General features: G+C 36.8%; 19 protein-coding genes and 1 long non-coding RNA gene across 26 annotated transcripts; 8 read left to right on the forward strand and 12 right to left on the reverse strand.

Moving 5' to 3' along the window:
* Positions 1-14,861: 14,861 nt before the first annotated feature.
* Positions 14,862-34,083, reverse strand: LOC126760529 (uncharacterized). The gene is made up of 5 exons (XM_050476228.1): positions 33,937-34,083; positions 16,035-16,697; positions 15,708-15,968; positions 15,564-15,647; positions 14,862-15,504 (listed from the first exon to the last, which is right to left on the reverse strand). The coding sequence occupies exons 2-5, from the start codon at positions 16,675-16,677 to the stop codon at positions 15,095-15,097; spliced, it is 1,398 nt and encodes a 465-aa protein (XP_050332185.1). The 5' UTR covers positions 16,678-16,697; positions 33,937-34,083; the 3' UTR covers positions 14,862-15,094.
* A 3,661-nt stretch (positions 34,084-37,744) lies between these two features.
* Positions 37,745-39,052, forward strand: LOC126760539 (NADH dehydrogenase [ubiquinone] flavoprotein 2, mitochondrial). The gene is made up of 5 exons (XM_050476244.1): positions 37,745-37,899; positions 38,044-38,166; positions 38,237-38,512; positions 38,576-38,695; positions 38,760-39,052. Exons 1-5 carry the CDS (start codon positions 37,861-37,863, stop codon positions 38,931-38,933), a joined length of 732 nt encoding a protein of 243 aa, XP_050332201.1. The 5' UTR covers positions 37,745-37,860; the 3' UTR covers positions 38,934-39,052.
* Positions 39,053-39,512: 460 nt separating this feature from the next.
* On the reverse strand, positions 39,513-41,678 carry LOC126760534 (M-phase phosphoprotein 8). 3 transcript variants are annotated; one of them, XM_050476234.1, is made up of 5 exons: positions 41,571-41,678; positions 40,870-41,502; positions 40,482-40,625; positions 40,033-40,418; positions 39,513-39,967 (listed from the first exon to the last, which is right to left on the reverse strand). In XM_050476234.1, the coding sequence occupies exons 2-5, from the start codon at positions 41,413-41,415 to the stop codon at positions 39,940-39,942; spliced, it is 1,104 nt and encodes a 367-aa protein (XP_050332191.1). In that variant the 5' UTR covers positions 41,416-41,502; positions 41,571-41,678; the 3' UTR covers positions 39,513-39,939. The 3 variants fall into 3 exon arrangements, with proteins under 3 accessions (XP_050332191.1, XP_050332192.1, XP_050332189.1); XM_050476235.1 differs by having other exon boundaries at positions 40,870-41,187; positions 41,245-41,667; XM_050476232.1 differs by having other exon boundaries at positions 40,870-41,669.
* A 104-nt stretch (positions 41,679-41,782) lies between these two features.
* On the forward strand, positions 41,783-44,487 carry LOC126760519 (protein penguin). The gene is made up of 6 exons (XM_050476212.1): positions 41,783-42,329; positions 42,387-42,546; positions 42,604-43,143; positions 43,260-43,662; positions 43,735-44,126; positions 44,185-44,487. Exons 1-6 carry the CDS (start codon positions 41,878-41,880, stop codon positions 44,356-44,358), a joined length of 2,121 nt encoding a protein of 706 aa, XP_050332169.1. The 5' UTR covers positions 41,783-41,877; the 3' UTR covers positions 44,359-44,487.
* Positions 44,353-45,321, reverse strand: LOC126760540 (putative peptidyl-prolyl cis-trans isomerase dodo). Its single transcript, XM_050476245.1, has 3 exons — positions 45,151-45,321; positions 44,708-45,019; positions 44,353-44,651 (listed from the first exon to the last, which is right to left on the reverse strand). Exons 1-3 carry the CDS (start codon positions 45,209-45,211, stop codon positions 44,542-44,544), a joined length of 483 nt encoding a protein of 160 aa, XP_050332202.1. The 5' UTR covers positions 45,212-45,321; the 3' UTR covers positions 44,353-44,541.
* A 270-nt stretch (positions 45,322-45,591) lies between these two features.
* LOC126760520 (mRNA-capping enzyme) lies at positions 45,592-48,464 on the forward strand. The gene is made up of 8 exons (XM_050476213.1): positions 45,592-45,949; positions 46,105-46,907; positions 46,976-47,111; positions 47,169-47,307; positions 47,371-47,543; positions 47,609-47,709; positions 47,774-47,967; positions 48,037-48,464. The coding sequence occupies exons 1-8, from the start codon at positions 45,761-45,763 to the stop codon at positions 48,285-48,287; spliced, it is 1,986 nt and encodes a 661-aa protein (XP_050332170.1). The 5' UTR covers positions 45,592-45,760; the 3' UTR covers positions 48,288-48,464.
* Positions 48,465-48,718: 254 nt separating this feature from the next.
* LOC126760527 (tRNA-dihydrouridine(20) synthase [NAD(P)+]-like) lies at positions 48,719-50,736 on the reverse strand. The gene is made up of 7 exons (XM_050476226.1): positions 50,430-50,736; positions 50,073-50,373; positions 49,889-50,010; positions 49,647-49,817; positions 49,416-49,581; positions 49,141-49,355; positions 48,719-49,072 (listed from the first exon to the last, which is right to left on the reverse strand). The coding sequence occupies exons 1-7, from the start codon at positions 50,641-50,643 to the stop codon at positions 48,822-48,824; spliced, it is 1,440 nt and encodes a 479-aa protein (XP_050332183.1). The 5' UTR covers positions 50,644-50,736; the 3' UTR covers positions 48,719-48,821.
* Positions 50,737-51,982: 1,246 nt separating this feature from the next.
* Positions 51,983-56,174, reverse strand: LOC126760513 (run domain Beclin-1-interacting and cysteine-rich domain-containing protein). Its single transcript, XM_050476203.1, has 10 exons — positions 55,867-56,174; positions 54,860-55,483; positions 54,180-54,782; positions 53,558-54,113; positions 53,411-53,493; positions 53,043-53,350; positions 52,817-52,984; positions 52,545-52,742; positions 52,329-52,482; positions 51,983-52,235 (listed from the first exon to the last, which is right to left on the reverse strand). The coding sequence occupies exons 1-10, from the start codon at positions 56,092-56,094 to the stop codon at positions 52,047-52,049; spliced, it is 3,111 nt and encodes a 1,036-aa protein (XP_050332160.1). The 5' UTR covers positions 56,095-56,174; the 3' UTR covers positions 51,983-52,046.
* A 406-nt stretch (positions 56,175-56,580) lies between these two features.
* On the forward strand, positions 56,581-61,607 carry LOC126760514 (syndetin). The gene is made up of 11 exons (XM_050476204.1): positions 56,581-56,702; positions 56,761-57,042; positions 57,239-57,556; positions 57,634-57,822; positions 57,891-57,977; positions 58,038-58,619; positions 58,678-59,190; positions 59,268-59,378; positions 59,441-59,764; positions 59,841-59,953; positions 60,012-61,607. The coding sequence occupies exons 1-11, from the start codon at positions 56,637-56,639 to the stop codon at positions 60,358-60,360; spliced, it is 2,934 nt and encodes a 977-aa protein (XP_050332161.1). The 5' UTR covers positions 56,581-56,636; the 3' UTR covers positions 60,361-61,607.
* LOC126760532 (uncharacterized) lies at positions 61,140-63,118 on the reverse strand. Its single transcript, XM_050476230.1, has 2 exons — positions 62,642-63,118; positions 61,140-62,582 (listed from the first exon to the last, which is right to left on the reverse strand). The coding sequence occupies exons 1-2, from the start codon at positions 63,005-63,007 to the stop codon at positions 61,692-61,694; spliced, it is 1,257 nt and encodes a 418-aa protein (XP_050332187.1). The 5' UTR covers positions 63,008-63,118; the 3' UTR covers positions 61,140-61,691.
* A 358-nt stretch (positions 63,119-63,476) lies between these two features.
* On the forward strand, positions 63,477-65,836 carry LOC126760521 (probable ATP-dependent RNA helicase DDX52). 2 transcript variants are annotated; one of them, XM_050476214.1, is made up of 6 exons: positions 63,477-63,679; positions 63,757-63,984; positions 64,056-64,567; positions 64,638-64,971; positions 65,027-65,337; positions 65,400-65,836. In XM_050476214.1, exons 1-6 carry the CDS (start codon positions 63,602-63,604, stop codon positions 65,710-65,712), a joined length of 1,776 nt encoding a protein of 591 aa, XP_050332171.1. In that variant the 5' UTR covers positions 63,477-63,601; the 3' UTR covers positions 65,713-65,836. The 2 variants fall into 2 exon arrangements, with proteins under 2 accessions (XP_050332171.1, XP_050332172.1); XM_050476215.1 differs by having other exon boundaries at positions 63,763-63,984.
* On the reverse strand, positions 65,713-78,927 carry LOC126760522 (protein halfway). The gene is made up of 7 exons (XM_050476216.1): positions 78,366-78,927; positions 69,795-70,498; positions 69,496-69,736; positions 69,303-69,425; positions 69,073-69,234; positions 66,447-66,557; positions 65,713-66,379 (listed from the first exon to the last, which is right to left on the reverse strand). Exons 1-7 carry the CDS (start codon positions 78,435-78,437, stop codon positions 66,098-66,100), a joined length of 1,695 nt encoding a protein of 564 aa, XP_050332173.1. The 5' UTR covers positions 78,438-78,927; the 3' UTR covers positions 65,713-66,097.
* Positions 78,928-79,271: 344 nt separating this feature from the next.
* LOC126760543 (protein C19orf12 homolog) lies at positions 79,272-80,409 on the forward strand. Its single transcript, XM_050476248.1, has 3 exons — positions 79,272-79,497; positions 79,573-79,674; positions 79,847-80,409. Exons 1-3 carry the CDS (start codon positions 79,398-79,400, stop codon positions 80,065-80,067), a joined length of 423 nt encoding a protein of 140 aa, XP_050332205.1. The 5' UTR covers positions 79,272-79,397; the 3' UTR covers positions 80,068-80,409.
* On the reverse strand, positions 79,516-79,889 carry LOC126760547 (uncharacterized). 2 transcript variants are annotated; one of them, XR_007667210.1, is made up of 2 exons: positions 79,807-79,889; positions 79,516-79,741 (listed from the first exon to the last, which is right to left on the reverse strand). It is a non-coding gene; the product is annotated as an uncharacterized LOC126760547 (long non-coding RNA). The 2 variants fall into 2 exon arrangements; XR_007667211.1 differs by having other exon boundaries at positions 79,516-79,750.
* A 529-nt stretch (positions 80,410-80,938) lies between the features above and the next one.
* LOC126760515 (vacuolar protein sorting-associated protein 18 homolog) lies at positions 80,939-84,508 on the reverse strand. Its single transcript, XM_050476205.1, has 6 exons — positions 84,122-84,508; positions 83,753-84,066; positions 83,367-83,681; positions 81,879-83,268; positions 81,663-81,814; positions 80,939-81,587 (listed from the first exon to the last, which is right to left on the reverse strand). Exons 1-6 carry the CDS (start codon positions 84,408-84,410, stop codon positions 81,126-81,128), a joined length of 2,922 nt encoding a protein of 973 aa, XP_050332162.1. The 5' UTR covers positions 84,411-84,508; the 3' UTR covers positions 80,939-81,125.
* A 6,552-nt stretch (positions 84,509-91,060) lies between these two features.
* Positions 91,061-158,327, forward strand: LOC126760524 (b(0,+)-type amino acid transporter 1). Of its 2 annotated transcripts, none has more exons than XM_050476218.1 (8): positions 91,061-91,173; positions 140,962-141,177; positions 149,672-149,773; positions 152,485-152,727; positions 153,235-153,733; positions 153,800-153,896; positions 155,878-156,196; positions 156,272-158,327. In XM_050476218.1, exons 1-8 carry the CDS (start codon positions 91,134-91,136, stop codon positions 156,334-156,336), a joined length of 1,581 nt encoding a protein of 526 aa, XP_050332175.1. In that variant the 5' UTR covers positions 91,061-91,133; the 3' UTR covers positions 156,337-158,327. The 2 variants fall into 2 exon arrangements, with proteins under 2 accessions (XP_050332175.1, XP_050332174.1); XM_050476217.1 differs by lacking the exon at positions 91,061-91,173 and adding an exon at positions 136,971-138,903.
* Positions 158,328-165,662: 7,335 nt separating this feature from the next.
* On the reverse strand, positions 165,663-166,367 carry LOC126759141 (nucleoside diphosphate kinase 6). Its single transcript, XM_050473762.1, has 2 exons — positions 166,103-166,367; positions 165,663-166,043 (listed from the first exon to the last, which is right to left on the reverse strand). The coding sequence occupies exons 1-2, from the start codon at positions 166,300-166,302 to the stop codon at positions 165,794-165,796; spliced, it is 450 nt and encodes a 149-aa protein (XP_050329719.1). The 5' UTR covers positions 166,303-166,367; the 3' UTR covers positions 165,663-165,793.
* Positions 166,368-166,660: 293 nt separating this feature from the next.
* On the forward strand, positions 166,661-167,869 carry LOC126758767 (probable RNA-binding protein 18). 2 transcript variants are annotated; one of them, XM_050473146.1, is made up of 5 exons: positions 166,661-166,760; positions 166,818-166,912; positions 167,004-167,124; positions 167,183-167,275; positions 167,358-167,869. In XM_050473146.1, the coding sequence occupies exons 1-5, from the start codon at positions 166,758-166,760 to the stop codon at positions 167,664-167,666; spliced, it is 621 nt and encodes a 206-aa protein (XP_050329103.1). In that variant the 5' UTR covers positions 166,661-166,757; the 3' UTR covers positions 167,667-167,869. The 2 variants fall into 2 exon arrangements, with proteins under 2 accessions (XP_050329103.1, XP_050329104.1); XM_050473147.1 differs by having other exon boundaries at positions 167,050-167,124.
* On the reverse strand, positions 167,845-169,013 carry LOC126758768 (probable 28S ribosomal protein S25, mitochondrial). Its single transcript, XM_050473148.1, has 3 exons — positions 168,776-169,013; positions 168,520-168,714; positions 167,845-168,095 (listed from the first exon to the last, which is right to left on the reverse strand). Exons 1-3 carry the CDS (start codon positions 168,910-168,912, stop codon positions 167,924-167,926), a joined length of 504 nt encoding a protein of 167 aa, XP_050329105.1. The 5' UTR covers positions 168,913-169,013; the 3' UTR covers positions 167,845-167,923.
* A 107,104-nt stretch (positions 169,014-276,117) lies between these two features.
* On the reverse strand, positions 276,118-276,649 carry LOC126759602 (cytochrome c oxidase subunit 6C-1). The gene is made up of 2 exons (XM_050474479.1): positions 276,304-276,649; positions 276,118-276,238 (listed from the first exon to the last, which is right to left on the reverse strand). The coding sequence occupies exons 1-2, from the start codon at positions 276,489-276,491 to the stop codon at positions 276,118-276,120; spliced, it is 309 nt and encodes a 102-aa protein (XP_050330436.1). The 5' UTR covers positions 276,492-276,649.
* Between the last annotated feature and the right edge of the window lie 11,709 nt (positions 276,650-288,358).

The raw sequence follows: 288,358 nt of genomic DNA on the forward strand, positions 1-288,358 counted from the left end.
GGAGCTGCCCCCCTACCACGATGTCAAAATCAAGCTTGGCGACTTTAACGCTAGTTAATGCTTGGCGACTTAACGCTAGGGTGGGCAAAGAAGGTATATTTGGTACCAAAAATGCAAAATTCAGTCTCCATGATGAAACATCTCCAAATGGGTTGAGGTTGATCGACTTCGTAGGGGCCCGAAATATGGTTATCTGTAGTACTAGGTTCCTACATAGAAAAATTCATAAATCTTCCTGGCTGTCTCCGGATCGAAAAGCCACCAACCAGATCGATCATGTTTTGATAGACGGAAGATACGTCTCCAGTGTTTTAGACGTGTGTACGCTCTGAAGTCCTTACATTGAGTTACAGTGAGATAAGCCCCCTCAATATCGCATATTAGGTCTTTTCGAGGCAAATATATGAAAGACTGAAGCCCACCGTCAACAAACTAATTGGACCTTATCAGTGTGGCTTTAGACCTGAAGAATATACCATAGACCAGATTTTCCGGCCGTGAAAAGAAGATCGACACACATCACCTCTTCGTCAATGCAGCCGCTATGCCTGAACTTGGTATCCCCAAAAAACTAGTACCGCTGTGTAACCTGACATTTAGCAACACCAAAAGCTCCATCAGGATCGAGAATGACCTCTCTGAGCCGTTCCATACCAAGCGATGTTTTAGACAAGGAGCCTCCCAATCGATTGACTTCTTCAATCTATTGCTGGAGAAAATAATACGAGCTGTTGAGGCGTGCACCGATAATATTGATATCAGTCAATGGAACGATGAACTGTGCGAGGCATTAAAATAGTTCAGCGAATCAAGAGACAGCGGCTGCGGTGGCTAGGTCATGTTGGCCGGATGAAAGAGAACACTCCAGTATTGAAGATTTTCGATTAAGTACCCGCCGGTGGAAGCAAAAGAAGAGAAAGACCTATACTCCATTGGAGAGATGAGATGGAGAAGCACCTGGCTGCACTTGGTATATCGAATTGGCGCCAAATAGCGAAAAAAGGAAACGACTGGCAGGCAGTTGTTAACTCAGCTATAACCACGTAAGCGGTATCTACGCTAGTAAGTAAGAAGAAGGCATTTTAATAGTAGTTAGTGGCAAAAATAGTAAAATCGGGTCAAAACTAGCCCTAACTCACATATTTTCCTGAAGGAATTTTCCGGACTTTAATTCTTGCAAGTTGTAATAGTATAAAATGTTCAACTTAGCCCCTCCTTACTTGTTTAACTCAGAGTTTAATCAGAGCTCCTTAAACATTTGAGACGTGTTCATAAACACAAAATCTTAAACTCGAGCTTGTTTCACAACGTAGCCATAAATATGTATATTCATCATCGATATTCAACTGCAACACATAAACTTTAGCCTAGATACCTCTATCTGAAGATTACTTAGCCAAATATATTATGAAGACTTATCGATATAAATCACATTTTAGTATTCCCGAAATTACCAGATTAAAATTCAATACTTTGAAACAATAATCCTTTATATGTGGGCTTTCTTGTTCACTTTAATCTCCAATAAAGCAGAAAATGTCTAATCAAATATACCTTTTACCTAGTTTTCCAAATTCAATTACACTTGTGAACTATGTACATATTTTATGTTTAACACATGCTCCGATTCACCAAAAGTGTATACCTAAAACTATGCAAATACATATGTATGTATGTGTGTGATTTAGCCATAAAAGCAATTGTGACTGTCTAGAAGGGCAATTGATGTTGTCTGCCGGTTGTCGCCCTGCGGTCTCATCACGACAATTTATGTGTGTCCCGTGAAATATGTACATCTTTCCATACATGAATCACATAAACTTTTCCATACATATGTACAGTATAATATATGTATTTCTCATATATTAGCAATGAGTTAGAATTCATGAGCCCCGTTTGACATTTTCCACCTGCTCCAGGTGACTTGCACATATTTTCACGCCAAATTGTAATATAAAAGAACTGTATCTCATACAGGTAATTGTATTTCATTCTCACAGGCACAGATATTACGTGGACTGTGGTACATGTTATTGGAGCTATTTGCACATTTGAGATCCCAAGGCAACGCCTCTCTCTATGTCACTCTTTTTCGCATCATTTTCGCCTGCCCTTAACCTGATTTATTGCGCTCACATAATGACAATCTTTGCTACGATTTTTTCATTTACAACCTCTGTTTTTATGTATGTATATTTCTTAGTTGCCTATTTTCTTAGACGCAACAGCTCACAAAAATAGCTACACTTTTCTATGTAAATACAATGCAAAAGTTCCATCGATTCTTATTGCTTACAAAATATGACCAAAGTTCTTACAAAAATAGTAAGACTTTGTTCATAATATTGAAATTCTTAGTTCATTCTTCAATATCTATGTCAGCCCCCGCAAAGTAATCTCTTTTGGCCCCAATATATTTATTTCAACCTTTTTTTATAATTCTCGAAACAGTTGTTAAATTCAATATCCGGAAAAGGAATTGGGAGTGCATCACACCTCGATAATCGAAGAATAATAACCATAATTTTCGACCTGCTCTGACGGCCGTTCCCACGACAGTCGGGTCTACGTAACCGGAACGGAACCGGATTTTTATCCAGCCAAGGACTGTCAACTCGGCAGAATTCTGCCGCTACAACAACAACAACCTGCTTTGACGGGTTTTTTTCGGCTCACCTTTGCCACGAGATCGTAAGCATAGATCCAACACTCATCGCCTTGTAATAATATGTTTCATGACAGCCTGTGGCAGTCGGAAAGCATTGTTTCAGAGACATAAGGGCGACGCTTTTTTGGAAAAAATTTAGTGATTTTGGAACCAATCGTACTTTCGCTTTTCTTAGGCTCAAATGATCTTTCAAACGATGCCAGAGAGATCTCTGACTGCTTATCGTCCATTCTCAAGTACCAATTCCTTTATTTTATGGGCGTGTTGATCACCATGCTAATCATCATAGAAACGGAGAATTATAGATATTTTATCACTCATTCATTCCCAAAACTTGCATTTAACGTTAATTTGGTTCGGTGGCTATTTTTTTTAACAGACGTGTAAATAGAATTTAGACAAAATAAAAAAGTCAGATAATCACATACTCGTATATTTCAGATATATATGTATGTAAGTACACTATATACATATATAAGAAAATATACAGACATGCATATACTACATGTGTGCATTGTGAACCTAAACTGGGACTAAATGTACACCTGTGACTTAAAATACGTGACTACTTTAGGCTTGGCGAGATTTGCTAAATCGTTTTCTCTGGAGTATATAAAAACATACACATCCACAATTTTTTAAATGTATGTATGTGTGTGTGTGTATGTGAAGGTTTTCGCAAAAGAAATGACAGCGCCAAACGTGCATAAAATATTAAATAAATTGCATAAAATGTTCCTACTTAACCACGATTTGAGTTATAATGCTGTTGTACATTTTATATGAATTAGATTTTTAGAAGTAAACGCGCGTAAAAAGTGTTTTAAATATTTTAAAGGCAGGGCTACATATCATTTAATGTGAGTGTACTTATCTGATTTTTCTTAAAGAAGAGGAAATTCGTTTGAAATAACATTTGCATGAGTACTTAAACTCCGTCTTGATTGAATGATGCTGAATTGGGAAGCCATGAAGGTTAATGGTTTAACTCACTACCGGTTTCGTTTTAGGATGCCAGACCACTATAGAGTTTTTCAATTTGAACTTGAATGCCTAATATTAGAAACGCAATCATACTACTTGTAGAGTCAGCAAGTTTTAAGATGGCAAGCATTCATTTCGATAGCAAAGCAGATATATCGATATATCAAATTCCCGACTATACACTTTAAATTACTCAGAGAATAATTGGACGCTAAGATGATTGCGGGATCAATGCGATATCAACTGCAAGGCTAAAAAAGGTTTACTGGACTAGGACTCTCGTGATCGACTTGTGATCTGGTGGTCTTCGGAAGGCTTAGTGACCGCTGGTAGATCGCAAATACTTAAGCCCTCGAAGGATTATGAAGAAACGTAGTTGAGGGCTTCGAATGAATTGGAGACTATTGAGTTAGTTACAATCCATTAAAAAGATGCATATCTTGGAATCAGGAATTCGACTTCTTAGTGTTTAATTAGTGACTAAATTTAATACTTTCTTTTGACGAAATTAACTTGAATATAGTAAGGTTAATTATATAAGCACTTTTTCCATAGCTGTTCCATTTTTTCGCTACCATAAAGATGACTGTAATTACTTGTATCTTGGAGATTGCAGTGATCTGCTTAGATACAGCTTGTGAAAGAACGGAAGCCGCTCGACCTTCCCAAGCGATATCGCTTCGCTCTTGAAAGTTTCCAAAGAGATCCAACGTTTTTGAGCCAAATTTTGTTCAGCGATGAGGCATTTGGAACAAAACTGCAACCTGAAAAGATTCAAGATGCTGTCATTTCATCCAGAAAAAACATTGTTAAGTGTGCTTTGTGGCACGGTGGAATCATCGGTCCATATTTCTTCAAAAATGATGCCGGTGAGAACGTAACCGTCAATGGCGATCGTCATCGCGCCATGATAACAGACTCAGCAAGACGGCGCCACTACCCAAACATCACATCAATATATGAATTTATTGAGAGAAAACTTCCATGAGCAGATAATTTTACTTTTTGGATCGGTCGGTTGATCATCTGAACAAATTTGATCCGGACAGATAAAAACACTATCTTTAAATATTACTACTTTTAAATATTTTAATACAAATCTTTACTATCAGCTTCTAAATAGGCGCCTGAGCCAACACAAGCATTCCACGGTCTCGGCTGAGATATCCTACAGTGCCTGTTTCAGTTCATTTTTGGAGCCACATTCCCTAGATTGTTGGACAATTTCGACGTCATATTCATAAACCCTCAGTAATGATACGTTTGGTGAATGTAGGGTCTCCACACGCATTATCAAACATCTATTTTGCAGCTTCTACTTGACATCATTTTTTTTAAAGATTGAGCTCTTTTGATACGAGTCAAACATTGTCTCGCTTTATACACAAAACACTAATCAAAGTGTGTTAAGTCGACCCATAAGGATGTTGAAGTCCTCTGATGCCAAAACGATGATTTTCAAGCACTGTTTCTTCAAATTTATATATGGTACGAGTACATGGAGGAAGGACGACTTAAATAAAGCAAGTTATCGATGACTTCGCCACATTTGCTGAATGCTTTGTGCCACTCAGGTAGGTACTAGTGTTCGTGATAAACTAGACTCCGCAAACGACTTCTTTAACATTGGAAACACAAAAGTTGAAACAAGCCTTGTAATTCATGTTAAAATCGGCTAAATTACTATTATAACATCACATGTGTGTATGTATATTTATTTACGCGCAGTAAACTTACTTTTAATTTCCTATTAACCGCACCAAAACAGTTTCATCGAAAATTTTCATTATCAACCGAAACCTCCGAATTCGCCAAATATTTTGAAAGCACATTCGCGGGAAAACAACTTTTATTCACAACATTTAATTCTGCTAAACGATTCTGTGTTATTAGAAATATAATCATATACAAGGTCTGTCGCAAAAGAACAGGACTGTTAGAAAAACAACAAAAAATTAATATTTTTCAAAGGTTATATTTTTTTATTCAAAGTAGTTTCCTTGTGCTTCGATACAGCGTTTAGCCCGGTCAATTAGCATTTCAAATGAGTGTTTAAGGTCATTTTTCGGAATGTTCTTGAGAATATCGGTCGTCGCCTTTTGGATAGCTGAAATGTCCTGAAACCAGTGTCCTTTCATGGGCAAATGAAGTTTTCCAAATAGGTAAAAATCACTGGGTGCCAGATCAGGTGAGTAGGGTGAGTGATTAATGGTTAATATGGAGTTTTTTGTCAAAAAATCAGTGACAAGCGTCGACCGATGACACGGCGCATTATCGTGCAACAGGCGCCAGGACCCTGCCTCACGGTATTGTGGTCGAGCACGACGAATGCGTGACAAACGACGCTTCATAACACCAAGGTAAAACACTAATCGTTTGGCCAGGTGGGTCGAACTCTCGGTGTACAATACCCTCGGAATCGTAAAAACAAATCAGCATTGTCTTTATTTTTGACTTCAGAAGACGACCGACTTCTGATCGTCACAAAGTCCTCTCGAGCTTCTTGGAATCGCTTAAACCATTCATGCACATTACTACGGGATAGGCACTGATCACCATAAACTTTTTCATCATTTGAAATGTTTCAGTAAACGTTTTCCCCAGTTTAAAACAAAATTTAATATTTGCTCTTTGCATTTTACGACCGATGACCAAAAGCTGGTGTCACTTTTTGATAGATCACATCGATTGTAGTTATCCAATAGTCTTAAAATTTTTACGAAATGCCAACAAGAAATCAAACTTTTCATTTGATATACCCATCAATAGGTGGCGCCACCAGAAACAGTTATATTTAAAAAGTTCTGTTTCTTTTGCGACAGACCTTGTATGTTATATCTCCGCCAGTTTTGCATGTTAATTTTAAATGAACCTCCAAACAACTTTTATATAACTATGTATATCCGTAGTACATAGAAATATATAACTTTGTAGAATACTATGAAATTATATGCTAAAAACTAAACAGCAAATTCTAAATAAGAAAATATTTTGGAGTTACCCTTGGCGTTCAGCCAAAATTAGCTTACGCTTCTACTGTCCATCTAGGAAATTTAGATAAATGTTGAAGAAAAAAATATTATTTGGTACCGAAAAGTAGTTAAAGCAGTTTTGAAGAAATTCTCAAAACGTACACTCTTTGAGTTTAATGTACGTGAGTACGTGAACGCACAACACCAGGAGAAGGAGAACCCGATGCCCCAATCGATGACGATGGAGCAGACGTACCATTACCCGACCATGAAGAAGTTCGAATAGCAATTGCCCGCCTGAAAAACAACAAAGCGGCAGGGGCCGACGGATTGCCGGCCGAGCTATTCAAACACGGCGGCGAAGAACTGATAAGGAGCATGCATCAGCTTCTTTGTAAAATATGGTCGGACGAAAGCATGCCCAACGATTGGAATTTAAGTGTGCTATGCCCAATCCATAAAAAAGGAGACCCCACAATCTGCGCCAACTACCGTGGGATTAGCCTCCTGAACATCGCATATAAGGTTCTATCGAGCGTATTGTGTGAAAGATTAAAGCCCACCGTCAACAAACTGATTGGACCTTATCAGTGTGGCTTCAGACCTGGAAAATCAACAACCGACCAGATATTCACCATGCGCCAAATCTTGAAAAGACCCGTGAAAGGAGAATCGACACACACCACCTCTTCGTCGATTTCAAAGCTGCTTTCGACAGCACGAAAAGGAGCTGCCTTTATGCCGCGATGTCTGAATTTGGTATCCCCGCAAAACTAATACGGCTGTGTAAACTGACGTTGAACAACACGAAAAGCTCCGTCAGGATCGGGAAGGACCTCTCCGAGCCGTTCGATACCAAACGAGGTTTCAGACAAGGCGACTCCCTATCGTGCGACTTCTTCAACCTGCTTCTGGAGAAAATAGTACGAGCTGCAGAACTAAACAGAGAAGGTACCATCTTCTATAAGAGTGTACAGCTGCTGGCGTATGCCGCCGATATTGATATCATCGGCCTCAACACCCGCGCCGTTAGTTCTGCTTTCTCCAGGCTGGACAAGGAAGCACAGAAAATGGGTCTGGCAGTGAACGAGGGCAAGACGAAATATCTTCTGTCATCAAACAAACAGTCGTCGCACTCGCGACTTGGCTCTCACGTCACTGTTGACAGTCATAACTTTGAAGTCGTAGATAATTTCGTCTATCTTGGAACCAGCGTAAACACCACCAACAATGTCAGCCTAGAAATCCAACGCAGGATAACTCTTGCCTACAGGTGCTACTTCGGACTGAGTAGGCAATTGAAAAGTAAAGTCCTCTCTCGACGAACAAAAGCCAAACTCTATAAGTCGCTCATAATTCCCCTCCTGCTATATGGTGCAGAGGCTTGGACGATGACAGCAACCGATGAGTCGACGTTACGAGTTTTCGAGAGAAAAGTTCTGCGAAAGATTTATGGTCCTTTGCGCATTGGCCACGGCGAATATCGCATTCGATGGAACAATGAGAGCTGTACGAGATATACGACGACATTGACATAGTTCAGCGAATTAAAAGACAGCGGCTACGCTGGCTAGGTCATGTTGTCCGAATGGACGAAAAGACTCCAGCTCTGAAAGTATTCGACGCTGTACCCGCCGGGGGAAGCAGAGGAAGAGGAAGACCTCCACTCCGTTGGAAGGACCAAGTGGAGAAGGACCTGGCTACGCTTGGAATATCCAATTGGCGCCACGTAGCGAAAAGGAGAAACGACTGGCGCGCTGTTGTTAACTCGGCTATAATCGCGTAAGCGGTGTCTACGCCAATTAAGAAGAAGAAGAAGAAGAGTTATACAATATTTTTTCTTTGTATTATAGTATTAATATTGTTCTATTTACTTAATTATATTTTATTACTTTATATCCATTTGTTTTTACACTCTTGTTCACGGTCCTTTTAATCCTTTTATGCCACTGTTAAATACTTTTGGTGTTGTGGACTTGAGTTAATACAGAGCTAATCTAATTGGTAATTAACTTCACCTCACGTACTTCTGTCCTATTAGGATAACTCGATTTGATTTCAATGACAATCGCCGTATATCAATGATTATTGAAATGTTACGAGTATCCTTGGTTATGAGTTTGAATAATTCAGTTCTTCCGTACAAAAATCTGGTTCAAATATTTTTTTTTTTTTTACTGATGTTATTTACTCTTTGAGTTATAGGGCTTTTGTCGGGAAAGTAATAGGACTGAGTCGATTTAAAAAAAATTATTGAACCAATCGCTACAATTTTTTAAAAAATTTCAAAATAGGCTCCCTCTGCGTCGATGCAGCGCTGCTAGCGGGATTTCCAAGCATTGAAGGCGTCACGGAAGGCATCCTCCAGAATCGCCTTGACAGCCGAGGTACATACTGCTTGGATCCCCTCTGTCGTCTCAAAATGCTTGCCTTTCATCGCTCTTTTCAGGCAAGGAAAGAAAAAAAGTCCAGGGGCCACATCTGGTTTGTGGGCGGCTGCAGAAGCGTTGGGATGCCGGCCTTGGTTAGATAGCTGTTCACAGAAAGCCGTAATTTCTGGTCGTTGGTGAGCACTTTTGAGACCATCTTCGTGCAAACCTTGCGCATGTTCAAGTGCTCCGTCACTACAGATTTTCGTGATAAATTTAACCACAGATTTTGATAAATTTAACATCTGAGCAATTAAACGAATACTTAGTTGACGGTCTGAGCTCAAAACTTTACACACACGAGTCACATTTTCGGTATTTGTCGAAGTCGCAGGTCTCCCAGCACGGTCTTCATCAGCAACCTCTTCACGGCCCTCCAAAAAGGCCTGATGCCACCGAAATGCACCACTTCTTGCTAAAGCAACATCTGGGTAAGCTTGCTTGATCATATCAAACGTCTCTGTCGCAGATATACCGAATATACACACAGAATTTAACGCTTCGAAGCACAGTCGCGGCGGCAGAAAATCAGTCCTATTACCTTCCGAACAAACCCTGCATTCTACATATGGATCCCTTCATAATAGTTAAATGCTTCGATTTCCTTCTCTTACGAACTACGCTACTCATTTATGGCAACATCCGCGTGATATAAAATGAACGCATTTCGTTCAATTACAAGAATAACTATCTAATAACTATCCTATTTGTGCTACTCCGTATAAGATCCAATTTACCGCATGAATTCCTACCGGGAATTGATATGAATTTATGTTGAACGAATGCATGTATTCGTAAGTTGCATGCTTCAACAGCAACACCAAATATTGTGCATGCCCCAAAGGGCAGCAAAATGAGTATTGAAGTGCTCACAAGCTGTTGTGCTGACAGCCACTAGTCAACACCGGAAGTATGTTAAACTCACTATCTGTGTAAAATTTATGCACAAAAATTGTTAAGGTCCCACAGCGTCAACATGTACTTCTCGTGTTAAAATTCGCGTCATAATGTACGCAAAACAAAAACAAAACAAATTCTCAATACATGTTCAGACAAAAGCGCATATGATGAGGAAAAAAACGAGTTGCCAAATAGTTTTGTTTTCGTATATTTCCATGCACATGGTATAGCATATTTGTATGCTTTATTTTATTGGTAAATAAAAAAATTATGCTTGATATTATACTTGCTTAAGTTTTTATCTCATGTATTTTTAGAAAATACGCTTTCCAAAGCGAGGAGGAATTATTACACTCAGTGTTTATAATATGGAATTCAAAAGTTTTTACATCGAAATTTCGAACATGCAATGTACTGAGTATCTTTATAGCGACCCTTAAACGGTGGGAGTTTAATTCTTCGAGAAAATGTTTCTTCTCAATTTCCTATCCAGTTCTAAGTTTGCTCACAAGGCTGAGATTCTTTTTGAGGTTTAACCTAGTCAAAAGAAATGTCAACGGTAACCCGAAGGTCGAAGCGTTGGTACGTTGACTGTTTTTGGTTAAAATCAGATATTTTTATGCTCTCGACTGGGTGGGTAGATTACCACAAAGTTTATTCCTTCCCAGACAGAAACGTCGTAAACCCTATAAAATATACATATTTACATACATATATAAATGATCAGCGTGACGAGTCGTTTTAGCCATTTCCGTCTGTATATCCCTCCATTTGAGTGTATCTAAACGAACTAGTCCATCAGTTTTTAAGTTATAGACTTGAAATTTTTCACTGTCCGTCAATTTCGAACTACTACAACATATAGCTGCCATACAAACTTATCGACCAAAATCAAGTCCTTTTTTATTTGTGAACGGTATTATATTATATCTTCGATGCAACCGGAGTTAAGTTTTTATTGTTTCTTATTTCCAATCATCAATAGACTAATTCGACTAACGTGTTTTATTGAATTTAAATATAACGGCTCATCGAAGTGGACGTACTTTTTTCGTGAGTCATATCAAGCAGTCATGTTACTTTTGTTGAGAATTGTTTGGCATTTAATCATGAAAAGACTTACACCTGAACAACGTTAACAAATTGTTCAACTTTATTACGAAAATTCACGATCTGTAAATCGGCCTACTGAGCGTGAGACCCATTATTCATTATTGAATAATGTTCGACCGAATATGACACGTTCAGCACACAGTAAAGCAAATTTAGCAGCCGTAGCTGAAAGTGTACACGAAGACAGTGAAGAGTCGATTCGGCGTCGTAGTTCGCAGCAACTCGGACTGACGTTAAGAACGACTTGCCGCATTTTACGTCGATATCTTAAATTAAAAGCATACAAAATAAAACTTGTGCAAGAACCGAAGCCGCTCGACCTTCACAAGCGACATCACTTCGTTCTATTGGATTTAAAAGTGCCAAGAAGATACGACGCTCAATAGGTATGTAAACACGCAAAATTGCCACATTTGAGACGAAGATCAACCTGAAGATATTCACAAACTGTCAACGGTTTAGTGTGGTTTGTGGGCCGATGGAATCATCGGTTTATATTTGCGGTGAGAACGTAACCGTTCATGGAGACCGTTATCGCGCCATGATAACCGATTATTTGATACCTGAAATTGAAGCTCGTGATCTCGGCGACATTTGGTTTCAACAATACGGCGCCACTTCCCACACATCGCATCAATCAATGGGCTTATTGATATAACACTTCGGTGTACAAATAATTTCACGTTTTGGAGCGGGCGATTACCCACAAAGATCGTGTCCATATCACACCGATAAACTTTTTCCTGTGTGGATATGTAAAGTCTTAAGTCTAAGAGGACAATCCCGCTTCGCTGCAGGCCTTGGAGCTAAACATCACGTATATCATTCGCCAGTTACCAGTCGAAATGCTCGAACGAGTCATCGAAAATTGGACTCAAAGGATCGACCATTTGAGACGTAGCCACGGTCAACATTTGAAAGAAGTAAGCTTCACAAAATAAATGCCAAAGAATAATTTTTCGAATGATAATAAGCATTCCCAATTAAATTTGAAGTTTTTCTTTGAGTAAGTGGAGAAGCAAGAAATGGATCACTCTTTATATGGCGGAGCTAACGCCGCAGTTGTTTAATACGATATTACCACGTCTCGCGAATAATTACACATGTATTTACATTTTGAAGGAATTTTTTTACCCTCCTCAGAGTTGTGCGCTGGGTTTGGGACCCGCCACGTGAAAAACACCCTCAATGAAAACCAAAGAATTAGGCATGTATATTAAGGCGAAGTTTAAAAAATATACAATAGTTATACGATTTGAGCGATTCCAAAAAATTATCAATAGAATATTAAAATGCATCTAGGAATTAAATTTCATCTGGATATCTTAAAAAATTATAATGAAAAAATATTTTTAAGATTCCTAAAAATTTGCGCCTCAAAAATCGCTGGCTCTAAGCCGATTTTATACCCGAAGTCTCTTAGGAAAAGTTGTTCCAAATGACCCGCAGAATATTTCCCGCATACTAGAACATTCCTTTTTTTGACTTCATCCACTCATACATACATATACAGTATAAAATAAATTTGTTTACCTGGCGCCTGCGAACTTTATCAATTATTGTATGCTAATTTACGAAAGCTCACGCACACGTACACGAAACACAGCTTTCTGATTTTTGAAGTGACTGACGAATTAACTTTGTGCATGACAATTTACATGTGAAAGGCAAAGTTAAAAAAAATTAATGGAAAATATTTCATTTTACCATTTACCATATAAAATACGTTCTTTATGCGATGTGACCTTGTTAACAGAGACTTCCGCTGAATTTTATGACTGAAATTACGCAGAATTTAAAGAAGTTAAAAGTTTGGTTTTAATTATTTGATGGGAATTAACGGCCAGCGCAGTATAAATATTTAATTTTTAAATGTAACAGCCCCTTAATCACTTAAACTTTAACAATAACAGTGAAATTTCCAGAGAAAGCAATAAACTGAAACCAAACAAAGAGCGAGAGCCGATGAACCTACGAAATGTGAAATATGGTCGCATGAGGTAAGTCATGTAAAAGGCCGTCTATATATAAGGTGATCCATTTCGAGGATCTCTACTTTTTTAAAGAAAACAAGTAAGGAAGGCCTAAGTTCGGGTGTAAAAGAACATTTTATACTCTCGCAGGATAAAGTGATAATCGAGATTTCATTACCCGTCATTTACATATTTTTCAAACACCGTATTTGTGGAAAATTTTATTCCGCTATCATCATTGGTTCCTAATGTATGTATATATTATACAGAGAAGGCATCTGGTGGAATGCAAAATAGCGTTATATTGGTAGAAGGCGTGGTTGTGAACCGATTTCACCCATATTTCGAACATGTCATCAGGGTGTTAAAAAAAATATTATATACCGAATTTCATAGAAATCGGTGGAGTAGTTCCTGAGATATGGTTTTTGGTCCATAACTGGGCGACGCCACGCCCATTTTCAATTTTTAAAAAAGCCTGGGTGCAGCTTCCTTCTGCCATTCCTTCCGTAAAATTTAATGTTTCTGACGTTTTTTGTTAGTCGGTTAACGCACTTTTAGTGGTTTTATCCGATTTCTTCCATTTTTGAACTGTATATAGAAATGCCTGAAGGAAACGACTCGATAGAGTTTGGTTGACATAGCTGTAGTAGTTTCCGAGATATGTACAAAAAACTTAGTAGGTAACGGGGCCACGCCCACTTTTCCAAAAAAATACGTCCAAATATGCCCCTCCCTAATGCAATCCTTTGTGCCAAATTTCACTTTAATACCTTTATTTATGGCTTAGTTATGACACTTTATAGGTTTTCGGTTTTCGCCATTTTGTGGGCGTGGCGGTTGGACGATTTGCCCATCTTCGAACTTAACCTTCTTATGGAGCCAAGAAATACGTGTACCAAGTTTCATCATGATATCTCAATCTTTACTCAAGTTACAGCTTGCACGGACGGACGGACGGACAGACAGATATCCGGATTTCAACTCTACTCGTCACCCTGATCACTTTGGTATACATATATAACCCTATATCTGACTCTTTTAGTATAAAAACACAGAAACTTCAAATTTAAGATTATCTCTTTTGGCCGAGGCGACGTCTCAGATAAATAGACCTATTGAGTCCAATTTTCAATGACTCGTTTGAGCATTTCGACTGGTAACTGTCAAATGACACACGTGATATTTTGCTCGAAAACCTAAATCGAAGCGGGATTATCCGCATAGACTTTAGACTTAAATATTTTCACAAGAAGAAAAAGTCTAACCGCGTGAAATCACACGATCCTGGTGGCCAACCAACCCATGTGTAAGAAGTGGCATCGTCCTCTTGAAACCAAATATCAATGAGATCAGGAGCTCCAATTTCAGACATCAAATAGTAGGTTATCATGGCGCGATAATGGTCGCCGTTGACGTCTACGTTCTCACCGGCATAAGTTCTGAAGAAATGATGATTCCACCGAGCCATAAACTACACCAAACCATGATTTTTTCTGGATGAAACTGAATTTCTTCATCGCTGAACAAAATTTGGCTCGAAACGTCGAATCTTCCTGGAGCTTGTCAAGAGCCCATAGAGCGCAACGATATCGTTTGGGAAGGTCGTGTGACTTCAGTTATTGCACAAGCTGTATTTTGTACGCTTTTAATTTAAGATCTCGACGTTAAATGCGCCAGGTCGTTCCATACGTCAGTCCGAGTTGCTGCGAACGGCGCCGAATCGACTCTCCACGGTCTTCGTGTCACTCTCGCTACGGAAGAAGCAAGTTATAAAATATTGAATTCCTACATCTGAAAAAGTCAATCGCAAAGCTTTCAATTACAATTATTCGCGTTTTATTTGTTCGGTAAATTTTCAAAATTTTCACTTACATACATCGTATTACTTACTAAATACATAGTTATGTCTTTAACATACAATAAATTAAATAAATAATTATTTTTCACCTAACCTAACTTTGTTTTAAATTATAGCGACAGTGATGATGAGTTCGCTTCAATAAATCGTATTTACACTATTTCCATACATGCCTGCAAGTCCGGTTTGCAGGCTCAGTTGAAAAAATCCAGTATACCATTCAAAATTTCAATGGCAAAATCGTTTTCACCCGTCGATGCGGCCTTCTTCTTCTTTTGTTTGCGCTCCTTTTTCGACTTTTTCTTCGATTTCACAGTGGTACCATCTGCGGCCGCGGGTGCGGGCGTCACATCGGCCTCCTCAGCCATAGATTCGACATGGCCTTCCGCCGCTTCGGCACCGTTGTCTTCTTTACCTTGCGCATCGTCTTTACGCTCGGCGATGCGGGTGGCGGGTGCAACGGCTACAGCTGGTGTTGCAGCCGCGGCGGGCTTCTCTTCATCATCATCGTCCAACTCATCAAGTAAACCGGCTAAGCTGAAACCGCCATAATCTGCATCGGCAGGCGCCTCTGTGTCATCATCATCGTTCTCCTCGGCATCATCTACAATCAAAGTAGTGTAAACTTGCTATAACAAGTATAAAATGTCATTTTATTATTACCATCTTCATCGGTTTCGTCGTCTTCCTCATCAGCCTCATCAGCTTCATCATCGTAATCGTCATCGTCATCATCATCGCCACCAGCTGAGTGTGAAACCATATTATAAAAAAATATTTCCAATCAGCATTTATAAAATACCCCACCTCCAAAGCCAAAAATGTCATCATCATCTTCTTCCTTGTTCACCTCAGTGGGCAAGGGTTCAGCTTCAGCAACTCTCAAGCCTTCGGGACCAAATTTAAAGCAGGAAACACGCAAAGCTGCCTCTACTTCGTCTTCAGCGCGCAGTTCGAAACCCAAGCAAGCCTTGAAGTCATTCTTAGCTCTGGATAGACCATAAACACGTCCACAGAATTTAGAGTAGCCACCAGGTAAGCCTACGCAGATGGGCTTAGCGCGCTTACCTGTGAGAAAAAAATGCATAAAATAAATACTTGCACACTAAAGTTTGTCTTTCTCTCCTCAATCACCTGAAATTGTACGAGTCGCCAATGTAATATCACCATATTTGATTGCCACCGACATACGTTCATTGCCTAAATATGTGATTTTAGCACAACCTGGCCCACGTACTGGTATCAATGGTAAATTGAATTGCCGGCAACAATCACAATGATCGTCGGTACATTTACAGTATTTGCTGATTGGACTGGGATCATCCGTGTTCTGTACAGTGGTTGCTTCGGTTACTGCTGCGGTGGAAGCGGAACTGCTCGATGCTGCGGCTGGTGCGGCCACTGCTGCTACGGCCGGTGTAGCAACTGCGGGTGCAATGGTTACCACATCGACTATCTCATTTGTCGCTTCGTTAGCAACTTCATTCGCTGCTTCAGCAGCAGCTGCTGCTGCTTCGTCGGCCTGATCGACTACTTCATCGGCGAATTGGGTGGATTCATCGGTGCCTGGCCCTGAAATATCATCCGAATTGAGTGACTCAATGTGTTGTGGTTCGAGTGGCGCTACATTCGGATCGATTTCTTCAGGTGGCAAATTCAGACGTTGGAAGGGAGAGGAAATTTTGTCTGCGCGTCGAAACACTGTTTTAGCATCTACGCAAATGAAGTACATTAGGCATGCGACGACAATGCCGATCACAATATCTTGATAACGCATACTGAATTAAGGATTGAAAACTGTAAAGAGAAAGAGAATTCGGTTAGTAATAAGCGTAGATACTTTTTATTGTTCGGGGTCAATTATTATTCGCTTTTTCATTTCTTATTTTGATAAATTGAAAATATTTTCCAAAACTATGTTGTGTTTGTTTTCAGATATCTCTCATTTGAACTAACAAAAGCCGATTCCTTACTTATAATACTTAAAAAATATTCAACGAAATTATATGATAACCAATTTTAGTTTTGATTAAACGACGGCCACACTGTCGGACCAATGAAGTATCCTTCAAGCAGAAAGGACATCCATCGAGGTAGTAGTAGATGTACCTTGACAATGTGCGACTTCTTTTAGATAGTAGGTGTGCATCCACTCCGTTAGCAGAACTAATATACAAGCATTGAGCTCGCTGATAGTGTGCTCAAAGCTAATCAAGGAGTGCATGACCCCACTAGTAGTAGGGGTAGCATCAAGTCACTTTCATATTAAATTTGTCCAGAAGTCTGATGACAGCCGAAATGGTCGGAAATGGTAAAGCCGATCATCTGGCAAAATAAGCAACCCTTGCCCAAATTCTACCAAGTTAGGAACGAGCACGGTTCCCTTGTCTTCGTGCATTCATGCACTGGATCTAAGGACCCAGATTCCATCAGGTTAGGAAGGAGCAGGGTTCCCTTGTCTTCATATATTCGGGCACTGGATCTAAAGATCTTACGGGAGCTTAGCAAGCGTTGGTCAACAACCAGCTGAACCCTTGCCCACTGAGGTGAACAAAAGCCTTCTGGCTCCAGTGTGGGACGTAAAAGATCCATTTAACTCCTGGTGCTTAGCAAGGGTCACATCACCACAAGGATAGTTGTTCTAGGTGGGTAGGTAGGTAGAATGGCCGTCTCACGACGCACCTAGGCCTTTAGGAAGCACATTTTGTTACCACCAGGACTAAAATCCCTCACTTTATTGGCTCCTTGGGATAGATGTCCTAACTGGACACTGTCTCGTTGGCGCTCACGCGGCGAAGCTAAAGATTTTTAAGGACGCAATTTGTCAAAGTTGCAATGAGGAAGACGAAATGGAACCATGGTTGTCATACTTTCTACGAACCTAGCGAATCGGCTGGAATTGATATGAGCCACCTCAATAAATTTGTGTCAGGCTCTATGCTTTTTGTCGATATACGAAAGTCATTTTAATACATACTTAGGTGTTCTGGGCACCACAACGGACACGCGTCTTTAGCTGTCCTAGTGGGATTATTCGTAGTCTCACGAAGTGCCTGGTTCGTTAACAATGGAACAAACCCACATTCGAATGCCACTTTTTCAGCAACATTTGCAGCGTTTTAGAAAGGATAAAGTGAATTTTGTGCGCCGATTCATCTATATGGATGAGACTTGGGCCTATCACCATGATCCTAAATCAAAACAAGAGACTAAATAGTGGTGTGAACCTAGTTGTACGGCTTCGAACGAGTTCGTGTCCGGAAATCGGTCAAGAAGGTTATGACATCTGTATTTTGGGATGCGAGAGGAATTTTGTTTGTGGATTACTTACAAACTGGTAAAACAATTAATTCTGAATATTATTGCAACCTTTTGGGCCAGTTGGAGGAAAAAATACGTGAAGAAAGACCCGGTTTGCAGAAGAAAAAAAAAATTTTCATCAGGACAATGTACCATGTCACAAGAGCTTTTTTACAAGGGCTAAAATCCATAAATTAAAGTTGGATTTGTTAGGACATCCACCGTATTCAACAGATTTGGCCTTCAGCGACTTCTATTTAAATTTATGCGTGGCAAGCGTTTTTCAGCAAATGAAACGGCTGTTGAAGCGTATTTTGCAGACCTTCCGGACTCTCACTTCAGGGATGGGATCCACATGTATTAATGTATTAATGTATTAGGGAGATTAATGTTTAGGGAGATTATACTGATTAATCAAATTGTGTTTTTCTTATCAAACGACAAAACTTATTGAACAACCGGTATTTACCCAACCACTCCACTCCGTTGGAAGTACCAAATGGAGAAGGACCTGGCTTCGCTTGGAATATCCAATTGGCGCCACGTAGCGAAAAGAAGAAACGACTAGCGCGCTGTTGTTAACTCGGCTATAATCGCGTAAGCGGTGTCTACGCGAATTAAGAAGAAGAAGAAGCAAATTTAAAATCCTTCAATGCTGTATTTTTTAAATGGCCACAAGTGTAGAAATCTGGACGCTCAGGATGCTGCCTTTTTTCCCATATTTTTTATATTTATATTGTGTATTCTCTTAATCTAATATGAATAAAAAAATTATAAAAAAAAGAATAATGAAAATAACAATTGTGAATTACAAAGAAATGTTCGAAATTCAGAACTCTAATCTAGAATATCCCCTTGAGTAGAAAGCTTTATTATTTTGAATGTCAAAGCTCTGTTTATATAAATATTTGCAAATTATTATATTTTCCCTCGAGTCTACAAACAACTGTTATGTAAACAACAACATTATATAAATTCATATTTTTTTGATATTCGCTACAATTTAAAAGCTTCAGCGAAAGTCACTGCTTGACCTCTATGCTTTAAGTTTAAAAACGAAATTTACATAACAGACACTTAAGTACTAAAAAAATGGTAAACTGTTTTACATTGTATTGCTATTAATTAGTTAATTTTTTTGCGCATTCAAATATACAACTATAACAACAACTTATAACAAATGCTTGCCAAAAAGAAAACAGAAAAAGCAAAAGTCATTTGTGGTGCCAAAGTGACGCTACACGTACGACGAGCTGACATAAAAACAACAACAATAACAATGGAAATGAAACTACAAACAAACGTGGTCAACTAATCAACTTTATAAAAACATTAAAATTTCACCTTAACAACAACTACAAGGAAAAATTACGTTTTACATATTTACAAAGTAAATAAGTAAGTAAGTAAGTATGCAAGTTTTTATATGAGAATTTGTATAGCAAGCAAAATGAAACTTATATACTTAAATAAAAGTGTGAATATGAAAAATGAGAGAATATAAGAATATAAAAAATTACCGTTAAAACTGTGAAACAAAACACATGTTAATTAAAAAGAAATTATTATTATATATAAATATTATTTGCATATACTTTAAATTTTTAATATAAGTTAAGGGGCTACATGAGTTTGCGGGTTTCAAAAAATTAATTTTTTTATTGTCTCATTAAATTCTACAACGCCTCCTAAATTTTCAAGCTGATTCGAGTAATAGAGTTAGAGATACAGCCCTGAGAACTTGTGTGCTCGAGGTTAGCTAGGCTAAGTGCGCCATCTTCAAACGCGTTTTTCTCGAAACTGTGTTTTTGAAATCGGTTGGCAAAATTTCTGGAGAACTACTGAACCGATCTTTACGAAATTTTACACAAGAGTTTGAAATACAACTCTTAAAGACTTGAACAATTGCAACTATTTGAAAAAAAAAATATTTCGAGAAATTTTCACTGAAATTTTCATTTGTTTGTGAAAATGTCTGTCAAAAATCCAATTTTTTTCGTCCAAATTCCAAGTTAAGGTTTTAACTAAAACACGTATTTTTTCACTTTAGATGATCCTGTAAAGAATTATCCTGCCAACGAGGGCGCATCTTTTTTGCGAGGGATCACCGGAAATGGCATCGCAATGGCAGAGTTTAAAATAATTTTTCCAAAAATTTAATAGTGTATGTTTGTAACAATAAAAAATTATAATAAAATATTTAATTTTTTGTATGAGAAAAATTGTTGAAGAAAGGTTGCCTTTTACGCGAAGAAACACATGTAACCTCTTAATAAATACCAAAATATGTCAAAAATAGTAAATACGCGCTTTTACGCCACCGTTGCTTTGTCTAATTTTAAGATGGAAAAAACTCGACCTTTATTTAATCATTAGTCAAAACAGTGGTGGCGAAAATGCAAAATAATAAAATACCAGAAAGAAACGAGAGTGAAATTAAACAAATATTTGCGTGAATGACAAATAAAAACGAATTTAGGTATGTATATGTAATATTTGTATGTGAAAGTATACACGCATGAATATTGAAGTGATGCTGCGAGGTTGCGCGCGCATGCGCAAACGAATTAACTTTTTCAACAATGCGTTGACAGACGAAACGAAAACGAAGCTGCGGGCAAAAAAACCAAATTACTTGTAAGTAAGCACGAATTATTAAGAAGTAATTTAAATCAACAAAGGCACATTTGAAGAAGATAAAAAAGAAAAAGAAGAGACACTATTGAGCATTGGTGGCGGGCAGAAGAAGTAGAAGCGGCGAGAAGGCCACACAGCTTAAGCTACATACTACATATGTACATAGATATGTGTGTGAAAGGTAGCCAAAGCTACTACGCGACACACATACCTACACACATTCCGACAAGTGTTTTTTTCAGCCGCACACATACATATGTACATACATGCATAAGCCGGCTTAATTTGTGTTGTATGCTAGTGTGGGACGGAAGTGTCCAAAGAAGCGGTGAAATTTTATAACTACAGTTAACTGCTTATACACATAGACATAGACATATATAAATATGTATGTGTTATTATCATTCTCTTGTTGCCACTTCGGCGCTGCCGTGTTATTTGTGCTGCTTGTTGTTAATGTTTATTATTGTTATTATTAATAACGGATAGAAAGTGTGCGGCGATGCCCAAATTAAATCGGAGCAACAACAAAAACAAATGACAGCTCCCCATACACATAATAAATACAATACTCGCCGAAGCGCCAAGGCAAAAAGCTGACAACAACAACAACTATGCGCACGAAACAAGTGCAGCAATCCACAATTCCGTAACCAGAAGCGCCAATGCTGGCATTCTCGCGGCACTGGCCAAAGAACTAGATAAAGTAGAGACGTGGATGCGTATGTGTGTGTAAGTCATCGCTTTTTTTATGGCAGAACCAGTTCAAAACTATTATGGTCACTCACCGAAAGTGGCTGCTGTAACAGTAGAATAATAATTATAATGACAGCAACAACAATAACAATAACATTAACATGATGAGTGTTTGTGGTAAGCCCCAATAAAAGTTACAAGTGCGTCAATTTAATTTATTAGCTTGGCTAATAACATTATATAGCCTCCATAAAACAATTTTTATGGCAGTTACATAGAATTTGCTTACTAAAGTAAAAAAAATATATATATATTTTTGTGAAATACCTTTAGGCGTATTAAATAAGGTAAATATAAAAACAAGAAAAAATGTTAACTTCGACTCCACCGAAGCATATACCCTTCACAACAGTTTCCACAATAGTCGGGTCGAAATACATTCTTTACAGAACATGGTATAACCGAAACGGACCCGGATTATTTATCCGGCCAAGGACTGTCAACTCGTCAGAACTTTGCCACAACAAGAACAACAACAAAAGCCCTTCACAGGTAAATTTCTAATAACAACTACATATTTCCACTTCTTTGTAGGCACGTCGTTTGATATACAATACAACATTCAAAATGAATTAAGGTAACTTTATAGAGATAAAGATCTTCTTAGAGGATTTTTATCTGGATATTTCTTTTTGTATGGCAGCTATATGAAATAGTCGTACGATCTAAACAATTTTTGGATACCGCGACATTAATTTTGGGAAACAACCCATGCCCAATTTCTTGCACATAACATAATTTTCAATAGCCTCTTTCTGACAGATCTCGCGTGAGTCGTGTCAAGATGTCATTTTATTTTTGTTCAGTTATATTTCGCATTTCATCATGGAAAGACTTACATCTGAACATCGTTTTCAAATCGTTCAACTTTATTACGAAAATTCATGTTCTGTAAAGAATGTGTTTCGCGCGCTTAGCTCAACTTATGGTCAACATAATCGGCCTATAGACCTACTGAGCGTACTATTTGCAACACCATCCCATCTTGAGACCCAGCATTTATTATTCAACAATTTTCGACAGAATAGACTTTAACAATTGAGAAAATATAGCAGCAGTAGCTGAGAGTGTTCACGAAGACCGTGGAAAGTCGATTCGGCACCGTTCGCAGCAACACGGACTGACGTATGGAACGACTTCGCGCATTTTATGACAAAGATTATAAATTGAAAGTGTACAAAATACAGCTTGTGCAAGAACTGAAGCCGTTCGACATTCCCAAATGACATCGCTTCGCTCTATGGGCTCCTGAAAAGTTGGAAAAAGATCCAAGGTTTTCGAACCAAATTTTGTTTAGAGATGATGCCCATTTCTGGCTCAAAGAAAAACAAAATTACCATTACATTACAAAATTACATTTGAGGCGAAAAGCAACCTGAAGAGATTCAAGAGCTGCCATTTCATCCAGAAAAAACAACGGTTTGGAGTGGTTTGTGTGCCGGTGGAATCATCGGTCTATAATTCTTCAAAAATGATGCCGGTGAGAATGTAATTGTCAATGGCGACCATTATCTCACCATGATAACCGACATTTTGATACCTGAAATTGAAGCTCGTGATCTCGGCGACATTTAGTTTCAACAGACGGTGCCACTTCCCACACATCCCATCAATCAAGGGATTTATTGAGAGAACACTTCGCTGAGTAGATAATTTCACGTTTTTGGCCAGTCGTTTGACCAGCAAGAACGTGTGGTATCACACCGTTAGACTTCTTCCTGTGGGAATATGTAAAGTGTAAAGTCTATGCGGTCAATCACGCTTGGATTTGGCCTTGGAGCAAAACTTCACGCGTGTTTATTCGCCAATTACCAGTCGAAATGCTCGAACAAGTCATCGAAAATTGTACTCAACGGATAGACCAGCTAAGACGTAGCCGTCGCGGCCAATATTTGAAAGAGATAATCTTGAAAAATTAAATTCTAATATGGTTCTTTCGAATTATAATAAACATTTCACATTAAATTTGAAGTTTATGCGTTTTTTCTTTAATATAGTAGGGAACCTCGAAATGGATCTCTCTTCATCTTTCCAAATTAATGCTATATCCTATACTGATTCAATATTGGTGATTCCGACAAATGAGCAGCTCCTTGGAGAGAAAAGAACGTTTGCAAATTTTCTCATAGATATCTCAAAAACTTAGGCACTAGTTTGCGTAGATAGGCGGACATGGTTGAAATCATATACATTTACGCTTATACAACTTTTGCTCTGAAAAATCTCAGCAAATCCTCATATACTTGTACATACATATGTATGTATGTTTATTTAGTTCAACCAGCTCGCAGTCGCACTAGAACTCATCCGCATTTCTTGCTATCACTTCTTAATTCCTTATTTGATTGCTTGTATGTACATACTTAATTTTTATCGATACCACAAATGGGCTGCGATTGACCCAATTAAATGCACAAACTTATTTGTACAATCGAACACACTTGCTGACCATACGAGTTGCGGCTAACTGACCCACTCTTGACTCTCCAAGTTTATACAACGACGACGCACATATCATATACATATGTACATGCTGCTTTTTGTTTCCTGATTGTTATCGATTTCTAATGATTCTGGTAATACATGCATGTACATAACTGATGCCTATAACAGACAGAATACCAATTTTCTCTTACCGGTTCAGTTAAATTATGGATAAGTAAACTAAATTAGGTGTTTTTGTGGAGAAATTATATTGTTACGAAGGACTTAAGCAGATGAGGTAGAAAGTAGTGCTGTGTAAAGTTGTGAAAGAATATTTGTAATTTCATTAAAATAAGTTATATCAGTGTTTACATTGTTCATCTTACAAGAGCAAATCTTCGTAAAAATAAATAATCTCTGGGTGCATAAAAAATGTTTGTAAAAAATAAAAGAAATATTATTTTTATATTTTCAATAATATTTTCTTAAAATTATATAGCAAAATTAGTGACACGACAGGTTTTTCATAATTTCTCAATTCGGATGTTAACAAACGATTTATACTCTCGCAATTTGAAGTGTAATAGAGTATAGCCACGCTTCTGGGTAGCCAACCAGTGTGGAGCCTGGCGTCACGGCTGAAAGAGAGGAAGCTTCAGCGGAGCCACTCCAACATACTCGTATTTGGTTTAAGGGTTTGCTGAAGTCGAATTGCAACGTCTGTTCACCAAAGGTACGGCTGAAAGCACGCGCCGGTCTTGAAACAATCGGCTTGCTGTATAAATATGTATAAAACTTTATACCACTCGCCTACCGAGGTTGTGCGCTAGGCTTCGAACCCCACAGGTGGAAACCACTCGCAATGAAAAAGAAGAACAGCCTTGTATGAAAACTCCCAATTTTGATTACGACAACAGCAAACGTAATAAGAACTACAATTTAAGAGCATGCAACTGGAATGTCCGGTCACTAAATTGGGAAGCAGTTGGAAAAATCAGCCTCCATGGCGAAAACTCTTCAAATGGTATATCTGTATACTAGATTTCATCAACTGATGATCAACACATCAATAAAAAAAGGAATTGGTGTTTAAGAACAACGATTAACAGTCAGAGATCTTACTGGCATCGCTGCAATATCGAAAAGATCAGTGAAAACCATTTCGAATGATAATTTTGACCTAACAAAAGGGAAAGCACAATGGTTCCAAAATCACTAAATTTTTGTGAAGCAATGCTTTCCAACTAACAATGTCAGAATGTCATGCGATGAGTCTTGGACCATAATAAATGCTTACGGCACGGAAACAGACGATCAATCGGCCGAATATCGTGGCTAAGATGAGCCGAAGCTGAAAAAACTCGTCAAAAATTAAGGTTACGAGTATGCTGACAGTTTTTTTCGATTATCGAGGTATGGTGCACTCTGAATTTCTTCCGACCCGGCCATACTGTCAACAAGAAATAATATTTGAGTGTATTGCGTCGTTCGCGCGACGGCTGGCTTTTGTATTCTTGCAAGTTGTAAGAGTATAAAATGTTCGGTTGCACCCGAACTTGGCCCTTTCTTACTTATTTCTTATAGATTTATTGCAAATTTATAAATATCGCTTTAACGTTTTTCCAATAAAAAGTACATATGATATATACATATGTATTACTTTTTGCTTTACCTATTACCATTTACCTCACATATTTAAGGCGCAAATTTCTTTCTTTGGTTGCTTTTTCATTTGGACACACAAAAAAATTAGGTCGCATTTCTTTGATACGCGCACACTGAGAATTTTTTCAATGAAAGTAGAAGTTTGTTTGCATTTCTTCTTTACACAACCGGCAAATATGGCTGGTATTTACACATACAGACGTACACGTGATTTTTTTCCGTTGCTGATTTATTTCCTCACACATTTTTCGCCTCCATTGTCACATATTGATTCATTAATTTGCGCTTGTTAGCAAATAGAGGAAATAAATAAAAGAAAGTCTACTATGTCTATGAACCAACGGCACACCTCTTATGAAAAGGTTATGGTGGAAGTAAGTAGTATAATTTATATAACAAATAATACAAATAAATTAATGAAATAATTGACGTGATTCTATTTATGTGCCGCCTCCATGCCTAAAATCAATAAATATTGAATGATATATTTATATAAACTATCTATTGATTGTCCAAAATTGTCATTCATATATAGAAATTGTATAAATCTGTTAATAAAATAGAAAGTGTTTCACATCTTCCGATGACTAACTAAAAATATGCGCGAATATTTTTTTAATCAAACGTATGTGTTTTTTGTTTATTTCTTCTCTTCTCATAAACATTTATTGTGTTGTAATTTTACTTTCACAAAATATTTGCTAGCTATATTTTTTAGCCAAGAAAAAAATCCAAAATAAATTACTAAGTCCTCAAGCAATGCCAACCGTTTAAACGAAAAACTATTTGGTCTTTACAAATGCGAAGAGCAACAACTGTTATGAAATACACCTTTTCTGTAAATTTAGATTTCATCCTACTATTTTGTGTCTCATGGCTATGGTGATAACCATGATGTACTTAAGCATCTAAGCTTCGGAAAAGTCATATGTTCAAAGAAATATCGTTATGTCACGTTGTACTTGAGTTACTCTGGAGAACCGCAGCTATTTTAAACTAATAGCAGCAACCTGAACAATTCCAGGAGCCTACTGGGCGCGACTGAGGAGGGATCACATCACCTAGATGGAACCTAGGGCTTTGAGCCTGCTTCTGCAAATTGCTGGGCAATCCAGAATCTGGTGTTCTAGTGTTTCCTGTTCCATGTCGCAGAACCCACAGTTTGCGCAATAGATATTGCCCATGCTGGATAAGTGCTTCCTATATAGAGCGCGACAAGGAGGCGAAATTTGTCTCGGTGGAGGTTGATCATTTCCTTAAATCTTGAGAGGTTGTACCCTCCTAAAAGCAACTTGGCATGGCACATTCCTGCTACCTGGTAATGCCATTTTCTCCCCACTCTCTCTTCTATTCGGAGTAACATCTTTATAGTATCCTGAACTCGATCAACTGTCAAAGTTTAGGACGTTTTGACGTATTAGTGGTTATTTATTATTCTCTCACTCTCCTGTGAGAGAGGATTAGAACATCTCTTTTGATCTCTGGCCCAGTTCTGACCACAATCATTAAATGTTTTTACACAACAGCAGATAATACGGTCATGCTTCAAATTACAACAGTGCTGCAAATCGGTAGTGGGTCGAAAGTAGAATCGTTACATTCCGCCTTGAACTTCTTTATAAAGTTAACCCACTTCGTAACGTCGCCCCTTGGAATAAGAGCCAGTGGTGTGTCTTCAGCTAGGGCCTTCATTTGGAAGAACGACATTATCTGTCAGCAGTTGGGCAAGTGCGCATCGCACTTGAAGACGCAGACGCAGGCAAGCCTTTGCAGATTCGATAGTGAAACGCCTGTCGAAGACTGCGTTGCCTTAGATGCCCAAACAACCGGTCCAAAAATGACAATAGGCCTTACGATCGTGCTATACAGGCATCTTATGATACCTGACTTGCAGCTCCAGGATCTGCCGGCAGGCGTCTGCATATCATGAGTGCCTTGGTGGCTTTGGATAGTGTTAAATTCACATGCCTACTCCAACACAAGATTGAGTCTAATGTGAGGCCAAGGAGTTTGACCTCTTAGACACCTCCAACTCCCTGCCACCGAGTGTTAGGGGCCTCCCACCCTTTATAGAATGAAACATAGACGGGTCTCCTAAATATTTGACATAGCTGCTCTCCTCGCTTTTCAGTTGAAAGCTTTTATTTTATATGGTATCCTAAAAGTTCAATACCGTCCTCGAACGTCTTAAAGATTATAATAGACGCTTTATTATAGCCGATATATGCTTTTAGGTCCTTCATTGGCTACTGAGGGACTACTCAAAACAGCGGTGGCACCGCGCTATTTTTATAAGTTTCTTGTTATTCTTCCTCATTTTAAATTACGAGAAAGCCTTCATTACTGTGTCAGTAGATAGTAGTAGATCGAAAACCCCTAACTTAGAAATTGAGAAATTCCTGATATTGTCAGCGTTATTTTCGCTCTTTTTCGAATTCCAATTAACCAGGTTTTAAGAAAGACCGCCAACGCTAGTGCATGTAAAGTTTTCAGAAATACCAATTTGAGAGTTTGAAAGATTCATAATCAGAAGTTAGCAGTCACTAACGCATGCATGAGCTCCTGCAGTCGAGTATACCCACTGAACCAAAGTTGCGAAGATCGACAAATTATATACGTGGTTCGATTTTCGGTTTTGGATGATACATACGAACATACAATAAACTCAACGGAAGAAAGAATTATCGAAATGAACTCGCTACGGAAAATCTAACATTTCTACGAAACTTTCTTCCGTTGTTTATTACGTTCTTTTCAGTAGCCGAGATACGCACCAGTAGCCGAGTTACACACCTTTAGCCAAGGCAGAGACTCCCGTGCGCTCCTCCCACCCAGCCCGACCATTCTATTTCGAATTACGAATTGCAAATATATGTGATTACCTCAATAACTATAATTGTGAATTGCTAAAACACATTCCTGGCTAAATTCGACAGCTTACACATAGGTGGGTTAACGGCCAAACAAAAATAGGCGGGAAGTCACGTACAGAAACTACTGTGCTGTGTGTGAGCATCATTTACATGAAAGTCGCATTTCCGGTCGTTGCACGGGGTTTGAAACTGAAACTTGCCGCTGTTGGTGCCGCTGCCGGTGATGCTAATGAGGATGCCGCTGCCGCCGCTTATGACCGAACCAATCTTGTTGACGGTTTAAATATAATTTTGTGCTATTACATAACAACGTCAGCCACACAATACTAACACAGGCGCACACTTATTGCAACGCTATCTAGCCGCTTCAATAATTCACAAGTGCACGCAAAACTTACATATGAGCACAAGCCCTTGTATGCGCATGTGGATGTGTGTGTGCAAGCTAAGCTGTCATCCTTGAAAGTGAATTTTTAATGAGCAAAAGTAATTTGTTAGCGTTTCGGCAGCACACCAACGTTTCTTCGTCATCTAGTTTCTTTCTTCTTCAACATTTTGTTGTTTTTTTTTGCGGCCACTCTGCGAGTATAGGCGGATGGCTGAGCATGCGCCCGCGTGTGTGTGTGTGTGTGTGTGTGAACGCTTAGCAAGTATGAATAATATTACAGTTCCGTTATGATAATGCATAAATTGTATGCCAACAACAACAAAGCAACTAAAAATTCAAAATGATTACAGCGTCACATACATATTTGCAGTGAAATGCTTGCGTAGATTATATAAGCGTTTAAGTGGGGAAGTGAAATTTCTTTCAAGTGTGGCAAGCACATCTCGTGAGCTAACATCCCACCAGCACAGCGGGTAGAAAGCTCAAATAGTTATACAAATTGTTTACATCACATTGTAGGAGAAATATTTAGATACAAAGTCTAGTAATAGAAAAACCACTATTTTACTAATGGACGGCTTTAGTAAGCGGCTTATCGCTCTGAAGGGTCTATTTCGTACCAAAAAACCTACGCAGAATGTTTTGTACATGTTTGATTCAGTATCTCACGTCAAAGATGGACCCCAACAAAGAGCAACAACACCATATTTTACAGTTTCTTTTCGGTAAAGGCGAAAAGTCAATCCAGACGGCTAAAAATGTGCATGGTGCACATGAACACGTGCCATTCCGGTTTGGTCGATTATGATCCGATACTTTCAATGTCAAAGATTCTCGATGCACTAGAAGTGCAATTTTGGAAAATAATAATAGAATAATGGAAATTATCGAGTCCGACAGTCTTGTAAGCACTGGCTCGATTGCACAGGAGCTAAAAATTGCACAAAAACCCGTTTGGAACCATTTGATACGGCTCGATACAAAAATAAGCTCGATGTTTGGGTGCCACAGGAGTTAACGCAAAAAAAAACCACTTAGACTGAATTTCTAATCTTCGAGTAACTGCTAAATCGCAAGAAAATCGATCAATTTCCGAAGCCACTTCGAACAACAACAAGCGAAAATAGATGAACCGACGCAAACGGTAGCTAAGCTAAGATTGAAGGTCAGGCAGGTTTTGTTATGTGTATGGTGGCAATCTGCTATGAGCTATTGCCCTACGGTCAAACTCTTTCTTCGGGCGTCTGCTATCAACAATTGAAAGTATCGGATCGTAATCGACAAAACCGGAATGGCGCGTGTTCATGAGCACCATGCACATTTATAGCCGTCTGGACTGACTTTTCGCCTTTATCGAAAAAGAAACTGTAAAATATGGTGTTGTTGCTCTTTGTTGGGGTCCATCTATGACGTGAGATACTGAATCAAACATGTACAAAACATTCTGCGAAAGTTTTTTGGTACGAAATAGACCCTTCAGAGCGATAAGCCGATTGCTAAAGTCGTATATTAGTAAAAGTGGTTTTTCTGTTACTAGACTTTATATCGAAATATGTATACCTCCAATAATATGTTGTAAAGCGGCCAGTTTAAATCAAAAGAAGAGGAATTGTGTTCTATGAGGACAGCGTCAGAGGATTCGAGAACTTGGTTGGGAGGTTCATATGCATCCCCATTGAAGTCCGGACTTTGAACCAAGTGATTACTACCTGTAAACTTATGATGATGTTACGTTATTTCACATATTTATGTATGTAGTATTTAATATGCAACAATATCTGCAAAATCTATATCACTGAACTCTCAACTCGCAATTCCTACAAGGTATATGTGTCCTCGTTTACATTTTGGCTCACATAAGTATTTGCATATGTAGAAAAATGATAGCGAAAGTTGTAAATAAATGTGGTGGGAGTACCCAAATCAAAATTCAGTTTACGGATTTGCATAAATAATTATGATTACATAATTTATGAATTACTCGAACATTACTTAAATTGTATAATTCAAAGTGTAAAGAGTGGCATTACTATTTAGAAGAAATAAGTACAAAGTGAATGACTGCCAATCCCCTGGAAGTCAACAATCGAACTAAGGTCTAACAACCTGACCAAGTTCGCTGAAGGTTCAAAAAAACATTTTGCTGACATAAAGTAGAGTTATTTAACCACCACAAGATGCTGGAGACCAAATGAAAATCCCAAGATATGCGTGATTAACTATTGGGGCGTCTCTAAAAAAAATATTTGAGATACTTTATCTGCAATCGCGGCATGTTCTTTATCAAAAAGCGAAGTCCCTGAAAAGTTGCCTTGTAGAATAGTTTCTGTTAAAGAGCCCGACTGTTAGTTGATTCTAAAGGGTCACGCATTTCATTTTAATACCCCTGGAACCCAACGTACTACTATGGTAAAAAATAGTAAGACTTTTTAATATAAATTTCGTGCGAGAACTCATTTGTCGAAATATTTATTATATAGGTTGGTATCTGTGCCAAATCTCACATCAAAATAATCATTAGTGTTTTTCTTTCCAAAATTATCCAAGAAAGAAGTTCCATTAAAATTTGTGTGCGAAATCAAATTTCTGGTGCCGAAGCATTCAGAACGTTAGAAAAGGCCTTCGGTGATAATTGTTTGTCACGAGCAAGTGTTTTTGTTTGATACAAATTATTCCAAGATGGTTGAGGTCGCGTTGACGACGAACCACGTCCAGGATGACCATCAACTTCAACTGATGGTCAACACTATAAAATAAAGTAATTGGTGCATGAGAATCGACGATTAACAGTCCGAGATCTTACTGGCATCGTTGGAATATCGGAAGGATCAATGAAAACCATTTCGGAAGATCGTTTGGACCTAAGAAAAAATAAAGCTTTCCGACTACCAGTATGTCATGAAACGTATATTTACTGGCGATGAGTCTTGGATCTATCCTTACGACCCGGAAGCAGACGATCAATCGGCCGAATACGAGTATCGTGGCAAAGGTGAGCTGAAGCCGATAAAACCTCCTTAAATCAGGTCAAAAATCAAAGTTATGTTGACAGTTCTCTTCGTTTATCGAGGTGTGGTGCACTCCGAATTACTACCGACCGGAGAAACTGTCAACAAGGAATACTATGTGAGTGTTACGTGTCGTTTGTGCGTAGCTATTAGTAAAAAGAGGTCGAAATTATGGGCCGACAACTCTTGGTTTTTGCACCACCATAATGAACCGTCGCATAGTGCATTGATTCTTCGTGAGTTTTTCCCCAAATGTTCAACCAATATCGTACCGCAACCACCGTATTCGCCTGATTTAGCTATGTGTGACTTCTGGCTATTCAGTAAACTCAAACGACCGCTCCGGGGAAACCGTTTTGAGTAAATTGAAGACATTAAACGTTATTCGTTACGCGCATTGAAAGCAGTTCCGGAAATTGGCTTTAACAACAATTTCGAGGATTGGAAAAAACTTTGGACCAAGAGTATTGGCGTCAAGGTGGATTACTTTAATGTCGACGACATAGAATTTGAATAATAAAGTAAGAATTATGAAGAAAGTCTTACTATTTTTTGCTCATAGTAGTGTATACTAGAGCTAAGTAGAAGCAATTTTTAATTTACAGACACTTGACATAAGCAGTTAACAAATTCACCAATACTTTCACCACAAATGATGTCCTGAGACTTAAATGACCACCTATTGAGAATAAAGTGTCTGCGTTCCTTTAGGCACTAAAACAATCTGGAAATAAACTCCACATGCTTCCGGTTGACCTCAACATATTAAATATTTAGGGCAAAGCGAATATGTAGCTGTATTTGGGTGACTCTGTAGATCAATTCAAAATCGTTTTAATACAGAAAATATTCAGAAAAACTTAGCTCATTTTTAAAACAGACTGGAGTTGAAACTCGAAGTAAATCATTGATGCGATTTTTTCTGCTTATTTTGTATATATTTCTCTGTATAAAAAATATAATTTTGTCGTGCTTAAAATCACTCAATTTTTTTAGTGAGAGATGTATAATGTTTTTTATTTCTTTGTTTTCAACTATACTGAAGACCACAATTGCAGAGGCATTTTTTTTAGTTGTTTGGGAAAAAGCAAGTAACTCGGTAATTTTTTTTGATCGTGTATATATTCATTTATTATGTATAAATATATAATCAAAATTTTAAAACAGTTATTGCATTGGTTTTCTCAAAAATTGTTCAGTAGCAACTCCACATGCTTGCATAAATTCGAAAACTTAGAAATACATATGTAGATATGTAAACTACATTCCACTTTCACAGCACACAATACATAAATAACAATTAAAAACAAAAAACACAAAATAAAAGATGTCAAAGAACTGTGTGAACAACTCTTAAAACTGTATGCAAATTAGCTCGGAAAGTAGGTGAGTCGAGACAAACTTGTGCATAAGGCACTAATCAGCTATGACTGCAGCAACAAGTTGCCAGCAGCGGCAGCACAAAGGCGATAGGCAAGAAAATACAAATACTTTGCGAGAAAATATTCGAAAAAAGCGACGGAAATTAATAAAAAATAATAATTTAAAGCAATTTTATAAATTTGTTTAACATTTGAAAGAGTTTAAGAATTACAAAGAATTAAAAATAATTTTTAAAAATTTTAAAATAATTTTTAATAAAAATTTTAATTAAAAAAAATATATTTTTAATTAAAGTTTAAAATTAATTAATTTTAATTTTTTTTTTCATTTAAAATAATTTTTAATAAAAATTTAAAATAATTAATAAATTTTTAAAATTAAATATTAATTAATTAATTTTAATTTTTTTTTTAATTTTTCCTTTTTTTTTGAAAACGTTTACGCAAAAATTTGTAACTTTCTTTGCAAAAAAATTTTCATAAAAACACAACAATTTATGATTTCTAAAACTAAATTACTTGATTCAAATCGAAAATCGCCTGCTTTAGCTGAATACAACCGAAGCCTGTTGTATTAGGTATATCCTACACTTATGCACTTACTTCAAAATAATATAAGCACACTTTTGAAAATCGTTAAAAAACGACTCGCCAAATATTGGATTAAAGTTCAACTGAATTAGTTTCCTTGTAAATTTCACTTTCCGAATTTTTGTTTTCGCCGCAACGAACACGCTGTACACGCCACTATTGAACGCTGAACGCAACTAAATCGAAAATATGCAATCAACCTGTGATATTGGGAAGCGCAAAGCCTGCCGCCACTGACCAAGCCCAACCACAAGACACACTCAACACGCTGGCATGCTTAGCGCTGTACGATCGCTCATCAACATGAAAAGCATACACACACAAGCGCACACAAGCTATAGTGGCCGAATGCGCATAAACAATGTCCGGTGCAAGAATTTCTTTCAAGCCTTACTAGTGTGTGGTGTAAGTAAGCCAAGAGAGCGGCACTAAATAGAGACTTTGCTCAGACGCTAAGAGCCAGAGCCAACAACACACCACGAGGCACCAATGAGACCAGATAAAGCATATTTAAGGCACGAGTACATTGTATTGTATAAAGCTTGTGTCGCTTTCTTTGCTGCTCCGGCTACTTCGTCACTCTTCGCCAACAACAACATTAGTAACAGCACCAGGTATTTTTTCGCATACAGCCGGGTAGTGATGGAGAGTGGTGAATGCGCGCATGCGAAGGTCGGCTCTGCTCAATACTCTACACGTACACATATCGACGGCTCCATCGATCTTAAAATTAATTCACTGATAACGGTCAATTTATACGCACGTTTCAAACGTTAATCTAATTCAATATTTCGTACTTGGCTTCGACGTACCGCGTCTCTGGCACGAGTATTCTAATACACAAACCGCGAGTATTCTAAATTCTTTGAGGCGGCTTTTACATTTCTCCATCGCCCAGTACAGGCTTTATGTATGATTTTTGCGTTAATTGATAAAACAAGCACGTACATGCACGCGTTCACAGTCCGCATACGAGTTGATTCGTTCGTACAGACCCATACGTAAGTATATGTATGTATGCATGGCGGTGCGGAATTGTTTTATGGACTCGTAATTTGTGTCACTTAGCCGCATTTTTACCATAATATGTTCCAGTATCATAACAGCTCGGGAAGCGTCGGCTCGTGGGTCACACATCGACACACAAATTTGACTTCTTTGATAAACGGAAGTCTAATGTATGCCATTCTAATGTCCACTATGGGTTCTTTCGTACTTCTCGAGCAGTCCAATTTCCGACGACTCTGCTGCGCATAAACGATCTCTTGAGACCAATTTTAACACCGTAAATCAGTTGTCGACTTATGGTTGAAAGCTTTAGGCTTCAAAAAATCCTTATGAAATCGACCTATCGTGAGCCTTAAAACATCCCAACAAAGGTTCTTAACATCTCTCGACTCACATTTTGGTGAATGTATTAGATAGACTCGTACTAAAAGCCCTCATAACTTTTGTAAAAATGACTGCGAGCAGAGGTCGCAAAAGAGATGTTTGCAACGTATCTGTGGACCCTTTCAATCATTCATCAAACGCATCAATACTGATGACGAGACATGGGTTTATGATTGTGGCACTGAAAGCCATTCCTGCCGAGGCATATTATAAGAAGATATGGAAATTGGATTAAACATTGACAAACTTGTATTGACTCAGGAGCCTATTTTGAAGGCAATAATAGAATTTCTAATAAAATACGTGAATATCTTTTTATCTCAGTCCAGGTCAAATTTGATCAGATAGGACAATATGAAATGCTTTAATAGTCGCTGGATGGATTTTTAAACCGACATATCGCGGTTTACGGAAAGCTATGTACAAATAAAGGATATACAAAAAACTTCAAAGAGAGAAAATGAAGATATACATAATTCTTTAAACTGGAAGCTTCGGGCTTTCAGTTAATTAATATATTTGCGAATATATGTATAGGTATTACTAGAAAGGTTTCCGTCCAACAGTTGTAACTGTACTTATGTGTGAAAGTTTTGTATTTCGTGGCAGCACGCACTACTGTGGATGCAGTCTGCTGTGATTAATATTTTACTTACTAACCTTGACAAGCCTTAAAGCACTCCTGCACGTACTTATAGTACTCTACAAGTAGTTAATACTCGCGTAAACACTTTCCTTTGTTCTTGACGATTACTAGTTACTTGAAGATGAATCACAAAGGTTTTCCACTTAATTTTACCATTCGTGACATGTTTGTAAAAATCAGTTTACTTTGCAAAGAAGAAAACGAAAACTAAAAAGACATACCTACTTGAGAAAAATTTTACCAAGATTTGATTCGATTTGGTATGTCGATGTGAATTCTGGATGAGTAGGAGTTTAACCTGTTACAGTATCCAGAACGATGCTGCGAAAGGATCACTCTAGATTCTCGCGGCAACTCCAACTCGTCGTCTGCCAGGGGTTATTTGACTTCAAGTACGCCATTCATTGGAAGCCCTTGAATACTTATGTTAATGGCTTCATTGTGAATGGCGGTCAGTGCATGTCTGAAGTGAACAGCGTCCGAAGTCTGGTCGGCGCGTTGTCTAATGTCGTCGACATAGTCATGGTAATCAGAGCCTCGGTATGTAAATGCCGCTAAGTGCTATGGTGGTGTTGTGCACTTTGCAGAATACATGCTGCTGCTCTGCTAGACTCAGATGGCGAGTGAATGTCGGTAGTAGCTTTTCACACATCGAATATTTGAAGAGTTGTCAGCGACAGGTTGAGAAGCTTGGTTAGGAAGCTTACTTACGTCGAACCTAGACTATTTAGCATTAGCATGTTTATTCCATCTGAACCAATGAATTTGGAAGATTTTACTTTGACTTTGAATTTCAACTCGGTCGTCATGTACACAGGGATCGGCATGGGGTACTCATTAGTTAAAACAGCTATACCGGCTGGGAAATTGGAGGGGAGTTTTGCGATGCTTCGAGCCGGGATGAAACGAGAGGTAGCAACTGATATCACATTACGGGATTAACGCTCGCCAACGATTACCTCCATAAGAAAGAATAGTTCGGTAAAGGTGCTCGCGGTAAATTCTGTGAAGCCGATCACGTTAGCTTTATTGAAATTAGATCTAGATAATTATGTGCAGATGGTCTGATGGGAAGTTTAGCATAGGTCACCAGGTTATGCTATTTATTAGGCCACCTCAGGTGTCGTCGTTCATTGTGCAGAATATTGAATTGTCATCTGTTCCGCCAGCTCCATCCCCATACGATCGTTTGACAGACAAGAATCCCAAAGATCGTGATGCGCGTGTTCGGGTGAGATCCCGTTGGGCAACATGTAACACACGGGGATCACAGCAATTGATTCGCGTTCCCGGCTCATGAATGCTACTATCTCCCTGATCTTACTCTAGAGTACGTTGCAGTTAAATTGTAGTATACGAGTTTGTCGCGGGTGTCCATGGATTATCCTGTAAATAAGAAAATGGCGTGTGCTGCGGGGCCAAACTCCTGCAGCCCGGTGCAACATCCGACACACTCCACTCACGTAAGGTGCGCTGGCTCGAACACGGCGGAAGAATTGCACTTGACTGATGTGACGTTCCGACGTATGGCGGCCCGAAACACCGAACAGACTGTGCGAGGAACCAGGAGTTGCTGAGGGGTTCTCGCAGGTGGATTTGAGGGGGATGAAAGTTAGAGGGGGACTGATCAGAATGGGAGTCATGCTGCCTGTTTGAGCTTCGTTCTTCCCTTCGAATTGTCAAGTTAGGAGAAGAAATATATATGTGAATGAACCATTAACGTTCTCTTCAATCATCAATCATTAGTGAACAGCTGATTATGACAGTACTTCCAATCATTTGAAAATTTCCTGCTGCTTTCGGTGTGCTGTCAGTTGTCAAAACAATCGAAATTTTTGCTGCTTTGTGGTATAAACGAAATTATTTAATATTTACAGATTTGAAATATATTTGTTGCAATGATTTCGAGTTGTGCATCTAAGTCAATCAATTTAGTGGTGAGTGACAATAAATTTCCTAAACTTGCGCTGAAAAAAAAAATATTTTGGCAATGCGAAAAATAAATCTGGCGTTATGTAATTTAAAACGTAAATCTGTTATTATTCTAAAATTATTTATTAATATTTAATTTTCATTTACAGCGTGGCGGTATGCGTGCTATCGCTACAAGTGCGGTACAGCGAAGTGATCATCTTTTTGTGCACCGTGACACACCCGAAGACAATCCAAACATCAAATTTGAGTTTACGCCCGAGAATAAGAAGGTAATTTGTTGTCATATCTGTGCTTTATTCATTAACTTCTTATTGAAAATCATTTCTATTCCCTTTAAAGCGCGTTGAGGCTATCATCAGCATATACCCAGAGGGTTATAAGCGCGCAGCAATGATCCCACTGCTCGATTTAGCACAGCGCCAATATGGTTGGCTGCCAATATCGGCAATGCAAAAGGTTGCAGAAATCTTGGAAGTGTCGCATATGCGCGTCTATGAAGTTGCCACTTTCTATACAATGTTTTTACGAAAACCTACTGGCAAATACCATATTCAAGTATGTACCACCACTCCATGTTGGCTGCGTGGCTCCGATGAGATTATGGAATGTTGCAAGGTATATTACAAATTTAGTGAAATAAATTCTTGTTTCAAAACGTATTAAATTGTATAATTACAGAAAACTTTGGGAGTTGAGGTCGGTGAGATGACCAAGGATGGCCTTTTCACAATTTCCGAGGTAGAGTGTTTGGGTGCCTGTGTTAATGCTCCAATGGTGGCTATAAATGATGACTACTATGTAAGTTTGAAATTTGTATTTACATTATCGATCTTTTAAATTTCTTTGCCTCTCGTCAATGCAGGAAGACTTAACAGCTAAAGATATGCAACAAATTTTAGCCGACTTCAAAGCCGGTAAACCTTCACCACCCGGTCCACGCAACGGTCGTTATGCCAGTGAACCTGCAGGTGAACCAAGTTCACTTACTGAAGAGCCAAAAGGCCCTGGATTTGGTTTACAACCAGCGCTTGCATAAAGTCATTGATTTTACTACAACAATAACTTTAAACCATTTTCAAATCAATAAAACCGCTATTTTACGATAGCAAATGTTATGTTCTATAAGTGGAATAAAACGAAATAAATAATAGCAAATCGTTGTTTAAGGAAAAATAAAAAGTAAACATCTTTGGTAGAACGAGACTAAGACGTAAGTTTCACTGATTCATATTTAACTTATTACAATTTATTCAATTAATTCCAAGTAAAAGTCAATTATTATAGACCAATGCGAAAAAATAGTACTTATATAAAAAATTTCAGATGCAATATAAGGATTATTAAGGAACAAATAAGATTTCTTCGTTTTCATCAACTTATTTGGTAAAAAAAAATTCTGGATCAAATAACAGAAGAAGTAATTAATAAATATAAAATTGTGTTGCTAGTTGTTTAAATGGCAATATTTGTATGTAAAACTGAAAAGCTGTCATTCATTATATTTATTCTTAAAATCGTGTAGAGTTATGGTTTTGTATAAATCTACTGCTTACAATTTTTAGAACTTGTTTAATTTTCATTTTTTTCTTTGTTATAAAAAAAATAATTTGCAATATTTTCATATGGTTGATAAAATGTTTAATTCAATGTTTCTTATTCATTTAAATCAAATATACATTATAAATGTATTACTACTAATACGTACATCATGTCACCGAGGGCGTACATACATACATATGTATGTATGTATATACGCATAGTTGTAGATTTTTTTTTATATATTCGGCGAAGTAATATTTAACTTAAAAAGCCTAAAATTCGGTCAAATTAATTTTTGTTTAGCATGCGGTGACAGATAGAATTTAAATAGATATTAATAAACCAATATCGGTTAAAATGTTAACATTCAAAAGCAAATTTTTGGAACTAAAAATTTAAAACACCGCAAGTCATGCTTAGATGTTGCCGCATATATAAAAAATATTTTTTCAGATATAAGAAACGATATAAAGACATTAAAAATTATGTCGTTAAACTTCAAGTTACTCATCACTATCACCATAATAAACCCTGCAAATAAAAAAATTATTATATAAAAAGTATTTGGAATGTTTTGAAATAACTCTTACGCATACCTTTTCTTTGATACGGCGCGCTTTGATTTTCGCCCAATTGGATTATGGTAATTTGTACGTGGTGATGTTTCATTTACAAGCCGTTTGGTTTTTTTCGGCTCTTCACGAAGTTCTTTAAATGATACATTTTCTTGGGATTTCATGCGTTTCATAAATTTATCAATGATTTCGTCACAGGACAAGTTCGCTTCCGGTTCCCAAGTGTCCGCCTTCGGTCCAAATCCCTTCCAACGTATGCGAAATATGCGTTGATTCTTCTCTTCAGCATAGTCGATTATCTTGTCTACCTCCCATTCTTTGTTTGGATCAACCGACGATTCGCTTTTTGTTGGACGTCCTTTCTTTGCAGCAACACCACTTTTCTTATTTGTTTTGCTAGCCGATTGCTAAAAATGATAATTCTATAGTAAATATCATATTCAAAGCAAATATATTTCGTTTATAAATACCTTATTTTTATATCTTTCAATTATATCAGGACACGATAGAGTATCCTCTGGCTCCCATGTGTCGTCATCCTTGGTGTATCCTTTCCAGCGTATCAAGTAGTAAGTAACACCATGTTCTACCTTATGGGCCACAATATCTTTAACCTTGTAAATAGAATTATCAAATTGTGTGCTTTAGTTTTTCATATAGTATTATAGCACTTGTTCCCAACCGGAAACCATTATTAACGTATACATGACTAAATTTTCCTACTTTTTTTTGTATTAGAATTCATATATAATTTTAATATTTAAATATAATCAAATATCGTTTATCGATATTTTTAATATTGTTGATAATCGATAATTTTAAAATAAGTTTTTATATGAAAATAAAATCTCCCCATACCTCGTATACTTCCTCATCCCCTCCATCATCCTCCTCTACAGCCAGAGCCTTAGTTTGTGCTTTTTTGCCCTTGCCACGCCTACCAGCGGCCTTGCCGTTCTTTCCCGCAGCTTTCTGTTTTCCACCCGCTGTCGACTTGCGTCCCTTCTTAGCTCCACCACCACCAGTACCGCCGCCATTTAATGGCTCATCGTCACTGTCCATATTATCATTGTCGCCATCCGTTAGTTTCTCTGGCGCTGCTTTGCGTTTGTTCCCCTTCTTACCGCTCGTACCGCTACTTCCTTCCTCTTCCTGATCATCATCGGTGACACTACCCTGTACAGAATGGAATTCATCATCGGTATTCCCTTGGGGATGTGTTTGATCTCTTACAACGCTTTGTTTTTTCTTTCCATCATCACCTTCTTCACGTCCAGCTTCAACTTCCGATTCATCACTATTGGACTCCACCGTGGCGCTCTTTTTAGTTTCCTCATCTTGTTCGTTTTCATTTTCAGCAGATTCCGCATATTCTGCGATTTTTTTCTTATGTACTCTCCCCATTTTTATTTTCGCCGCTTTAAAACTTGAAAATATTTTCTTTCACAAATTATACTTTTTTTGTTGGAGATATTTTTTTAAACTCTCAACCTTTAAAATAATGAATATTGAAGCTCAAAAACTTCCGAATAAAGTGCTTTTTTCTACACAAAATGTACCTTTATTTTTTAGGACGCCGTGAAAATTGTGGCAAAAAACAGAAGCACTGAAAAAGGAGTACAGAAATTCACAAACGCAACGTTGAATCAGAGAACGTACATTTAAATGTACGTTCTCTGGTTGAATTTGAATGGTACGATGCGGCAAATGACACAGAACAACATGGAAACGGACCAACAGAGTTGCAATAATCGTAGATACGATATACTTCAAATCATTTCATATAAAGAAAACAACATTTTGAACGCACGTGGGCTGCATTTTACATAGAAATCTGCCGATTGGTTTAACAAATTGTACATAACAATGATTAAAGCTAAGAAACGTGCGTCGGAGAATGACACTGATGGTCCAATTAAGAAAAAATCCTCGAAATTCGAAGGAGGCAAAGCCATAAATAAATCGGTAAAAGGGGAAGATTTGACCAAAGCAGGCAAATTTGCTAAAAAGTCTAACATAAACTTCACGGCAAATTCGAAATTTCCTCCAAAAAGTGTTGGCAAACCAGGTGTAAATAAATTCTCAGGAAAACCGGGTGCCAACAAATTCGTTGGAAAGTTTAATGGTTCCGGCAAATTTGATAAGAATGCTAAAGGTAAGAAGTTGATTGAAAAGGGGAGCGGAGCTGCCGATGGCGAAAAAACCGACTGGCGTAAATTCAAACAAGAAAAGAAGGAGCTGAAACTTAAACGCAAACAAGCCAAGGATTCTTATGAGGTGTCAGTGGAAGCTAAACAAATTTATGAAAAGCTGAAATGGTAATTAGTGTGTTTCTTGTTTATACTACTGAGAAATTTAAATTTATATTCCTGAAGTCGTCGTACAGAAAAAAAATCTGAGCTCGTGGAAAAACTTTATAATATTCTGAATCGTGGCGATGTGATAAAGAAGTTAATAATGGCACACGATACGGCACGTATCATACAATGCATGTTAAAGCATTCTTCGCCTTCACTTCGAGATCAATTATCCGAGGTAATATATACGTCTTTTTACATTTATTTACATTTATTAATCAATATATATGTGCAGAAACTACTACCTCTGGTCGTCGAAATGTGTGTGTCTAAATATTCTCACTTTTGTGTATTAAGAATGTTCAAATATGGCTCACCTACTATAAAATCAAAAATTGTTGATTGTTTTATGGGCAATGTAATACGTTTGGCTGGACACAATATATCTAGTAAAATTCTGGATCACGCCTACCACACTGTAGCAAACCCAAAACAACGCATTTATCTTCGCCAAGAATTTTATGGAGAACTGTATCGTCAATCAAAAGATGATAATGTAAAAACACTCGCTGATGCTTACAATGATGCAATCGATATGAAATTGTCCATACTGAGTGCTGTTAAATCCAACATCAACCATTTGGCCAACAAACAGTTAGTGGATAATTCTCTGGTGCACGCAGTCATTTTGGAATATTTAACAGTTTGTGAAGATGATAAAATAGAAGAAACCGTTAGTTCATTTGCGCCTCTAATACCACTCATGCTAACAACTAAGGATGGAACTCAAGCGGCAATAATTTGTTTTTATAAATCCACTCCTAAAAATAGGCGGGTGAGTTAATAAAAAAACACGTATTTTTCTTAAAACAATTAAAATTCAATTCCTATTTTGATTGACCTTGACTTCTACTCAAAAAAAAACTTAAAACAAAAATCTCTTTCTTTCAGGCTATAATAAAAACCATCAAAGATCACTTGATAAAAATTAGTACACATGAACATGGTCATATTTTTTTAATAGCATTAGTAAACTGTCTTGATGACACAAAAGCAACTAAGAAAGCAATATACGACAATTTGAATCCCGAATTGAAAACTTTGATGGAAAATCAATGGGGTCGCCGTGTCATTGAATGGTTCGTTGTGCCTGCCGATACAAATTGCTTCCATCCCAGCTTCATTACAAGCATTAATGATGGATTGCAATATGGAAAAAAAGATACAGATGTTAGACGTAAAGAAATATTCGAACAGATCGAAGAGCCCCTATCTACAGCCATTTCTGAAGACCCGAAATTTTGGCTGTCTAATCGACATATAGGCCTCGTCACAGCCGAAATATTGAAGAAATGTATGTGTTCTTTTTGTAATTATGCTCGCCATTTTTTAAAGTAACCACGTTATGTTTTCACTTCTTCTTTAGTAACCCAAGAGCACTTTGAGAAAGCTTCCAGAGCCCTCGCTGATGTTATTGTGGACACAACTTGGACTGTCACTGTAGAAGTGGAAGGAAAAGCGAAAAACACAAAAAACATTCAGGATGTAGAGAAAATAATTGCAGAAGCAACCAAAGTGAAGAAACAAAAACGCTTGGCAGCTGCTGCTGACGCTGATGAGCCACAGAACGATTCATCGGATGATGAAGTAGAAGAGGCTAAAGAACCGGTCGCTGTGGTAACAGCGCGAGGCATTGAGGAATCTGGTCTGCATATTGTATTGAAAAAGATTCTCAAAAATGACAAAGAACGTTTGTCCACAAACGAGAGTGCAGAAACATTTGGGTCAATCCTCGTTCAAAAACTCAATTCTGATACGGTAAGAAATACCAGATTTGCATATATCACCCACATTAATGTACCTTATTAATTTTTAGCTGCGAGATTGGTTGAATGTAAACCGGGCCTGCTTTATATTATTAAATGTTTTCGAGCAAAATACTGAGGCTGTGAAATCGGCACTAAAAGAGCTCCTTAAGCCATTAAGCGAAGTGCTGAAGAAAGAAAAGGGTGCTGGGCAAAAGCTATTATTGAATAAAATGGAATTTTAATATAGTATCGTTTGATTTATTTTAATTTTATCATGTATTTTTGATAATTTTAATGGATTACTTGTTTAGCTAACAATATGAAAGTAATTACAGATAAAATAAAAAGTTTAGTTATTAGAAATTTTTAAATGCGATTTTAGTTAACTAAATCGAGTAGGAGCGTTAAATGTTAATATAAATTGTTTATTCCGTACGGAGGATTATATGTAGTCCGGAGTCTGTATCGACAATTTTCGACATTTGTCCAACCTTCAAACTAAATGCTGCATCTTCAAATGCCTTTTGCATTTGACCTAAAACAAAATGAACATGAAAGCGTACAGTACATAAGTACAATAATTGTGGATACCTTTGCCAAATGGACCTAAATCTCCGCCACGTTTTGCGGAGCTGCAGTCAGAGAACTTAGTTGCTAGTGCGGCTAATGTAGTGTCACCAGACTCAATCTGCTTGCGATAGTCATCTAAAATCGCACGTGCTTCTTCCTTAGATCGCGTAATATTTTCTTCGCGCCATGAACTAGGACGGCGACTACCTTTATGCTTAACAAGTAAATGGGAGCATCGCACCTCACTAGGACCAGACGACTCCTTTTTTGCGGGCTCAGACGGTAAATCCCACTGGGATTCTTTTGTATAAATATTTAAATAATAAGTCAATCCTGCAAAGTATAAAATACGCCAATTTTATTCCTTTCCTTTCTGTAAATATGTATGTAGATACGCAATTCTAATATTCATTGGCGATAACATTCAGTATCGAAGTATTGTATAAAAGTCATATATTGCTTACCCGTTGACCGACTTTTACGCACTTCCCAACCTTCGGGTATATTTTTCTCGGTGTCTGACATAATAGTTTATCTTTATTTAATTTTTTGTAGTTGAATAAAATTTGCAAATATTTAGATACAAGAAATGAGTGCAAAACGCCGCAACTCCTCAGAGCAGATTAGCTCATTTATAGAGACAAAATGGAAACGGAACACCTCAGAATGATTGATATGTACCGAAATTCAGTACATAGAAAAAATCAAATAAAAATATAAAAAAATTATACTCATGAAAGAACAAACACAAAGCACAATATTTTATTTTTTATTTTTGAAAGCAAAGAGAATTATTGTTACAAATTATAAATAAAGTATTTTGTAAGTCAAAGTGCGACCAACAAACAAAATCGATAGCTGTCGACTAAAATTGTAAGTCCATCACCTTCGACTATCAGCTGTAATTGACAGCATAGTGCAAAATTTAATTTATTGTGTCTGTGGCTTTGGTTAAAATTGTGTATAAAAAGCTAACAAAAAAATTGTGTGCGAGTGAAATATAAATAGTGATTTTTATTGTGCAGTTCAAAAGCACACACCTTTATTCCGGTGTTAAAGTGCTGAATTAGAAAGATGTCCCGAAATTCCAAGCCTGGACCGATACCAAATCGATGGCTGAATTGCCCACGAAAGAGCGAAAAATTAATTGCTGAAAGATTTCTGGCATTTAAAACACCATTAAGTAGTGCATTCGATGATCAAGTGCCAATTGAATGTCTCTTTCATCCTGAAATGATTTTTGACTATTTTAAAGCAATAAAGGTTCGTACTGATACCCTGCAACGTGTCGCCAATATTGTATGCACAACTACTTTTATGTTACCATATGTATATACATGTATACATATTCGATTTGGCTGTTGTAGATCAATATATTATTTTCGTATAATTTTGGCAATAATAGTTTGTAATTTTAGTTAAAGCTGGGCCTTTGGATTGATTTGACCAACACAACGCGTTTTTACAATCGTCAAATTGTTGAATCACGCGATGCTCAATATGTAAAGCTACAGTGTCGCGGCCATGGAGAAACACCTTCGCCAGAGCAAACCCAATCATTTATCGAAATTGTTGACCGCTTTGTCAATGAACGTCCTTTTGAAACTGTAGGCGTACATTGTACACATGGTTTCAATAGAACAGGATTTTTAATTGCTTCCTACTTAGTGGAAAGGCTGGATTACTCAATTGAAGCAGCAATAGCCATATTTGCAGAGGCACGTCCACCAGGAATTTACAAACAGGACTATATTAATGAGTTATTTCGTCGGTACGAAGATGATGAGGACCCTCTACCAGCGCCTACCCTACCAGCATGGTGTTTAGAATATGATGACGGTGATGGAAATGACGCAAACTCCTACGACTCGCATAAGCGTAAAGCAGACGACTTAAACAACGTCAATGGCGACGAACAAGAGGAGTACGAAGAAGATGATCAAACTGAAGATGAACCAGGCGCTTCTAATGGTGGTGGCCATAAAAAGAAGCGACGCAAAGAGTTGGTAATTAAAAATGCCACCTTCATGAGCGGTGTTCCAGGTGTAGTGCAAGTAACCGACCAACCAAGGTTGGGAGATTTACAGCTAAAGGTACAGGAAATGTGCGGTTGGAAGAAATCAGGTTTTCCTGGTGCGCAGCCCGTATCTATGGACAAGAATAATTTAAAACGTTTAAGCGAGATTCCATATCGTGTGTCGTGGAAGGCGGATGGCTCGCGGTAAGCAATATATACATAAATGTGTTTATAATATTTATTGCTACTAATTTTTTAACTATTAACCACAGGTACATGATGCTTATTAATAAACGTGATGAGATTTACTTTTTCGACAGGAACAATACTTGTTTCCAAGTCGAAAACATAACATTTGTCAAAGCTGGCAATTTAGGTCAACACTTAGAAAACACACTTTTAGATGGAGTAAGCTATCAAATTAGTATTTTTTTCAACCGTAATGTTAATAATTGTTTGCATTAGGAAATGGTTATTGACAAACTCAATGGTGAATCTATTCCGCGCTACCTCATATACGATATAATTAAATTTTCCAATTATGACATTGGTTCGAAACCCTTCTATCCAGAGCGGCTGACTTGCATCAAAAAAGAAATTATAGGTGTGTTGGTATCCAAACGAACTAGACATGCTTAATAAATCTTTTCAAACGCATATTTTTTAGAACCACGCTATGAGGCTATCACCAAAGGACTGATCAATAGACCGTTGGAACCATTCAGCATTCGTAATAAAGAATTTTGGGACATTCGCCAATCTGCCTCTTTACTGGGTGAAAAGTTCTCAAAGTCGTTATTACATGTACCCGATGGTTTAATTTTTCAACCTTCAAAACAAGTAAGATTAAGAAAAAAAATAAATTAACAACTAGAGCTGCTGTAATAATAAAAACACTTTTTCAGCCCTACACAGCTGGCGTGTGCAAGGACGTACTTAAATGGAAACCAAGTAATATGAACTCAATCGATTTTCGACTTAAAATAAAAGTGGAAAGTGCCCCGGGGTTAGTGCAATCTTTTATTTCATATATTTTTAAAATGTGTACTAAAGCATTTTCTTCTTTATAGCATGTTAACTGAGAAAGTGGGCTACCTTTATGTCGGTGGCACAACAGAATATTTTTCCAAGATGAAATACACGAAAGCATTGAAGAATTTAGATAATAAGATCATTGAATGCGCCATAAATCAAAAGGGCGAATGGGAATTTATGCGCGAACGCACAGACAAAACACTTCCGAATAGTTTTAACACTGCCAACTGTGAGTTCCTAATGTCAATTGCACAAATTATAATTTTATAAAATTCTATCTCTATCCATAATGTTATAGCGGTTATGGAAAGTATTCGTTATCCGATAACTCAGCAAGGTTTACTGCACTTTATTGCCAACTATGGACATCGAGATGACAATGACATGATGCCACCACCACAGCGTCAGCCTCACCATACTCAACATCATCATCAGCACCAGCACCAGCAGCAGCAGCAGCAGCAGAGACATAGCCAGCCACCAGTGCAGCAACATCAACAACCAGAACTACAAAACCATCATCAAACCGTCAACCGTCAACAAAAATAGGGGAGTTAGAACAGCATGAACCGCAATAAATGTTAACAGTAAAATAGAACTTTTAAATTAAGTTTAATACACAAAATACGCAAATTTTATACGAGAGTATAAAGTTCAAAACATAGATATGATAATCATATTGGGAAAATATATGATTGAAAGCGTTACATAACGTGACATAATAAATTAATTTTTTTTAAATAAGCGATAATCGTGCATTAACCTACACTTTTCATATTTCGATCCTGAACATGGGATTTGAAATTTGCCACGAATTTTGTTACAGCCAGAGGGGCCATGTCCGTCTGTCTGCATATATGCAAGCTAGTCCCTCGGTTTTAAGGATATTGATCTGAAATTCGGCACACGTCATTTTCTCCCCAAACCGCTGCACATCTGTCCTTCCTTCTTTTGACTACTACAGCAACAAACCGTATAGCTCTAATACAAACTTAACTCTTTTTTTTTTTTTATTAAGTTTCATTATCACCATTGCAGTAAAAACATTTATAAGTCATATTTACATAAATAATAATCAATATATCACCGTAATATGCTACCATTTTTTATTAAATCATCTTCCGTTACTTCGCCAATGTCAAGTAAACATACCAGTGCTGCACCCTGTTCGGCCTGTTTTTTATTTTTCTCCCAAAATGAGCTCGTATACCGTTTGCCGTTGAAAGTGCAAATGGCACGGAAGAGTTTATCAATGCGTTGCGTTTCATATTGCGCTATGCTTATGTTGTTACGACCAGCATACGTGTAGAGTTTTGTTTTTGGCAATTCTGTATCTATATTGGGTATTGTGAAAAACAAGTTGAATACAGGAAGCAAAAACCAGCAAATTTTTTATACAGACCGCTATTGTAATTCGAACGCAAGAATGCAATATTGTGTTGCACAACATCAGCCTCTAGTGGTGGTATATCCATTTTTTGTCGTTTTATTTCGGGACCTTCACTGGTGTCATCATCAGGTATCATGCCAGGCGCCACTTCACGTCTGCCAAAGTTTCCGCGCTCTTGCAGTTCCAATTGTTTGCGATAACAATAATCGCCCAGCGACCAGATTTCACTGTGTGTGAAAATCTCTTAAAATTGCATACATTTCATATAACTAAATAACAGTGCTTACCACATTTGTTGTAGCGTCTGACATTGTAAAAATTGTTTACCACGCGGTGATTCTTGCAACTCTTTTAATATGTTTTGCACGCAATATTTCGTGTTATGTGCTGCGTTATCGTAGTCGACACTCAGCTTTAAATACTTAACAATAATATCATCCATAGGCAGCATTCCTAAGATGTAATTATTATTTATTATTATACCTTTTTAATTTAATTTATTAATTAAAACAAATTACCTTCTTTTCGAAAAATAGAAACATTCAACTGTGCAGCTCTACCCACCATAACACTAGTAGCACCGCACAAATCGCGAAATCTTATTAAGTCTTTATATTTCTGAAACTCTTTGGAACCGCCATTTGCAATCACTGGTATATTGACCGCCTTCGCAATTTCTCGTATAAAATCTATTTAAGATATGAAATATAAATTAATTTAATGAAACTACATAAACGTTAGTATTAGTAGCAATATTTGCCTGGATGTGGCGCGTGCTGTGGTCGTTCATCCCGCGTACGCCCATGTATCGCAATAGCAGCTATTCCTGTAGTTGCAAAACGCTGCACCAATTTGATCGTATCGTTGAGGTCTGGTAAAATTCTGTTTGTTTTTGTTTTAAATTAGTCTTCCTTTCCTTACTATTTTAGTAATTTTACACTTACCTAATTTTGCAGGTTACTGGAATGCTCAAATTTTTGCATAGTGTTGTTAGGATGTGCTCCGCCTTATCTGGTTGAGCAAGTAGTGCTACACCCATTCCTCCTTTTATGGAGAATTCTTTGGGGCATCCCATATTTATGTCTAGCCCAGCAATGTCATTTTCTACTAGTTTGCCTACGCTTAATGCGCGTTCTGCGTCACTTGTTCCCAACTGCAGCACAAGTTGTTGTCGTTCCTTTGCACAAGTGCGAAATACAATTGTTCCATCACTTCTGTCAACAAAGTCAATGGTGCCCAATGCAGCTGTTATATGAGAAAGCATTAATTGTAATACAATCCTCATATATTTACACGCTTACCATTTACACGTCTCTTGCTTCGCATTAACTTTAAATCAATTAATTCTTCTGTATAAACAATGTCTGCACCGAATTCCAAAGCCATCAAACGCATTGGTAAAGTTCCAACTCGAACCATCGGCGCCATTATTACCTTATTGCGATAGTCCAAACTTGTGCCATTTTCTCCCACTGTCATTTTTTTTAATAAACGTAAATAACTCTTTAAATTCATCAATTTACTGTGCGAAATATAAATATACTTAGTTGTCACAAATATAATTTCTTTGCGTACACAATCGCCTATAGCATGCTTTTAGACAATCAGCTGATTGATTTTTTCAACTCTGCTGATTAATTAAGGTCCGTTCACATGCTGTTTCAGTGTTACTTTAATAAATTGTATCGAGATTATAAAATCGAGAATTTATTAAAAGAGGATTAAAAATTATCCACATATATAAATTTCCACCAATTTTAAATTATATGCTTAGTATTCGAAATTTAATTTTTTCCATTTTCAATTTGCGATAATTTTTTTTTTCAAAAAAAATTAATTTAAACAATTTACAAATTATTAATAATTTTTAATTAAATTAAGATTTTCGATATTAAAGAATAAAAATATAAATTTAAATGTTAACTGGATTTTTTTAATGTATTATTTGCCTGTTCCAAATATAATATAAAATAGTAAAAAAAATTCATTATAGAGCTAAACACACTTCCTTATCGCTCATTTACTATAGTTAGTTCAAAAAGTTTGGGTTTTTAGTTCAATTAAATATACATAACGAATAAGAAAACATCATTTGTAGTTAAATATTTTTAGTAAATTTGTATTTTATTTTTATAAAAACTGATGTTGGTCTAATGATGTTTTCGTTTTAAGTTATTTTTACTAATTACTAATTTCAAAATAGCACAGATATTGAACGCTCAAAGCAAATATAAATACAAATTCGGTAGTAATTCATTCAATAAAATACTTTCGTATACATTTTAGCAATAGTTTACAATTTTGTTTAGAATAGTAAAATATGTACATATAAATTACAATAAAAATAAGATGACTCACTTTAATGTCGTTTAATACTTCGTACTGTATAAAAATAAGCTTTTAGAGCTATATTACATAATGTTATAAGTTGTAATATTTTCTCGTTAATAAAAATTCGACATCCACTATATAAGCTAAAACATATGTTCAATGGAGACATATTTAGGCTACAAAATCTACAACAACATACAAGTTTAAAGAAATTACCTATGTTTAGAGATTTTTTTAAATTATTAAATAATTACAACAATAAAATAAAAAATTTCCTGTGCTCAGGCTTTTATAACCTCACTTTAACGCAACATTTGAATATATAGTTTAATACATATAAATAACATAATGATGTAAATAGAACAGACTATAAAGTATTTGTCTCCAAGTTGAATTACAAGAAAATAACAATTTTGCGCACTATTCTTACTATTCTGCTAAGCAATATTTACAGGTCAAATTCAACTAGTAATATCTAAGTATTTATACGCACATACTATTTTTATTAGTATTTGCGTTTGCATTATATTCGAATTTGGTTTAAGGTACATTTGGATTTTCGACGTGGAACATTGTTGTATTGCGTTTCAGGTAACCGCAATCTCTTGTCTTTTGCTTATTCTTTGGCATCTACAACACGTATTGGACGTTAACTTCCAGCAGTTCAAATGGAAGCAAGAACCGCAACGATCACAACGAAACACATTTTTTAGCCATGGATATATCACTTGATCCTTTTGGCAATACTCACAGTGGAATCCACGGGCTGTACAAAGCTATTGTAAGCAAAAAATATAAAATGTACATACAAATGTCTAACCATAAAAAAGTGTTATATACATATATCTATATTTAATATTGCAACGCACCACACAATTGAAAATATGATGTTCGCATTTATCAATGAGTTGATCAATTGAGTGTTGCATACTTTTGTTTCGCACATCAATGAAATCGGACAATGACCAAACATCCGCATCGTTTGCAATATGCTCTGGTATGCTTTCGAAGTAAACTTGCTCTCTATAAATAAAGATAAACAGTTGGCTTCAATTATAACAACTGACGAAAACAATTTTAAGTACCTCACTGCAAAGCGGCAAGTCTTCACAAAATCTTTAACGAATTTCAAGTGAACACGTTTCTTTCGCGCATTTAAAAGCGCTTTATTATTTATGTATAGAGCTGGATTTAAGTCTGGCACGTAAAACAGTGGATACGTATACATCTGATCCAATAAGCGATAGGCGAAAACGCTAACCGGATAACACTTGAAATCCCAACTGTATTGACACAAATACGTTGAAAAATCAAATATGCTATATTGACCAACTTTATAGATTACAAAGTCACTTACGAATGTAAAATTTTTGCGGGAATAGGTGATATCTGATTGCGATGACATCCGGTGCAATGATATTTACCAAGATACGTACAATAGCGGAAACTACTGATATATTGCCGAGAAACTCGCATTCCACAGCCCGCGCAACGGTTGTTCTGCTTTTGTATCAACTCCTTACGACTGTAAAAGACAATAACTTATCAATTCGTAATTCAATTAAAACCAAAAACAAGAGTACCTAGTCGAGGGGTGATCCGTAAAGATAATTTGTTGACGTGGTGGCGCCCAATAACGCGTCCCACGTGTAAGTGGTTGTATCACATTTTCATCGGGATTCGAGGTAGGACTATTATCCGGCATTGGCAAAAGTTGTTGTGGAGTATCTTCCTCGGAAACCAGCCATTTCAACTCCGACACTTTTGGCAGATGTTTGTCATTGAATTTGGAAATAAGTGAGAGCCCAACAACTTCAGCAGAAAGTGAATCTAAACAACTCTCATCTAACTCTGCGTAAGGAATATATTCGCTGGTTTCATCGGGAGGAGTCTATATTTTGTTTTGCAATATGATTAGTTAATTTAAGAGGTAAATTTTCTAAATACATACATCAGTTTTACGAATACGACTCTTTGTATTTTCAGTGCTCAAGCAATCTGTGGCAGTTAGGGCAGTTGTAGATTGACTTACTTCTAAAAAGTGTATAACAGTTACATAAGTAAATAATCTATTAAAAAAAACTACAATATTATTTACCTTTTCTACGTCGCCATTTTTTCTCTGGTTCGGTGCTGTTATCCCATTTTATATGTTCGATTGCCGAGATTATCGCTTCCGATACACGAAAATGTGCATTTTCTTTTTCCAACTCAGTGTTATTTCGAGACATTTGCGAAGTTTCTAAAAAGTCTGTTAACGATTGTTCACATTTTGGCAATGGTTTCGAAGTTTCATTTAATTTGGCACCTGTTTTTACTGATCTAACCATCTCCGATTCATTTGCTGACGTTTTATAATCGAGCGTACTTACACCATCCTCAAACAAGCTTTGGGAGTGTCGCGAACGCAACTTTTGCCCATAAACAGGCATGAATGCATCGAAGACACCAGACGACATTTTCGAATTATCCGCAGGTTGCTTCAAATTACATGGAAAGGATAATGCCGCAGTAAAACCATTAGTTTCGGTATCATCTAAACTGCTAACAAAACTGTTATCATTTTGATTAGATATGGACCAATGGGTATATGTGGGAGGTGTGCTAAACAGATTACATAGAAAACTGCCTAAAGGACTTGCGCTTTTCGCTTTCTGCAAGAGATAATTTACATTTAAATTTAAAGCACATGTAGAATTTAAAATGATATTGGGTATCACCTGTGGTTCAAAACCTTGCGGTATGGTACATGGATCGGTTGTTGGAATTCCCCGGCTAAAATCACTTTGTTGGATTTGAGTTTGTTCATAAGCCTGATCGGTCCAGATTTTGATATCATCGCAATTAATGAATTCTATGCGACGGGCAGGCGCAGTATTAGAGGAAGAAATGGAAGGCGTAGGTGTTGAGGAAGAAGATCGCTGGCTTAATTTCGTCGAAGCAAATACTTGCTGTTGGCTTTGCTGATTTTTCGAAGGCAGCTCAATGTCAGGGAAATCGCTACCAGAATATAATGAACTTGAAGTGGTTGTTGTGTTAGTAGTAGAATTAGAATAACAGGAACCGTTGTTATTACTCATTTTTGGCGTATTGGCAGGAGTTGACTCCGCATTAAAATCATCTGATTTGACAAATGGCTGCCTATTAGCTTTCCGTAAACAATTTTGCGAATTAATAGCCATTGTTTTAGAACGTGGTCTAGGCGTTACGCAGAAAAACAATCCGAACGATGAGTGGGGTTTGTATTGCAATGTTGGAAGGCTTTTGGTTTTACGAAATGTTAGGAAAGCAGGGACGTTCAATGCAGCATTTGTAAAATCAGTCTACAAAAGAAAACATATATTTTAATATACCTTTTATAAGTGCTGTTATATTATATATTCACTATTTTCTTAATTACCATTTTACGTAAATCGTTTTTTGTAACGTTTTTCTCCTCATTGGTTTCCTTGTATATGTCAGTAGTCTTTGTAATATTTGTATTTTTAGGCGGAGATATTGAGAATGTGGGATGTGAATTGGTCCGCCTGTGCTTAACTTTCGTTGTAGTAGTCAAGGATCCCATACCGGATTTTGGACTGTAGAGCTTTGTATCTATTTGACTTATCAGACTATATTGATTCAATTCCACTGCTGATAAACAAATAAAAAGCGCTGTCGAATACGCCTCATTTCGTAGGAATGCTTCTTCTGCATAGTATGTATTGATCAATTCTTTTTCTGCAACCAAAACTTGCAAGCAGACACTTAAGCAATTCGACTGTAAATTACGTAGCACCCAGGAACGAAGAAATCTTTCAATGGGATACTGTCCACGGTCATTAATTACAGATGGTGCACCTACGGTTTGTTTTATGCTACTTCCATATGACGCCGGTTCAATAGAGAAATCCGCCGCAAATGAATCACGAATCTGCGCCGACCTACAAACCCACTCAAAATCTTCCACAAGCTTTTTAAAACCGTCGGGACTATCAAGGTTAATATTTTCGCTAGATGAACCCATTGCTGAGTTACAGATCGCCTTAAAAACAAAAATATATAATTTAAAATTGTAATGCAAAGCTTAAGAACTACTATATAGTCATAGAATATTAAATACCAATAAGTTAAAAAAATCTACTTCTAATTGGAAAAAGGCAAATACATTGGAAAAACTATACATTTAACATATGTATAAATATTTTACATTTAGCTTTTTTTTCTATCAATACGCATTTAATTCAAGGTTTATCTTTTTTGAACATATATAATTACATACACACATACAAAAATTATGCCAACACTTATCTGCAGATTTATGTATCAAACAATAAATCAATGAAAAAATATGCTAATACTAATTACAAAGTAAGTAGGCACACACACTTTTCACAATACAAAAGGTCGTTAATGCTGAGATCTCACCGTTATGGTATTCCCTGAATTTATACGCAATCCATGACGCAATATCTCCACAGTGGCTGTTGTTATGTTTTCATATGAGGAGAAGTTGTTTTCATTATTTAGTGTGACACTTGTATGTCGTTCGTTTAGGAACCATAATCCACAAGATTTTTTTAAATTGGCCAACAGAACAGGAAGATCCATCTCGACATTGTTAATGTTCACACAATATGCTGACATTTTGCTCATTTATTGATTTGAAATAAAAATATTTATTATAGAAGACATTTTATCACGCAATGTATACAATTAAATTTACTATTTCATGGTATTTTTACGCTAAGCATAGCGATTTAATAATAATATCGATAACAGTCGAAAAAATGAAATCGATGAAATATTAATCAAATAATAATCTTATATTATAAACTATAGTTTATAATAATCTATTTCATTTGTCTAAATATTATTGACTGAATTACGTTCGGGAGAAAGAATTATCCCGCAATAAAAAAACAATAATACATTTAATTAAAAATAATATATAAATTCTTCAGGGTTATGTTTTCTAAAAACGGTAAATGTTCAGCTGAGCGGCTTTTATGAAAATATGTTCCAATAACTTCTGAATTAATATCAAATTTTATTTATTAATATAAATTATTTTTTGGAAAACTACCATAAATTACTTCATTAAAAAACAGTTTCAATACAACCCGTCATTCTTCTTGAACTGTCAACTTTATTGTTAAACATTTGCGAACTCTCCTCCCAACGGGTTTAGCAGAAAAATGCATCATCCAAAAGCAAAAATGGATGAATTTAAAACAAAGTTTATGGACTTGCTGCACAAACAGGTATTTAAATATATTTTATAGAGTTTGAGGAGTTATTTCACCATTAAACAATCTGCAGGCCAATAGGCAGTTGAAAATACCAGCTATGGGTTTCTCCGATTACTTCATTCAGAGTGTCACAACTGAGCCTACGGAAGCATCTGCAAACAAACAGAAAGCTGGAATCAATGGACCATCGTTATCACCAAGTCTTGAAATTGATGCATCTAATTCCGATATTGTTGATACTACTGCCAACGCACAAAAATCCGACCAAGAAATACTGGAGAGTATAGAGGAAATATATTTTCAACCAGAAGGGGAGGAGGGGCGCAATGTGCATGGTCAATATGAACTTCAGGTGAGGTAAAATAGTTATATAGTTGCTGTTTCAACATGTATGGAAAGTGCATTACACATTGATGACAATGTATGACGTAGTCACTTAAGAATGGAGACGTGCATATGTCTCAGAAATGCTGCAAAACCAGTTTTATCTCTTCACACCATACGCACCATGTACATATATACATAATTGTTTTTATTTCCTTCTGTAGAAAGTTCTCAGTGACGGTGTAAATTTTCAACTAATTGATGGAACGATTGCACAATTGCGTACACAGCATAAGGTCCTATCAAAGCAAGTACTGCAAAACATATTAGAGCAACGTAGCGCTTGTAACGAGGAGTTTGCATCCATTAATGATATACAAAAAGATCTGGAAGAGTCCCTATGGACTTGTCGAAAAGCACGTTCTTATTTAAATTATGCAAAAGTCAATTTAACCACAACAAGCCTAGAAATATTAGCATCTTATCGAAAGCGTGAAATACTTAAGGAGCTTTTAAATACTTTGCTCGCTATTAAAAAACTGGTAAGATAGTTTTACATGTGGTGTATATGTGTATGCACATGTAGCAATTAATTAACATTTATTAACGTATCTTTTAGAAATCAACTGACGTCGAAGTGCAAAAATTTCTTTCGGACTACAATTACTCTGGTGCAATTGGTTTGCTCCTTAAGTGTAAAGATTCTGCTGAAGAATATATGCAATACAACTGCGTGCAGTCATTGAATAAGAAGCTACAAGAAACCCTTTTGCTAACGGAGTTTCAGTTGGACACAGTTCTCAATGAGGTGAATAATCATTACACACACGTATGCAATTTTTTTTATCAATATTTAAATAACTGATATCTTTATAGATGATTTTGAATTTTGATATGCGGAAGTATGCGAAGCTGCAAGAAGCTTACAAACTGCTCAACAAATCGCTGATGGCTATGGACCAGGTTAGTTGATGTATTTATTATGTTTGCTTTTCTTATATCTAACTTTTTCGTTTTGTTCAGCTGCACATAAATTTCATCTCCGCTATACATTCCTCTGTAAACTCAGTGTTACGCGCCTTCAACGACCCAAATATTGATGAAAACATGAAATTCCTTTTCGAACAACTTTGTGAACAAGTGACTGTGGACAAATACATTTCCTGCTTGATCAGCTTATGCAAAACATTCTGGACTATATTGGCGTCCTACTATCAAATTGTCGTTTGGCATCAAAATTATAAGCTCTATCCTTTGGACATGGAAGACTCGCCCGACATTTATATACAAGAAAAGCTGAAGAAGGGTCAATCACGAATTTGGAATGATATTCTAACAAAGATTTGCACATTTCTACAAAGCACCAAACTGAAAACGTTGAAGTATGATCAATTCATACAAGTATTATCCATAGTACAGCGTTTAAAAAAAGTTGGCTTGGAGTTTTGTGGTGAACAGTCCGAGAAATTGATTGAAACAATGCAAGTACAAAGTCAGGAATTTTTCCAACGTTATCACATAACATGCCTAGAGGAGATATGTCTCTTTTTGGATAATGAATCGTGGACAATGGTGGACTCGTTTGTTAATATACTCCAGTTGCCGGTGAAACAAAATAAGTTAAAGTGTTATTAATTGAATTTTAAATTAAATGTTTTCATAGGAATTTCGTTCTGTACGCAACACGTTAAGGCGGCATAAATCTCCGCCTGTCGCACACTTGCTCGTTTCAGCGATATCCGTAAATAATTCACCAACAAGCAATAACAATTGTGACGAATTAGTGTCGGTGCATTCGCAAGACGGTGGTAGTTCCATTTACGGTTCCTATGGTTACTTTCTGCGTTTCTCTGAGAAGAGTTCGCCATTTGATGGTGGCCTAGATGTGGCTATGCTTGAAGAGGACATACTCTCCGGTATTGTAGACGAGGCATCCTGCTACTTCTCAGAGGACAGTGATGACGAGCAAAAAAGCATGCAAAGCAAATATGAAGATGAGGCTGGCAATGCGTGTGTTATTGTAAATAACACAACACTGAACGTATTCCGTTGCATTGGCCGTTACCTACAAATGTGTAAGTTGTTGCATTGCATTTCACCGAAAATTGTGGCGAGCATGTTGGAATTGATGGACTTCTACGCCTATGCGGTGCATGAAATTTTCGGCAAAGATGCTGTAAGTTTACTGAGTTAAATATACGATTTTGTACAGTAAGAAAAATATTGCTTATAAACGTTACATTTTTTTTCCAGCCCGTGACGATGGAAAAATTTTACAACGCACGTCTTGAGCAAAAACTCCAAACAGTTCTGGATAATGTCGTAACAAATATAAAGATTTGGCCACTAAACTTTTCATCACTGGTGTGTTGGCACCATGAAATTATAATACTTTACATAACTCCAATTTTTACATTTAATTGCAGATTAATAACGAGCTGGCGAATCCAGATACTCTGTACGGCCTTTCACAGCGCATAGTTGCGATAGAGAGTGGCCATTGTATGACACAGCAGTTTCAAACGCTACACAATTACCTCAACCATTTGTTAGCGCCACAAGAGCGACCAATGCTAACAGCTTATTTCGACTACATTGAATTCATGGCTGACATTGCACGCCCAGTGTACACCTGTGTTACTTCGCGCGTCATTGATTTGCCAGCGGTCTTAGCAATGATCAGCAAAGTGAAATGGGACGTGAATCACGTCAGTTTTCAACATAATAACTATATTGATATAATGAATCGGGTGCGTATGATTTATTATAAATATTCATTCATTTTGTTGTGTTATATTTTCAATTAATTATTGTGTGATATCTTAGAATATTCAAAGTTTTGCAATGCGTTTGGAAGAAATCGCCAAAGAAATAAATCTACCTGCGGAAATTATATGGAACTCCATGGCTCATGTCGCGACGCATTTGCTAGTAGAAGGGTAAGCATATATAAATTAATTAAATAATATTTTTTATATCATTGTTGTTTTTTTACAGTTTCTCGAATGTAAAAAAATGCTCTGCCGGCGGTCGTGCGCTAATGCAATTAGATTTTACAAATTTTATGTCCATACTCGAGTTGATTTCCAATCAAAAATATCCAGCGCATCGCATTTATGTTGACAGTTTCATAAAGGCATATTATTACTCAAATGAACAATTCGAAGAATGGATTGATGCGCAGCGCAATCTGGAGCAATATTCCACAAAGCAACTAACCAATCTCATACAATGTGTTTGCGTGAGCGACAAACGCACCAGACAAAAACTATTACAATTATTAGGTGGTAATAACACTAGTGTTGGAAATGGCAATAATCTCAATTTAAGTACAAGTAGCACATAGTTGGAATATTTAATCCATGTAGCGTCATATTAAGCGCCAAGTATTTGGCCACTGCACAAATATTTATAATTTCAAAAATCCATATGTTACATATTCACATATATGTATATTTTGTGCTATTCAGTGCTACGTTAATGTCTCGAAACATTCCACTTTTGATTTATATTTGTAAGCATATTTGAAAATCACTTTACCTCTTGTTATTTATATGCACATTAAGGTTTCCGTTGTTTGCCCAAGTTGATTTGTGTTTTGAAAACGTTCCCTTAAGGGTCGTAAACAAGCTCTTTATTTTGAATTTAAATCGCGGCGAAATTATTTTACTTTTCCCATATATTTTACATGAGATTTTTTGAGATATTTAGGAATAATTTTTTTATCTTTAATGCAAAGAAATCTACAACTTTAAAATATTGATATTCTAATACAAAATTATTTGCTCTATAAAAAATGTTCGAAAAATTTTTTCATAAAAACATTCCTTGAAAAGTTCTATGCAGTTAAAGTTCTGCATCAAATGTACTGTATGTATACGGTACACCATGTGGTATGAGTAACACAGTTTGTATAAATCATTTGATGGATCCTTTTTTTAGGGCAAAATCTTCAGGGGCGTACCCTTAATGTGCATTATAACTAAAACTAATTTATTTATTATCTATTTAATCGATCTCCTATTAACCCTATATTACTCGAAATGATGTACTTCAAACTCTCTATAAACTCTCTTCACTTATGATATTTATAAAATAATTTCTTCATACTCCTTTGAATGGAGTAAGTTTGTGTAACTTGAATCTCGAAACTTTATTATCTCTTCTCATATACCTAATTTTATACATACTTACATATAAATAGACAATTTTATTTATACACACATATTATATATTATTATATTTCGATTATGTACCTTATTAGCTTGTTATATAACTTTTATTTTGTTCAACTGATAACTACTATATGTTGGTAATTGAACTCGTTTGTGCAGCCTGACGGACAAATATTTCTACGGATAGTATCAATAATAAAAAGCAACAAAAAGTAATATGCAACATATTATACACATACATATATACCTTATACATTAATACATCACTGTTAATGTACTGTAATCTAAATTAAACGTATTTATAGCGCATAAATTTTAAAGTTGTATTATAAATGAAAAAAAAACATATAAATATTACCAACACATGTCGGCGATGTCGCAGCTATGATTCGGAATAAACGAAATCACTGAAGATTAAGATTTGTTTGCTTGAAACCAAAACTATGTAGGTATAATTAAGTTACTTTACTAATATCATATAAAATCGGATACTACTTAGCATCTACCGCAACACCTCCGCCATGATTGTGGCGCGCTTTTGCTTGCCCAGTTCATCATGTTCATCTGCCTGTTTCCTTATTACGCCATTTCCAACTTTGGCCCAATTAAACTGCATATCCTTCAATTTGCGTTCGACATAATCGTCTTCCATGTCGACGCAGAGATTATGTAATGCACACACTGTATCCACGATTTTACGCACTTCGTGTAGGTTACGTGCTTCCAGCGCGTAAAGAGCGTTAAATCGTTTTGCCATCGAATCTAGCGCTTGTTGAGCCAACAGCAAAGCCGGCTGCAATGCCATATTGAAAGCACGCTCTCTGTCATCGCTGGGTGCGCCTATGGGACGCAGCAGGTAGGGTTTGAGTGGAAAGCTTTCATCGCCAATGAGATAACTGCCTAGAGGCATTGTTTGAACGTTCAGCGCCAATGTTTGTCCTATAGGAGAGGTGTCGAATGAATATTCATCCGCGAGTACCAAAAAGCAATCGATTACTTTCTGATCGCCATCACAAATAATTTGTAATACCACTTGTCGCTCCTCATTTTCAGCTTCGAGGAATACATCCAATTGTTTGGTGGCCAAAATGCCAAATAATTGTTGGAATTTATTAAGCTGTTGATTTGCTTGAAAGGACCGTACGGTGTACTGACGCTTTTCTGGTGTACTGGGCCATTGAATTAATGCTTCGTATTGTGCGGAAATACGTCGCCAGAACAGGCGTATAACTTGTTGGCAAACATATTTCGTAATGTTGAATTTACGTCCAATATCTTCGAAGTGCTCATCTGTAGACAGTTTCCAGAGTGCGAGTGAAAAAATCGATTGCGGTGGTGCAGCAGTGGGTAAATGCTGGCTGGGTAAATATGGCCGCAGTCTCTTGAAGATGCGCTACAAAAAAATGTATATTTCAATATTTTGCCATTATGATTGCTTTAATTTGTGCTTACCAGGAAAGTCATTTTACTCATATGCAAATATCCTTCAAATAGTGTCGTATTAAATTTGTTTAGTAAGTTAATTTCGGTTAGCGTGTGGCGACGCATAGGTTCACATGAAGCAGCTGGTATGTTATTTCCTTTCATAAATTTTTTTGAATTGGAATTGTTGGGTACTACCTGTTTGTCACGGCTATCGCCATGTTTTCTGCGCTTATTTTGTAGGAAAAAATGTAATGCTTCATCATCGGAATCGCTGCAGAGTAGCGGAAAATCCGCTTTGGCAAATATATTCGTTCTCTCCTTGGTTTTGTTTTCGTCTATTAACATATCTTTCACTAAAATTGCGGCAATATTTGGCAACAAAATGCTTTCCATTTTGAAGATTAAATTTTTTGCGTGTTACTTTATTGTGTATTTATTAATTGCAAATCACTTCAGTTTATAAAAAGCAGCAAAATTAAACTACCCTAGTGGTATGTATACATAAAAACAAATCAGAAAGGGGTTTGTTTACAAGTAGAGTATGTACAGATGTGTTCATTGTTATTGTTTACAATAGCTCTGTTCGTTCACTTAAAGTTTGACAGCCATTATAATTACACATTCTAATAATATTCCTACTCACACCTACTCAAATTTTATTTATTGTTTCTTTTTTAGTTTACTCTAATAAACAAAATTACAAATTACAAAATATAAGGATTATCAGCATGCTGTGATAAAATTTACGAAAAATTAGTATTTCTAAAGTTATGTAATTTTAAACTTGAATCAGCTTCACCTGCAACCCTGCTCAGAACAGCTGAGTGCACTATTCTGTTTATTATTTGTGTGTAATGGAAAAACACGTGCGTCAATCTTTTCGCGAGTTTTTTTAATAAACAAATAAAAGTAGTAAATTTAACAGAAAACTTTAAGAATTAAAGTGGAAACTTACCTTATTTTAAAGTGAAAGACCAATTAATAATAATGGATACACATGATATATTTCTACAGTTGACAAGAGGAGCGCGGTTTAATTCAAAACCTAAAACTGCAATCAAAGCGGTAAGAACCTTTTCTATTTATAGTTAATAAACAATAAATAAATAGATATTTATATTTTTATTTGCACATATCTGTAGAAACAGGACACGACTGGAGAAATACAAGAAAACAAAACAGCACAATCCATAATTTCTAAAAAAGCAGAGAGTGACGAAGAGGAAACTCGCTCGGACGGCTTCAGTTCTGAGGAGGAAGAAGAGTCTTTTACTTACATAAATGGTAAAGATGATGTTAAACAAATATCAAAGAAACCTAAAAAGACAGTCACCCCAGAAGAAAGGGAAGCAAGACTTCATGAAGAAATGGTATGTATTATTGAAATAATAAATATTTATGAACATAAATTATTTTTTGGTATAATATCATTTCTCAATAGGTGACAACGATACGTAAAGAAAATCTAATTACTGTGCGTGGTAAGAATATTCCCACACCTGTCACTACATTTGAAGACCTAAAAAATGAATATGGCATGTCTGACCGTCTGTTGCAAAATCTCACAACTGCCACTTATTCGAAACCCACACCTATACAAATGCAGGCAATGCCGCTGCTGTTACAGGGACGCAACGTAATGGCTTCAGCACCAACTGGTTCAGGCAAAACGATCGCTTTTCTAGCTCCTATTATCAATGATTTGCGCAAGCCAAGTAAGGTGGGGTTCCGTGCGGTTGTGTTGGCACCTACACGCGAATTGGCAGCACAAATTTATAGAGAATGCGTACAATTGGCAAATCAGACAGCATTAAAAATACACTTCCAAGCAAAAGCAAACAACAACAATGAGACTTCTGGTAATGCGAATAAGAAGTATGACATACTTATATCCACACCGAATCGCGTACGTTTTCTTTTGGAGCAAGAACCACCCGCTCTACATCTAACTGAGTATGTATTAATTCTTAATTTTTATATAATCATCCAATTCTCGAATTTTTATTTAATCTAAATATTACAGAGTCGAATGGCTGGTCATTGACGAGGCGGATCGGTTGATGGAGGAAGGCATAAATAATTTCAAAGACCAAGTCGATGTTATTTTAGCGGCTTGTACAAATAAGAAAAAGAAGTTGGCACTCTTCAGTGCGACATACACAGTTCCAGTGGCGAAGTGGGCGATAAAAAATCTTCCCAACTTGGCGCGTGTAATAGTTGGTCATGAAAATAGTGCTACGAATTCCGTTGAACAAGAGTTGCTGTTTGTTGGTTCCGAGAGTGGGAAACTTTTAGCCATAAGAGATATGGTACGCAAAGGACTGAAACCGCCCGTGTTGGTTTTTGTGCAAAGCAAAGTAAATGAATATATCTTATAAAAAACACTTATTCTAAAACGAAGTGATATTTCAGGAACGTGCTAAGGAACTCTTCCAGGAGCTGCTTTACGACGGCATCAATGTCGACCTCATACATGCTGATCGTTCACAGCAGCAACGTGACAATTGTGTACGCGCGTTTCGAGAAGGTCACATTTGGGTGCTAATATGTACCGAACTAATGGGTCGTGGCATAGATTTTAAAGGTGTTAATCTGGTTATAAACTACGATTTTCCACCATCGGTGATTTCTTATATACATCGTATTGGTCGTACTGGCCGAGCGGGCAGAAACGGCAAGGCCATAACATTCTTCACGCAAAATGACACGCCAAATTTAAGAAGGTACATAATTTAAAATAATGACTTACTTACGGTCATTAATTCTAATAACTTTTCCTTTCCAGCATTGCAAATATTATTAAGGAATCTAATGGGAAAGTGCCCGATTTCATATTAGCTATGAAGAAACAACGGAAAAGCGAAAGAAAGTGGCTGGAAAGCCATGCGCCAAAGCGTGATAGCATATCAACGCGTATATCGAAGAATGTGGAAAAGGAAAAAGATAATGTTGAGAAAAATACAAAACCAATGGCGAAAAAACGTAAGGCCAGTGCTGAATTTGATAAAAAGACTAGCAAAACGAAATTGAACACGAAAAAGTCTTCTAATTCACAGCCTTCGACAAGCAAAAAAATTAAATTGAAAAAACAGCAATAATTTCTTAGAAATATTTTTACATAAATTCGGTGAAATTCATTATTTTTTATTTACAAATAATATATACATATGTATGTATAAGCATATGTCTAATAAAAACGTTTGTAAATATGTTACTCTGTAATTATTTTTTTGTGCATAATTTCTTATTTTTTGTTTTTGTAGACAATTTTTATAGGCACTTTATGGAAATTGCACTTATTGTGTTTCTCTCTCCCCCTTACTGTACTAATATAGGCACATTTAATAAATATTAATATGCTGATATAAAACTAACTAGCTAACTAGCCTTACTTAATATGCATGTATATTTTGAAAAATTTTCGATGGTTATTTCAGTAGTCTTCTGTCTTTCTGCCTCCCCTCTCACACTGGATTGGGCACACTAAGATTCACATAGCCAATCACATGGTAATTTTGGCATTTTACTAGCTGGCCATGGCAAATAGCCGGCGGTTTTGAATACCCAGTAATCGTAGGATACTTTTGTGATTAAAGCAATTAGCAAAATCACCTCGGTGGCTATCAAATAATAAATGTAATCGGTCCAATCGTGCGGCGATTGGCACAATTTCTTTTCGCGCAATTCCATAACATTTTGTGGTAAATTCCGACATCTTATGCTATTATAATCAGGGATGTCACGATTGTGTTCCAACAGCCAATACTGGGAAAAGAAGACACATATAGTTTTTAATAATTAATTATTGAGTTTCAATTTCGTATTTATGTACCTTCAATGTTTTAGCTGAATTACAGTCACAATTCAGCTCATTGCCGCCGAGAAAGATAATGCGTCCAACATCATGATTATCCAATACGTTGCTCAAAAAATATTCGGGAATCTGAAATTATGAAGTTAGGAGTAAAATCGTATGATTTTCTATAAATTGACGAACATAAATGATATAATGCGACCCCTTACGCCATGCCGATCCCTGTGATCCCCGAATAAGGAATCTCAATTTGGAGATCCGTCAAATGGTAAACCAATATAAGCGGATGAAATGGATAGAGCACTTGAAGTCCTGTAACCTTTCAACCGGGGTGAGTAAGCTTTGGACTACTGTCAAGACTTTGTCTAATCCGAAGAGACATGATGACCGAGTTGAAATTCAATTCAATGACCATGCCTCTTCGGACCCGAAGAAGTGCGCGAGCTATTTTTTTGTGCATGCAACGAGTCTCCGCATGACACTGACCACCTCTTTGCATGCCCCACGAACCCTACTCATCTAACACCCTCCTCCCTTTGGTCCGACCCCGTCGAAACAGCATGTTTCTTGGGCCTCCCGTTAGATGACATCGACGACAATACAAACGACACTTACCATCCCAACGGGGATTGAATTTCCGTTAAAACAACAACAACAGTTTTTTTTGCCGGTATTTTATGCTGCACCCTTCGGTAGGCAAAGGCAAACGATGTATTACCCGACGGCTGCGTAAAATGCCAAAAGACTGCGCACCACTTACTTTCACCGATGAGGAAAATGAAAATCGAATGAAATCGTCCAAATCCATTGGCCCTGATTGAATCAACATGCTGATGCTAAAGAATCTTAGCTCGACGGAAGTCACCTCACCAAGGTCCTCAACCTGTCGCTGACCACTCTTCAAATACCTACTGAAACCCGTCAACAAAGGGAAGTCCGATAACTTTTTACTCCCCAGTAGTGAAGACACTTGAGGCCTTCATACACCACCTGTGTATCACAGCACTAAGCGCCATAAACGCACAGATACCAGAAACCACCCTGCGAGAGAACGATTGTCGTAGCGTTAGTCTTGTCAAATGCCTTTGACACAGTCAGTCACACAACGCTGCTGGAGGACAACGAAAAAACTACGCTCACTCCAGGACTGAAGAGGTGGACCATGAACTACCTGTACGGTTGTCAATCATCCGTAATATTTCGAGGTAAAAACTAAAAACTGAGAAAAATTAAAGAAAGGGTTTCACAGGGTGGTGTCCTCTTCCGCTATGCTCAAACGTAAACTTCAATCTCTCCGATCTTTCTATCACTTTCGCTGATGATCGGAACCAAACACACTGGCTGTCACTCAAATCCACAGCGACCATATCTTTCTAACTGCACGAAGGAACACACTTGACCTTGATATTGCACGAGCGACCAAATTCACTACTTTCTTAGAAGATTTTAGACTTGACCTTGATATTGCAGGCGATGACGTTAAAATTCCGACTTTCTTAGAAGATTTTAGGTGTCACATTCGACAGCCTATGCTCTTCACTCCTCACACGACCGCGATTATTGTTAAAGTACAGATCCGCAACAAAATTCTCATGGCGCTAGCCGGCAGCACATGGTGAAAAGACAAAGAAACGTTGTTGACAACATACAAGGCAATTGGCCGGCCAGTCTTTAACTACGCCGCAGCAATATGGTCGCCTGGATGCAGCGAAACGAAGATGGGGAAGCTACAAACATGTTACAACTCTGCACTCCGAACTATAACAGGATGCCTCTTGATGTCTCCCATTGAACACCTACACAGTGAGGTCCGTATGTTCCTAGTTAAGGAACATAATGAACTTCTCTCCACACTGTTTCTGCTGGGGTGTTTTCGCAGAAATCATCCTTGCAGTCTACTGCTGGGAACGGAACCGCCTGCCAGGACCATTAAAAGGTCCTTAACTGCGTCGACGACATAAAACAATATGCCGACCAGATTTCAGACGCAACAAACTTCAGACATGCCCTGACCGCCATTTACAGTGCATCCATTAACTGATTCATCGACTCCCTCTCAGTGAATGAAATACTTGTAGTCAAACCACCAAACATTTAAGATGAAGAGCTCGAGTTGCCGCGAGAAACGAGAGTGACACATTCGCAACTACGTTCTGGATACTAAGCTCCTACTTATCCAGAATCGACCCCACCAACCTCACTGATCTGACACCCCTCTCCTAATGGTCCGTCCCCGCCGAAACAGCACGTTTTCTGTGCCTCCCGTTGGATGACTTCGATGACAACTTATCTAATCCTTAGCATTCTAACGGGAATTAGGTACCCATTACAACAACATCAACAAATAAGCAGCTTCTTGAGAAGAAAAGAACGTGTCCAAAATATAAAACCGATATCTCTAAACCAGAACTAGACTCCATCACCATAATCCACAAAAAACATTTCCAGTTAGAGAGAGCTCGTTATGGAAAAAAATTTGTATGAAATTTGACTTCTATTGTCAATTCGATTCGATGGAGAACTTTGAGTTATAGAAGTTCGAGTTATAGAAATTGAACTGTATGTATACTTTATGGGATATACGACTTTGATCAATTGATCTCGCCAAACTGAACTGAACTGAATATATTTTTATGAAACTTACACTGCTGATAGCATTGTTGCGCAAATAAAGCCTTTGAAAGTGCTCCATAAAGGTGGTTCCTTCAAAATCGTATATTTTGGAAATATTATTGTTGTCCGCTACTAGGTAAATTAAGCTACGATAGGTCGGATTTGTATGAAAATGTTTTCCGATGCTTGTAATCTATTGAAAAAAAAAGAGTTAATAAAAAATTGTAACAAATATAGTAATGATAATATTTGAATAACAACCTTATTGTTCGAAACATTCAGTGAGAACGTGTTTTCTGGCAGCTTTGGCGGCAGCTCAACTAGCCCAAGATTAGAGCAGTCCACTTCCGATATGATTTTGGTTGTCGCCTCCGATTCATCGCCCTGTAAAGGCAAAGTGTGGCATTTGGTGAGTTTTAAAGCGAGACTAATGAATGAATTTCATAGCATTTACCGACAAAGTGGTCACCATGTGCTCCTTCTTGCAAGTACAATTGCCATAACCAGGTATGATGGGGCAGTCGGTGTTCAACGGTCGCGATTTGACTAGCTCTTTGATAGATATCAAGTCGGTTGAATTGAACCAACGAAAAGTGGAATTATGCAAACAGTACGAGTTTTGCTGGTTGACGAACATCAGCGAATCGCGAAAGATGGAATTGTATATGTCATAACAAAGCATATTGTTGTTGCCACTGCAAGTGAAAAATTATTTTTTTTTAGAAGAAATAAATGAACAATAATCATACACACCTCACATCTACAGTTATATTCTGATTTTGATTAAAGTTCGGTATGCTCGTCAAATTGTTCTTCGATATATCCAGCACTTTCAGCGTCGGCGGTATTAAGCCACGTTGCGTAATTTCCGACAAATTATTATTGGACACATTCAGACACTTGATGGAAGAGAATCGTGAAAAGCTGCCCACCAATTTGGTGATGTTACCGTCGGTGATGGCGAGCGATTGCAGCTTCTGGTAGAGGAAATTCGACAAATCCAATTCATGCAGTGTGACATTGCGTATATGTAAGTTTGTCCAGGTAGTTGTGTTACTGCAGGACGAGATCATCGACATGTGTGTTACATTGCAGCAATACCATGACGTGGGCATATTGGTGTACGGTCGACAGTGACAGGTGCCCAAGTGTGTGTGCTGATCGTAAGTTTGTTGATTCCAATTCTCTAGAGTTTTGTCACATAATTCCTCCTCGGCGTAGAAGCACTGAGGACGATATTCGGTTATCTCTGGTTCAGCTGGCGGCAGGCTGGTAGTGGGCACAATCTTTGGCAACGGCAATAAGTTCGGTGGAGGTGGTGGCTGAAAATCTATCAGTCCATTCGGTAGTGGCTCTTGTGGCAACGCCATTGGCTCCTCAACAGGATGTGGTAATGCGTAAGACCCTGGCCAGCAGAGCAAACATATAACCACGAAAAGAATTTGTGTTTGGCATGTCTAAAAGAAGTTAACATATTAAGAGGCAACGTTGATGTTTAATAATTGTTTAAATAATCCAAATATAATACAAAATTTATATAAAATCCCTCCATAGAGTCTTCCTTTGATAAGTCGGACAGAACTCCCTCTCAAGGAGCGCACCAAGTACCTTGGGGTAGTCTTGGACAGCAAATTGCTTTGGAACCACAATGTGGATAAAAGAGTATGAAAAGGCTGAAAATGTCTTGTATGCTTGGCACAACCTGGGGGCTTTCTCCCTCTCTCATGCACCGGTGCTACACAGATATAGTAAGACCAATTCTACTGGTGGACAGGTATGCGGAAATCTACCTACCGGAAGCCAATGGAAAGGGTTTAGCTTGCAACGCTCGGCATAACGGGTGCTATAAGAATCACGGCGGTTTTCGAACTAGTACAAAATCTTGCACCTTTAGACCTTCAGAAAAATCGGCTATTTACTATTGGGAAAGTCGCAGACAAATCCAGAGTTAATACCTACGTGAACAGCTAACCAGCAATCAAGGCATATAATATCGGCAAAAATGTTTCGGGAAGAAGGGCAGCAGCAGAGGGGGTCGCCAAATTCATTTCTACTTGGTGCCAGGTCATAAAGACATCGGCGGCAGTGAGATAGTGGGAGGTTGTGGTAACGGCAGAATTCTGCGAAGTTGACAGTCCTTGGCCGGATAATAATCTGGGTCCGTTCCGGTTGAGTAGACCTGTCTGTCATCCGAAAACGTGACCGACATTGGCAAACCTATGCATTGACTATACGACGATCAGGAGGCGAGCATTGGCAGGAAGGTCAAAACACAATGACCGGGGTGCAAAACTGGAACCTATATCAATGGAAGAGACATTACGAACATGGTTGGATTGGTCACAGTCTGGTGGTGGTGCCCGCCGGCAGAATGGGGCTGACAGATTGAGATGACCGTAGAAATATTAAGAGGAAGGCAGCAGGGAAACAATAGAGCATATCTTGTGCACTTGTCATGCATTGTTAAGGCAACTCTTCAAGAATTTGGGGGCCCACAGTATGAGAGAGTGAAAGAAGTATAGTTAGCGAGGCTACAGAACGTGCTAAAATCCGCGTCAAGTGTTGGTGTCCTAAAGGATGACTAAACCTCTTGGACTACGTAACGGCACTCCATCTGGCATCTCCAAGAACCGAAACTGGTCTAAGCGTGGCTCATTAGCATCCCTGAGTAAAATATGCTTACAACAAGTAATATATTTATATAAATATATAGATGGCCAATCGGCTTTGTAATCAGTAAAGTCGGGTGTCACCGATGTTAATGTGTTAACCTTTTGCCAGATATAACGTCCTATTTCACAATAGACTTATCGATATTTATGCCAACTGTAAAGCAGATGAACTAGCTAGAGAAGGCATCACCCTACAAGTAGACTCAAGAAAGGTTGGAATTTATATCCCTCTGACTACTTGCAGATATTTTATCGACAAACATGTTGTAAATATCGTTGAATCTCGGTGGAGTCAATCCCTTACTCGCTTAACATGCAGACAAATGTGGCTTGAATGGAATATGGGTCCCACATGCCGACTAATAAAACTCAAAAGGAATGATATAAGAACTCTAGTAGTAGTGGTAACAGGTCAACTTCATTAGAAGGACGGGTAGGTTTAGAAAGGACAAAATATAATGAGGCGTTTTTAGTCCCAATGGTTTGACAATGGGCCTCCTAAACGTTTAGGTGTGTCGTCAGACGTCCACCTTACCCCTGGTGGGATGCCAAACTTATTTCAGGTTTTCTGACTTTCGGCAACCCCTTAAGTTAAAGCTTTTTTTTACAAATTTTCTAAGCAGATTTTCTTCTAGTCTGCAAGAGTATCTAATAGACGGTGTTACACGCAACGAGCCAAAATGTTACATTTATTCCTTTAAGGTATTAAAAGTTCGCTAGGTCGACGGTTGCGACCAATCTTTTACTGGGACAATTAGCGCTGTGCAAATATATTTGTTTTGTCTTTTTTTGTTTGTTTTGTAGGAGCAGCTGGCAAAACTTTTTGTGTACATAAAGGATGATGGGTTGTACAGTATACGTCAATTAGCATAACTGTTGTGGGTTTACCAGTTAACGGCAGAAGCTACATAGAAATTGGGTAGGTCTGTAATTGATTTTATTGCTGCTACTTATTGACATACTGTCCTGCACCCGCTGAGGACTAACATTGTTGGAATTACAAAAAGCTTTGGGAGCGGTAATATCCTTTAGAGATGCGTCAGATGACGCGCGGGCCCGAAATAAACATACATACTGTATGTATGAACTTCAAGGTATTACCAGACGATATGGTTTTAATTGATGGATGACACTTGCCAATGTGCTCTACTAATGCGTAGATTAGTGTTAAGTTAAAATGAAAATAGCCGCCCTGAACCCACGCGACGCTAATATAACGCTTGCAATGTAACGTATTTAAAGTTAGTATATATGTATGTATGTCCGTATGTATATATGTACATATTTATGTATATTTAATTGATTTTCACACAATTGGTCCCCAAGCAGCTTGTTTGTGAGTGAAATCTTTAATCGCTTGTTTGCTGCGCTCTTTAGTGCATATTTATGAATAATTCATGAAGTTATTAGCACAATTTCGGAGGTGTGCACACTTTAAGGCACATATAAATCACACACAACTGCTAATTTACACATTATTTAACATATTTCGTATTTATTGACGAGCAAAATGGATAAATAAAAGAATGATTTACATTAAGTGATCGTAATAATTTATTTTTTTTGCATAAATATCTTAAAAAAACTGAATTAGAGAAATATGTTTTAATAAAAAAATGGAATAGAAGCTGTTTTTTTATACAAAAATAGATAAGTACAGAATATGTATGATTTGTGTGAAGTACCACTTGTCCAACCTGCCCTTATTTGTGCCTTTTCTAGAGTTGACTTAATTAGTAACGCCACACTATACCTCATAGGCACTTGTTCAAAAATAAACAAACCGCTCTCTGACGTAGTCAAGCGGAAAGGTTATAATTAAATTTTTACGCTTTGGAAATAGATTGAAAACTGGAAGTATTCTGCTTCCACACTTTCAGCTAATTAGCAGCCAATATGATATGGCGATATCAGAATAGCAAAAAAAATGCAATGATAACAGCATTGTAATTCAATAATCTCAAATTATTTGATTGTTAATTGCTTGAGGATTTTTGTTTTTTATAAAACTGCCGGGGGAAACAGAGGAAGACCTCCATTCCGTTGGAAAGACCAGGTGGAGAATGATCTAGCTACACTTGGAATCTCCAATTGGCGCCAAACAGCGAAAAGAAAGAGCGACTGGCGCGCCGTTGTAAACACGGCTATAACCGCGTAAATGGTGTATACGTCAATAAAGAAGAAGAAGAACTGCATACAAATTATAATAAAACCAATAACTTTTTTCGGCGAATTTGTCAACTGTAACAGAATTTATGGCAAGACTAGGTAAAATAATATACGGTTTCTTACGGTATTTAAATATTTAATATTAGACGGAAAGACTGATTTTTTTTTCGTATTTCCAAGAACATTTGGTAGCTATTTATCTATATACAATAATAAATTTTCAACGAAAAATTTTAATTAAAGTTCAATTCTTCGAAATATATATGTAAGTATATGTAATATGTATAAACAGCCTATCTTTTACTTTATAATATATTAATATTATTATATGCCACACTCTTATGTACATATACTTATTTGCACATCATATACACAGCTTTGTACAAGTACAATTTTCGATAAGGAATTTCGACTACATGTTGACTACCCATGTATAGTATATATGTATGTATGTATGTACATAAAAATATATTTAGGTTTGTATAAGAAGATTTGTTCACGCCTAGGAGCACAGGTGATAACTTCAAGCTGTTTTATCACAAAACTGTTGTTTATCAGGTTTTATTTGGAAACGTTGTTTGGGTTAACAGTTACTATAATTAACTTCTACACCTTTGTTTGTGTTGAACTAACATAAATGAGATTCATTATTTCACGTTGACTAAATATTAACTTCAACAATTTGCAAATCTGGGTAATCTAATACATAGGTAGCGGGGTTTCATAAATTCATATAGCAATAATTAAACTATTTTCACTTTCTACGGGTATCTACAAAACTACTTGATTATAATTAAAATCTACAGTCGACCGTAGAAAAACAGGAACACCGATCCATCAACTGATATCAGTGGTCTAGAGTAGTTTCGGTGCCTTAGATATATTAGTTTAGTTTTGAACAATTAGAATACACCGAAATAAACACATCATTCCTAACTTAATCATAACGAGAGAAATCGACATAGCCATGTCCGTCTGTCCGTATATAAGCGAACAAGTCCCTTGGTTTTAGTATTTGTGAAGTCGATTATAGCTTTGGTCCAACCGAAGTTAACGTTTTTTCTTGTTTTAGTATTCACTTATGATAAGATTAAGATTATTTCGTTACTAAGCAATAAAGTTTAAGACTTATTTCTTAAAATAAGACATTATAATGTTGTTATTTTGACACTGTTTTGTGACATGAAAGTAAGATGTTTATTTGGAGCATTTCGTCTGTAGTGGGTAATGATCATACCCATACTCGAGATCATAAGGGTAGAAATTTATAGGAGGTTTTTATTGTTGTAACGATTATCCGGACACTGTTTTGTTACATGTTAACTGTCATGGAGGTCACTTCTGCGAAAACACCTGAAACTGCTTAGAGAGAAGAATATTATGCTCCTTGATAGCGAGCATATGGGCCTCACTATGAAGATGTTCGATGGGAGACATTAGAAAACATCCTGTTATAGTCTGAGATGCAATGTTCTGCATTTTCTTCATATGCGTCCTGCTGATTTCAAGTGATCTTATTGTGCGTCATACTTAATGACCGGACGGCCAATTGCTTTGTACTTTGCCAAAAACAATCCTTTGCACTTGTCCCTAAGTCGCCTAATAGCGACCTACTTTTGAATTAATCACGGTTGTGTGTGGAGTGAAGTCAACTGAAAAGTTAGTGGTCAGTATGGACTCCTTCCTACAGTTTAAAATAGGGTGGCAGTGGATTTGGCAGGGAAGAGATTTAATGTTTTCAATGCGGTCGTTAAGATTTCCCTGGGTTGGCAGGCTTCCCATGTTTCACCAGTGGGACAACCTCTCCGATTTTCCATACAGCAGTTAAGTGAAGGCATTTTTCACAACTGTCAGATAAGACATATCGGTCAAAGTCAATTATGAAATTCTGTTAATAACTGGAGGATATATAAATTAAATATTTCGACATCGCCAAACCGGATAGCAAAGCTTGACATTCTAGTGTAGTGTCCCTGCCGTCGATGCCGATCGATAAGATGATACTACACTGTGTGATGCAAGATGAAGGCTAGGCCCCCACCACTATCTCGCTCGCAATCTTTACCAACACGTTGAAACCAGCACATCTCAGAAGATCTAAGAAGCTGTTAATCTTAGTTTCTTAGATTGTAGCTATCGATACATATGACTTCCCGGCCCATAAAATCAATTATTTCTTTGATCCTACTAAATAGTTCAGTTGTAAAAGTCGTGATTGTCACGGTTATCCCTTGGCCAAATAAATTCCGAGTTAATTCCGGTATCGTAGAACCGGTTGTTGTGGGAATTATTATTGAACGTCTCTGTGAATGATTTCAATTCTTGGTTTCAAGTACAACAAATTGTTAGAAAGTCTTCTTTAATGTCTTAGGACATAGTTTTGTTTCAAACAATTGTCTGTGCAAACATCGAAAAAGATATTGCATGTTAATCTGTCTTATGCTAAGAAGATCTCGTTGAGTAAGTGATTATATGATGAATATGAACATCCAGCTGGTTACTCGCTGGATAATGGCGAGGTTGCGATCTGCGCCTTCCTCGCCTGTGTCTGTGCTTCGGGGGCAATGCGCACATGTCCCACTGTGGCACTGGAAGTCATATTGGAGCTCACACCGCTGCACCAGGTGATAAAACATGCAGCAAACCACACCATGCTGCTAATGTCAGCAGAAGGCTGCGGTAGAGGAAAGTTAATGTCCTCCAGACAGATGGACGTACTAGCGGAAAGCACACCGCTAGTCCTCCTCCCAAAGGACGGCACAACGAAGAAAATAAACTTTAAAAGAAATTTCAAAGTTACTCTCGGCAGCAAGACGGAGTGGAGCGATTCCACGCTGGAAAGACTGCTGGAAGACAGTACCATTCAGTGGTACACTGATGGCTCAAAAACACCGGAGGGTATTGGGGCAGGTATTGCGGGACCGCGTACTAAGCTGTCCATACCAATGGGCTGCTTCCCAAGTATCTTCCAGGCTGAAGTTTTTGCCATAGGTCAGTGCGCTGAAGTCAACCTCAGCCGCAACTATCGCAACCAGCGTATAGCTATTCTCAGTGATAGCCAAGCGGCACTAAAGGCGATTTCATCATATGAGATCAAATCGCTTTTAGTTGAGGAATGCATAGAAAGGCTAAACCGCCTGTCCTTGTGCAACCGAGCACTGCAGGCTCAGGAAGCACTTGTTCAACATGGGCATAGTCTCCTGTGCTAACTGCCGGTTCTGCGACCTGGAACAGGAAACACCAGCACACCTAATCCTGGATTGCACAACAATCTGTGGAAAAAGGCTTAAGGCCATGGATTCCATCTATATCAGCAGGGATCACATCACCTCAGTAGCGCCCGGCAAACTCCTAGAGCTATTCAGGCTGCTGGGACTCTGGGAAGACATGTGATATCGTAGAGGGCACAATAGACCCTAGGTCGCGGTGCATTACCTCATAACATTTATCTATCTATCTATCTATCCAGCTGGTTCCCTGTCCGAAGTGCAGCGCAGCCTTCAATTGTACCTTTTACTACTATTTCCGTCGAATCAGTACTTCATCATCATGAACTGAATCAGATTGTATGACAAAAAAGTCTTTAATGTAAGGACTGGGTTTTGATCTATCAGTTTGTACGGCAGCTATGGCTAATGGCGATATCGGGTGTTCGGAGAAAGTTCCTTCTTCTAAAGAAAATAAAGTTCATAAAAATTCAGATCGATATCCCAAAAACTGTTGGCCTAGCTCGATATGTACCTACAGACGACACAGCTAAATTGACTCAGCACATCATGCCGATCATTTCATACATATATGTATGTATGTATATTTTATTTCTGGGAGTTATAAACTACTTGGCAAACTTGATATATGTATGTATGTATACTTTGAGATCGTTAACAACAACAGACACACCTGTTGCTTCTAAAACAATTATTAAATAAATTTCAACAGTTATTTTCTTTACAAAAAACTATATTTACTTAACACCGTATTTGTAAACAATGCATACGTATGTATATACATACATACTTATACGTGCGTAAGACTTAGTATACTATATAAAAAATTGCATTAATATAGCGCGACAATATTATCTTTAGTTCTTGGGCACTACTTGGGATATGTATAAATAGATATTATTGAAAGCATTGAGGCAGCACTTTGAATGTAAAAGTACGATACTCACATGCAATTACAAAATTTGTCAATATACATAAGTATGTATAAGAATGATAGATAGAACTGAATGCTATTGCATCCCAAGTCCAACTTTAAAAGCACTTGACTTTATATTTTGTCATCCTAAAAATAAGTACGTAGACTGAAGACACATTTTTTCATATTGGCAAAATTATTGTTATCAGTAATTTTTAACTTGTATGACTTCACACCTACATACATATTTATATATTTACATATGTATATTCAGAGTACGTACATATGTATTTACAATAATTTGTATTTAAAATAATTATTTAGGCATGTTGGTACTTACATATTTATCCAACTGATTGTAGAATATTTCCATTTTATATAAATTTATAAACAACTTGTCTATTGAAAACATTCACTCTAAATGCCGATGGCAACAAATACCATCATTATAATAATTTATGACCAATTTAATAAGCAAATATTTTACACTTTTCCGCTTGTGTACACTTTGTACGTCTTTATTATATTTGTTTCTCACAAAATAGACAATGAAACAATAATGCAAATGATTCAACAAAATTATCTTTCATCTACATTTAAAACTGTAGCAAATATGCATTATAAAAATGGTGAATATGTATATTAAATACATACAAATTCATCGCTTTTTGGAACAGTATAGTTTACTACTAGACGTATTTGCTAGTTTTGTATCATGGACGGCTTTTCTTGAAAGCTATATCGTTGATTTTCAATTATTTAGCATTCAAGCAAGTTAGTTCACCGACACCAGTTGCTTCACATTTTACACTTTCATTTTGTTTTGCTATTCACTGCTGTTGCCGCTCATCAACTGTGGAGGAGCTAAAGCGATAAACAGCCCCAACACACTGGATTGTGAGAAATTGGCGCTGAACCAAAAAGAGATTGGGGCGAAGTAGACATGTAAAAAATAATAAAAGCAATGAAATAAATAATAAGAATCGGAGTTGCCAAGACGCAATTCTTTTGTTTTAGAGCAGAAAATATTATTTAATTTCATTATTATTTGCAATTATTTAAAATGTTTTAAACTTAGGCACAATACGCTTTGTAGTAAATAATTTTTTAAAGAAATTTACACAGGTGATAAATTAATTTTTAGTTGAACGTCACTTAACTTAACGGCTTAACTAAGTAAGTTAAGTTCCTGACTGTCCACAACTTTACTTGCAGTGTGGCATCACCTTTTTCATTTTGTGACATTTAGGACTATTTTTATAGAACGTATAGATCATACGGTTTGTTGTGATCCAACTGGGAGCTGGTTTTTATTTAAATACACGTAATCCTTAAAAATTCACTTATAAACAAAAGAGTTTAATATAAAAAAATGCCTGTTAATACACGAGAATTGATGGAAGCAATTGCCATTATTGCAAATGAACGTAATGTGCAAGTGACAATGAAACAATCAGCCAAAGGAGCAATGGGTATTTGAAATACGCAGATAAATTAAAAAAATAAGTTTTTATTTATTTAAACTCTACATTTTATAATTTATTTAGTTTGTGCAGCAACTGCTTTTATAGGAGGAATTCTGCTTGGACCTGTAGGACTGGCTGCTGGTGGCACAGCGGGCGGATTGATGGCTTATAAAATGACTGGCGGTAAGTATTGTCGTATAAGACAAACCAATAGAAACACTATATTTCCGAGCTGATAAGCTGTATAAAACTGTGATGACTAAGTAGCGATAAGCCTTTTATATTATAAACACAATTACGTTTAGTTGTACATACTTGTGAACTTTAATCCTGCTTTTTTTATACTGTTCTGTAGGCACATTCCGACCCTTGGCTGATGTGTTACTAAACGATTTAAATGATGCTCAACAGGAGAGATTAGTGCGACATGTCAATAATGCAGTGGCAGAGTTCGCAATCTCAGACTTGGCAATGCTGCTGCCTTTGTTAATGAACAATGCAGGTATTCAGCAGGCAGTTCTAAATACAGCCATCAGTTTCGTAACGAATGAGTTGAAGTGTCAGGTCATCGAATGACCTGTGGGCATTTTATGGATTGCCAGGGATCATATTACATTATTAAGCACAATATTTCTTAAAAGTACTTTGTATTTAGTATTGCTTGCGTTTTATTGCTGTATTCTATTTATAGTCTTCCTTTATGTCAACATATATTTAAGATAAATAAAGGTGTAAAACTATGGCCATTAGTGATAATAAATATGTATGAAGTTGGAACATGTCAATTATACATACATAAGCAATTTGTGGTATATGTTTATTAATATCGTATTGCGAGCGAATGTACAATTAGCAATTAACATCGATTAATGAAATTTAAATTAATAATAAGTTGAAAATTAAACTGCTTTTTACTGACTTTTTGTTTTTACTTAATAGAAATATAATGCTAGGTCATAATTGAATTTTGAACGTTTGTTGAAGTACACGAATACAACTCTGGGTTAGTTTATTTAAAATCGACATGGTTATATCTTTTACTGTGAAAAGAAACTGGGGAATCCCCTCTTTGTAGTAAGCGTGGCAATGAATGCTACACGGGCGTATATACATATGTACTTATTCTTTTGACCATGAGTGTAGTTGTCCTACATACATACATGTATATGTGTACTTTAGTCATACATTTTTGTTATTGCTAAACGATTTAAATGACGATCATCAAAAGAGATTGATGCGACATATACACGTACATATGTATACATTTGTAAGGCGGTAGCTATCTCTGATTTGGAAATTCTGTTAGTGTTGGTGTTGTTAATGAGTTATCAATCTTCACGCGACAATTCTGCAACGAGTCATCAATTTTGTATCGAGTGAATCGAATGATCAGATCGCCACTATTACATGCTCTGAATCGTTAAAAATATGTAAATCTACAACAATATTAATTTGCTATATTACTTTATTTACGACATAAATACGTTTGAATAATCATTATTTAGCATATCATTTATAAATCATATTTATGTGTAAAAATATGATGGCTACGTTTATTTAAATCTACTCACACATGAGCTTAAAACTAGTACAAATAATACATATCCCCTGTGGATTTGCTGCATAGTTACCGTTTATTCCCAATCAACATTAACCTGATCCCAGTCGTTGATGAAGGGCTGATCGATCATGTCAATCATTACCCCACAAAAATAACAATCACCAGCAATAATCTCCTCGATTTCAGTTTTTAATTCCGTGCGTTGAAGGAGCATCTCCTCGGAGATATCCATAACGAAACTCTGTGTAACCAACGCGTCCAATTGTTGTTTGATGGTTCTCAATCGACGATTTTGCTCGCTGCTTAGTGTTGGTAGAATTTTTTTCTCTAAGCAATCACTATGGAATTTGTGTCCACAGATGAAAACGATAAATGGCTTCACCATTAGAAAGGAATCACAGAGATTGCAATTTTCTTGCGCGTTTATACGAATACTTCGTTCACGCACATTCTGTAAGTCTTTGATGACACGCTCCGCTTGTTTATCACACTCATCCATTTCGTGTTTGAGTTCAAGAATTTTGATATTGTAATCCTGGGGTGAAAGTATATAGAAAAAAGCGTTATATTTAATTTTTCTATAAAGGAGTAATTTTAAATGTATACATACTTTTAATGCCGCACATATGGGTTCTTTGAAATCATCAATTTTTTCGAAATCAGAAAAAAATGGTAGTAAATCCTCTATGCGTAGCAAATCACATTCCTTCAGAAGATCTAGCGCTTTTTTAACATCATTCGTACCTTGTATTTCATGACGCGCTGTAATGGGCACGAAAGGTTTGATCATTTCAATGATTAAATGAATTTCATAAGTTTTTCTTACCAATGGCCAGCCACATCTTTTCGCGTTCTTCCTCTTTTGTTGGCTTCGACGCTGTTTCCTTCGCCAATTTCAAATCGAATTCCAGTGCCAAATCCACTGCCGCCGCCCACATTTTACTTAAGCACATTAGGAAAACTGATGCAACATTCACTTTGAATAGTTTACACTGTATCATCGCATAATTTATTTCGTAATGTATCAAACTCAAATCCTGCCCCTCATTCTCAAGATATTTGATTACCTTAGGCGGCTTATATTTGGCATACAAATGTATTATGTAATTATGAACTGCTTGATTTGTTTCACCTAAATTATAAATTGCAAACTCCAAGTACCTAATAATCTCTTCTATATGTTTATCGCTCTCTTGCAACACTAAGGTGGGTATAAGCTCTTTTATGTCGAATTTTCGTCCTTGCGACATTAACGTATCGACAGTTTCATGTGGCAAGTAATCCATAAGTATAGGACAATATTTATAGTACAGTTCGAGATTATCTTGTTGCGTGAGTGTGCGAAGTGCCTCTTTGAATTTCTTGCTACCAATTTGTTGTTCAATTACCTCCTCATAATCGCCAATGGATATCGCGAATTGTGCGATATTATGCGAATCTGCATGCTCTTTTAACAGATTGCATATGGGTTCTTTGTTTTGGCGTGCACAATCGGCCACACGTGCACCTTGCATGAACTCATCGAATTCGCTCTGCCATTCGGCACGCTCTTGCGCACTGCGACGTGGATAATTGATTTGAGTTAAGTAAAGATCAACCAGCCATATGACGAGCACCATTATTTTATTTGGATCATTTTCCAACATGGCTAAACGCTTTTTAGCATAGCGTATTATTGGCTTTTTAGTATCCAGTTCCATAAATTTCAAACTAATCTCCTCGAAGGGCTTAGACGTTTCCGCATAGAAATCAGCTGCTAGCGTATAATCGCCTTTTTCAAATGCGGCATCTGCTTTTTTGATGAGCACAATATCCAAGTGCTCCGGCTGCTCTGCAGCGTAAATTTCCGCCAAATCATATTGCCCTTTCTCCAAATATATACGCCATATATCACGTTGTTCATCGGTGATCTTGTAGCTGAAGAACATTTTATCCGTGTAAACGTAGATAGTGCCGGTGAATGGATCGCGCAAAATATTCAATAGTTTACCAACTTGCTCATGGAAATACTCTTCATAAACTACTTTTTCATTTAGCAGACAAATGCCTGTAATATGATCGGAATAAAGTAAAAGTGCGTGATATTCGGTTAAAGCAAGCGTTCGCGGCGCATTTTGACGACGTTCTTCGTAGGAGAGGTGCTTATATTGCTTGAAGTCCAAATTGATTAAGCTGTCACCAAGTAGGACATTAGTAGAGCGTTCCTCGGTAGAAATCTTAAAAAGGAAAAAAAAAAACAATTGTGAAGGAAAATATGAATGTTAAACTAGTATTTTGGTATAATTTCCATAAATCCAAGTACTGCAGAGCTTACCTCTCCAAATCTGATACCACTACCACATAACCATGCCCACTGTTTGGGAAGCTTTTCATTTGGTTCGCCATAAAGTTGCAGTGCCGAATAATTCAATTCGGTTTCAATCATTTCAGCTCCATGCACCTGCTGTCCATTTACATAGTTGGCGAATATAAACTGTAGAGATCTATCATCTGGCTTCAAACTTTCTTGGAATGTGTATATACAATCTGGTGTTGTAGCAATAACCATATATTTATTGGTATTCGGTAGACGTAATAATTCCAATCCATTTATGGGATACTTTGTACGTCCTAAACCCAAATCATAAACCTGCAACCGAAGGAATTTAGCATATTACCAATATAACTGTTAAATACTGCCATAGGTTATATAATTTATACCTGTTTTCGCTGTAAAGGCGAAAAACCATCTTGTACAAGTTCCGTTTCAAAAATCAAACCACGACTTGTACCCAAAAGTATTGGACCAGTGGACGATTCTGTACCCATATACCGATTAAAGGCAACAGCTGTAATTTCGTGGTCTTTAAATTTTTCTACGCGTCGCACTTTTGGACCATTTCCATGTATGTAAAGAAAATCAGCAGATAGCCCGGGTGTTTGTGGCACAATCGGTATAAGTGTGTGGTGTCCAGTATAATCAAGAAAGACTTTTGAAATAGCATAGCCTGCCAAGTATTTTTCCAAAGGTATTTCTAAAAGCAAAAACATTTTATTCTCTGGGAGAAAATTAAACATAATTTTACAAACCTCCTGGAGGCAACGCTCGAGGTAGAAAAAAACGTAGCAATATTGTTTGCGGTGTGTCCAGCACACAAACTAACCAATTCTTGTTTACGTTCACGTGCATAAGATTTCCTTTGTAGGTGGATGGTATACGCAATGTAATTTGTCTTTTACTAAAAATGGGCGTCTCCAGTTTATCAAAGTCCGTCTCACCGGCTGCAGGACAGTCTGCAGTTTTTCCCTCTACGATTGGGAGAAACTTGGCACTCGGTTTATAATTCATCCAGCTATCATCTTCATCAAAAGACGACATTTTAAGGTTTTTTTCGGAACAATTCGCGGATAATAAAAGTTCTCCCAACACAACAAATTGTATTTTATTTAAGATAAACAGCTGATGCACTATTTCATAGAGTTGCCAGCCATCAAGGAATAATGTAGTATATCAATATTCGAAACAAAAGCTATTATCGATATATTTTAGTTGGAGTACTTTTGGTGTTGAACATTGAACTAATTATCTCGAAAACTATCGAATACACCTGCGACTCTTATGCGCTTTACGAAAGAAATATATGCAGAATCATACATAATAAAATAGTTTCGGTAAGAATTGTCAGTTGGACCTTGAGAAACTCATAGAAATTTTAACATGAATCTCTAGTTGCACTTTTGGGTATTTCAAACAATCGATTTTTTTGCACATATGATGTACATGTATTTGCAAATATTCTCCGAAAATTCGAAATTGATCTAGCAAAAATTTTGGGAGATGTGAGCGTAATTGTACAAATTTTGATTTACGTTAACTGGTTCCCAAAACTTTTTGGAGAAACACCGCAGACACTTCTTATCCGAGGCCATCTTGTTTGCGGCTCCGGGATCAAGGGAATACAAAATTTTTCAAAATGAATCGCTCATTGTAAAAGTAAATTTTATCTAATTTGAAGTGGATATAACCTCTTTTTAAATAAATTACTTACAATATCAGTAACAACTTTCGGTTTCGACGAATTAGATACGATGCCAGATGGAGTTAAATTGCTAAGTCCAAGAGCAGTGGTCATCCTTTAGGATGACAGACTCTGCGGCGTCACTATCGATACCTCCTCCAGTGTATCATATCGTGGGGATCCCGATCGATGATCGCGATCCTCGTACAATCGCAGCACTGGCAGGCACGGTGCCTGCATTTCTTATATAGAGCCAGCTAACAGCCAGCTGCTCAGAAGTCACCGCACGACTTTTAAATAACATCACATCGCGGCGCTAGTGTCACCTAAGCATTGGCAGGCACGGTGCCTGCATTTCTTATATAGAGCCAGCTAACAGCCAGCTGCCCAGAAGTCACCGCACGACTTTTAAAGAACATCACATCGCGGCGCGAGTGTCACCTAAGCATTGGCAGGCACGGTGCCTGCATTTCTTATATAGAGCCAGCTAACAGCCAGCTGCTCAGAAGTCACCGCACGACTTTTAAATAACATCACATCGCGGCGCGAGTGTCACCTAAGCATTGGCAGGCACGGTGCCTGCATTTCTTATATAGAGCCAGCCAACAGCCAGCTACCCTGAAGTCATCGCACGAATTTTAAAGAACATCACATCGCGGCGCGAGTGTCACCTAAGCATTGGCAGGCACGGTGCCTGCATTTCTTATATAGAGCCAGCCAACAGCCAGCTACCCTGAAGTCACCGCACGACTTTTAAAGAACATCACATCGCGGCGCGAGTGTCACCTAAGCATTGGCAGGCACGGTGCCTGCATTTCTTATATAGAGCCAGCTGACAGCCAGCTACCCTGAAGTCACCGCACGACTTTTAAATAACATCACATCGCGGCGCTAGTGTCACCTAAGCATTGGCAGGCACGGTGCCTGCATTTCTTATATAGAGCCAGCTGACAGCCAGCTACCCTGAAGTCACCGCACGAATTTTAAATAACATCACATCGTGGCGCGAGTGTCACCTAAGCTAGCCAGGCACGGTGCCTGCATTTCTTATATAGAGCCAGCTAACAGCCAGCTGCTCAGAAGTCACCGCACGACTTTTAAATAACATCACATCGCGGCGCATATGTCACCTAAGCACTGGTGCCTGCATTTCTTATATAGAGCCAGCTAACAGCCAGCTGCTCAGAAGTCACCGCACGACTTTTAAATAACATCACATCGCGGCGCGAGTGTCACCTAAGCATTGGCAGGCACGGTGCCTGCATTTCTTATATAGAGCCAGCTAACAGCCAGCTGCTCAGAAGTCACCGCACGACTTTTAAAGAACATCACATCGCGGCGCGAGTGTCACCTAAGCATTGGCAGGCACGGTGCCTGCATTTCTTATATAGAGCCAGCTAACAGCCAGCTGCTCAGAAGTCACCGCACGACTTTTAAATAACATCACATCGCGGCGCTAGTGTCACCTAAGCATTGGCAGGCACGGTGCCTGCATTTCTTATATAGAGCCAGCTAACAGCCAGCTGCTCAGAAGTCACCGCACGACTTTTAAATAACATCACATCGCGGCGCGAGTGTCACCTAAGCATTGGCAGGCACGGTGCCTGCATTTCTTATATAGAGCCAGCTAACAGCCAGCTGCTCAGAAGTCACCGCACGACTTTTAAATAACATCACATCGCGGCGCGAGTGTCACTTAAGCATTGGCAGGCACGGTGCCTGCATTTCTTATATAGAGCCAGCTAACAGCCAGCTGCCCTGAAGTCACCGCACGACTGTTAAGTAACATCACATCGCGGCGCGAGTATCACCTTAACAGTGGCCAGTCACGGTGCCTGCATTTCTTATATAGAGCCAGCTAACAGCCAGCTGGCAGGCAACATCACATCGCGGCGCGAACGGTGCCTGCATTTCTTATATAGAGCCAGCTAACAGCCAGCTACCCTGAAGTCACCGCACGAATTTTAAATAACATCACATCGTGGCGCGAGTGTCACCTAAGCTAGCCAGGCACGGTGCCTGCATTTCTTATATAGAGCCAGCTAACAGCCAGCTGCTCAGAAGTCACCGCACGACTTTTAAATAACATCACATCGCGGCGCGAGTGTCACCTAAGCATTGGCAGGCACGGTGCCTGCATTTCTTATATAGAGCCAGCTAACAGCCAGCTGCTCAGAAGTCACCGCACGACTTTTAAATCACATCACATCGCGATGCGCGTGCACTTTAAGCACTTACCTTACAGCGTAATCTTGCAAAGTGCACAAAAGATGCTCCATTGTGTCCCTGGTGCCCTGCTCTAGACATTTCCTGCAGTCTTCCCGATCTGTCAGCCCAATCCTGCGTGTGTCGCCACCAGAGAGTGACCGTTTAGTGTTCCCATCATGTTCTATAGAGTGCTTCCGATCTACCGTTTGGCACATGACTTTGGCAGTTTAGCACCCATGTAGCTCGTTCCATCGGGTTTTGATCGAGATCGTCGTATAGACAATGCATGCGTTTCCTATTGTTGATCACGTGGTCCGATAACTTTAAAGGTAGCCTTATGACTAATTCTGGACAGTATATTCCCGCACCAACTCCATCGCCTATTTTCGAGCCATGCGTATAGATGTTTAGAGTGTTGCGCGTAGCTAACATAGCTTTATGCCAGGCATCTTTTTCGATGTTTACTTTGAACCTTCTTTCCCAGATGTAAAGAGGGGTCATGCAGTCGGTGTTTGCCAACCGCCATTACCCACCGAGCTATGCCCAAAGGTTCTATACGTAAATTCTCCTGCAGCCAGTACCCGTCACGCCGAATTTGCTGCTCAGTGTTCAGTGAAAAGGTCTATAGGTGCAGGCTTAGTACCAGCTCAAGAGCCGCCGTTGAAGTTGTTCTCAAAGTTACCGTTAGATAACTTATCCCTAGGAGTAAAGTAATACTCTTACATAACTCAAAACTGTCGCCAATACATAAAATTTTTGTACGCGATACACCTTTAGTTTTCCTCTTCGTACGAGAGTTAGTGAATAAAGATTTTTATTGATATATTACAGTAAAGATAGATCTGAGAAAATCAATAGAAAATGTATTTTTTTCACTGTACTAACTTTTCAAAAATGTATCATATTTTCTAGCTTAAATTTTTACAAGAAAAAAATATGAGCTTTCCACTATAACATAACGCATAGTCTTCTTTGGCTGCAGAGTGAACTAATTTTATCATATTTGGACTTGTGCGGTTTTTGTACTCAATATTTTAATATAACCATTCCCCTTCCCCACAGGGATGCTATAAAGTTTAGCTCACATATGTACATATGTATATGACTATTATCAACTTGTCAGTGTACTTAATTTAATTAAACATTTATATTTAATTGAAATTCCACTTAATTTCTTGAACTGAAATTCGATGTAATAAAATAAGTGCATTCATAGTGTGGTATAATTAGAGTTCTCACAATATAGTAGCTAGAAAACCGCAAAACCGCAAAAATCTTATAAAAACCACCAAAGGGTCGGCGCCTTTAATGGCTCTAAGTTACATTTCTTACTAATAAAGTCATAATTGTAATATGTACAAATGAAATGACACATTCTGTGACATATTTTTCATACTTAATTTTTTTTTCTTTTTTTATTCAATAATACGTAAACAGTTAATTTATTAACCGATATGTTCGGCAAAAGTCAAAAAGTCGCATTCCTTATTTCCGACACACTATTTTACAGCTCATAAACAAAAAACTGTCAAATTCCAAATCCCAAATATTGGGCTCGAGTTTGTTCTACTATGTTTTTACTTTACTGTGCGTGCGTGACAAGCCAAACGTAAGCCCTTAGGCACATTAAATGGAAAGTTTTGGTGAAGTGCAACAACGTACTAGTCGAGAAGTACTCTTGATTACAAATTGCAGGTAAATACTAAAAAAAATTAGTAATAAAATATTGGCTTGATAATTAAATGAGAAATATTCCTAACCACTTAACTCATGTACTAATACATATACATACATATATGTGTATAATTATCAAAATAAACAAGCTGTCATTTAAATTTGCTTGTGACAGGTAAGAAACCTGTGTTACGTATACGCAGTGGTCGTTAATTGCAAAGTACACATATGCATGTTTAACGACCAACAAAAGTCATAAAAACTAAAATGAGTTTTAATAGAAATTGCACATATATATATATATTATTAGTCAAAGTTAGGTGCCAGTATTAACAGTTAACTCTCAAAGTATGTTGGTGTGCGAAAGAATTTTCTGATATCAGCGGGGTAATTCGAGACGAGTTCAACAAACAGCTGATGCCATTTTAAATGGAATGAATAATAACTCAACCCATGGTGACATCAGTTCTGCAACATTTCGCCATAATGCTGTTATAAGAAAACGGATATAAAAAAATCAAAGAGCTTAATGGAAATTTAATTGAATCACATGCCTTATCAGCAGGCATAGAAGGTCAACTGAAGGTAGTTGAAAAAAATCACACTTTGTTTTCTTTAAATTTCTAATCTAAATTGCATATTATACATGCTAATATATTTGCACGTCCACTAAGTGTGCAACGGTATATCGAGGCAAGTAAAGCAATAAGTTGCCCCATGAGTAATTCACAAGCCGCTTTGAGGTACTAAAAACAATTACAATTAAAGTGAAAATTATGAGACATTAAGACTGAATTATCGGTTTGAGAACTAAGCAGTGAAGTTTTCTTTGCACTCATTTGAAAGTCAACGTGTTTTTGAAATTGTTAAGCAACGTAAATAATTTTTACTGCTTCAGAGTCATAGATTTCCTCAATTGAATCGATTTAAAAATCGCCTAAATTATTCTGTGCCAAAAACCGGACCTGTAAAAGCTCTGTTTTTATTGCCCGTAATTTTAAAAGTCATATTTTGGCATTTGGAGTATATTTTTTTCATAATTTGTATGCAATATTCCGAGTTTTTTTAATTATTTTTTCGAATGTATGAAATTTTACAGAAATCGTTGTTTTTTCATATTTCTAAAAGCCTTACATACATTCATAATAATAATAATAACATATTATAATTGTTATAATTAATTAAAAATTAGGAAAATGTGACAGAAATCACAGCTACTTTCCCAAAAACTATACCTCAACTCTGCTAACAATATGCTGTGAAATTAAAGAGGCATTTTTCGTTTTTAGTTACACCTGCTGATAGACACCCGCTGTCCACTTTAGTCTTCAGCAGAACTTAGAACTAATTAAGTCGGTGTAACTTCGTTTAGGCTTCATCTTTTCGAATCATGACCCAAGATGAAAGATTATAAAGATGACTTATGTTACCCAGAAACATAACTGTCGGTACTATATTATTGAAGAACAGCCTGGGCTTGACCTTCTTAGTTGATATTCTTCTGAAAAAGTCTATTGCAATAATTGTTCCTTCGCCTCTGCTAAATTGTTATAATAAAATCATAACATACATGGTGGAATCTGATCTCTAGACAAACCAGCTTATTTACATTTTTGACTCAAAGTAGACTTGAGTCATATGTTTGCGGTCCTTAGTAATTACAACTGAGATTTATTCAAGAAAAAATCTGTTTTGATCGCAACAGAAAGATAAGAAGTAACAGCAGACCGATTTTCGCACGTTTTCACACACATACACAAGTAGCTATACATACATATTACAAAAAATACAGGGAATATTAAAGGGATTGGAAATACGAGCAGTAGCAGCATTGCAAGAAGACGTCCACACACAATACAACGAGAATTGTCTGAGAGCTTTACAAACTTTGTTGTAATGTGTAGCAAATACATATTTATATATATAGTATGTAGTATGTGCCGGTTGATAAAAAGCTAATTTATAGCGAAAACCACGACTCGTGTACTCCTCGGGCATTTGCTCATTTGCGCCGACGCTATCAATGTACCACCACCACCACAACGGGCAATTCAACTCAGCTCAGCGCAGTACAGCTGAACTCAACTCAGCAGTGCATTTGTGTTTGTTATAAATACAGACAGCACAACTCTCCAGCTTTCATTCTCTCGCAGTGGTTAAAGTGACATGAAAGTGAAGACATCGGTGTACTGTAACAAGTCATGTATCATGATCCAAACACAGCTAATATTCTTGCCAATGGTAAGCAAAAATTGTAGCCAGTTAAATTTTCATTTTGTGCAAAAAATCTTGAATGAAATTTATAAAAAAAATAGACAATTTTGTGTAAAAAGCAATAATGGACTCTTAAAAATAAGTCTTCCCAAGCAAAAAAGGACTCTATGAAATGAAATAAGTGTAAATTTTCTGTGTGAAAAATACGTGCGAAAATGCAATATTGTGGCTAAATTCAAATTCCTGTGTATATATGAGTGTGTGTGTGTGCGGAAAAGTTCAATAGCTCAGTCATGTATGGCTAAAGCGAGTATTTGTACTACAATTGTGCTAAAAGTGTCTAGCGTGTGTGTGCATGTTTGCATGAGTGTGCCATGTGGCCGCTCTAATAGCAAGTTGGCGTATTGTCATTCAGGCAGTCAGGCATTCTTCGCTTGATTTCGTGCCATTCTATAGGCATGGTGCTGAATATGGGCGCGGCGTATCTTGCGCTTGACGTGCGCCCAGCAGGTGGCATGCAACATATTCTGATATGCCTGCTTACTATAACCAAACGTGTGGGCGGAAGATGCACTAAAATTAAAAAAATATATACCAATATATATATTTTTGTATTTGAAAGGAAACCTGAGTAGTTGCATGAGGCCCAGAGGCTGGTGAGAGAGTGCTATACTAAAACTAAATTATTTTCTCTAATACTGTGTTAAAATAAATTTTTAGTTGTTCATAAAATTTTCCATCCCAATTGGTTATCATTTTACGCTCAAAGCAGTTGTTAAACTAAGAGTAAAAACTTAAATATCTCAGGATCATTAATCGTATCAATACACAGACTGCATAAAATGCACTGAAGAAAAATCTGTTTGTCTAAGGTTTTCTGGAAAAAATAACATATTAATTTCTCTACTTGCAAGTATACACCGTTGTTTTCTTCTATGCACGGGATTTATTCTTACGATAATATAAGTATTTCAGTAGTCGGCTTGCAGCACTACTGTGTACGAGTACATTTGCTCAGCCAAAGTATGGCACAGTGTCTTAATTTGGTACATAAAAAATTAAAAAAATCTTACTTCAGAATAATTGTTCGCAGACTGTGGAATTATTTGCTACATAGCTGTAAATACAAAATATGATAAGAACTGCAACCCGGGGTGCCTCTGAAAGATCAATAACACTATCATATTTCATTTAAGCAAATATATTGAAGTTTCTGTGTGGACAGAGCTCACAATTGACTCTTTCTTGTTCTTGTTTATTGGCGTAGAGACCTTTCCTTTTCGCTGTTTGCGTCTAATTGGAGATTCTAAGTATAGCCTGGTCCTTCTCCACCTGGTCTTTCCAACAGAGTGGAGGTCTTCGTCTTTCTTTGCTTCCACCGGCAGATACTGCGTCAAATATCCTCAGAGCTGTAGTGTTTTCATACATTCGGACGATATGACCTAGTCGCTGTCTCTTAATTCGGTCACCTATGTAAATGTCGTCATATAACTCGTACGGCTTACCCTCCCGTCGACTGCAGTATTCGCCGTTGCCAATGCGCAAAGGACCATAAATCTTCCGCAAAACCTTTCCCTCGAAAACTTGTAACGCCGACTCATCATCGGGAGAGGACTTTACTTCTCAATTGCCTACTAAGTTCGAAGTTGGATTTCGATGTAGACGTTTTATCAAAAGGATGTTGTTTTGGTCTTTTCATTGACCTGGGTGTTTTTTTACTTACGGGTCCCAAGCCCAGCGCAAAACCCTGGGGGAATGACTCGCCTTTTCACTTTAGCTCGCCTTCAAACGGATGTTTTACGGCTAGTCAAAGAATACTTGATCTGAAACACGAAGTCGTGAGCTGCTTGAACTATATGTAAAAGAATCGTTTCTGGCTACTTCCAAGTGAATGCCGCTCAAAGAACTTTTCTCAATTGCGAAAACTTGTACACATGGCTCTATATTGGTTCCAGCTCCAAAAGAAAATGGCTGATTCACATACAACTTTTGCATCGCTTAGCTTTAGACATTTGCTTTGAGACATAAGTTCGATGTATGCTCTTGTAGGAGTTCGTTCGTAACGAGCCAGAGCAAAGCGAAGCAAAATGTTGGGAAACACTCATTTTTCGGCGGTCGGGTACATGTAAAAAAGCTTTAAAGTCGATAAGCCTTATTGAAGACTAGAAATTAGCCCCTAAACATAGTCACCGATCACAATCAATCAATAATTTTTTTTGTACGATCTTTGTATGGTTTTCTTTATAATTTACAAGCTCGAAACCGGCCTTAAATCCATAGTCTCTTAGGCAAAGTTGTTCAGAATTATCCGTAGAACATTTCCCACATACGCGATTTTTTCAGTAATACTCGTAATTGAGTATGAAATTTGTGCTCAAATCGGCCCACCGTGCATTGCGATGCAGCGTATTGTTGGGTAGTTCGGGTCGAAATTTCACTATACTGACGTTAAATTTCCCAATGTTATTTCACCAACTGGCTGATGCGCATGCGACCGGAAGAGCCTTGAAATGCAATTATACGCAGAGAACTTAGAGCGCGAGAGACGAAAGTCAAAAAAGATATCTTGAGCAAAGTCAGAGAGCATTCGAATGCAATGAAATTCATATACATATTTACTATGTTGCGACTGCAACACAATTTGGTAATGAGAAAGCACCTAGTTCATACACCCTTAGTTTGCCACGCAAAAACAATGTGAGCCAACTGCAAATTCTCAGCAACAATTTGCTATATGAGAGCGTTGCGAGGCTTACGTATAGCATGTAACATTTTTAATTGAAATAAAAAGACGAGAGAGCGCATTCACTCAGCCGGAAAATAAAGAAAAATTTTGCTGGTGACCCAACAGAAGGACAGCCGGATATAGCCAGATGCAGAAAGCAAATTGATGTATAAGAGCATATACAGATATATGTACATATGTATGGAGAGAGTGTGAGAGGCAAACGGTAACGCGGATTTTTGGCCCTAAAGGTCTTTTTGCTGTGGTAGCGGCGCTTTACACTCAAAATTCATTTGTAGGTGACTAAGTTACCAGGCGGCCGGGTCTAAACGGCCGATAGGCAGCTACCAAGTTGCTTGCTGCTCTTTGTTGCTTGATGTGTGCACCACGATGTGCCTGTTGTAACTGTGCAGAACACCAGCTGCAAGCGGCAACAGCTGTTTTTGGTGGCGTGCCCACCAATCAGTGGCGAAAACAGCAGCAACAGCGACGCACTAAAAGCTGCAAGAAGTGCGTTAGTGTGTCAGCACAGTTGGTTGTAATTATATACTGGCATATTGTATACATATTTTCACCACCCTCAAAGCATTTAACCGCATTTTGTGTATTTATAGATACATTTATACTTATGTACTTAAGTTCACCGTTACCTAAACAGCGCCGGCATTGAGGCATCGCTGGCCTTGTTTCGTGTTGGCCTCTTTTATTTCCAGGCATCATCAAAGACAGTGATGTGTCAATACGCTGCACAGTAGCAGGCATTCTTAGACATTCCGTCACTTTATTTTCTTTGTTACTTTCCGTTTCTTCATTTAAAGAAAGCGTTGAGCATGAACTCAAGATAGGGAGCGGCAAGAGGAACCTAAACTGCACTTCAGTGTAAGGATACTAATAATTTGGGAAGCTACTTTAGAGTATTTCTTCAGGTTTCATACGTAATGACAAAAAAGGTTACAGAAATTGTAATTTACACCTTCGACCTCTTCAACTGATGTAAAACTGAAATTGCCGCTCCGAGGACCCCGATTTCTGCCGATCGAAGAGATAAAACAAAATTCGCTGAAGGTGCTCAAAAAGTGCTTATGAAAAGTGTTCCGAGGAAATACTTGATCTAAACCAGCGAAAGTCCTGCACTCATATAATTAAAAGATGCTTTTCATATTACTTAGTAAATCAGTAAATTGCTTCCTCTAATTGTCTAAATTAAAAAAACACCCATCAGACTATTGGCAAGCTCAAATTCCTGCAGTCATAGAAATGGAATATGCATTTCATACTAACCTCTTGATTTAGCCAATTACCAAATTGTCTCCACTAATTGACTACATTAAAAAGCATTCATAAAACATTCATCAGCATCTTGGAAATTAACTATGCATTTCATACTAATTTAGTGTTAGTTTAATCAATTAGCAAATTTCTAAAAATTATTTTTTACTATTAAAGAAATCCAGGGCAGGAATACGTGTCAAAAAATTATTATAAAACTGTCAGGCACTGATGTTAGGAAATATAATAATATGTTTACTTTTATATAAAAAATGGTTCCAGGAACTCTTGTCAGGCTAATATCGTCATGGATATGTCGATAATTGAACCACATCAATTGTTACTAAAGCATTATTAGTGGCAGCGCCATCTAATGTTTATTTTTATATCGGATTATATCCAACAATTAGTTAGGTACCTTAGGGGGTTACATGGGTTCCCTCAGGTAAAAACAGCATTTTTCAACAGTTGTTTTCTCTTATAAAAAAAAAACAAATATTTTATTAGAATTTTTTATTGTTACGAACATACACGATTAACAAAGAAATTCTGAAATTTTTGAAAGAAATATTTTAAACTCCAATGCGACGCCATATCCGGTGACCCCTCTGAAAAAAATGCACCTGCGTTGGCAGGTTAACTCCTCACAGGATCATCTAAAGTGAAAAAATACATGTTTTAGTTAAATCCTTAACTTGGAAGTTGGTCGAAGGAAAAAAACTGAAAATTTTATTTTTTGGGAGACATTTTTACAAAAAAATTAACATTTTCAATGAAAATTTCGTGAAATTGTTTTTTAAATCCTTCATCCGGGTTTTTGAGAATTGTATTTCAAAGACCTGTCTAAAATTTCACGAAGATCGGTTGAGTAGACTCGAGAAAAACACAGTTTTGAGAAAAACGCGTTTAAAGACAGCGCACTTATAGCCTAGCTAGCCTCGAGCGCACAAGTTCTCAGGCCTGTATCTCGGAAACTATTACTCGGACCAACTTGAAAAGGACAATATTCTAGAGGTGTTGTAGAATTTAATAAGACAATAAAACAAATCGATTTTTTGAAACCCATGCAACCTCTTAATGAGATTGGGAAATATTTTCAATATGAGCTGTGGCTCGTTGAATGCACAAATTACAGTTTAATCTGATTAACGAAGTCGACATAAATACTTGTATCGACAGACACGAGGCAAAAACGTCAAAATAGTCAATTACACGTTATTTACCGGGTTAATAACCCTTTTTAGTAACAAGATACTATAGGTATTTAATAATTAATACTAATAAGAAAAGATGATATCAAAATTATATTACACAAATTTCAATAACAATGTTTATTGATATATTCATGATTATATTTATGATCTCATTGTTTTAAGTTAGATTTTAGATTTACATATATACGACTCAGTTCACTTGAATTTTACTTGGTTAAGCACTCAGAATTTATTTATTTTGCGATTAACGACGGCGGTCATATTCATCTATATACCTAGATATACAATACATATGTATGTATGTATATATTGTTCTAAAACCAATTTTAATTTTTTTGTAGCTTGTAAAAACAAAAGCCGCACTTTAAGTAATTAGGTAACCATAAAATAACTGAAAGTGTATATTTATGTTTAAGCAAAGTGGAGAAACAGTTAAAGCAAAAACAAACCTATTCAGTACAAATACTTTTCGATATGTATAAATATATATGGTATCTATATATACCAGTATATATGAATAGATTTGTTAAAAACTACAAAAGATTTGTAAAAGTTATGAAATTAAAAAAATTGTAATAAACAGCGTAACACACACTCACATAATCGCCAGTAATGATCATTAGCCACAGTAAGTGCTATGAAGATTTCGCCTGCAGGGCATGAACAAAGCAGAGAAATCGGTACAAAGCAACACTTGAAATTGTGGCAAATGTTATTGACTCTTTTAGCTAGAAAATAGAGTAAAAAAGAGCTTATTTTTAATGATTTTATTTTATTTTTAAATATTTTTGTTTTGGTCTACTTTCAAAGTCAATGGCTGCGTGATCTCGTTCACGACATTCAAATAATTTGTTATTGTAGCTCAAGTATATATCCGTAAATGTATCAAATTTGCTATCCACCTTTTCCTGCATTTTGTTAAAAATGCAAATGATAAGATCTAATGCAAAAATGGTGCACGTGACGAAGTGAACGTAGCGCCCAAGGCCCGACCTGCCATTGCTTTCGCACAAAATTTTTCCACCTCAAATTGGTTTATATACCTACGTAAGTGCTATAAATGCAACAAAAAGCCAGTTAATGATTTACTTGTATGTCGGACATTTGTTAATTTGAAAAGTAAAGGCTAATTTGCGTTTATTAGTATAAATTTATTTTTGTTTTTGTTTTGAAAGCTATCAAATATTATTAGCTATTGTGTGTAGTTGTAGTCTGTTTCACACGGTTATCTTTATATTTGCAGACACTTGTTGAGTTCTTGACAAAATCAGTATCTAACCAGCATTGCTGATAAGTATTGCAAGACATAAAGTCAAAATGATGAAATATCAAATACCCGTGACGTCGTTTTAAAACTTTATGACTAATAGATATACGTTCTGATAAAAAAGACCCCAGAAATTGTAAATAAAACGCAAAATATTTGATTATCCATCAATATTTATTTAGTCGCCTTCAACGTAATTCCCACCAGATGTATAACACTTATGCCAACGATCATTCCAATATTCGAAACTTTTTTCATAAACACTTTGGGGTGGTCTCCAGCTCCTTTAGCGAATTTTGTTTTATTTTTTCGATCGACTGCAAACGGAGCGGCAATTTCAGTTTGGGTAACAAGAAAAATTACATAGAGCCAAATCTGGTGAATGGTATTCATTGTGTTTTTGGCTTTAAATTCGGTCACAATCGTAATCTTTTTGGAAAAAAAATCAGCTTTATCAGACGAAAGGACTCGCGAGAGATGTCCAGCTCTCTTGTCTTCTATCTAAGACTATTCTTCACTTTTTTAACATTTTCATTTTCATTCTGTCCAGAACAAGGAATGTCTTCAACGATCTCTCGATCGTCTTTGAAGGCTTCGTATTTCTCGTAAGCTTGTGCTTGTGTTAGAGCATGATCATCATATGCGACTCTGCAGCACTATTCTTCAAATGGGAACAAAAAATTAATGCTATCCGCAAATCATCACTTTTCGGTACAAAATTTGACATTTTCAACACTATGAAAAAATACGATTTTATTTGTTAATGATTGTAAGTAAGGTTATTGAATATATTTGACAGCTGACATGTCAACCAAACAGACAAAAAGTAAGGCTTGTTCACAACAAATGCTCCCTACCAAAACACATTTGTATTTTAATGCTCTCTTCATACCGGTATATTGGTTGAGCAGATATTCCAGAATCGTGCAGCTTAAGTAATGAAGTAGACATCTAGAACTTAATATATTCAGTTATTGTCAACTATATTGTAATCTTTTCAAACAAAATCTTAATTAGTCAATTAATATGGACAATTTACTAATTGTCTATATTAAACTGGCAGTCTATTTCTGTCGCTGCAGGAGTTAAAGCTTTTCGATATTCTGATAAATGTTTTTTTTTATTTAGTCAATTAGTGAAGACAACTTGTTAATTGACTAAATTATTAAGAATTAATTATTGCATTTTTATGACTATGGGAACTTGAACTTTCCAACATTTTGATCAATGTTTTCTTATTTTAGTCACCACCCAAGACAATTTGGTGACTTACTAAACTTAGAGGGCAGAAATGCCTATTCCATTTCAGTGACAGCAGAAATTTGTACTTTTCTGAGGGATTTTTTCTTTTAATTTTTTTTTCATGCAGAATTACAGCATTCAACATTTGCGTGAGTTTGTTATTCAGTTTATAGTTTCAAACGATTTTAATTAAATCTCCAATGTGTTCATAATAGCTTTTCCAATAATTAGTACATTTATGTAAAGAAAGACAGAGGAACTACGTAAATCGAATTCAGTTGCTAATAAAGCGCTGTCAACTATTTCTTTTTGAATATAACAAATATATTTTTCGCATCCATATATACATTAATAAATATACAAAATCTTTACAAACATACAACCAAACACATGTATATACTATACATACATACATACATATGTACGTGTCGAAGTACTTATGATATCGCCGCATTTGAATTTTTTTCTTTTTTATTCAGACACTATTTGGTTAACCAGACTGAAATGCCATTAAAAGGGGTTTTTACATATCACGTTTCTTTATTGTTGCAATTTTTTTTTTGTTGGAGTTTCGTTGATTTACTAAACCTTGATAATGGTCACATGCACACAATAAATGTGTATATTTGTTGTTATAAAAGGCAAATGATAATATTTTCATTTCGCCTGGTTTGATTTTTGCTAACCATGCAAATTGCTTTTGGCATCAAATGACAGTGCCGCGGCGACGCGGGTGTTAATAAAGAATGCCGGCATTTTTTGTGGTGAGCAGTCAGTCATAAATGTTTGTGTATGTGTGTCGTTTTTCTAATATACAAATATTAATATATGTACATACATGCATATGAAGTTGTGTGATTTCTGTGATATATATATACATATATGTATGTATATATACACTTAACTTGTACATGTAGAAAACACTGTATTATGATTAGCCATGCGAGATATACAGATATATCGAGAGCGGTTAGGTGAAGTTGGAACTGCTTTCAACAGATATTACGCTTCATGTATTGTTTATCAAAGACACATCTACAAACGAGTATATATACTTGTATATTGAAGCGAAATAATTAAATATAGAACAATGTAAGTTAGCGCCATTTGTGCTTAGCCTCAATAAACTTTAAAAAAAGCTATATATTAATAAAAAATTAATATGTGCATATAAAAAAAAATCAATATAAAATAGAGTAATATATTGGGTAGTCGAAAAAGTCTTTTCGTATTTCTAATCAAACTTCAACGACATATCCCCATAAAAAGTCTGCTGCAGTCAGGTCAGCTAACTTAGGGGCCAGCGGAAAGTGGAGTTTTTGATATTAATTTGTTTTGAAATATTCGTTGGTCCTCCGCAATAACCGGTCTGGCTATGTGTGCAGCTGCTCCATCTTGCTGGAAAAAAAGCTATTGAAAGGAATACGTCTTCGACGCATTTCTGGGTAAAAAAAAAACTCTTTCACCATATCTAAATAACAGTACCGATTGACTGTTACTATTTCACCGTTTTCTTCAAAGAAGTATGGCCCGGCAATACACCTTGATGAGACTGCGCACCACACAGATACTCGTTTTGAGTGAAGTTTCGTTTCGTGGATTATTTCTGCATTTGATTCTACGGCAATTTTGCTTGTTTACATTACCGTTTAGATCAAAATGGGTCCCATCAGAAATAAACAGGCAATTTATCAAGTTATTGTCTTCTTCGGTCATTTCTATAATCCAGACGAACGTGGTAGGCAAATAGAGAGGGTTTAACCGGCTTGTTATTTGAACGTTTTACGGGAACATGGTTAAGCCATCAAGAATTATCCGTTGTAATGATCGTCTGTTAACTCCAAGTAGCGCCAATAATTTGCTGGTTGAAAGTCTTGGCCACCACCACCCTTTATTTTGTACTATAGTAATTAATATAAAAATTTGTGTTTTACTTGAAACGGCGATTATACTAACGTGACTGCTTCGTTCCGACTTAGTACAACATTTGAACCCCTTCTGACTAGCACTCCTTTATTGATAATGGATTTTATTAATGTTTATTTTTTTATTAAATATTTTGCGAGTTACATGCGTCAGAAAAGGTCATCCACTGCTGAAGTGATTTCGGTCTTCTCCGTGCACGAAACATATAAATAAAATATCGACTAGAAGATATTGTCCATCGAGGTGTTTATGTGAGGCGCGACATGTGGTATGGACATTAGCAAGGCTGATGAGCTGTTTGGGTGTGAATTATTTAGGCGGCGGAGGCGTTTATCTGGATATTAGGGTTAGCTTCTTGTGTGTATAGTGTGTGCTTGTAATGTGCATATGGGGTTTAACGCCTGGTCACCAGTCCAGAGAAATATGGAAGCTCAAGTGGTAGTAGTTTCGGCTACGAGGTTTGACCAGAGACATAATTATGGCACCACGGGGAGCAAGAGCCCCTGAAGTTCGCTTCAACTTGCTTATGTAGACTGACCCCTCGGAGAGTATCGTGATGGCTGTGTTTAGAACTCGAATGCGGGTTTTTTCAGTGCAATCGGGTGCCGGACCCAAAGCACGGCAGAGGATTAGATGGGCGATACAAGCGATATCTTATGTAAAATTCTCATAATGCTGATGCGTGAAATATGTGTAGATATGTATATACGAGATTTATGTTCAAGGACCCAGACTAGAACACATATTTTAAACAATTAATGGGCTGGTTGTATGCGTCATTGTTTACATACATATGTATATAAGGTGTATATAAATAACATTGTATACAGTTTACAAAAACAAAAATAGTTAAAAAAGAAAATTCAAGTTCATTCGTGTAAATATTCCTTCCTATTATTTATATACTACTAAAGAATACAAATAGTGTCTGAATAGTATTTACTTCAGAACTGTTCAGGCACCACTAACATGAAAACTCACTTTACCATATTTCAGAAGCTTTCACTTTTATTGGTATTCGGAAATCTATTTCGTGTACAAACAAAGTTTCAACTTAATTATATGAACCCCATGCCATCTACTCTGTATATAGTATACATATAATATATACACTTATGTATGTATGTACGAACATATATGCATTTCACTTAACAGTTCTTGGCTTTGTGCCTTCTACGTCACAGTATTCCATAACCATCAATGTCTGCTTTTGTTCAAACTTTCTCGTGCTTTGGAGGTGTGTCCCCAGCGGGCTGTTACTATATTAAGCTGTCAGCATCCTTTCGAACGGATTTGTTTACTTTGTAGCTTAACTTGGTGGTATTTGATAATATTTACAAAAACTTACAAGTATATATGTACATATGAATGTGCGTTGAGCTCGTAACTTTTACTCTTCATTTCACTTTCTATCCCATATTTGACAAGGTTATTTGAAGGACTTTTGTATTTACTCGAAAGACAATAGCATTATTTTATGGACTTCATCTCTTCAATAATTTATTTATGTTTTTGTTTTAACTTTTATGTGTTTTTGCTGCCAAAATTATTAAAAATTAATTTTGCGGCAATTTAATTTGCTTAGCGCTCGCGTAATGCGTTTATAATGTTAGGAAACGTTAAGATAATTTAATTTTAATGCGAAAACTGTGAGGGTAATGGATTTTTGAATCAAAATTTTTAACTTTAAATTTTAGATAATGACAAATATTAGTGCAAGTTTCGTAATATTGTGAGCAAACCGAAGAATAAACACTTTGATCGATCTTAACAAATTCATTTTGAGTGAAATTTGAAGTGAAAATTTTCTAAGAAGACTCTTGAGTCCCATTTCAATTGTTTGTCTACAAATGAAATATCAAACTGGTGTTAAATATTCTTTCAATAAGTTAATAAATATTCCAACTTAACCACCACCATTGATTTTCTCTTCGCCACGCATAAAATCTCAATTATTCAACCGAATAAAAAAACTCCAAGAACGCCTCGTCGGCACAGAGCCACCCACTGTTTTTGCATTTATACATTATTTTGTTTTTGCAAATCCTGCGTCTCATATATGTATGTGTGTTTGTTTAGGTGTCTGGAAACGTTAACTATCGGAAAGTGATGGAATGAATGACAAATGAGCTAACAAACAGACAATTTAGTGAGCAGTCAAGAGTGGCAGGACACGCACCAAATTAATCAACCGCTTCTCAATGTGTGTGCGTGCTGATTCGCATTTCCTGAGGCGTCCAAATCCAAATAAATATATAGAAAGTAGAAAAATATTTCAATTTAGCTGCATAAGCTTGGTGGGCGTTATTTGTGGTGCTAATGCTAATGAATAAGTACATCCGTTAGTTTATTTATATGCTGCTAACGGATTCATTTCTTTTATAATAAATATCTATTAAATATAGGTGCTTAACATAGAAGGAAAATTATGAACACAGCAAAAAGGTTTACTATAATTATGTCTGAGGTAGTATGTATATAAGGAGTAGTGTGCTATAATTTTTTTTCAACTCTATTGATTTATGTTAATAGCAGTAAGCCCGAAAGCTGTAAGAACAGTAATTTAAGGTTATGACACACTCAAGATCAAATTTGATCCGGACTGGTTCATTTAATCGCAATAAACCCGAAAGCCGTCAGAACAGCAATTTCACTTAATGAAACACTCAGAATCAAAATTGACCCGGACTGGTTCATAAAATCGCAGTAAACCGGAAATAATAAACTTAAGATCAAATTCAATCCGGACTGATCCATAACTATAACCGCAAACTGACTCGATTATTTTTTTTTCCTAGATTGTTATAACCTTTTTTTATATGAGTGCAATACTTGGCAACTCTATTTTAAAAATCTTATCAATTTAAAGCCTCTTCTTTTTCGTTTGGCGCATATTTTGGAAATTTTTTTTCAATATTTTCATTTAGAGGTAACAACTCTATTGAAAACAAGTAAGGGAGAGCTAAGTTCGGGTGCAACCGAAAATTTTATACTCTTGGAACCTGCAAGAATAAAAGCCGGGGAAATACCTTAAGGTGTAAAACGTCAACCATAGGATCTGAATCCAAGCAATTTTTTATATACACATACTAGGTATAACCCATACATCGAGAACTCCTACCGATACTACTATCCATAGAACTGGTCAAAACTACTAAAATCAATAACTAAATACGCCAGAGACCTTAAATTTACCCCCGAGCTGGTTTGAGAGGGGACAACTTTGGGCGATGGGTGTGACATCGCTCAGTTTTTGGTGAACTCTTTCAATTTCAACCAAATTTGGTTTGTGATGTTCACCTGCCATTTTTATGTTACAGTGTGAAAATTGGTGAAATCGAACTATAGTCACGCCTACTTCCTTCCTTCCTTATATAACATAATTTTAAATTCCATTTCAAACTTTCATTTTCCAGTATACAAATCAAGAATGAATTTATATATCAGGATAAAACTTTGTACGAATAATGAGTGCATTTGAGGTGTGCCACCTTGCGACTAAAAATCTCTTAAATCGAACAAAAAACTGTTCAAGCCCCTAGGCCCAGGGCACCGGGCTTATAGTTGACTTTTTACCGAAAATATCGGTCAATGTGTAAGATATATAATTGAAATTCAGCTAGAATCCTTTCCTGATAGTAGTATATCTGCGTTTCAAAAAATGGTTGAATCGGGTCAATACTTCCTTTAGACTCTATATGCCCAATATAAAGATTTTCGAGTTTCCGGGTGGCTTTGTACCGCATGCATCAGCCAATATGTGAGTTATATTAAAAAAATTGAGAGAGCGTGTTTCTTAGAACGGTTCATATTTGTCTTAGAATGAATAAAATCGAGTGAAAACTCGCCCTAGACCCCATATCAGTGTATTCAGTGTAGTATTGTTCTCATTAAATCTTTTTTTTCATTTTTGTGATTTTGTTTTTTTCCTTTTTAATTTAATTATGTTTTCTTTCCTTAACATGCCTTTACGACTAAGTGCTTTCCACTTGCGTTAAAAATAAATATATATACGCATACATAAAAACATACTTATATTTAGCTTATTCATAAAACGAAATGGTCAATGAAGAAACAACGAGGCATACAAGCCTATAAAAGCGAAATTGTACCGCGAGAAAAAGGTGTATCAAGTACCGAACGCCTTTATTATGTATACGTGAGAAATAATGTGCGAACGCCGAAGCCGGCTTGGGTAGGGTCGGGGTCGTATAAGTAACATACGGCAACAAGCAAACACATATTTGCAAATACATGCACATAAGTGCGTAGGTGTTAGCCCCACTGTGCCCAAGCGTAAATCAAGCTGCTAATGAGATAGAGAGGAGAGAGCAAGTATAATGGCAGGGAAATATTCCAGAGCATATGTAATACAAGTATGCTTGTACGCAACTGTTAGGTAATGTTATATGTAGTATACGTATGTATATGCTACTTACAATGTTGGTTGGTGGCTAAAATCACTGTACTACCACTTGCCGGGTTTTGTGCGTAGCTTGAGTGAGGGCTGTGGTGGGTTTGCCGCAAATGAAGCGATTGCCTTTGCTGTTAGTTGTGCGCTTCGTGCCTGGCATGGTGAATACGAAGCTGTTGCAAGTTGGCGAGGATCTTGTGAAATCATTTACTGGTAATAATCACAGTAGCAAACAAGAGTTTTCAATTCATAGGGATGAAAAATGGTGGAGTGGACAACACGAGGCTGTTAAATTGTAGTCGAAATAGAATAGAACAGGGCATAAAGTAATAATTTATGAGTTAAAAAAACATGGTTCCGAGAAAATAACGTTTACAGTTTGCTGTTAAAGGTCAGCCAATCATTTTCAAGGGCCATATCTTCCATAGTTTTTAGAATTGGCTTTTGAAATTCTGCAATAAGATAATAAAGCTATCGATTTTTATTAAACGTCTTTCAATAGAACCAGAACAAAGTGCTGAGTGATGATCTCTTCCTTACTATTCATTTCTTAAGGTTTAGTACCAAGAAATAGTTGCAGAAGCTCAATAAAGGTGAAATATACTGTATAAAGGAACGATATCCAATACAATGTGGATTTTTTCTTCTATATTTTAATAAATTTGCCAGATTTAAATCCGTTTCAGTTTCGTAAACTCAACTGATTTAGGAAAGAGTTCATAATACGAACATTAACATTCTGTAGATGATTTAGTGCTGATTTTACGTGAAAACTATAGCCAAAGCCTTAACTAATTTTGTTTTGTGTGGTCGAAATCAAAGCGGATCAGTCCCTAATTTGACGGTGAGGGATATAATTAGAAAATTGCTCCATTAGAACAGAAAGAGCGCTTTAAGACTAATGTTGCGTTTATATTTATATTGTATTTTGATGAACGAAGTATTTTCATTGAATTAGTCAGAATTTAAGCAACTTATTTGCTACTTAAATCACGCTATGGAGCGTCTAAGATTTTTTAAAGCAGTTATTTAGTCAACAGCTTTTTTGCGAAAATAATATTGCCAACAGATACCTATTAACAATAAAATGCTATTTTGTAACAAGTTTTTATGTAAAAGTAATGAATATTTTTAGTCTAAAAAGCGAAACTTAACGAAGCAATAGCATCAACCACCGTTCCCACGACAGTCGGGTTTACGAAATCTGAACGGAACCAGATTTTTATCGGGCCAAGAACAGTCAACTCGATAGAATTTTGCCAACACAACAACAACCACCGGTAGTATTTTTATCATTATAAATTAAAATATTAAGATTCACTAAACAGAGCCTTTTTTCTGTGTAACAGAATTCTCATTAATTTAAAGAAAATGCAAAAATGAAATTAATTCATAAAAAGTGAACAATTATCGGTGTTTCAAAAAGTGCGATTTCTTTTAACCTGCTACCCAAGACAATATGCCTTAAGCCATGTTGATTCCACAGCTATCCCAGTAATTTACAACTTGCTCTATTTGTCCTATCAAGGACGTTGACTGCAGCGCATGCGCAAGAAATTCTATTGCCTTTCATAAACTAAGCACGAGTGAATTAAATAAAACACACACAACAAAAACAACAACAGTTACTAAACAACATACGGTGATTTTGAACAGTGAGCTATTTTTATTTGTCTTTGCTACTTCATTCGGAACAAATATGAGTATGTATGAATGAATGTACATATGTATGCAAATATTTGTGTATATGCCATGTATATAAATATTTCACCACAAAAGCCAAAAAGGCAGTCAGCCTTTTCATTTGTAATTTGGAAAATGGGCTCGCTTAATATTTTTATGAACAGACAAAGTGGCGAGTGCGTGTGACGCCAGAGCAAGCAACCATTGATAGTGTTCAATATATACTTGTACATCAATACTCATAAACATATACTATATACCAACACTTGTGTGTAAAATTGTGTTGTCGGGGTGCCTACTGTTAGCTGACGGCTGTTCTGTTGTATATACTATATGTATGTATGTATATACATAATTATAGGTACGCAATTGCTTGTGCGTCACGAAGTCGCCGGCACAGTGCTGCTGCGTTTACTGTTTTTGCTCCAAGTGAGCTTTTAGAGTTGCGAGTGCGTAAGAGTGCGGCGCGGCACACAAGACTTCGCATACAAATGGCAAAAGCACAGGCGTGCAGCAATACGGCGGAAGCGTCCAAATAATAACTGTTATGTTGCTATACCTATACATACTTATAGCATAAAGTGTATATTTCATATATGTAATTATTGGTAAATATGCTGTGTAAGCAAACCGAATAACAGTAAAGTGTTTCTCTTTGTAATTATGTATATGTAAACACAATTACAGGCATAAGAGTACATAAAAATACATGTGTACATATGTATATACATATATGCGTAATTTTCAATCTCTTGTATGTACTGTGGAAGATTTGCGGCAGCATGTAGTCATTACAATCTGAGATTTAAGGCGTTTTTCGTTATTTTCAGCGCTTATCTGTTGTGATTTGCATGAATGCTTTTTTCATTTAAATTACATAAAATTGTGCTAATTAATTTAAATAAATTAAATTATTATGCAAATTAAAAAATTAAAACTTTACATATAATGATACTCAAATTAGGCATGATACATAGGGAAAATAGCGTTTAACGTGCTTTCATGTTGGATTCGTTTTACGTTTTAAATAAGAACTAATATATTTGACCAGAGAACAGTCGATACTTTTTATATAAGAGGTTACATGGTTTCCTCGGGTAAAAAACATCCTTTACCAAACATTTTCTTCTCATATAAAAAATTAAATATTTTATTAGAATTTTTTATTGTTACAAACATACACTATTAACAAAGAAGTTCTGAAATTTTTGGAAAAAAAATATTTTAAACTCGGCCATTGCGACGCCATTTCCGGAGACCCCTCGGAAAAAGATGCCCCCGTTTGGGATAACCCCTTACAAGACACCCCGGCAGGTACTGCGTCGAATACTCTCAGAGCTGGAGTGTTTTCATCTATTCGGACGACATGACCTAGCCAGCGTAGCCGCTGTCTTTTATTTCGCAGAACTATGTCAATGTCGTCGTTTATCATCGAATGCGATATTCGCCGTGGCTAATACCCATAAATCTTCCGATAAACCTTTCTCTCGAAAACTCGTATCGGCCCCTCATCAGTTGTTGTCATCGTCCATGCCTCTGCACCATAAAGCAGGACGGGAATAATGAGTGACTTATAGAGTTTGGTTTTTGTTCGTCGAGAGAGGACTTTTCTTCTCAATTGCCTACTCAGTCCGAAGTAGCACCTGTTGGCAAGAGATACGAGTATTCTGCGTTGGATTTCGAGGCTGACTTTGTTGTTGGTTTTAATTCTGGTTCCAAGATAGAAGAAATTATCTACGACTTCAAAGTTATGACTGTCAAAAGTGACGTGAAAGCTAAGTCGAGAGTGCGACCATTGTCTGTTTGATGATATGGGATATTTCGTCTTGCTCTTGTTCACTACCAGACCCATTTGTTTCGCTTCCTTATCCAGTCTGGAGAAAGCAGAACTAACGGCGCGGTTGTTATGGCCAAAGAAACCGATGTCATCAGCGTACACTTGCAGCTGTACACTCTTATAAAAGATTGTACCTTCTCTATTCAGATCTGCAGCTCGAATTATTTTTTCCAGGAGTAGATTGAAGAAGTCGCAGGATACTAAATCGCTTTGTCTGAAACCTCGTTTGATATCGAACGGCTCGGAGAGGTTCTTCTCGATTCTAACGTAGCTTTAGTATTAGTTTTGCGTGGATACCAAATTCAGACATAGCGGCATAAAGGGATAAGGGGAAAAAACGTGCGTGGTACAATTTAGAATATATATAAAAAGTAATATGTAACTGTATGTATATTAATAGATATAAATAAAGGATGTTAATTAAAATTCATCTCTTCAACCAAAAATCAAAGTGAATGATGTACATCTACTCATAAACCCATATTTGTAAATTGTTCATACATATATAATTTGGATATATACTATATATGTACTTGTATTGTCTAAATTTCGCGCTTGTTGTTGCTAACTGAACGTTCACCGTTATTTATTATTTAAATGAAAATGTCACATTGACGTGGCACATCACCGACATGCTGTTCACATGCATGTTAAATGAAATTTTGTATACACACACACATTTATATTTATTCTCAAATACACACAAAATGCTATTCCTGCTGCTGTGCAAACAATATGTTTGCTGGCATGACTGCATATATTGTGTCATATTGCGGTCACTGAACTGTGAACACAAAAAAAAATATAAATAAATGCTATACAGATTGCATATAAAAACATTATAAGATATATATAAATACAAATATTTATGTATGTATATACGCAAACTGGCAAGTGGCATGCCATTGTTTTCGAAAGCATTTCTAGTGTTTTTTAAGCATCTCTACACAAGCAATCAAACACAAATTTGCAAACATATTTACACAGAAGAAGACAGATGTGTTGGCATTTTATACGTACTTGTACTTTCATCAATTTTGATTGACAATTGATTGCAAAAACAATTGAACACACAAGTTTGTAAATTGAGTAATAAATATGGAGTAAGAAAGCGAATTTCAGTCGTCAGACGTGCTGTAAATTTGGTTCAATATTATGCAAAATTTCCAGCAGATATACAGTTATTCAATTGCAATGAGTTGAACGTGTATTTGTTGGCGTATAATACAATATGCTTTGTGAATAACAGAGCACATGTCAAATTTGAGCAGGGACTTCGTATTGAAAGCGCAAACTTTCGTTTTTAATGAAACTTTTTGGAAGGTTACAAAGTTTCAGCAAAGTTTTCAATTGAAAAACTGCTTGTGTGCATGTATTGGATTTCGCTACATGCAGTTAATTGATCATGTGACTCTCACATATTTACAAGTGGTTATATTCAGTGTCTCGCTCGGTCTATCCATGCCATGGCTTAAAGCGATTTTTAGGGGACTTTTCATGGAGAGAGGCTAGGGTAGTTTTCATATCGTAGGCAGGTAGAAACAACACAACCTACTCAAAAAAGGTTAGACCTATAAGCTTAACTTCCTTCGTGCTGAAAACGCTAGAGAAAATCTTGGACGCGCACATTAGGGCCGCAACGTCTCCTAGAAGCTTCTCCAAGGCGCAGCACGCATAAAGAGGCTGCACACCATACACTGGTATTTAATATCGAAAGGGCTTTTGAATGTAAGGGCTGTTTACGTCTCTACGGAATCTATTCTGAATAAAATCCAGTCAATATGTGTTGATCCTGCTATACAACGCTGGATCTGAAGCCTTTTGACCTCTAACAGAATGGAAAGAGGTACTCCCCAAGGTGGAGTGCTATCTCCGCTTGGACATTAAGGGTGAATAAGCTGCTTAGGAACTTGGAAGGCAAAGCCCCTGCGCGGACGATATTGCCATTTTAATAACGGGTAGGTGTCTACAGACCATTAGCAGTATTATGACCACCACTCTCAATATAGTCTAGAAATGGGCATCGCAAGCGGGTCTGTGGTTGAACCCGGAGAAAACGGATCTGCTTGTGTTCACTAGAAAGCACAAAATTTCGCTAAAAGACACAACTCTCTCTCAAGAACTGCAGCAAGTACCTTGGGGTAGTCTTGGACGGCAAACAGCTGTGGAAGCACAACGTGGAAGAAAGAGTGAAAAAAGCTAGCAATGCTTTATATGCATTTAGGTAAATGTTTGGCACAATTTGGGGACTCTCTCCCTCTCTCATGCCAAGGGGCTACATACCTATTGTTAGATCTATTCTGCTCTACGGTGCGGTAGTATGGAGGACAGGCGTCCGGAAATCCATCTACCGGAAGCCAATGGAAAGGATTTAGAGGATCGCTGCACTGTGCATAACGGGAGCTTTAAAGTTGCCTCCTTTTAAGTTGCCGGACCACTGCAGTATATTTCAAGCTGAGATCTTTGCTATTGCGAAAGCCGCGGAGCTGGCCTCTAATGCACCTGCAGGCAATTTCAGAGTCAAGCCAAGCAGCAATCTTGGCATTAACCTCGTATCGCATGGGCTAGATACACAGTCCTTCACCTTCCAAAAGTCTTTAAAAACGAGTAAGCTCTCAAATAACTGTTTTGACTAAAAACTTTCACTTAAACATCATAACATTCTCACGAAATTCACTTCAAAAAATTATAAATGGACTCTTAACTTTATTCGAAAGCTGTTTCAGTGAAATTAAATTGTTTCTGTGGCTTTCCTCATCTTTAGCGCGCCTTAAGTTCTTTTGGGTGTGACTTAATGCTAAATATGTAAATGTAAATATAAAGGTATATAAACTGATTTTCTAACTTTTTCTACGAAACAATTAAGCATTCATTTCACTTTTGTTGACTTACCACTTCCAGCTTAATTTGTAAGCATCAGTTTACATAAGAACGCAAAAACTCCGCCACTCACTGAAAGACAAACACAACTATTTGTTGTTGGATTCGATGAAACAGTGAATGAGAAGTTAGTTGTATTTTTCAGCGAAAGCGCACTATTTTTAATTAAAATGATAAACAATTTGTATATAAATACATATATATTAGCTGGTTGGGTCTTTACTGCTTAAAAGTCAGTGAAAGAAAAATGTATTTTTAATTAACACTTACTTCATTATACCCAATTTTTTGGTGTATACTCTTTAAAAGTAGCAATTTATAAAATTACCTTCCTAAATAAACTGAGTTAATTATGGTTTTCTAAATTGATTAACTCATTACTGCCTCACTACAATTTCCTTCGAAAAACTACCGCTATATTTGTAATTTACAATAAATTTTCTCACTACATTCCCGCACACCTTATATATTTTATATTGTAGAAATTAAATTAACCACCACGTTGTTAACTTTGATGTAGGTATTGCCTTACTTCTGTTGACAAGCTGTCAGGCATGCCAATTTACCCCTGAAATCGTACCAATTTTTGCAAGTAATTTATACAACAATAATTTCAGCGACAAAGAACATATGCAAATATATGTATGTGTGTATACACCATAATACATACATATATACATATATATGCGTGTGTGAGCGTTGCTCTTTCACATCTCCTTTAGTTGTTGCTTATGCCATTTCAAATGTTACGTATACGCCATGTGTACACCTACGCAGGTATTAATGTCACGTATACGCCTCGTTCATTGAATACGAATTCAGGTAAATAGAAATATAGAAACGATGAAAATGCCAACTAGCTGTCAACAATTGTGTTGCCAACATGTCAGACCATACGTCTTAGTCTACTGGCGCTATTATTAAAGGGTGGTGGTCAGATGGCTGTCTATAGTAGTTTGTCCATAGAAGGTTTGTACACTCCGTAGCTCTATATATAAATATTCAAGCAACAGCACTGAATTCATATTTTATTCAAAGGTATATAAAATGAAAGCATAGTGTCATTATTTTTAAGAATTTCTAGAAAAAAATTTCAGAGTATAGATGTTTCATTCGTATGTTAAAAATATTTATTATTTTTTCTTTTGCAAAATTTCACAATATTAAGCCATATGTAAATATATGTTTTTATAATATATTTATGTATACATTTTTTTAATAGTTTGAATACATTATTTTCCGCCATACTGCGTAGAGACAGATTTTTCTCACAAAAAACTTAAGTTATTTTCCTTCTTTCCCAAATGAAAAGATTATAATCTAGCTACAAATTCGGTATTCGAATTTCAATTACTTTTTTGGCACACTTTTACATGTATTTTATGTGCATGCTTAAAGATAAGCCTGTGTTATATTAAAACAGCCAAGCTCTCTGTAATATATGCCCTACAAAGGCCGTAAATAAGTAGGCAGTAGAAAGAAAAAGTGGAAACAGTAAAAATAATAAGAGAGGAGTCCTATAAGGAAGTGGTGGCCATTACTTAGAAGTGAAATTAATATGTCAATCCCTTTAAGCAGTAAAGGAACCTAATGTAATCAAAATAGAACAGAGAAAATCAGTTATGTGAGATGTAACCCGTAGTAAGGACATTGTTGTGGATTAAAAGGCAATTCGCTTTGAGCAAACAAAGTTCCTCCTGTCACACTGAACTTCCTTACCCAAAGTAGGTTTTGAAAACAATCAAAAACGAATTTATATTTATTTTTAGGCAGGCTCTCTTTGTGGTATACAACATTTTCTGTGAAAAAACATTTTTTTTTGGCTGATTGAGTTTGAGATAAAGTCGCCGCTGTGCGTCTATATGAAAAGTGCGGCGCCGGCAATATATTTTGATGTGTTACATAAATTATTTATATTACTGTTCCATTTTTGCCACGTGTCCTGTAATTTTTCCCATAAGAAACCAGCGGGTATTTATGCACGCACTGCCTTCTTACGTTATTATTAAAGTAATGCGTGTTAAATTGAATAGACAAATAAATTAAATTGAAATGCAAATATGCAGATATTTACCGAAATATAAGAGAGCAAAATGTGGCAAAGATGTAAAATGAAAAAGGAACAACGTCTTCGAAGGAAAACTAAAGAATTCATTGCAATACAAGCTAAAATACAAATTGAAAACTAAACGTAATATTGCGTAGTCTATTCGTATTTCTTATCAAACTTCAATTTATTTTTTTTTTTATTTTTATAATGAAATAAGTATTATTTTGGTCGACCACTTTTTGTCATTTTTCCACCAGAGACATTATTCCGTCAGTGTAAAACTTTTCTGGTCTCTCGGCGAAAAACTGCGACAACTAATTTTCACAGTCTTCTCTTGAAGCCAACTTTACTCCATTAAGGGAGTTCTGCACTAACCGAAACAAATGGTTGTCCGATGGTGCAAGGTCAAGGCTATATGGTAGATGCATCAAAACTTCCCAGCCAAGCTCTCCCATTTTTTGGCGAGTCATCAAAAATGTGTGTGGTCTAGCGTTGTCCTGATGGAAGACGAAGCCATTTCTGTTGATCAGTTCTGGTCGTTTTTTCCGATTTCTTGCTTCAATCTCACCAGTTGTTGATAGTACAATATTGAATCAATCGTTCGACCAGGCTGGGGCGGCTCATAGTGGATGATTTCTTTTCCAATCCCATCAAACACTCAGCATAACCTTTCGAAGCGTTATTACTGGCTTTGCGACCATTTGTTGAGCTTCAGCATGCTTGGACCATGATCCTTTTCGCACATTATTGTCGTATTTGATCCACTTTTCGTCTCCTGTTACCATTCGCTTCAGAAACGGTTCGATTTCATTTCGTTTCAGCAAAGAATTGTAGCCAGTCTTTTTCAAATGGTTCAAAACCATTTGATGATGAAATTTAAGTTCCTTAGCGATGTCATGGCTGCTTATGTGACGGTTCTGGTCAATCTTTTCTATAATTTCATCGACTTTTTCAACGATCGGTCGACCAGAGCGAGTGAACTATTGTTGTGTTACACGAACTGATACAGCATCGTCTCCGCAAACTTCGCAAATTTCATTGGTGGCTAACGTGGCATTCTTCCCTTTTTTATATAAAAATTTCAAAATACAGCGAATTTCTTCATTATTTTCACTCATTTTTGAAAAGCTGTAACTTTTTGTCAATTTCCCCGAATTTAATTTTTTTGGTTAAATAAAGCTTAAGATCTCACCTTTCTAACACTATATGATATGACACAATGTGATTGGTTGCACTGGACATATACGATTGACAAAATACGAAAAGACTTTTTCGACTACCCAAATAGAAGTACAAAAGCAAAGTAAATTAAAGTGGTTTTTCACGATATACAATTTTATATAACATAAATAACAAAAAAAAACATGATCATTTTGTAAAAAAAAATATTGATTGAATTCTTCACATTTTTGATAGAAAAATTTTATTGTTTGTTAATATTTATTTTTTATTCTGTTCCCACACACGTATTACATATTTATACATACCAAACCATACTAAAATAAACCAAAACAATATTCCTGGCGTCATTGAATAATTTTTGTTTTTTTCCGACTAAAAAGCAAACGTGATAAATTAGGTCGCCCCTGCCGCCACCGGTAACCATCAGTAGTGAGGATATCACATTCGCAGCTTTGTTCACTATGGCTTCTCCATATCCATGTACAATTGATACAAATACACAAATTTGATTGTATGAGGACGCACACTTATTCATTGTCAATTCACGTCTTTCTGTTATCAAAAGTGTACATACATATGTATTTTTTTGATTTTTTCTTATTTCTTTTAAACTTTGTTCAATGCTGCATAGTCACAAGTTCGAGGCTGCTCACGCGCTTTTTCATAAATATATGTGAACCAAAATATATAGTAGATATACATATGTGCTTATATGCGCGTGGAAGCACGAAATAAAGCAATGTCACAACTACATTTAATATATATATGTATGTATGCGTGTTTGTATAAGAACTCCAAAGGTTTCATCAAATAAGATGAGCCAAATGTGGTTGTATACATTACCATTAGATTGCGTTTTGCTTAACATGCCTCTACATATACATGTGTATAGGCATATCCGGTGCACATGTATGTGTGAGCGTGTGAAAACATACATGTACATGCCTTTAATAATTTATGTTATTCGCTTACAAAATGACAACCGCTTAGTTAATGTTATTGGTTGGTGCACCAACACGCTATTACACACATGCATACATACAGAATTTTAGTATAAATACACTTGCATATATAAATTATTAATTTGCAGAGATTTGCAAAAAATCTTCAATGGCAAATGCCAAGCTTTGTCTCTAACGAACAACAACTGTTAGGCGCGCACAATCATAAATTGTGCACATATGTGTGTGTGTGTGCATTTGGGTTTAAGCGAATGTGTGTTTATAGTGCCGTTATATCGTGTATACATATTTGTTGATCAAAGTTTATAAATAAATTCGCATATAAATACACGGCAAGCATTTGTCAATAGCGGCAACATGTTGTACCGATTTGTAGGCCACTTTTCTTGTCTTTGAGTCCGTGGTCGAGCATGTTTACTTGTTTGTGTTTGGTTTATAAAACACTTATGTGTGATCAGCAGCAAGTGTGCCATCATATTTTTCCTTCCAGTGGCAGCCCAGTAGGAAATTTAAAGTTATTAATTCGTTATTTGCCAGGGTCGCAGCTATATTTCCAGTATTTAAAAAAAAATCATAATAATTATAATAACTTTATTTGTGAAATTATGAAATAAAGTTATGAAAAAAGAGTCTTATTTAGCGATCTCAAGATTTTTTTTAAGAAAAAGTTAGTTCACGGAACAATAAGCAGTAGAATAGACTTCCTTAAGTACGCCGTACCAATATGGTCGTCTGAATGCCGCTTGATGTCCTCCATCGAACATCTGCACAGTGAGGCCGCATGCTCCCAGTTAATGAGCATAATGAATTCCTTTCCAAGCAGTTTCTGCAGAGTGCTTTCGACGAAATTATCCCTGCAGTCACCAGCTTGTGGGGGAAACGCCTTTAGAAGAAATAAGAGGTCCTTCATCAACGACGTCGACCACTTGAAACAATACGCCGACCTGACTTTGGGCGAAACAAACTTCAGGCATGCACTGACCGCCATTCACAGTGGAATCATAAATACGAGTACCTTCACAGACTCAGTGAATGGCGTACTTGGAGTCCCACCACCTCCCATTGCAGACGAAGAGCTCGAGTTGCTACGAGAATCGAGACTGAACCTTGTTCAGCTTCGTTTTGGATATTGTAGCAGGCTAAGAATCAACCCCGACATATCACATATATATCCAGCGTGCAACGAGTCTCCGCATGACACTAGCCACCTACACATCTGGCACCCCTATCCCTATGGTCTGACCCCATCGAACGTTTCCTGGGTCTACCGTTTAATAATCTCGAAGACAACTTATCTGAACCTTACCATCCTAAGGGGGACTAGATAACCGTTGCAACAAAAAAAACTGCCTTCTTACTTATATCCTTTAATAGTATTTTAACATATTTCTAAAAAAGTATTTTATCCGTAAATACTTTCATCTAACAATAATCAAATGAAGACTAGAATAGTCATCAGATAATGATTTTTATGAATCAACGTACATATATCTAATATATAATTATATAATAATAATATAAATAGTTGAAACCTATAGTCAGGATCGTGCTGTCAAACGTTAAGCGCTTTTAACATAAATATCATTCCACTAAAATAGCAAAGAAATATTTCCAACAGGGAGCATTTCATTGCTATTGTATATACATATGGGCGCGTGTAGCGAGCGTGGGATTATTTGCATTTCTGATTTCTATGATTGATTGATTGAAATCAATTCAATGTACTAGCTGCATTTGCGTCAGATTAATTCATTAGCACTATTTTTATACGGCTGAGGTGAAATGACTAATATATTATAGAAAGAACGGTGTTCTGCAACAACAATTGGAAAAACAGGAAATGACGACATTATGTTTTGAATACTTCCAAAGATTGTGGACTAAAGATAAAGTTGTGAACCGTTGGGCAATGGAGGATTTATAGTCACTTCTGATCCATTTCGATGGGTATTGACTCGCTGTAGGTCCCTTCACCGATCCAGCGTTCATCGAGAATGCCGAAAACCGATCAGCCCAAGCGCAGATCGAAGAAAGATAGTTCTGTAGCAACTGCAATGTGAAACCTATTCTATTATAATGACCGAAAGATGAGCTTATACTTCACTGAGAACCATAAAAATAAATGTACTTATATATAAATGGAAGATTAGTAATAGTAGATAAAACCCACGCGTTTGTTTGTGCCGTAAAGGCACTGGGTACAAACAGAGGTTCTATGCCAAGCTAATACCTGGGAGGTTACAACCTGGCCAGCTTTAGATATATAATCAACCTTGTCGCGTTTTATACAGGGCACTGCAGGCTCAGGACGCACTTGTCCAACATGGACATAGTCTTTTGCGCAAACTGCAGGTTTTGCATCAAGAAATTGGAAACTCCAGAACACCTGATTCTAGATTGCTCAGAAATTTAAAGAAGCAGGCTCAAAGCGCTAGGAACCATCTAAGTGGACAGGAATCACCTAACCTCATTCGCGCCCAGCAAGTTCCTGAAATTATTCAAAGTGCTGGACCTTTGCGATTATATGTGATATAGGGGAGAGCACAATAGATCATAAGTCGCAGAACCTCAATTATTTTCTAGATAGGTAGATAGGTAGGTCTATTTACAGGTTCTAACTAAAATTTCAGTTGAAAGTGAATTCATTGGAATTTTAATGACTGAGACGTTGCTCAACACCATAGGGGTCCTCTAAAGTGTGTTGGGATGAACGAGAATCAAAAAAGCAATAAATATTTTTTAATTCCAAGTCAATACCAAAGTCAGGGTTATTTGGAGAAGCTCAAAATTATTTAAGATTGTTTCGCTTGTTGTGTTTTTGGAAAGGTTCGAAAGTTCTACTTTTTCCACTTCGAGTCCATAGGTATTCGGGATTCGAATAATACCTAGTGACATCCACATACTTCAAAAAATAGGTTGGGAAAGTAGCCTTGTAGGTATTGCATTCCTTAGCAGAATTGTCAACTTAGCTTTAAGTACTATTATTTACTAATAGAATAAAATTAAAAAAAAAAATAATAATTCAATTTCACACAACGCAATAAAAGATAAAATGAAAGTATAAAAATATGCAGAAAATAAGGAATTTTTCACACTTTTACACTTTTACACTTAGAATCGGCTAATATTAATTATTTTATAACGTATTAATGAAGGCCGAGTGTCTATTAAGACATCTTCTTCCCCGTGTTAATTATCACTCAACGAATGACTGTTTAATTAATTCATGAGCGGTGCAGCGGTTAATAAAAGCACTTTTACTATTCTATTGACTGACGGCGTAGATCTTGGCGATGTTGAAAAAACAATATCATGACTTATATACTTTTGAAAGAAAACAAGTGCAAGTATTTGTATTTCAATTATTTCATTTGCACTTGTGTGTATGTATGTGTGAGTGAGTGCAGTTAATGGCCGCTGCGCATGACGTGAGGGAATGCTTGGGTGTATATTGAAATTTATTGCTGCAATATCTGGATGAACGCTGCTTATGTAACATACGAGTAGCAGTACATTTGTACGGCAATTTTTCATTTACGAAGTATTTGTAGGAAAATTAGCTGTTGGATATTTGCATGGGTTTCATATAGCATTAGGAATGATAATTAATTATTTTTTAATGAAAATTGCTGATTCTTAGACGATTTCGTTAAAAAGTGGTAAGGATGGATGAAATGTATATCTATACTATGAGGTGCAAGGAAAATTTTGAGAAGCTGTATTTGTCTGAAAAAATCTTTATATATTAATTCTAACTTGTTTCAGAGCAGTTTAAGATTAATATGTCTAAAATAATAACTTTCGAACTCAGTCCAAATCTTCAGAATTGTTGGCTACTTTTCTCTGTTGCTCCCTTCCTCGCGAGTTTAATGGTCAAAATAAGTTGGGAAAAATTCCTAACTGGAAGTAAACCACAGGAAGTTGTGGACTTATACTTCTCACTAAGGAGCTGAGATTAGTGATTATAGCATATATTTTTCTTTAATATAAAAAAATTCAAAAGTTGTCTTTAAGACCCTATAGTTATATAGTTGGCTTCAGAAGACAGCTAACAAAGGATGGGAGAATTAATACGTCGAGATCTCTTGCCATCTCTCTAACACTTGTCTAAGGATTTTCAAGCACCATATTCTTAACTTTTTTAATATTTTCATCATTTGAATGTTGAAGAGGTTGAAGGTAGTCCGGAACATGTCTTCTACGACCTTTGGACCCGTAATCTTGTGTTTTCGATAAAACGGAGTCAGAAACTTCGTGCCAAAGTTAGTATACCATTTTAAGGGTAAAAAAGTAACATTTAAAATATTTAATTTTTATTCACGTGTTTATTATATTTGTTTTCTAAGCACAATACTAAAAATTCTCCGAAAAATTGTAAATCCAGTAAATGTTACTAGCAAGAGAAATAGTCAAATTTAGATTTGTATTAAAATTGTTCTTAATGAATTGGAATAAGCATTTAAATGAGTTCAAAATGTGTAAATATTTATATTTCGAAAGAAAAATAAACTACAATAATAAATTAAGGTAAACAATTAAACACCTAATAACGATCAAATAAACACTTCAAGCAAACAATAAGCAATAAAATGTGCAGCAGGTATTACTTATATTTAAGCTAAATGTGTGCGATATGCATTTGGAGAAAATTATTTCGAGATGCAGATGGTTTTTGTGCGAAAGACGAATATTATTCGACATAAAATGTAATTTTCAGCAAACTAATATTTATAGCGGCTATCGAACCTGTGACCAACGCAATTGTATTTATATACAAGCATACTTATTAATATTTAGGCTTAATTTATTAAGTTAAACAGCGTAAAATAAAGAAATGAAAGTAAAATTACTACCACCTTGAAAACCATACAGCCACAATCAGACACTGCGTATGAGTAACCAAATCACGCGGTCTTCAACAGACAATCGCTCTGCTTACCCGTTTACCCAAAAATTTGCTTATAAATATTTGTGATTTTTTCTGTAATAAATATCTTAAATTTTATTGTATTTAATTTAACAGTATTTTTATACTTTTATTATTTGCGCTTGTCGACTTTAAACTGGCTGAAGGCCAATTTGTGCGCGTATTAATACCAAATACCATTCAAAATTCTTGATATATTTGATGTGTTGGCATATAGAAATACAGTTGCATTTATAAAGATTAAACGCCATACAGATAGATATCATTTCTGACGTACTCATTGAAATGCTGCCATTTTTCATTCAGATTTACGTGTGTTGTTGATGGCAGCGATCAGCCGCCGTCGCTCTATGTAAGCGTATACTATATAAATATGTACCTATACTATATAATAATATAAAATGCCAACTTAAATAAATATTAAAACAGAACAATAAATGCGTCTGCTTGTTTTTCGCTGTCGATCTTTGTCTTAATTTGTATAAATTAAAATATTAACAAGTGTTGCGCTAGATTTTGTCAATTTAGAATGCATGTAATTTAAATAGGAAATGCCATAAAATCCACTGAACCGTTGTTGCTATAAATGTTTGCTTTATAAATCATATAAATTAGAACACATAAGTTATAGAAAAAAATAAGTTATGAACAGCTGTGTTGAGCGACATAAATTTTTTATCCGCAAATGGTATATTTGAAAGATATTTAAGGAATTTTTATTTTAATTTAGAGTAAAAATACCAAATATAAATACATACAACACAGGTATGTGAAGGACGGTTTTTTGTTATGTGTAAAATAGTAATTTTCATACTTCAACTGGAATCTTCTAGTCGATACCCTTTCTTACTCTCTCAGAGTAATATAACGTTTTAGGTGAGCTTTGGAATTAAATTACTTTGACTTAGCTACTGTGCTGTAGTTGAAGAAAAGATCCCAGCTATAAATGTACAACTCACATTTTAAAAGTCACTATTGCGTGGCTTAATACGAATTACCTTAACCTTAAAAAATTCTGCAAGACTTAGCGATTTACTGGAAGCGTTAATACTGTACAACGGCTGATATATAGTTATATATTATTTAACTGGGCTGAGTGGACTATTGAGAGATAAAGTCCACATTCCACAAATAATATAAAGAATCGATAAATTGATCACATTGTCCATCTCAGTATGTTGTATGCATAGCAAAATATAATGATGAGGCAATTTAAATAGAGAAGGTACCATCTTCTACCATCTTTCTACAGGATGGACAAGGAAGCACAGAAAATGGGTCAGGCAATGAACGAGAGCAAGACGAAATATCTCCTGTCATTAAACAAACAGTCGTCGCACTCGCGACTTGGCTCTCACGTCACTGTTGACAGTCATAACTTTGAAGTTGTAGATAATTTCGTCTATCTTGGAACCAGCGTAAACACCTCTCTAAGTCGCTCATAATTCCCGTCCTGCTATATGGTGCAGAGGCTTGGGCGATGACAACAACCGATGAGTCGGCCTTATGAGTTTTCGAGAGAAAAATTCTGCGAAAGATTTATGTTCCTTTGCGCATTGGCCACGGCGAATATCGCATTCGATGGAACGATGAGCTGTTAGAGATATACGACGACATCGACATAGTTTAGCGAATTAAAAGACAGCGGCTACGCTGGCTAGGTCATGTTGTCCGGATGGATGAAAACACTCCAGCTCTGAAAGTATTCGACGCAGTACCCGCCGGGGGAAGCAGAGGAAGAGGAAGACCTCCACTCCGTTGGAAGGACCAAGTGGAGAAGAACCTGGCATCGCTTGGAATATCCAATTGGCGCCACGTAGCGAAAAGAAGAAACGACTGGCGCGCTGTTGTTAACTCGGCTATAATCGCGTAAGCGGTGTCTACGCCAATTAAGAAGAAGAAGAATTTAACCGAAACTGAACTAACTAAAATTTACAAAGTTCAGCGCATAAAAACTCTATTTGAGCATAAATGTGTTAAGGGAAGTATAGCCTTCTGCTCTGAAAGCATTCAAACCTCTACCAGCTGTTGGTAGGAAATGATAAAAGACCCGACTCTTTGTTGAAAGGTGAAATGGTAAATGATTTTTTACATTTGTTGTTTCTAAATAGATCTAATTGACCTTTTAACCGTTTGAGATAATGTGTGAAGTGAGATGTCTTTTATAATAACTCATTGCTTCAAGCTTCAAATGATTTCCATAATTATATATTCAACTTTATCCGAGCTTCAAATTCTACCGTCGCCACAGATATCAATCATAATCTCTTTAAAAAAGATGTATTTTTATTGACTCGTGCATACATACCACAATCACTAGTGCCCGCATATGTACACATATATATACATATACTTATATAAAAAGTGATCCATCTCGAGGTTCCCAACTTGTTTAAAGGAAAAACACAGAAACTTCAAATTTAATGGGGAATGTTTATTATCACTCGAAAGAACATTTTTTGACATTTATTTTTTTGAAGATTTTCTCTTTCAAATGTTGGCCTTGGCTACTTCTGAGATGGTCCATCCGCTGAGTCAAATTTTTGATGCCTCGTTCAAGCATTTCGACTGGTAACTGGCGAATGACACGCGAGTCACGTAGCCTAACATAACAGTCTGGCAACAATCCTCCACTAACCTCATTACGATGTATGTATATACCACGACCTTGGTTGCGAATCGATCGGCCCAAAACTGGGAATTATCTGCTCACCCAAGTGTTCTCTCAATAAATCCACCCTTTATAAAAATTTATTATATATGTATACGTTCATAGCATAGTTCTCGCAGACAGTGATAAATTATACACACTCTGCAGGCCGTCAGCGACAAAGCTATTAATACTGTCACAGCAACGATCAACACACTGATGATGAGCACTTATTCGTTTAATTGTAAATTCTTATAGAAGAAGCATTAATTGAAATGTATCACTCGCCTTAATAATTTTCAATTTACGTTAATATGGTGCATACCTAATAATTTTGCAGTTCACAAAAAGTCGGCAAATATTTACAGCGCGCAGACAATTAAAATGTGTTGTCGCAATAATTTTGTAGAGTAACAGACATTAGTGTGAAAATTTCATTTGAATCGGGAGAGTGACAGAGACAAATGAATTTAGATTTGAGCTTGGAAGTAACGCCTGTGAGAGTGAAAGCTAACGCTAGCAGTATTTGAGAAAAAAGAATAAAGCTGGTGTTAGATTCAAATGTAGGTATAAGGGCGTAAAAGTTTGTGGTCCTAGCTATTATTCGATTTAGAGTTCTCCAGATTTTAAATAGCCTTTTAACTAAGAGATAAATTGAGATTTATAGCGCTTTCTGAGAAATACTTGATTTAATTTTTTAAAGAATTATTGCCATAGTAAGCATAATTGAAATCATTGGATAAAAGTGTGGTTGTGTTCCAATTACGTAGACCTGTCCGTCATGGAACGGATCTCTGTTCGTTCGGATGATATCGGTGAATGCTTAAACTAACGGATTTTTCAATAAATCAAAAGTTTTTTTTTAAATAAAACCAAAGCAGATTAGGATATCAATGAAATCCTTTATTCCTGTGAAAGTACATTCGATGCCGTTATGTATGGAATTCGATTTATTTTACATGGCCACCACGGGCATCCTTGCAGAAGTCCAGACACTGAACCCATTTTTCGACGGTTTTCAAGCATAAATCGGCCGATACTGCTGCAATTTCATGTTCGATATTCGTACAAGGTTCAACAATCGACGTTGGCTTGTTGACATAGACCGTAGACTTGACGTTGCCCGCAGGAAATATGTAGTCTAACGGTGTCAAGTAGACGGCCAATTGACTGGACCATTTCGTGAGATAACATGTTCACCAAACTTGGTTTTCAATAAATCGATTGTGACATTCGCTGTGTGGCTTGTGGCGCCGTCCTGTTGGAACCACATATTGTCCAAGTCCATATCATCCGATTGGGGCCAAAAATATACGGTTATCATTGAGTGGTAGCGATTCCCATTCACAGTAACTTTTCGGACTTGATCATCACGGAAGAAATACGGCTCAGTGACGCCGCTGGCCAATAAACCACACCAAACCGTAATTTTTTCGGTTTACAATGGTGACTCATAGAGTACGTGTGGATTGCTGCCTGACCAATAACGCATATTTTGCTTATTGAGGAAACCATTCAGCCAGATATGAGCCTCATCGCTGAAAATGATTTTTCAATGAAAAACCGGACAATTTTCAAGTTGTTGCTCAGACCAATTGACGAATATACGACGATTCTGGTGGTCTAGCGGCTTCAGTTCTTGCGTCAATTTGATCTTCTAAGGTTGTGGGCCAAGATCTTTTCGCAAATTCGCCACAACGACGTCACAGGGATGCCCAACGCTTCAGAACGTGAGAGACTGATTTGGGTCTTCCTCAATTGATGCGCTAGCGACAGCAATATTCTCGACACTACGGCCACTTCTTTGTCTCACTGGTACGAGAACATTTTGTACTGGGCCTGTGGATTCAAATTTTTCCACTAGACGCTCAATTATTGATCTGACAGGACGATTATGACGACCATAGATTGGACGTAGCGCTCTTAAAGTTGAGGTCACTGACAGGGTAGTAAATTTTCGACTCGTTGTTGGATTGTATATCTTTCCATGATGAAATGGCAAACATTTATGTATGTACATAATATTTCGCTGCTACGTAATTGGGCATTGCTTTTCATTTGAATGGCTATACATTGCGCTCGGTTTCAAATAAATATTTATAACACGTTCGAAAATTTTAAGTCTGTCAACTATTTTTGTATATAATATGCAAAAATTAATAAAGATATAAATAGTTTTGTGTACCACTTAAATTAAGCTTACAAGAACGCCGAAAGTTGTCTGACTCTCGTTGCAGATTCGAAGCGGAAAAGGGTGATTCATGCATAAAATAGCTACAGTTAGTACGAAAACAAAAATAACGTATACCGATTTCCAAACAAAGTTTTTATGAGAATTTGTGTGCACAACTGTACAACTGACAAATAATTGATGAGCCCTAAGTTCTTAAGCATTTCTAAGATATTAATGTTGGGCTTATCATCTACATATCGTCACCTGAAATGCAAAATAACGTAACAACATTTTCGGAAATTTACAGTGACATGAATGAAACACGAAATAAAATGGAACATGATTGAAAAAAAACTTTTAATATCGGTTAAAAATGGTTTATATCTGAGCGCAGAACCTGAAAATGTTGGACATATGTAATATTATTTATGCAATTTGAAGTAGTGGATCTTAATCAATTAGACACTCAATTTCGAATTTTTTGATGATACGTTATTTTGCATTTCAGGTGACGATATGTATGTTTTTTACAATAAAAAAAAAATCTATAACTCTCGTTTTTATTAAACCTATAAATTCATGAAAATATACCCAGAGAGTTCTATAATAAATTGAAAATATTTCTGAGCATCATGCGTCATGACAGACGCACAATGTAACCAAGCTAAGTGATATGAATAAAAATTGCACTTGTGGGCAATACGCAACAATAATGCGGGCATTTGTACGCTATTTATATAAACGCCCGTATAATAGTCGGTTTGCCATGGGAGCTGTGTGCCTGTTGCAATGTCAATGTCGACCGCAGGCAATAAGATGCAGTGAATGGCGTCTTTGCGCCATGGCCATGCAACGTGGATGCATTGGATAAAAAAGATAAAAAAGCATTTATTCGCATGTGCACACAAACATATAAATAAATGCACATAAATGCTGTTATTATGAATGTGAATGTTTAGGGGGAGAACTGCAATTAAGGCGCGCCTACATGCGTTAGCACAAAACTATGCATTCATATGCCGATGGCAAGTATGTGGTTAACTTGTCATTTGCAAAGTAATGCTTAACATTTTGTGTGCGCAAAATGAAGGCCATTCAAAAGCAGGAAGCATAAAATTCGCTTCAAATCCATAAAAAATGATTGCTTACCATATTTTTGAGTGGTTAAATTTTGTTGCGGCGCCGCAGATACCGATTTCGGCGTGCGTTTGCCAGAATTTGAAAGGAAAAGTGGCGTTGCGGCGGTCGATGGAAACTACAATTTCGACAATACATAAATATACCGATCTATCCATATACGTACAGCTTTTATCATGTGATTTAATTTGCGCCGCACAATCTTACTCACAGTTCCAACGCAGCGTCAAAGTTTGCTTTGCTAATTCTTTCCTCCGTCTAAATATTCATAACCTTGACATTGGTGGCCCTACTAGCGGCACAACAAGGTAAGGAAATAAATATATTTTCTAAATCGAATAGCTAATTTGAAGATTTCTGAACTTTCATTTCTATAAATATTTGCTTTGAAAACAAAATTTTAATTTTTTCTAAAATATCAAAAAGTAATAACAATAATTTTAATAAATCTATCACTAAAATCTTTAAATACAATTAACCAAAAAAAGATGCGACTCACATATACAAATATTGCGCCAGACCATGTGACACTGCTTGCTGCCGCGTCGTCAGTGACGTCAATTTGCTGTGAATATTGAGCGCCTATCTAAATGATTTTTTGTACACTTCTTTGCTAATTTCGATTTTCGTATTGTATTACTAGCAGCATCCGCCGGCTGTGGCGTATATTCTACATGGTTTTTATGAGCAATATATTTAAAAGACTTTTTAATAATTTTTGAACACAATTAAAAAAGGAGAGATACAACTTTTGTTTTAGCAATTAGTAGGTTAATTTTCAATCGAAAACTGTTGGCCGCGGCTACGTCTCAGATGGCCATTTATTAAGAGCAATTTTCGATGACTAGTTCGAGCATTTCGACTGGTCACTGGCGAATGACACGCCTGATGTTTTGCTCCAATTTCTGAATCGAAGCGGGATTGCCCCCAAATACTTTAGACTTTATATATCCTCACAGGAAAAAGTCTAATGGTGTGATATCACACGATCGTGATGGCCAATCGGCCTGCCCAAAACGTGAAATTATCTGCTCACCGAAGTGTTCTCTTAATAAATTCATTAGTTGATGCGATGTGTGGGAAGTGGCGCCGTCTTGTTAAGCCCAAATCTCGTCGAGATCACGAGCTTCAATTTCAGGCATTAAATAGTAGGTTATCATGGCATGAAAGCGGTCGCCATTGACGTCTACTTTTCCACCGGCATCATTTTTGAAGATATATAGACCGATGGTTCCACTGGCCCATTAACCACACCAAACCATTGAGCTTTCTGTCATATGCACAGAACTCTTCAGGTTGCTCTTCGTGAATTTTCGTTTACGTACCCATAACCAAAATTGGCCTCAAAATGAAAAACGATTTTCAAGAGCTGTTCCATTCGTTGTCTGAGTTGCTGGGAACGGCAATCGATTCTCCACGATTAGATATATTGCATTCTTTTCGGTCGAATAATATGCCATAATGAATGCTAGATCTCAAGATGGGTGATGGTGTTGGGAATAGTACGCTCAGAGGGCCGATTATTTTGACCATTACTAGAGCGAAGCGTGCGAAACACATTCTTTACAGAACGTGAATTTTCGTAATAAAGTTGAACGATTTGTAAACGTTGTTCGGGCGCATGTCTTTAATTTGGACATTTAACATGACGAAAGCTTTATTGGGTTCGAGAGACTACAACAGTGTAATTTACTGTAATCTGAAGCGAAAGTAAACATTTTGGAACCCGTAATCTGTGTTTTTGTTAGTCCAAATGTTGTTATGGAAAGATTTGGCTTTGTGCATAAGCCGGACGAGTGGCATTTGTTCATAGACTCCTCAAAAATAAGTTTGAAAACGGTTTTGCTTCATAATGGCAACAAAAGTCCTTCTATTCCTCTAGCGCTTGCAGTTTACATGAAAGAAACATACGAAAGTATGTCACAGATTCTAAATTCAATAAACTATGAGGCTCAAAAGTGGCGTATATTTGGTAACCTAAAAGTCATAGGATTGTTATTAAGACTTCAGGGCGGATTTACTAGGTATTACTAGGTACTCTGTAACACAAAATCTGTACGTGACGGAAATATTTTGAACTCAAATTCGTAATAAGGACACCTCAAATACCTCCTTAACACATCAGTCGCAAATTTTTCCTTCAGATTTGTTGAGTAGTGTTACTTGCACTACTTCTCAAATACAAATTTTTTAAGAACAGTTAGCAAGTGCCACGCAACAGCTGGTGAGCAAAAAACTACCAGTTATACTAAACTCGGGTATAACGGGTATACTAAACTCGGGTAGATGTTATCTAACTTATTCGTCCGTTGGCAAATTATGTCTGGATATATTAAATATATAAATACATACATACTATATGTATGTGCCAATGTTTTCAGTAAATTCATGTGATAAATATTATTAAAAAATAAAATAAAATAAATAATGTTGCTTTGTAGTTGCAGTTTAATATGTATATGGATGCTTAAATAAGTGTTGGTATATTCATATACCAACATATATATATATATATATATATTTGTCTGAACACTTTCCTATAAGTATCCAAAATAAAAAAAAAACCAAAAATAATTTAATGTTTTGGCTGGCAATTGGTTTAATTTGTTGCTGTTCGCGTGTCATGTGCATGATTGTGCCTTTTTATTGTTGCTTTTTTAGAAGTTAATTATAGTATACGAAAATGCTATAAATTTGTAGCAACTTGAATTGAAATGCTTTGTTAAAAATAATAAATTATTTAAGAGTATAATAGAATAACCGAAAATGGCAAAATTTTATTATTAATTTAGGTCAAAGTCGAGGTTTCATTGAGTGGCTGAAAATTAGCGTGGCTTCGGAAAAAACAACAAAAGAGAATATTTTTTTGTCAATAGTCATAGTGGTTGTATATTTCTCCTCAGTGATTTGGTGGGTACGAATTTGTTCATGATTGTGCCTGATTTAAAGACAGCAGGGGAAGAAAACAGTTGATTGCTTCTTCTGGCTGTGAAGCCTATCTGAAACTATCTGACTCTCCAGGTGCACGGAGACAACTGACCAGCCGCTCGTTCGTTAGCTAGGAACGCTATCTACCGAATCCAGTCGGTGCGCGCATACTCCGAAGTACAGTCGCGGCAGAAGAAAATCAGTCCTATTACTTTCCGAACAAACCCTGTATACTACATGCTTTGAAAGAGATGTCTAATAACATGAGTGGCATACAAAATAAATCTCTCCGGAGTTTTGAAGACAAAAATTGATCAAACGTAAACATAATGAACTCAGAAAGAAAAAAGACATTGTGGCTTTGTTTACAAAGTTGTGAGAGAACCAACAGAAGTATTTCAATGATAACTTGTCGGAATTGATAAGAAACATCTCCCGCTGTAATCTTCAGCTCAAAATAAAACAAGGATGAAGTAAGGAAGGCAATGGCAAACAGCCCAACAGAAAATAATGTGCAAAACGAGCTCTGAAGACGAAGAAAAGAGTACCGATTTTCTTTTAAGTAGTATCTCTATATATTGTATATTTTATACTCTCTATAGATTTTATATTATTTACTTAGAGTTAAAGTAAATAGACGCTTGCATTTCCATAGTAGAGTCGATGTTTGGAAGTTATTTTTCTTCAAAATTCTTTGTTCTGCATTTTTCATTCTTTGAGTATATAAATATATTTAAAAGTATAATTGTATACTTTTTCTTCGTGTTGGCCTTTATTAATACTCCTCGTTTCTTAATTTGACGTCAACATTCTAATGACAGTTTTCACGTACCACATGATTATTTACTGCAGTCACTTTCCATAACTGGCATAATAGATATATACGAACTTATGTAAACGTGCGCAAAATATTAAGAAAGATGGTTATCGCAATTAGTGCAAATTGCTAAGAACACACAAAGAGGAAAATGCAAGAAAACTAAACCGCGAGATGCAGAGACGTACGCAAAATGCAATAATATTAAAAAAGATATCATTAGCATTTTTCCTCTTTATTGGCGTGAACACCGCTTACGCGACAGACAGGTCCTTTCCGCCTGGTGTTTCCAACGTGGATTGGGCTGAGCACATTTAAATACCAATCGCTGGGCATGCTTTCGTCCCACCATATTTTACAAAGAAGCTGATGTATGCTCCTTATCAGTTTTTCGCCGCCGTATTAGATCAGCTCGGCCGGCAGTCCATCGGTACCCGCCGCTTTGATGTCCTTTAGACGGTAATTGCTATTCGAATTTCTTTATGGTCGGGCAATGGAAGGTCCGCTCCATCGTCATCGATTATGGTATCGGGTTCACCATCTCCAGCCGTTATGCCTTCACTGGCATTCAGCAGGCTGCAGAAGTGTTCCTCCATAATTTCCGTATGCTCTGGGCATCAGTCACTAGAACACCTCTGGGGGCTCTACATGAGTATGCTCCGGTTAATCATTAGCATTACACCAATGGAAAAAGCTGCTTTCGCTTTATAAGAATATAAACAGAGGCGAATCGAACAAACAACTGATATAAAATCAATAAACTGTCATGTTGAAATAGAACAAGTAAGGAAGGGCTAAGTTCGGGTGTCACCGAACATTTTATACTCTCGCATGATAAAGTGATTTCATTATCTGTCATTTACATATTTTTCAAATACCGTATTTGTGTAAAGTTTTATTCCGCTATCATCATTGGTTCCTAATGTATATATCATACAGAGAAGGCGTCAGATGGAATTCAAAATAGCGTTATATTGGAAGAAGACGTGGTTGTGAACCATTTCACCCATATTTCGTACATGTCATCAGGGTGTTAAGAAAATATTATGTACCGAATTTCATTGAAATCGGTATAGTAGTTCCTGTGATATGGTTTTTGGTCCATAAGTGGGCGACGCCACATCCATTTTCAATAAAAAAAAGCCTGGGTGCAGCTTCCTTCTGCCATTTCTTCCGTAAAATTGAGTGTTTCTGACATTTTTTTTGTTAGACGGTTAACGCACTTTTAGTGATTTTAAACATAACCTTTGTATGGAAGGTGGGCGTGGTTATTATCCGATTTCTTCCATTTTTGAACTGTATATATGGAAATGCCTGAAGGAAACGACTCTATAGAGTTTGGTTGACATAGCTATAGTAGTTTCCGAGATATGTATGTAAAAAAGTGGGGGCGGGGCCACGCCCACTTTTCCAAAAATATTACGTCCAAATATGCCCCTCCCTAATGCGATCCTTTGTGCCAAATTTCACTTTAATATCTTTATTTATGGCTTAGTTATGACACTTTATAGGTTTTCGGTTTTCGCCATTTTGTAGGCGTGGCAGTGGGCCGTTTTTGCCCATCTTCGAACTTAACCTTCTTATGGAGCCAAGAAATACGTGTACCAAGTTTCATCATGATATCTCAGTTTTTACTCAAGTTACAGCTTGCACGGACGGACGGACAGACAGACAGACATCCGGATTTCAACTCTACTCGTCACCCTGATCACTTTGGTATATATAACCCTATATCTGACTCTTTTAGTTTTAAAACTTACAAACAACCGTTATGTGAACAAAACTATAATACTCTCCTTAGCAACTTTGTTGCGAGAGTATAAAAACGGTGGAAAGTGTTAGGTTGATTAGTTGGAGACGGCTAATATTCGAGTACTACCTCAAAAACTTCTCAAAGTTTCTTGCGCCCCTCTTTCACAAAACTTTTTTGCGTCACTGTTGGCACTTTTGTGGCGATTTGTAACCAGACCAGCCAGACTGATGAGCTATTAAGCAAAAAAAAGTGTTAATGACTTGCACATGTTTTTGACAAGGAGGGGGTGGTGAAATGATTTGCCAAATTTGAAGTACCTAAATATGTAATAGAAAAAGTGACAAACTGTGATCAATTTCCCATAAATCAACTCGCGTAAATTTATTGCAAGTTTCAGTAATTTATGAACTCGCAAGTGGAATGCTTTTCTGAAATTTGTTTATGACCTATTATTTGATTGGCATTGAACAGACTGTTTGGATTTTTGAAGGTTGCGTATTGATTTTTAGTATATATAGATTCACTTGGCTGGTCTTTCTCCTTCGAATGTTATACTGGAGGTATCTACAACTCTGTCACCCCCCACTAAATATTTTCAGAGGCATCTAGAGGGCAGGAAATTTCAGCAAAATCATTTAAACTTCTTTAGAGGCAATAAGAACTAAACATTTTATATGAGTAAAGAAAGAAATTATCAGAAGCAATGACGAAATACTATTTCGATTGCAAAAAAAAAAAATAAATACATAAATATCAAACTAACGGACGTCATAGCAAAATGATAAAATTTTGATAAAAGTCGCAAAACAGTAAATTGAATGACAAGTGGGTGTACATACACAAATATATACATATGTACATGTATGAATATGTAGAGCAAAAATACCGCGTGACTAAGGAGAATTCGAAAAAAAAAATAAAAATGCAAATGCCCACGCTTTAATTTTGACGTCGAGAATTAGCTTTTCTTATTGACACATTGGAGGCATACGCAGATACACATGCGTGTGTTTGTGTGCTACTTAATTTAACACTTACGAAGGCGATCATATGTATGTATATGGTATTTAAGATAATTTTGCATAAAGTCGGTGGAAAGAAAAATAAAAGAATTAACCACCGCTTACAGACACATAATCATGGTTACTAGACTCATTTATGCTATTTTTATATAGAGCGTGAGAAATAATTTATTTTTACTAAAAATACCTTTAATGTATTTGTTGTAAATTATCGTCACTTTTATCTGCTTATCTTAAATACCGAAACCGACGTTATCTTAATGCTGGGCTCAATGCATCGGCTATAATACTCAGGTCTACAGTGAATCATTTTTGTGCTTCTCACTTGATTGTTTATGAGCTTATACCACAGTACAATGTATGTGATGTAGTTGTATGGCGAATGGTTTGTGATGATTCTATAGAGACATTCCAAAGTAAACAGGACTTAAAAAAAAACAGAACAAATGGTTTTTTGGCAAAATCAATTTATTTTATTAAAAATAGTCTCCTTCTGCTTCAATACAGCTTTTTGGACGGTCCAAAAGCATGTCGAACTTCTGTTTTAGCTCGTATGCCGCTGCAAGCCTTTTGAATGGCCTCTACGTCTGCATAACGCTTTCCTTTCATGGGCAAATGCATTTTTCCGAAAAAGAAGAAGTCGCACGGTGCCATATCAGGTGACTACGGTGAGTGGTTAATGGTTAAAGTGTGATTTTTGGTCTAATAGTCGTCCTTCGAATGTTGGATTCTGAGCAATTTTTGGTCGTCAGTCAATTTGTGCGGAACAAACCGTGAACACACCTTTCGTAAGCCCAAATGTTTGGTCAAAATGCGATAAATCGATGTTTTGGAGATGTTCAATTCCATTTCCATGAATTTCAATGATGATTTCGGCTGATTTTTGATGAATTCACGCACAGATTCGACGGAATTTCCGGTGATCACGAATTTTGATTGGCACACATGTTGATCGTCATTACGGGATAGGCAATCATCGCCATAAACTTGTTTCGGTAAAAGTTTTACCAATTTTAAAACAATATTTAATGTTGGCTCTTTGTTCGAAGCTCATTTTTGCACCGATAACACAGACATACTGACACTTAAAACGCAATAACTTCACTTTCAATCACTAAAATGTCATGAAATTCTCACTGGACAATCGATAATAGATTCTAACGCACTGACATGTAGATGGCGCCACCAGGGGGCGCTAGATTCAGAAAGTTTGCTTTACCTGTTTACTTTGGAACGCATCTTGTAGATTATATCATGTGGGTATATATAATATGCATTGCTGTTCGAATTTACCTCTATCTTTTTTGGCATATAGATAATTATATAGAGACACAAGCATATGTGCCTTATCTTAGACTTTTTTCATTACACCGTAATTCATTATTATAATTTCCCTTCTGACGCTTTTAATGAGAGTGAGAATAAACAAATCAAAATATTAATTATTAATGCGGGTGTGTAGTTGAAATGTAAATATTATGCTCTTCACAGGTGCACAAACTTTTGTTTATATGTATGTATGTATATTTATAAGTGCAAAAAATGAAAAAAATTATACATTTTTCAACAAACACTAATTATGAATATTCTGTTGAATGAGTTGAATTTTGAGTAGCACTTCTGAATGAAATAAGTAAACAGTTGAGTGGGAAAGTATAAGTATTAAATAAAAATAAAAGTAAAAGAGTCTTAGTAAAACTATTTATAGTTTTCATAAATATTATGTTTGGTTGAAATTTTGTATAGTGATGGAAATATAAGATCATGTAAATGTTTTGAAAATATTCAAAAGTAGTTCTTAAGTGGTTTATGCGTTTACGGGTTTCAAAAAATCGAATTTATTATTGTTTTAATAAATTCTACAACACCTCTAGAATGTTGTCCTAAATTTTCAAGTTGATCCGAGCAATAGTTGCGGAGGTACAGCCTTGAGAACTTGTGCGTTTGAGGCCAGCTAGGCTAAGTGCGCCGTCTTCAAACGCGTTTTTCTTGAAACTGTATTTTTGAAGTCGGTTGGCAAGATATCATCTCGAGAACTCAACCGATCTTCGTGAAATATTACATAGGTCTTTGAGATACAGTTCTTAAAGACTTTTTTTTCGTTTATAACTATTTGAAAAAAAAATATTGCGAAATTATAGCCGAGATTTTAATTTTTTTGTAAAAATGTCTCCCAAAAGTCATTTAAATTTTTTTTTCGGGCGGATTTTCCGAGGGACTACAGGAAATGACGTCGCAATGGCCGAGTTTAAAATATTTTTTTTTTTCAAAATTTCAGAATTTCTTTGTTAATAATGCATGTTTGTAACAATAAAAAATTCTAAAAAAAAATACTTAAAAAAGGTTGTTTTGTACCCCCTTAACACCTTCATGGGGCTCAGCTAGTATTTAAAAAATTTTCATATCACTCAACCAAAATAATGAATCTCTCCCAGAGTTTCTGTTAGAATCCTCTCAGGCGCGCTAGAATCGATTTATTTTTTAAAATGTATGGATTTAGCGCTAAAAGTCATACAGTTCGTTAGATTTTTTATTTTCTAGTTAAAATAATTCGCTTTATATCTCATGAAGTAGTCAGCAAGATATTTTAAAATATAATTAGCATCAGTATGGTTCTCCGTATAAACTTAATTTCTCTAAAACCTTAATACTTACGAAATTATAAAGTTTATGATAAATTAGACTAAAGTGTGACTGTTTTCTTCCATCATAAGTTAGAGATTTCATTACCCATTTTAAGGTATTGTTTTACCAGTTAAAAAAGTGATTTTCATGCAATCCAACTTTTCATTAGAATCGCGAATTACACTTCCTTGCTTTTCTAGCTAATACTTCTCTGAAGCTCGAACCTGTTGCACACACCTACTATATATTCGGTTAGGTTTCGGTTGCGTTGTGATAGCGAACGCTTTCAGGCAATGCGAATGTTGGACACTTACCCTCATTTGACCACAGATAAACTTAGGAAAGCACGAAATGGAATTCACGAGTTTATTGCAATTATAAGTAGTTGACTTATCAAACTACCTTCGTGCTTTACCAATATTTTCTATTTGAAACTATTTTGTCTTAGTCACAAACAAAACGTGTCTGTTTTCAGCATTAGATTTAGATTTCGTATTTATGTTTTTAGTAGCAAAATAATTAGCGAATATGAATAACAAATCTCGAAGCAAATCGAAGCACAGTATGTTTACGATGTAGTAAGCAGAAACCAATATTGGCGTAAGGAATTTATTTACAGTGCAAACAAAGTTCGCCAGTCTGTGGAATATGAGCGCGGACATGTGAATTGATTTATGTATGCGCCATATAATATATAGAAATCTATATGTTGCCATGCTATAATATTTTATGTGTCTGAAATTGTTGTTGTATATGAAGTATATAATTACATATAAACAATAAAAACGATTAATTCCCAATTAAAGAGTAGTTATGTAGAAATTCACTCAAAATGTTCAATTGGATTGCATATAGGGCATATGAAAAGTACTCATACTAAGACTCACTCATTTACTCAAATTGGAAAATGTGAAGAAGCGGCTACATACTGCTGGTACTCGTGTGTAAATATTTGTAGTAAATATGTATGTATATAGAATATGTGCGCGGCATGCGGTAGCTGCTGACCGATTTTAAAGCAAAAAAAAAAAAAATTGCAAGCACAACAAAATTCACTTGAGCACTTTAGCAATTGAGAGTTTCTGCTGGTTAAAAGAAGAATTTATTATTTCTAGCAATTATTGCAAATTTACACTTTCAGTTATACGAAAGTATCCAACGAATGCAGACCGAATATTGAGTGATTGTTTGAGGCGAAAGAACGTGTGAAAATGACTGAAAATTTCTCATTGTAATGCATAAGAGTCTGGGCAGATTATAGAGGCAAAGAAGTGAAGTGCTAAACGTTACTTGTGACTATTTAAAACATTTTCAGTGAAGAGCGCATGGAGATACGCATGCAAGAGACCTTTAAAGCAGCAATGTATCGAAAAGATATTTTATGAAAAAAAATTCTATAAAAAAATTATACGTGCTAAGTAACTCTGCAAAAAGAGCAAATAAATTTTAAACAAAAACATTATACAACAACAAATTAGAGACAAACTATGTACGAGCGCATAAAGAAAAATTACGCAAACCCAAAGGTGGCAAACAGAGAATCTTCATAATTTAACGCAACACAAAAAACACGCAACGCAGAGTCTAAATGCATAGAACAAAAGAAAAAAACAGATAAAACATTAAACAGCGATAAAAAATAAATGAATTGGTGCAAATATTTGCTTGACTTTTAATGCTGACGTGCACTGTGTGGAATTTATATTAAGAAAAATCGTTAAAAATAGACAATTTGAAAACTGGAGGCGTGAGAAACGGACATACCAAGCAGGAAAAAACTAAGAAAATAATAAACAATTAATAAATAAAGAATTGTGTACTCAAATAGTAATATTAAATGAAAATAAAAATAAAAAACACAACAAAAATTTACGAATTTAAGCAGTAAATTAAAAAAAAAACTATCAAAAAATAATAAAAAAAGTCATAAAAAATTAAGAACTGAAAAAATCTTAACAAATTCTTACTTAGCAAAGAACACAGTGGCAGAACTTGTGACGAAGACAACGGAAATAAACTCGGCAGCACAAAATATATGCCAGTGCGCTCTCGCTCTCAACATTTCAAGCGCATAGCAGAGCAAAAAGTAGAAAAGTCACAAAAAATTGTACTTAAATACGTAAACTCATACGAAATTCGACCAACGCGTACGGCGCGAAATACTTCCAAATTCTTGCATCATTTTCTGACGCTGCGCGAAAGACGTCATCGTACTATTGCCTATTTTCTCCAAGCTGCTGGAGCGCGCAACTATGCTACGTATATAAAAAAAAACATCTAAAGACAAAAAAGGCAAAAAGCCGCAAAGAAAACGCGAATAAAAGTGAGCTAGGCAGAGCGCCACATCGTTAAAGTGTGAAAAAGCGTGTGCAAACACGCGAAAATACTTTTCTGTATCACTGAAATTCTGTTCGCCAAGGCCTAGCATCAAACAGTGCGCGCCACATACACTACATACAGACATTACAAAGAAAAAATCATCAATACATACACAATATATGTAAAAATACATTTACATATATATTTTATTGCTTGCCGAACACTTTGCTGTGCTTGCGAACTTTGCCGAACACTAATTCGAGTGGCCCACCGCGCACTCGCTGCCATCTTCCGTTTGCCGGCACGGCCTTGTTCATCCGCTTCAAGTTGACAAAATTTCCCGGCATCCGCTATCTGTTGGCAGCGCCAAACAAGCTTTTCCTTTGCAGCCGTCTTCGTTTGTGCGATTCGTGTGTGCGCATCAACACACATACACATATATCTAGTGGGAATTGGTCATCGTTTGCGCCTTCGGCAACCTTCAAAGCATCCGAATCGACAACGGCAACATCATCGGCATCATAGACGTCTGCAGGCGCCAAATTCTCGATTCACATCGAGCTATAATCGGACTTGTGGCCACCATAGGCGAACAGTCTGCTGAAATCCGTTGTTGTCGTCGTTCGCTCGTAGTTGAAATTTGCGGCGAAATAATTTGTAAAATTCGTTATCCGTCCATGCCATGCGCGATAAAATCACACAACTATTTTGCTTGCAAAAGAACGCATGCAAAAATAATACAACAGATAATCGAGGTGTGTGTTGTTCATTAACGGTTCTACTACTTACACGTTGACATATGTATATATACATACATACATAAATATATATATACATGCATATGTATCCATGTGTACATACATGTGTGTATATGAGCTCTATATATTTACGTGGTTATTTAGAAATGCGTGTGCGTGTGTCTGTGCCGCCTACATAATTTTACAGATTTTTCGAAAATTTTATTTTTTATATTTCGGCTAAAAATAAATCGTTTGCAGTGGTTATCCAAAAAGAAAAAGCACATTTTTTGGACAGTGTTGGAGGCATTTAAATTAGAATCAATGGACAATGCAATGCTAAATGTTAGAAGTAAAAGTAAAATAATAAAAAAACATGAGTAACTAAAGAGAAAAATAAAGAATTAAGTTCAAGCAAACAAGAAAAGTCCACTAAGAAAAACAAATTGCTTGAGTTTAAATAATCATAAAATGAATTTATTTTAAAAAATATATAAATTTAACAAAATAGAAAAAAAACTAAAAAAAAACAATTCAATAAAATAAAAAAATATATAAAACAAAATATAAAAGTAACAAAATTGAAAAAAGTAAAATAAAATTAAATAAAAACAATTCAAAGATAAAAAACAATGACGTCATTAAACATAGAATTAAATAAAAAAATTCGTAAAAATAACTCATTCAAAGAAAAAAAGAGCTTGATTTTGACTGACCAGTTTGAATGGCACATACATATACATAGGTAAAAGAAGTATGGACTTGAGTTTGATGGATCGTTTTGTATGGCAGCTATATGCTTTAGAAGTCCGATCTGAGGAATTTCTTCGGAGATGGCACCTTTGTCTTGGCTAAAAATCTACGCAAAATTTCGTGAAGATATTTTTCAAATAAATAAGTTTCCTATACATGTATTATACTTGATTTTCATCGATAGATTTGTATCACAGCTATATGCTTTAGAAGTCGAATCTGAGCCATTTCTTCGAAGATTGCACCACTGTCTTGGAAAATTATTTGTAAGAAATTTCGTGAAGATATCTTTTCAAATAATGAAGTTACCCATACATGGACTTGATTTTGATCGATCAGGTTGCATGACAGCTATATGCTATAGTAGTCCGATATCGTCGGTTTCGACAAATGAGCCGCTCCTATGTGAAAAAAGAACGTGTGCAAAATTTCAGATCGATATCTCAAAAACTGAGTGATGGGATCTTGTATATGCAGACAGATCAATGGGCAGATGAATATATATTTTAAGGGTCTCCGGCATTTCTTTATGGTTGTTACAAACTTCGCAGAAAATCAATAGAATATTTGAATAAATGAAACATTATATAGATTGATAAAAATATAATAAGAAGAAAAGAAAAAAATAAAACCAAAGTAAAGGGATAATCCGATAAAACAACTAAAATTCTAAAAATAGTAAAATATTTGGAATAAATGAAAAATCAAATAAAATATTAAAAACAAACTATTAAAAAATATAACAAAATAATGATGACACAAAATAATACAAATATAATTAAATACCATAAAAGTGCTGATTAAATAAATATTAATATATAAAATAATTTTAAATAATAAAATTTATAACCATTGAATTGAATACAGTTTAAACATAAAAAAGGAAGTCAAATTCCAATATTATGAAATTAATGAAAAAATAAATAAATATGAGAAAATTAATAAATAAATAAAATATTTACTCTCTAAGTAAAACCATTAAAAAATTATTATTATTTTCAATAAAAATCAACAAAAAAAATTTCTGGTTTGGTCAAATATTAAAAAAAAAATATAAATTTTTTTAAATATTTTTTTTTATTAAAAGTGAAAAAAAAAATTGTTTCAAATATCTTTTTATTAAAAATTAAAACAACTTTATTTTATGTAGTGTTAAAACCAAATTTGTATTAAAAACCTTGCTAATTGTGCAACTCTCTTTCTTTCTTTTCGTTTCCGTGCTAACCTTAACAATGGGCATTTGTGCAAAAATTGTGAACTATTGGCATATTGTGTACGAAATATAAATTTTATAAAAAAATGTAATATGAAAAAATGAAATAGGACATAATGTGCCAATTAAAGTCACGAGCAACGGGACAACGGGTGCCAATGGGTCTTTTGGGGCAGAAGGGCCCGAAACAGAGACCGACTCATCAGGGACCGGGGGGATGCGGAAGTCGTTGGAGAGGAAGGGCTCAGCGCCGAACGACGCTGTTCACCTCCAGAGACGGGTGGGACTCTTCAGTGGGGTGGCTTTAATTGTCGGGACCATGATAGGTGAGTACAAAAAAGAATATACTAAAATTTTAAAAATACCTTGATAAAGTATTACTAAGCTATATTAAATTTATACGTCGAGTTGAAATTCTTTAAATACATTTTTAATTAAGTCTATTCATAGTGTGAATAATTATAGGGCTTAAAGGTTGACTTATCAATATTTTTTTCAAATATTAGAAAATTCCAAGAACAATAAATTCAAATATGTTTTTTTTTCAATTATTTGTATTACGTGACCTCACACATGAATTAGACAAAATAGCTTATCCAAATTATTATAGATTTATTTAAAGGAAAGCATTCATAACAGCTGCTGAGATGAAAAAGTAATACTTACATATTTTGAGTTTTAATAGATTTCAAGTTTAAAATCTGCTGAAATCACAAGCCTGCAGTGAAACACTAGATACAAATTTACCAGGTTAGAACCAGAAATTTCTCTATAGAAATAGCAAAATAGCTTAATCAGAAATATACCAACTACAGAACGATTTTGGATTTTCTTTTTCAATCAGTGGTTTTATGCCAGAATACATAATATAAGGTCTAGTAAAAATAAATCCATTATTTTCGCAATAAATTGAAATTATTATTTAACAAAGATAGAGTTATCTGCACTGCTTTGTTCAACAACTTGTTAGCTATCGATGTGTGAGTCCTGACATTATTCTGATGGAATACATTCTTACCCTATTCGCCAAAGCTGGCCACTTTTGAGCGATTGCTCACTTCAGATGGTCCAATTGTTGGCAGTAAAGATCCAAAAAAAAGTTTGGTTGTAGAGGAGCAGCTCATAGTAGATGATTCTCTGTCTATTCCACCAAACACACAGGTTTGTTGTCTGAGAACACATTCCACACGGCCAATCGGTACCGAAAATTGCTTGGCATTTTCAGGGCGTTGGTCAACGCATTGATTTGATCCGTTGTGCTTTTGAGCACCGTGTGGTAAGGCTGTCGTCAGCACACAATATTAAGCCATATATTGGAAAAATAATGGATTTCTTTATAATATTCCTAATAGCTTCAATTTTGAGCTGTTTTCGCCCGGTTTTTTGGTCGTAATCTGAAATGATGTTATCTCATAGAAAATAAGTACGTAAAAAATATCAGTTACTTTTATGGAATAAAGGCAGAAGGCTGCCTAGAAAAGCTTGGGGTTCAAATTCCAGCTAGGACGAATAATTTATATGGAATACGACAGACATATATTTCATATTTTTCACTAATTTATTTGCTAAGATATCTTAGAAAGGACATACATATGTATAAGTAACTATCAAATGAAATATCCGCTCTTAAGCAGTAACTTTCATACAACTAATACAAACCACCCCTGACCGGAAATTGCATGAAAGCCATGTGAGTCTGAAAATGAGCACCCAATATTAATTTTTATAATCCACAGTCATTACTTAACACGTTATGAGCTCATAAGCAACGGTATTTTGCGCGTAAATATACAAGATTATTTATAGCAAAAACAATTTCTTATTTCTCAATGATTAAAATGTGATTAAAACAGAATTTATTATGTTTATGTGTTTAAAGCGACTTTAGTAAACAACTTAACGTTAAGAAAGCGCATGAAATGCCAATACACATACATATATTTGAGTAGATATGTATGTGTGTATAATGAAAAAAAATCTTCTACATAAAACAAATATGTATATCATTGGTTATATGCATATGTATGTGTGGTAGTCTGTGGGCACGTAGGCATAAATATGCGACCAAAGTGTTATTAAAATATATACTATATTTATGTGAAAATTAGAAACAATTAAATGTTTCGTCCATGAAATCTGCAAAATATTTTGAATTCAAGATGTTTGTGCACATTTCATAAAATAAAGTGAAAATAATAAAAACAATAGCAATAATATTAATAATAGTAATATAATAATTACGTTAATTCCTTATTTTATATCTATCTAGTTTTTTTTAGCCACGTTGTTTTATAATAAGATGACTTGAGGTTAGTTAATAAGGCTAGAATATCACTTATGAATATCTTTACCTTGGTTGTGATCGAACAGTTTATATAGTAGCACAGCTAAAGGGGTTTTCAATAGGGAGCTACAAAAGTAGACTTATATGGACAGCAAACGACGCCATACTTTTTCCCGCTCTTTTGACTCTTATTTTCAGTACGGTTTGCCATTTCATTATGGAAAGATATACAATCCAACAACGAGTCGAAATTATTAAAATTTACTACCGAAATTCGGAGTCAGTGGCCTCAACTTTAAGAGCGCTACGTTCAATTTATGGTCGTCATAATCGTCCTGTCAGATCAACAATTGAGCATCTAGTAGAAAAATTTGAATCCACAGGCACAGTACAAAATGTTCCCGTGCTAGTGAGACAAAGAAGTGCCCTTAGTGTCGAGAATATTGCTGTCGCTAGCGCATCAATTGAGGAAGACCCAAATCAGCCTGTTACACCTCGTTCTGAAGCATTGGGCATCTCTGTGACGTCGTTGTGGCGAATTTTGCAAAAAGATCATGGCCTACATCCTTACACGATGAAATTGACGCAAGAACTGAAGCCGCTTGACCACCAGAATCGTCGTATATTCGTCAATTGGTCTGAGCAACAACTTGAAAATGATTCGGATTTTCATCAAAAATCATCTTCAGAGATGAGGCTCATTTCTGGCTGAATGGCTTCGTCAGGCAGTAATCCACATGTACTCCATGAGTCACCATTGCATCCCGAAAAAATTAAAGTTTGGTGCGGTTTATGGGCCGGCGGCGTCTTCCGTAATGATCAAGATCGGCACTAACCGAATATTTTTGACCCGAATTGGATGATATGGGCTTGGACAATACGTGGTTCCAATTGATTTATTGAAAACCAAGTTTGGTGAACGTGTTATCTTACGAAATGGCCCAGTCAATTGGCCCCCTCGGTCGTGCGATTGGACACAGTTAGACGATTTTCTGTGGAGCTACGTCAAGTCTATGGTCTATGCCAACAAGCCAGTGGCGACTGATGAAAGTCGTACGAATATCGAATGTGAAATTGCAGCAGTATCGGTCGAATTATGTTTGACAACCGTCGAAAAGTGGGTTCAGCTATTGGAGTTCGGCAAGCATGCCTATGGTGACCATCAAAAGAAATAGATAATGACGTCAAACGTACTTTTACTTTTGTGGCGCTCTTATTGAAAACCCCTATATGTACATCTTATATGGTTTTCAGAGCTTTTAATTGTATTAATTTGTAATTGAATTTTTAGGATACTTTTTTGCTCTACAAGAACCAGCGATGTAAAACAAAGTTTATTCTAAACGTTTCAAAATTTATGAAAATTTTTTTAATGAAAACAGATTTTTTAAGTGTTATTTTTTTCTCTATAGATATTCTCCCCCATAAATTTGCAATATGCTTATTTTTGGTCACCCTAATATACCATAAATACATAAGTTGACTCAGGCCGTTGTACTTTAAATTTTAATAAAAATCAACTCATTTGCTTTGAATTCTCTTAAAATACAATGTGACATGTATATAATCCGCCTCGATTGACAATTCCAATACTACATACAATATCCCTATCTATCTGATATACATACATATGTATGTATACAAAAAAAAATTTAGCACAAAAAATGTTTAAATATCATTTTCGAGATGTTAAAAATTGTTGCATGAAATTAGGACATGAAACGTCAAAGACATTAATGTGTATATATGTATAAAAAAAGAGATATAAGAGAAAAAAGAAAGAGAAGACAATAAAACAAACGCCAAATTGAAGCATAGAAACAAATATAACTAGATAAATGAAAATGCTTCACACTCTCATGCGTAGGTGTTTTGGCAAGCGACGCGAAGGCTCGTAAAAAATCGCATAGCAAATGAAATGAACCACATGACTATCACTAATTAAGTTATTTGCGCATATATTCAAGAATGAAAAAAAGAAATATATAAGAATTTTCAATGCTAATAAACTTAAATTTATGCTGATAGCACATAAAAACCTGCTAGAAAAATGGGTGTGTCAACAAAGTGTGGATGAATTTAGTACATACATATATAATAAAATTAATATACTTTAATTTATTAAACATATGTATATATACATACATATATTTTTAGGGAACACTCTAAGCGTGTGAACCTTGAAAATGCCTAATGATTACTAATTTAAAAAGCTAAAAGCCTCCCTAAGGAAAGACTAGCTTTACTAAGGGCAAAGAGATCGATTTTGCATGGTGGCTCAACGCTGCCCAAGCTCCGCAAAGCCCAACTATATAGTAATAGAACACAAGAGGATACGGGAGCACCGATCCGCTCCCATTCAACCGAAAGTGGTGTCTTTCCTTGCTAACTCATCAGCTTTACAATTTCGTGCGATTCCTCTGCGGCCTGGCAATCATACCAGTCTTATCAGAAAGACACTCGATGCTATTCGTAACGAGATTAGGCACTCCTTGACCAATCCTGAACGCACTGCCAATGAGTTCAAGACTAGTATCACCGCTTTGCTATCTGAGTGGATGGTCACTTCTCTGAAGAAGGCTGCACTCCGGAGCAGCAAATCTACTGTTACCTTAATGGCTACAACCTCGGCTTGGAAAATACTTCAATAGGCAGAGAGTCCGAGGCTGAAGCTGATAGAGAGTTCCTGACAGTAAACTTCTCCACTAACCTTCCCGCCCAAGCTTTGATCCATCCGTTAAGAAGCTCACTGTCCCTCTCCTCCTACGGCTTCTTCCCAACCACAACTCCCTCGCTGGTACATGGGCAGAGAAAGATCCGTCAGTGTTCGGTCTTGCGACTCCATGATCCGAGTGATCCCGTATGAAGTTATTCCGATTGTTCACACAGATTGTTTTAGAAACACAGATTCTCTGAGTCTGATAACAACTATCGCAGCCATACACCTTCCGACGATGTCTATGGGCACTATGTGCAAGATAGCGTTAAGTGCCACGGTTGCTTATGAGCGTCGCCCGTTGATCGCTCTCGAGTTTCTTTGCAAGTCTGTTCTTTTCTACAGCCCTCCACTACATAAATACTCCATAGAACATAATGGGCTGAACTATTGTGTCGTAGAACCTTTTGTCAATGGCTCCTCTACAGACTTATAGTCTTAAATTATTATAGTTAAAGATTTAATCGAAATGTTTATTAGGTAAATGTGATGAGTCTAACAGTAGATTTTTTCATAGTTTACAAACTTAAAATCACCATAATCAAACCAAACTTGAGTTTTCTGTAGTCTCTAAATTTCAAATCCTCATAAAATTAACACAACTTTTATGAAATTCTTATTTGTTATAACTTTTCTTAGAGGTAAAAGAACTATTGCATGCTTAAATATAGATTTCTGAATGAATTATTAACGAAAAGTTAATGAGAAACTTAACAGTTGCTAAGGAAATTATAGAGTAAAATAAAAAAATTAAATAGTCCAAAAATATGGATAACCTATTCTAAAATATATCTATATATTGCGTGTTGTAAATATAGGCATAGATATATTTATACATTAGAGTGAATGTATCGATTAATATTTTTTCTTATTTTGTGCTCTGAAAAATTGTTAGTAGTAGGCAACTGAAAAGTGAAGGACTTTTCTTTTAATATTACGAGCTCATATTTTTAGACAGTTTTTGAGTTGTCTGTCAATCAATTTTAAAGAGCAAAAGTTTGAAAGTTTTTGAGATGTCTACCGACCAATTCTAACGAAGAAAAAGTTACACACCCTAATATACATGTATGTCTGTACTTATTTCTATTTACTACATATATACATTCTTGCGTTCGTGCATTTTGTCACGCCAAAAGTGGTAACTAAAATCGCTTTCGCTATGAATTCCAAATTTTCTAAAACAATTCAGCAAGACATGTTAACGATGAGCAACGCAATGACCCTGCGTTGAAACGTTGTGACCATTGAAATATCTTACATACGCACATAGATACATTTACACTACATAAATGTGTGAGTTTTATTATAATTTATTTTCGCCTATTTATTTATAATATAATTAGAACTTTTTGTTCTATATTTACGAAAATTTATAGTTATAGTTGTCCACAATGTCATCGTAAAAATATAACAAAAAATATATTTGTCAATTGTGTGGCGCCAGCACATTGACCAGCCTTGTGTGGAGGTCAGGGTTTGATTTTATTTGAAGTAATATTTGTAAATAGTTTGTAAATATGTATGCTGTGTTAGGCTATTGGTAAATCTAGAGGGATTTTGTGGATATTCAACTCAATTTTTAAATTTATTTTATTGATCAGAAAGACATGTCTCGAGAAGTTGGTTTAAATCATTATACAGCAAGAAAGTTAGGTTAGTTCTGGTATGCAACTTTTAAAAGCAAGTGAGGAAAGTTAGGTTAGTTAGTTTGTTACAGTATATGCATCCTAAATATTTTTTCTTTTAATTTCAAACATTTTAAGTTTTGAATATGTCACACTCGGTCTAATTTTAACCACTAAAAATTTTAATATCTAACTTTTTGGTGTATATATAGCCACTCAGGTTAAAAACGTAAGCTTCAAGAATGCGCAGTTTTCAAAAGAGCACGCTCACAACCATTAAGCATTGTTTTGATTATGAAAAATTAAAATCACACAAACAATCCTGCATGCACCTGACGTCCGTTCATAATTTGTATGACCCATAAAGGCATCGCGTGACAAATTATAACGTTCTAGTAGCGGTACAATAACGGCACATAATACATATAAATAAAAATGCATTATATGCGTATACATATATATATGTATATACACACATACATACATATGTACAAGATTTGCCCTTTATATATGTAGGTACTTATCCACACTATATACATACTTACATATATCTACGGTGCCTTTGAATGTCATGGCGTCTATTGCAGTTTAAGGTCGAAGGTCAAATATAGCCGAGTACATACAAATTTGTTGGATTATTGCAATGCAGTTGCTCAAGGACATTCGCAATTTGTGCGGCACATATGCTAAGGGTAGATAAAAATTGAAATTAGGAAAGCTACGTAAAACTTAGTTAAAGTGAAAGGAAAAGCTTGGTAGATTTTCAAAATTAGGCTAGGGGTGGAGGATTTTAGCTTGCACATACATATGCATTATATTAGATAATACATTGTACGCATATACATACATACATATATATAGATATGTAAGTAGATATGATTTTTTACAAAGTAATGTGCTAAAGTGCCCTTTAAGAAAAAAGTTAATAAGCTTCCTAAGGAAGTAAGCAAAATATGTGTAAAATAATATATACATATATATAAAAAATAATATAACATATTTGCAGACATTTGCAAAAAACCTCTTGGACGTTGGTCACTGTAAACTGATAACTACATGTGATAAATTCAATTTACGTCAGCAATTTTCGCACTTTTACGGCAATTACGCAGTCGCCTACACCTGTTCGCCATATGTTTTTCAACGTGCCTCTCTTTCTGACCTTGCTTTTTGACAAAATAATGCACGAAAATGGTATATGGTCAATATGAGCTATTTTTTTTACTATATTTATATATGATGTAGCATTTTTTTGTTGACCTAGGCAAAAATGAAAAAAAAAAGTCTTCGCAGGTGCGTCTTCGTTTTACTAATTCTTCCTAACCAAGTTTCTTAATATAAACAACATTTCGTCGATTTCAGAACAAGGAACACGGATTTTTTAGGCAGATCTTTTTCTTGATTTTGACCGGTCAGTTCATATGACAACTATATGTCATAGTAGTTCGATTTGAACAATATGTTTGCAGTTTTTAGATATGCTTTTCCTGAAGATATTATATATATTAGGGTCGTTTTGATCGGTCAGTTCATATGACAGCTATGTGCTTTATTTGTCCGATATCGGCGTTTCCGACAAATAAGTAGCTTCTCGGGAAAAAAGGACGTACTATATGCTAAATTTTAGATCTATAAATCAAACACTGAGGGGCTAGTTCTATCCAGTACATACGACGGAAATGGTTAAATCAACTCAGCTGATCATTTATGTATATGGTGCTTTATCGAATTTGAGACGTTTTCTCCTGGATGTTAGAAATATTGTGAAAAACTCAATATATCATTAACTACCACAAAAACTTGAGGATTTTTAAGAACTCAAATAGAATACGTTTTTTATCTATAATAATACAATCAATATTTTTAAATTCAAAACGTTTAAATTTCAAAAACCTTTAAGTATAGTATTTAGTGCTTATGGTAAATTTCTAATTAGGCACAATAATATATAAATATTTATGAATGACTTATTCAAACTTTCACTTGCTAACGATCAACAATTGTGTACCATATCTAAGCCATTATAATTTAATTAATTTAAAATAACATTGACGACTCGCAGTGGGAACAAAATACTAATATTTTTAAATGTTTTTTGTATTAATATAAGGTAACACTTGTTTATTCAAACAGATATTAATTAAAGTTTTCTTAAAAAATATTTTTAATATTATTCCTTTACGTTTAATTTTCAGGGTCTGGAATATTTGTGTCACCTTCAGGTCTACTAGTTCGTACTGGTTCCGTTGGTGTTAGCTTTATTATATGGCTGGCCTGTGGTTTGCTCTCCTTGTTGGGTAAGTAAAGCCAGCAACCAATTAAGAAATTATAGATTTACACTAATACGCTGTTAAATATTGTGAAGACTTATACCTAATAAATTGCCAAAACTGAAAGGATGGCGAATTTCAAAAAAATGGGAAATTTTAATTGATATTTTCAAATCCAAATTTGTAGTCCAATTTGCTTTGTGTTTCAAAAGAAATGAAATTTCTTTCCAGTCAGTGTTTTGAGGTTAAAAAGGGAAGATAGGAGAAAAGAGCTTACAGATACTAATACGCGGTATATCTATACTCAAAATAGACGTTTTGCTAGCCAGTTATGGGTATATAATAATACCATTTTATTTATTGGCATGAAATCGTAATAGATATATGTTTGAAATACATTTGTTTACATGCTCATATTCCTCAAGACAATATGAATATTATGCAAAATAGCATAACTCCACTTGGAATAATATTTTTTATAACTAATATATGGCATACTTCCATGAATTAAATAAATAAAAATAAGAAGTCAACAGATCTTGGGAAAAATATTGCTCATACGGCATGTTGTCCATATACAGTGTTGTTAACTTTGTTGTTTTAGTTCCATTAAATGTCAACAGTAGGTAAATAGTATATGATACTTTTTGCAAGGCAGAGAGCAAGTACAGTTAGCTTTTCACTTTCATTGGGTTACTCATACGCCCTGTAGTTATGACTTGAACAAATGTATGAAAATGATGACAGATATCGTATTTGACGCTAGTAATAATTTTTAGTTCTAATTAAACAAAGTTGAAGGCTGATGTCAGTCAAATAAGCGCTGCTTTGAATAATTAATATTCAAATATTCTCTCCCGAAGCTGTGAAAGGATCACCAATGATTAAAAAAAAAACATCGGAGTACAGTTGATCCAAATCTAACGAGTTTGAAGCAGCTAATTATAGAATTTTCCTTCTGTTCTTGCAAAAATAATATATTTTTTTATGGACTGAAGGTGCTGAAATTTTAACAAATATTTCAAACATCTACTTATTCTAATAATAATTTTCTACGGCATTTAATTTCTATTGATTTTTATAAACGCTAAGCGAGACTGAGCAGTTGACCTATCCACCCACCAGCAAAGTTAACAAAATTGTTAAACAAAATACCCAAGAAATTATCATAATTTTCTGTCAATTGTTGCATGTTTTGAAGTTTATAAGATTGTATTCCCTTCTTTATTGGCGTAGACGTCATTTAGGTGGTAAAAAAACACCTCTAATGAAAAGAATAATATCATATGCAATTTGCAAATATGTGAGCACAAATTAATGTACATACACATACATGCATATATTACTTTGTTTTGTCAACAAGTGTTTAGCTTTATTGTTTGTAATTGCATTGGAATAATATTTTCGCAATTATTTTACATCGCATTTGAAACAGCCGCGTTGCACATGATTAACGGTCGTGCAACTCTCAAAAATCTACACACATACATATGTAAATTTTACGTATACTTTATACATATATGTAAATGTAAGTGCAAGTATGTATGTGCACTTGGCATAACGGTGTAAATGCACCTGTAAACCTGTGGATGCCACTAGCTGCCGCTTTTCATTTGGCAAATTGTCAATAATTTCACTATTGGCCGGGGTCTGGCGTCGCATAGAAACAACAAGCACATTTGTTTACATACCCGTAAGCCCATTGTATGTGCCAGTGTGTGTTTGCACGCAAATGTACATGTGTTTTGCTGCATTCGGTTGTGGCGCCCATTTGTCATTTGTGCAGCGCTGGCAAAGTAATGTGTTGAGAAATGAATTAAATAGAATGTGCTTCATAAAAATGTATTTATATAGAGTAAATATATAATTTAATGAAATATATAGTATATAAATGTGCATACGTGCACTTTAGCAAAAGCTTTTATTTAGCGATTAATATTATGTGTATATACATACTTACATACTTGACAAGTCTGCTAAAGAGATTATGGTGCGACGTTTACATGTATGTGTGTGTGCTTATATATTTTGATGTTATTTTTCAAATATAGCTACGTCTTCTAGAGTTGTTTGATATTTCGAGAGGAATTTGTATTCTAAATAAAATTTTGAGAAAATATTTGATTTTTAAAATATATATTTATGAGGTAGATAACTAAATGCATATACCCATTTGAGTAAAAAATTAACTTCTGTTTAGTACTAATCTTTATCATCTGGTATCGCAAAGGACCAAAAATGGTCTATGCGTTGCTCAATGGCCTACCAGACTAACCTAACCTATAGAGGAAGGATTTTTAAAAATAGCCCCAAAAGACTTAAAATTTCGAATATTCATTAAATGCTTCAAATAAAGGCAGAGACACAGTATGAATAGTGAGAACTTAAGACTGAGCAACTATTTCTTAGAGAACCGGTCCAAAATAAACGAAAGGAATGTGTTGTTGTTGTTGCAGTAGTCCAAATTTCTCATAATTTTAAGGAATGCTGGCGATGTGATAGCATTTGATCGGACATCCGGATCTGTTTTAGTTACATAGGGCCGACTATTAGTGAGAATGCGAGAATGTTAGAGCAAAGCATTTAAAGAAGGCTCTACTTTAAAAAAAGAGAACAACCATTTCGTTTATTTTTAGCTTTTAAAAAGCTTTGTTTACTAATACAATTACCAAATTTGAATATATTAACAACCTCATCGGCATTTCAATAAATGAACATTTGGCTTTATCTACTTGCAGGCGCTCTGGCATATGCTGAATTGGGTACGATGAACACATCGTCTGGCGCTGAGTGGGCATATTTTATGGACGCATTTGGTCCGGCTCCCGCATTTTTATTCTCATGGGTATCGACATTGGTCCTGAAGCCATCGCAAATGGCTATAATTTGTCTCTCCTTTGCGCAGTATGCAGTTGAGGCATTCGTCACCGAATGCGATCCACCAACATCGGTGGTAAAAATGGTTGCACTGCTGGCAATTGGTAAGCACTACAACAACTATATAGATGCTATGCACATACATATTTATGCGTTTTCGTTTGCTTAGTTGTGTTTTTATCCTCAAAAAATCCTTGAAATGTAAAACAAAAAAAAAATAATAATAAAAAAATGTAAAGGAACAAATAGTAACCCCAAAACACAACAAACAACAAGTGAAAAAAGTCTAAAGCAAATCATGCACACACACACACACATTCACCCACACACAAATGCATACGCACATACAAAGTTTTCTTTAAACTAGTTTTTTATTAATTTTTTGACAAAATTATTCTCTATATTTCTCCTCAATACTATTCCGGCTATTGTATACTTTTTGTAACCACTCATCCGTCCTATCAAATCAAAAAAAAAAAAATTATATATATATGTAAAAAAAATCAAAAAACAACCATCAAAACCTCCTACGTCCCACTACGATGCCTCCGCCTCCGCCTCTCCGACTCTGCCTACTACGACTTCTACGTCCAACTCGCCCCCCTCTATAGTTATGATACTGTTCGTGAATTGTTATAGTGTGAATCTGGGCATGGCTGTGCAGAATATATTCACCGCTGCCAAATTGGTTGCCGTCCTCATAGTGATCTGCGGCGGCGCCTGGAAACTATTCCAAGGCAATACACAACACCTGTCGAATGCATTTAGTGGCGACACACCCACCTTGGGCGCTGTGGCGACCGCTTTTTACACCGGCCTCTGGGCGTACGATGGCTGGAATAATTTGAACTACGTCACCGAGGAAATCAAGAATCCAAGCAAGAATTTGCCACGCTCCATCATGATCGGTATACCGTTGGTGACGCTGTGCTACGCGCTCATCAATATATCTTACTTGGCGGCGATGTCACCCACCGAAATGATTGACTCAGAAGCCGTCGCCGTGACCTTCGGCAATCGCATACTGGGCGCTATGGCTTGGTTAATGCCGCTCAGCGTGACGGTGAGCACTTTTGGCAGCGCTAACGGTACACTCTTCGCGGCCGGACGGTGAGTTTGCGATTGAGCATTAAGCGTTTATTTTTTATTAATTTTTTTGTGCTTTTTCCATTCCAGTTTGTGTTTTGCCGCCAGCCGTGAGGGTCACTTAATGGATATACTGTCGTACGTGCATGTGCGTCGTCTAACACCGGCACCTGGCTTGATTTTCCACGTGAGTATTTATTTTATTTAAGTTAGTAGGATTCTAGTATTTAATAACAACATGAGCGCTTTCACTTTAATGTTATGATCTAATAAGGTTAGGTACGGGAGATATAGTTAGTCAACTATATGTGTTAGGGTTTATTTTAGTTACGTAGATCCGACTGTCAGCAGCTTAATATTAGTTGTCTTTGCTTGGTTGTTTTTGTACCAGCAACACCAAGTCGTATTCCATGATAAGTATAGTATGTATGTATATCAAGCCAAGGGTTGTACATACACCATGATCGTGCGACCGATTATCACATAAGGTACGGTGGGTTGGGCCCCGAAAGCACCGCAAACTTCGGTAGGACTTCAACTATCTGGCAACACTTGAAGTCTTGTCGCCAAGCACAATGCTCCAAATGATAGCAGAAGGGTTTGGCAGAGGAACGGTAATCTCTTTCCAACGCTTGAAAGCCCTAAGTGGCGAAATACCTGCGGCTCTCCTCTCGCTAGAAGTAAGATTAACTTACTAGGAAGTCTAAAGTTATCCTCAGCAGTAAGGCCGTAAGGAACGATTCCGCTCTCGAGCTACTGCTTAGGGACAGTACAATCGAGTGGTACACCGACGGCTCGAAAACGTCGGAGGGAATTGGCGCAGGGGTCGCAGGACCACGCCCAAAACTCTCCATACCTATGACGACTGAATAGTCTATCAGATCGTAACCAAGTGTACCTTATTTGGGTGCCAGGTCACAAAGATATTGCGGGAATGAACTGACTGATGAGCTTGCTCGCTCCGCAGCATCCACCAACATGGTAGGTAGAGCTGCTCTGTAATGATGAAACTGTGGCAACAACTCCTAGACATGCGCCACGCCAAGCTGCTAATGAGTGGTTACAATCTTAAAAGGTTTAAATATGTAATCAACCTCCCAAGGGAAAAACTCTGGGTACTTGCCGCCTTCTACATTGGCCATTGTATGTAAGCCCAAGAAGCTTTTATTTAACATGTTCCAAGCTTCTTGCGCGAATTGCCGGTTCTGCGACTTGCAGTCTGAAACACCAGAACAACTGCTAATCGATTGCACAGCAGTGGATCCATGTTTCTAAATAAGGATGACATCGCCTCAGTAGCACCTGACAGTATATTGGAATTGGAATCAATTTGCTGGGGCTAGTTAAGACGTTGTGACTTAGGAGAGGGCACAATAGACCCTAGGACGCGAGGAAATTCTCAAGTACTTATCTAATATATTATAATGTATATCAAACGAATTCGAAATCCTCTAACTTCGTTTCGGCGAAATTCGACCATACTGATAATGGTGTAAACTGAAGAGGTAGAAGTAAGAGGAAACATGCAAGAAACAGGCGCTCAGCCATGCATGTATGTTAGGACTAACCGCCAATATGCAATTAATTGAGACTTATCCTATGAGGGTTTTGCAAGGTTGTATAGGTCTCTGAGGCCTGTATGTGTTGCCTAATGGGCAGGGAGTAGTTGCTATAGTTTCAAAAACTCATTTGAATATTCCTGAGAAGCGATTCTGCTTTACCCAAGTGGGGGTTTTTAGGTAAAATTTGCCCAAAAGTTTTAGTGGGGAGAAGTATGGAGCATACAGTCCTAATTTAGTATATATAAATATTATCCTACACTCATGAAAGTCGTCTCTTCATTTGTTATTGACGATGAAATGGAGCAGTGAAAATAAATTGGGCTAGAAAATCGTAGTGATATCACTATACACATAACAGAAACTCTAGTCGGGTCTTAGGGCATGAAATAACACATTTTGGTTGAGCTTTGAATTTGAAGCTCGCCAGAAGCGAACTCGCATCAAAAGATCTAACTCTTGCCAAACTTTCCTGTAGAAAGTTTGGAACTCAACTTCAATTAACCCGCTTAAACTCCCGGTTGCTTATCAAAATTGTTAGAATTTATACCAGCGTTTAAGAACCAGCAACTAACTTCAAGTTATCATATTACAATTTTTCAATTTCAGTCACTCATCGCTACCGCCATGGTCTTGTACGGCACAATCGGTTCATTGATTGACTTCTTCAGCTTCACCGCATGGATTTTCTATGGCGGTGCTATGTTGGCGCTGATTGTAATGCGTTTCACCAAACCCAACTATCCAAGGCCATACAAAGTGCCTATCATCATTCCTGTTGTGGTGCTGGTGATCTCAATATATCTTGTGGTGGCGCCGATTATCGATACACCACGGATCGAATACTTATATGCGTTGCTCTTCATCTTGGGCGGCTTGATATTCTACGTGCCGTTCGTTAAGCTAGGCATGACACCAAGATTTATGAGTAAGTCATAAACTATATTAATCAACATATAATGCTTATATTTAATGCAATATTTTCCTCTTCTCTTTTGCGCAGACAAAGTGACGCTCTTCTTCCAGCTGCTGTTGGAAGTGGTGCCCACTTCATCGATGTTCGAATAAGCAATGGAACACATTTCATTAATACCGGCTGAGACAAAAAAAACTAAAAAAATGTGTTACAAAAGTAACACTAAAAAAAAAATTAAATTTAAATCATTCAATGAAAAGTAAAGGAGAGACTATCTATTCAGGATCTGAGAGAATAATGTACGTACGAAATAAGTTAACTGTTTAAACTAAATAATATAGCAGAGCAGTAGACACAAATATTCAACTATGAAGCGTGTTGTAGTAAAGTAACAGATTTACAAAAAATTTTAAAAATTAAAAGAAAAAATTATAAAAATTAAAAAAAAAAACAAAAATTTGAAAAAAATTTAAAAAAAAATAAAAAAAAAATTTTAATTATATAAAATTAAAAAAAAAAACAAAAATTAAAAAAAAATATAAGTGAAACGTACGCATTACAAAAAGTTTCTGCTAAAGACCTACATACATACTATATTATATATTTTTTAGCTGTAAGCTTATTAGAATCATCAGATTGTTGCCGAAACTTAGTAAAACGTTTACAAAACAATGTTATTGTTTCAAAACGTACATTAAATGTGCAAAATGTAGCTTGAAGTGCTATAAAATAGTTGATTAACTAGGTGCGTTGATATTATTAGGATTTATATGTATATTGAGGTACATAGTACATAATAAGTATGTGTACTCGCGATTATAAAATTTTTTTTAGGAATTTATGTGAATTGTAAGTTTTATGACCTGACGTTTGATAAAAGGCGGCTGAAGGCAGAGAATATTGAATTTTCATTAAAATTGTGAAGAAAACAACAGCAAAAGCCAGTTCAAACAGCTGTTATTTGAGTGATGCTATGACGTTTTATAAATAATTTAATGAAATGTTTTTCTAATAACAACCAAAAAGCTGAGTGAAAAAATTTACTTGTTGATAAATTATATCTAACTGGTTCAAAAAACAGTTTAAAGAGAAGCAGTCAGTTGGAAAGCACGCATTTGAGTGAAGTTATGGCGTTTGCTAGTAAATTGTTTGAGTTATAATCATTACTATAACAAGAACCATTACTGAAAAAGTTTCTTTGCTGAGCGGCTTACTTGCTTAGCTGTGCAATAATCAAATAAATCAATAAAGTTAACAACTAAACGCTTTTTCATACTATAAATTTCGCTCACAAGTCGATATAAATCAAAATACTTACATTGCTGCAAGCCAAAAGCTGCATACAAAAATTAAAAATTTAAAGAATAAAAAATTGCTTCCAACTCAAAAATTCAATTCAAAAATATTCTTAAATTATATATTCAGCATCAGCATTATGTCGCCCATTAGCCTTCAGCTGTCATCGTCAGCCAAATTTCATTGAAAAAATCACAATTTTAACGCATAGCAATATTTTAATTGGGTACAAGTATATGAAAAAAAAGCAAAAGCAAACGCAAAAAACATTAAGTTAGACTAAATTCGCTCTATGTATGTATATTTTAGAATCGTTTAAAAATCCTAAACGGAAAAAATTGTGAAAACCATGGGACTGCTGTAGGCATTAAATTGTTTAAATATTTATTATTTACTAAAAGGACAATGGAATTTAGAATTATAGAACTGCAAGTCTACTTACATAGAAATTGTTATTGAACATAACCTATAATGAAAATTAAAACCAAATAAAACCGCTTCATACACAGCAAGCACGCTGAGCTATAAATTTATTAGTTCAAAGCAAGCTTTTTATAGTAATTAACAATAAAAACATTTGCATACAACTAAAAAATTCAACAGCCATCGCAAATGCTGTGTATAAAGCTAAAAAAAAATACATAAAAAACCATTGCAACTACTCTAATGTAAGGCGCAAAAAAAAGCAAAATAAAAATAGAAAAATAATCCCAGAAAATCTCACAAAATTATTGCACACCGCTTACTACTACATATATACAACTTGCTATTTGTTTAGAAGTTCGTTTGGTAGTATGCGTTATGAAGCAAATAAAAATAAATAATAAATTTATATTATCATTCTCAATTTCGTATAATTATTTTTAAATTAAGTTAAAAAGACAAAGTACTAAAAATATAATAAGCCAATGCTTATACACTTGTATTTATGTATATGTGTCATTTACACTTTAAACAACCGCTACGTAGAGCAGGAATGTATAGAAAACAGTTATATGTATGTATAATATATAAATATGTATGCATGTTTTCTCTAACTCAACAATATTTTGAGCATTTCAGCATTTAATATGAGAAACATTTGCGCCAGATTTCCAAGAAAAGCGTTTTAAATTAACAAATTATCAACAATAAATCTACATATATACTTACATACATACATACACCGATGCATGTGCATATGTATTTTGGAAACTGTTTTTCTACACTTTTGTCTTACGATTATACTTTTTATATAGTATTTTGTTATACGAATATATGATTAATCCTTTTGGGAAATTTATTTTTAATTTACTACAACCTCGAAGTTATGGTTACAACAAAAAAAATTGAAAAAGCTATTATAAAATTGTATTGAGAATTTATCAATAAATCATCAATTACAAAAAAAAGTTGGAATTTTTTATTTAATAATATTTGTATACCCTGAACAGGGTACATTAAGGGATTGTCTCAGTGTGACCCTCTGAAAAATCACTGATTTTCGCGATTTTTTCTATACTCTTGCAACCAGCTGCTACAGAGTATTATAGTTTTGCTCACCTAACGGTTGTGTGTATCACCTAAAACTAAACGACATAGATATTGGGTTATATACTACAGTGATAAAATTGAAAGGTGAATTTTGTCCATTTCATATCCTTCAAAGTAATTCCCTTCCGCTGCAATATAAATACTTCATCTTAGCACTTGGAAAAATCTTCCGTCGTGATGGCCATCAGAGCCTTCTTCGATTCAGCTTTTATATCCTCAATTGAGTCAAAACGGTGTCCTAGGAGTGGTCATGTGAATTTGCAGAATAGCCAGAAGTCAGGCGAATGCGGTGGTTGCGGCACGATATTAGTTGGAAATGTAACGAAATGATCACGAATAACCAATGCAGTATGAGATGGTGCATTATCCCACTTCTTTATTCAATAAATTCAGACGTAATAAAAATTGAAGAATTCACTTTTAGAGCCTCACAAAACGACGCGTATCTCAAACACTAATGAATATTTTGAATACTTTGTTTACAAAGCTTCAGCTTACCTTATCATAGCAGACAACGGCATTAATTAATGGTCCCAGCGCCATCTAATGCAACTTTAAGTGCGATTTATTTCAATAGAATTTAGTTTGCACCGACCGATTTACCGATTTAATTTGATGTTAATTTGTATTAGCACTTTTAATTTTCACAAAACACTTGCATATTATTTAAACGTGAACGCTTCGCTTTCTTTGGCTCTTCTTTTATAATATGAGCAAATATTTCACTCATTCAAGTAAAAGCACTGCCTTCGCAGCCATTTTGAATGCACTTGCGGCTTCACATTTCTGCAGCACCAACACTTGACTTGCCTGGGCATATTTTACATTTTGAGCAAAAGATTTTATTTATTTCACTTTACACATATCACACACAACACTATAAACACGAAAATACTATATTACTTAATTTAGATTACTTTATCACAATTATAATTAAATTATTCAGTTTCATAAAATTTTCACAACCGCACGCTTGAACTTGACATCGCATACTAAAGGTTCGTGCATTCACTGGAAAGGTCCTTTTGGAAGTTTTGTTTTTGGGAGTTATACAGTGGCGTCTGCACGGATGTGCTCTCTTATCGTTAATAATTGTCTTAATTTCCGCCTTAACCGGATAATAATAAATCGAGTTATCGAAAAATTACAAAAAAATCCTCAACTTTTTTACAAAATTTGAATGTATGTAAATTATTATAAAGAAGAAATTTTGTTTTAATAAAGATAATGCGGATAGATAGCAAGAATTGAAGAGGGAAGCGAGACGCATTTGCAGACAGAAAAAGAGAGAGGCCGAAATGCGTGAGTGTGAAGAGCTTGACAAGCTGGCTGGCAGGGGTAATGCTCGAAAATTCTACGAAAAGATGCGGTGACTAGCAGAAGGTCTCAAGACCGGAGCATACTCTTGTAGAACCCCCAGAGGTGATCTGGTATCCAATGCTCAGAGCATAGGCATGGCAGTGAAATCATAACGTTAGGAGAAGGCGAACCCGATTTCCCAATCGATGACGATGGAAGAAGTTCGAATAGCAATTGCCCGTCTGAACAACAAAACAGCGTGGGCCGATGGATTGCCATCCGAGCTATTCAAACACGGCGGCGAAGATCTGATATGGAGCATGCATCAGATTCTTTGTAAAATGTGGTCGGACGAAAGCATGTCCAACGATTGGAACTTATGTCTGCTTTGCTCAACCCACAAAAAGGGAGACACCCCAATCTGCGTCAACTTCCTCAACATCGCATATAAGGTTCTATGGAGCGAAGTGTGTGAAAGATTAAAACCCACCGACCAGATATTGACCATGCGCCAAGTCCTGGGAAATACTTTTGACAGCACGAAGAGGAGTTGCCTTTATGACGCGATGTCTGAATTTGGTATCCCCGCGAAACTAATACGGCTGTGTAAACTGACGTTGAGCAATACCAAAAGCTCCGTTAAGATCGGGAAGGACCTCTCCGAGCTTTTCGATACCAAACGACGTTTCTGACAAGGCGACTCGATTTCGTGCGACTTCTTCAATCTGCTCTTGGAGAAAATAATTCGAGCTGCAGAACTTAATATCATTGCCCTCAACACCCGCGCCGTTAATTCTGCTTTCTCTAAACTGGATAAGGAAGCGAAGTAGATGGACGAAATATCTCCTGTCATCAAACAAACAGTCGTCGCACTCGCGACTAATCATAACTACGAAGTTGTAGATAATTTCGTCTATCTTGGAACCATCATTAACAGCAACAACAATGTCAGCCTAGAAATCCAACGCATAATAACTCTTGCCAACAGGTGCTACTTCGGACTGAGTAGGCAATTGAGAAGCAAAGTCGTCTCTCGACAAACAAAAACCGAACTCTAAAAGTCACTCATAATTCCCGTCCTGCTATATGGTGCAGAGACATGGACGATTACAACATCTGATGAGTCGGCCTTATGAGTTTTCGAGAGAAAGGTTTTGAGAAAGATATATGTATGGTCCTTTGTGCGTTGGCCAAGGCGAATATCTCATTCGATGGAACTATGAGCTGTACGAGATATACGACGACATTGACATAGTTCAGCGAATCAAGAGACAGCAGCTGCGCTGGCTAGGTCATGTCGTACGTATGGACGAAAACACCTTGTGAAAAGAAGAAATGACTGGCGCGCTGTTGTTAACTCGGCTATAATCGCGTAAGCGGTGTGTGCGCCAGTAAAGAAGAAAAATAATTTCAATGAATTATTACCAAAATAGTCTCCGTGTCGGGTCATAGGAACGTTTTCATGCCTCTCTATAAGAATGGGTTTTGTATGAGAATTTTAATGAAAGCGTTGTCTCATGAAATTTGTCCGCTTATGGGAGATGTCCGGCTATGCTGTTCGTAATGGGGAATTTTATAGCGTTCTCGACGTTTTCTTCTAGGTGCTACAAACTTTGTGGCAAACTTATGATAGTTACCTAGTTCAGGGTATAAAAATAATGTATACGTTACTTTAATTATTTTGTCAATGCATTATTTGCAACCCAATTCATAGGTAATGAATCGACTTTTTGTATAAAAATTAATAATTTTTTAGTAATTATGGATAGTAATTTCTAATATTAGTTATTTGTTTTCTAGTTTTTACATGATTCCGTATTACCTTTATTAAAAACCAAAATTCTAGTTTATAATAATTCACCTTAAAATTTTGTAAACATTTAGAATTGTTTTTTTTTTTTTTTGTAATTTTTCGTTACCTTTGGATTTTTTATGTTCCGGTTTAGACGGAAATTGAGAAAAATGTTAACGACAAAGAGAGCACATCCGTGCGGATGCCACTGTACGACTTCCAAAAACTAAACTTCCAAAAGGGCCATTCCAGTGAATGCACGAACCTTCAGTACGCGATGTCAAGTTCAAGCGTGCGGTTGTGTAAATTTTATGAAACTGAATAATTAAATTTTAATTGTGATAAAATAATTTAATTTAATTAATATAGTATTTTAGTGTTTATAGTGTTGTGTGTAATATATGTAAAGTGAAATAAATAACAAATTTTGCTCAAAATGTAAAATATGCCGAGGCAAGTCAAAGTGTTGGTGCTGCAGAAATGTGAAGCCGCAAGTGCATTCAAAATGGCCGCGAAGGCAGTGCTTTAGTTGAATGAGTGAAATATTTGCTCATATTATAAAAGAAGAGCCAAAGAAAGCGAAGCGTTCATGTTTAAATAATGTGCAAGTGTTTTGTGAAAATTAAAAGTGCTAATACAAATTAACATCAAATTAAATCGGTAAATCGGTCGGTTGAAACTAAATTCTATTGAAATAAATCGCACATAAAGTTGCATTAGATGGCGCTGGGACCATTAAGTAATGCCGTTGTTTGTTTTGATAAGGTAAGCTAAAGCTTTGTAAACTTAATTATGGTAGATGGTCTAGAGTGGGCAGAAACCGTTAAGTATCCTTTGCATTAACTGGTGTAAGCATGCTCTAATTGGTTAATGAATAATCAACGCATCAACAATTAAATAAGATTGTCTGCTCTGGCTGGCTCACTTATACCAATAATTTTAAGTAAAATAATTATAATAGTTAAATTTAACTAAATTTTATTAAAATAACCAAATGGATGAAAACAAATAAAAATAGTACAGTTGAGCTTCCATCACTCGAACTCTTGAATTGGCAATAGAAATAAAATTTGATACAAATTTGCTTCCATAACTCGAAGTCTCTCTAAACCGAGTTTTTTTTTGTATATTATATTATGAGGATTCGAGTTAGGAAAGTTTAGCTGTGTATAAAAAAAAATAAGTATTTACAGTTATGCAAAGTGTTTCTGGATGGATTATGATTAATTTGTAACTCAATTCAACATTTTGAGAATTTATAATCACCATAAACATGATTATATATTTACGCTACTTAGGATTACAATTTTCATTTTTAATTATTATTCAGATTTTTGAAATTAAAATTATTTTGATTTTTAAATCTGGTATTTGGCATATTAGGATTAAATAAAAACTTTTTTTTAAATACTATTTCCATTGTGTGTTTAATGTATTTTTTGCAATCCTAGCCGTAAGCTAATATTTCTCCAGATATGCATTTATTATAATGCAATAAATATTTAAATCATAATTTTTTTAACTTAACTTCTCTTTTTGTCGAAAATATATGTACATACAATGAAGGGAGTAAATTAAAATTTGGAGTATTATTTTTAATTTTGTAATCCCAAGTACCATATTAAATAAAAAAAATCCAAAAAGCAGATTAACAATTTAAATACTTTTTAATACCAAATACCGGATTGATAAATAATAAATAAAAAAAATACATCTTGGAATAAAAATTGAAATTTCATTTCTTAATTCCGATGTTGGGATTCAAAATTCGTTTTTCATATTTGAAATTTTTGTAGTAAAAAATTTGCAACCCTGGTTATGGCTAACTGTTTAGATATTTTATCACTTTTATTCACCGAATATTTTTCATCGCCAAATTGTTCATTAAATTGACTGATTCAACTTTACTCATACATTCTAATAATTAATAAAAAATTAATTGCAATATAACTTAAAGACGACTTAGCCAAACTCTTAAAATATACATATACCTAAATTTAATGCGTTTTATCTTTATTTAAATTTTATACATTTGTAAATTTATTTTTTATGGCATTCATAATATATAGTACACAGTTTGACTATGTTAGTGATATAATTATCAGCAATATATTATATACATACATACATACATATATTCATAATAATATATTGAAAATCAATTCATATAAGGTCAATTAATAAAAAAAAAGAAATTGTTTTAAGATTCTTTGTTTTTTTAATAATAATAAAAAGAACATGATTTAAGTTCAATGTCGCAGTTTCTAAGTAATTATGGTTCTTATGTGTTTGAAATTTTAAGTACCAGACTACTTATCAAAAAATTAAATATCATTGAAATAAATTTTTTTTTTGAAAAATTTAACAGTAATATTTAAAAAATTATTTTAGTACTACTATGTTACTGTAAAAACAAATGTTTAAGTCCAATAAAATGCAAAATTAACTCGTTGTCTACGCCAATAAAGAAGAAGAAGAAATCGAACTGTATTATTGTTACTACATACTCTTGCAACCAGTAGTTTCAGAGTATTATAGTTTTGTTCACCTAACGGTTGTACGTATCACCTAGGCCTAAACGAGATACATATAGGATTATATATGTATATACATATAAATTATCAGGGTGACGAGAAAAGTTGAAATCTGGTCTGTCCGTCCGTCCGCCCGTGCAGACTGTAACTTGACAGGGGCACCTGTGGGAAAATTTTTTTAAAAGGTGGGCCACGCGCCCTCTAATAAGTGTAATGTATTATATATATCTCCTAAACCACTAAAACTACATTAACCAAATTCGCCCAGTACGAATACTACAAGAACTCCCACCTATAGTGTGAAAATGGATGAAAACCCTGTTCAATCGCCATATAAATTGGACGATGCGCGTGTCACCGCCCACTTTTTGGTGAAATCTCATATCTCGGGACCCGACCAATCGATTTCGACAAAATTTGATACATGGCATTCCCTCCATATTCATATTGTGGAATCGGACAATAACCACGCCTACTTCCCATTTCCAGTGCACAAACCAAGAAGCATTAATGTAACGGGATTCAATTTTCCTCGAATAATGTATGCTATCTTGTGATCAAAAATTGTTCAAATAAAACAAAACCTGTTCCAAACCCAGCGCATAGCGGAGGTTTGATTCGTCTTCTCACTTTAGCTCGCCTTCAAACGAATATATGTCGGCTATCCAGAAGGTACTTGGTCTAAGGCTGGAAGTAGTGAGCTGCTTGAGCCGTATGTTAAAGAATCGTTTATGGCCACTCTCAAATGAATGGCGATCATTTGACAACAATTTCTACACAGAACTCGTATTTCTATCTGTCCTAATTATACCACGAACTCAGTATATACAAACAATTGTTATTCCAAGTTATGATATCATAAAAAACTAGAACATCAGCTATAAAATACCGATATAGCTTCTTGATTTCCATTCTTCTGTAGAAAGTTTAAAATCACTGTAAGCCCTTAAAGATTCTTAGAACTGTATCTCAACTAATTAGATGGCAAAAAAACTCACCTTACTTTAAATAACATGCGCCAACATTCATTTTAACAATCTTGCTAACATTTACATAACTTAGTAATTAGAAATGTTAATCTATTTGGATTTTATCAGCTACTTGTGCTCAAATAAATGCATTCACAATCAGTTTCAAGTTAACATAATTCCTCAGTCAACTATTGCTGTCAATAGCCGTTAATTGATTTATATTTAACTCGGGGAATAAAATAGAAATTTCTCTGGTCGCAGATTCTTCACTATCGGAACCATGACAGGCATTACGCGTGTCGGAGAGACCATAAAGCCCACGTATACAATCGGGATGTGAGTACACAGCTTTGAAAACCTTTGTTGGGCCCATCAACTCGCGCCACTTAGCGATGCTGCCTTTTGACTGCAAAACGAACGCCTGACAGGGGCCACTGGCAACAAAGAATGGTAAACATAGTTTTTAGGTTTTTATGAATAAATATTTTAATACCTGCCCATGAATGTCACCAGTCGGTTGTAGAAGAACTTTCCTTTGTGCTCGGCATAGAAATGTTCAGACAACTCTTTCGTAATAAGCACTTCTTTGGTGTGTAGTATTTTAAAATTCTGCTGTATTATTTGTTTTATCTCTCGGAATGCGTAGACATTGCGAACTACATGTGGTTTCAGCAGCGCCAATGTAATTTCCATTTATAAAAATTATATTTTTACTTAAAATTAACGAAATGCTAAAATTGAGGGAACTTTAATCAGCTGTTTTGTGAGAATAGTAGAAACTGTAATCAAATGTTCCCACGTTGTTTGTTGTGGTCAACACTGAGAACAAAAAAACAACAACAAAACAAATATAAATAAAAAGTGCAAAGAAGATTTAAATGCTAATATAGTTATTTAAATCAATGTTATTTATATCTATTCATCTAACAAAATTTAATATTTTACGATAATTTTAAAAAAGTAGTTATTGACAGACAAAATGTTGTTATTATTAACTTGCCGCTATGCAACACTGTAAAAATTGCTTTCCGAATGTTTCCATAGAGAAATGTCAAACACATACTATTTATTGATTGGTTTCTTTGCGTTCTTCATTAGTATATTCTGGCAAATACTTTTGTTTACAAAATTACAAAAATAAATAAATAATGGTAAGTTTTTATTCGTTTATTGTGCTTTACATAATTTTAATGAAATTGGTTTTGCAGGCGACAAGCAGTGGTAAAAGTTGCAACAGCGGTAGTGGTGGTGTACTAGAAGAACGACGCATATGGATAGGCAATTTAGATCCAAGGCTAAGCGAGTAAGTTAATAGTTCCTTAACTAAATTGTAAATTCTGGTTTGTGCAGTTAAACTAATCTGTCAATTTCATTTTCGTGCGTTGCTATTATTGGTATCAACTCTTGAAAATTTTGCAAAAATGCGGTCCTGTCGAAAAGTTTGATATGCTCTTTCACAAGAGCGGCCCATTGGTTGGGCAATCGCGCGGATATGCTTTCGTCACATTCGGAACGGTGAGTAATCATATAACTAGCTAAATTTGGATACTTACCATAGTAGCACTTTAAATAGGCTGACGCGGCGTTGAAAGCTCTGGAGAAATTAAATGGCACACCTATAGCGAATCGACCAATTGTGATACGACTGGCGAAGAATGTTAATTACGTAAGTGTGTACACATATTTTAATTAGACACGCGATTCCTTCAAATGGTATTTACTTATATATACTTATATTACATATTTAGGACGAACTCAACAAGCAAAAACCACGCATCGAAATACCTGCCCTTGGCTCCAGTTCACGCGACGACAAAATGAGTAGAGAAGATGCGATACGCGCAATAGAGTCGAAATTACGTGCGCTGGAACGCAACGGTGAGGAGGAGTTGGAGTTAAATCTTTTGAACTCGGCTAGCACACAAGTACCGTTTATACAACGCTATCAATTCAATAAAGACCGTGATACAAGCAGTAGTACCTCAGGCGGGCGTACCTACACAAAGTCATATAATTCAGCGCCATACAACCGACATCAGCGGCCAAAACGAAGATAGAAACTGGAAAGGACGAAGAGTATTGACAAATTCTGTTTAGTGTTTATTTTGTAACGTGGAACAATGTATCTGGACTTTCATCAATTTCATCAAGTATTTATAATTGTACTCATATGCGCGCTATCCATCCGTATACTTATCAAATATTGTGTTCAGAGACTTAAGCCAAATAAAGTGATTTATTTGTAAACATTGTAACTGTATATGTGTGTTTTATTTAGAATTAGGCTAAAACGTAAAATATTAGTTTTTTCTCATTACTTCGGCGCAAATATGTGTTTGCCACGCAGATGATCGGGCAATTTAACAGTGCCTGGGCATGGCACTTGACCGGGTATCTCACAGATGCAATGTCTATCGCAGCCATAACCAAAGTTGGCAGGATTGTCTTTACTCTCCGCTAAATGTGCCTCTGCGTCCAATTGGGCTCTGTAATGTGAATAGAAAGAAGGAAAATAATATATAAAAATCAAGAAAAACGTTAACTTCTACTGCAACAAGACTACAATACGATTCACAAATAAAAAAATTTGCTATATAAGAACTTGATCTTGATCGTATGACGGACTTTGTCTAATAATTAGCTTCTTAGTATGAAAAGGAGCGATATTTCAAAAATTGAGGGACTAGTTCGCTAATATGTATGCAGACGGACGAGCAGACGGAAATAGCTAAAAGAACTCGGCTTATTACACCGATCATTTATATATACATTTTTTAAGGTCTGCGACTTTTCCTTCTGGGTGCTACAAACTTCGTGGCAAACTTAATTTACCCTGCCAGGATATAACAAGCTTAACAGTTATGCAATTATTGCTATACGCTTACGAACACATTTCTCTAAAGTACTCACTTTGACTTGCCAACAACTTTGCAGAGATGTTCTATAATTTCCTCGCGATCCCGGCTATCTATGTCGATAAGCATATCACGTCCGTCCTCAAAGTAGCAGCGCACAAACGGGGAAGGTGTCAAGTTCTTAAATGTCACCACTTGTACATTTGGATTCTTATACTGTATTTGACCCAAATTCCAAAACACAAAGTCTCTATAAAACATAAAGATATAGTTGATTCATAAACAGTTGTATAGCGTTGGATAACACTCACCTGGCGCCTTTGTGGTGATCACCATACACATTGTAGTTCACGCTAAATATTTTCACTTTTTCTTTGAGCACAAGGCGACCGGCATTCAAATATTCAATGGTACGCCTAATAGGCGCGCGTCCCTTCATGAAAGGCATGTTGGCACACTTTTTTATTTAAGTTTTATTAGAGAAAATATGAAATTACAAAACCAAAGGCCGCCTATTGGAAATGCGGTTGCATACACGCACAGCTGACAGTTTCTGTAAACAGCTGTTATCGAATTCGAAGACTAATTGGAGCCAAGGCAAACCATTGGCAAAACCAAAGCACTACTTTATCGACAATAATGGCTTCCGTTCCGTTAGTTTTCGTGCGTATTTTCGACAATTTTCGTTGCGCGTTTAGATCGCAAGTTTTTGTTAAATTATTGAGTTATTTGCTGTGTTAAGTGATAAAAAGTGTTATTAAGTTGTGCTTCATTGTGTATTGTGTGTGTGTGATGTGAAATATAAGAAATATAGTGTAAATATGTGCTTATAATGGTGCTTGTGTGTTTGCTCGTCCACTTGCCGAAGCGCCTGTCACCACTTTCGTGCAAGGCAAGTTTTCCTTAATAAAGCTTTGATTTTAGCATTGAAAAGTGTTTTAGCATGCTTTTTAAGTTCATTTAAAGCTCAAGCTTTGTTTGTGAGTGTGAGAAAGTGCAATGCAAGTAGTTTTTAGTTAATGTGCAAAAGTTGTCGCAAGTGGCATTTTAGCAAGTGAAGGCAGCCATTTTAGCAAGGCTTCGCTCAACTGCGCTTTCATATTAGGGTGATGCAAAGTGAATTTCGAAGTGTTCCGGAAAAATGTTTCCGGAAGTGTGCAATTGTGTTTTATCGATATGGTTATTAGTGCTTTGTATTTCCGGGATATGTGATTGTTTCGTCAATATTTTACGGGAAGTGCGCGCGTTTTATGAAATACATGAAAATTTCAAAGCAGCTGCTCAGTAATATTTGTGCAACTTTGTAGAAGGTGGTGAGTGAGCATTTTATAAATTTTTTATTAATATTTTACATATGTATATTGACATAGTACATACATACATACATATGCAAGGTTGCTAATTCTGGATTAAGTATTCAATATAAAATTTTTAACTTCAAATCGATATTTACAATTAATAAAATATTTTCAATTTAAAATTAAAGCAACAAATAAAAAAATTAAAATGGATAAAAAAAATATTTACATACATACATATGTATGTATGTACATACATACTATGTACATATGTGTTTTTAACTAAAACACAATAATTAAAAGTAAGTTCTAAAACGGAATTAAAAACTCGAGTTTTCAATCTTAAACCCAAATTGAGATTAAAAAATTAATAAAATATTTTTAAGTGCAAAATTGGAGTTTAATTTTTACTAATAATCATCGGATTAACATTTTAATTAATATCTGGTAAAATATTATTTTAAAAATTTGAAATTGCGCATAAATAATCCATAACCTGGATCAATTTTTTGAACACACAATTTTTTGCTAAACAGCTTGCATTTTTGGAGTCATTGCCTTGCTGATGATAATATTTATTTGCATTGATGGTATCATTGATTTTTGATGTTACTCTACCTTACCATTTGTTTTGAGGATTGGTAACAAAATGCTCTCAAAAACTGTAATGTCCACTAATAACACTGTATACACATAGAGAAATTATTGCTTAATATAGAAAGAAATAGTTGTAATTTTCGTAAATGTTTGGTTTCTGAAAGTTCTTTTTTAAGTTCCCAACAATAATCTGCTAGAATCCTGCGCTCCATTTACCATGATAGTGCTTCTCCAGTAAAAAAAATGTGCTGATGGAACCTCTCGCCTTGTTCCTTACTGGCAGTACCAAAGTTTGGCGGAAAAAAATCGAGATGAGAGTCCAAGATATGCATTTTTAAGGTCATATTACACCTCAAAGCTTTATATGACATTATAATTTCATTTATTAAGACTTTGTGATTTTCCGATTTGTGGTTTCCTATAAAATTTTGAACTATGGAGAGATTTAGTCACGTACTAAATCGTTTAAATCGCTTTGTGTCGATAAGTGCGGTGCTTTTGAAGTTGGTGGTTCATAACATGGGTCTCTATCACTAGATACTTCATCGCGTTAACTTTGTTGCTGAGTAGAATCCAGATTTTCTGATCGATGTGGAGATTTTAGCACGGGCAGTTCGGTACTATGATGAATAGGTTTGTTTGCCGAATACAGGTTTGGATACCGGATAGCGAGTTTGGATTTGGTTGCAATGCGTTTTGTTTGAGTCAAACAAAATTTATAATAACTTTGATTTTACCTTGATTCTTCACAGGAAATTTAAAATAGTCTTAAAAGCATTGATCAATTAATGACGTGAAATTACGAATCAGAGATTCAAAAGTTAATTCTCCGAACACGTGTTTATGATATAACAAACGTTTCTAAGATGAAGATTAGCCGAATACAATAATACGATTGCATAGTACAAACGAAATTATTTAAAACATGTAAGGAAGAGCTAAGTTCGGGTGTAGCTGAATATACGGACTACAACCACGCCTATTTCCCATATAGTTTTCAATTCCATCTGATCCTTTCACTATCCAGTATAAAAATCAAGAAGCAATTTATGTAACGGGATTGCACAAATTTTGCACAAATAATGACTTTAGAGCTTTCCACTTTATGACCAAGAAATGTCCAAATTCAACCCAAACTGTTCAAACACCAGCTACCGAATATGTTGACCCCAAGATCTATAGTTGTTTTTTGACCGAAAATATCGGTCAATGTGTAAGATTTACAATTGAAAGTCAGAGAGTATATTTTCTTGATAACAGGAACAGTAAACATATTTTTAGTATTTAGTATAGCAAAAAAAGATTCGGGTGGATACTAAAGTCGATACTTAATAAAAGTTTTGCCGGCCCGTGAAAGAATTTCCCAGTCTTTGATCTTTGCAAGTTGCAAGAGTTTAAAATGTCCTGTTACATCCGAACTTAGCCCTTTCTGGCTTGTTTTTATAAAGATATTAATTGTTTTTATATTTAAAGTGCTTTAAATTTCTCAGAATAATTTCCACTTCCGACACATTTGCTTTCTCGTTCTTAAAAGCTGCCATCTTCTCCTTCATTAGTAAGTATTATTCTAAATTGTAAACAAACTATTTGCACTGAAATAGGAAAGATTCTTACCTTACTTTTAAAAATAATTAGAAAATTAATAATTATTTAAAAATTTACTAAAATTAAATATCTACCCGTATTATTGCGAAATCTCTTTCTTTTAAACAAAATTGATTTAAGCTATATTAAAAGGCATTATTTTTCTATCAGCATCTGACTAAACTCGTAGTTATACATCAGACGTAATCAGGCTGAAAACAAATTGGCAATAAAGCCTCATATTAATCCGTTCAACAGATGTTAACTTTTTCACACTTTATCCATTATGGCTTACATAATACATACATATGTACATATATTGCTCTATTTAAGTGTACTTATACATAGGCTTGTATATATTATTGGGAAAATCAGCGGACACGTAAGGCAATGCCATTATGGATGTGTTACTAAATCACAAGCCTTCAAAGTCGTTGCATGTAGAAAGTAATGCTAATATTTGCTTCATTTGCGTTTGCATATATACATAAGTACATACATATGTATGCATGGATTTGTGTGCTTGTTTAAGTTGCGAAAACGTTTTTCTAAACGCATTGTTATTTGCTCTTTCATTTCTTCTTTACTCATTGTTTCAAAGAATAACTCATCAGTGCTTTTCATTCAAAGTTTCTTCGTTTTTTGTTTGCAATACACATTAGCTTTTCAACAGATTTTTTTTCCATTTGATGACTTTCTACATTACCATTTCTTTGCTGACCATTAATTCTAGAAGGAATTTATCTGGTTTGGTGTATGTAAATTTGCATACTGTTGTAGTTGTAATAAGTAATATATGTATATATTTTGAGGTTTCCTACTTTTTTAAAGAAAACAAGTAAGGAAGGGTTAAGTTCGGGTGTCACCGAACATTTTATACTCTCGCATGATAAAGTGATAATCGAGATTTCATTATCCGTCATTTACATATTTTTCAAATACCGTATTTGTGTAAAGTTTTATTTCGCTATCATCATTGGTTCCTAATGTATATACTCGTATTATACAGAAGAGGCATCAGATGGAATTCAAAATAGCGTTATATTGGAAGAAGGCGTGGTTGTGAACCGATTTTACCCATATTTCGTACATGTCATCAGGGTGTTAAGAAAATATTATATACCGAATTTCATTGAAATCGGCATAGTAGTTCCTGAGATATGGTTTTTGGTCCATAAGTGGGCGAGGCCACGCCCATTTTTAATTTAAAAAAAAGCCTGGGTGCAGCTTCCTTCTGCAATTTCTTCCGTAAAATTTAGTGTTTTTGACGTTTTTTGTTAGTCCGTTAACGCACTTTTAGTGATTTTCAACATAACCTTTGTATGGGAGGTGGGCGTGGTTAATATCCGATTTCTTCCATTTTTGAACTATATATGGAAATGCCTGAAGAAAACGACTCTGTAGAGTTTGGTTGACATAGCTATAGTAGTTTCCGAGATATGTACAAAAAACTTATTAGGGGCGGGGCCACGCCCACTTTTCCAAAAAATTGCGTCCAAATATGCCCCTCCTAATGCGATCCTTTGTGCCAAATTTCACTTTAATATCTTTATTTATGGCTTAGTTATGACACTTTATAGGTTTTCGGTTTCCGCCATTTTGTGGGCGTGGCAGTTGGTCGATTTTGCCCATCTTCGAACTTAACCTTCTTATGGAGCCAAGGAATACGTGTACCAAGTTTCATCATGATATTTCAATTTTTACTCAAGTTACAGCTTGCACAGTTGACGGATGGAGACGGACAGACGGACGGACGGACAGACAGACATCCGGATTTCGACTCTACTCGTCACCCTGATCACTTTGGTATATATAACCCTATATCTGACTCTTTTAATTTTAGGACTTACAAACAACCGTTATGTGAACAAAACTATAATACTCTCCTTAGCAACATTGTTGCAAGAGTATAAAAAAAAACACACACAAACTTCTAATTTAATGGAGAATGTTTATTATCATTCGAAAGAACATTCTTTGACATTTATTTTTTGAGGATTATTTCTTTCAAATGTTGGCCGCGTCTAAGTCTCAGATGGTCCATCCGTTGAGTACAGTTTTCGATTACTCGTTCCAGCGTGATGTTTTGCTCCAAAGCCTGAATTAAAGTGGGTTTGTCCGCATAGAACTTAGACTTTACACATCCCCACAGAAAAAAGTCTAACGGTGTGTGCTCACTATAGTGTTCTCTATATAAATCTATTGATTGATGTGATGTGTAGGAAGTGGCGCAGTCTTGTTGAAATCGAATGCCGTCGAGATCACGAGCTTCAATTTCAGGCATCAAATAGTCGGTTAGGTTCTCATCGGAAACATTTTTGAAGAAATATGGACTGAAGATTCCACCGTCCCACTAATGCGGCCATTTTGGTTGTTCATATACCATTGAGCCAGAAATGGGCCTCATTGCTGAACAAAATTTGATCAGAAAACGTATGAACTTTTTGGGACTTTTCAAGAGCAGAGATGGGCCTCTTTGCTGAACAAAATTTGATCAGAAAACGTATGAACTTTTTGGGACTTTTCAAGAGCCCATAGAGCAAAGCGATATCGCTTTGAAAGGCGATATCAGTTCTTGCACAAGCTGTATTTCGTACGCTTTCAATTTAAGATCTCCAACGTAAAATGGACCAAGCGTTCCATACGTCGCCCGAACGGACCAGCATCCTCTCTACACGATCTTCGTGTACGTGGTGTGTTCGGTCGAATATTATCCAATTATAAATGTTGGGTCTCAAGATGCTCGCGAAACACATTCTTTAAAGAACATGCATTTTTGTAATAAAGTTGAACGATTTGTTAACGTTGTACACTTAACATTTATCAAATTATCACCTAACAGTAAGCAAGAAGGAACTCGTATTAGGTATTTATAACCTTAATTTCAATAGCGGAAATACATTTGGTTTCCTTACTTTGCCTCTGTTGTTATTCTTCGTTCTTTTTCGCCATCGTCGTAGTTCTGCGCTTTAAGCTTTTGTTGACACAGCGTTTGTTGTTTTGTTTATATTTCATATTTTTGGTCTCACGAGTATGCTCGCAGAGGAAAATCCAATGCTTAGTAGACTGTAAAAAGTTTTTCCATATTTGATTAGTGTGAAGATGAATATCTGTTATCTTCTCGAGTAAATTTTCATTTTTTTTTATATACTTGTATGTACATATATGTAGTAGTGTACTCGTATATAGTATAAACTCACAGTTGTACAGTTGCATTAAATTTTATTTAGTATTTTGCCCGCAAAAACTGCACGTTTTCAAATATCGTGAAGCTTCTTACATACAGATCTACATATAAGGATAAGAGCGGTACAGATCGGATTGTGTCAATGTTTGTCTCCGTTAAATTTCATATACTATACAACAACATATCTTTGCTAAGCATGTGTGACATACCTACACATATGACATATGACACAGTTGAAGATGAAAACAACAAAAATAAAAATAAGAAACTTTAGAGATTTCAATGTTTATGTGCGCTAAGTATGCAAGTAAAGGAGTTTACTTATTGAAAATATATATTTGTCTCTAGTAAGGTGAGCCTTAATAGGAGATGAGAAACTTAAGCTCAGAAGGTTTTAAAAAAACTTTCTTAATTGCTAGATCGACCTTCATTTAAGTTAGTCTTGTTTCCCGAAAAGCTGCCGATCTGCGATTTAAAGATTTTGTGAAGGTTCTGTATTTTATGAAAGATTGTGGACCTGCTCTTGGCTCATAGGTAAAAACGAGTATTTCTGAGTTCTCAACCAACTCAATTTTAATCTTGGAATGCTTTAGATTCTGCCGATTCTACTTAACAAAGATTCTTAGAAGTAGTTGACCTGGGAGGACACCTACAATGTGCTTAGTTCACTACTACTGAAAAGTAGTAGATTTTTATCCTTCTTGAGTCTATTGCTTCAAGCAATACTTAAAAGAGCTGAATGATCTATTTAAGGAAACTATGACTGGGCAATCAGCTGATGTTCACATTTTGTATAGTATATAGTAGCCTTTATTGTTGCTTCGCTATTAAGGGGTTTAAAGTGTTTCCTCGTTTAAAAAACAACTCTTTTTTCAACAAATTTTTTCTCATATAAAAATTAAATATTTTATTAGAATTTTTTATTCTTACAAACATACAATACTAAAAAAAATTCTGAAATTTTTGGAAAAAAAAATTTAAATTCGGCTATTGCGACCCCATTCCCGGCGACCCCTCGGAAAAATATGCGTCCGCGTCAGCAGGATCATCTACAGGATCATCTAAAGTGAAGAAATACGGGTTTTAGTTAAAACTGAATTTAGAACTTGGACAAAGGAAAAAAATTGAAAATTAGATTTTTGGTATATAAATAGTTATAATAAAAAAATCTTTCATCCCGGTCTTTAAGAATTGTATCTCAAAGACTTGTGTAAAATTTCATGAAGATCGGTTGAGTAGTTCTCAAAAAATCTTGCCAACCGACTTCAAAAAAATAGTATCGAGAAAAACGCGTTTAAAGACGGTGCACATAGCCTAGCTAGCCTCAAGCGCACAAGTTCTCAAGGCTGTATCTCCGAAATTATTACTCGGATCAACTTGAAAATTTATTCAATATTTTATCAATATTCTAGAAGTATTGTAGCATTGAAACCCGTAAACCCCTTAACAAGTGAACCTTGCTAGTTAGAGCAGAATTCATCTTGGTTCATTTTGTTATTCCAACAATTTCGAAAAACTAAATTATAGTCATTTGAGTTTTAAGCTACCTTCCGGGTATGTTCATTAATTGTTCCATGGGCGAATACAAGGATTTCGCCGTTCATTCAGTAACATGTTCTTTTAAATCACCGTGATTCTGCTTTTCTTGGCCAATCTAGACAGAGTTCTGTAATAAGTTTGAATATAATACCATGCCCGCAGTGACACTGAGTTAGGCTCTAATGACCAAGAACATTTAGTCGGTTGGCTTTAATGCCTGGATCCACTGTACTTATTCTTCTTCCTCTTTATTGGCGTAGACATCGCTTACGCGGTTATAGCTGAGATTAAAAAGCGCGCCAGTCGTTCTTCCTTTCGCTGTATGGGGCCAATTGGAGATTTCAAGTGTAGTCAAGTCCTTCGCCACCTTCTCTTTGCAATGAAGTGGCGGCCTTCCTTTTTCTCTGCTTCCCTCGGCGAGTACCGCGTCAAATATTCACATAGCTGAAGTGTTTTCATCCATTCGGACGATTTAATCTGGCCAGCGTAGCCGCTGTCTCTTAATATGGCAGGTCGGGGATGATGAGTTACTTGTGTAATTTGGTCGGTTCGTAGAGAATGGACTTTACTTCTCAATTTCCTACTCAGTCTGAGCTAGCACCTGTTGGCAAGAGTTGTATCTACGAGTTCGAAGTAGTGATGGTTAACAGTGACGTGGGAGCCAAGTCGCGAGTGCGACGAATGTTTGTTTGATGACAGCAGACATTTAGTTGCCGTCGTTCACTACCAGACCCATTTGCTTTGTTTCCTTATCCAGTCTGGAAAAAGCAGAACTAACTGGGTTTGTTGAAGCCAATGATATTAATATCAACGGCAACGGCTGTACACTTTTATAGAAGATTGTATCTGCTCGATTAAGTTCTGCAGCTCGAATTATTTTCTCCAACAGCAGATTGAAGAAGTCGCACGATAAGGAGTCGCCTTGTCTGAAACCTCGTTTGGTATCGAACGGCTCAGAGAGGTCCTTCGCGATCCTGACGGAGCTTCTGGTAACGCTCAACGTCACTAGTTCATTGAAAGTGTCACTGTGGATTCCTTCGCAGGTGAGGTACGCGTTCTGCTGTATACATGTAGTATCAAGAAACGCCGATAATGATCGACTATAATAACTGCTGTTGTCAGCATTTAGGGAAAAAGTAATTTCCTCAAGTCTTTCTGAGGATTTCGTAAGCTTGTAAATAAATTGTGGGAATTTCTAGTTTAATTTTTCAAAGTTATGAATTTAGAACTTGAAGAACTACTGACGAGTTTGGATATGGAGTTAATTTTTGAAGTACAAATTTGGAGCTTTGACCTCTATGTGAAACGCGACTGTGATAATTCTAATTGTTACCAAAATTCATAAGCGATAGTGTTGCTTAAGGACCCACCTTAATATATTTATAAAAGTGAGTGTCATATACATACTTGTATGTGTTTTACTTTGCATATCACGTTGATAATGCAGTCATGCGGAAGGAGTTTAGTTGAGAAGCATTTGTGGCCACATGAGAAATTCAAACGACGCTCTTCGCCGACGACGAAGTCAGTCAGTAGAAAAGTAAAACGTCGCAGCGAAGAATGGGATCGAGGAATTAAAGCTGCTGTAGAGAAACCTGCAGACAGTCGTGTAGACAATGGCAGAAAAGGATAATCTGACTACACTAGAAATTTGAGTATGAGTGTGTATAAAATATGTAAAATATTTATGCGAATATAAACAAGCAGTTGCAATCGTATTTTTGCGCTTTTTGCTTTATCTCTTATGCTTATTCACGTGTTTACCTTTGCACACGTACACACATACATACATAAAATTATTACACTTGCATGCATTCAAACACATACATTTGTACAGAGTACGTAGGAGTAGGTAACGGTATATACATACATATACTTTCTAATGTCTACATGAGCTTTTTTTTATTTGGGTTTCACACCCGCCCTTTTCACCGCCGCCCGCCCCATGTAAAGTGTGTTTGTATGCCGGAAATGACAACAATAACAACCGGTAACAGTACAGGAAGACATAAAATAAAGCAGTGAACAGGAAAAAATGGCACAACGCAAACGTCACTTCTTGCCACAGCAGCTTTTCTACTTTCACACATTCACATATTCACCGTTACAGGGAGGCGCTGTCAACTGCATATGTGTGTGTTTATGGCGCACCATATACCATGCATATTTTGTTATTGTTGCACACCTTGTTAGTTGCATTTAGTACACGTGTAAGTGCAAAGTTGCCGATTGTCACTAAGCGCATTTTGTGGCCGATCCCACTTCGCACTCGAAACGCAGGCGCACACCCCCGCTCGCACGCACGCCCAGCACTGAAAGTCATTCAATAATGCGCAAATTCATGGTGAGGTGGGAAGTGACAGCATGAACCGTATGCAACACTGTGGGGAGCAGTGTGTTGCTGCAAGCGTGCGCTTGCTCTGCCAGCAGACAGTTGGATAGGTGAAGGCAGCTAGCGCTTGCTTCCCGTATGGAAAATACATTTCTTAAATGAAATACGATTTTAAATATTTCATTTCATATTTTAAAATGATGAGTTTATTACTGAGGGAATTGAAATAAGTAGTGCTTGCACTACAGTCCGGCAGCTTTATTTGTTGTTTAAAAATAAGTATTTTTTTGTGTTACAGAAATTGAAGCTACAAATGTCCTCTACTAGAACTACATATGAAGTACAAGGAAATGTAAAAATAAAATATTTAATAAATAATATGAATGCCACAAAAATGTGTGCCAAGCATGTACTATGGGATAGATATGTATTCACAATTTGTGAAACTAAAATTAAAAAATAATATCTCAGCAGTGGTTTGCGTCTAAAACGTTGAATAGTTTGAAATTAGAAGATTTCTTTGTACCAATAAAAAGAACTAATTTATATTTAAAATAATATTAAATGTAAATTTCTTCAAATTTTAAAAAATATTTTCAATATTCCTACTTATAGAAAAAAAATGTTTAAGAAATAATAAATTGGAAACGAATGTGAGCTAAAACGTATTTTAATTTAATTATACTCTCGCAACAAAGTTGCTAAGAAGAGTATTAAAGTTTTGTTCACATAACGGTTGTTTGTAAGTCCTAAAACTAAAAGAGTCAGATTTAGGGTTATATATACCAAAGTGATCAGGGTGACGAGTTGAGTTGAAATCCGGATGTCTGTCTGTCCGTCCGTCCGTCTGTCCGTGCAAGCTGTAAATTGAGTAAAAATTGAGATATCATGATGAAACTTGGTACACGTATTTCTTGGCTCCATAAGAAGGTTAAGTTCGAAGATGGGCAAAATCGGCCCACTGCCACGCCCACAAAATGGCGAAAACCGAAAACCTATAAAGTGTCATAACTAAGCCATAAATAAAGATATTAAAGTGAAATTTGGCACAAAGGATCGCATTAGGGAGGGGCATATTTGGACGTAACTCTTTACTAATAAGTTTTTTGTAACTACTATAGCTATGTCAACCAAACTCTATAGAGTCGTTTCCTTCAGGCATTTCCATATACAGTTCAAAAATGGAAGAAATCGGATAATAACCACGCCCACCTTCCATACAAAGGTTATGTTGAAAATCACTAAAAGTGCGTTAACCGACTAACAAAAAACGTCAGAAACACTAAATTTTACGGAAGAAATGGCAGAAGGAAGCTGCACCCAGGCTTTTTTTAAAAATTGAAAATGGACGTGGCGTCGCCCACTTATGGACCAAAAACCATATCTCAGGAACTACTTCACCGATTTCAATGAAATTCGGTATATAATATTTTCTTAACACCCTGATGATATGTACGAAATATGGGTGAAATCGGTTCACAACCACGCCTTCTTCCAATATAACGCTATTTTGAATTCCATCTGATGCCTTCTCTGTATATATTATACTTAGGACCAATGATGATAGCGGAATAAAACTTTACACAAATACGGTATTTGAAAAATATGTAAATGACGGATAATGACATCTCGATTATCACTTTATCATGCGAGAGTATAGAATGTTCGGTGACACACTTAGCCCTTCCTTACTGGTTTTAATTTTACTTTTAATTTTGAGTTTAAGTTTAATTTTAATTTTTTTGTTTAAATTTTTGTTTTAATTTGAATTTCGGTTTTAATTTTAGTTTTAATTTTAAATTAGGTTTTAGATTTAAATTTAATTTTTTAAATTTAATTTTTATTTTTTAATTTTAATTTGAATTTTTGTTTTAATTTCAATTTTAATTTTAATTTAATTTTTTTCGTCAGTCCGGGTCAAATTTGATCCGATTGTAAATATTAAAACCATTATTTTCTTCTTCTTCTTGATTAATGTTGTGACCACCCTGACTACACAATGGAGTCAAAAGAAGTTTGTGTTGCTGGGAATACTTTCAAAACTGAGGTCATGCTTCTACTCGAATCCCATGTTCCAAAGTAGTCGTTCATTTTTAATTTGTTAAACTATGTATATATGTATATATATGTATATATGTACATATATATATATATATATGTATATACATACATACTTCATCATTATCTCGAGAATTTCAAGAGTCCGTTCGCTTGACCCGTTTATATGCATATCAGATTAGGACTTTGAGTCGTCTAGACTAGGTCTCACTACTCATTGAGAGTGGTTAATAACGATGACTTCTTTCCTAATTAAGGTTATATCTGTTGTTCTCTGTCCGAAATGTACATTTAGGTATGAAAAGTTATTTTTTTAGTTTACGGTTTTCGTAATACCATAAAATAGATATGAGGTTACACACACACGAAAGTATTAGAATTGATAAAGAAAATTGACTTCGGGAAGATTTCCTTTTAATAAGTCAAATGAAGTGTTCCCGACCTATCACAGTAAAACAAGAATTCGTTTGTTTTTTTATTCAACACAGCGATCCTCCAATTTTTCCATACCTTTTTATACTCTGTCAGCCTGTTGCTAATAGTTTTGTTCACCTAACGGTTGTACGTACCATCTAAAACTAAGCGAGATAGATATAGGGTTATATATATATTTGTCCTTTGCTTCAAAATTGGTCTCAGATTCTGCGATCACCTCTTCATTCGACGAAAATTTCTTTCCAGTGAGCATTCTCTTGGGATCAGATCTAAAACATGAAAAAGTCGCTGGGGGCCAGATCTAGAGAACACGCTGGATGCATAAACAATCCAATCATAGATCCTTGCCATCGTTTTCTTTTTCTTCAATTGCTGCCATTTTTCGGCGATTTAGTCCTTCAAACAATTCAAAAACGCTATGGGTTAGTCCTTTTTCAAGGTAGTTATTAAAAGTTATTTCATGCGCGTCCAAAAGTTAGGACGCCTTAACCTTGCCAGATAACTGTGGCGTTTTACCACACTTTGGGATGGGTTCATCATGTGCAGTGCATTCATATGACTGTCGATTGGACTTCGGAGTGAAATGAGGAATCCATGTTTCATCCATTGTTTGACTTGAGTTCTTTACTCTCCAAACACTACTTCGAATCATCAACTCATCGTTTTTTTTTGGTTAAAAGTAAGCTCGCGCGGTACCCATTTTGTACAGAGCTTTCTCATACCAAATGTTTGTAGATTATATAATGTACACGTTCAGTTTATATCTTTAGAGTGCCTGTTATCGAACAACTTCACTTTACGGCCATCTAAATTATTTTGTGGGGTTTGTTGATTTTTTCGTCGGGAATAGCCTCTTTTAAGCGTCCACTGCGTCACCGTCTTTGGTGTCCATTTCAAAACGTCTAAACTTAACATATCAATCTTTGATGGTTGATATTCCTGGTACAGAGTCCGGAAGCTCCTTATCAAGCCAAGTTTTTGCTTCAACTGTATTTTTTCCCCTCAAAAAGCAATATCTTAACAGATTAGGTTAGGTTAATCTGATAAGCCAATAAGCTACGCATAGACCAGTTTGGTCATTTTCGATACCAGATGGAGTTGAGTTGCTAAGTCCAAGAGGAGTAATCGTCTTTAGGATGGCTTCGCTTGACTCGAATTTTCACAGACTCTGCGGCTGCACTATCGATACCTCCTCCAGTGTATCATACCGTGGTGACCCCAGATGCTTACGGCGTAGTCTTGCTTATGCGGGACAAATCCACAAGAGATAATCCGTTGTTTCCCTGATGTCCTGCTCTAGATATTTCCTGCAGTGTTCTTGTTCTGTCAGCCCCATTCTGTGTGTGTAGAGACCAGTATATAATATCCTATCAACACGCGAAATTCTTTTTATCCATTGTTTAGAAAACTATGTGTCTTGTCACCTTTTAATTGAACTGTTTCTATATATAATAATTTCTCTTAGAAACAGAGTTCAACGAAAATACTGCTTCCGGTTCCAATTTAACCACGAATTGAAAAAAGGATTGATTTCTGGGAAAGAATATGTACAATTTATTATATTCACCCCAAAATTCCATTCTCCACATTATAACTGCCTATGCATGTACCTCAGTACTTAATCTCTTCATACTTAAGATAACTGCAATCCTTGACTAAACAATATATATAACTATGTGTGACTGTGTATGTACCTATATATATGTATGTATATATCAAAATGAGAAGCGACGGAGGCGAATGAAGTTGTGACACTTAAGCATGCAGCTGAATCACTTTTCACAGATTTATGCCATTGTTTGCATTTTCGTTGTAACTTAATTTCACAGCTCACTTATAGTATATTTCGCCAATTTGTTGTTATTGCAGATTTGCGGTCCTCTGAAATTGGTGTTTCCCAAGGAGCCAAGCCATCTCAACATGATCTCACATAAGGAATGCTTACATATTATAAATTTGTACTTTCAAGTATATCTGCAGAGCACTTCAAGCTCAAAGGAAATGTGCAATATGTCCTTCTATGGGTGTGTGTGCAAATGTGCATGTGTGGGCGCAATGTTGCATGCAGCCAGGCACTTATGCATTTAATATAGTACATGAAATATTGTGATTAGGTTACAACTACTTATTTGCTGCAAGCAGCAGAGCAGCAAGCTGAAGGATAACTGCTGCGTTCCAGTGTGGAGTATGAGTTACATTTGTATGTAAATAGCAGCGAAACATACACATGCCATAAAGCTTACGAGTGTGTGTTCCTTTCCTCTTAAGCATATGCTAAGTTCTTTCAAGCAATTCACTTTCTTGCTGATTTTTTCGCGTACATTCTTTAAGTCTCTTTTTCGCTCTCTACTAACGTTACAGCTTTAATGGCCGTCAAAGATGTGGTGTTGCCACATGAAATATTACTATAGCTCGGTCGGCAATCCTTTCAATCTTTCTTCGCCGTTTTTGTTCTTCAGACGGGTAATTGCTATTCAAACTTCTTCATGCTAATGTCTTCCGTTTATCGCAACATGATCGATTGAGTTAGTGGCTTTTCGATCCGGAGATAGCCAGGTAACTTGATGAATTTTCCAATACCGAATTCTAGTACAACAGATAACCATATTTCGGGCCCCGGCGAGGTCGATCAGCCTCAACCCATTTTGGGATGTTTCATCATGGAGGTTGAATTTACCGACCGTTGTGCCAAAGATACCTTCTTTGCCACCCTGGCGTTAAAGATTTGACATCGTGGCGAGGCAGCTGTCATAGGTGCGCTCCAAGCGCTCATAGAAGACATCTTTGGTCACATCGTCTCTTCCGTTGAGGCGTGGGCGCAAATCAGCTTTATGGTATTGAATAACTTCGCTTTGATGCGGATTGTGGCTAGACGCTCATCCAGCGGAGTGAATGACAGACTCGGCGACGGAGTGTCTCTCTCACCACGAATCGTGTCGGTCTTGCCTCAGTCCTTGCCCCGTCTATCGCACTTCTTGGACGGCGGTGATGTCAGCCTTTACTTTCACGAGAACAGCAGCTGGGCAACGGCATCCTCCCAATTAAGGGACTGTACATTTTAGATGTATGCCCTTAAATCATAATACGTTTGAAGAGGTCGTCATCAAAAGGGGGTCTCTCAACCTAGTCGTTTTGTTATTTTCATTGGGCGTTAAATGCTCCTGAGAAGAACATTATAGTTTCGGTGCAATCGAAACTGACGTTTTGCTTGTGTTTTAGTTCTCTTAGACTTATTGAAGTAGCCAGAATTATAAGTACATTACTATTGTACTTTCGTTATTCTTTAGAAACTGAAATGCTATCCGGCCTTATAGACGAATAATGGAACACTAATTAGAGTTTCAGGTTCGGCTGAGATCTTCTTTGCTCAGTGGCTTTATAAATTGCTGCTTCACCTCGCCCGAAAAAAAAATGGGTCTCGAAATCTCAACTTTGTAAAATAATGTTAAAAAAACACGAATATTTATAAGTGTTTTCCAAACTCTAATTTTTGGCACAACTTTCACTAAATCCCAACACAGTTCGATTCTAATTACTTGGTAAGGGTTTTACTACGAGACCATTTTTTGCCTTTCGTTCCTCTTGTTTTAGTCCAGAGCTTCACTAATGTTGTTTCCTGTATATTTTTCACGAATTCAGAAATTTTGATTTACCTACCATAAAAAATCCACCCAAATTGATTGAATTTATAAGAACGTGGCAACACTGTGCCAGTATACCCATTATTCAGTCGACTACACAAGTAATAAATTCTTCCTCCTTTACATGCATATGTATTCCTTAAGCATTTGGCTTTTTTGTGCTCCAATTTTTTCTTCCTACCCCGTGCTATTTGCACTGCTTGTTGTCTTTGGCAAATTGCGGCAATGGACACGATAATTTAGATGTGCATCTGTGTGGATAAAATGGCCTTTAGCTGCGGTTTGGCCGGCAGCTTTATTCACTGCAACACGCCAGCGTTCCGAAACGGAAGCGAAGTGGGGCAAATGCGTTGTAGAAGTCATAAACGACCGAAAAATAAAAAAACCGCAAAAACTAACAAGGCGACAGTAAGCAGTTTGTGTGGCAATATGGCAAGTGGTGTATGGCATATGGCAACTACAGCCCTGTATCGCTGTCTTGTATGCGGACATCTTCAATGTGTGTGTGTGTTTGTTTGAATGCTAGTATGTGTTTATGTGTGCGTGTGATTATGTGTCAGCCATACTACGAGCATCTCGAGAGCTCTTCGCTTTACTGCAGGCGTTTCACAGCGTTTCTTGACTCGCCTGCTGCAATCGCACCGGCATTGTTTCAGACATTAAAATGCAAATTCGATTTGATGCAGCCACTACCGTTAGTTTCCACTTGACAATATTAAATATATACATACATACGCTGTTCGTAATCGCTGTTGCATTCAAGCTTTCGAACTGTTAAATTATGCTTTTATTAGATCGGAGAATTTATTTAAAAAATTTTGATTTATACATATGTATATGTATGTATATGTCTATGAGTGCCATCATAAAGTAGATATATATATGTATATTAGAGCGGGTCGATTTTGTTTCTCTAAAAACTCGCATATGCATGAAATCTTCTACGGATCATTTCAAACAACTTCGTCTGAGATACTTCGTGTCCAAAACCGGTTTCGAAATAGCGATTTTTAAGGGGTTACATGGGTTTACGGGTTTCACAAAATTTATTTTTTTATTGTTTTATTAAATTAAACACCTCTAAAATGTTGTCCTAAATTTTTAAGTTGATCCGAGTATTACTTTTAGAGATACAACCTTGAGAACTTGTGTGCCCGTGGCTAGCTAGGCTAGTGCACTGTCTTTAATCGCGTTTTTCTCGAAACTGTGTTTTTGAAGTCGATTGGCAAGATTTCTCGAGAACTACTTAACCGATCTTCATGAAACCTTACACAGGTCTTTGAGACACAGTTCCTAAAGATTTGGAAGAAGGAAAAAAATCCAATTTTCAGTTTTTTTCCTTCGTCCAAGTTCTAAGTTAAGGTTTTAACTGAAATACGTATTTTTTTCACTTTAGATGATCCTCTAAGGAGTTATCCTGCCATCGCGGGCGCATATTTTTTCATAGGGGTCACCGGAAATGGCGTCATAACGGCTGAGTGCAAAATATTTTATTCCAAAAATTTCAAAATTTTTTTGTTAATTGTGTATGTTTGTAAAAATAAATAATTCTAATAAAATTTATTTTCTAAATGAGAAAAAAATTTTGAAAAAATGCCATTTTTTACCCGAGGAAACCCATGTAATCCCTTAAGGCGAAGTTCAAAAAATCTGAATAATCGGTTGTATGGGAGATAAGTGATATATGTAGTTGTATGCTCTTATCGATTCCGACAAATGATCAATAGAATATCAAAATGCCCCAACGTATTCAATTTTATTCGGATATCTGAAAAACGATTTTTCGGGTTTTTTTGCTCCCTGTTAATCAACCCGCTCTAATGTATATAAATATAGTATGTTTGAATGTGGGTCATGGAATTTGCTTCCAAACATAATATGGAGATAGCATATATTTATAGCTGTTAAAACGATTTAACTATGCTATGCTCTCGGTTGGTTAAACGATTTGCCTGCGAATGGATTGATAGGCGTTTGTGTGTATGTGTGCACTTTATACACATCATTTACCATCGGCCTTAAGTGTACTATAAATCATTTATTGTCAATATTATCATGAAAATTTTCTTAATATATAGCTCAATGTACAATTTATATTTTTCTATTGATTTATCTGCTCAATCAGAAAATCTACGACATATTGGTAGAGAAAACTCAAGAGGCGGTTGATAAAAAAAACTAAAAAGTAAATGTTAAAATTTTGTATTAACATCAAAGTTGCCTTTTTTGAAAAAAATGGTTTACAATATTTATGGGATTAAGCCGGTTTAAAGACCTAAAAAGTCAAACTAATTCTGGGGGTAAGGAAAAATAAGTTAAATTTCATTCAGTTTTCAAATGAACTTTCGGAACAACTTTTTCAAGAGGGTCTGACGTTAATTGATTTCTACTCAGTTTTTTTTTGCTACTTTATAATGAAGAAACTTACTGCGGAATAACATTTGCAAATCGTGCCAAATTTCATGACTAAATTTAATTTATCGAAATAATGATTCGGTTCGCGCGCATCATTACGCTCTGCGCTCAATATTCGATTGACGTAATCGTTCAGCAGAGTCGGTAATTCGAGCAACGATGGGCCGATTACGCACCACGTTTACTATAATAGATTATGCGCTTACTCAGAAACGTCGTACAGAGGAGGGTCGAAGAAGGTCCGAATTTGTCAATACGCCATCTCGCGAAACAATTAGAGCTGTGCCCATCCACTCTTACAATATCGAAATCCAATGCAAGAATTGAAGCCGAATAATCAGCGAACGCGGCGCAAGTTCGGTAAATTTTGTGCACTCATGAAGCTCACTTTTGGTTGAATGGGTATTTTAAAAAACAAAATTGTCGTTTTTAAAGTACTGATAATCCATTGTCCACGCAGGATTGCTCTTGCCAACAGGTGTTACTTCGGACTGAGTAGGCAATTGAAAAGTAAAGTCCTCTCTCGACGAACAAAAGCTAAACTCTATAAGTCGCTCATAGTTCCCGTCCTGCTATATGGTGCAGAGGCTTGGGCGATGACAGCAACCGACGAGTCGACGTTACGAGTTTCCGAGAGAAAAATTCTGCGAAAGATTTATGGTCCTTTGCGCATTGGCCACGACGAATATCGCATTCGATGGAACGATGAGCTGTACGAGATATACGACGACATTGACATAGTTCAGCGAATAAGTACGCTGGTTAGGTCATGCTGTCCGGATGGATGAAAACACTCCAGCTCTGAAAGTATTCGACGCAGTACCCGCCGGGGGAAGCAGAGGAAGAGGAAGACCTCCATACCGTTGGAAAGATCAAGTGGAGAAGGACCTGGCTTCGCTTGGAATATCCAATTGGCGCCACGTAGCGAAAATAAGAAACGACTGGCGCGCTGTTGTTAACTCGGCTATAATCGCGTAAGCGGTGTCTACGTCAATTAAGAAGAAGAAGAAAATAATCCATTGTAAAGTTGCCGTTACTTTCCCAAAAAGTGGCTGTTTGTTGTGCTCTATGGGCAGAGGAAATAATTGATTCATATTTCTTCAAAAATGAAGTCTGAATGACGACTTTCATGCCTGAATAGCAGAAATTTGATGTGGGTGATTCCGCCTTTGGATCAAACATGCCATACAGCGAACGAAACAATCAATTTATTGAAGGAAACTTTTGATGAATGCATTATTTCGAGTCGTGGGACTGCGGCGTGGCCTCCACGATCATTCGATCCAAGACCGCTGAATTATTTATAGCAGCGTAACGAAAGTCGCTTGTCTATGTAACTAAGTTCAGGACGATTAAAGGCTTGGAAAATAATATACAGCTCGTTATTGCTCACGTACTGCCCGAATTGCTGCAAAAAGTTGTCGAAAATTGGGCTTCTCAGCACGAATTTATTTGAACCAACCGCTGTGGTCATTTGTCCGAAATAATTTTTTTAACATAATGGCAAACCCTTATCACTAAGGAAAATTCTTGGCTATAAAATTATATCATAAGCGTTTTATTTCTTTAAGAAAACCACGTGTCAAAAAACACACTCTTTACATACGATTATAATCAAATAGGACTTGTAGGTACTAGTACCTACATTTTTAGTTTTACATAAATTTTTCGTTAAGCATGTCGCATACTAATTGCTTGTCGGGTGTGTACTTTATACTTCTTTATAAGGATTAACCTTTTCGTAACGCCGTTTCTTGGACTTCAACTAAGACCTTTATTTTATTTGCTTCCATTTGAGTCTGCATACGTAGGTTGGTTGCGATTGTTGTTTTGTTTCGGGCTCATACGCATAGATCCATGATTCGTCACCTGTGACGATCTTATAAACGTCCTTTGAAGCACCGCGATCGTATTTTTTCAGCATTTCTTTACACCAATCCACACGAGACTTTTTTTGAGCGATTGTCAAATTGTGCGGGATCCAACGAGAACAAACCTTTTTTATGGCCAGGTGTTCATGCAATATCGAATGTATGCTGGTGGGAGAAATGCATAGGCATGCCTCTATCTGAAGGTATGTTACATGACGGTCTTGCATTATCAGTTCACGTACGGCATCGATGTTTTCTGGCACAACGGCTGTTTTTGGACGATCTTCACGGAATTCGTCTTTGAGCGATCGTCGGCCACGATTGAATTCGTTGTACCAGTTTTTCACAGTGCTATAGGATGGTGCTTCATAGCCATACAAAGATTTTAGTTCATCGATGCACTCTTGTGATAATCCACGTCGAAAGTTGTGAAAAATGATCGCACGAAAATTTTCACGAGTTAATTCCATTTTTTGACCGAGATGAATTTTTTAATTCCCTGTAAATAAAACAATTCACGATTAAATGACAAAACGTTCTGAGTGATGTTTTGCTAAAAAATGTCAAACTTACCAATGGAAATGTCAGATTGCACCTGGCAAAACTTAGTGTTGCCTTAGGCCTGAATATATATAGCAGCCCTCGTACCATGAGTGCTTTGAAAGCTTTAGACAGTGTTATTCCAACATGTCTATTCCACCGTAAAGTAGAGTCTAACGTGTGGCCTAGATATTTAGACACCTATAATTCCCTGCCACCAAGGGTTAGGGTCCTCAAGTCCGGCAGAGGTCTTTTTTGTAAAAGGATGTAAGTTCTTTTTGATGGGTTACTGTTTAACTCGAACGAAATTCAGCATTCCTTAGCTAGGTATAACCCCTTTGAACTACGTCGCAGAGAGTATTCTCAAATTTACCCTTTGCCATTTTAGCAATGTTGTCGGCGTACCCCTGACACCGAATGCCATTGTTTGTGAGCAGCTTAATGGGATCATCTACTACGAGGTTCCATATTAGGGGAGATAGAACTCTAGTCTGTCAACAATCACGTAGTATCAAGACAAATATTGCTCTCCCCACAGTGTTTCATCAATCTTAGTTCGCAGTACATCCTCTATTCATCTGCCTACTGAACCCGTCATATTTCTTTTCTCCAGCGCTCTAATGACCTTGCGTGGGACGCATTGTTAAAAACACCTTCGATGTCTAAGGAGGACCATACCGCAACCTCGCCATTCTCCAGTGAATTCTGGTGTTCGGCCGTAATTTGGTAAAGAGAAATGTTAGTAGACCTACTGCTATGTATTCGTGCACGGAAGGCATTTCTTCATACCTCTTTGTGCAGACGACTAGACCTTCTCATCTTTCAAGATTAGGAGGCCATCCCTTGTCATTCTAGTGGACGAGTAGCAACGCTGACCTAAAATATAGTATACACCATGGCATGATACAGGGTACTCCCAGTCGAACCCAAACTCCTCCGGATAGTACCGAATACTACCTTGTCTCTGATATCCGCTGATGCGTCTAGCCACGACGGGAAAGTTTGCTCCTGCGCATCTCTTTGCGGGTCTAATCTCATTAAGGGGAGCACGAAAGTCCCTGCGCTAGAGCCCCTTGACGAGAAAAAACCACCGTTACTTCTTAAGGCGGCCCGAAAATCATCAAATGGGATGAGGAGAACCGAACGGCGTTAAGCCTCTGCACCACGACAAGGTGTCTGCCCAATTGCAGAGGAGCACCTAGGATGGACGAAATTGGATTGTGATGTTTTTTGTCAATATTCTGTCGACTAAATAATGTTTTTGGTACCCTAAAGTGTACTTTAATCCAAAAGAATTACTATGTCTTATCATAGACAAGGGGGTATCTTTGTGGAATATCTTATTTTCAGTTTACTTCATGTACATTGCTCACAGAGACCCAAAGACGATGACAGGTTGTCTTACAACGACAGAATCTCGTAGTTACTTCAGTCCCAGTTGTATTTTCAGCTTCTGTCATGAAGTTTCACCGTATTTTTGCAGCTCACTAAATATGGTAAACATAAAATAAAGTGAAAGCTTTCATTTCCAAATTTCTAAACTCCCCCGACTTGCTTGCATATATTTCTTAATTACTCGGCATTACTTTCAAAATTCAATTTCTATGAAAGGTTCATAAATTCTTACAAAACACTAATAAAAACAATAGCCTTGCTAAACTCCTCGGAATGTTTACTTTGTCGTTGATGGTCGACCGCACACTGTATAAACAAAACTGACCGAAAACTTGCAGCAAATTCACACATTTTTGTGTGCTCAGACAAATAAAGTGCTACGAACGCAAGGAAGGAGAGCAAGATGGGCTGCCGAAATGTTGAAGAACGAAAACAATGGCGAATTAAGTGTTTATGTGCGTCCACATGTGCATGTGTGTGTGCGTGTGTGAGAATGTGGGGGAGGGAGTGTTGATGAAATTCCTCATTTCGACATAAAAGCAAACTGGCGATGCAATTTTAGATCGCCTCAGCTTATGTACGTTGTGCCAACAATCTTTACATACTCAATTTGATGAAATTTCAAGAAATGACCTCTGCAATTATAAAGGTTCTCTGTATTGCAAAATAGCGGATGGGCATGGTGCATGGACATGGCGTAAAGTAGTAAATGTGTCTCTGCCTACAAGGGTAAATACAAAGAGTTCGTAATGAAATTAAGAAATTTCAATTAAGACTGTAACCCACTCCGAATACAAACTGATACAAAGCGTCGAGCAAAAATTGCTTGCCTCACACAGTCGTTTGTGTCCCGGCAGGAATGCTGTTCTCACACTGTTTTTGTGGATTTGAATTTTCTAAATAATTGCATGTACTTATATTGAGGGTAGAAATACATATATGTTGTATAAATTTATGAAAATATAAGTCCTAACCTTAAAATTTTAACACTTTAAGAGCAAATCTTTTTTTTAAAGAAGAAGATTTTGAGCAAAACTCCGAACATCTGATGATTTTTTCGTGCATATTTCCGAAAAATCTATTTCAGATATCGCCTTAAGAATTTCTTTCTATACTGTAATATTGGGTAGCCGAAAAAATCTTTTCGTATTTTTAGTCAGATTTCAACTTTTTTTTATATTTATAATGAACAATAACGAACAAAAAAGTAACATTTTGGTGGACCACTTTTTGCCATTTTTCCACTAGAGACATTATTCCATCAGTATAAGTCTTTTAACCATACATATTGTTAGATATTTCAACACAATCACATTTTAAGTCTCTGTTACTATTTTCTGGAGTTTAGCCCTCTGCAAGGTTACGCAATTTCACTCGATTCATAGTTGTAGTTTTTGAGTTATACCAAGTGACTTTGACATTGGCTAATTCGAACATTACCGACCTTTTCCATGTTAGTTCTGGTCGGTCGCGATCTCTCCATTCTAGCAATCAAGTCAAGCTTTATCCTCATGATGCTATCTGGAGATACTGGATATGGTAGATGAAATTTAGTAATTTTGTTTCAAGGGATGGAGGCGTGGTTATGAAATACTCATTCACTCTACATACATATTTAGTAGCCAGATATTTTATGTAAAAATAGCTGTCAATAGTTTTCTAAGTCGGTACACCGGTACTCTACACTTAAACTATTTTTAATAAATATAAATATATAAAAAAAAGAGAGCGGATGGAAAATGAAGCAACATCTCCAATGGATCATAATTCGGCTGCTGCCGAACTACTTTTCTATGATCAAACCACTTTTAATATATTTAGTTTGTTTTGTAACACTCAGTGTGTGGATGTTTTTACAGCCTGAACGGCATAAGGAAACGTCGGAGATCATATTTGAGAAATCCATCTGATATTTTGCACACGTTTTTTTCTTTCCAAAAGTATGCTCGTTTGCTGTAGCCGCCGATTTCGGAAAACTATAGTATTTAACTAATAGATCCAACTCAATTATTTGACAAGATATCACCACGAAATTTCAATTAGATTAGTTGCTGCGTTCGGGCAATTATTGATGAAACACTTCTTTATTTGATAGGGTATCTTCACGAAAATCGGAATGGATTATAATCAGAGACATCCCAAAAATAACAAAACTATTATTTATCTTAGCTTAGGACCACACCTAACCATAATTCATTTATATAAATTTTATTAAAATTTTCTTCCAAAGTATAGAGCTCGGTTATCTTTCTGAGACAGAGTTGACGCCTAACATTTATTGGAACGTTTTGCATTTAATAATTTTATAGTTTACCTCTGGATGATGTCAAAAATATGTACATTGGCAAGAGATTGCTTCTAAGATATTTTGTCTAAAAGTAGTTTCCATATTTATATCTAACATCACGATCTTATGATATGCGTGATCAAAAAGCTCTCTTATGGACCAAAAAATTCTGATCAAAGTACTTTCAGAGTTTGAAGTGACTTTTAATAATGACGTTCTAGTGATTTGAGTTGAAATAGCGAAATTGATCGAGAGTACTTTTCTGTAAGTTCATCACAGTTTCCTACGAGCAAGTAACTCCACCCTTATCGATAAACAACACATCCAGCTTACAAGCAAGGTTCAACCATAATCGTATTGTTAGAATTTACTTCTTCTTCTTAATTGGCGTAGACACCGCTTACGCGATTATAGCCGGAGTGGAGGTCTTCCTCTTCCTCTGCTTCCCCCGGCAGGTACAGCGTCGAATACTTTCGCTGGAGTGTTTTCGTCCATTCGGACAACATGACCTAGCCAGCGTAGCCGCTGTCTTTTAATTCGCTGAACTATGTCAATATCGTCGTATATCTCGTACAGCTCATCGTTCCATCGAATGCGATATTCGCCGTGGCCAACGCGCAAAGGACCATAAATCTTTCGCAGAACTTTTCTCTCGAAAACTCGCAACGTCGACTCATCAGTTGTTGACATCGTCCAAGCCTCTGCACCATATAGCAGAACGGGAATTATGAGCGACTTATAGAGTTTGGCTTTTGTTCGTCTAGAGAGGACTTTACTTTTCAATTGCCTACTCAGTCCGAAGTAGCACCTGTTGACAAGAGCAATCCTGCGTTGGATTTCCAGGCTGACATTGTTGGTGGTGTTAATACTGGTTCCTAAATAGACGAAATTATCTACAACTTCAAAGTTATGACTGTCAACAGTGACGTGAGTGCCACGTCGCGAGTGCGACGACTGTTTGTTTGATGACAGGAGATATTTCGTCTTGCCCTCGTTCACTGCCAGACCCATTTGTTTTGCTTCCTTGTCTAGTCTGGAGAAAGCAGAACTAACGGCGCGGGTGTTAAGGCCGATGATATCAATATCATCAGCATACGCCAGCAGCTGTACACTCTTATAAAAGATGGTACCTTCTCTACTAAGTTCTGCAGCTCGAACTATTTTCTCCAGAAGCAGGTTGAAAAAGTCACTCGATAGGGAATCGCCTTGTCTGAAACCTCGTTTGGTATCGAACGGCTCGGAGAGGTCCTTCCCGATTCTGACGGAGCTCTTCGTGTTGCTCAGCGTCAGTTTACACAGCCGTATTAGTTTTGCGGGGATACCAAATTCAGACATCGCGGCATAGAGGCAGTTCCTTTTCGTGCTGTCGAAAGCAGCTTTGAAATCGACGAAGAGGTGGTGTGTGTCGATTCTCCTTTCACGGGTCTTTTCCAAGATTTGGCGCATGGTGAATATCTGGTCGGTTGTTGATTTTCCAGGTCTAAAGCCACACTGATAAGGTCCAATCAGTTTGTTGACGGTGGGCTTTAATCTTTCACTCAATACGCTCGATAGAACCTTATATGCGATGTTGAGGAGGCTAATCCCACGGTAGTTGGCGCAGATTGTGGGGTCTCCTTTTTTATGGATTGGGCATAGCACACTTAAATTCCAATCGTTGGGCATGCTTTCGTCCGACCATATTTTACAAAGAAGCTCATGCATGCTCCTTATCAGTTCTTCGCCGCCGTGTTTGAATAGCTCGGCCGGTAATCCATCGGCCCCCGCCGCTTTGTTGTTCTTCAGGCGGGTAATTGCTATTCGAACTTCTTCATGGTCGGGCAATGGGACGTCTGCTCCATCGTCATCGATTGGGGAATCGGGTTCGCCTTCTCCTGGCGTTGTGCATTCACTGCCATTCAGCAGGCTGGAGAAGTGTTCCCTCCATAATTTAAGTATGCTCTGGGCATCGGTCACTAGATCACCTTTGGGGGTTCTACAAGAGTATGCTCCGGTCTTGAAACCTTCTGTAAGCCGCCGCATTTTTTCGTAGAATTTTCGAGCATTACCCCTGTCGGCCAGCTTATCAAGCTCTTCATACTCACGCATTTCGGCCTCTTTCTTTTTCTGTCTGCAGATGCGTCTCGCTTCCCTCTTCAATTCTCGGTATCTATCCCATCCCGCACGTGTTGTGGTCGATCGTAACGTTGCGAGGTAGGCAGCCTGTTTTCTCTCCGCTGTGGCGCGGCACTCCTCGTCGTACCAGTTGTTCTTTTGCACTTTCCGAAAACCAAGGGTTTCGGATGCAGCTGTACGTAAGGAGTTTGAAATGCCGTCCCACAGTTCCCTTATACCGAGTTGTTGATGAGTGCTCTCAGAGAGCAGGAGTGCAAGCTGAGTAGAAAATCGTTCGGCAGTCTGTTGTGATTGCAGCTTTTCGACGTGGAACCTTCCTTGTGTTTGTTGGCGTGCGTTTTTTGCTGCACAGAGGCGGGTGCGAATCTTGGCTGCAACAAGATAGTAGTCCGAGTCGCTGTTAGGACCTCGGAGCGCACGCACATCTAAAACACTGGAGACGTGTCTTCCGTATATCACAACATGATCGATCTGGTTGGTAGTTTTTCGATCCGGAGACAGCCAGGTAGCTTGATGAATTTTTTTGTGCTGGAATCTAGTACTACAGATAACCATATTTCGGGCCCCGGCGAAGTCGATCAGCCTCAACCCATTTGGGGATGTTTCCTCGTGGAGGCTGAATTTACCGACCATAGTGCCAAAGATACCTTCTTTGCCCACCCTGGCGTTAAAGTCGCCAAGCACGATTTTGACATCGTGGCGGGGGCATCTCTCATAAGTGCGTTCCAAGCACTCATAAAAGGCATCTTTGGTCACATCGTCCTTCTCATCCGTCGGAGCGTGGGCGCAGATCAGCGATATGTTGAAGAACCTCGCTTTGATGCGGATTGTGGCTAGACGTTCATTCACCGGAGTGAATGATAGTACTCGGCGACGGAGTCTCTCTCCAACCACGAATCCCACACCAAACTTGCGCTCCTTTATATGGCCACTGTAGTAAATGTCACAAGGACCTACTCGTCTCTGTCCTTGTCCCGTCCATCGCATTTCTTGGACGGCGGTGATGTCAGCCTTTATTTTCACGAGGACATCAACCAGCTGAGCAGCGACACCTTCCCAATTAAGGGACCGGACAATTCGTTATCCTTATTTCGTTTGCCATGGTCGTCATCAAAAGAGGGGTTTCTCATCCGAGGCTGTTTGTCGCTTTTCATTGGGATAGGCTTTTTACGTGGCGGGTCCCAATCCCAGCTCACAACCCTATGCAGGGGAAGTTTCGCCTTCTCACTTTAGTTCACCTTCGAACGGATGTTCTTAGGCTGACCGAGGATACTTGGTCAAAGTTGACTCACCATTCTAAAATGAAAATAAATATTTTTCAATACCTTTTAATATTTTCTTAAATGAACAATTGTGCAAATATAACGACCTACCTACCTACATATATGCAACAAGCAACCATTCTATCTGCAAAATATTCTTTTTGTTTTACGTGCGAGTTCAAGCGTTGGAGCCGACTTTTAAGTAGAGCAATGAAAAAGGAAAGAGATAATGTTTTGATAGCTTTTGCCAAAAAGCATTTACCAGCATTTCCAAACAAATGCAAAACAAAGAAGAAATATGCAACAACAAAACAAAAAACTCAATACTAACAAATGGGCAGTTGGATCGGTTTATCGTTGCAATGCAAATTTCAGCTTCGGTTTTAGCAAATGGAAAATTTAATTTGAATAGTTTTGAACATGTCGCTAAAGAAAAGTTTTAATATAATTGTTTATCCCGTTGTTTTGATATTTTACATATTTACACACTTGCATACACATAAACGATTTTATGACCATTCAAAGTCAAAGCACTCAGCATTGCCTCGGGCTACTGCAGCATTTTTTTTTGTACTGCTGCGTAATGTAATGCAGTAAAAGTATTGGTACAATAATGAAAATAAATTCTTAGCTGAGGCCGAAAGTGGTTCGTGCCGTACAGAGCAGTTCAATTCGGGAGTTTACAATTAAATGTGAAGCATTTTGTTGCCAATGCGGCAAACTGCAAGGATAGAAGAAGAAGAGAGTATGTGCCTCCCGCCTTGCGCTTACTTTTCGATTCTGCACTATAGAATAACAGCAGAAGCAACTGCCAAAAAGCCAAATTACAACACTGATTGTAAGCCGGTTGAGAGTAGACATGTAGACAGCAGCTGCAAAACAATTAGTGCAATGCCAAATGCAACTTTCTCTGCTGTGAAAGCTACGAAAGCTTGCAAAGTTACGCTGGATGAGCATTAAAGTAATGCAATGCAGCAACAACTGTAATGTCTATGTAAGCCAATGTAATTACAACAAAAATTTTACTTGGCACTGGCTGCCTCCTCCATATGAATATATTCCTATTTATTGCTATGTTCGTAAAAACAATGAAAATGAGACATTCACGAAACTATGAGGGCGAATGCCAGTGATTGTTGCATTTTAATTAATTCAAAATTTTTTCGGGAGTTTTTAATTAAGCTATTGTACGGCTAGATAGTGAAATAACATATATGTATGTACTAACATTACAGAGCAAATATAGATCCCTTAAGCGGGTAAACTAGTATAGGTGTCCGAATTTCGAGCATTTTGCAACAATAAATGACAGAAAAGTACTTTTATTTTTATAAAATAAATTTCATTGAGTTCCGCGTCCCTGCAGCATAGGAGAAAAAACGGTCATACCCCCGTCGCCATGATTTCTACACTTCTGTTCATTTGAAAAATAAAATAATGCTAGACACTTGTTTAGAACGAATGTCGCTACCTCAAGAAGTAAGCAAAAATCAAAACTAAACAAGTAAGGAGGGGCTAAGTTCGGGTGTCACCGAACATTTTATACTCTCGCATGATAAAGTGATAATCGAGATTTCCTTATCCGTCATTTACATATTTTTCAAATACCGTATTTGTGTAAAGTTTTATTCCGCTATCATCATTGGTTCCTAATCTATACCTATATTATACAGAGAAGGCATCAGATGGAATTCAAAATAGCGTTATCTTGGAAGAAGGCGTGGTTGTAAACCGATTTCACCCATATTTCGTACAAGTCATCAGGGTGTTAAGAAAATACTATATATACCGAATTTCATTGAAATCGGCGAAGTAGTTCCTGAGATGTGGTTTTTGGTCCATAAGTGGGCGACGCCACGCCCATTTTCAATTTTTAAAAAAAGCCTGGGTGCAGCTTCCTTCTGCCATTTCTTCCGTAAAATTTAGCGTTTCTGACGTTTTTTGTTAGTCGGTTAACGCACTTTTAGTGATTTTAAACATAACCTTTGTATGGGAGGTGGGCGTGGTTATTATCCGATTTCTCCATTTTTGAACTGTATATGGAAATGCCTGAAGGAAACGACTCTATAGAGTTTGATTGACATAGCTATAGTAGTTTCCGAGGTATGCACAAAAAACTTAGTAGGGGGCGGGGCCACGCCCACTTTTCCAAAAAAATACGTCCAAATATGCCCCTCCCTAATGCGATCCTTTGTGCTAAATTTCACTTTAATATCTTTATTTATAGCTTAGTTATGACACTTTATAGGTTTTCGGTTTTCGCCATTTTGTAAGCGTGGCAGTGGGCCGATTTTGCCCATCTTCGAATTTAACCTTCTTATGGAGCCAAGAAATACGTGTACCAAGTTTCATCATGATATCTAAATTTTTACTCAAGTTACAGCTTGCACGCACGGACGGACGGACGGACGGACGGACAGATCAGACATCCGGATTTCAACTTTGCTAAAATCTCGTCACCCTGATCACTTTGGTATATATAACCCTATATCTGACTCTTTTAGTTTTAGGACTTACAAACAACCGTTATGTGAATTTCTGTAAAACTTATAATACTAGTCTAAAGGCGTTAAATCGCAACTTTGTTGCGAGAGTATAAAAAAAATTTAAAAATGGATTTTTCGCGAGCTAATCTTTAACTTTGTCAAATTTTTTTAACAAATGTTTTTCAAATCAGTGTTTATTTTCCAATAAAAAAAATAAAACTCTTCCTCTTCAATGGCGAACGCGGTTATAGCCGAGTTCACAACAGCGTGCCAGTCGTTCTTCTTTTTCGCCAATTGGAGATTCCGAAAAAAAAGTTATCAAGCTGTAGCCAGGTCCTTTTTTAGGACTTACAAACAACCGTTATGGTTTTCTCAGCGTTAGAAAATATTAATTCTTCTTCCTCTGCTTCAAATCCGGCCGGTACTGCGTCGAGTTCTTCAGCTGGAGTATTTTCAGAGCTGCCTGAGCGTGCAGAGCCGCTGTCCTTTAATTCGCTGAACTATGTCAGTGTCGTCGTATATCTCATACAGTTTATCGTTCCACCGAATGCGATATTCGTTGCTGCCATAGCGCAAAGGACCATAAATCTTCCGCAGAACCTCTCTCTTGAAAACTCGTAAAGTCGACTCATCAGATGAATGTCAAACGTGGGAGTCAAGTCGCGAGTGCGACGACTGGTTGTTTGATGACAGGAGATATTTTGTCTTGCCCGCGTTCACTACTAGACCCATATGCTTGATAGGGAGTCGCCTTGTCTGAAACCTCGTTTTGCAAGTTTAGTGGTCCGAGTCGATGTTAGGACCTCGGTGCGCACGCACATCTAAAACACTGGAGACGTGTCTTCTGTCTATCACAACATGATCGATCTGGTTGGTGGTTTTTCGATCCGGAGACAGCTAGGTGGCTTGATGAATCTTCTTATGCTAGAATCTAGTACTACAGGTAACCATATTTCGGGCACCGGCGAAGTCGATCAGCCTCAACCCATTGCGAGATGTTTCTTCGCTTTGATGCGGATTGTGGCTAAACGTTAATTCACCGGAGTGAATGATAGTACTCGGCGACGGAGTCTCTCTCACACCACAAATCTCACACCGAACTTGCGTACCTTTGTATGGCCACTATAATAAAGGTCACAAGGATCTACTCGCCTCAGTCCTTGTCCCGTCCATCACATTTCTTGACTCTAACGAGGTTAGTCGAATCGACTAACAAAGCACGTCCAGGGTTAAGAAAGAATTAGCACTGCAATATGAACTGGAATTCGAAATTCGAGGCAGGGGCTATAGAAATTAGCATATACCATCTGACCAAATTTGAAATGTACTAACATGAAAAGTATATTTTCACGTATTTTAATATGAAACTTTTTAATCGCCTTCAAAATAGGCTTCTGAGCAAAGTATGCTAATGCTTAATTAAATTTTCATACACCGTTTATAAGTCTCGGCTAGCAAGACCTTCAGTGCATTCAGCGCATTTTCAATTTTTCGGCTTCATTACCAGCGTATGTTAATACGAGTATAAGCTCCTGGGCTACATATTCAAATATCTCTTTAGCGGCCTCTACTCGACGCCGTTTTTGCAAAACATTCCATTTTTCTAGTAGTAGAAGTCTCACATTGACCCGTTTTCTACTCAAAATCCATAATCCATAAGAGAATTATGTACTTAACTTATCTGTCCTTTAACTTCTCATTACTAGATACTCATTAACCCATTGTATCAGAATTTCAAATAAATAAGTTGCATGAATTTATAAACCACATAATAAACATAAAAGCGCTACTAAAAGTCAGCTTAAACTTCTAAGAGCTATCCACAATATTTTATAACTTAATTTCCTATTTATAGTATATTGTAAAATAACTTGAACATCGTATAAATTCCAATTTATTTTTTAACAACTTTTAATGCGGCTGCCGTCTTAAATCGTCTCAAGTTAATTGCGCTGACCTTTATACTCGCCATTTATGCGTTATTACTCGTCGACAGCATATTTACATACTATTTAATAGCATGCAGTAGAACACAACTGCCATAAAATGGATCGGCACGCTCTCATCCCGAGCACGTCCAAGGCGGACGAACATAAAAGTCGTTGAATAGGAAATCTTTGCGGACAAGCGGGTGCAAGGTCACACCCAGAACAAGCCATTCGGCTGGTAATGGCCTGTAAAACGAACATAATTTTAATTCCTTTTAAACTTTCCGAGATTCCTCACTCTTGCTTTCACTCTTAGCAATAGCACTTTTTCGCTCCCACTCACTCACTCTCTCTCCTTATCGGACACTAATTCAATCTTGTTGAGCGAAAATTTATGTTCAAAAGTTTTAAGTAATTCGAATATTAAAAAAATTGCTCAGCTACGGAATTTCGTGCTTATTTAGATAAATAAATAAAAAGCATTGAAAAGAGCTCTGTTAAAAAGTGAGAGGACTGGAGAAAGTGAGCGCGCTTCTTGGCAAGGCCATACAAAAATACCGACAATAAATTCAAGATGTTGCTATTGATGGTAATCAGTTGTTGTTGCTGCCTACAATAACAATACAAACTTCGAATATTCATGATATTTTAGAAATTTATGCGCCTTTTTCAAAGGAAATTATAAGTACGCCATCTAAAGCCTGCGTATAAGTGTTGTTGTGCTGTAAAACCCAAATCGTGCAATTAACAATTTACAGCAAGTAGCTCTTCAACTGGCTTTGGCTTACCTAAGTGTGTGTACTTAAATCAATTAAAATTCAGCGGATTAGAAATGAGAGACCGCATTATGCCTGCCGCCATTTTCAAACGATTTGAAGCTGCTAAGTTGGTGAAATTAGTATTTTGAAGAGGCGAATTAAGCATTTCCGGTAATTATTGCTAACAGCGCTTATTTATTGCGCATAATCTCGCATTGAGTATAATTATTATGACATAATTACGATTCGGAGTACTTGAGCTTTATTGAATGAGAGATTGTGTGTTTCTTTTTGGGAACATTGCAGTCGCTAAGTCTACTTAAGTTGTTTCAAAGTGGTAAAAGAGTGCTCCAATTGCTCACATTTTCTAGCTATATTAAGTTCTAGCTGTTTTTTTTTAATAAAAATGCAATTTTGTTGTAAGGAAACGGTGGCAAAAAAACTGTTCGAAGTATTACCCAACGGTAGTCACAACTTTTTTTTATATTTTTGGCAAAGCTTGAATACGGTAAAACTAATCATCTTGTGATGCGATCTAAGAAACAAGTTATTTTTAGATGTAGTCTTGTGCGTGGAACTGCTTCTAAGCCAAACCAGGTGCCGTCGAACGGCACAAATAATACTCGGACAGTGCAAGATTTGTGGTATATAGCGGGTGGGGCAGGACTTTCTATTTAACCGTTTTCAGTTAGGTTTTAACGGGTTCGACAACAGATTAACTTTTTTTAATCATTCCCAGCGCATGTAGACGTTTGGCGGGTGACTCCCAATGCCGAAGCTAGCTCATCTTGCGTTTGAAAGGTATTCTCATCGAGCAACGTCTCCAATTCACCGTCTTCGAAGGTTTCTGGCCTTCTTCATGCGGATAGTCGTTAATATCGAAATCAATCGCAGTACATTGTTTTACTTGCGTCAGTACCTCCGTAAACTTTTCGGAGTCGCCTATGTACTTCAACGTTTTTGATATATCAAAATTAATCACCACTAACTGCTGGATAAACGGCGCCGGATAAACAGCGGAAACTTAGTTGTACACCTAATATTTTTTAACCAATCACTCCGAATCCGGGAAAAAGGCTTTATCATTTAGACTTATATATTTCTTAACACGTTTTTAGTGGCAGTTCCACCATTTAAAATCCCTTTACATAAGTGAAAAGTTAAAAAGGTCAAATATGGTATTATGCTATAAGAAATGTTTTTGAAAGATAAATCTTTGAAAATATAAAAACATTGCTTTTTTAAAACCTCTACTCCAGAATATTAACCTAATTAGTTTAAACTTTTACTGTTCGCGATATTCTTTACAATAAATGAAGTTATGAGATTTCCAAAATGGTGTTTTATGAGAAAAAGCTTATGAGGTTCGATTATGTCTATGTAGTTTAAACTAAGCGGATAGGTATCTTAAAAATACAAGGTGTGTTCCAAAGTAAACAGGACTTTTTGAATCCAGCGCTCCATGGTGGCGCCATCTATATGTCGACTGGTGCGTTAGAATTTGCTATCTCTATCGATTGTCCAGTGAGAGTTTCATGAGATTTCATTGATTGGAAGTGAAGTTATTGCGTTTTAAGTTTCAGTATGTTTGTGTTATCGTTGCGAAAATGAGCTTCGAACAAAGAGACAAGATTAAATTTTGTTTTAAAATTGGTAAAACTTGTACCGAAACGTTTCAATTGATGAAACAGGTTTATGGTGATGATTGCCTATCCCGTAACAAAGTACTCGAGTGGTTTCAACGTTTTCAAAGTGGTCGTGAGGACATAAATGACGATCAACATGTGGGCCAATCAAAATCCGTGATCAACGAAATTCCATCGAAACTGTGCGTGAATTTATCAACAATCAGCCGAAATCATAATGGAAATTCATGGAAATGGAATTGAACATCTCTAAAACATCGATTTATCGCATTTTGACCGAACATTTGGGATTACGAAAGGTGTGTGCACGGTTTGTTCCGCACAAATTGACTGACGACCAAAAATTGCTCAGAAACCAACTTTCGATCGACGCTTGTGAGCGATTATTTGACCAAAAATCACATTTTAACCATTAACTACTCCCCGTATTCACCTGTGCTACTTCTTCCGTTTCGTAAAAATGCATTTGCCCATGAAAGGAAAGCGTTATGCAGACGTAGAGGCCATTCAAAAGGCTTGCACTCGTTCGACATGCTTATGGACCGTGGAAAAAGCTGTATTGAATCAGAAGGAGACTATTTGGAATAAAATAAATTGCTTTTATTAAAGTCTTGTTTGCTTTCGAACAAGGAAACATAGCATTATAAATTGATCTATGAAAGATTGTTTCATGCTATTCGAGGTATAAATCATTCAGAGAGCGATAATCCTTCGCTTACAAAAATGAAACCACAAGAGAAACTAAGAGCTGGCCAAACAAAGTTTTGGGTACATATCATTCTATTGGTAGGAAATTTGACCTAATTATAAGATAGTTTAAAGATTGAAACATATTAATGTGTATCATTAAGACAAACACTTTGTGTGCTATTTTGGCGAATTATACAAAAAACTACTTGATAAATTGTTTTTAAACTATAAGGGTATATTTATACATATTTTAAGAATACAAAAAAAAAACTGATAAGTCATTGTATGGAAAATATATACTTGAGTACATTTTTTTTTTAGTTTTTAAACCAAATAATTATTTATTGAATCTGCTTACATAATTTAAGCCTAACAACAAGTTTTAGAGTCTTAATAAAAGTAACGATCGATAGATAGGACGTCAAAACACTGGCAGATCCTTTCTCTGAAGACGCGTTCGGCTAGCTGGGCAGGTTGAGATTTTCGCTAAGGGATTAGGATGGTTTTGCGGTTTCGACAGTTGCAGTTTTGCCAAATATTAGTTACTTCTGTATGTAACTTTGGTATTTCAAGATCTCTATGTATATACTCCTTGTGCATATAGCACGGTGCACCTGTTAGGTCTCGCAACGTTTTTGACCATATATCCATATGGCAGAGCCCCATAATTGTACACCATTTATCCATATTGGCTTTATGACTGAATTGCATGGAAGGATTTTATGGTCCAAGCAATTTACATAGGCTACGGGATTTAAATTTGAGGTGTTTTATTTTTGCAGAAATGTGGCACTTCCGAGTCTATCTAGGTGAATGCCACGGTTTTAATGCAATAGGTGTTTAATTTCAGTGTTGGGCATGTTTCCATCTTTAGAGTGAATGTGACATGCTTACACTTTTCCTGTGGTTTCGCTGGGCATTTGTTTCGACATAAAATAGCGATGTTGTCTACGAATGTTGGGGTTAGTACTTTTGCACTCGTTGGAATATCTGCCGTAAATAAGACACATAGTTTTGATCAGAAAACGCTGCCTTGAGAAACTTCCATAATTGGTTACTCCTCTGCGAAAAATTCCTTAACTTCAACTGTAAATCGCCTGTTAGTAAGGTATGATATGAACAACTGATGCAAGTTTTTTGGCTAAGACATTTTAATCTTATGTATGAGATCAAATGCTTGGACTACGTCGAGAAATATCGCTGAGCAGTGGTCAGAAAAGGAGATATTTAAAATAGCACTACTTTTTCAAAAAGCTTGGAGACAACGGACAACAACGAGCTCATTGGTCGATATGATTACGGCAGCGTTGCGCCTTTTCCCGGTTTGGCTATCTTGATAATTTGCGACCTTTTCCAGTTTCGTCGAAGAATACCCAAACTTTGAATGGCATTGAAAAGTTTCAACAAGAAATTAAAGGCATTTGGAACTCTGTTAGCATTTGCGGTGTTTTGTGAATTGTCATAACCAGGTGACTATTCAACGTTTTAGTTATAAGTACAACAGGCAGAAAAACTTGATAGTGATCGGATTATTTGTGTGTTTGTTTGGAGGTTTTTAACACTCAAAAAGAAACGGCTATAAATGATCAGCGTGAGGAACTCAGTCGATTTAGCCATGTTCGTCTGTCTATACGTCTGCAAACTAGTCCCTCAGTGTTTAAGATATCGAATTTGCACATGTTCTTTTCTACCTAAAAAGCAGCTCAATTGTCGGAACCGGCGATATCGGACCACTATTACATACATATGTGTATCCATAGAAAGTGAACGACTGGAATTTAGTGCATATGCAAAATACTTTTTAATTTGACAAGAAATCGTTACAAAATTTGGCAAGACATCGCTACCATCTCCGAACATAGTGTTCAGAAATCGGACCACTATAGCACTTAGCTGCATATTCATTTGCCTATCGAAATCAAGATAAAGTTTGTTTTTTGTCCTTTTATGCTATAAAAAAACCTGTGAAGGCTATTATACCTTCGATGCAGTCGAAGTCAACGTTTTCTTTTGGTTTGGTCCTGATATTGATTTATTTTGATTTAAATATAGTTGTGAGTTAATATACTACATCCTGAAAGGTATTACTTGTGGTCATGGGTCTAAACTTAAAACTTTTTGTACGAAGACTCGAATTTACAGTAATATCGCAGAAGCGTTCCTCAAAAATGGTAAAAAGAAAATGCATTAGATAATAGTATCTTCCTCAGCGTACACAAGCTGTTGTAATGTTTGCACTCTTAAAGAAGAGTACGATTCGATAAAATGATGTTTGCTAACGAGCCTTTGCCTAAAGTCTTTGGTATCGCCAACCACACTTCCAAAATGACGATCTGTTTTGGTGTACATCTCCATCAACGTGTTCAGCCATTTAGGTAGAAATTCACACATGCAACAAGCAATTTGGGCCGAATCGTGGGTTACTATGCATGTAGGGTAAGAATATTTTATATAGATAATATTAATATAAAATATATAGCGTATCATATATTTATATTATATCCATACATAGCGTTTTGATAATGCCTATAAAAAATGGTAGTTCTTTTTTATTAAGCAGGCCACTTCAGTGCAAAAAATCGAATATTTTATTATCTATAATTAACGCAAATTTCTTAAGAAATGCGTCCTGGTACTTTAGAAGCGGCTAACATAAGGCAAAATTAATTTATTCTTGCCAAATTTAAGCTAATTGAAAATGAAGACCTGCCTTTGACATGGAGGCGGGTAACTATGTAGGTAGAAGGACTTGGCAGCTTAACTGTACGCTAACGCCACTTTCCACACTTACATAAACAAAATGATGAGCAAACCAGGTTGAAAGGAAAAGCGCCGCAGAAAGGGCAAGCCAATGGTTATGCCAACCATATGTGTAAGTACATCTACGCATCAATTTAATTGGGCACGCAAACCGAGACGCAGGCTGCTACAAATGAGTAGACTCAGTAAGCAATAGAACACGTGCCGCGGCGAGCAGCCACAGCAAAGTGTCCATTCGCCTGCTAAGCGCCAGGTACATTTGCGAAATTGCTAGCATTTGGACCGAATAACTGTAGGGTTACATATGTATGTAGGGTATATGGTATAAGTATTTTGTATATATGTATATATATATATATACTATATATATATATATATATAAATTTTCTTATCTGTACATAAGTATCTAAATCTATTTTCACTAATACCAAACACACCGAATTTGTGCTGGTTTCCCATTGCGGAGGCATACTTTTAGGCGCTTTGCATAACATATGGCCCACAGACGCAAAGCAATTCAATAGATAGCCTACGCATTTGATTTGCGTCGATGCGGCTGCTGCTGCCATTGGTTAGGGTTAAACTGTGTGTGTGTATGTACGTAGCTGTGGTCGCGGCGAAGTTTTAATGAGGCTCTGACCAGCCTCGGGCTAACGGTACAACGCGCATATCGACTATAAGTAAGCATGCGACAGTTGCCATTTAAAATCAGAAAAGCCAACCAAACATTGTTCGCATTTTAGGCATTGCACAGTTGTTGCGAGGGATGTGGGAGGCGATCGCCTCTTAAGTAATTGCTCAAAACGCTAATTACAAAATTTCAATAGCTGAAGATTTTAATTAGAATAAATTAGAAACAAATATGCTCATTATTATTGCACGAGCGGCTGATGATTCTCCACAGTTCCTAATATTTGTAAGTATGTATGCGTGTGTGTGTGTGTGTGTGCATTGCTAAGCGTGCGCATTGGGTCGCGCTTTTCCGCCTTACTAATGGCGATTTTGTGTGAAATTAATTTGATTTTCATAAGGCGCACTTTCCCCCGCACTTTCAATGCTGAACCGCTGGGGAAGGCACGAAAAAAGTTTGCCTTTTTCTTTTAATAATTTTTTTGTTTTATTTCCTGCGGCCTGCCACAAGTTCGTGCCATTTGCTGCCGCATTGGCTATCGATGCGGTTACAATCGCTATTGGCGCTTACACACGCAATTATAACTTTGCGGGTTCGCTGTTGTGCTTCGGCTAATTGAAAATGCGCATTTTTATTCTAAAGTGTTGGAAATTTGTACGCTTTAATTGTTCGCGGCGCTTATTCAGTAGGGGTTGTGGACTACTTTTGTAATTTGTTACATTGTTGTTTGCAGCAAGTTAAATTAAGTGTGCTGCTGGAAGTATTTCGCGTAATATTATTAAAAAAGTTGCTTTTAAGAGCAACGCATCCTTTCTAAATTAGTTTGTAAGTTTTTTTTTATGAGCGGCGAAACCCTTTACAAATTATTGAACCTTCCTTTAATGTAGTTAACAAATTAAATTGGAGAAAATTGCTCTTCCCTTAATTATATTGGGAAATATAAATTTCTTTTATGATTCAATAATTTTTATTGGTTCTAAATAATTTTAATAAAGTTTAGAAATCCGTGGTTTTAGTTGTAGTAATGGTTCATAATTTTCGCGCAAATGATATAACATGTTATATAGAAAGTACGAGACATTTTTAAGGAAATGTACTACAGTAATTTTTATATATGTACTATATGTATATTATGTCATATATATTTTTACGAATAAAAAAGCTAACAGGGTTAGGTAAGATGGCTGATCAAAGATCGCACATGGACAGCTTATGTAGTCCTTTGTGATGCCATAGAAAGAAGATTTTCTGTTTTCGAACTCTAGATTAGCAAAACGCTTAGTCGCCAATAAAAAAATGAGCAGGCGATTAGATTCCATACCCGCCAGCTCGGTGGAATGTCTGAAAGTATGCGTTCGCAAGTATTTAAGTCTTGACCTCCCAAACGCGGGACAGTCAAAAAGAAAGTATTGAGTTTTTTCCACCTCATCTTCTTCCATACAGCTTCTGCAGATGACGTCTGGTAGGATTCCCAACCTTACAGGATGGATGCCAAGAGGACAATATATCTTTAAAAGCTCCAAAACTAGGGAGAGGTTAGCCTTACTGAAGGCAAAGAGATCACTAGATCTCTTCCGATCGATCTGAGGCCAAAAAGCTTTTGCGACAGCCCATGTACCGATGGCAGCCCATTCTACCGATAGCGGTTTTAAGGTGCCTTTTCTTGCAAGTTCAGCAGTTCATGAGTTCATCAGCTTTAAAGTTTCCTATAATTTCGCTGTGGCATGGCGCCCGTACCAGACTTATTACAAAGACACTCGATGCTATTGATAGCGAGATTAGGCACTGTTAATGAGTTCAAGGCTAGTATCGTTGCTCTGCTATCTAAGTGGACGGTCACTTCCCTGAAAGAAGCTGTACTCCGGAGCAATAAATCTGTTTATAAATTTGCTGAATGACAGTTCGGAGTGTTGTTCACAAGTGTATAAAAGCGTTTTGTCAAAAGTGAACGCAAAAAAGTGATCAGCGATGGAATTCAAACGTAATAGTGTGATTGCTTTATATTTAGCTGGAAAATCACAGCCAGCAATTGTTCGTGAGCTCAAACACCTTAATGTGAATAAAGTTTTTGTTTATCGCACCATCACTCGTTACAATGATACTGGTAGCATCACAAAACGCCATGGAGGTGGTCATCAAAAGACTGCAACGTCACGTGAGATGTTTCGGAAAGTGAAGAAGCGACGTGGACGAAATCAACAACGAAATGCCAATCAAATGGTTAAAGAACTGAAAATATCCTACCGCAGCATCCGAAGCTTATTGAAAAATGAGCTCAAGGTCAATCCTTACAAGTTCCAAAAGGCCCATGATCTCACACCGAAGCAGCAACAAGTAAGACTTGAGAGAGCGAAGCAGTTGCTTCGCTTGGCCGAAAGCGGTCAAATTTCGAACATTGTGTTTTCTGACGAAAAAATTTTTCCAATTGAGCAATTCGTAAACTCTCAAAACGATAGGGTTTACTTGACCGACCGTTCATACGAGAATCTAAGTCATCGGTTGGCCACCAGGAGGCAGCACCCGCCACAAATAATGGTTTGGGCCGCTGTCACCGCAGATGGGCGCTTTCCAATTGTTTTCATCGAGCCTGGCGTCAAAGTAAATTCGACATATTATCGGGAAAGTGTTCTGGAGGCTGTTTTGAAGCCGTGGGCCAACAAACATTTCGGTCGTCACAAAGCGCGAGTGAACCAAGAATAGCTGAAAAACAACGTTCCGAACTTCATTACGACCACACAATGGCTCTCGAATTCACCAGATGCGAATCCAATGGATTATTCTCTCTGGGCCATTTTGGAGAGCAAGGTCCGAAGTAAAAAAATATACCAGTCTCGAGATGCTGAAGAAAGTCATTGTTTGTGAGTGGGCCAAAATACCGGCAAGTCACATTCGGGCAGCTTGCGATTCGATTTTTGTCCGTTTCAAGGCAAAAGGTGGTCATATCGAGCAAAAGTGAATTGGTCCTGAATTTATGATTATTTTTACACATTTTGTACTTTAAAATAAATAAACTTCTACCTTAAAGGCTGCAACCTCGGCCTCGACTACTGAATTATAAAATTGAAGTGAAAATTTTTAATTGAAAGTGTTCTTTTTCGACTTTATGTCCCAATTATTATTTTAAATTAAAACAAAATTGTACTTCGGACATAAAAGGTTAAGTTAGCACTAAGTTTCGTGAAAGAAGTAGTTGTTTTTATACGCGATAAAGTTAAAAAAAAAACCCAAATTTATAGGAACGTTTTTAACTATAAAAATCCATCCATGTCATTTATAACGAGTTTTTGTTTGAATTTCCCAAATCATTCAGAAAAGGTCGCGAAGTCATAGAAAACTTGCCTCATGCGAGACGTTGATTTAGCTCTTTTATTGACAATAACATCGGAAGAGTTAAAAAAACTGTGCTGACCTCGGAAAGATGTCAACATCAGTTTTGATTCGAATCAACATATTTCCGGAAAATGACATGAAACACTCAAATAGTATTCCTCGTTGTCAGTTTGGCCGGTCGTAAAGAGTTCGGAGTGCGACACACCTCGATAATCAAAGAAAAATGTCAACATAAACTTCATTTTTACACTAGTTTGACGTGGTTTTCGGCTTCGGCTCACTTTGACACGATATTCGGGCGATTGATCGTCTGTTTCCGTGTCGCAAGCATAGATCCAACACTCATCGCCAGTAATAATAGCTGGTAGTAGGAAAGCATTGTTTCAGAGGCGTTAACTTGCAGCTGTTTTTTTTTTAATTTTGGAATCGTCCGTTCACTTTTCTTATGCCCAAATAATCTTTCAAAATAGTTTTCACTGATCCTTCCTATATTTCAGCAACATCAGTAAGATCTCTGACTGCTAATCGTCGATCCTCACGATATTTTTTAATAAGCTCACGTGGCTTGAAATTCGAATAATTTGTACAAATGTTTGAGGCATTTTCCAACATTCTTTTTCTGTTGACATAAAAATTGCGAATCTGAATAAAATTGTTTAGGACTTATACTCAATCGAGTATTCTACAGTGATATACAGGGTTTGTCTGGAAAGTAATAGGACTGATTTTTTTCCGCCACGACGGCGTTCCCACCTAACGAACGAAAGAAGCGTTCGTTAGAGCAGAGGTACGCGTGAGTAAAACTCGGTAAATCTGCTACAGAGACGTTTGATATGATCAAGCAGGCTTACCCAGCTGATGCTTTATCAAGAAGTGGTGTGTTTCTGTGGAACCAGGCCTTTTTTGAGGGCTGGGAAGAGGTCGCTAATGAAGACCGGAAGAATGAGAAAATCCAAAGTGAAAATTATGCATTTGTTCCTCCTAGACAAACCGTCAACGCCAAGTTTTACGTGGAAGTCCTCAAGAGACTCAAACGAAGGGTCAATCGGTTCCGACAAGACACCGCATCTGATTGGAAGTTGCACCACGACAACGCTCCGGCTCACACCGCCTTTCTTGTGAACAGCTACCTAACAAAGGCCAGCATCCCAACGCTTTCGCAGCCGCCCTACAGCGTGATGTGACCCCCCGGACTTATTTTTGTTTCCTTGCCTTAAAAGACCGATGAAAGGCAAGCATTTTGAGACGACAGAGGATCCAAGTAGCACGCACCTCAGCTTCCAAAGCTACTCTGGAGAATGCCTCTTGTGACGCCTTCAATGCTTGGAAATCACGTTGACAGCGCTGCATCGACGCAGAAGGAGCCTTTTTTGAAAGTTTTTAAAGAATTTTAACGATTTGTTCAATAAATTATTTAAATCGACGCAGTCCTATTACATTTCGGCCAAACTTTGTATATATGCAAAACCAAAAACCAATTTTTAGAAATGTATGAGGTGATATATTTGATAGAAATCTTAACAGAAATCTCTGGTAGCTTCCTTGGGTAATTACTCAGCTAGATAGTTGGCTTCCAGGAAAATAATATAAATAATTGTGTTATCAAACTGGAAATACTGATCTCAATTTCAATTTCAAGAAATCAAGCTCCAATATTCAATCATATAGGAATAATTTTAACCTCTATATTTGAAGCATTAAATTTCTTACAAGAAGATGTGGATGAAGATAAGAGTCTATAAAAATTGTCTTCGGCTTATATCTACACATCTTCTTTTGATGCGCAAAATACTTATTGTTGCGAAAAAGGATTTTAAAGGGAGAAACGAACAAGCTTCTCGATTTTTGGCATGGATTATTACCTAAGACAATACTACTATATCCAAATAAATTTTTCAGATCGGACTACATATATATAGCTTCCATACAAACTAACCGATCAAAAGAAAATCCGCCTATGGAAAACTTTTTAGTGAGGGTTATTATAGCTTTTTCTTGTTTTAATAATGTAAAAATATAAATTTAAATAATATAAGAAAGGACAGGAATTAATGCTTATAAAATATATTAAACAAATGTTATTACAAACAAACAACCCTTCTTCTTATACCAAAAATCAAAATATCAATTAATTGGTTGTCTTCCTTAAATATTCCCAACCTTTACTGAAGTCTTGAAATATTCGGGTGTGCAAAGTAATTTATCAAAAATCCTGCGACTGTGGCAACACGCGATACTCGCAACCAAATTAGCTCACCGCCACATTGTGTCTTTCCGTTATCGTATACAGCAAGCCAACAAAAACAAGAAACACAGCGTTGAACATGCAACAATGTGCCAACTTTATTGGCGCTCCACCGCCAACCAGTTGTGCGCGGCTGTGACAGATAGGCGGTGCATAAGCGCCAAAAGCCATAAAACTATCGCGTTCGCAGCCGCCATTAGCATTGTGTGATGGCAGATGAAGTGTGACAAATTTACTAATTTCCGCTGCCACAACCGAAAGCAAGAAAGAATGATGTACTCACTATCGCTTTGGAGGCAGAGCAGGCCAGTCTTCGTGCGGCCTGCTGACAAGGAAGCAGCGTCGAAGTTGGTCACCAAGCAGCTTGACTGCCGCGCTGTTGTTTGAATGTAGATGGAGGCGCGTCGTGCTCTTCCGCAGCTGCTTAATGGCGGAGTCAACGCGTGTCTTCTGCATGTGGCCGCCGTGCAATGTCTTCAGCTCACGTGTGCGCTTGGCCATTCGAGTCGCGCAGAAAGAAATAAGCCCAGCGAAAATTAGCAAAACTTTCACGAAAAATTTATCGCAGCTAAAGCAAACAACGTGTCTGATTTATGTTGATTACTTAGTTTGCAGGTCTTGTGCGCTAACAGGATTTCTCTACGTGAAGCCTTAAATAGTTGCGCTGGACGAAAGATATTTCATACAAGCTTGCGGCGAGCTTTCATACATTGTTGCGCTACAAATGAGCTTCTGTTATTATACTTGTATTTACGTTAGTGAAATTATTGTTTCTGGGCTTTTCCTCCATTCATATAAGCTGACGTTTTTGTTGTTACATTAAAAGAAAAATTAAATAAAAAGAAATGTGAGTAAGAATTGTAAAATCTTTCAGCGTAATTCACGCGTCTGCAGAAACTTTTGTGAGCGCTTACAGCTTGTCGCTTCGTTAGTTCAACATTTGTTCCTCATTCCATTCCTCTTTCGCTCTTCTTTTCTCTTTTTTCAAATATTCAAACAATTTACCACATTTTTTTAACAACTTAAGTATCAGCTATTTCCACAGTATTTCATCTTCGCTACTAATTTTATTTGGATCTCTGCTCTATCTTCTCTATTTGCTCAAGCGTAGCAATTACTTTCATTGTTCTCACTTGTTTTTGCTCTCACGCTTCAACTTTGCTGTGTTTTCTTTAGCTACTTACTAGTGTAGTTTCTCTGGAACTTATTTTTAATTCCGAAAAAGTTTCAATTGTTTGGATATTTCAGTGCGTAAAACGTTTTGTAACCGAATACAGCTGTTTGTGTATTAAAAAAATAGTAAGAATCCGAATGAATTCGGCGAGAGCCGCCCCGGTTTTAATTGAATTATGTGTAGCAAATTTTTCTAAGAAGATTGAGGAGAGAGTAAATAGATGCATGAATGGAAATGTTGCATTCGAATGCTTAGACCTGGATAAATGCTGGATAGAAAACAACAGAGCGATTAAGGAAGTATTAAGGCTTGAATGGAATTTTGATTGCCCGCATAGTCTTTAGACTTTACATATCTTCTTCTTCTTCTTAATTGGCGTAGAAACCGCTTACGCGTTTCTTGTTTTCGCCACGTCGCGCCAATTGGATATTCCAAGCGAAGCCAGGTCCTTCTCCACTTGGTCCTTGAACGATGGAGGTCTTCCTCAAATTCCTCTGAGATCACCGAGCATTCATATCCCCACAGAAAAAATCAGAAAAAGTCTATCGACGAGCACAAAGGAGAAACTATTTGCTCACTGAAGTTCTCTCACTAAATCCACTGATTGATGTGATATATCGGTTAAAACAAAATGTCGCCGAGATCACGAGCATTCATTTCGGGCATCAAATAGTCGGTTACCATGGTGCGACAACAGTCGCCATGGACGGTTACGTTCTCAACGGCATCATTTTTAAAGAATTATGGACCGATGATTCCACCGGCCCACAAACCACACCAAACCGTGTTTTTTTCTGGCTCACTCAGTAGACCGATTATGTTGACCATAAGTTGAGCGAAACGTGCGAAACACATTAAGATTAAGTTACAGCGTCCACAAATAAGGATGATGTGATTTTGTCGTGGCGGCCATATTTGTTCATCGTGTCACATTTCACTTTGGTACAACGCTTGGAAATTGCCCAAGGATATTACGCAAATTCACGCACTCAAAAAAGAGTTAAAAAACCTTCATGGAAAAATAATCTTCTCAGATGAGGCCATTTCTGCCTTTATGGGTATCATCGGGCCGTATTTCTTTCGTTATAACACGATGTTGTCCGACTTTTTTCCCGGAATTTGCTGAAATCTAAGCGAAGGTTCACTATCTCCAGCAAGCCGGTAAATCAAGAGGTTGCGCTGGCTGGGTTTAATGGTATTCGATTTAGTGCCCGCCAGGGGAAACTGAGGAAGAGGAAAACCTCCATTCCGTTGTAGAGGTCAGTTGGAGAAGGACCTTGCTGCACTTGATATCTCGAACTGATCATCCAACTTGATTATTAGAAGCAAGTCCAGCGGTCTGTGATTTGCGGACAATGGTTTGCCGTAACCCATATAAATATGAACTGGCATGTGAGATAACAGATATCGAACGCACTTTTTTTACAGCAACGTTTACATAACTGTAGCAAAAATGTAATTGTGAATGATCTTCGGATGATTTAAACTTGAGATTACTTGAAATTTTCTCAGTTGAGAACCCAAATAAGAAGATTTTCACAAGCATGTCTTTTACTTAATGCACTTCTCTTTAGGAATGAGTTTCAAGACTTAAGCCATTTCTAAATCTCGAGAGTTAAACTACTTTCGTCTTTTTCTCGATAAATTCTCTGTTCAAACACCAGCAATTAGTAAGGTTATTCAAAATTGGCTAGATTAATTACAATAAGTTGCTTAGGGTATCAAATTCTTTCTAATTAATTTCCTAGTGAGCTATTCCGCCCTCTCTAATGCTACAAAATAGCACTAACTCACTTGTCGCTCCTAGCACACCTGTGTGCTCAGCACTTCCTAACTTATATAAACACCTATTCTACTAACTTTCAACACGAAGTTCCTTATTTTATGATTGTCTTCTTCGCAAGGCAGTCTCACAGCTGTTTTTCCATGCTCCTAATTAGTTGTGCACTCGTGTGGCGTATGCTTCCACTCGAACGTTGTTTTCCTTCTCAATTTTCTACGCGCGTATTTTCACACCTTTGTTGTTGTTGTTTGTTTTTAATTGTCTTTATCAGATATCAAGGTGCGAATTTAAACTGTGTTGAAAGCTTCTTCGGTTTTAGAGGTGGAGCAAAATGTGGTGTAAGGAATAACTGGGTCAAGACGCATAAGTTTTTTTATTCGATAATGAGATATACCTACTGGTACTTTAAAGTGGGTATACAGTGTATATGTTAATACATTTTTGTTCCTGAATTTTACTATAATTTTTGGGTATTTCAAATCAGGGTAAAGAAATAGCTCACAGTATTTACATAGGTATGTAGTTCAATGTCGAGCTTTTATTGTAGTTATCTCTCCATCGAGTTACTGTTATCTCTTAACCACTAAAATAATAAAAGCAACGTTCTAAAAAATTAGGATCTAGTTTACACTTTGGCACAATTTGAACAACGAGTATGTATGTATGTAAAGAAATTAAAATTTAAATTCGAAAAAAAATCCGTTCAAAAACTTCAAGAAATGCAGAGTAAAAGTGTTTATTGGAGAATAATCTACACTAAAACGAATTTCCATTTTGTATAGGTCTCAAACTATCCCTAATTTATCACGAATTAACTTCTTTCCTTTGAACTAACTGAAGGACTCGAAGTTTTTAATAACAATTCACTTTCTCTTGACAGTGGACTTCGAATGGTTACGAAAACAGTTTTCAGGAAAAAAAATTGATATCAATTTATACATATCAGGGAATCTTCTTCGTCCTTAGATCTCTAAAGCGGCGATGTTATGCTATATACTATCAGATATACACGAATAATAGTTTAATTCTAATTTATAATATCGCCATGAAAATAATTGGGACTCGAATGGCCTTCAGTGCCTTCAACGAATGACTTTTAATGGTCTCAATGGAGCAAATACGGTCACTGAGCGATGACTCTCCTTTCTTTTTTGGCCGAAAAGTTTTTAACAATTAGGCTAAGCTATCACGGTGCAATTTCTTAATGAAAGTCAAGTAGCATCCCTTATTAACCGTTTGATCCTGTAGAAAGAATTCATGGTCAACCACACCATCTTAAGGGGTTACATGGGTTTGCGGATTTCAAGAAATCGATTTTTTATTGTCTTATTAAATTCTACAATACCTCTAGAAATTGTCCAAAATTTTCAAGTTGATCCGAGTAATAGTTTCGGAGATATAGCCTTGAGAACTTGTGCTCTCGAGACTGGCTAGATCAGGCCCGTCCAACATAATTTTGTGAAGGGCCAGGTTTAGCATTTTCATAACCGTAGCGGGCCAAAAAAAAAATAAAATGACCTTCAGTTTTGGTATATTTATTTATAATAAACAACATCACATAAATCTTAATATATTATTATTAATGTAACTATGGCCTTAGCATATAAAGATATTCTTATTCTTAAAATCTAATTAATGAGATGTCTGAAATTTTTTCTGTTTTAGAAGTCGCTATGCGCAAAATGCCTTTAAGATGGCTATCTAATAAAGATGATCTGGTTTTTGATTGGTTAAATCAAACATATGTACTACTAAATAAAGAAATATGTTGAATAGCCAGCTTAGTAAGGTTTGGGTATTGACTCCAATATACTTTTTGTAAATTCAATTAAGTATGGAAGACAATTATTATATGCTGATTTTAGTTGAGGGCGGCTTTGCAATCTATTAACTCCAGCTGAAAACTCTGCGCAGCGCCTTCAATTTCAACATCAAATGGATTTTGAAATTCTTTCATGTTTCATTGTGATTTGAAGTCTGCGAATCTGTCGTCAAACTCGTTCCTTAATTTGTAACATCAACACGTACTTGTCAAAATCCAAAATCTTGCTTTTTTGTAGATAAGGTCTCCCAAAATCAACTGCTTTTGTTCCAATTACTTTTCCAACAATAAAAGCTTTTGTGAAAGCTAGAACGTGTTCGTATAACTGTGTGCATAGTTGGTCTTTCCCTTGTAGTTTTAAGTTAAGTTCAGAAAGATATTTAGTTATTATCAACCAGGAAAGCCAGATAGCCAACCACTCCTCATCAGTAAAAAGTAATTTCTTGGTCTCCCAAGAAAAATCTTTAAAAGTCCAGCAGGGAATAGAATCGTTTTAGTGTGGCTGCTCTGCTGAGCCAGCGAACGCGACTGAACCGACATCAACCAGAAAAGCCTGGAACCGTCTGTGGTTAAGCCCTCTTGCGCGTATAAATTAACTGTCTGCACTACTTTATCCATCACGTGTTTCAGGCCTATACAACTGCCAATACAATGCCCAAAGACTATAAGAGATGGCGGGCCGGATGAAGGGCCTATGCGGGCCGGATGGTGGCCCGGGGGCCGTATGTTGGACAGGCCTGGGCTAGATTAAGTGCGCTGCCTTTAAACGCCTCGAAACTGTGTTTTTGAAGTCGGTTGGCAAGATCTCTCAAAAACTACTCAACCGATCTGCATGAAATCTTATACAGGTCTTTGAGACACTGTTCTTAAAGATTTGTATGAAGGATTTTTTTCGATTACTACTATTTGAATAAAAAATTTCCAGAAATTTTTAGTTTTTCGTAAAAATGTCTGCCAAAAATCCAAATTTCAGTTTTTTTCCTTCGTCCAAGTTCTAAGTTAAGGTTTTAACTAAAACACGTACTTTTTCACTTTAGATGATCCTGTAAAGAGTTATCCTGCCTACGGGGGCGCAACTTTTTCCTGATGGGTCACCAGAAATGACGTCACAATGGCTGAGTTTAAAATATCTTTTTCCAAAAATTTCAGAATTTCTTTGTTAATAAAGTAAAACAATAAAAAATTTTGTCATATTTCATATGAGAAAACATTTTGAAAAAAGGCTGTTGTTTACCCGAGGAAACCCATGCAACCCCTTACACAAAGGATACGATTAGTATCTCTTTGATTTTTAACCGACTTAGATATTATCTTCGTATTATATTTGGTTTTGCCATTTAGTTGACAAACACACTCTAATTTGCAAAAAGAGATCCAATTCGCGAACATGAAAAAGGTTGCACAAATTAAGGAAAAAAATTGTTTTGCATTGTAAAAATTGACCAGTCCGGGTTATATTTGATCAGATGTTCAAATCTGGAAGCTGGCTAAGTTTGATCAGTGTTAGCTCATCGCGTTTTAATTCGATGATTTAATAAGGTTTTTCGTTCGTTCCGAAGTTATTTTTTTAGCTGAAACTTTTACCTCTCTAAAATACATACTTAGAGAGTGAAAGTTTAGTTTCAGTTGTTAGAGTTTATTCCAGTATAAAGTTAGTGTACTTCGTGACCTTAAACACTTCTGCACTCAGTCCATCATTACTTCAAACTCCCTTGCGTCGAAACTCCAAATACAACCTTCTTTATTTATCAGTTGTTACTACTTGAGAGGTTGATTTTTGAAGTGAAATTTACTATTTATTACTTATACTTGCAGTTGAATTCAGACTATCTAAAACTGAAAAAATAATAGTGAATTTTCAATCCTTCAAGCATACGAGTATATTGAGTGTAAAGCATCCTTCACCACCTCAAGAGCTCTCTGCTGGGTGTTCTCATATGCAGGTGTCTGTGAGAGTAGATGTGCTCTTATTTACTTTTATCCTTTCTATGTGTGTTTGTTTTTCACACTTCAATAATAGCTCTTCATGCTGTTCACCCAAACGCTCACATACAGTGCCCGCAAATAGTGTTGTTTACTTAGCAACTTGCACAGCGCATTTGACGCTTGTCAAGCGAACCGAAAACTGTCGGCGAAATTCATTTAATGTGTTTACACTCGAACATCGCTTCATTAATTTGTTTTTCGTCTTTTCGTTGGCCTTATCTTAGTATTTGTCTCATTTATTCATTCAGTCTTGTGATTCATTTAATTTGCTGCAATTAGTTGAATTCAATTTTGTGGAAAAGAATGGCATATTTACTTTGAAAATTTACACACACACGCGCAAATATTTACACAATCTATTTAATATTTAAATTTCCTGCTTGAGACATGTTCTAATTTAATTAAGTGGTGGTAAGACTTCCTTTACTTTTTGAAGTGTGATTTCTAGAGGTGCGGAAGTAATTTGCCTTTGTGCTAAATGAATAAGCTTAGGAAGTATTTTCCGTTAAATAAAATAAATTAAGCCAATAATTTGGGTATCCTAGTGTAGAGGTTTCAAGAGTTTTACAATTTTAAAGCTGTATGTATGTATGTATTTGCAGATATTTTAAGAATATGAAGTAAAATTTTGTAAGAATATTTTAAATATGTTTCGATTTACACGTGATCTTCGACGGTGCTCGTAGTGATTCCGGTCTTCTCCGTGCTAAAAAAATTATCTACTACAAGCTATTATCCGTACAATGACCTACTGTGTAAAATTAAAAATTGACAAAATGGCGTTAAAAAAATTGAACCCAACATTTTTTTAGTTCTTGACCTGACTTTTGATTTTTGATCAGAACAAAAATTTTCAATCATCATCCAAATTTATTTTATCGCCTTCAAAGTAACATCAATTTGAAGCGATGCACATCTGCCACTTTCCGGGAAGGCCTTCAGCTCTCGCGTCGAAATTGTTTTGATGTCTTCAATTGAGTCGAAGCGTGTTCCCGAATTGGATATTTCAGTATGAAGAATAAGAAAAAGTCACAGGAGGCCATATCAGGTAAATGCGGTGCTTGCACAATGATATTTGTTGAGTGTTTGGCCAAAAACTCATTCACAATGATGTCGTTGTGTGATGGTGCGTTATCATGATGAAGAATCCACGAACTCGGACGTTTACAGCGGATAGCATCTCGTAAGCGCCTCATAACATCAAGATAATACTCTTTGTGGACGGTTTGACCAGTTGGAATGTATTCATAATGGATGACACCACGAATATCGAAGAAAACAATGAGCATTACCTTCACTTTCGATCGGCTTTGGCGTGGTTTTTTCGGTTTCGGCTCCTTTGGGTCGCCATTCGGATGATTGCTGGTTCGTAAGTGGGTCATATTCGTAGACCCATGTCTCGTCACCAGTAATTATGCGTTCCATGAAGATGCAATCCGAATTGGCATCGATCCAGCATGTCTGCAGCTACCTGCCCTGGAGCCCTTTTTTGAAGGAAATTCAGCTCTATTGGAACAAGTCTTTTTCATAAACCAATTTTTCATGCATAATCGTACGTATGCTCTCGTGTGACATCTTCAATTTATGGGTAATCTCCCTATCGAAATATGATTAACAATAATTTAATTATTTATAAAGGGTGACTCATTTCGAGGTTTTTTACTTGTTTAAGGGGGGAGCCTGATTTAGAAGCTTAAAAAAAATCGATGTTTTTTTTTGCTTAAATCTCTTTCCCCAAAGTTTTAAATGGGAATTTGAAATATTTTCGAAGCTAGAAGGAAAATAGTGACCGAGTGTCTAGCAGATATATAAGCGCTTGGGCAAAAAGCTAAAAGCAGGATAGAAAAAAACTAAACGTCGTATGGAATTGGGGCAAAGTTTATTATCTTTGGTATTAAATTATCTTCTATTTAAACTAAAAAAAATAAGAAAAATCAAGTTTAAACGTACTTTTAAACAACATAAAGTAAAATTTTTTGGTAAAAAAACACTTTTTTCCAATTTAAAAAAATGTCTAAAATTTTACACTTTTTTTCGGAATTTTTTTAGTTTAACTGGAAGATAAATTATTAAAAAATATGAATCTCTTTGAATTTTTTGTTTCCGATAGAAATTGCGACCTGCATCCTGCCCGTCGTCCGACAAATACACATGCGAGAAGTACCGGGCAAATGATTCGCATATCAAAGATTTCTTATCCAAAAAATTTGTGAATGATGTTTACATATATAACTATAAACCCTAGAAATTTTGCTTTAATCACTTATTTCTTTCCTTCCCAAAAAATTTCTCAAAAAAATCGATTTTTTGAAGCCTCTAAAGCAAGCTCTCCCCTTAAAGAAAAAACAACAAAGAAACTTCAAACTTAATGGGCAATATTTATTATTATTCGAAATAACATTCTTTGGCATGCATTTTTTGAAGATTATCTCTTTCAAATGTTGGCAGCGGCTACGTCCCAGATGGTTCGTCCGTTGAGTCCAATTTTCGATAACTCATTCAAGCATTTCGACTGGTAACTGGTGAATTACACGCGTGATGTTTCGCTGCAAGCCCTGAATCGAAGCGGGATTGTCCGCATAGACTTCAGACTTGACATATCCCCACAGGAAAAAATCTAACGGTGTGATATCACACGATCTTGGAGGCCAATCGACCGACGTGAAATTATCTGCTCACCGAAGTCGCTCAATAAATCCATTGATTAATGCGATGTGTGGGAAGTGGTGCACTCTTAATGGAACCAAATGTAGCCGAGATGACGAGGTTCAGTTTCAGGTATCAAATATTCGGTTATCATGGCGATAGCAGTCGCCATTGGCGGTTACTTTCTCACCGGCATAATTTTTCAAGAAATATAGACCGATGATTTCACCGACCCATAAACTATCCATTTAGTCGAATATTATCCAATATAGAATGCTGGATCTCAAGATTGGTGATGGTGTTGCGAATAGTAACACTTGCTCAGTAGGCCGATTATTTTGAGCATAAGTTGAGCGAAACGCGCGAAACACATTCTTTACAGAACATGAGTTTTCTTAGTAAAGTTGAATGATTTATAAACGTTGTTCAGGCGTAAGTTTTTCATGATGAAATGCCAAACAATATTGAACAAAGATAAAACGACAGCTTGACACAACTCACGTGTGCTCTGTCAAAAAATTGAAAGGCTTGAAAACAGGCTATACTGAATCAGCCGTTACATGAGGTTCCCGCTGAAGAGCTCACTGAATTTGAAAGAGTTGCCACCTGTTTAAACTTTCGTTAATAAGAAATAACTATATTTTGGCATATTGGTATTGGTAGAATACAAATTTCGCATAAATAACTATATATTGGTAACATTGCAGGTCTACCACATTTTTAAATTTTTTAATAATTTAAATATAAAATATACATAGGAATGTTTTAAATTAACTTCATGCTTAAAAGATCAAACATCATCTTACCTAAGATTGATCTACCTCGGCGGATATGTTATAAGGGAACGGAAGCTTAATCAACGGAAAAGAAAAGATAGATTGAGCTTTTGGAATGTTGATATAAAGGAAAAATTTCTAAAGGTGTTACTTTAGTGAATTTAAAAAAAAAAAAACAGAAAATTCTGCTAGTATCTTAGATATGTATTTAAGAACTTTCCACCCCTCTCTTGTCTATTACAATATCATGCAAGTCGAGGTTAGTGACCTACCTTGGGACGGGAGTCATTTGAAGAGATTACTATAGTCTTAGGAATAGAGCAACGTCCTGTATATTTTCCACTCTTGGCGAAGAAAAAAAACTCCGTCTAATTTGAAGTTAAATGAAGGTTGCTTTAAGCATATGATTTAAGTTAGTTTTGGTTTTCGATATGATTTTTTTTCTTAAAAACCACTCAATCATCTCCAAGCTTGCAGGACTAATCAAAAACTAGACAAAGTCTTAGCAGTCAGTTACCACATGTATGCAAAAGACCGCAAATAATACGCCGCGACTTTGTAAACAAACAACAGCAGCAACATAACGGAATATTGTAGAACAACTAAGCGAACTCATACTCATCGGTTTATGCAACAAAACTTTCAGCTTCAATATTCCATTTAATTGTAGTATGAAACTTTCTTTTGACAGTTTGGTTTGGCTGCTGTGCAATATCAAAGACCTATTAGACAACCGAACCGGGCGCAGCCGAAAGCATAAAGCAGAAAATTAATTGCAACATGCAATTATTTTATGTGTTGCAGCAACAGATGCACACACGATGGAGATTAACAATATAGTTTTTGACTTTTGCCAGTTTCATTTAGTTTGGTTGAGAGCGCAAGGCCCGAAATTGTAGAAGGCACGTCGGCGATGATGTCGGTGGCGTTGGCGGTAGCGTTGGTGGTCATGTCGTGTATGGTATGCGCTAAGCACGGTTTTTGTCAAAACTAAAAGTGTGAAGCCATCAAAAAAGTTGCAAACAACAAATTCGACAAAAACTGTGCGCAACAGAACACAAAGTCGTGCGTGGAATTACACGCTGAAGTGCCATGTAGGTAGATATGTATTTAATAATAGTAAAGTTAAAAGCGAGTGGAAAAGACGCTTGTTTTACGGCGGAGCGACAGTGTTGCAAGCGCCACTAAAATTACGATGGCCAGAAGTGAGTGTGTGGCGTATTTATGCTTTTGTTTGTGTAAATGATTATTAAGGCGGCGCTCAGAAAAGTGGTATTTCCGGATATATAAAAACCTGCTAACCTAGCCTACAGCTGGCTGCTGACAAATTTTTGACAGTACCGGTCCGATTTAAGAGTTTGGTCTTAAGGAAGTAGCTCATAGTCGACAATTCCATGCCCTGCCAATCCCACCAAACACATGGCAAAACCTTCGTGACAGTCAAAGTTGGATTAGCCACCATTTGCGTTGGCTCACCACTATTCGATTGATGTTGCCGTAAGTGTTTCTCTTTTTATCACGAGTAACCATATGTTTCAGAAATTAATCGATTTTTTCGGTTTCGGGACGATTCGAAAGTTCGATTCATGAGGTTTTATTGCGTGCAAGGTTCAGCTCCTGGGCAATCGAAAAAGTGTTAACACATATTCTAAATTTGGGCTTCTAGAGCCTTCTAACGCTATAAATAATAATTATCTATTCCTTGGACCTTATATAACTAGTCCGAATGGGACGATTTGTTCTTTTCACCAGAATAGGCCTTAGTTTCAGTGATCACGTCTTCATTTAACGAAAATTCCTTCTCAGCGAGCATTTTTGTAAGATCTAAGCACAAGAAATTGTCGCTGGAGGCCAGAGCTGAAGAATACGGTGGATATGAAAGCAATTCGAAGCCCAATTCATGGATTTTTGCCATCGTTTTCACTGATTTGCATCTAATCGATGCATTGTCTTGATGAAAGCGCACTTTCTTTTCTTTTCTTAAATGCGACTGTTTTTCGGCGCTTTCGTCCTTCAAACGGTCCAAAAACGCTACGTAATAGTCGCTGTTGATGTACCTTCTTTTTGCAAGGCAGTCAATAAAATTCTATATGCATCCCAAAATACAGACGTCATAATCAGCAGACTTTTGCGTTTTTCACGCTTTGAGTCGAGTTCATCGTGTGCAGTCCACTCGAATGACTGTCGATTGAACTTTGGAGTGAAATGATGGTGCTATATTTCCTCCATATCGCAGGCAAAACTTGAGTTTATTCCGCTGGAACATCTCTAAACATTGTCATATCTTTAGAGTGCCTGCTGTGTCGAACAACTTCTCTTTAAGGTCATCCAAAATTATTTTGTGGACTCTTTTGATATTTTCGTCGGCAACAACTTTTTTAGGCGTCCACTGCGTTTATCCTTTTCGGTGCTTATTTCATCACGTCTAAACTTAGGATACCAATCCTTGATGGTTGAACCACATACTTGGGACAGTCTCCAGAGACTCGTCAATAAGCTAAATTTTTGCTTAAACTATTTTTCCCCTTCAAAAAGCAATGTCTTATCAACACGCAAAATTCGTTTTTACCCATTTCTCACAACAACAAAAGTTGCTTCAGCCAAAATGATATAATTCACAAACTAATGATCCAATAGCTGTAAAAATTATACACGCGGCTTGGATCATAATTTCCACATTAATATTTTGTTTTAACTACCCTAATAATCGGACGCTTAGAACAGTTTCGCCGGATTCGTACCGACCAATGTTAATACGAACTCTTCAGCCACTGTTTAGGCGAGCAGCATAAAGCAAGTTTGTTGAATCTGAGGATTCATACGAGCGCTTACGATGTGCGTGAGTAAGTGTGAGAAGGCCGAAGTTGCGGAAGAGGCAAATAGCTGTGCGAAGACATTCCGGCAGAAGAAGTTACAACATGCCTTGCCATGCCAAAGCCATACCTCCGTTTTATCTTATCAACATGCAACGATTGCTTTGTGGGCAAGTGCATTCGAGTCGTTGCATTTTAACTGCGAAAAACTAATTAAGTTTTGAGTTTAAGTGTAAATAATTTCTTTGTGGTTTCGCCACAAAGCGACTTGCCAAATTGCTCCAAATAACATAGTTTTACGAGGGTTGGACTTTGAATGTATGGAATGCGTATTTGTGGTTATGCGTATGCATGGCATGTGAAGAATGTGCGGTGGAAATCTCGCGAGTGCCACCGCGCTGCTGTTGTCGCTTTTAATACGGATGTGCATGGCGAAAGTACTCCCAATTGCTATGTTTCTACTTTCCATCATAACTTTGCGTTGCCATCGAAACTTTGCGCGTACTAGTATTATTGTGTCTGTTAACGAGTTTGAATTGCTTGCCGCTAATAGTGTTTCATTTCTGCAGGATGAGGAGTTAAAAATAATTTCGAACTAATTTTTCCAATCGAGAGATGTTCTCTAATAATTTAGAGTCAATAGCGTCTTCTAGACTATACTTAAAAAAAATGATGATAAAGTAAGGGGATAAATTAAAAAATGATTTAAAGAAGTATGACCTAAGGCAATATTTCATCCGAGATGTTGTTTCTACTAATTTCTGCTTTGGTATATTGAGAGTGTAACTATCAGGTTAGAAATCCTAAAATAAGGGCGGAATCAAACCTTCAAGATAGAAACACCCTTTTTATGTGTTATTATTATGTTGTCTGTAAAGTTAAATTTTTGTTAGAAATAAGGATTGCCTTCGCCAGCTGCGGATCGGAAACCCACACATGATCATTGAAAGGCAGATCTGGGTGATTCTTTCGAGCCCATTTCGGCTAAGGCGTTTTTCGAGGTTCTAAATTGAACACATAATTTTATTTAGGTGAGGTTAGGTTTAATGGCTGAGCCAAGAATCGCACTTGAACTACTAAATGCAGTCCTTTGTGAAGCTTTAAAAATAAAATTTATATAATTTGAAATTATAAGTCAGCAAACGCCTTGTGGATAACAAAAAATTGCACAGGCTTTTAATTATTATTCCCACCAGTTCGGTGGGATATCTGAAAGTTTGAGCTTCCAAGTATTTGAGTCTTAATCAAATGCGGGATAATCAAGAAGAAAGCGTTGAAATGTTTCCACCTCGTCTTCCTTCATACAGCATCTGCAGATGGCGTCCGTTAAGATTCTAAACCTTACGGCATGGACGCCGATAGGGCAATGACTTGTTTGTCTTCTTCCATACAGCTTCTGCAGATGGCGTCCGATAAGTTTATCAACCTGATTCATGGACGCCGATAGGGCATTGGCTTGTTAGAACCCCCACAACTACGGAGCGGCTAGCTTTACTGAGAGAAAACAGCTCACTGGATCTCTTGCGATCAATCGCCAAAAGAACCTTATAACAGCGCATTGGTGGATTGTAGCCCAGTGCTTGCCAAGTTCCCGCGAAATCTAACTATCCAGCAGTAGAGCACACAAGGTGAGGGGAACACCGAACCGTTCCCATACTACTGAAAGCGGAGCTAGGGTACCCTTACTTGCCAGCTTCGCATTTCTTATTCTCGATTCCGCTGGGGCCTGTCTCTCATACTAGCCTTATTACAAAGTAACTCGATGCTATCGAGTTAGGCATCCCTTAATCAGCCTTGAGCGCAGTATTTGTGAGCTTAAGACCAGTATCGCCGCTCTGCTATCAAAGTGGATAGTCACTTCTTTGAAGGAGTATTATATTATATTACGCTTGGATCATTTCTGTTTTGATGATGTTAATTGTCTGTCTCCGAGCTGTTATTTGAGGTCGTTAGAATTTTTATGGGGTTCCGTGAAGATATTTGTTATTCATACAGACCTAAAAGGGAATGTTAATACCAATCCACACACATGTCAGATATGACTAGAGACTAATGTCTTGCAAATCCTAATAGTTAAGATTCAATATGCCGAAGGCTGCAGCCTCATGAAATCTCCGTTTTTTCTCCTCTATAGGTTGAAAAACCCAAAAGCTGTGGATCGGTTGATAAAATTATTTTCTGACAATTGGTTACTCTGCTTTGGTAAAGCTAGTAAATGTACTGAAAATCCTCGACAGCATTTTTTAACAACAACACCATCAATATTCGATTCTTCTTGGTGTAGTGATTTTTTAAGAGCTTAGGAGATTATACTACCATTCTAAGCGGGAGAAAAAAAATTCTAAAGGCGTTAACCCTTTTCCTACGCCATCCGAGTCTACGCAATAAATACATACTCGAATTTATATAGGGACAAATTTATCAACTCGACAGCATTTTTTAACAACAACACCATCAATATTCGATTCTTCTTGCGACCACTGTCAACAAGAATAATATTTACAAGTATTGTCAAACCCTCGAGCATTTTTCTGCATTGAAAGACATTACATCAAATTTAGAAGTCATTCTGAGATGGAGCTCCTTTTGCCTGATGGCACTAAACCACACTTCACAAATGAGGATAAAAGCTCGTTCAAGTCTTTAATGATGATGCCTTAGATTCGCCGAAGTTTTCCAATTTCTTTTTCATGCTTGAGAACATTTCTAGGAACTGAGCGCAGTCTTCGGTTGTAGGGTACATTATTAAGAAATAAGATATTTTTCGAAATAGTAAAATTGAATTGAAATCCACTCCACGCTTTATTTATCACTCCAGAAATATTTATTACAGGAAGATAACAAATATTTATGCAAATTTTACTCACATATTTGCGTTCCTTAACCACTGTGCCATCATATTTCGCTTTTACGCGAATTCAAGATGAATCATGCACGCTCACGTGCACAGCGAAATTAGTTGAATAAAATACTTTCACCCGCATGTGTGTTTGATTATTCGCATGCATAAATTTAGCGTCTGCAGTTCTGCATAATCTCGCGAAGTGAATTGCTCCTCAGTTCAGAGGGTAGATTGGAAAATATTTGCTAACAGTTAGTATTTATCAGCGCATGTACATAAATATATGAATGTAGGTATACTTTGTACACAGGTACATAAATTCATAGTTCTGGATGTATTTTCTGTATTTGATGCATGTATGTTTATATTTACATATATCGAGTGAAAGAGGCTTTATTTCTGTAAATAAGCCTGTAGAGAATAAGTTTGTGTGGTTGATTCTCATAGAAAGTTTGCTAATTTGAGATATTAGGGCGACTTTAAGGGGTTGCTTGTGTTTACGGGTTCCAAAATTTTTTATTGTTTTATTAAATACTAAAACACCTCCAGAATATTATCCACAATTTTCAATATGATCAAAGTAATAGTTACGGAGAACTTCTGCGCTCGAGGCTATGTATGTAACTAAGTGCGCCGTCTTTCTTGTAACTGTTTTTGAAGTCGGTTAACAAGATTTCTCGAGAACTACTAAACCGATCTTCATGAAATCTTACACAAATCTTTGAGACACAGTTCTTAAAGACTTGGGTAAAGAATTTTTTCTCATTTACAACTATTTGAAAAAAAATTTCGCAAAATTTTTACTGAAATTTTAATTTTTTTGTAAAAATTTCTGCCAAAAATTAAATTTTTAGTTTTTTTCCTTCGTTCAAGTTCTAAGTCAAGGTTTTAACAAAAACACGTATTTTTTCACTTTAGATGATCCTGTAAGGAGTTATCCTGCCAACGCTGGTGCATCTTTTTCCGAGTTTAAAATATTTTGTTTGAAAAAAGGCTGTTTTCTACTCGAACCCATGTACCCATGTAACCCCTTAACTCAACAACAATTTAGAACATAAAATTTTATTGAAATTCTTTCTATGCAAACATTTTAAAATAATAATATGTCGGCTGCTGGGGGTGACATTGTCAAGTCATACAACTTTTTTGCTTCTACGATGTAGAATTTCAATGGTTTTAACTAACAAGTGTAGTCTTTAAAACATGGAGCATAATATCACACTTCTAATGAGTTATCTTTACTGTATACTGTATACTGTATGTACTCGCAAAACTTTAGGTCAAACACCAAAAAGCCGGCAATAATTAATAGTTTTTATTAACGAGAAGCATAAAATTTCATAGTCAAGTTGGTATTAAAGGGCTTCATAGTAATCGGCGCAAAAATTTGAACAATGAGTGTGGCACACATTTCACATTTAAATGAAAACGTAAACATCAAAAACTACTCAACACGACCATCTTCATCTAAAAATTGGGTATAACATTGTCTTTGCATTCATAATGCTTTCTTTCTTTTTTCCCCAGTAATACAATTCTATATTTCAATTATGTAGGTTATCGGAATAAAATTTTGTATAAAAAGTGCCTTTAAGATACGGAAGATAAGATTTTTAAATCGGATTTTAAATACCTATGGCTGACTTTTTAAAAGTCATATCGGTCAATCTGTATGGTGTATTTTTACAATTTGGAGAGCATCTTTTTCTGAAATGTAACATGCCGTGTTGGCGATAAAGTTAAGTTAATACTACTCCTAGCTCTTAATATATGGATTTTGAAACCAACGTTTGACGGTGTCTTAGTCAAACTCAGAAAGAATCTTTATCTGACAATAATAATGCCCCTAGTTTCCTTGTCCCCTTATACCTGATATAAGCATATTCAGGATATCTTAGCAGAACTCAGAAAACATTTAATATTGGATATATTATTTAATGAAAATCGGTTCATAAATTATCCTTCTTTGCTATATCCTGAAAAAAAGTGTAAAAATAAATAAGTTCGGGTCCGAACATTTCATACAAAGAACCAAAACTAAGGAAAAACCTACAGGTACATAACGCTGGTTAGATATGTTGGGTCTGGGACAAGTTTTCAGCCGATTTTACTCATTCTAAGCACAAATAAGAAGAAAAATAAACTTTATGAATTTTATTAAAAAAAACTCGCAGATTAGCCGATGTATGCGGTATAAAGCCACTGTTCGAACTTCTGTTTGAAAATCTTTACATTAGGTACAAAGGAAGTATTGACCCCATTAAACCCACATGTAGCACACAGCCATACAACTATCAGGAACGGATTCTCTCTGAATTTCAATTATCTGTAAAAAGCCAACTATAGCACTGGGTCCACATATTCAGCACCTAGAGGCTTGAACAGTTTTTGTTCCATTTATAAAATGTTTGGTCAAAAGGGGCACACATCAAATGCACTATTCGTGCAAAGATTTATCCTGATATTTTAATTCATTCTTGATTTGTGTTCTGGAAAGTGTATGTAAGTTTCAAATGGTACTTAAAATTGTGTTATATGGGATGTAGGTGTGGCCGTTTCCGAATTCTTTCATTTTCACACTGTACAGGGTCCGTCACTCGAACCAACTTCAGACCGTTCGCGCAGCTGTCGCACTGTAATCAGCTGTTTATAAATTTGCTGAATGACAGTTCAGAGTATTGTTCACAAGTGTACAAAAGCGTTTTGCCAAAAGTGAACGCAAACAAAAGTGATCAGCGATGGAATTCAAACGTAATAGTGTGATTGCTTTATATTTGGCTGGAAAATCACAGCCAGCAATTGTTCGTGAGCTCAAACACCTTAATGTGAATAAAGCTTTTGTTTATCGCACCATCACTCGTTACAATGATACTGGTAGCAAGCCGCGATGGAGGTGGTCATCAAAAGACTGCAACGTCACGTGAGATGGTTCGGAAAGTCAAGAAGCGACTTGAGCGAAATCCACGACAAAGTGCCAATGAAATAGCTAAAGAACTGAAAATATCCGATCGCAGCATCCGACGCATATTGAAAAATGAGCTCAAGGTCAAGCCTTACAAGTTCCAAAAGGCCCATGATCTCACACCGAAGCAGCAACAAGACTTGAGAGAGCGAAGCAGTTGCTTCGCTTGGCCGAAAGCGGTCAAACTCCGAACATTGTGTTTTCTGACGAAAAATTTTTTCCAATTGAGCAATTGAGCGCGAGTGAACCAAGCATTGCTGAAAACCAAGGTTGCGAACTTCGTTACGACCACACAATGGCTCTCGAATTTACCAGATGCGAATCCAATGGATAATTCTCTCTGGGCCATTTTGGAGAGCAAGGTCCGAAGTAAAAAATACACCAGTCTCGAGATGCTGAGGAAAGCCATTGTCCGTGTGGGTGAAAAAGTGAATTGGTCCTGTATTTATGATTATTTTCACACATTTTGTTCTTTAAAATAAATAAAATAAATTTCCAAACCGAATGTATGGCTTTTTTAATTGGTTACACTTCGAGTGCTGGACCCTGTAATATTAAAATATCAGAAGAGTGTCATGTACCAAATTTGGTTGAAATCGGTCAGACGAGCATCGAGATATGTGATTTTCCTTAAAAATTGGCGGTGAAACAACCGTCGTTCAATTTTGACCCCGATTCCATTTAAACCACGTCGTACCATCTCGGGGGTGACACTAAATATCTTTAGCGTATTTAGTTATTGAATTATCGCGCTTGTAGTAGTTTTTAAGAGTACCGATATATGCTGAGTGAGAGGGGTCATCATTCGACTTCATACATTTTCACAATGTCGGTAGGAGTTTGTATCATATTTCCACTCGATGAGTTCGGTTATATGAACATTAAACTTAATAGGGGGCTGGGCCCCCTTTCTAAATCTTTGCCCCTTGCTATTCGGATACCCTATGTCAAATTAGGGTTTTATACCTTAATTTAGGGCTTATACGTTTTCGATTCATGGCGTTTTGGGGGCGTGGTAGTGGTTCCAATACGCTCATCTATGAACTCTTTTTTTGTATTGCCAATGAATACATATACCAAGTTATATGAAGATAGCTCAACTTTTATTCAAGTACAGCTAGCATGGATGGACAGACGGACAGATAGAGAGTCAGGCGGATTTCAGCTGCATTCCCGATCATTTATATACATATGATATATGATAGATCTCGATAGGTTTAAGGTGAAACATATAAGCGTTGGGTGAACAAAACCATTATACTATGTAGCAACATGTTGCATGAGTATAATTATTAGCATGACGAGCTGAGTCGATTTTACTATGTCCGTCTGTATCTTGATATGCTCGAACTAGTCTCTCGGTTTCCGAAATATCCATCTGAAATTTTGCATGCATCCAAAGAAGTTGCACAGTTGACGGTAGCGCCGATATTGTACCATTATAATATATAGCCGCAAACTGATTGATCAAAATCAAACCCTTGAAAGAACTCTTAGATTTGATGAGATATCTTCATGAAATTTGGCACGGATTATTGTCCAAGTATTCTAGTGCCTTTTGAAGAATAGAGAGCTCCTTTTCGAAATGAATGGAAAATGTACTACACCGGCATAGAAAAAGTCTGCGAAGCTCTATTAGAAATCCACGGGAATATAAATAAAGCAACTATATTTACGGATAGCCAGGCGGCGCTCCTGGCCTTGACTTCACCCATGAAAAATTTCAGCGTAGTTAACAACTGCAAGAGAGCACTAAACTCAATAAAAGAAAAGCTCCTACCAAACTTGACCTGGGTTGCCGGCCACAGGAACATTTTCGGTAACGAAAAAGCAGACGAGTTGGCAAAGGCAGGAGCTTCCTCAACGAATCCGAGGCGGATCTAATACCAAGCCCGCTAGGATCGATCAAAGGAGAGATCAATAGACAATTTCAACAAGTTGCAAATAACAGGTGGAAAAACATTACAAAATGCGTCATAACTAAACAATTATGACCAATATATGACAGGAAAAGAACCAACGACTTACTACGTAGGTCAAGAAAAAGTATTTACAGAGTAACAGCTACCACAACAAGGCACTGGCCATTTGGGTAACACGCATCCAAAATGGGTATGCCCTACAACGACATCTGCCGTGGCTGCGGAGTAGCAAGGAACAAGGAAGCAATCTTCTACTTTCTCTACGAATGCCCAGCTCTAGCACAGATCCGACACAAAACATCTCAGAATCGAACGACAAAACGATAATCTGCACAGACAGTATGTCAACTATTGCATCATGAATATTACTAACAAGTCACCCCTAAGTTCTGAAATACGTACCAAACTAATACAAAAAGGCAAAGAAATCAAAGTTGTGTGGATTCCTGGTCACGCTGGAATTATTGGCAACGAATTAACGGTTCTGAAAGCAAAATTCGTAGCAATTGAGCCATAATTTACCTTCAATTATATGGTGAGTAAGGATATCTACTATCCTACTCTTCAATAACTTCCTTAATGAACAGAAAACTGAGTCTTGGAACAGTGTGCAAAACTCTTACTAGAATTTCAATAAAATTGACATGCAGCCAAATATTCCGCCCAACAACCGACATTATTGCTTTTACTCGACTTCGGATTGGGCAAGCCATGGCCTGATGAGCGGTTCAAATAGACCACGCTGCGTATTCTGCATTTATCCATCGCTTACAGTAAAACATCTTTTCGATGAATGCACTAAGTTTAGTGCAACTAGGAACCCACTATTTGATGACCATTTTTCGGAGGAAAACATCCACAAGGTAGCCGATTTTTTGTCCAAAACTGACCTTAGAAAGTTAATTTAATTCTCCAATTCTGAGTTATTTTACGTCCAAATAATTCTCTTTACTTACATCAGTTATTTTAATAATTGTACTGATAGTAATACGATTGGAATTTAAGTGTGCTATGTTCAATCCATAAGAAAGGTGACCCCACAATCTGCGCCAACTACCGTGGGATTAGTCTCCTCAACATCGCATATAAGGTTCTATCGAGCGTATTGTGTGAAAGATTAAAGCCCACCGTCAACAAACTGATTGGACCTTATCAGTGTGGCTTCAGACCTGAAAATCAACAACCGACCAGATATTCACCATGCGCCAAATCTTGGAAAAGACCCGTGAAAGAAGAATCGACACACACCACCTCTTCGTCGATTTCAAAGCTGCTTTCGACAGCACGAAAAGGAGCTGCCTTTATGCCGCGATGTCTGAATTTGTTATCCCCGCAAAACTAATACGGCTGTGTAAGCTGACGTTGAGCAACACCAAAAGCTCCATCAGAATCGGGAAGGACCTCTCCGAGCCGTTCGATACCAAACGAGGTTTCAGACAAGGCGATTCCCTGTCGTGTGACTTTTTCAACCTGCTTCTGGAGAAAATAGTTCGAGCTGCAGAACTTAATAGAGAAGGTACCATCTTTTATAAGAGTGTACAGCTGCTGGCGTATGCCGATGATATTGATATCATCGGCCTTAACACCCGCGCCGTTAGTTCTGCTTTCTCCAGACTGGACAAGGAAGCAAAACAAATGGGTCTGGCAGTGAACGAGGGCAAAATGAAATATCTCCTGTCATCAAACAAACAGTCGTCGCACTCGCGACTTGGAACTCACGTCACTGTTGACAGTCATAACTTCGAAGTCGTAGATAATTTCGTCTATCTTGGAACCAGCGTAAACACCACCAACAACGTCAGCCTAGAAATCCAACGCAGAATAACTTTTGCCAACAGGTGCTACTTCGGACTGAGTAGGCAATTGAGAAGCAAAGTCCTCTCTCGACAAACAAAAACCAAACTCTATAAGTCACTCATAATTCCCGTCCTTATATGGTGCAGAGGCTTGGACGATGTCAACAACTGATGAGTCGACGTTGCGAGTTTTCGAGAGAAAAGTTCTGCTAAAGATTTATGGTCCTTTGCGCGTTGGCCACGGCGAATATCGCATTCGATGGAACGATAAGCTGTACGAGATATATGACGACATTGACATAGTTCAGCGAATTAAAAGACAGCGGCTACGCTGGCTAGGTCATGTTGTCCGAATGGACGGAAACACTCCAGCTCTGAAAGTATTCGACGCTGTACCCGCCGGGGGATGCAGAGGAAGAGGAAGACCTCCACTCCGTTGGAAGGACCAAGTAGAAAGGACCTGGCTACGCTTGGAATATCCAATTAGCGCCACGTAGCGAAAAGAAGAAACGGCTGGCGCGCTGTTGTTAACTCGGCTATAATCGCGTAAGCGGTGTCTACGCCAATTAAGAAGAAGAGTGATAGTAATATTGATCTTATATTTACTTTTTACTGGCAACTAGTGCTTCTTACTCTGTAAGATTTGTATTATCATCTTTAATTTATTAAAATCATTTAATAAATAAACAAATAAATAAAATATTGTCCAAAGTAACGCTATATTCTGCGAATAAGTTTGTGATGGGACCACTATAACAAAGCTGCCATACAAACTGAACTACCAAATTCAAATTCTTTTAATAAAAGCTTTTGTATTTGTGTAGGTTATTCCAGCTACGGTACTGCCGAAGTTGAATCATTCTTCTTGGTGTTTTTTATTTTGAAATATGCAATGAAAGTTAATATTTTTTGTTTTACTTTAGCTTTCGATTGCCTTCAAACATAGTCGCTTTGTTGTAATATAATATTAAGTAGCTTTTCAGTGTACATTGATTTAATGGCAACAGAAAAGTTTTCTAACTAAAAATTTCCCAGTTTTATCAAGGATTTCAGAGAATTTATTAAGCCGCGATAAGCACATCTTCTTGCCATACAAAATTTAATAGCTTTATAGATGAGTAGTTCTCAAATTTGTTGCTGCTTTTATGACAGCTTACATACTAAAGTATTTTGTGCAACAAACTTTCTCTCAATATTGTTGCCAATATTAATTTGTGGCTGCCAAAGCTCTGTGCTATTTACTGCCAAAGTGCGTTTAGACGGCGCAAAGCAAGATTTTCCACTTGAAAGTTAACGAAATAGACTTAACAACCAAATAAGTAGAGACACACACACACATACATATTTTTATATAGTTGAGCAGTGCATGTAAATGGCATGGTATAACGGAATAAGATATTCACCACACCACGGCTGCAACATCGTTTTACGTTCAAATAGTTTTGTGGCAGCTGCAGCTGTTGCGACCACAAAATCCACATGCACGTCGAGCACGCGCTCAAAGCCATCTGTAGAGCGGCTCCTGCTTCTGTGTTCGCATGTGCGCGTGTGTGTGTAGGTGCAAAGAGAAAATGTGCGGGTGTAGATCAGCTTTTTAGCAGTACATATTAAGTTTAGCTCCGCACATTAAGCGACAGCGCGGCAAAAGCAGCTTAAGGGGAGTGGTGGGAAAGTGGGGTCAAACGGAGGTTACAGTGGCGCTCGGTGCTGGTGTGGCATTAGAATTAACAGTAGCACTGAATCTGGCAAATTGTTTTCGCTGCAATTCGGCGTGGCTGCTACGTGCCGCTCATTGCTAATTCAACAAATGCAGCGTGACCACTTTATGTGTGCAGTCGACGCACACACCCACAGCCACACCAAGCCACTCACATCCGCATCAACTCCAACACCATGAAGCTTCGTACAACAAATAAGCGAAGCAAAATAATTCGCAGTGAAGTTTCTAAGCCAGTGCATATGTGTTTGTGTTGAGTATATGTGGCATATGTGTGTGTGTGTGTTGACTTAAGCCTTGTTGCAAGATGTTTTAGCTGGATTGGCGGCGCAAGCTTGCGCATTGTTTATGCTTAACCAATGTGCGACGTGCGAACGTGTTGGCAACATTTGGCGGCTGCTTTTGGCCGCCACTCTCTGGGTAAGTCCTTGACAGATAGCTTGCGGAATGGCTAAATGAAAGTTTACCGTCGCCTGTGCATTCGCAATGAGTTGGCACGCACTTTTGCACTGTTGTTGCCAGTAAATTAATTTTCAAAATATTATTGGCTTGCCACATTGAATAATGCTGAATTTTTGTTGTGTGTTTTATGTGTGCTTCAGATGCTTTTAAAGGCGTTTACCATACAGCTCCGGGATAAAAAAGGCTAATGTCTCTTGTATCTGACTTCAAACTACATATGTCATTTGTATTTATTGCGCTGCTAGCGAAATTTGTATCCGTGGAAGCGACTTCGATCGTGCAACATATATAAGTTAGGTTAGTGGGGTATACATAGTTATCACACAGAGAGCTATTTGGCCTACAGCAATACGCAACAAAGCGTATTATTCAAGCGTTTGTAAAAACGTTCTTTTTCTTCTTTATTGGCCAGACTTATGAGAGACTGAGCTTAGGTCTTTTTCTACCTGGTCTTTCCAATGGATTGGAGGTCTTTCTCTGCTTCCCTCGTCAGGTACTGCGTCGAATACTTTCAGAGCTGGAGTATTTTCATCTATTCGGACGAAATCACCTAGCCAGCGTAGCCACTGTCTCTTAATTCGCTGAAGTATGTCAGTGTCATGGTTTCATCGATACGGCATTTCCATAAATCTTCCGCAGAATCTTTCTCTCGCAAACTCGTAACGTCGACTCATCAGATTTTGTCATCGTCCATGCCTCTGCACCATATAGCAAGACGCGGATGATGAGCGACTTCTGGAACTTGATCTTTGTTCGTAGAGAGAGAACTTTACTGCTCAATCGCCTACTTAATCCGAAGTAGCACCTGTTGGCAAGAGTTATTTTGCGTTCGATTTCGAGGCTAACGTTGTTGGTGTTAATGCAGGTTCCAAGATAGACGAAATTATCTATGATTTCGAAATTGTGACTATCAACAGTGACGGCGCGATTATTGAGACTAATGATATCGATGTCTTTATTTTGCTCTGCAGCTCGAATAATTCTTTGCATCAGTATATTGAAGAAGTCGCACGATAGGCAGTGGTTTTGCGGGGATACCAAATTTAGACATAGCGGCATAAAGGCAGCTCCTTTTCGTGCTGTCAAAAGCAGCTTTGAAATCGACGAGGAGGAGGTGTGCGTCGATCATCTTTTCACGGGTCTTTTTCAAGATTTGATATGGTGAATATCTGGTCAGTTTTTAAACTGTTGACGGTATGGTGGATATAACTTTATATGTGATGTTGAGGAGGCTTACCCCACGGTAGTTGGCGCAGATTGTAGGGTCTTCCTTTTTGAGGATTGGGCACAACACACTTAAATTCCAATCGTCGACATGCTTTCGTCCGACAATATTCTACAAAGAAGCTGATGCGTGATCCTTAGCAGTTCCTCGCTGCCATATTTGAGTAGTTCGGCCGACAATCCATCAGCGCCCGCCGCTTTGTTGTTCTTCAGACGGGTAAATGCATCGATTGGGGAATCGGGTTCATCATCCTCTCGTGTTATGTTGTCACTGCCATTCAGCAGATTGGAGACGTCCATAATTTCAGTTTGGTCTGGGCATCAGTCACTGGATCTACTTTGGGGGTGCCACACGAGTATGCCCTGGTTTTGAAACCTTCTGTTAGTCGTCCGATCTTTTTGTAGTATTTTCGAGCATAACCCCTGTCAGCCAGCTTGTCAAGCTTTTCGTATTCACGCATTTCGGTCTCTCTCTTTTTTGTCTAAAATGCGTCTGGACACACACACGTAATTTAAATTAGATGTCACTGAAAGATCACATTAGATAATGCGGTATTTTAACCTTATTGCTTTCCCTCGCATTGATTCCAAAGCGTTGACTTTCAGTTTTTGCTTTTGTAAATATTTTTACTATGAAATGCAGAACTTAACCTGTCAGCAAAGCCTTAAAAGTCAGCGACCGTTATAGGCCCGCTATTTAAGGGTATTTTTTTATAAATATACATACATACATATACTTTTTACGTTCCGCATTCAAGAATTCATTCACCGCTTCATTCATTCTTGCATTCATTAGTTTAACGCAATTCAGCAAGGCGTAGCAAATAAATGTAGGTAAACTAGAAAATTCCACATGAAATACTTAAATACCCGCAAAACATACCAATTAGCACACCAATACGCCGGCACCGCCTCACACCCCGACCCACAAACACCGACAGCAACCGTGCAGACTGCGCCATTTCAATGGCACACAAACACAAGCACATACACTCATATATAGTAAGTGTGTGTGTGTTTGCCGTCATATACATATGTAAATACCTGCTTGCATACATAAGTTTATGGGTGTTTGTGCCTGTATGGCGTGTTTGGTCTTGGTGCCATTCATTAACGGCTGTTTGCCTGCAACACGGCGAATATGCCCGACTACACCAACAAAGGTTTATTTACCGTTGAGCATTTGCATCGCAATGTTAAGTCGTAAATCCAAATATTAAACAAGTGTAGCGACATCTGTATATATGTATGTGTGTGGTTGTTGTTGCATGTGTGTTCTTTGGTAATAAAACAGACTTGCACGCTCATTTGGGGGTACATATAAATAAATGAGCTGCTAATGTGGCAAACAGGAAGCGGCGTCGCAGGCACACGTTCTCTCAAACACTCACACACTCACACACTCGTACACATACTCACATACATATGTATAGTATATGTTTGGAGGTAATGTGATTGCAAACATTCCCTGAGCTCTGCCTAGTTAAGTTTCAAATTATACTCAAGTGAAATGGTTTCGAAAATTTAATATTGTTGTTGCTACGAAGATAAAATATTTCACCTATTTAAGAATTACCGAAGAGGTGATGTGGTTAGTTTAATGCCTGCCGACTCTACATTGGACAGAATTTATAAATTTAAAAGTATTATTACAAGTACATGTGTACTTCCTTCGTTATAAGCAGGTATAACGCGTTTTTCAATAGAAACGCTACAAAAGTAGACCAATAGGTACAGCAAACGTGCCGCTCTTTTGACATTTCTCTTTAGTAAGGTTTGCCATTTCATCATGGAAAGATATACGGATCCGCAGTCAGTGGCCTCACCTTTAAGAGCGTTACGTCCAATTTATGGTCGTCATAATCGTTCTGTCAGATCAACAATTAAGCACAGGCACAGTACAAAATGTTCCCGTGCCACTGAGACAAAGAAGTGGCCGTAGTGTCGAGAGTATTGCTGTCGCTAGCGCATCAATTGGGGAAGACCCAAATCAGTCTCTCACACGTCGTTCTCAAGCGTTGGATATCTCTGTGACGTCGTTGTGGCGAATTTTGCTAAAAGATCTTGCCCTACACCTTTACAGAATCAAATTGACGCAAGAACTGAAGGCGCTTGACCATCAAAATAGTCATATGTTCGTAAATTGGGCTGAACAAAAAACTTGAAAATGATCCGGATTTTCGTCGAATTCGCAATGAGGCTCATTTCTGGCTGAATAGCTTCATCAATAATCAAAATATGTGTTATTGGTTAGACAGCAATTCTCATGTACTCCATGAGTCACCATTGCATCCCGAAAAATTGACGGTTTGGTGCGCTTTATGGCCCGGCGGCGTCATTGAGCCGTATTTCTTCCGTTATGATCGGCACGTTACTGTGAATGGGAATTGCTACCGTGTGATCTCCTAATATAACAAAATTTTTCTCCTATTAGGGATCAGCTTATAGTAAATTATTCACTGATTGTCCCATAACATATCAAAATCTGCCTGACCGTGCATCCAGACTTGACCACCTTTTATATTGCCTCTCCGCCATTCGATCTCGACCTTTTTTCTTTTACCTTTCTTTCCCAGTAATCATTCGCTTCAGAAATTGATCCATTTGGTTACGATTCAACAGAGATTCGCACACGGAAATGCTTAATTCTTGTAGCTTCCATACATGGAGTTGAAGTTTCTATTCAGCCTTACGTATTTAAATAATACCAAAGAGTATTTAACTATAGGTCTTGTTTAGTTACTGGACTATCAAAATAGTGCTTACAAGGTGGAGAGTTTCGATTACTTCCATTCTTTTTTTGCGATATTTTCAAAAATTTGTCTTCCCGCGCAGTGTGAATTTTAGATAAAAAAGTACTGGAGCGTTATCGGTGGAACAACAATTTCGCATGATTGGTTGTTTCAGTACCAGTATTATGAACTGTCAAGAAAAAAGTGTTGAGTTGTTTCCACTTCGTCTTCTTCACTACTGCTGCTGCAGATGGTGCCTGGTAAGATTCCCAGGATTGCAGCATGGACGCCAATAAAACAATGGCCTGTTAAAACCCTCACAACTAGGGAGACGCTAGCCTTAATAGGGGCAAAGAGATCATTCGATCTCTGGCGATCGATTTTGGGCCAAAACAAATTTTGCGACAGCGGATGATAGCACTGACCAAGGTTCCTATCCACTTATCTAGTAGTAGAACACAAGAGGATACGGAAGCACCGACCCGCTTCCATTCTACTGATAGCAGTTCTAGGGTGCGTTTTCTTGCTAGCTCTTTAGCTTAGAAATTTCCTACGATTTCGCTATGGCCTGCAACCCATACCAGTCTTATCACAAAGACACTCAATGCTCTGGGTAACGAGATTTGGCACTCCTTGATCAACCCTGAACGCACTGTTAATAAGTTCAGGACTAGTATCACCGCATCTGAGTGGATGGTCCCTTCTCTGAAGGAGGCTGCACTCCGCTGCAGCAAATCTACTTCTACCTTAATGGCTGCATCCTCGGCTTGAAAAACACTTCAATAGTCAGGAAGTCTCATGCTGGGGATAATAGAGAGCTCCTGGCAGTAAACCCCATCACCAACCTTCTCCCCAAGCTTCCACGCCGGTATATGGGCAGAGGAGGTCGCCATAGTTCGGTTTGGTGACGCCATGATCCAAGTGATCCGGTATGAAGTCAAAGTGTGTGAGGTTTTCCGAGTGTTCAGACAAGTGTTCTTTTAGGAACCCATCTTAACTAAGTCTGATAGTAATTTTTGCAGTCATACACCTTCCGACGATGCCCACGGGCACCATGGGCAAGATCACGTTAGGTGCCGTTGAAAGCTCTCCAGTTTTTTTGCAAGTGTGGTCTTTTCTAGACCCCTCCACCACAAAAAGACTCCATAGAGCATAATGGGTTTGACTATGGTGTTGTAGAGACAGAGGACCACTCCCGGTGAGAGACTCCACCTTTTGTCAATGGATGCTCTACAGCAGTATAAGGCAATTGATGCCTTTTATGCTCTCTCTTCAATATACGGTTCTCGTGAAAGCTTCCTATCCAGGATGAGCCCTAGATATTTCACAGTACCCGTCAGTTGCAGACGAATTTCTTCCATTTGCGGCAGCAGTAACACAAGTATCTCGTATCTTCGATTAAAAAAAACATCTCAGTTTTATTTGGGTTGATGGCAAGACCACTTCCGACTGCTCAATTTGTTACGACGCTGATATACCCTTGTAAACTCGTACACGGTACTCAGGAACTTTCCTTTAATAATAAGTGCTATATCGTCTGCATAGCCAAACACCCGATAGCCACGATCCTCAAATTTTTAAGCAGGTCGTTAACTACCAGGATTCGTAGAAGAGGAGAGAGAATTCATCGAGCACGTGCGTTTCCCTATTCCCTTTCAATCACTCATTCAACCCCGAGACCGTCCACAGCAGTTACGACTGTTTCCGGCAGGACGTTATTGAAAGCTCCCTCAATATCAAGGAAGGTTCCAATAGCGAATTCTTTAATCCTAATCAAGCCATGCTTCGATAGTATGCAAGGCAGTACCCACTGACCTACCTTTACAATAATCATGTTGCGCTTCTGATAAATTGTCTCATGGAATGCGCCTCCTTAATGTCAGTTTCAGCTATGTCTTCTGGTTCGCCCGCCTGCTAAGCAACCGCGAGGGCCATTGGTTCGGTGCTAGAATGCAATATCCAACGGAGATCCAATTCGATCTCATTCCGATGTGATCGGGGTAAGGGTGGTCTCTCTGACTAGCTCATTGGCTTTGCAGCTGCCACCGATTCCGCTATGACAAGGCACCGAAACGAGTCTAGTTTTGGGGGCATATTTAACAAGCTCACTGCTAGTATCGCCGTTCTACTATCGAAGTGAATACTCACCTCCTTGAAAGAGGGTACGTCGTACCAGTATTTCTATCTTAAGGCAGTCACTTCTGCCTGAAAAATACTAGAGTGGTCCGGTGTCATAAAGCTAAAATTGACGGATAGCTCCTCAAATACAACCCTTCTACCTCACCCTTGACTCATATGTGAAAAAGTTCCAGCGCTCCTCCCAATCGTATAAACAGCTGAACCCGTGATTTGTAAAATTTTTCCAATTCGAGGTAAAGCGGCTTTGAGCTACATCGATATGAATTGCTTCCCTAAATATAAATAACATGTGAATATTCTTCTTTATTTACACATTTGTGGGTCAATGACTTCACATACGCCGCTCCCTGCTCCCATGTCACTGACTGTTTGACTTTGTTGACTCACTTTGGCTACAAGTTAATTAGTCGCCTGCAAATGTGGTGTGAATCACGGTCGTAAAAATGAATTAAGTTACCAAACTTTGCTACATTTCTTTTTTGGCTTAAGTGTGTGTATTTATTACTTCTCATTCGTAAGAGAAGACACTTCCAAGTTTGCCACTTAAGAATTTCATGCTCGTCATTAGCTTGTCTGCATACTTGCTGCAGCACTTGTCACATACTTTCGCACTTTCATGTTTACTTTTTATACTTTTTTCTTCTACTTTGTGGGGCAAAAGTAATTTCCTTAAATTACTTCTTATGTTCACACATACATACAAACACATGTGCGTTAGTAAGTCGGAGTAGGGAGAGAGACTAAAATAAATTAGTCTTGAAATAATTCGAGTGGCACATATTCAAACATTATGCCATTTTAAGCTGCAAACTGATGTGTATATGAGCGTGTACATAAAAGCACAGGGTGGTTCATGTAATTTTTTTAATTTAAAAATAATTAAAAACATTTTTTTTTGTAACTTTTATGAAAATATTATGGTAGTCGAATAAGTCTTTTCGTATTTCGTATTCTCATTTTTGAACAGCTGTAACTTTTTTTCAACTTCCCCGATTTTTTTTTGGTTAAATGAAGCTTAAAATCTCACCTTTCCAACAATATATGGTATGACGCTATGTGATTGGTAGCACTGGAGATATACGACTGCAACGGCATCTATTGACAAAATACGAAAAAACTTTTTCGACTAACCAATATATCAATTTCTGGAAAAAATTGCCTATTATTGTTAACCCCGTTTTTTAATTTGTTAATTATTTGTGGCTTTAACACCAGAAATTTACTATATATTTGGTTGTAAGTCCAAAATTCTTGATCTTCAACTACTCCATAAAATACAGCAAATCGCATCTCTTAGTTGAAGGGAATCAAGAAATATATATTATATATATTTTGTTCCACTCGTCCCTCAGGATTCGTCACAATGTAACTTTATTTGATGGTTTTTCGTCGGAACTGCCGTCTTAATTATTCCTCATAGATTCTCTATGGACCTTAAGTGCGGGCTTTGGGCAGGTCACTCGAGACACTTGATGCGCTTTATTGCTAGCTAGTCCTCAATGAGACTAGAGCAGAGCTTTGGCTTGTTATCCTGCTGAAAAAAACAAACTAGTGGTAAGGCTTCGGTTTAATTTCCATTCATTTGTTCTGGTAAATGTCCTTGTACATACTGCCAGTCATTTCGGCCTCAGCTTGTGTCAAGTGGTAGAATGAAGCGAAGCATCCCCATATCATGTTTTACGGTTTTTATGTATATCGTGGGTTTAGTTCTTGTAGTGGTGGTGTCCTGACATAGGTTCTACAATCATTCCCAAAGAAATTAAACTTGGATTCATCCCTCCATACCAATAGATCCCAGAGCTTTGAATACTTTTGCTGGCGCTCTCACGCAAACGCTAGCCTTTGTTTGACCTTCTTTTTTGATACGTCGGTTTGCGTTGTGCAATTCGCCCATTTAGGGAGTAAGTAATCCAGTAATTTACGTACACCACACTTATGTTCCATTTGTGATCTAATTTGCCTTGACGTCAAAAACGTATTCACCTTGCTCACCTGCACTATTTGTCTATTGTCATTAGGTGTTGTTTTTCTCGGGTTTTTACGTGAAAAAATTTCAACGGGTTTATATTTCTTAATATATTGCAAGATATTTTTATCTCTTCGTTATCCACAGTTATCCGTTATTTTCGCAATATTTTTATGCTTTTGATAATACTCTGACTTTTCGTTCACTAGGTGTTGAGCTTTAATATTTGCCCATTGTTTAGAAAACTTAAAAAAAGCTTCTAAATTAAGGAAAGTCAATATACTGTTAATTTAATAATGTTTTTGTAGGCAAATTTTTTTTGCAAAACTTTTGTTATACTGGCTGTATTATGTGAGAACACACGGCTAGACCAACTGCGAAATATTTTCGCCAACCACATTACTTATTTTTCTGAATATGTTGTTAGCAATTTATATAAATACAAAGGGACTTCGATGACTTTGTATTCTGGAACGTGATTTTGCCATGCAGTGGTTTATAGTGCTTTCATAATGTGAGTTCAAGTAAATAATCGCCTTCCAAAACTTGAAACGTGATTTTCACAGACACGTCCTTCCCAAATATATTTGTCAGGTAGTAGTCGAAAAAGAATATTTTGGAGAATATGCTCGACTCACTGTTAAGTGTACATTATTGCACAAAAAAAATCATATATTTTTGGACAGCCGTCATTTTGTGTAAAATCGAAATTTTTACTTGCCTTCGATTTTTGAATTCATTTACATATAGTAATAATATTTTTTTGGCGTTTTGATTTTGAGATAATTTTAAATATACTTTTTCTCGGTCTTTTGACATTTCTCTTCAGTGAGGTTTGCCATTTCATCATGGAAAGATATATGATCCAACAGCGAGTCGAAATTCTTACAATTAACAACCGAAATTTGGAGTCAATGGGCTCAACTTTAAGAGCACTACGTCTAATTTATGGTCGTCATAATTGCCCTATCAGATAAACAATTGAGCGCCTAGAGAAAAAATTTGAGTCCACAGGTACAGTACAAAAGGTACACTTGCCCCTGAGACAAAGAAGGGTCCGTAGTGTCGAGAATCTTGCTGTCACCAGCGCATCAATTGAGGAAGACCTGAATCAGTCTCTCACACGTCGTTCTCAAGCGATGGGCGTCTCTGTGACGTCGTTGTGGTGAATTTTGCGAAAAGATCATGGCCTACATCCTTACAATATCAAATTGACGCAAGAACTGAAGCGGCTTGACCACCAGAATCGTCGTATGTTCGTGAAACTGAACGTTCCGAGTGCTTGACATCGCATCGCCGATCCGGTCATACAATCTAAACGATCAAAATCAATTTATTGTATTCTTACTCTCTTATTTCTGAAGTTAGCAGCAATAAGTCGCAGCGTTGCGTAAGAAGCAGGTTATTTTTGTGCTTAGCGTTTGTTTTCTCCCCAAATTTCCAATGAGAACGAACTATCACTCCAAAATTTAGATTAGATTAAACTTACACATGAACCATCCTTTATTTGCAGTATGTTGACATTTATAAAGGTAGCAGAGTCTGCTAAGAAACGATGCATAACTTGTGACGCAAAATGTAACTGATATGACTGTCTGCTTAAAATCGCAATCACGACTTGAATTTCCAGCAGTAACAAAAAAAATGTGTTTTTTCACAGGAAATTAAGTATACGCCCAGTTGGCATTTCGTACGAAAACGTACGATGGACGTGCAGCACATGAAATGCCGGGCACTTAGATCTGGCAAGAAGAATCGTGACTGCTTGGAAGCAGAAATACGCAGTTATATAGGTGTATGTGTGTTTTGTTCATATATGTATACTTGTATGTGTGTTCATATATGTAAAGTTGTATGTGTGTCTATGCGTTTAAAACATGGATTTGTGTGGTTTTTGTAAAAGTGCAAAATTCAAGCTGGACATTGCAGTTCAAATACCATTTAACTTACGTTTACACTACACGATTTTAGCACCTTACTGTGCGCTCAACATACAGCCACACACACACTACCAAACAAATATAAATTACTGCAGTACACAGAATGCAAACAAAACCAATTTTATTTCGAATTTATTCAAGGCATTCAGACGCCAACACAGCAAAGTCTACAAGCAAATTTTCAATTTGATGCAGAAAAAACGGCATCTAACTGTTAGGCAGCAGTATCTGTGTATGTATGTGTCTACGTATGAGCGTGTGTGCGTGTGCTTGTAGCGAGTAACTCGTTTTCTATTTAACCTGCAAACAAGTTCTCTCATTTGCCGCTTTGCTCTACAGCGCCGCCACTTGATGTACAAGTGAATGAATTACAAATGTCACATGCAGCCAAAGCTTTCCGGTTGCCTTCTACATTTACGGTTATATTTCCTTTGCACCCCTACTACCACACTGTCATTGCCCAACCTCTCGCAATGCGCACTCGTTTGTGTGATTTGCTGCACAGGTGCAAGCTTTTATTTGGTATTTTTCTCATGCCGCAGCAAAGGATATTTGCACCAGCAGCAGCGGCAACAGCACGTGCTCATATATTTGCCATTAAGCATGCACCTACACACACACTCATACATACATACATATGCCAGTGCGCCGCTGCATGTGCGTAGCGCGTAAGTGTGTGTGTGTATGTGTGCGTGTGATTTAAATGAGTAAGTACTCGTACACACATTTCTTTATGTTTGCGTTAAATTTCTTATGACATTTAATTTGCCAAGCTCAGGACCGTAGCGGCACCAGCATCTGTTACTGTTGCACTAGGAGCAGCAGCAGCAGCAGCGGCAGCAGCACGAACGAAATGAGAAAAAGAGGGAAGTAATTAGAACACAAATTGCACATAATATCTGCATGTGGCACAGCCATTCACTACAAATAGTTGCGTATACGCCCGGGCGTGTGAAGAAAAACGGCGCGCTGCGATTCCCAGTGGGTACACTTGAAGCATATAAACATAAAATGTGCCGTAGAATTTATTGGAGTTGCTATATTGTAATTAACCAGTTTTTATTTGTGCATAAAGAAGTGTAGATTGAAAAGGAAATTAAATAAACAATATTATGAATTTAATATATTTAATTACATGGAAACAGTGACCGCCAATTTTTTTTAATTTTAAATCTTATTGATTATATAACATTACTCAAGTTGAAATTAAGTACACTGAAAATCGGTAATTTCGGAAGCTTTAATACCCTTCACAAATACAAAAGATTCCTTATAAGAACTTGATTCCGATCGTTGAGCTTCTCTGGCAGCTATATCTTATAGTGATCCGATCTGAACAATTTTTTCGGAAATTACTTTTTTTTTAGGTTATAATCTGTGTCAAATTTCGTAAAAATATATGTTCAAATATAGAAGTTTTCCATATAATGACTTGATTCCGATCGTTCAGTTTGTATGGCAGCAATTTGCTATAGTGATCTGATCTGAACAATATCTTCGGAGCTTGCACTATTGGCTTAAATTACAATCTATGCCGTATTTCGTTGAGATATCTTGTGAAATGAAAAGAAATTCCATACAAGAGCCAAGCACCGATCGTTCAGTTTGTATGGCAGCAATATGCTATAGTGGTCCAATATCGACGGTTCTGATAAATGAGCAGCTTCTAGAGAAGAAAAGAACGTGTTCAAAATTTCAGACTTATATCTTTAAAACTGAGAGAATATTATATGCCATGTGTCTATACTTTATAGGGTCTCGAGCATTTCCTCTCGGGTGGTACAAACTTCGTGGGAAATATAATACGCAAAATATTTTTATTCACAAATATTTTTTAAAATTTTGTGAAAAGGTGGCAACATTTAAAAATTTTTTGTATGTCGAACCATAAAACTATTTTACAAAAAAAAACAACAATAAAAGAAAGCTAACTGAACTAACTTCCTGAAACTAATTTTTACTGCAAGTTCTCTCGAACCAGTTGAGTTGGATAGCCAAATAAATATATTTAATTCATTTTATAATTTTATTAAATTAAAATTTTTATGCTTGTTGCTACTAGTAATGGTTTTAAACATATATTTCATTACTTTATATTCTGTTTTCCTAAAAAAACTTTATACAGGTGGCAACCCTTTTCAAAATATATCCGGCACTAATCTCTTCAAACCTCTAACCTCTTTAGTTTGATAACCAAATGGTAACATTTTCTTTATTTAACTGTTTAAAATTTTAAACAGGTGGCAAAACTTCTTAAAATACCGTCAACTCTAAACCTCTTTGAATTTGAAACAATAAACTAATAACTCATTTTATTTATTTTTATTGAATTATCTCTTCCAAAAAGGTGGCAACTATACCTAACAAAACTTTTTAAGAGTAAAAATTTTTAAACTGGTAACAGATGGCAACCTTGTAACTATTTTTTATATTTTAACTTATCTATATATAAATAAATGTTATATTTATTTTTTCTGGCAATGAAAAATTATGAAGCAGATGGCAACCTTGTAACTATTTTCTTTGATTTAAGTGGTTATATCCACTTGAAAGTTCGAAAAAAACGGTTTTTTATCTTTTTGTTTTTTTGAAGATTCATTTAATTTAATAAAAAAAAACAATAAAAATATATTTCAGGATTCAATTTGCTTTAATAATCGATGATTCATTTAGAAAAATTTCAGAATCCCATTAATACGGAGCAAATCTCCAGTAAGACTTCTGTAAAAAGGTGCCTGGTGAGAAGTTTTTGCTCCAAATTATCTCAAGTCCAAAACAAAACAAAAATTATTATTACAATAGATTACATAATATAGTATATAATATATATATTAACTATCGGACTAGTGATTGATTTTTGATAAAATACTTTACGAAAAAGTCGTTTTTTGTAAACAAATTTACACTTTGCCGTATCAACTTCAAATTTTCGAAGAATATTCTCTCAATATTCATGTCTCAATTTTTCGATCTCAAATCTCTCCTATAAACCGATATGACATTAGCAGTAAACGCACATAATTTTTCAAATTTAGTTTATGAATTTCAAAACTTCATTTTTCCGATTTTCAGATTTTCCTCCGTGGAACTATTGCTGCTTTGCATGTTCCTTTGCGAGAGCCCACTCATTCGTAGACATATTTAAGCGCTTTTTCTCATCATTTACTCGCATTCAGTCGCAGCCTCGTTACATTTGCATTGGCATAACAAAATGTCGCATAGTTAACCACACACGGTGGCAAGCATAAGTCAACGTCATTAACATCAGCTGTTGGCTGGCAAAATCTCGCAAAAAACCTAAACGCCAACCTCATTTAGTGAGAGCAGCGAATGCATAAGAAAACGAGTGGGTTCAAGAGAATATTATTTTGTTGGATTTTAAAAGTGGGATTCATTGTAGTTGCATCGCAAACTCGAGTTTAAGGTTTTTTGTTGAGGAACAAGTACTAAATGTGTTCATAATCTGGAGTTGGTTTTAATTTTCCCAATTTGTGGTAAAATTTTGAGTGGTAGCTTGTTAAACTCTCGGTATTTAAGGCGAGTTAACGATGAACTCGAGTTTAAAATATTGTGTTTAAAACATTTTTTGAATGTTTTTGTTCGATTCGGCGTTTATTTTGACATTTTTTGGCTGAATATTGGGTGGTATCTTGGTAATTCCATGTTATTTAATATAAGTTAACGGTAACTTAAAGTTTTGAATTGACGAGCAACTGCTAAATGTGTTCATTGGAGTTTGGAGTTGAGGTTTATTTTCACAATTTGTGTTAAAATTTTAAGCGGAGATTTCATAAACTCTTGGTGTTTAACATGAGTTAACAATAAACTCGAGTTTAAAGCAATTGTTCAGTGTGTTGAGTTAGATTCAAATTTTATTTTAACAATTATTAGCCAAATTTTGGGTGTTATCTTGATAAACTCAAGGCGTTTAAGATGAGTTAACAGTGAACTTGGGTTTACAATTTTTTAAAATAATTTTGGTAAAATTTTGATAAATTCATTGTGTTTAAAAGGAGTTAACTACAAACTCGATTTTAAAATTTGGTCTTGTAAACTCGAGTTTACGGCTTATTTTAAAAATTTTTGGTGCTATGGTGAGAGAAAACGAGAGATCGGTTACATATAAAACACTAACAAAAAAATTAGCGCTATTTCGAAATACCTATCGGAGAAGCTCCTGAGACGGCTTTTATAATGTTGCAAATGGCCAGATCACAGACGACTGTAAAATCCAAATACTGTTACATAACTGACACAGCTGGACTCGTAGCCTCATGGAACTTTTGATGAAATAGACTTTATGTCAGAGTGTTTCTCCAGAAAGTAGCACCTATTTATGATACTTTGCTGTTTTTTATACTTTCGCAACAAAGTTGCTAAGGAGAGTATTATAGTTTTGTTCACATAACGGTTGTTTGTAAGTCCTAGAACTAAAAGAGTCAGATATAGGGTTATATATACCAAAGTGATCAGGGTGACGAGTAGAGTTGAAATCCGGATGTCTGTCTGTCCGTCCGTCCGTCTGTCGGTCGGTCCGTGCAAGCTGTAACTTGAGTAAAAATTGAGATATCATGATGAAACTTGGTACACGTATTTCTTGGCTCCATAAGAAGGTTAAGTTCGAAGATGGGCAAAATCGGCCCACTGCCACGCCCACAAAATGGCAAAAACCGAAAACCTATAAAGTGTCATAACTAAGCCATAAAGAAAGATATTAAAGTGAAATTTGGCACAAAGGATCGCATTAGGGAGGGGCATATTTGGATAATTTTTTTGGAAAAGTGGGCGTGTACCCGCCCCCTACTACCTTTTTTGTACATATTTCAAAAACTACTATAGCTATGTCAACCAAACTCGATAGAGTCGTTTCCTTCAGGCATTTCCATATACAGTTCAAAAATGGAGAAATCGGATAATAACCACGCCCTCCTCCCATACAAAGGTTATGTTGAAAATCACTAAAAGTGCCTTAACCGACTAACAAAAAAAGTCAGAAACACTAAATTTTACGGAAGAAAAGGCAGAAGGAAGCTGCACCCAGGCTTTTTTTAAAAATTGAAAATGGGCGTGGCGTCGCCCACTTATGGACCAAAAACCATATCTCAGGAACTACTCTACCGATTTCAATGAAATTCGGTATATAATATTTTCTTAACACCCTGATGACATGTACGAAATATGGTGAAATCGGTTCACAACCACGCCTTCTTCCAATATAACGCTATTTTGAATTCCATCTGATGCCTTCTCTGTATAATATATGTATACATTAAGAACCAATGATGATAGCGGAATAGAACTTTACACAAATACGGTATTTGAAAAATATGTAAATGACGGATAATGAAATCTCGATTATCACTTTATCATGCGAGAGTATAAAATGTTCGGTGACACCCGAACTTAGCCCTTCCTTACTTGTTAATGATTATATTTTTCCGGGTTATAAGATGCTTGAATTCAAAATCTGAGAATTTCAAAAGCCTTTTCATTGCGCCATTCCAAGTTTTTCCAAAAAATAGGCAATAATTTGCTTGGAAGTGCTTCGTATCCGAAAATTTTTTGTTGGACTCGTAAACACCCATACAATCAATTCTTGTGTACTTTCGGGCTCATACGCGTTAAACCACGATTAATCGCTTGTTTTATTCTGAATTTCAGATAGATTTTGCCGATCATTCCTTAATGGGTGTTTAATCACTAGTCTAGCTACTACAATAACCCTTAAGCTTTCTTCTAAGTTATGAACTAACCTTACGAAGAAAGAAACAGTGAAGTTTTCTTGATTAATCTCAACTTTTCAATTTTAAACACTCTTTAATTCGTTAAATGCTTATCACACAGCAGCTGGAAAACCTGATATATGTAATGCTGATAATGAAATTGATATTGCTGATGATGATGGTGCAACATGCGCTCAGTTCTTAAAATCATAAAAAATTAATTAAGTCTGCTACCAGCTGAAGAAGTTACCGAAAAAATGAATATACAAACGTAGAAACCTGCATGACTCCATGACAGCAGACGGCAATGTTTTCCAGCGGCGACAGATAGACAGGTGCACACACATTCGTTTCCAAATTGACAGCCAGACTGAACAGGAGCAGAAACAAACAAAGTTTGAAATTAGATGCGGTTGCTTCGCAGTGCTAATGCGGGCTCAGCTACTTACGCAGGGTTTGCCACATATGTTCACCAGCATAACCTAGACTTTTGCTACGAACCAGCATACATTTGTGGATATTCATATGTACATACATTTTTGCATGTGACCATATTATATAACGTGTGTAGGCATATTAAGATGTGTTTGGCTAATTGTCAATACCACATAGACGTGCAGATTTTGAGTAGAGTTTCTATAAATAAAATAACATAAAAGAAGAAAATAGTTGTGTATAGATTTACCCGTATTTCTTGGTTCAAAATTCTTGCATTAATCTGCCCTTATTGCTACCAAACCGGACCTTAATTACTTTTTCTTTTCACAGAGCATGATTTGGAATCTCTTAGCTTATCTGCTTTTAAAGTAGTAAGATTTAGAAATAAGAGAGGTATCAAAATAAAATTCGACACAAATAGTATATCCTTTGCTATCGATCACTTAGCCCACCATATATCGAACAAGAAAATTTTGTCTTTACTTCCGATTGCCTCAATCAATACACTTACACTGTGTGAATCGGATTAAAACTCTCTGTTAGTTAGTACATAGAAAGAACTGCGCTTAAAAGTTACAGTATAACAACATTTCTCTGTTATAAAAACGCTTTGTATTTACCCTATTATAGTTGTCATGTTATCGTAAAAGTCTTCATTCGCGACGACAGATTGAACAAGCGCTAACTCCAGTATCCCTGGCTTGGAAGCTGTGACTAGATTATTTAATTTAAATCCGTAGAAACGTAGAATCAATTTAGCTCATAAATTTATGGCTTTCCGGTGTGATCTCCTTCAGCTATATATTAATACTTTTGCAATAAAGTTTCCGATCCAGAATAACTTCGAACGATGGCTTCCTGATTTAGGCTAAAAGAAGGTCAACTCAATGTACGGTTGATATGTTGCGTGACATGGAACATTTCCCAAATAGTTTTGGAGTCAGAGCTGAGTTGGCAATCTGAGATTTTTCAGTTTTCATGGAAATATTTAGGTTGGGTTAAGTTAAGTCGATCCAAACAGGGATCTCACAGCTGAGGGACAGCTTGTAACGTCGATTCATCGTGTTACCTAAAACTCCTATGTATGTAGTTGATTATAAGGCTCTTACAAATTAACAAACTTTAAGCCTATCACAAATTTATTGAGACAATGTCAGAAGTGAAAGTATCTGAATGAATCTCTGAATCTCAATTTCCGCCATACAACTTTCACAACTTGTGACCGACAAGATTTTTATCTTACTTCACGCCTATTGGACAATATTTAGTAAGAATCGCTGCTATTGCGGCAAAATGAACTTTGCTAAGGACAAGTAGTTCAGAAGATATCCTGCGTCCTACTTTAAGCCAAAAGGATCTTGCAGTCGCACAGGAGCGGGCTTGCGACCAGCGTCGAGGTCTACTGATCCATTGCTATTGGTCCATTTCTAGAACGCAAGATGCCACTGGAGATCCAATTCGGTCCCTCGGTTGTTGTCTCTGGCTAGCTCATCGACTTTGCGGTTGCTAGCGATTCTGCTATGACCAGACACTGACGATGAAGTGTTTAATGCTATTTCTAGTTAGCGAGCTTGGCGCTAGGGTCGCCGCTGTACTGTCGGAGTGAGTGCTTACCTTCTTGAAAGAGGCTGCACTACAGTGATCCGGTAAGATTGACAGAGAACTCTTAGGAAGTATAAAAATTAACAATAGTTAACTAAATCTATTTATTGGACTGTCACGTATTAGAGTTAGGCAAGAAGAAATAATATAAAAATGTAAAAATACTCTAAAACACATTTCATATTCTAAAGTATTCATCTAAATTATATATTATATTAGTTGATCTTCTTTAAATACCTAATCTCCCAACAAACAAAGACAGAAAGCGTAAAGCCGGTGGTCAAAGGAACGATGTAAAGTAAGCAAGGCAATAAAACTAAGCAACATTTGATGAAGAGTAATAATAAAAGAGAGTAAAGAATTTCATTCTGCGAATATAAAGCGCACAGGTCGGAGCTAAGTTATGGCTTGCGCGCTGCTCAGATAATCCTCGAAATAGCCAACACTTTGTACTCTCATAATGCCTTACTTTACACTTAATTGCCTCTGCAACGCCTATTTTTTTATTAAGTACACCTGTTTGTATGGCTCGTGGCTGATTTATGGACAAAGTCATGCAAATTAAATAGAAATGACTTTGTTGGCAGTAAATAAAATAAATAGTCATTTTGCGTAATTAAGCGCGAAGAGCTGTGCTCATAACAAAAATGCTTTGGGATTCTGGTGGGTACTACCTGTGCAGAAGGAAGTAGATAAATAACAGACGGATTTTTTGATTCAAAATATACAAACCAGTTGCTTTTCTAATGCACATCTTGTAAATTTTTCTAGGATTTCAGTGCAAGGAAGAAATTGGGAGATTCAAATGTATCTATATACTTTCCGTAAGTTGTTGGATTGAGAGTTTTATCAAGTTTCCTAAGTATGCTTCCTTCGGAGAGTTCGTGAAATATGCTTTACTCTTGGCGAGCTCGGTATTACTAGAAAGCTGTTTTCAATATGGTGTCCAGAGCAGAAATTTCCTTCACTTGCTCAAAAGATTTCTACGTTTAGCAGATCGGTTTGGGTATTTTTCAAGGCCCCTAATTTTATTGATCTTTATTTAAGTACATATTTATCTCGACTCTTAAATTCGATCAAGGCCACCTGTTATCTGCACAAAACGGATCTTGAACAACTAATTGTTCTTAATTGATCATTTGCAAGTTTTTTTCCGAGGAGGAAGCATGTTTGACCCCCACTGTTGGTGTCTTATCCCACCACAAGCAATCTTTTTCGCTAAACCTTCGGCAGATCTTCGGGGTTTCCTACTTTGGTGTTTTGGTTTTCATCACTCTCGTGTTTGAATAATTAATATATGCTTTGAAGCAGTCATGTATTTTGAAAATTTGGGTTGAGAAAAATTTTACCTCGCTATGTGATCTTTTTAGGCATATGTAAATCAATGTTCAGTCGGGATATCCAAAGTCCATTTCGACTGCCTTCCTATCATTCTATGATTTTTTCTAGCTCTTCTGCGACTCTGCGAAAGAAAGAAAGTATGCATACTTGTACTCGTATGGAATTTATCTTTTTAGTTTCGTCTCGTGTCTTTTTCTTATATCCAAATATTAAAATTGACTTGGACAGGTCCATTTAAATTCTACAAACCGAAGTGATAGAAAAAGATTTGTTAGATTGGTACAATCTGTTTTTTATGTCCGAGTAAAAAATGATCTTTATAAAAGGTCTGTCGCAAAAGAAACAGAACTTTTTAAATATAACTGTTTCTGGTAGCGCCACCTATTGGTGGGTATATGAAATAAAAAGTTTGATCTCTTGTTGACATTTCGTAAAAATTTTAAGACAATTTGGATAACTACAATCGATGTTATCGATCAAAAAGTGACGGCAGCTTTTGGTCATCGGTCGTAAAATGCATTTTGAACAAAGAGCAAATATTAAATTTTGTTTTAAACTTGGGAAAACGTTTACTGAAACATTTCAAATGATGAAAAAAGTTTATGGTGATCAGTGCCTATCCCGTAGTAATATGCATGAGTGGTTTAAGCGATTCCAAGAAGGTCGTGAGGACCTCTGTGACGATCAGAAGTCGGTCGTCTTCAGAAGTCAAAAATAAAGACAATGCTGATTTGTTTTTACGATTCCGAGGGTATTGTACACCGAGAGTTCGTCCCACCTGGCCAAACGATTAATGCTGTGTTTTACCTTGGTGTTATGAAGCGTCGTTTGTCAAGCATTCGTCGTGCTCGACCACAATACCGTGAGGAAGGGTCCTGGCGCCTGTTGCACGATAATGCGCTGTGTCATCGGTCGACGCTTGTCACTGATTTTTTGACAAAAAACTCCATATTAACTATTAATCACTCACCCTACTCACCCGATCTGGCACCCTGTGATTTTTACCTATTTGGAAAACTTCATTTGCCCATGAAAGGACACTGGTTTCAGGACATTTCAGCTATCCAATAGGCCACGACCGATATTCTCAAGAGCATTCCGAAAATTACCTTAAACACTCATTTCAAATGCTAATTGACCGGGCTAAACGCTGTATCGAAGCACAAGGAAACTACTTTGAATAAAAAAATATAACTTTTGAAAAATATTAATTTTTCCATTAATATTGAACTGATATTTGATGGAGAGTCAATGTAGAAATTAAGACTTCCATTAATGCCAAAAATAATCTAATCGATTACACTACAAAAAATACCTGTGTTTGTTTCCCTGGATATCTTAGCGAATTTCGTTGGATTCAAGGGTTCAGATTAAACGCTGATTTATATCATAATCATATGGAATATGCTTTCGTTTTTTGATATTTGAATTTCTTATATTGATCGAATTATTTTTTTGAGTCATAATTAGGGCTCTGAGTCTCTTTTTCGCAGATACAAACAATACGTGATCCTCACTGCCCGGCTCCTTACCGAAAATATGCGAAAAATTATACGGAAGCTTTTACAGATTTAATAATAATCAAAAGTGAAAATATTTAGACTTACTCTCTTCAATGAAAATTTTGTTTTGCGTTTCAAAAAGAGTTCACATGCACCCAAAAGCGATTGTGTCGCCAAATTCCCAGGAATCTATCTGTGAAAGTGAGAAGCAGAGTAAAATATCTAAAAACTCTAAGAGCAAATATTTGACACACATATTTCTGAGACTATCTCCATAATCATTTGGATACATTTTCGAATAATTTCGGAAATTATAATGAGGCACATAGGGAGTGGCTCCACTGAGTAAAGAAGAAATAGTTCAAATTACGCTGTTTAGTGTTCTAAGAACAAATATGAGTATCAAGTTAGATTATAACTGCAATCAAAAAGAATGTTTTTAGCTTAGATAACTAACGTTAGAAACAGAGAGATATATTGTATATTTATATCTATAAACTGTGAGTGATGGAAGAAAGGTATGGGGTATATGATCGCCCCATTATGGCAGTTTATTGCTAATTCTTAAAAAGAGATGGTTAACTGGAAAGGTATTAAGAAAATTTACTCAAAGGGTGTTTAAATGAAATTTAAAAGATATTTTCAATATTTGACTGTCTGTTAACATCGATGCATCCTTATTTTTCAAAACTAATTTTCTATTAATGAATAATTATTTATGAAATGAAAATAAAGATTTAAAAATAAACGAGAGCAGGCCTTAAAAAATTATCCAATTATCGAATTATATCCAAGGCAATAAAACCGCTGAAGACCACTGTTATATTTGTGTTTTATGCGGCATTCTTTTAAAGCTTTTAAATTGATTTCAACGCAGGATTAAAAAGTTTCAACGCATTAAATATGCTCAAGACATCTCATGCCACGCGCCACTTAAACTTTTCTAATCACTTTCATTAATGAGTAAAGACGCTGCAATACCACGCATATAACGGTATTAAACGCTTTCAATTTGTCTTTACACTCACGGCGTGAAAGTGTGGCACAACAGCAACAAAATTGCGCAGCTTGACTGCAACGCAAGCTCCTCACAGCAATTACAAAAGCCATAAATAAGCAGGAACAACAACAAACGAGAGTGTTGCGATTTTCAGAATAAATCTCTGGTATTTACAGAATGAAATCCACCTTCGCACAATAAAAATGAGCCATTAAATATGCACTTAACAGCGGTATGTATGTATGTGTGCTTCACGCGTTTGCTGACAACGAGAGGTACATGTCCTGTTTGTTTGTTTATATGTATGCAATATGCATGAATGCTTGTTGTAAATAGGGAAGTGTAAATGAAGCGCCAGCTTTAGATGAATAAACGCACGTTAACTACGTGGCTGCGCTATAAAACGTACGTGGACATTAACTTGCTAGGATGAGGCATCTATTCTTTCGGGTGTATGTGTTTGTGTGGCTGATTCTACAGGAAATGTGGTTTATTCGAAAGTTTCTGGCGGAATGTTTGTAGTTAAATGTTATATGCGCTAAATACTAAGTAATGCTGACTTCAAGTCGTCACCCCAAGTACCGTTTATTATTGCCTTCAGAGTACAAGGCCATAAAACGTAAAACATTTCAAGACTGATTAGCAGCTAAAACGAGACATTAGGATGGATATTAAGTACAAATGTGATGACATATGTATAGATAATTGTACATACATACATATGTACATTTATGATAAAGAAAAGTACTAGGAGGTGCACCTTGGAGGTAAAGTAGGAATTATGTAAACAAGTAACTATGTTAATTGAAGTATTATTAACTTGATTTTTATGAAGTCGAATAACATATAGTTTGCAGACTATAAAAATATGAAGAAATGCTCAGTATAGGTGAGTGGGGTTGGTAAAACTACCAAAAATTGAAATTTAGGCTCACAAGTTTTGCGGATCTCGCTAGAAGATTCTAAATATTCTTCTTTTTAAACATCCATAATAACGTAATAGTAAATTCGATCCTTCAGAACACCATATTCCAGTTCCACATATTGATAAAAAACCAAGCCGATTTCCATTTTAATCTTCTACCATCTACCATTTTTCATTAATTCTGTGCCTTAGTCTTCCAAACCCAGTAATGCTGGTTAAAACTTGTAAAAACTGTAAATAAATTTGTTCGAATCTTGCCATCGAACGGTAATAATTCTCATTCATGATTAGAGGTTTTAATGTTAATTAATAATAAAATAAATAAGCTCGAAACGACAGTTTTTAAGAAAAAGGTGTCTTCCTTATTTGCAATGTGCCCCTGAGCACTTGCTTGTAATTTTGCTACCACACCGAGAAGATCTCTCATGGTGTTGTTGATGGACCGCTGGGGTGGGCTCATTGATCATTGATCGCATTCCCTAGTTCAGTCATACAGTGTCCACGAGGTTGTATTGCCTTTCCCAGGGGAGTGGTGTCTCCCAACACTGGTGGTAATGATCTCGCTCTTGAAGGTTTGTTAACAGGAAGGTTTTTGAGCGGGGACCTACACAGTTTTGGTGCTCTCTTCAAGTTGTCTGTTTCCGAAGTCGTCGTCTTTTGGGAAGAGTTTTGCCCTTTTCTATCACCATTACTGAAGCCTACAGGGCTGTTGCTTCCTACGATCCCAAAAATGTTGCTGCTGTTGTTGTTATTATTTTTGTTTCTCTGTTAATCTCCATATGTTTGTTTTTACCAGAACGGGTGTACCCTCGGGGACACTGCCCCTGCTCCCTGAGGCCTGTCCTTCACTTTGCCAGTCTTAAAAACAACGGACGGATAGGCGCACGGCCGGGACAATGTAGGGTATGACTCCTGTGTCCAATCCACACTCCTTGACCAGAACCCGAAGGAGCTGGTTCCTGATATCTCATATCTCCCTCTCAATCCAGCCAGCAGAGAGGTCGCTGTCGGCACTTTAAGGAACTCCCAGTTCGTCGCGCTGTGTACCGGTCAGTTCTTGATGGCAGCTGCACCTGACATGGTAAACAAGCGCTGACGAGGAAGCCGCCTTTGTTGGAGCACCTAGATTTTTATTGCCCATACATGATGAGGGGGACACGTATTTTTATAAGGCGGTGTAGATTTGCCACAATCACAGAAGCTTCAGCAGATCTGCCAGCTTTTATGCCGGACCCTCCACTCCTGCCGCTCATCGTCGGGGATTGCTTATTCATTTAAACTTATTTCGCAATTGACTTGCTACTATAGCCCGTTCGGCTATCCGCGACCCGCCGATCCGCGCGGCAGCTTAGAGCTTAGCTAGAGAGCCCAAATTCGATAGAACAGGGCACTCCGTCCGGGAGGACAGAACACTGTGTGCGGGGAACAGAACTCTCCGTCCGGTTTATGGCAGATAGGATTATATGTATATACTATGTATGTGCATATATTAATATTAAAAGATGATGAGACGAGTTGAAATCCGAGGAAGTGTTTGTCTATTAGTCCTTCCGTCTGTCCCTCTGTGCAAGTCATAACTTGGATAAAAATTAAGATATCTTAATGAAACTTGGTACACGTTTTCCTAGGCAAAAAAAAAGGACGAGTTCGTAGATGGGCGTAATCGGACCACTGTCACGCCCACGATACGCCACTAACTCGAAAATTTATAAAATGCCGTAACCAAGTACTAAATTAAGATTTAAAACTGTAATTTGGTACAAAGGATCGCAGTAGCACGGGGAGTCTGTGGAATAAGAATTAAAAAAAGTGAGCATTTAAGGCTTCACGGAAGGCATTTTCCGGAATAGCCCAGAGAGCTGCTTGGATCCCCCCTGTTGTCTAAAAATGCTTGCCTTACATCGGCCTTTTCAGGGAAGGAAACAAAAAGGCCCGGGAGCCACATCTGGGTTGTAGGACGATGCGAAAGCGTTGGGATTTTGGTTAGGTAGCTGTTCACAAGAAAGGCGGTGTGAGCCGGGGGGATGTCGTGGTGCAACTTCCAATCGGCTGCGATGTCTTGTCGGACCCGATTGACCCTACGTTTGAGTCTCTTCCACGTAAAATTTGGCATTGACGGTTTGTGCAGGAGGAACCAATTCATGGTGGACTGATTGAGCACTGTTTTCACTTTAGATTTGCTCATTCTTTAGCGACCTTTTCCCGGCCCTCCAAAAGACCATGCGCACCGAAACACACCACTTTTTGCTAAAGCAACATCTGGGTAAACCTGCTTGATTATTTCAAATGTCTTTGTCGCAGATTTACCGAGTTTCACACAAAATTTAATCGCGTACCTCTGTCAAGTCTGTCTATGACTCAAATGAGCCGAAAACGAAAAAACGAAAATTCGCTGAATGCTCTGACGACCATCTCAGCCGAGACTTACTTATAAACAGAGTATAGAAAATTGGATTATTCTTTGATCTGATCTGCATGTATTTGGCATATTTTGAAGGCAATAATATGGATTTTACTGCATATAAGAGTTTTTCTCACATATCCACCACAGAGTTATCACGATACTAAAGTATGAATTTTATGCAGCTTCATTTTGTGTATTTTGAAAACAATTTCACGCAAAACCATAACTGTAATTATTAAAACTCTAATTCAAATTTTAGTTTAATCCAAGCTGATCCTGCATACAATTCCAAACTAAATTAGTATTATTGTTTATTTTTTAGCTATTCCTTATTTATTTTGAAAACTCTGTGGGTATTTGTGGTTCATTTTGTTTTTTTTGTTTGTTTGTGTTTTTTTGAGGTTGAGGAAATGGCTGGAAGTATTAATTGGATGAAGAGCGCATGCACTCACCATGCACACCATGAAATAATAAAATATATTTTCGCATTTAATTAAATCCGATTTACTTGGAGTACGAATTTGCATTCCCCAGATTATGCATAGAAGATTGGCGGGAGTTAAATTAAACTATGTGAACTTAATTAAAATTTGATGGGAAAAATTAGCAGCAGCGCAGAAGTTGAATACATTTGGAAAGCAATGGCGTTATATACTCGTATATTTGAGTCATGAGAAAGAAGTGTCAACGGATTAGTTGAGTATAGTAAAAATTCGTATTTTTTATTGAAAGATATCTCATTAATATTCAAAATTAATAACAATAATATTGTATATGGTAACTCTTCTCCTTTAATGGATTCGAGTTCCAACATGATCGCACGTCGACTTTTAATAAGCCTTGCTAGTAACCTCGAAAACGGCTACAACAGGGGAAAATGTATCAAAAGTTCTTGATCCCGTATTGCCAGATCATCGTTTGAAAGGCTGCGAGAGAGCTAAAACCGTAGGTATCTCATATCCTCCATGAAATCAGTGTTTAAGGCCGTGTAAGTGTAATGCACTGGATATTACTTATCGTGTCGTAACTAACGACTAAATATGGATCAGTTGAAACAGTGGACTTTAGCCGACGACAGCCTTAGCGGTTGTCTGGAGCGATGGTCGCTATCATACCTGGCGAATGCAAAAAACCTTCGCAGAGCTCACAATACCGATTTTTTTTACCCAATTAGGTACCTATCCAGTTCGAAAAACCAAACAGCTTCTTTTGAAAAAGAGCCGACATGGTTGGGTACGATTTCCTTTTGTTTTTAAACCTGAAAAAATCAAAAAAGAGTACGGCCAGAGGAAAGGACTTCTTACCTAAATTTTTCTCCATTAATCGACTTCGTTATTGAACAATATCCAACGTCATGTGGAGGACCGCTTAAAACTTTAGGGCAGGAGCTACTTTAGAAAAAAAATTATGGTTCTTATGGGAATGGCTTAGAAACTCCTATTTCACTGAAAAATTCTTTAATTTAATTTCAATGTGATTGAATGTAAATAATCTTTGCTATTCAAGAACATCTTTAGAACCTCGCTTACAAGTTAAGTTTTTCCCTTGTGCTTGAAAAGTGAGGGCAGTAAAAGAATACATGCTCAGAGTCTTCCAAGCACTTTGAACACGTTGGACAATTCCGATTAATGGCGTGCTGGAATCTATACAGCTAGTTTCTAAGGCACCCATATGAGTTAGGTGATTCATCGTCTGACTATCCACGAATGGCTGACCGGTATCAGTCTGTGGGTCCACCATCCTGTGAGTGAGGTTTGCCACCGCTGCTGCCATATTGTTAAGCTTTGGCTGTCTCTTCTATTTTGGCTCCTACGAGTATAGACGGCACTGATAACTTGTATAGCTGCTCGTATTCGTCATCCTGGATGTCAATGGGCACCATGCTGGCTATTACTTCCGCGGCATCGCTTGATATTGTTCGGAAAGCACTGATAACTCTTAGTACCCACAGCCTGGGCACTGTGCTTATTTGTCAGGCATATGCTTTATCCTGGGTCCATATTGGAGCCGCATATCATACAACCGATCTCATTACCTTTGCGAGTAAAAGTTGCCGGTTGGAACGCACGCAGCATTTATTTGCCATCATTCTTGATAAGGCATTTATGATTTTATTCGCTTTACCTGCAGTGTATTCTATGTCATCATTAAGTTTGAGCCTTGAGTCTATTATTACTCCCAGAAATTTTAGTTGTGGCTGTGAATGAATCTCATACTCCGCTATGGTGAGATATATACTTTCCTCCACTTTTCTAGTACTTATGAGCAAGACTTCTGTATTTTGCTCAGCCAGTTTTAAACTCATTCAGGAGAACCACTGGCGGAGACCGTTTTTGTACTCTATGCAATTGCTCCGGATATCATCTAGGTGTTTAGCCACTGCTACCATAATAAGGTCGTTGGCGTATGCAATAAATTTAACGGCTTTTGTGCCACAAGGCTCGGTTCTAGGCCTCTTTCTATGGAATCTAATGTATGATGGGGTGCTGTCTCCTTTGCTGTCTCTGTAGCACCCCATTAGGTTCCATAGAAGCGGGCCTAGAATCGAGCCTTGAAGTACTCAACTTGGAATAGCGTAGCTTTTTGAGACCTTCCTCAGTTTCGAATAATAGTCACCTGTTTTCAAAATAACTCATAATAATTCTCACATGATATTGAAGAGGCGAGAGTGTTACCAAGTGTCCCAGTCTCTCTCATTTGTACATTCTCTCAGTCATTTGTACATTCATAACTATATTCCTTGATGTAGATCACTTCGGAGTTTCTCTGACTACGTGTTGTCTTCTCTTTGATAGATAGACAGCGAATTTACCGAAGGAAGTCAGTGGAAACACGTATTCCTGCTCCATTCGAAGGTCAGCGTCAACTAACGAAACCATTACTTTTATATGGGGGTATTCCACATTAAAAATATTATATTGCACTCCTGTCTTCTCCTCCGCTTAATGTGTGTTTGTTTATTAAAACACCCTTGTTATTTATATCCTTTGCTGTTATTTTATCTTTGTAATCTTTTTCAAGTATTGTATTGAACCAACGATAATTGGTGACATATATCATGTCTGTCGCACAGATTTAAACTCACGCGCATATAACTGATAAAAAATATATGTTCGCTTATACAGACATAAATATGTTTATATTGCGCGGCATTCTCAAATTGATTTGCCGCTTTTGCTCCGCAATTGCATTCGTTTTAATTAAAATGTTAACGTCTCTGTGAATTTTTCATTTCCTCCATTTCTCGCGTTGCACAGTGCGCCACGCCACTTTGCTGCACATAGGTTGTCATTTCGAAGCCTTGTAATTAATTGTTTTCAATTTTAAAAATTCCATAAATGACTATTCACACACACATATACACTTGTTTTATAGTGAGTGCGGGTGCATGTGTGCGAAGCTTTTTGGACGTTGCCACGCATCGGCATAGTTTGACAGTTATTTGTGCCTCTGTCTACGGTCCATTTATTTTTTGGTGCAATGAAATACTCGTGGCGTTCAAAATACCATTTCGTGTCCGGTTTTATGATTTTTTAACTATAAATGTCACAAAATATTTAATACGAACGCACAAAAATGCTGGCTGGTGCCACATTCTTTTACCATTTAGAGAATTTGGTTTTATATTCAATTTGAATTTCATACTTTGGTATTTGGCGTGACTAATCTAAATTTTTAAATTTCGAAAAAAAATATAAAAAAGTATATATGTAATATATCATATAATTTATGAAAAAAAATTTAAAACACTTCTGACTAAATCAAACAGCTTTAAGTCAACTGGACTGACTTTTCACTGTGACGTACTGTTTTTTTTTTTGAACTTTTAATTTTTTTCAATCCCGTCACGAAATTTCCTTGGAAATACCCCAAAAAAATCACTGAGAATTTTAGCCCTTAATAACTGGACCAAGGCATGTAAAAATTTTTACAATCGTGATTTTTTATCTTTAAATTCCTACAGCTCAGAGGCATCTTATGGCATCGCTTTGACTTTAGACACATATTCCTCACAATTGAACATTCTACAAAAGTGCCCATTGCGACAAAGTCGAAGCTCACACCGGCAAGGTAGTACGGAGCTCTAAGCCCGATTTTCCCACGAATTTCACATATTTTTTGTATATATCTCGTAAATGAAAAGAGTTATAGAAAAAATGTACATGACAAATTTGTAGGAAATTTTATTTGCTACAAAAAAGGTCCGAGGTCAAAATCGCTATCATCAATACTTCTCGAGATATTCGGCTTTTTAAGTAAGGCTTTATAAAATTTTCATAGATGGTATGTATTAAAAAATCTATGAAAATATATACTATATATATATGTATATGTATCCATATATATATGGTTTATAAAGTTAGCCGGAAGTTCGAAAATTATATATTTGGTATTAGAGTTGACCCGGTTAAACCCCTTTTTAACATACATACATACTATCCGGGGAGGATTCTCTCACATTTATCGACACTTTCAGTGAAATTCAGTCATAGCTACTGGGAACCATATATTCGATATACTATATGGGGGCTTAAACAGTTATGGTCTGTTTGTGACAATTTTTAAACTTGAGATGGCATACCCTAAAGGCGCTATTTGGTTTTAACTCGATAATTTCATTGGTGCTTTTATTGAGTACTGGAAAGTGAAAGAATGAGATGGAAATGATAATTGTGTAATATTAGATGGTGGCTAGGTGGTCCTATTTCGTCCCTTTTCACACTTCAGGATAAAAATGTAAATTTGGTTCGTTCAGGTAGTTCTTGAGATATTTGATTTTACCGTAAGGTTGGCGGCGCCGCGCCCATCGTCAAACTTCCACTAAGCTCTGTTCTACTATTTTGTTTGTAAAACTATGTCTCTATCACATTTATTTATTGATTTAGTCGTTTTTAACAAAACCATTATCTGGGGAGTGGACGGGGTCATCATCCGATTGATGTTCAAAGTATTTGTCCTGTGCAAATTTGTTTGACAAAGCTTGAATGGTTTGGTAGATAAGTACATTAAACCTTTTAGAGGGTGAGCTACGAATACTGTTTAAAGATTTTCAAACCACAGATGCCGCTCCTTAATGCGATTCGTTGTATTAAATTTAGTTATGGCGTTTGATCCATCTCATTTAATGGGAGTCAGCCTCTTCGCTATTTTGGTTTAGAAATTCGTTTTACCGTATCAATAAATACAATTCGAGAAGATATTATATATACGTTTCTCATTGTGAAAAACAACCGTTTAAAAGAGTTATTATCAAAATACAAAACCTGATCATCGAATTACGAACGGGGAGCATACTCTGAGCTGAAATAAATTAAATTTCGATCAAAATTTTATTTTTTTTGCTGATCAAACTTGAAACCTTTCGAAAATATTGCCTGTTCGTAAATCGATGGCCAGGTATTGTAGTTCGCGAGTTCTTAAATTTAAAAATATTTTGGAATATAGTAGCCAACTAAGAAAAATGAAATTCCCAAAAATTATGCAGTAAATGTTTATGTTAAGGCAAGAAGTTTTAAATTTATTTCATTATTTTCAAATAGAGCTGTCAGCTTGTAAATGGAAACTAGTGCAGAATAAATTATAGCCGAGTTAACAACAGGGCGCCAGTCGTTTCTTCTTTTCGCTACGTGGCGTCAATTGGATATTCCAAGCGAAGCCAGGTCCTTTTCCACCTGGTCCTTCCAACAGAGTGGAGGTCTTCCCCTTCCTCTTCTTCCCCCGGCGGGTACTGCGTCGAATACTTTCAGAGCTGGAGTATTTTCGTCCATTTGGACAATATGATAATCGTTCGGCTGTCTGTTGTGATTGCAGCTTGTCGACGTCGAACCTTCCTTGTGTTTGTTGACGTGCGTTTTTTGCAGAGGCGGGTGTGAATCTGGGCTGCAACATGATAATGGTCCGAGTCGATGTTAGGACCTCGGAGCGCACGCACCTCTAAAGCACTGAAGACGTGTCTTCCGTCTATCATAACATGATCGATCTGGTTGGTGGCTTTTCGATGCAGAGACAGCCAGGTAGCTTGCTGAATTTTCTTATGCTGGAATCTAGTACCACAGATCACCATATATCTGCCCCCGGCGAAGTCGATCAGTCTCGATCCATTTGGGGTTGTTTCGTCGTGGAGGCTGAATTTACCGACCGTCGTGCCAAAGATACCTTCTTTGCCCACCCTGGCGTTAAAGTCACCAAGCACGATTTTGACATCGTGGCGGGGGCAGTTCTCATAGGTGCGCTCCAAGCGCTCATAGGAGGCATCTTTGGTCCCATCGTTCTTCTCTTCCGTTGGGGCATGGCGGCAAATCAGCGTTATGTTGAAGAACCTCGATTTAATGCGGATTATGGCTAGACGTTCATTCATCGGAGTGGATGATAGTACTCAACGACGGAGTCTCTCTCTCACCCCCTTTATATGGCCACTGTAGTAAATGTCACAAGGACCTACTTGTCTCAGTCCTTGTCCCGTCCATCGCATTTCTTGGACGGCGGTGATGTCAGCCTTCACTCTAACGAGGACAGCAACCAGCTGGGCAGCGGTACTTTCTTAATTAAAGGACCAGACATTCCAGGTGCATGCCCTCAAATCATAATCCTTGTTTCGTTTGCTGTGGTCGTCATCAAATCGAGGGTCTCTCATCCGAGGCAGCTGGTATCTTTTCATTGGGGGCGTTTTTTACGTGGCGGGTCCCAAGCCCAGCGCACAACCCTGTGTAGAGGATATGTCACCTTCTTACTTTAGCTCGCCTTCAAACGGATGTTCTTAGGTTACCCAGAAGATACATGGTCAAAGACCGGAAGTCGGGAGCTGCTTGAGCTATATGTAAAAGAATCATTTCTGGCCACTCCCTAGTGAATGGCGATCAGAGAACTTTCCTCACTTGCGTGAACTTCTACACATGACTCCATCCTTGTTTTCTTTGGTATGTTATTAAATTATGCACCTCTGCAATTACATTCATAGTTTTTTCAAACATTTTTTACTCAAATATTGGGTTGCCTCTTCATTATACCTAAGAACAGCACGCCATTGTATAGCTAGCGAACGAGTTTTGAAAATTTCAACATATTAGCTGATAATAATGGCTTTTTGTATAAGCGAATAAATGTAAAATAGTTTAATGATGGTTTGTAATTGGTTTGTTAGAATATTTTGAACGCAACACATAGAATTTTGGTGGTGCTAGGAGCCGAACTCAGAGACATATTTACATAAATTCACCACTACTACAAAAAATGCTCAATAGAAAACAAAAATGCACCGTTATACACTTGTGTACTTGATTTGGGACAAAACCGCGTTTATGTTTACATATGTTTGCGCATCCGTTCACCGAGGAAACCCTCTTCCGCTCTCGCTCCCTTCATACCGTGATATTGTGCTCAGTGTATGAGAACAATGGCAACCTTGACCAAGTTTTTGGTTTTGAAAATTCTATGTTTACTTCGCTCAGCGTTTCATTATGTGCTGGAACGACATTCGATATGCTGTCCTGATTCACACATATATATGTATATAGTCAGCATACCCATTTTATATGAGGCCTTTTCTACAGCGAGCTTTTTAGTGGAGCTACACGCTCCACACACTTTGTACTACTGACTGAGAGAGAAGGAAAAAGAGAGGAGAACAAAAGCAATATCAGTGAAAACAAAGGACATATGTACATTGAGTAATGGCCAAAGTTAGAACAAAACACCAGCCGCCAACAAGCAGCGAAGCGCACAACCGTTACAGTAGTCCAGCCTCGCTGTACAACACTAACAGTTGACCAACCGCGCCAGCTGAGTTTCTGAGCCGAATAGCCTTGACTCTGGGCGCTGGTAGGCGGTTAATGATGGAGGAGCCGGTTGAGCGGCTAAAGTGTACATTTACTCCAGTTCATATGCTTGCTGGAGTGTTCAGTATTTGCTGTTGTTTTTGTGTGTCCATTAGGCTGTACTCACTTTATGAATGCTGCGAATATTGCTTGTGTGGCATGTGTGGGTCCTGCTCTGGTTATCTTGGTTACGCTTACCAGCTCACTGTCCGCCAACACTGACTTGTCTGCGGTGCCTTCATTTGTGAGTGAATGGAATTTGTCGCTGCCTAGAAGACGAAGTAGTGATTGAGTGAATGAGAGTTGCTGCACAATAACTCAAGCTTGGATGTTTAATGTCGTGGTGTGGTAAACATTGGATGGAACTTCGCCACAAATAAATTTCGATCAGTGCACGTGACGGAAGTACAACAAGTGCTACATATCCGATTCAATTTAGCAGTCTGTGCTTAATGACACGAAAGAACTAGTCTTTTTTGCTGCTTTGCAACATGAGGTAAAAAAATGTACTAGAATTAACCTGACTTATCTGTCTTTTAGACAAATCGAAGAAATTTCATTGGCAGCACATATTGCGGGTTACTCGATTTTATTTTGCCGAGCCACACATGTTGGTTGTGTGGGCAGACATATTCGAAGATCTGGGGGTCCACGGAAGTATCTACTTTTTGACTTTAGAAGACCGGGACGCCAGATGTATCGAATTCTTATTCACGCATTTGCGGAATGTTTTTGTTGTTGTTAGAAAAGATTTAGCCAATTCAAGGCCGCTATCTTTTTTACCCACCCTGGTCTGATCGTCCTTTTCTTCCGTCGGGGCGTGGGCGGAAATCCGCCATATGCTGAAGAACTTCGCTTTGATGCGGATTGTGGCTAGACGTTCATCCACCGGAGTGAATGACAGTACTCGGCGACGGAGTCTCTCTCCCAACACTAGCAAATAAATCCAGGACGCCTCTCATTCTGGGGAATTTGTCAACGATCTGTTGACAGAATAAAGCTTTCGTGAAAACGCAATATCGAGAAAAGATCATGATAGGCATACTTTGATGCAGAGGGGCCACTAAAAGTTGGTGTTTCTGATCACCAGTAGTTGCTTGCCTCTATGAAACCTTAGTGAAGCCTATTATGCTCTAAGGAATTTTTGTGCGGTGGAAGACGCTGAAAAATACTACGTTCTCGAAGAGTGTAATGAGAGTTCAAAGAGCGGGTTTCTTCAGCAAGTGTAGTGCACTGTGAACCATTCCAACTATGCTCCTTTGCTGAAAATGACTTCCAGTCTCAGACTTCTTCACTGCAAGGCTGATGATCTTGCTAGGTCAGGTACTTCAGTCCCAGCTGGTAATGGGAACGAGTAGAAGAAGCACGGATGTCTACCTATCGTTTACTACTAGGTAGTCAAGCGTGGGCTCTGTTAACACTAGTCAGTCACTAGCACTTCCGTAGTCGGTAGAAGTAAATCGAAAGTGGTCCTGTGAGGTTCGAGGTACTTTGCCGAGATCAAATATCTAATTACAGGAGTTTCTAAACAAGTTTACAAAGGTCTGTACCTAGAACCTCAAGCATGATCAATTCCACTTCTTAGGGGATGATTCACTGAAATTAATCTAAGTCTATTTTCTATTTAAACACACAAGTACGAAAGTCTGTAATTTTTCAGCAACACAATTTTAGTTGCACAAAAAGAAATAAAACATATCTCTGCTAGTAAGAAAACATCTCTCGTCCACTTGGCGCATTTTTCGTTAAGCAGCTTTGTGCTGACAACGGCGGATACATAGCAATTTAAGTCCGAAAATAGGATTGTAAACATATGTTATACCACAGTGATTGCTGTCGAAAACTTTTTACTGTTAAATAAATAAAAAATCACTTTTAATTTTCCCACCAACATAACACCAATGCGGTCTCACAAATTCCTAGTTTTGGTTTTTATTTTATTTTTCTGCACTGTGTTGTGAAAACTTTTCAATTCGGTGTTAAAAGTTTTTCGACGAATCACAGATTTTTATCAATTGACTCCCTTTTTTTTGGCAAATACTTCAAGTGTGCTCAACTATTTACACGTCAAATGCTCGTTCGATTATTGCTTGCTTTCAACACATCTTGCGTGAATGTAGGTGGGAATGTATATAGAAGTTTATCTATATCTATAATATATTTTTTAAGTAGTCTAAATTATGATATACACTTTTATATGGTACTTACATAATATAACTAGGTAGATAGAGTTATTGAAGTGCGCTATCGCCATTCCGGGAGCTCTGGACTGAAAACCAAAGCGCAAAAATTTCTTAGACTTCACAAAAACTAGCAAACAGCTGCTAGAAAACGGCAACTTACATAAGTCCGGCATATGTAGTTAAAGCGCGGTAATATTGTAGCCATCTGTAAGAGGCATTAAAAGACAATGTATCAAAGGTCAAAATATCTATAACTGTTACATACACACGAATTTCTCTTTCACTTTTCTTGCTTTTCCGCATTCTACCACATGTGCGGTTGGGATTTACAGGTATTTTGTTCATTTGATTCATTTATTGTATTCTGTTGATACTTCGAGCTAGTTTTTCTATTGATATGGAACTGTCTACGGATTTCGCAAACTCTAATAAATAGCTGCTGCGACGGAGTTGATAAAAATTGAAAGACATGAAATGAAATATAAAGTACTAAAATATACTATTATTGCAATTATTTTATTAAGTTCACAGGATCGAAAAATTAGGTAAAGCTTTAAATAATATAATTGCAATAAGACCTTATAGATTTCTTATTTCCTTACACTTTTTTAGTCAATTATAGTTAGGATCGATTAAATATACGGTAAAGGAATTGTGTGATATAAATTGTAAAAAAGTGGGCGTGGCCGCGCCATCTAATAAGTTTAATGTCCATATCTCACAAACCGTTCAAACTAAAATAACCAAATTCACAATTCAATTGGACGATGGACATGGTACCGCGCACTTTAAGGTGAAATTCCACATATCGGGAGCCGTCCTATTGATTTCAAGTGAATTTAGTAAGTGGCAAGCTTCTACCATACCTACTTCCCATATAGCTCAATTTTAAATTCCATTTGATTCCAATATACAAATCAAGAAGCAATAAATATAATGGGATACAATTTTATACTCATTATGCCTTTAGTGTATGTAGCCTTGTGACCAAAAATTGTTCAAATTGAAGCAAAACTGTTCAAGCTTCTAAGTCCCGAATATATGGACCTCAATATCTATAGCTGGCTTTTGAGCGAAAATATCGGTCAATTGAAATTCAGAGAGAATATTTTCCTTATAATATAATAGTAACTCTGTGTATCAAAAATGGCTTGAATAGGACCAATACTTCCCTTAACTCCACATACCTAAAATAAACATTTTCGAACTTCCGGGTGACTTTATACCTCATATATCGACCAATATGTGAGTTAACCCAATGAAATGTATTTTACTCATAACAGTGTATCTTTGAGTCTAAAATCGATAGAATCGGCCGAATTAGACTTGATTTAGCTCCCATATAAAGAATATTCGGATTTTAGAACATCCAGCTGACTTTACTCCATATGATTAGTGATGGTATGTATATGGGTTACCTTAATGAAACCCGGGAAACATTTTATTAACATGTGACATGTTAATACTTGTAGTATTCAAAATAGACAAAATCGAGTCGACACTACCCCAACTCCCATATACTTCATATAATGATTGTCGTTTTTCTAACAAACCTTATGAAGAATAAGTTGTCAGTGTGTGATTTGCATATTTGAAAAAAAAATCTTGAAAATACGTTTTCCTGTATATCTGAGCAATGTCCAAATAAAGGCATTTAGCCCGAGATTTTCTTCGCCAACAAAACAACCCATTTAATGATTTCCGTTACCCACTTTAAACCGTTCAAGTTGGTCAAAATGTCCGATATTTTAATGAAATTAAGTTGACACGTGTTTTTAAAGTTATAAAATTATATTATTGGTTTAGTGAATGAAATTGGTCTAGAGCTTAGGAGAGAGATTAGGACCATCATATCACTAATATAATGAATTCCGATCGTTTGGTTGACATTTCCAGCATCAGCTCAGTATATAATAAAATTAGTCTCTTCGGGCTTCTTCCAAGATGATTTTAATATAGTTTTCTCTGGTGCGAAGTAAAATATAGTGGCGTATAGTGGTACAACCAAATGAGACATGGACCCTCAAAATAAGTTGTTATAAAATTTCGTCGAAAAAAAAGTGTAGAATTCTCTCGAAACTTTTTATACTCTGAATAAGGTATATTAAGTATACCAAGATGTTTGTAGCAGCCAGAAGGAAACGTCGGAGACCCTATAAAATATGTGTATCCATTTATAATATCAGCGTGATGAGCCGAGTCGTTTTAGCTATGTCTGTATCTTTTGTCTTTCACACAATACAACCTTATATGCGATGTTGTGGTGGCTAATCCCACGGAGGCGCAAGGTCTACATTTAAGAGAAATTGGCAGAGCACACTTAAATTCCAATCGTCGGCATGCTTTCGTCCACCATATTCTACAAAGAAGCAGATGCATGCTCCTTATCAGTTCTTTTCTTATTTTCATTGTGGATGCTTTTTCCGTGGCGTGTCCGAAACCCAGGGCACAATCCTCTGTAATGATATTTCGCCTTCTCACTTTAGCTCGCCTTCAAACGGATGTGTTTTGGCTACGCAGAAGATACTTGCTCTAAGACCGGAAGCTATGAGCTGCTTGTACCATATGTGAAAGAATCGTTTCTGGCCACTCCCAAGTGAATGGCGCTCAGAGAACTTTCTTCACTTGCGTGAACTTCTACACATGGCTTCATCGCTCACTTAATTGTATTTAAAATAAATAAAATGAGGTGAGAACTTGCAAGAGGGAATAGTATGAAATGTTAGAAATATTTTAGAACGTCTGAGGGTGCTACATACTACCTGCTCAAAAATACGAAGTAGAAAATAGTATAAATATTCGGTATATGATACCCACATTGTCCAACTAAATGGATTGATGAAAGCTTATAGTGAAAAATATATTGGTTTTAACTGCTAACTGAACAAGAACTCTTATTTTTATAAAAATTAAATTTTTATATAAAATATTTATATTTAGTTATCATTTATTACAATTCATTCTTTTCCTTAGGAAACTTGTTTGAAATTTACTTTTTCTTCTTCTTATCGGCATCATTTTCGTCGTCCTCCTTCAAAGAACAAGGTGGGCAGCCGTGTAAGTAACCGCCCTCCGCCATGCGCAGAAATGACTTCTGCGGGTCGTAATTGCTAAATTCAAAACGAAAAAAATATTCATAACCTTTCATAGCAGGAGCTTATTATAGGTGACAGACCTGTAAAAGTCGCGATACTTCTTCTTGCGGGGCTTGTTATGGAGTATGTTGAATGCCATAGCAGCGAACAGGGCTGAGGCGACTGCAACGCCAATATTACGCAGCGCCATTTGCCGGTGATTAAAAAAGAGCTGCGGCGGCAGCTTTGGTGGTGGCTTCGCCTTCGAGGACTTCAACGTACTTGACATATTATGTGGAGTTGAATTACCGTGTACCAGTTAGCAGTAAAACAAAGCGAATCTATTTATTTTTAATGAATTATTTATTATTTATATTGATTTCAAAAACACGTTTTTATTGCGAAATTTCTCTAGGCCTGTTTGTAAAAAATTGTACAACTGAAATAAATTTTCAGAATTTTTATTTCGTTGATTTTTCAGCTGTCAAATTCTAAGGCGACAAGTGTCTTTAGAGTTTTTTTATTGTTTCTTTTGTTTTTCAATTTTTAAATTAGAAGTAAAGTTGGAGAGTTCTAACCCAGTCAGCAAAAGGGTATGCGTCGCGTACTTTACCCCTTCAGTATAATTCGGTCTCAAATAAGTTTTGTATATATTTCATACATTTACTTACTTATACTATAATTCCAAAAATTGTTAACAATTAAGTTTAGTTATTATATTTCTTTTTATTTTCAGAGTCTTAAACCATCAATTTGGAGTGTTTGTTGGTGAGTTAAATCGAATGTTCCATGTTTTATTTATGGAAATATTTACTTTTTCTCATTTAATGACTGTTATCGGCTAATGCAGTAATACAATAATATAATACTTGTGTATGTCAATAAATCAGAACGTGATCCAGTTAGTCAAAAAGCGAGAAAGATGATTTTATAGCAGTGCTGGTCGATGAAGTAGTTGTGAAAGGTGCACATCATTCCTATACAAATCTACTTTTCTAACATACTGATGCTCCTTAGAATCCTCGTATTATTTTTTTAAAAGTCATGAGACGTCCTGAAACATCAGACCAATTAAAAAGCCCACTATGGAAACATTAAATTATATTTTATGGAGAGAGGATGAAACGTGAGTGAATAATTTGAAATATGACTTTCGCAGAGTAAAAAAGTTTTCAAAGCAAATAAGCAAAATCGCACAGCAACTACTATATTCATTTTATATATACGTAATGCTATTTCGAACTTTCTGTGAAGAGTTATATAAGCTATCGTTATAAAAGATATAGTATCCCGGTTATAGTTACTGTATATTTTAGAAATGGGAAACATTTTTGCAAATTCAAGAACATTTATTTTATAAACCAGAATGGATGGTTCAGAAATCAGGCTTCACATTATATCCTATATTTATGTATTTTTTAGATTGCTTCCGCATCTGTGTGAAAACTGTAGTCTTTTTTATTTAAAATATTGTTTTTTTTTATAGAAACAACAGCTAGGTCTAAGTAAAGCTTATTGTCGAATCTAACAATCCAGAGACATTGTATTTAAGGAAAAAACTATTTTAGAAAAATTTAAAAATTTAAAGGTGATCCGGCTAAGAGTTTTGGACATAGGACCGTATCTTGTTAATCGGCTCTCAAACCTTTCAACACAGTTTTGTACTCTTGCACCATATGCTACACCTAACGGTTGTTTGTATCACCTAAAGCTATTCAAATTAGTTACAGGGTTATGTATAAATAAATGATCAGGATGAAGAGACTAGTTCAAATAAGTGTGACAATCTGTCTGTCCGTCTGTGCAAGTTGTAACTTGAGTAGAAACTGAGATATCTTAATGAAGCATGGTACACATGTTTCTCGGTACCGTAAGACAGTTGGGTTGGTATTGCATATGAACCATACAGTGCTAAAACTAAGCACCAAATTAAGACAAAGAGCTGCAATTGGCACGGGGGTCGCAGTGACAAGGAAGACCTGTGGGTTAAAATATTTTAAGAAGTGGGCTGTACCCGTCCTCTAAGTGGCTTAATGTAAATATCACCAAAACCACGTAAGCCACGAAAACAAAATTCACTCAGGATAAATCCCTTAAGCACTCCTACCGACACGGTAAAAATGGTTGAAATCCTAAAATATGTAACCTCGTCCTTACGTGGTTTAATTTTTTTACAATGCTGTTTTTAGAGTCGGTGCGGAAACAGCTAAACCAATCGGTGTGATATTTTCTCAGGATTTTTTTAGATCACCTCTTTTTCCGTGAACCCGGCATTTTGCCAAAAATCAAAGGTTTGACCAGTCCTTCGATCATTACCTCTATACTTCTATAGAAATAGTTTATTTGGTATTTGGATTTGAACTGATTCTTCTTCTTCTTTATTGGCGTGGAAACCGCTTACGGTTATAGCCGAGTTAACAACAGCGCGCCAGTCGTTTCTTCTTTTCGCAAGGTGGCGCCAATTGTAGATTCCAAGCGAAGCCAGGTCCTTCTCCACCTGGTCCTTCCAACGGAGTGGAGGTCTTCTTCTTCCTCTGCTTCCCCCGGTGGGTACTACGCCGAATACTTTCAGAGCTGGAGTGTTTTCGTCCATCCGGACAACATGACCTAGCCAGCGTAGCGGGGGCGTCTTTTAATTCGCTGAACTATGTCGATGTCGTCGTATATCTCGTACAGCTCATCGTTCCATCGAATGCGGTATTCGCCGTGGCTAGCGCGCAAAGGACCATACATCTTTCGCAGAACTTTTCTCTGGAAAACTCGCAACGTCGACTCATCAGTTGTTTTCATCGTCCATGCCTCTGCCACGAATCCCACACCAAACTTGCTCTCTCATCCGAGGCAGTTGGTATCTTTTCATTGGGGGCGATTTTTACCTGGCGGGTCCCAAACCCAGCGCACAACCCTGTGTGAGAATATTTCGTCTTCTCATTTTAGCTCGCCCTCGAACGGATGTTCTTAGGCTACCCAAAGGATACTTGGTCTAAGACCGGAGGCCACATGTAAAAAAATCGTTTCTGGCCACCCCCAAGTGAATGGCGATCAGAAACTTTCCTCACTTGCGTGAGCTTTTACACATGACTTTATCCTAAATTTGAAATAATTAGAAGTGGAAAATTCTTCCTGACCTACAGATGTCTCTTTTCGAAGATCGTCGTGAAATTCGGTTTCGCATTCAAGGAATTTCAAAACTTTTAATGTCACATTAAAACTCATATCAAATTGAATATTTGTATTAGGGCCACTACACAATGATTTGTTTATAAAAAAAATTGACAATTTAAAAAGTACAAGCATTAGCTACACTTAAGGAAAATTTTGCTTCATATAGAAAAAATAATATGATTTTCGTGAATGTCTGGCTTATACAAAGTGTTTGTTTTTAAGTCTCCAACAATAATCTGCCAGCATTCCTGCGCTCCACTTCCCTTTATAGTGCCCGTCGATTAAAGAAATATTCTGATGGAACCTCTCGCCTTGTTCATCACTAACGGCACCCAAATTTTCCGTTTAAATCTTTGTGGCAATAAGTGTGGTTCTTTTCAAGTTGACAGTTCATAACTTGGATCACCATATACTTTATCGTGCTGTCTTAAAACAAGTTCCGGTGTAGAATTCTGATTTTCTGGTCGATTTAGAGGCTTTGGCACATGCAGCTCTGAATACTGGGTAGTGTGTTCGCTTTGGTTGTTATGCTTTTTAGTTGAGTCAAACGAAAATAACAATCACTTACAAGATCCTTTGGTTCGGTACAAATTAATCATATAGCAAGTTTTATATGTCTGGGTTTTTCTTTAACTGAAGCTAATAGCTGTCATAACATTTATATGGAACACAGGAATTATCTTCTAACTTATAAGTGGATTTAACCTTCCATAAAGGATTCATTGATGTACTCCTTTAACAGTCTCGAAATCAGGGTTCGTTGAAGCTGGTACCCTCAACGTACTTTTTTGATCACCTTTAATTTTTAAAGGTTTCGCTTTTAAATATAGAGCTCCCTATTAAAAAAATTTTTTGCAGAGTTTTTGGCAAATTAAATATTCCCCTTTTTAATTCTTTAAGAACTTTCACAATAGGCTCCTTCTGCGTCGATGCAGCGTTGCCAGCGCGATTTCCAAACATTGAAGGCGTCACGGAAGGCATTCTCCAGAATAGCCTTGAGAGTCGAGGTGCATACTGCTTGGATCCCCTTTCATCAATCTTTTCAGGCAAGGAAACAAAAAAGTCCGTGGTGGCCACATCTGGGCTGTAGGGCGGCTGCGGAAGCGTTGGGGTGCTGGCCTTTTTTAGGTAGCTGTTCACAAGAAAGGCGGTGTGAGCCGGAGCGTTGTCGTGGTGCAACTTCCAATCGGCTGCGATGTCTTGTCGGAACCGATTGACCCTACGTTTGAGTCTCTTCCACGTAAAACTTGGCATTGACGGTTTGTTCAGGAGGAACAAGTTCATGGTGGTCGATGCATTTGAAGTCAAAAAAGACATTGAGTATCGTTTTCACTATGGATTTGCTCATTCCACTCGACCCTCCAAAAGGGCCTGGTCCCACCGAAACACACCATCTTGCCAAAGCGTATTAAACATGACTGTTGCAGATTTACCGAGTTTCACACAGAATTTAATCGCGTACCTCTGCTCTAACGAGCGTAGCATTTTCGGCTTGCACCAATCACAGAAAGACGTCGTGCGAAAATATTTGTCCTGACTCTCCAGGTGCTCTGAGACAACTGATCAGCCACTCGTTCGTTAGCTAGGAACGCCCTCTACCGAATCCAGTAGGAGCGCACACGCTCCAAAGTACAGTGGCGGCGCAAGAAAATAAGTCCTATTACTTTCCGTAGAAACCCTGTATATAAAATATCGGATTATAAGACAGAATTTCCATAGATTATTCCTGCACTTCGTGTACATAAACAAAAAAAAATGAAAATTCACATTTTTTGCTACAGTTTCAGCGCGAAACTTTGAACTCTATTAAAGAGTGACCTCTACCTCAGTTCCATCTGCCTTTCTACTTTTGCGAACGTTTATATAAAAACAGGATTTCGCCAACTATGAATTGGGTATGTAAATTTGTATTCTCTAAATAAGAGCAACTTCGTTGAAATTTTCTAATCTCGACAATAATCTTGTCAGTACATGACAATGATCTGCCTCTCAAGGTACCACGTCAGAAGCCCACTATGGGCCCGTCGAAGGGGCTGTGTTACTTAGCTTGCCGTTTGTTGTTGGCCACTCCTCGTTTTTGTTGCTTTCTAAGTTGAACAAACTGTAGTTGCACGAGTTACAAGTTGAGTTGCGCTTTTATTTCTAACGGTTGTTGCTGTTTGCGTTTTTTTTGTTTCTACTAGTTACAGTTGTATTTGCGAAGTTTTGTTGCTATGGTGGCGGGTTATTAACTTTTGTTGTTGTCAAGGTTGCTTGTGAGGCTGCATCAAATTGTTGTTGTAGTTGGCCATTTCGCTTGTGTTGTTGTTTATTTCGAAAATGTAGCTTGTGTTTTTGCTCTTGCTTTTGTGTTTGTTTTTGTTTTCTGTTTCGTTGCAACGAAAAACTTTTCCACAACAATTTCCAGGCGAATTGCTTGCCGCAGCTGATTTCAGGCCACCGCCGCTAAGGTAAGGTGACAACTGCAACAACAACAATAATAGCTGCAGCTGCATATTGCAGTGAAGTTGTGCAGTTGCCTGCTGCAGTCGCAAGCTGCGGTGGCATCCACATCAGTTCCACTTTCGGTTGGTGCTCTCGTTGTGCGATGTGGAAAATTTCATTTGATTTTAAAGTTTCGTTGCCTTTAAGAGTGCACTCTGGTGTGTATTAGTATATATGAATGTGTGTGTACGTGTGCAAGTCTCTTCAGTTTACGTTGACTATATCCATGAGTGTGTATATGTGGATTTGCCACAGTTTATTTGGACTGACTCCAAGTGAAATGATGCGAAAGAGATTTGTCGTTGCTTGGTATCTTTGGCTCGGCTAAGGATTCGGTGTTCGCTTGCACACCAAAAAGCAACATGAGTATGATATGACGCTGAAACGACGCCCTGCAGGAAAAATATACATAAAATATATGTAGGAAAGAAGGTTGTTTTCAGAAGCCTATTTTCACTTGTGTCTCTAATGCAATGTGTTAAAAACAAGGTGTCTCAATAGAAAACCATTTCATTTAGAATTGAGTAATTCTTTTGCTAATAATTATAATTCTTCGGCTATTTTGAGTATGGAGAAGCGAGCCGTCAACTTAATTTAAACAAATGTGAATATACGTATATAAACAATGAGGTGTATTTCACGGTTATGTCCACAATCAACCGCTTTTATTCACTTCCCGTCTCTATATATTGACTGGTCGCTCGCATCTTCGCCATCCTTAAGGATTTCAGTCTAACGCTGTTCTAACAATGTCGTCTTGTGAATTGTGCAAAGTATGGCCAATATATTTCCATTTACGGGGTTATATTTCGATATGTAACGGTAGCATTGCGGATAACACTTGTCCAGAATCCTTCGAAGACATCGATTAAGAAAAGATTATAGCATTTATAAAGGTTAAGTTAGGTTAATCTGGTAGGGAAATAAGCGATGCTTAGACCAGTTTTGGTCCTTTGCGATATAAGGTGGAGGTCAGTTGCTAGGTCCATGCGGAGTAGTCATCTTTCAGTCGGTCTGCGCTTGACGCGAATTTTAACAGACCTTGCGGTCTCACTACCGATACCTCCTCCAGTAGTCTTGCCGATGCCGGACAAGTGCGCATGAAATGCTTCATTGTTTCCCTGATGCCTCGCTCTAGACATCTTCTGCAGTCTTCTCGATCTGTCAGCCCTATTCTGCGGGCGTGTGTCTCCACCAGACAGTGACCAGTTAGTAGTCCCATCAGGTTCCCACACTCTCTTCTATTGAGTGCCAATAGGAATTTTGTGTATCTCCGATCTACCGTTGTGCCCATGACTTTTGCAGTTTTGCAATAAAGCTATGCATAAATCCCTATCATTTTGTTTCCTACAGGGGCTTCATTATATCTACTGCTCCCGTGTATTTCCACAATTTCGTGTAATAAGCGTGTATAAACAGGCAAGCTTCCAATTTCAGGTGATCATAGCGTTGTAGTAATCCAAAACCGAAAACACACAATTTATGAGTGGACCGAACACATCTTCACCTACTTACAAGTTGCAATTTAAAGGTAATTTTGTAAGCGCCGCCAAATCTATAATGTGGTTGTTGTACCCTTAATGTGCGATAACCATGAAAGTGAAAATGCCATTGGCTGACAATCTTTCGCAATGTTCTTTGTATGCCTAAACGCTTACTAATATCGACAGGTTATGCTCTTAAGGTAGATAATTTGGCACGAATTTTGACTTTATTTTTCCATAACCGAAATCATTGCAATAAACTAGCATATTGCTATTCTTTCGAACTGTGTTTAAGTAATTTTCTGAAAATATACATTATATGTTTCAAAATAACAATTTTTGAAGGATATTTCGATATATCGTTGCGTAGGTCCGGTACAAATTTTATTATTGATTTTTTGGGCAAGTCCTTCGTAAAAACACATAAGTAAATTCTTCAATAGAAAAACTCCAAGCGAAACCAGGTCAAGTTATAGTTGTATGTTATTCTATGCTTTTTCATTTTGTAAGCCCTTCTCTTTGTGACTTCATGCATTTCACTACGCTTAGCAGCTCGGTGGGAAATTTGAAAGTATGCGCTCCCAAACGCAGGACAGTCAAGAAGGAAGTATTGAGTTGTTTCCAGCTCATCTTCTTCTATACAGCTTTTGCAAATGGCGTCTGATAGAAGTCCCAGCCTTACTGCGTGGATGCCAATAGGCAAATTACCCGTTAAAAGCCCCACAACTACGCAGAGGCTAGTCTTACTGAGGGTAAAGAGATCTCTAGATGTTTTGCTATCGATCTTGGGCCAACAAGATTTAGTAAGAACGCATGTACCGATGGTGGCCCAGCACTGGTCAAGCTTCCGCGAAGCCCAATTGTCTAATAGTAGGAACCAAGATGATACTGGAGCACCGATCCACTCCCATTCTACCGATAACGGCTCTAGGGTGCCTTTGCTTGCTAGCTCATCAGCTTTACAGTTTCCTGCGATTCCGCTGTGGCCTGGAACCCATACCAGTCTTTTCACCAAGACACTCGATGCTATTTATAGCGAGATTAAGCACTATTCGACCAGCCCTGAACGCATTAAAAATGAGTTCAAAGCTAGTATTCCCGCTCTGCTAACTGAGTGGATGGTCACTTCTCTGAAGGAGCCTGCTTTCCGGAGCAGTAAATTTACTGCTATCTTAATGGCTGCAACCTCGGCCTGGAATACCCTAACTAGAGTTTATAGAGAGCTCCCGACAAAAAAACTCTACCAACCTTCCCCCCAAGCTTTGACTTATCCGTGAAGAAGCTCACTGCTCCTCTTCCCCAATGGCTTCTTCCCATCCACAACTCTCTAGCCGATACTATGTAGGTAGAGAAGAAGCCGTCAGAGTTTGTTATGGAAACCATTTTTTATCAACCTCAAGTTTTTACCTTCTCTTTTTTTCTAGAAATGACACATTTTCTTTTCGAATAATACTACAAATCCCGAAGATAATAACTTAAAAATACTGTTTTTTTATAAGTTTCACTTAAACGCACTTAAGTTTCTTTTCTGCCAGCCTTTTTTGATAGATTTGTATAATATTTACTTGATAACTTCAGTCAACTTCGACTACCTATCTACTGTTAGTTGAAGTAAATGCAAATTTCTGCCATAAAAACAGATGCAAACTATTTTCGAACAAACGTCGTAAGTGCCATCAACAAATCAAACAAATTGAACAAATACAACTTAATAAAAATGTCTGTCAAAATGTTGACAACAAAACACTTGGCTTTAAATTGCAAGCAATTCACCAGCGTGAAGAGAAAATGAGAGAAGGGGAGAAAGTAGAGTACGAAAATAAGTAGAACTACTAATATTCATTCAAAGAAGTAAAATCATCAAATATTTTCGTTTCGAACAAATTTGTAAAAACTCAATTTCCTTTAAAAAAAAGAAGGCAAAGCAGTTGCAAGAATCAATACGCTGTCAACTCTTGACTTTACTGATTTTGGTGGGTGAAGAGCGTGTAGCGCCAAACTGCAACGGTTAGTGAGCGGAGACCTCGGCTGTTGATCCGGCTTTAAAGTTGTCAACAAATAAATTATTAAGAGATTAATCCTTGAGGATGCTAGCAGCGACTATGACTTGACATATGGTGGGGGCATAGGCAGGTGAAGCGCGGTGAAACGCGATTTGCTCGTAGCCTAAGAGAAAGTTGTGAAAAATTGTAGAAAAACGTCAAGGAAACTTTTTAAGACCACTTAAAAAGTTCTGAAATTGTTTTTATAACTGCTTTCCGCTGCCGAAACACACAGTCATATGTCAATTTTGAATGTACATACATATATGTGAAAGAGGCTTGTAAGTCTCCAAAGTTTGGCAAACATTTTCAACTTTTAACTTTTTTTGTAAGAGTACGTGTTGTTCGGTTATGTGTATCTATAGTAGGGTGGTCTTTATTTTATATTTATCTTTATATTTCAAGCAAAATGCTATATACGTAATATGTTAATCGATTCTAAACCTTACGTCAAAAGTACTTTGTCGAAAATAGCTGTTTTTGATTCAGCAAGTTTTGGAGAGCGACGAAACGAACAAATCGTTTTAAGTCGAAGTAAGGTTTCCTGCTTAAATCTCGAATTCTGTGGAAAAAAATTTGTTTCTGTGCAAGATAAAAAAGTTTAAAAATCCGAAAACTTCGATATTTCATATAAGTTTTGAGGTTATATCAAAAGACTGTAAATACAAAAGTTGTAGATCTTTTCATTAGCTACAACTTTGCTAGACAACCTTTTTCTATAGAACCCGTATTTGTAACGGAATGGAGTTTTTTTTAAAATCGTCATGTTGTTGGCCTTCGGTCATTATCGGTTTTCATCTGTAGTAACAATAACGTGTTTGGTTTTTTTATTTGACTGCGAGATTCTTCTGACCTAGTGTAGAACATAGGAGCTTTACTGAACTACTGGCTCTTAGCAAAGTCCATTTGGCCACAATCGTAGAAGTCTCTCTTTTGACATATCCAATAGGGATTTATGCTGTAGGGCTAAACATCCAGTCAGACGTATATTAACAAAGATCAATAAAAGAAGGTGCTATTGAAACATTTAGGCACTTTTTCCTCAAATTCCAACATTTGCAAGATTGAAGTTGAAACATCTCGCAATCTTACCTTCGGCGAACTAGGAGACATATAGTAGCCGAAACTCCGCCGCCTCAATAAATTTGTGTTCGTTGATTGATGAGAGTCTTTATGGTGAATTTAATAGGAGTTCTAGGTACTAGAATAGAGCAACTTTATAAGCTGTCCAAGTGAGATCCCTGCTAGGGTCGATCCTATAACATAATTTAATCAGATTCCGTTAAAATTTGTGATTTCCTCGTGGAAGATATTGGAGTAGCACTAATAGTAGCTTGGGTTTTGGATTTAAGATAATTTTGAACCGAAAAATCATCCACATTGCCACATATCTTCTGCCGGAGTTCCTCCTGTTGATTAGCAACGGAATCAAGGGCATTCAAAATTTTTTAAAATTCATCACCGATTGTTAAAGTTCATTAAATTCTGTAAATGTACTGTTATTTTACATATTTTTTAAACTCTTTGACTTCTCAAAAAAAGGACGACAACCGCTTTTTTCTGACTTGCAAATTAATATAATCCCTTAATTCAAGCGATCCTCTCAGAACATCCTTCCAGCGCGACCATATTTGATGTATTACAGCTTCCTTTATTGTTGCATACTTTTAGGGTGTGAACTCTTAAACCAATATGTAAGTGCCACCCTAATAAAGAATATAAAAATATGGATTTCCATGCACACTTTTCACATATTTAATTCTACCGACGTCATTGTGCCAACTCCTAGGCATATTAACTTTTGTATATTCAATTGCTGAGAAAATAAGAAATCTCTGCCGTTGAGTTCTTTAACTCACGCAGCATTGCATACTTTTAGGCGCATAACTGTGTGCATGAAAAGCCAAATATTCGCATTTGTTTAAGCGAGTCAAAGACGTTTTTTGAAAACTTTTTTGGAGCAATATCTGGCTTTGGAATACGCCGAGCAAAAAGCTTAAACAACAACATAAAAATACAAGCAAAAACAATATATAAAATGCATAGAAAAGTCAAAAGCACTTTTCAAAAAGCGATTAGATTAAAATGCACTTGGTCTTTCTATGTCTTCTATCTGTATATTTTTTCAAGTCAGTGCAGTTGCTAAGCGCAATATGCAAATCGAAACTTTTATCCGATTTGAATATTGGAAAGTCGAAAAGTTTTTCAAAAGCGGCTGGCATGCGGCGGAAAGTTTGGTATGAGAGTTGTTTTCATATAGTAGTTGTGTTGTTGTTATTGCCAAGTTGTTGTATGGCTGTCAGTCGTTTATGGCTTAAACCCTTTAGCTAATATGATGCCTTGAAAGTGAAGCTGACTTTTGGTGTACTTTTTTCAGACACGTCTTTTAGTTAAATAAACTGTGCGCGCGAGCACGAACAAACTTTTGAGCAGCAAATAGCGCTAAACGTCCTTCTGTTCAGTAACAAATTAATATAACAATATTGAGACTATGTGAGAATACTACCAAAAGATTAATGATAGCTATGACTTAGTAACATTTTGAAGTCTAATTGGCAAATGGCATGAATGAAGGAAAAATGTTAAATGTTAAAAATGTTTGTGTTATCCATGAAACTAGCCAGTATACAATCAGAAAACATGTGAATATTAAATGAACACCGAGTTGAACTAATTTTTGACTGAAAGTGGAATTCAATTCCCTATTATATGCTTTAGAGAAGTCTGTTAAGGTACACACAACCTGAAAGTGTGGTGAAAATGCCTAGAAACAGTACTCACCAATTACAAAAACATCGAAAACAGTAGATTCATCACAAATATACCTATCTAGATGACTTAATTTAATCAAATTCTTTGTTCGAGCCAAACCAAAATAACATTCGACTCATCGTTGATTAAGTCATGAGACCAGAAATCTGGTATCGAACAATATTCACAGCGACGCCATCATATCGTCGAATTACTCACTAACCTTGTGA

This window comes from Bactrocera neohumeralis, chromosome 5 (assembly GCF_024586455.1).
Source record: "Bactrocera neohumeralis isolate Rockhampton chromosome 5, APGP_CSIRO_Bneo_wtdbg2-racon-allhic-juicebox.fasta_v2, whole genome shotgun sequence".
NCBI classification, from domain to species: domain Eukaryota; kingdom Metazoa; phylum Arthropoda; class Insecta; order Diptera; family Tephritidae; genus Bactrocera; species Bactrocera neohumeralis.

Bases quoted from the DNA above. Each gene is read 5' to 3' on its own strand.
- LOC126760521 (XM_050476214.1), top strand. From the start codon at position 63,602: ATGGATACACATGATATATTTCTACAGTTGACAAGAGGAGCGCGGTTT. The intron at 63,680-63,756 runs GTAAGAACCTTT...ACATATCTGTAG, and splicing joins CTAAAACTGCAATCAAAGCG to AAACAGGACACGACTGGAGA. The intron at 64,568-64,637 runs GTATGTATTAAT...TAAATATTACAG, and splicing joins CCCGCTCTACATCTAACTGA to AGTCGAATGGCTGGTCATTG.
- LOC126760534 (XM_050476234.1), bottom strand. From the start codon at position 41,415: ATGGGGAGAGTACATAAGAAAAAAATCGCAGAATATGCGGAATCTGCT. The intron at 40,626-40,869 runs GTATGGGGAGAT...TCTATTTACAAG, and splicing joins GGGATGAGGAAGTATACGAG to GTTAAAGATATTGTGGCCCA. The intron at 40,419-40,481 runs GTATTTATAAAC...TATCATTTTTAG, and splicing joins TTGAAAGATATAAAAATAAG to CAATCGGCTAGCAAAACAAA.
- LOC126760515 (XM_050476205.1), bottom strand. From the start codon at position 84,410: ATGTCGTCTTTTGATGAAGATGATAGCTGGATGAATTATAAACCGAGT. The intron at 81,815-81,878 runs GTAAGAAAAACT...TGCCCATTACAG, and splicing joins AAAGATGTGGCTGGCCATTG to CGCGTCATGAAATACAAGGT. The intron at 81,588-81,662 runs GTATGTATACAT...CTTTCACCCCAG, and splicing joins CCATATGTGCGGCATTAAAA to GATTACAATATCAAAATTCT.
- LOC126758767 (XM_050473146.1), top strand. The intron at 167,125-167,182 runs GTGAGTAATCAT...CACTTTAAATAG, and splicing joins CTTTCGTCACATTCGGAACG to GCTGACGCGGCGTTGAAAGC. The intron at 167,276-167,357 runs GTAAGTGTGTAC...TTACATATTTAG, and splicing joins TGGCGAAGAATGTTAATTAC to GACGAACTCAACAAGCAAAA.
- LOC126760543 (XM_050476248.1), top strand. From the start codon at position 79,398: ATGCCTGTTAATACACGAGAATTGATGGAAGCAATTGCCATTATTGCA. The intron at 79,498-79,572 runs GTATTTGAAATA...TAATTTATTTAG, and splicing joins ATCAGCCAAAGGAGCAATGG to TTTGTGCAGCAACTGCTTTT. The intron at 79,675-79,846 runs GTAAGTATTGTC...ACTGTTCTGTAG, and splicing joins GGCTTATAAAATGACTGGCG to GCACATTCCGACCCTTGGCT.
- LOC126760519 (XM_050476212.1), top strand. From the start codon at position 41,878: ATGATTAAAGCTAAGAAACGTGCGTCGGAGAATGACACTGATGGTCCA. The intron at 42,330-42,386 runs GTAATTAGTGTG...ATATTCCTGAAG, and splicing joins ATTTATGAAAAGCTGAAATG to TCGTCGTACAGAAAAAAAAT. The intron at 43,144-43,259 runs GTGAGTTAATAA...TCTTTCTTTCAG, and splicing joins CCACTCCTAAAAATAGGCGG to GCTATAATAAAAACCATCAA.
- LOC126759602 (XM_050474479.1), bottom strand. From the start codon at position 276,491: ATGTCAAGTACGTTGAAGTCCTCGAAGGCGAAGCCACCACCAAAGCTG. The intron at 276,239-276,303 runs GTCTGTCACCTA...TTTTGAATTTAG, and splicing joins AAGTATCGCGACTTTTACAG to CAATTACGACCCGCAGAAGT.
- LOC126760513 (XM_050476203.1), bottom strand. From the start codon at position 56,094: ATGAGCAAAATGTCAGCATATTGTGTGAACATTAACAATGTCGAGATG. The intron at 54,783-54,859 runs GTAATTAAGAAA...TTTCTTTTGTAG, and splicing joins AAAACGATTTACGTAAAATG to ACTGATTTTACAAATGCTGC. The intron at 52,743-52,816 runs GTAAGTGACTTT...GTGTCAATACAG, and splicing joins CCCGCAAAAATTTTACATTC to TTGGGATTTCAAGTGTTATC.
- LOC126758768 (XM_050473148.1), bottom strand. From the start codon at position 168,912: ATGCCTTTCATGAAGGGACGCGCGCCTATTAGGCGTACCATTGAATAT. The intron at 168,715-168,775 runs GTGAGTGTTATC...TATGTTTTATAG, and splicing joins GATCACCACAAAGGCGCCAG to AGACTTTGTGTTTTGGAATT. The intron at 168,096-168,519 runs GTGAGTACTTTA...TTCACATTACAG, and splicing joins AAAGTTGTTGGCAAGTCAAA to AGCCCAATTGGACGCAGAGG.
- LOC126760522 (XM_050476216.1), bottom strand. From the start codon at position 78,437: ATGTTTTCAATAGACAAGTTGTTTATAAATTTATATAAAATGGAAATA. The intron at 69,426-69,495 runs GTAAATGCTATG...TTGCCTTTACAG, and splicing joins ACATGGTGACCACTTTGTCG to GGCGATGAATCGGAGGCGAC. The intron at 69,235-69,302 runs GTTGTTATTCAA...TTTTTTCAATAG, and splicing joins TGAATGTTTCGAACAATAAG to ATTACAAGCATCGGAAAACA.
- LOC126760532 (XM_050476230.1), bottom strand. From the start codon at position 63,007: ATGGAAAGCATTTTGTTGCCAAATATTGCCGCAATTTTAGTGAAAGAT. The intron at 62,583-62,641 runs GTAAGCACAAAT...ATTTTTTTGTAG, and splicing joins TGAGTAAAATGACTTTCCTG to CGCATCTTCAAGAGACTGCG.
- LOC126760520 (XM_050476213.1), top strand. From the start codon at position 45,761: ATGTCCCGAAATTCCAAGCCTGGACCGATACCAAATCGATGGCTGAAT. The intron at 46,908-46,975 runs GTAAGCAATATA...TATTAACCACAG, and splicing joins TGGAAGGCGGATGGCTCGCG to GTACATGATGCTTATTAATA. The intron at 47,308-47,370 runs GTGTGTTGGTAT...CATATTTTTTAG, and splicing joins CATCAAAAAAGAAATTATAG to AACCACGCTATGAGGCTATC.
- LOC126760529 (XM_050476228.1), bottom strand. From the start codon at position 16,677: ATGCGTTATCAAGATATTGTGATCGGCATTGTCGTCGCATGCCTAATG. The intron at 15,969-16,034 runs GTGATTGAGGAG...TTTTTCTCACAG, and splicing joins GGCGACTCGTACAATTTCAG to GTAAGCGCGCTAAGCCCATC. The intron at 15,505-15,563 runs GTAATAATAAAA...CTTTGATTGTAG, and splicing joins CGACGAAACCGATGAAGATG to ATGATGCCGAGGAGAACGAT.
- LOC126760539 (XM_050476244.1), top strand. From the start codon at position 37,861: ATGATTTCGAGTTGTGCATCTAAGTCAATCAATTTAGTG. The intron at 37,900-38,043 runs GTGAGTGACAAT...TTTCATTTACAG, and splicing joins CTAAGTCAATCAATTTAGTG to CGTGGCGGTATGCGTGCTAT. The intron at 38,513-38,575 runs GTATATTACAAA...GTATAATTACAG, and splicing joins AGATTATGGAATGTTGCAAG to AAAACTTTGGGAGTTGAGGT.
- LOC126760527 (XM_050476226.1), bottom strand. From the start codon at position 50,643: ATGAATTTAAAGAGTTATTTACGTTTATTAAAAAAAATGACAGTGGGA. The intron at 49,818-49,888 runs GCAAATATTGCT...TATCTTAAATAG, and splicing joins ACAGCACGCGCCACATCCAG to ATTTTATACGAGAAATTGCG. The intron at 49,582-49,646 runs GTAATTTGTTTT...ATTACATCTTAG, and splicing joins TTCTATTTTTCGAAAAGAAG to GAATGCTGCCTATGGATGAT.
- LOC126759141 (XM_050473762.1), bottom strand. From the start codon at position 166,302: ATGGAAATTACATTGGCGCTGCTGAAACCACATGTAGTTCGCAATGTC. The intron at 166,044-166,102 runs GTATTAAAATAT...CTTTGTTGCCAG, and splicing joins CTGGTGACATTCATGGGCAG to TGGCCCCTGTCAGGCGTTCG.
- LOC126760524 (XM_050476217.1), top strand. From the start codon at position 138,831: ATGCGCGATAAAATCACACAACTATTTTGCTTGCAAAAGAACGCATGC. The intron at 149,774-152,484 runs GTAAGTAAAGCC...ATCTACTTGCAG, and splicing joins TGGTTTGCTCTCCTTGTTGG to GCGCTCTGGCATATGCTGAA. The intron at 153,734-153,799 runs GTGAGTTTGCGA...TTTCCATTCCAG, and splicing joins ACACTCTTCGCGGCCGGACG to TTTGTGTTTTGCCGCCAGCC.
- LOC126760540 (XM_050476245.1), bottom strand. From the start codon at position 45,211: ATGTCAGACACCGAGAAAAATATACCCGAAGGTTGGGAAGTGCGTAAA. The intron at 45,020-45,150 runs GTAAGCAATATA...TATACTTTGCAG, and splicing joins GCGTAAAAGTCGGTCAACGG to GATTGACTTATTATTTAAAT. The intron at 44,652-44,707 runs GTATCCACAATT...ATTTTGTTTTAG, and splicing joins TTTAGGTCCATTTGGCAAAG to GTCAAATGCAAAAGGCATTT.
- LOC126760514 (XM_050476204.1), top strand. From the start codon at position 56,637: ATGCATCATCCAAAAGCAAAAATGGATGAATTTAAAACAAAGTTTATG. The intron at 57,823-57,890 runs GTGAATAATCAT...ATATCTTTATAG, and splicing joins TGGACACAGTTCTCAATGAG to ATGATTTTGAATTTTGATAT. The intron at 59,765-59,840 runs GTGCGTATGATT...GTGATATCTTAG, and splicing joins ATATTGATATAATGAATCGG to AATATTCAAAGTTTTGCAAT.